Source organism: Caloenas nicobarica, chromosome 2 (assembly GCF_036013445.1).
Source record: "Caloenas nicobarica isolate bCalNic1 chromosome 2, bCalNic1.hap1, whole genome shotgun sequence".
NCBI classification, from domain to species: Eukaryota; Metazoa; Chordata; class Aves; order Columbiformes; family Columbidae; genus Caloenas; species Caloenas nicobarica.
The window spans coordinates 136,686,691-136,928,257 of NC_088246.1; the positions used below are offsets into that span (position 1 = coordinate 136,686,691).

The 241,567-nt window shown below is 41.2% G+C and overlaps 8 protein-coding genes and 1 long non-coding RNA gene across 15 annotated transcripts in view; 6 read left to right on the forward strand and 3 right to left on the reverse strand.

Moving 5' to 3' along the window:
- Window positions 1–18,457: 18,457 nt before the first annotated feature.
- On the reverse strand, window positions 18,458–24,875 carry SLC7A13 (solute carrier family 7 member 13). The gene is made up of 4 exons (XM_065629965.1): window positions 24,152–24,875; window positions 21,518–21,649; window positions 19,476–19,840; window positions 18,458–18,703 (listed from the first exon to the last, which is right to left on the reverse strand). Exons 1-4 carry the CDS (start codon window positions 24,873–24,875, stop codon window positions 18,458–18,460), a joined length of 1,467 nt encoding a protein of 488 aa, XP_065486037.1.
- Window positions 24,876–29,421: 4,546 nt separating this feature from the next.
- Window positions 29,422–48,111, forward strand: LRRCC1 (leucine rich repeat and coiled-coil centrosomal protein 1). The gene is made up of 19 exons (XM_065629098.1): window positions 29,422–29,550; window positions 30,051–30,256; window positions 30,606–30,671; window positions 31,426–31,593; window positions 33,433–33,602; window positions 33,702–33,911; window positions 34,659–34,861; window positions 35,862–36,045; window positions 36,371–36,519; window positions 37,676–37,880; window positions 39,657–39,796; window positions 41,103–41,304; window positions 42,269–42,454; window positions 43,652–43,826; window positions 44,526–44,689; window positions 45,403–45,611; window positions 45,802–45,939; window positions 47,185–47,320; window positions 47,937–48,111. The coding sequence occupies exons 1-19, from the start codon at window positions 29,492–29,494 to the stop codon at window positions 48,057–48,059; spliced, it is 3,093 nt and encodes a 1,030-aa protein (XP_065485170.1). The 5' UTR covers window positions 29,422–29,491; the 3' UTR covers window positions 48,060–48,111.
- Window positions 48,112–51,514: 3,403 nt separating this feature from the next.
- Window positions 51,515–65,667, forward strand: E2F5 (E2F transcription factor 5). The gene is made up of 9 exons (XM_065629676.1): window positions 51,515–51,649; window positions 56,925–57,034; window positions 57,456–57,617; window positions 58,858–58,901; window positions 60,349–60,413; window positions 62,011–62,278; window positions 62,961–63,161; window positions 63,588–63,632; window positions 64,946–65,667. The coding sequence occupies exons 1-9, from the start codon at window positions 51,515–51,517 to the stop codon at window positions 65,053–65,055; spliced, it is 1,140 nt and encodes a 379-aa protein (XP_065485748.1). The 3' UTR covers window positions 65,056–65,667.
- On the reverse strand, window positions 65,628–70,338 carry RBIS (ribosomal biogenesis factor). The gene is made up of 3 exons (XM_065629677.1): window positions 70,164–70,338; window positions 67,075–67,191; window positions 65,628–65,796 (listed from the first exon to the last, which is right to left on the reverse strand). Exons 1-3 carry the CDS (start codon window positions 70,281–70,283, stop codon window positions 65,728–65,730), a joined length of 306 nt encoding a protein of 101 aa, XP_065485749.1. The 5' UTR covers window positions 70,284–70,338; the 3' UTR covers window positions 65,628–65,727.
- A 999-nt stretch (window positions 70,339–71,337) lies between these two features.
- On the forward strand, window positions 71,338–91,256 carry LOC135985868 (carbonic anhydrase 13-like). 2 transcript variants are annotated; one of them, XM_065629536.1, is made up of 7 exons: window positions 71,338–71,464; window positions 77,536–77,733; window positions 81,152–81,270; window positions 84,587–84,682; window positions 85,815–85,877; window positions 86,718–86,873; window positions 89,068–91,256. In XM_065629536.1, the coding sequence occupies exons 1-7, from the start codon at window positions 71,434–71,436 to the stop codon at window positions 89,179–89,181; spliced, it is 777 nt and encodes a 258-aa protein (XP_065485608.1). In that variant the 5' UTR covers window positions 71,338–71,433; the 3' UTR covers window positions 89,182–91,256. The 2 variants fall into 2 exon arrangements, with proteins under 2 accessions (XP_065485608.1, XP_065485609.1); XM_065629537.1 differs by lacking the exons at window positions 71,338–71,464; window positions 77,536–77,733 and adding an exon at window positions 79,413–79,478.
- A 14,195-nt stretch (window positions 91,257–105,451) lies between these two features.
- LOC135985033 (carbonic anhydrase 1-like) lies at window positions 105,452–114,772 on the reverse strand. The gene is given in 7 exon segments (XM_065627949.1): window positions 105,452–105,562; window positions 106,753–106,909; window positions 107,979–108,040; window positions 108,998–109,093; window positions 110,956–111,074; window positions 112,261–112,458; window positions 114,721–114,772. Coding segments are annotated over 7 exon segments (795 nt in total).
- A 12,175-nt stretch (window positions 114,773–126,947) lies between these two features.
- On the forward strand, window positions 126,948–133,577 carry LOC135985483 (uncharacterized). Of its 3 annotated transcripts, none has more exons than XR_010605787.1 (4): window positions 126,948–127,498; window positions 129,523–129,644; window positions 129,805–131,380; window positions 133,163–133,577. It is a non-coding gene; the product is annotated as an uncharacterized LOC135985483 (long non-coding RNA). The 3 variants fall into 3 exon arrangements; XR_010605788.1 differs by having other exon boundaries at window positions 130,751–131,380; XR_010605786.1 differs by having other exon boundaries at window positions 129,523–131,380.
- Window positions 133,578–135,506: 1,929 nt separating this feature from the next.
- LOC135986116 (carbonic anhydrase 3-like) lies at window positions 135,507–183,801 on the forward strand. Of its 3 annotated transcripts, none has more exons than XM_065629927.1 (7): window positions 135,507–135,638; window positions 135,703–135,900; window positions 175,514–175,632; window positions 176,460–176,552; window positions 177,445–177,510; window positions 178,595–178,750; window positions 182,564–183,801. In XM_065629927.1, the coding sequence occupies exons 1-7, from the start codon at window positions 135,602–135,604 to the stop codon at window positions 182,681–182,683; spliced, it is 789 nt and encodes a 262-aa protein (XP_065485999.1). In that variant the 5' UTR covers window positions 135,507–135,601; the 3' UTR covers window positions 182,684–183,801. The 3 variants fall into 3 exon arrangements, with proteins under 3 accessions (XP_065485999.1, XP_065485998.1, XP_065485997.1); XM_065629926.1 differs by lacking the exons at window positions 175,514–175,632; window positions 176,460–176,552; window positions 177,445–177,510; window positions 178,595–178,750; window positions 182,564–183,801 and adding exons at window positions 138,966–139,084; window positions 140,928–141,020; window positions 142,889–142,954; window positions 145,398–145,553; window positions 146,731–150,138 and having other exon boundaries at window positions 135,519–135,638; XM_065629925.1 differs by lacking the exons at window positions 135,507–135,638; window positions 135,703–135,900 and adding exons at window positions 166,133–166,349; window positions 166,912–167,109.
- Window positions 183,802–239,176: 55,375 nt separating this feature from the next.
- Window positions 239,177–241,567, forward strand: part of LOC135984787 (carbonic anhydrase 2) — an 18,040-nt gene continuing 15,649 nt past the window's right edge. The window contains exons 1-2 of one of the 2 annotated variants that reach the window (XM_065627331.1): window positions 239,177–239,355; window positions 239,890–240,087. In XM_065627331.1, the coding sequence (XP_065483403.1) occupies window positions 239,322–239,355; window positions 239,890–240,087 (232 nt within the window). In that variant the 5' untranslated portion in view covers window positions 239,177–239,321. Of the gene's footprint in view, window positions 239,356–239,889; window positions 240,088–241,567 lie in introns of those variants that run through there. The other variant, XM_065627332.1, reaches the window with a different exon arrangement.

Sequence of the window (241,567 nt, forward strand, 5' to 3'; positions counted from 1 at the left end):
AGACACAGAGACCTCCTTCCTCCCTGGAGCTCTGTGAGTCCAGCCCACCTCCATGCTCTGGCACTTTATGGTTGTCACCTACCACCTCTCAAAATCTCCCCTTGCCATCCCATCCTCCCTGCCGCAGCCCCTCCCGGGATGCACCCCTTGCCCCAACAGCCTGAACGGTGCTGCCCACAGAGGTGAAGGACAAGGTCACCAACACCATCATCTTGGGGCAGAACTTACATTTTGCCTGTGCCGCTACATAACCGTGAGCTGGCTCTGGGGAGAAAGCCCACTTTGAAGTTGACTGAGCTTTGAGCACCGTTGTCTTTAATGGTCCACGTTGGCCAGCTTTTCCTCACGCTTAAACTTACCGTAAGTTTAAATGAATCCTGCTCAAATTGCAATTACACAAATGAATGATTAATCAAACTTAATGAATCTCTGTGTGAAGTTGTTTCTGAAGAGGTTTCACAGTGCATCACAGAGTGGCAAATCTTTTTTATTTGGGAAGTGTTTGTGTTAAATAAAGAATACCGAATGGTATCATACGCAAGGTTCAGACCTTGGGAATTTGCTACCAATAGAGGAAGCAAAGAAGGAACAGTAATTTTCAGAACAAAACAAAACAAAAAGCAGATTTATACAGTATCTAACTTGTATTACTGTGTCTGGCTTTGCATTTCAAACATGGACTGCAGTGACACAGAATTATACTAGAAAATAAACCCAAGACTCAAAGTTTCCATTTGCATGAATAAAAGTGGTGTTACCAAGAATACAGTTATTTTTTCCTCCTTTGTCATTGCTGGCACTGTGCAACACACTTTACTAATGTACGTTCCAGAGGGGTGCAGCGGGTGTCGCATACTGAGAGTGTTTCTGCTTACCTTGAACTCAGGGCTCTGCACTGACTATATCCCCACTGTTCCTCAGCTCCTTTAAGGTATGTCCAGGTTTGGAAACTTTCTCATCTTCCACTTCTTCTCTGAAGGGGGCATGTTAGACAGATGTAAGGTATGGATTTGCACCACAAAACCTGACAATGACTTTGCCAACTGTATTTTTTTCTTAGGAAGTCAGTAACTGATAGCAAAGGCACAGGACTCCAAATACACTAATTCCACATCCTACTAATTTATCTCTGAAAACATTCAAAGCAGTTTCCTCTTGTGCCTAGTAATAGAAATTCATTGTCTCTCTGAGAATTCTTCCTTTCTTCAGATACTCCTATCAAGAGTTACCAGGTTCTCTAAAACTGGTTATGTATTCAGAGTTCTATAACGAGAGAAATTGCTTTTGGTTGTTCTGTCTTCTTATTAAGGTCAGAGATTATATAGGAGATTACATATTTGTCCCCAAAGAAAAAGTGATTTATTGCCTTTGCCAGAGAGGTGTAAAAAGCTGGAACATATTTTCTTTCTTCTTTACAATCCAAAGCATTAGAGGAGAGTTTTAAAAAGTGGTATGGAATGTGTGGGTGCAAACAATATTTAAGCATTAACAGCAATATAACAATATTACTGCACTACAGACCCTCTACATGACACGTTCAGCTTCGCACAGCTGAAATGCAAAGCTTAATACTGTCTTTTTTGCTCTTCTTTGTTTGTTTTCTTTTTAATTTTTTTAATAGTACTTACAAGAACCCAGAATTGCATTTTTAAAACAAAATATCTGTTCTTGAAGTAGTTACGGATAAGCTGCAATATATTTATTTCTTTAAATTCTAGCACTGTTCCAAAGCCCGTGTTGCACAGTGACATAACAGAAAGCACATGTGCAGGCATATTCAGTGGGGAGGGCATGGTCTGGAAACAGACCATTATCTGATGAGTGAGTAAAAGCAGTAGAAGTATAACTGACCAATCCTTACTGACAACGTTTGCAGACCTAAGAGATGACAATAACCACAGTCTGTCAGGGAGGGACATGAGGCCAAGTGGTCCCTCCTGCCTCTCTCTGGACAGACACCCATGTGCAGTGGCAGCACCAGCCATGACGTGATGCTCAGCGCTGGTACCAGAGCCGTGGGGTGATGCTGGACTTCACCCTGCGGCCCAGCAGCCCGAGGTCCAGAAAGACTCAGCCATGATGCTCAGCACAGGCTGCTTCAGGCACGTTAACTGTTGTATTTAGATGGCTCTGGCCAGCCCAGGAAGGCAAAAACTCATGGTAGTTCCTGCCTGCCTTGGAAGCCAAATATAGGAAATTAAGATGCTCACGTTAACAAAAAGGTTAAATCGCCTGCAAAAAAAGGTATGCCCATGGGAGGGCAAGAGCCATGAATACCTTCAAACATGAGAGAAGCCTTAAAACAGGCTAAAAGTGCATTTCACAGCTGCTGCAAGGATTAATCTCATCCCACAATTAGTTTGGCTACAAAGCCCTTTGACATCAAATAGAAAGTCCCTCAGAAAATTCAATGGTTTTTGATCCTGGCCAGAGAGAGGAAAGAGCTGTGGGACTCTGTAAATCCTGATTCAGCTTTTGTTTAGTATGCTCTAAGAGTATGGCTTCATATGCTTAAGTTAATTGAAAGCACAGTGTTTGCATAATGTCTTCAAGTTGCCTTTTGAAATTGGCTCTGTTACTTTTATTTAGTAGTTTTCACTGAAAAGCAAGGGAAAAGCTGTCTCACCATTGTATTGATAGCACAAAGGAAATTGCTTTCATAGTATTGAAGGGAACTATAGCTGATGTAAAAATTGAAGCATGACCTTAGGAAGAACACTGTCATTTTCAGCATCAGAAACACGGTGTTCTCAAAAAATCTTTTCCAACCCCAGAAAAGCTGTCACCAGCTATTCTGAAGCCTTGCCTCTAAGTTAATAGAGCTCAGAAGTTAAAAGTCTGTACACGGAAGGGAAAACTTTTCTAACTGAGAACAAGATTCATAATAAATAAAAAGGCTAGAGAGCTTTTTTTTTTTGTTACTTCTCTATGAGAGAGGTTTCAGAGGATTAAGCTATGACAAATATTTGACAGTGTAGTGAATTCCTATTCCAAATTGCCTCTTTCTCACTTAGTATATCCCCACTGCACCTGATAATGAAGTCAGATCACGTCTTTTCCATTCACACCACTGGACTTACGAGGTGGACTGGTGTTAAGAGGACAGAAGTGCTCTTTCTCTGAAGGATTTAGAAACCCACATATCATATTCTTTTTCATTTAATTTAAATTCAGGAGAAAAAAATACAAATATTGTATATGTGATTTTCAGAAGAACACAAAAGATATACATCAAACAGCTGTACTGGATTCCCAAAGGGTATTCTAGCTCCTAGTGTCCTACCTCCAATGCTAGCCAGTGGCAAACGATAAAAACCATAAAAAGGAGAGCAAGCATGTTGTGAATATTTTCCCAGAGTTACTTTCTCAGCCTCTAGCAATCCATAGCACCAGCACTTTACAATCTAGAGATACAACTTCTCATAATCCACAATGGATTTTCCTTTGTTGATTTGTCCAGCTGTTTTTTTGAATCTTGGTAAACTTCCAGCATTCACAACATCCAGTGATAAGAAATTCCACAGATTAACTATTCATTGTGTGAAAAATACCCTCACTTTTGCTGCCAACTGATAATTTTGTATCCACTAGTTATTATACTGAAAAATAAAGATAAAAAAATGTTCCCTGTCCACTTTGTCTATGCCATTCACAAATTTACAAGCCTCTTTTTACATTTTGCATTTCCACTCAATTGCCTCTTTTCCAGGTTCAGTATCTAGGACTAGTAAGGAGTTATTCTTTGTCTTTATTTACCCTTGCAACCCATGTTTCTTTTCTGTTTTTACTATGCCCTTCTGAAATAGGACTGAAACTGCACATACAGTTTTTAACCTACAAATGGGCATGGTGCCGTGCTCTGTTTTGTTCTCTGTTCCTTTTCTGATCATCCTTCTGGCATGGTATTTGCTTCCTTCCTTTACTGTGATGGGGATTGGAGCTGATATTTTCGTCAAAAGGACCTGCTTTAACCCTGAGGTCACTTTCTGTAGCCTTCTCATATCCCAGCGTTTCCCAACATTTTAAAATAAAGAACAATTTTACACTGTGTAACATTTTTATTCTCATCATATATAAGGCAAACTGCATCTTATACTGCTTTATGAAGACCACGGCCAGACAATCAAGGAAAATTGCTGTGCTCCTCAGCAGCGGGTCTAGTTTGGGGCTCCCCAGTCTAAGAGAAAAGGGTAAGGCTGCCAAGGGGCTGAGAGCCCCATGAGAAGGGGCTGCAGGAGCTGGGCAAAGAGGGGGTGCTGCAAGAACCAGCAGTTACTTGAAGGGTAGTCACAAAGGTGACAAAGCCAACAGCTCCTCAGAAGTGGCAAATGACATAACAAGGGGCCACACATTGCAGCAAGGGAGACTGAGGTTGGACACTAAGAAAAATTCCTTCACTGGAAATGTAGTGCAGGTTGCCCAGAAAGGCTGTGAAATCTCCATCCCTGGAAGCTTTCAAGATTTGTGTCTAGACATCAGCACAGCTGACTTAGTCGAGTGTTGGTGATGGTCCCACTTTGAGCAGCAGACTGGACTGGATGACTGCCAGAGGTTCTCCCAACCAACATTGCTGTGAGTCTGTGATTGAATGACTTTACAGTTCTTACACTCGGTATGATAGTTGCTGGTCTGTTTCTTGAGTTAGCAGTGTAGTGAAGCCATCTGAATATCTTCATGAGTATTCAGCTTAATTAGATATCCGCAGTCGTGCATCCTGGCTTTAAAAAGACAAATCCTTGAGTTTTAGAGGATGGTAGGAGCAGCAGTGAAAAATCACACTGAAATACCATATTATTTCATAGAGCTCACACAGCGGCAGTTAAAATTTGTTTAAATTGACAAAGATTCACCCCTAAGATTTTATGTCTTTTAGAAATAATCATGTAAGAGCACTTGTGTCTTTGCATATTCAAAAATAAGAGAGAGCTCTTAAAAGAAAGTATGTCTTTAGCACTCAACCACCAGAATTGATCAGCATAACTCATACAGTGTGATTTAGGCAACCAGCCAGGCAGAGCAAGGGATTCTGATCCCCTTCGTTGGCTGTTTCGGTGTGGTACAAGCATGGGAGATGCTGAAGACTTCAAATCTTCGGAGAGAGATGAAAAAGGAGTAAGCAGGTCTCAAATGTTTTAAATATTAGATTCTTCCGTCATCACTTTCCCAAGAGTTTAGATTGCATTTAATAAGGTTAATGGACTCACGATTTTAAAATAGCTGTTTTCTCTCTGTACTAAAGAGGCAGTAACATATTGGGTTTATTTCCACTAATCAGACTTGATAACCAGTTTTATTCTTTCTTATTCACAATACAAAATTTACTCTTCTGTCTTATTCTTGTTGCTTTCATTCTCATTTCCATTGCAGTGAAAAAGTGCCTAGAAAAGCATTTCTAGCCTAAATTCAAACGTGAATGCAAAAAATCCTTGTTCTGGTTTATATTAGTGAAAAACAACTTCTTTACATATTAGAATGAAGAAAGGAAATTTTACAGAGATACTGCAAGGTGTATGTTTGAAGACAGCTACTTTTAAGTTTGTCAGACACATTTAATGTGTGCAGCTTTGCGAATATGCACCCCAAATATTTTATAAGTATAAAACTGTTTATATTATGTCAAGGAAAAAATAAAGATTATTGTACTGACTTAGACGATAAACATTTTTCAAGACAAATAGCCACGATGTAGGCCATGTGCCTGTTTGGTTTGAACAGCACTTCACTCTTAGGAACATAATTCATTGTCAGAAATGCAGTAAATAAGTTTTGCTTTCGTACCGTCTGATTTTTTCTGCTCCTTTCTTGGATTCTTTTTCCACACTAACTTCTAAAGTTTTTACAAATATTGCTCTTTAACTTGCTCTTCAGGAAGAGCAAAAAAAATTGATCATACTAATGCTTTGATTGAGAACGGTATATTTCATTACCTGACTTGATTATGATAACCTTTAAAATTATGTTAATGGCGTGACTAGAAGAAGTAGAAAATTCAAAATTCACTTATTAAATACACTGCAGTCCTTGCTTAAAATTAGCTGTTTACCAGACAGCCGGTTCACATACAGGAAATGCAAACTGGGTGCAGACAGAAAGAAGACAAAATAATTTTAAAATTAAAATGAAAACATATGATGCTATTCTGTTGTGATCTTGGACATACAGACTTCTTTCAGATAAAAGCAAATACTTCAGCAAGTACATAATAAGTGCGACTGGTAAGAATAAAAACTTTACTGGCATGTTATGCTTTCATACTTTTGCAAAATGGAGGACAGATCTTGCAAAATGATGCATGTAAATGACAAATTTCAGCATTTCTCAGGTAATGGGGTGAAATGTCCATCAATGTAATTTCACCAGTTTAAGCTTGACCATAACTGTGTTACCTCACATAGCAGTGAGGTGCTGTGGAAGCCCACGATGATGCACCCTGGCAGCCAATGACTCTATTAAGGCAGAAGAAACACTTCTCTGTCTCTACACACAGTGAAAGAGAGAAGAGCGACTCCCTGCTTTGTCTCTTGTCAAGTCGATGAGCCAGAAATGTGGAGATTGAAAATGCCAGACATCTCTTCCAGAGTCCTTGGAAGGGACCTAATCCACCCCTAAAAAAAAAGACACATTCTGGTAGGAGTCATCAACTACCAGCAACACAAATCAGGTCTGGTCCCTTTTACAGGACAGCTTCACATCTTCAAGGGTGACACTGATGATGGAGGCAGGGACAAAGGCTAGGAAAGCCTCGCCAAATGTGCTGTAAGTGTTTCTGGGACAGAAAAGGCAGAGCAGAAAAGCAAGTGCAGGCTGGAGGCCAAGACACCGTCAATGGAGAGCTCCAGCCTGAGGTGCTCTCAGGGTAGCAGCCTTTGGACTCACCTAGGAATGTGCACTGGGCCAGCAGAGCCATGCTGAAGCTTTCTGCTCCATTCTCTCCTACAAAATAGCCTGCATGCAGGGGCAGGGAGTGGATCATGGAGAACTAGTGAAGCTGGCTTTTTCACCAGAGGCTCCCTGTATGTCAGAAATCCCAGCTCCCTCAGCAGATTTCCAACTGGCTTCCAGCAATGAAGTGGTGCAATGCACCTGCAACAGGCACTTAAGAGACCACCAGAAGGCTGTGCTGCCATTCAGCGAGACCTCGACAGGCTGGAGGACTGGGCAGAGAAGAACCTAATGAAGTTTAACAAGGGCAAGTGTAGGGCCCTACATCTGGGGAGGAATAACCCCAGGCACCAGTACAGGTTGGAGGTGGACCTGTTGGAAAGCAGCACTGCAGAGAAGGACTTGGGAGTTCTGGTTGACAACAGGTTGACCATGAGTCAACAATGTGCCCTTGTGGCCAAGAAGGCCAATGGTATCCTGGGGTGCATTAAGACGAGTGTGACCAGCACATCAAGGGAGGTTGTCCTCCCCCTCTACTCTGCCCTGGTGAGGCTGCATCTGGAGTGCTGTGTCTAGTTCTGAGCTTTCCAGCTTAAGAAGGACAAGGAATTACTGGAGGGAGTGCAGCAGCGGGCTACAAAGATGATGAGGGGCCTAGAGCACCTTTCTTATGAGGAGAGGCTGAGAGAGCTGAGTCTGTTCAGCCTGGAGAAGAGAAGGCTGAGAGGAGATCTCATCAATGTTTATAAATATCTCAAGGGTGGGTGTCAAGAGGATGGGACCAGACTCCTTTCAGTGGTGTCCAACAGTAGTATGAGGGGCAACGGGCACAGACTGAAGCACAGGCGGTTCCATCTGAATATGAGGAAAAACTTCTTTACTTTGAGGGTGACAGACACTGGAACAGGCTGCCCAGAGAAGTTGTGGAGTCTCCTTCTCTGGAAACATTCAAGACGTGCCTGGACACGTTCCTGTGCAATCTGCTCCAGCTGAACCTGCTTTAGCAGGTGGCTTGTACTAGATGATCTTCAGAGGTTCCTTCCAACCCCAACCATTCTGTGATTCTGTAAAAGGACACCAAATTCAGGGAGAAAGGAAAACTCAGTTAAAGCTGCTGTTTCAACCCCATCTCAGGCAGCTGAAACAGTATGAGAGACCACAGGGAAAAAAAGAAAGGCTCATTCCTGCTTTTAGTTTTAGTTGTGTCAATGGATGTGTTTGTGTCACAGGCTTTCAGTTTACCCCTTGTTTGTCTTTCTGAGAATCCTACACTTTTATGCAATCCCCTTGTTTTGGGAATATATGCAGAGTGTTTGAAAACTCCCACTATTTATCCAGAAAAGCAGATTACAGCAGCGACTGATTGCACGAGGATGTGCAAGAACAGCGGTGGAGTAATAAACACTGCAGGAGTTGGTGTGGGTCTTCAGTGCACAAAGGGACTGAAAAGAAGAGATGTTACATGCAAGTACAGTGAGAGAAAAAATGCTTAAAATTCTCAAAAAATACACTAAGGAAAAATTTCAAGAGACAAATTCTGGTGTCAAAAGAAACTACTGTGATAGATTAATCATAAACAATGTCATTTGAATTACTACAGTAAGAAGGGACAAATGCTCCTTTTTAATATGTGAAAATGTTCTAAGAGATGCATTTCAATAAATTTAATGAGAATGTTTTAGAAACTTAAGAAAAACACCGTCAAAGGATCTTCAAGGAGTTAAAATGTAGGCAGGGTGTTCTAAATGCATTAACATTTATGTGGAATGAAAGTTCAAACAAGACCCTTCAGGCCTAGGTATGATTCAAGCCAATAAAGAACTAAAACCCTGCTGTGTTAACGGGAGCCTATCCATTGGTTTCACTGGGATTTCACTTCAGCAAGCCTCAGATATGGTCCTACTTTAATTTAAAGTTAGATTTGCAAACTCAAATCAGTACTTTTTATTTGAGGAAGATTTCTTAAACTGTACCGAAACTCAGCAGACAATGATAAATGCTGCTTTCCTGCCTATGTCCCAGTTTCTCACTTTTTACACACTTCAGACCAGCTCACAGCCAGCTGTTCACTGATCAGCATCACTCTGTGGTTACCACTACATTTATTTTTGCCTGTTCCTCTGCCAGATCCCCGATCTCTGTTTGGTGCTGTTAGTTTATACTAAATTCATCTTTCCCCAGCTTGGGTCTGGAGCAGAGAAGCCTTCTGGCTCTGATGGAATTAATCTTTCATTTGTCAACCTGTTTGTCCGCCCCAGCTGATGTTAGGTCACAACCAGGGAAATTATGTTTCTTATAATAAATGCACAGAGGATGGGGTCAGACACTGTAGCTGTGGTCACTTATTTAGGGCTGCTGGCTCCTGACACCTCCACTGGTTGCAGGAAACCTCCTCTCAGAGGTCTTCACTGCCATGTCAGTTGAAGGTGGCCAAGTTGCATCATTGACCCTGCAGAAATCACAGTGGCAGGCTCCTGGTAGGAGGCAGGTCATTTAAAACAGTTGTCTTTTTCAGACATCTCCACGTGATGCTGAGATCTCAACATACCTTTCCAAAAACCCACTCCCCAGGTCTGAATTACTTGATCAAGATTTTCAGGGGAAATACTGTGACATGATCAAGGACTGGATGCACTTCACCTGGGTCCCAGCTGAAGTTATTAACCTGATACCAGCTTCATTAATAAAATGGCTCTGCCACTTAAGCATAGGAATCCCTTTGTGCAACATACTGAAATATCTGGCTAGTATTGTTATACCTGCATGTTCTGAAAACCAAGAGCAAAACCAAAATGAGTCCTTAATTCAGGCCTCAAATTACATGTCTGATCTAGAAGAGTTGAGTCAGAACCACATGTTGCCAAGCATTTTAGGAAATGGGGATTCGTGAGACTGAAAGATCAATTACAACACTGATCTTTACATTCTTTGTTTTTTCTTAATGAAAGGCCTTGTCTCTGGGGTTAATATATTATATTGATTATATATATGATCTGATATTGATTTTGATTATATACGATATCATTGTTATTGATTATATATAAAATCCCAAAGATCAATTATGCTCATAGTGATGATGGCCTAAATATTGATTCTTCCAGTTGTGCAGATTTTTAAAATGCTGAAAGGCTAAGGTTAGTAAGGCTGAAGCTAGTACTAAGCAGGGTATGTGTCAGTGGGTTTCAGCTCCAGAGAATCTTTTGTGTTTTCTCCAACTAAAATATAGGCATTATCTTGATTACAGGAAGAAAGCTAAGAGCCCACGTGAAAACATTAATGCCACTAAGAGAATCAAGAAGAAGCAGAGTTGCAAACATGATCAGCTACCACAACCTCAATGTATTCTTCTGTTGCACTGGGAAAGTGATTATGAAGCATGTTCAGAATCCCCCAAGTTAAATGTAATAATGACAATGCAATAAGTTCATATTTTTTTAAGATATTTGACTCATTCCTACTTTATACTTCAGTTCCAAACCCAGGAATTATACAAAACTACTACAGCACATGTTAAATCAGTTAAAAGCTGGTAAATTACAAAGTGTAATTGTGAACAAGGATGCATCCTCCAACAGTTGTAGTGATACCTGAGTCCCTCATGTATCACCTTTCATCCTTAGGCTCTTTAAAATATTTTATCTAGCCTGGAGAAAAAACACAAAGCTACCCCTGACACGCTTCTGGTCTGTCAAAGCTGAGGGAAATCACAAGTAATGAAATGGCAAGCCACTGCTACAAGGCATGCTGAAAAATCTGGACACAGACACTGAAATATGAATTTCTGTATCACCCCTCCAAAACAAGAAATACAAGTCATGTTTCCAGAATGTGGGAGTCTCTCCTGGGAATCACTGCTTTGGAGCAGGTGTTAGAAACCTTGGCAAATAACTAGCTAAGCATAACTCCTTAGAGCGACACTGTGGCCAGGCTCAGAACACAATTCACACAGTGCAAGTAAAAAATCCCGTTTCACCCTATAAGAACTGTACATTACATCATTTGTGCGTCTGCTTCTTGGATACTAAGCCCAGTTTTACTGTCCTCAGAGGATGCTGATCGGGCTCACTTAAGAGAAAATGAAGAAAGAACTGCAAAATCAATCCCATTAAATAAACTGAAAAATCACTGATTTTAGTGAAGATTTTCCCCTCTGAACAGGGAAAGCTCTGTAATGACTTTGTCTGTCTAATAAAATCTCTATTGTGAACAGAAGTTCAATAATAGCAAACAAAGAAAGAGCTAAAGCCAAATCAGAAAGTCAAAGACGACAAATTCAGAAGGGAAATACTTTTAGCAATGTATTTTTTACATATCAGAACAACTATACAAGCTTGAGTATTAGTGGACATAAAAATTAAATCAACCAGCAAGCGTAAGATAACATGCAGAAAACTTGCACGGCAATGAATCCACAGAGGAGATGTTGTTTCTGACCGCAAATTCAGAAATTTCTTGTGCTGGAAGCTGAAGACCACAATTCAGTGTCCTGCATGTTTTCACGTTTGGGTGACTTTTTGAGTATTACTACAGTAGTTTTGCCAAACTAGTCCAATCACTGTTTGCAACGAGGATAAACTGCAGATCAGAAAAGTATCTTTTACAAAGACTGAAATCCATATGATCAAACTCAACTGACATGTTTTGGCAGATGTCATGTTTATCCTCAGGAGCTTTTGAAAGTAAATTAAAAATGATTCCATAACCTTTTTGGCTTAGAATGAACTCACAACCACAAACCGAAATCATTAGACAATTCTGAGGAAAAAAAAATAGAGCTGCCAAAATGTGCTCCATAAGAGAAACTTTTAATCAGTGACAGGAATTGCTTTGACAGAGATTTCTGCTACAACGTGTGTCAAAGTTTGCAAATTCCTTGCTGCAAAAAGGGATTAAGAAGAAATAGGATAAATAAAAGTTACTCTCATGTTTCCTGAATATACTTTAGTTTTTAAACAGGACTGAATGAACATATTGAGCATAGCAAAATAATATGTATATATGGATTTCAAATTCAGTCTGAATTGTTTCAACTTTCAGGTCCAGGGTCTTGCTATATCATCATCTGCTAAATTAAAGTGCCTGTTCGTAATATTTTGCTCTCCATCAAGTCAAACAATTTCTGTGTGGCTAAGCCAAAATATCCAGGTTCCAGATATCTTTCATCGTTGTTTTTGTGTCATTAACTTTCTGTTGTTGGAAAGGATTCAGGGAGAAATCACAGCCACTTCTCCCTTTGTGGACAGCGAACTGGAACCAGTTCTTCAGGGGAGGTCTCAGCGTTGCTGCCAATGGAACACAAAGCAGAATCTCACTGAAGGTGACTTCAGTTGACCTTTCCCGGTGACTGTGGACCACTTCTCACAGCCACCGGCAGCAACCCTGATCTAATAGTGTGCTGCCACCAGAAAGGAGGCAGTGGTTTCGGTTATTACATGTATGACCACAACTCCTGCATAGCACATTGTTTGCCTCTCTCCAGCTGATCACAGAATCCTGACTTCTTTGGCTCTGTGCTCTGTCATCTTAATTTTTTTTCTTTTTGGCATTTTCCATTGTAGTCATGCATAAACTTTTCCAGTGATAGCTTCATTTTTACAGATCGTTGACAGGCATATGAAAGAGGGTAGAATCAAGGTCTGATCTCTGTGGGGCTGCTCTAGGGACTGCTTTTCACGGGTTAAACTGAGATCTTATTTGACAGTTTCTAAAGCATTTAATGTGTGTCATGTTGATTTTGTCATCTTCCAGATATTTCATAAGACTTTTCTCATCTCATTTCAAGTAAATTTTTAATATTATACATCAACATTATTATCCTTTAATCAACCAAAATTACAGAAGATATAATGTAAAGCTGGTTTGATAGGATTATTTTCTATAAACACAAATGAACTGGCATTAATTATGCTACTCTCTTTTAATCCCTTATTCAGTTTCATATGAGCTGTTCCATTATTTTTGTAAGGATTTATGTCACACTGAGAAGCCTATAATTACTTGGGTCATCTCTTTTATTCTTTTTAAATGTCGGCATGCTAACTTTCTTTTGCTCTCCTAAAACTTCCCGTGTGTTACAAGAGTTATTAAAAATCAACATGAATAGTTAGGCTCCTCTAAACCTGTCAGATACGGGTTATCCAAACCTGCTAATTTAAAAATGTTTAATTTCCTGTTCCAAAGCAGAACAGCAGCAGCTTCACAGTTCCTGAAGCACTTGTGGCTCTTACTCCTCCACATCAAGCCAGTGAGAACTGGGAATGCACAAGGTCCCCCATCACTTCGAATAAGTCATAGAGGGCACTGACAAGAATAATTCCTGACTGTGATCCAGAAGAGAAGGTGACAAGCGAATACGCTTTCACCTGTAAGCTGGTAAAACATGATTGTTTCTGGTTTAGCAGATGTGGGGAACCTCAGCAATGCCCACAGTGCCATGTACCAAACCTAAGATTAGAAGTCAGGAGGTCTGTGCCGCTCCACGTCTTACAGCTGCAGGCAGCTCCTCACACACCCTCCCCTGTGCAAACCACAGGTTACAGCCAAAAATCACCACGTCAAAGCACAAACAAAAACGCACAACTGTTTATTACTTATTATCTTTTTACTGGAATCGCAGCTAACAATAACTATGAAAAGGGAAGTAAATAAATTAATTGCTGATTTTTTCCATTTCTTCTGTACGGTTGCCGGTTTTTGCCTCACAGCGAAACTTTTCATAAAGCAGCCAGCACACAGGGAATTAGCAAAAAGTATATCTCCGAGTAATTTTCAAAATAAGACTGATTATCATTTGGTTTTTTATGTTATCTTCTTATGGCAAAAATACGAAAAAATATTGCAGAAATACATACAAATATTGTGTTTGGCACCTAGAAAAACAGCAAGGGATGTTACATGCCAAACTCACCAGTATAGTACTGAAAAAAAGTCCACATTTTAAGTTGATTTGTTTTAAGGTTGAACTTCTGAAACATGCAGGTATGCATGAGCTTACAAGAATTATGAAGTCAAAGGTAAAAAAAAATAAATAAAAAATTTAAATAAATATCAGATATAGTATAATACTAAAACAGTCACACTTCTATACAGCATTTTCTGAGATATGTTCAAGGAGGAAAGCAGCTGAGACCAACTAGTGTCACTGAAAACAAGCTATAATGTTAAAATATTGAATTGCTCTTGGCCAGAGCAGTTAATAGGAGCTATAAATTTGAATTCTGTTCCTTTATGCTTAGTGCTTGGAAATGTGGAATGAACCAGTAACAATGAGAAATCTATATGAATTGAACACTGTATTTGCTTCTTTGTGATTTGGCATTCTAAAACACTCAAGCAAAAGAAAGGCTGCATTAAGAGAACATCAAGTGACTCATATTCAGAAGACAGGAAATACCATATCTGAGATTGCTTTTATAATGTTAATGCAGCTCAGCTCTGTAAGTCCATTTCCAAACAGCAGATCATTTCGTAAGAGAATTATTTTTCAGAAGACATCCGCCTCACTCAGATCTGGGAATACGTCAAGAGTTTGTGTAGAGGAAGATACTAAATTTGAGATAGCAAATCCTGCGTTTGCTGTAGAAATGTAATTTGACGTAGTGAATGAGGTGGCACTTGCAGAAGGCTTGCTGGATTAAGGAATATGAATATTGCCCAGAAGAATTCTAACCTTTCTCTCCATAAAATTCCAAGGTCATACTGGAATCATTTAAAGCAATATTTTTTTACATTTTCATTAATTCTGTTTTTCTCATTTTCTATACCCCATGTTAAATGCTAATGTTTTGATTTGGTGGAATTTTAGACTCTCATAGCTGTAATTTAACACTTCATAGGCCTTATAATGTCCTAAAGGAATCGCAGCTACCCACAGTTAGTCAGAGGTTGAGTTATAGGTTACCTGCTATTCATCCAAACCAAAGGGACTATGATATTTTATTCTTCTTTCACAGAATCACAGAATGTTAGGAATTGGAAGGGCCTCATCTAGTCCAATCCCCCCGCCAGAGCAGGAACACCCAGATGAAGTTACACAAGAGGCGTCCAGGCGGTTTTGAATGTCTCCAGAGGAGACTCCACAACCCCCCTGGGCAGCCTGTTCCAGTGTGCTGTCAACCTTACTGAGAAGAAGTTTCTTCTCATATTTAAGTGGAACCTCTTGTGTTCCAGTTTGTACCCATTGCCCCTTGTCCTATCATTGGTTGTCACCGAGAAGAGCCTGGCTCCATCCTCGTGACACTCACTCTTTACATATTTATAAACATTGATGAGGTCACCCCTCAGTCTCCTCTTCTCCAAGCTAAAGAGACCCAGCTCCCTCAGCCTTTCCTCATACGGGAGATGCTCCACTCCCTTAATCATCTTTGTGGCCCTGCGCTGGACTCTCTCCAGCAGTTCCCTGTCCTTCTTGAACTGAGGGGCCCAGAACTGGACACAATATTCCAGATGTGGTCTCACCAGGGCAGAGTAGAGGGGGAGGAGAACCTCTCTCGACTTCCTTTTTTACTATTCTTAGAACTTAATTCCAGGAGACTATATGCACTCTGAATGTATTAATTATTACGAGAAATAAGGTCCCCGGTACCCCATCTTAGGAATCCAACATCAGTGAACAATTTTGGCCATACTTCCTTCGTTCCCACCTAAAAGGCATGGAAGAACTGAAATCTGCCTATGGTGGCTGAATATCCACACAAGGTAGGTGTGCATCAATTCCTTTTCCTCTCCACTTCTTTGTCCTGCTTCCTAAGGTAAAGAAACATCCGTAGCTGGACCTGAATCTCCATCAATGGTTCTCCATCAAGGTTCTTGATCTGAATTGACGGATCTCACTTGTGCAACCCACCCATTAGCTTAATTCATTTTCCACAAAGCAAAATGATACCACTGCTTCAGCTGATGAGAGTAAAGACAAATTAGTAGTTGTTTGTGAAGTGCTCAGATGCTGTCATGAGGAACACCATAGGAAAGCCTGTATGAAATTAATAACCTGTATCAAGAACAGCATCTGAGCAGAGAGTGATAAATTATGTGCAAGGTCACACGTTGAAAAATGGGAAGAAAATAAAAGTGAATAATCTGAGCACCATCCATTTTATCCAATAAATGAGGTAAGGGTATATTGAAAGAACAGTTTATAATCTGATAATCAAAGGCCATTCTAAGGTGCCTCCACAGAGCGAGCAGATGGGCAGTCTTAATTCTGACCTGGTTTTACTGTTCTTGTCCTTGTTGATTCTTTGGCAATAATAACTGAAAATTTGGGTTGTGTGCGTGCCTGTTTATATGCCATTTCCCAGGTTTTTGTTAACAGAAAAAATATCTACTTTGTATTACAAGAAGATACATAGATGCAATCAATTTAATATTATGTTTCACTGAGACTTTTGAGTTTTCTGATTTGTTGGAACTGCTAAACCTCTAAATTCAAGACTTGTACCATTAGCACACACATGCTCCCGTTATCCAAACATACCCTGATATGTGTATTCACTAGGTACTCAACTCATTATGGAATTCAAGAGTAAAAACAAGCCCAAGTAGATCTACTGACGAGAAATTACATAGAAATTACACAACCAATTGAGCGACATCCCCTGGATGTCTGCTTTTTCTAACCATGCGGTCTTCAGTACAACATCGTTGCTCTATGCTCTTTTCTCTTCTTATGATTCCCATTTTTATTTACAGATTAAAACCCAGGTTTAAATAGATGACTTGATCAAGATCAGTTGAAAACCTGTGGCACTGCCAGGCATCACACCTGCATTTGCAAATCCCTGGTTAGTGCTTTAGTCACAGTAAGATCCTTCCTTCCTTTTAATACTCACTAGAATTCAGTTCTTAAAATATTACTCCTATAAAACTGTGTCTAGTTTTGTGATTTTTTTTTATAATTGAATGACAAGTGCTATCTTTCTGATAGCACTATTGAGCTAAATTAAACCTTGATTCCTGTCTTGCTTTCAGCAGGATCCAGTCTCCAGCTCAGCTGTATTCATTTAACTCCTCACTTGCATGGATTTTTCTTCCTACAGCATTTTAAAAGGTCTAATTTTCACTTCAGATTTTCATTCTGTGTATATCATCAGCTGTGAGAAAAAACACTTTCTTCATGTACCAGTTTCCATTTGGGGGCTTTTTCCTGTGAAAAGTCAAATCCTCCTGAACCTTCAGTTCGTTCCTAGCATTATGGGACCTATGATTTGGGGTAGCTATGGATAAAGTCTTTATCTAACATTCTGACCTCTAAATTTTTGATATATCAGAGAACTGGATCTTCTACCAAACGTTTTTTCATTCTACTGTGTTAAAAGGGAATGCTCTGTAAAACTATTTGTCTCACTGACACAGCATCCAGCAACCCAGAACATCACGGTTGAAGAGCGATGTTAGTCCAGAGCCATCTACTGGTTGTAGTCCTGAGCCTCATATAGACAGATTTGAAAGGGGGAGAAAAAAATAATAATAATAATTACACACATAGTTCTATTGTAAGTACAAAACCAATAGCATATATTAACAGATTAATCACCTAAGTATGTGATCTTTCTTGTGTAGTGGTTCTTTGGTTTTAAGTTTTAATATTCAGTAGACTTAATATGGCCCAATTAACAAAATAAAAAATCAAGAATTTATTTATCTTGCTTTCATAAACAAACCAAAATTGGAGGGAAGGAGGCCTAAAAACTCTTATTTCTCAATAACACCCAGAAGGAACTAAGGAACAAGGTAATATTAATGCTTGCTAAGATTTTAAAAAAATGAGTAATCTAGATATCCTGAGTTTTATCACTGTAACAAAGAAGATAAATAATTCTTATTGCTTTACTTTATGCTTAGCAAGATTACACTCTGCATTTGTGTGTGTTGATCTAAAATAGCTAAAGCACACCAGGCACAGTTTTCTTGGGATTAAAAAAGGTCTCAGTCAATTTTATGATGTCTTTCAAAGGTTTTTATTAAAAATAAATTCAGACCAAAAAAGTAGCTGATGAACAGAAGTATAAAGCCTTTATAACCAGCTACTATGAACTATAATTAATCCAGACAGCTTAGTATGGAGACCAAAAGCATGCTGTACAATGATGCTGATAAGTATGCGTGTATTCATTTATTGTATGATAACATCGATAAGTATTGGTGCTGTAATTTAGTCTTATTTCTATTAACGCGAGTGTATATGCAGCTTTAGCTGTGTCTTCAGGAGCAACAGAGAGCATTTTACAGACTTTACCGTTCAAGAGAGATTCTTTGCACCTATTAAATATGTATACACACAGACACACAAAAATATATACATATTAACTCATGAAGCTAATGTCTATACATACATATGCATGTAAGTATATATGCAGATATGTGCATACATGTATATGCATGCATATATATACACGTATATACGTATGCAATATATGTATACTCATCTATACATGTATATATTACATATACAAATACACATGCACATGCATGCACATCCGTATATCACACCTAAGAGCTAACCTGTGCCTTCTACAATTTTGGTTAAACTAAATCCTTGGCGGTTCTTAGTTGCACTGGGATTAAACATTTGCCACTATTCACATTTGCTCTCAGCAGATCCATCGGCAGGAGAAACTTCCAACAGCAGCTGTAGCTGGCAAGTAATTTTATCAAGAAATGCAAAATGCAGTTTAAAATATACAAAAGGGAAATAAACGAGAAGACTTGCCAGCATAAACAGGGAAGCATAAACATATTGCATGTTTGGAGACCAGACTATAGGAGCTACAACCAGGAAGGAAGACATTGCCACCATCACAAACGGAACAGGTAGAAACACCTGCAAGAGAAAGGAAAAACCTGGTTTAGGAAATAAACTCTGCACGATTTCAGGCACCATTCATAAGAGCAATAATGCAGTCTTAGCCACATTTGAGTACCATTTCTCACGTTGCTGCAATCTCACCCAGGATGAGATTCATCTGACCTCAAATTCCCTATAAGACAGGCAACTTTTCTAAAATACTTGTTAAGGCTCCTTCTCCTGTCAAGGCAGAGAGATGGGCAGGCCCTGAAAACCATTCATCCACATTTGATATTATGGACACCTAGAAGAAACTCGGGGTTGGGGGCCTACCAGAGGTCTTGACAATGAGCACACACTTCTAACCCGTGTTTCTGACAGCTAGATTGAGATTAAACACACCCTTAATGTCTGCGGCTGTGTTAGGAAAGACAAGAGAAGATCAAGGTTTAACTAACCACGAATGGCCGCTTTGGACCCCACACTGTTCTGGTTACTGCTCCACACTGGCATGGTTTCCCATTTCACACTGTTTCCACATCTTCCCCTTTCTGCACATACCCACCCCTTGTTTTCAAGTGCAAGCTCTCTGGGGCAGAGATCATCTGTTTTGGTTTGTTTTGTTTTTTGCTTTCTTTCTACAGTGTGAAGTAAAGGTGTTGAATAGGGCTCTAAACATTGTGATTATTCTTTACATTTTTGCAGTGACTATCCACTTTTGACTTTACTTGTTCCCTAACTTTTGCACGCTACCCATGACTCAAAAAAAGTCCTTAAAAATATTTTTTTTTTACTTATTTCCATTTACTTTGTATGGTCGATGTAGATGAGGTTCCCGGTATCGAAGTACAATCAGGCTTGTACAAGTCAATCCAATCATAAGCCAGCCAGAAAATCCAAAGTAATTCATTAACATAATAAGGTCAGAGGGGATTATAAAAATGGATGCAATCATGGTTGAAAAGATCATGGCTGGTGCTGGAGTACAGGAGTGGACGTTAAGCATGGATATTAAAACAGGTAGATGTCCTGACTGACTTCCAGCATAGCTTAATCGACCTAGTGTGAACATGCTGCTGTTGAGGGCACCAAATATTGAGACGGCAACAGAGAGAGGAATGATCCAGGCAACCGAGGGGATCACTCGATCAGCCCAAGTGACCGCCACAGCAACTGCAAGAAAGCAAAGCATTAGTGTCGCATGGGTACCATGTTCTGAATTACCAACAGACTCAACAGAAACTTAACTCAAAATACGTGAAATACCTATTCTTTACCAGCAATGCCTATTTTTTTTGTTGCAGTTGCCAAACATGACTAATCTAATCCTAAGGGTATTTAATTCAAGAGCTACAGATTTCCTGGGGGCGGTGACAGCAAGAAGGAGCGCTGCCTGCCAGAGCAAGCTGGGCAAACCTGCTGGGGCCAATACCAGGTAATGGACTGCCCAGCGGGAGCAACCTGCGTCCCACCGCCATGAATCACAAACCCACACGCATGGGCAAGGCCACACGGGGAAAGAAAATGAACGCATTAGTCCTCGGCGTGACCGCGGCGGTGACGTGATCTACTGTTATGAGGGAACCGCCAACAGGAGTGCGTGTACGGGCAGAGACGGGTCAGCGAGCGTGTTATTAATGAGGTTTTGTTTGGGGTGGAACGGGGAAATGTGAGAGTATTTCTGAACAAGAGATATTCAATATTTCTTGGAAATTAGCTATGGCCCATATTATAGCGAGGGCTAATATTCAGTGGGCCTATAACCAACTGCCATGAGGAATATAGGTCCTGCAGCGATCTGGGCAGCATGCAATGTTATTAGAGCAGGGGAAAACAACATCTAAAGACCTGTAGTGAACAAACAAGAACCGCGGCAATGCATAGCAATGTTTGAAACAAGAGCTATAATTTTAAGGCTATGTCCTCAGCTGATGCAGATAAGCACAGCCCCCTCGGCATGTTTGGAGCAGCTGGGCAGCTGCTGTTCACGGGTACTCTGGTATTCGCTGCCTCTTTCATCCTAGGACGGATCTGTAATGTGCATGTGTCCCAGCAGATCGCCTGACGATGGCTCAGCGATAATACCAGGTTGCGGAGTGACAGCTACACCACTCCCACTTATGTAATTGAGCTGTTCTCACAGGAAAAAAAAAATAACCGATCCATCCAAATGACAAATGTTTTATGGCACTCCTGGAGGCAAGGTCTGACAGCTCAGTCTCGTTAGAGTGGTATTTAAAAGGTGTTGCTTGGACAATCAAGGAGAAATACAGCTCCTCTTGTACCTTGTCATTGGTGCAGGATCTGAGAGACGTTTTACATACATTGGGCTTTAGTATAGGCTCTTCTAAGGAATCACAATATTTGTCATGAATAACCCACACACACACCCCAAAAATGGCTACAGTTTTGTGTCCATAGTATTTTCTATATTCCTTATCACAGTAGATTTGTCCACTTGCTAAACACTATTGCGTTTAACCAGAGACACCATCAGGTAGTGAAAGAATGAGGAGAGAGGTGTAAAACCACAGGAAAACAAAGGTCTTTTCTATACTCAGTGGAGACCTGATCTCCACCTGATTTTCCAGGTTTTAATACACTTCTGATTTCTTTCTTGACAGTGCAGGTATAAGCCAACATTTTCTACACCTAATAACAGCTGTCTACATTCAATCCAATGTGTTTCATACAGTAAAATTAAACAAGAATTCCCTGTTAAAACTTAGAAAGAAACCCAAACTTCCTGACTGTGAAGTTACATGAGCAAAAGTAACCCAGTAAACTGACATCAGATGGGTATGCTAATGGCCCACAGCTTTTTAATTCAAAAAAACCCCAAATCCATACCTGAAGATACGATTTCCTTAGGTGTGAGGACAGTCAGATAGGAGATGTTCACCAGTAAATAAAAAACAATCACTGCAGGAACAGCAGTCATCACAGTTAAGGGGATATTTCTGCTAGGGTTTTTCATCTCTTCTGAAAAAGACAATTTTAAAAGACTAATAAAGCAAGCAGTGTGGCTTCTGCAAGTCTGTTTCAGGAGTGAATCTGTGCAGAGCTTGACAAGGTGAATACCCAAGTCCTGCCCCAACCGCTAATCATGGCTGCTAAGCTACGTTGCTTGTGAGGTCCTGGTGTGATTCTCAAACAGTTTATTGCTAAATAACCCTAAACATTTTTTTTCTTTTTTCTTATTGAGCTATTTTTTAAGTATTGTGGAAGGAAAGATGGATGGAGGTCTGACTAACTGATTGAAAAAAATTACAAAAGGACTGATTTTATTAAACCCATATTTGACTTATATTAGAAAACTGATGCGGTAAGAACTTTTCAAGTAGCCACGCTTTTAAATCACTAGCTTAAACATGAGACTCTGAAGTCAGATCATTTATTCTTACATCACCTCATGTGTCCTGATCTGACGCTTTCTAAGTGTATTTTCCTGTTCCTGCACAAAACCTTTACCTTTGCCAGTATATCAGGAAGTGCAGAAAAAGTAACGGGACAGAAGAGGCGTAATGCAGTGGCTTTAAAATGGGGTCATTCCCAGCTCGATTCTGCTGTTGATTATCTTTTCCAGGGCAAAGCTGACAGAGGAAAACTGTTCAGTGCTAAGCCTGGCATTTTAACTTAAAACTGCTCTTACAAATAAGAAAAACCTCCAGATTTTGCAGCGGAACAACAGAGGCACTGGCACACATTCCTGACCCTGTAATAGTCCCAGAAGAAGATGGAGTTGGTTTCCAGAACCTTACTAATTCATTCTCATCTCAGTCAAAAAGCATCTTTTTCATCTCTTTCACTCCTTCATCCCTTCCCTCTCGCTCCCTCTCCCCTTCCCGCTTCCCTCAGCATTTACAGAACCCTTCCTCAGCATTACCAGCCAATAACTCACAAGGGGGATGAAGTGAATAGTCAAATGTGGAGCTTATTTTAGCTCATCATAGGAGACAGAAACCCCTTTTCTCCCTCAAATACCATTTCTGTCTCGTTCCCAACGCATCAGCTTCGAGCCGCTCCAGCGCCAGCCACCAGGCACAGAGCCAGAGGTGAGCACAACAGCACAATTCAGATATGGACTATCGGAGAATTTGGGATTTATTTCAAACGTAAGAAATACACATGGTAATTTTCAGCCCAGAAGTGGACAATCCCCAAAATTGCCAATTTAAATTTATCTTTCCATTTGTTTTGTTGCTCGTTACCCTGCCATCCAGCTGGCACCTGATGCTTTAGCTGAAGCTCACAGGAACGAAGTTATTGTTGAAGAATAGGAAACTCAGTTCAGAAGAGGACAAATGCGTAGGTTGCATCTGTCTAAACAGCTGTGCTGCCCAATGTATGGTATTTATTACTACTGCTAACTGATCAGAAAATAAATTTACATTTTATCAATAACTTTGTATATTCTCAAGCTTACAAAGCTAAATGCCTGCCTCTAAGGAAATCCTAAGATTTCAAAATTATACTTTGCTGACTTATATCACTTTTTTATTGCAGCATATTGTTAACACCGGAATAGCTGGTCTGTAATAATAACAGTAATTTTTTTAAACATTAACCCAATTTTCACACTGTTCTCACCATTGAACTTTGTGTTATGCATTTCACACATAGTTTATTTGCTGTTTTACATGTGATAGAGGTCAATGGGTAAATAGAGTTAAAGATATAAAAGTAACACTCACTTGCTCACAACTTAATTCTATAAATCTGATTATATTATGAAACACTATTCAATTTGTGGCAAGCATAACTAACATGAACATTATCTCTGTAGCTTTCACAAAAAACTGCTCTATTTATTACTGCTACGTGTCATCAGATACAGAGTAGGATAAGTAAATGGATATTCAAAAACCTTTTGAACGTTTAAAAACAAGTACAAGTTATATGAAGGGATTTAGACCACTTTCCTTAGACTCTTCTTTGCCTTCTGTGCAAAACTCTATTTTCTCAAGGAAGTGACTACTGACCATCCCATATATACCATAAAATTGTTACATTTTAACACAATTCAAAATGAATTTGTCCATGTAAAAAGCCAACTACATAACCTCAGAGAAGGTACGGATCTTTAAATACCAATGAATAAATTATCTTTTTTTTTCAATTTGGTCCTTACTGTGGACATAGTTTGGCATGGATATCTTAATCCTTTTCTAAAAATGCACTGACACTGGGAAAGACAAAATGCAACTTTTTAAGGTATGAAAAAATCTGTTTATGCATGAGATTGTAAGCGAACTATTTTGATTTCTCTTGTGCTCCTTTGGAAATGTCAGATTCTGGAGACTGCACAAGATGCAGGAAACTTCCCTAGGGAGGAACAAAGCCACTTCTACCAGCTCAGACAAACTCAGGACCTGCGTAGAACTTGAAAGACGCTGTGGTCTTGAAAGAGAGAGAAGTTCTACTAGGACGAGCTGAGGAACACGAGAATGGTGACTGCAGAAGAAACTGAAAGGAGTGAGGTACCTGCCATATAATTGAGGGACCACCAACCACCGTATGCATACAGCCCTTGGAAGAAGGCTTCGGCCACCTGCGACGCGTTGGGGATCTCCGAGCTGAACGCGTCCTCAAACCTGGCCAGGCTTTCCTTCCTCCCGCCAACGAGGAGGACGATGCCACCGACGGCGATCACAGACAAGGCCATCATCTTCAGCAGGGTGAAGACTGTCTGCACCCAGGCAGCCATTTTGACGCTGCGGCCATTCAAAATCCCCAGAGACCAGAGAACGGCCAAGGCCAAGCATTTCTTCAGCACGTCCGGTGCAGGGCAGACGCCGTAGAAGGGCCGGGTGGCGTATTCAGCAAACAGCAAGGCCCGAGCAGCATTTGACGCCGGCTTGGTAAACGTTGACGTCCAGATAAACACGAAGGCGGGTAGGGATCCAAGGCCTCTTTTGATGTGGCTGTATTCTCCTCCGGAGAAGGGCAGAGCAGTCCCCAGCTCCGCATAGCAGAGGGAACCCATCAGAGACACCAGTCCAGACGCGGTCCAGATCATCAGCGCGACCCCGACGTTGAGTAAGGAATGCTTCAGCACCCCCGTGGGAGACACAAAGATCCCTGCCCCGACAATCGTTCCTATAATAAAACTTACCCCATCGAAATAACCTATATTTCTTCTGAGTTGCATCTTGGCCTTTTGTTTCCTTTTCACATCTTTAGGATTGTTGCTCTCTTGTTTTCCCATTTTTTCCTGTGTTCTGTTTTGTTTTGTTTTTTTCACAGCAGATTCTATGACTTCGGAGGATTACATGTATTTCTGTCTCACTTCGTTGTCACAGCCCTCCCTACTTGCTAATGAAATGCTATGGGAAGCCTGGCTTAATCATTCAGAAAAGAGAGCATACTTTGGGTTCTGATGCCTTGTGTGTGAAGATGATTAACCAAACACTTCAAGAAGCACTGGCAAAACATGTACATGTTGGTTTAATATGTACTTCAGAAATCTGTGGGGGTATTTTTAAAGAAACTGCCATAACAAACAGTGCAGAGTAAATGCTCTTTTCTTGGCCGATTTTCATTGGCAGATTTCAAATTTTTTATGTATGTCTTCAGAGACAACTGTGAGAGGTGGGTAAATGTGACCTTGGCATCAGACCTAGGGGAGGGGGAAGGATATAGCAGCATGAAGAAAGATGTCAGCCCTCCTTATGTTATTGACAGTGACCCAGGCATTAGTTGAACAGTCTGGCACTATTTTTCCACCATCGATACATAAAAACGAGAGTGACCACCAGTGAACACCACCATGTTTTGCCAAATCCCCATCAGTCACCAGGTATAGTGGAGCTCGTTTATACTTCACACATTAAACACTGCCCTAGAAAGAAAATTACCAGTTTATTCCCAGCTTTTCTGGAGCGCTCATCGTTACAGCAGTAGCCAAGCATTTCCTAAGAAGGTATTAATCTTTGGACTCTGCTGCAAGGGGAAGGGGCTGTATCATCATTTCTCTTGTCTGTATGGGGAACAGAAAGATGAAGGATGAAAGGTCCCACCACCTCGTCAGGTGTGGCCACTGATTTTTCTACATATTTAACAATCTGTGGTATATTTTCTGCTCAAAATATGAGAAAGGAGTTTCTCTTCAATCAGATGTGGATATGTCACTGCCATAGACATCTGCTCCAAGAATAACATGTTTGTTCTTTTCAAGAGATGTAGAGAAAAATGGGCAGAGAGTGGTAAAATAACCAAAAAAGAAGTTCAGCATATACCTTAAGGGTTGTTAAATGCCCAAACTAGTACCTGCAAAGTTTTTCACTTATCACAAAGCTGCCTGATTTCAGAAAACCCTACTGAGATTATTACTTTCTCGTGTGTGCTTTCTGCCTACCTCAGATGAACATTTCTAGACTTTCAATGAAACCCTTTGGAGATTTATGCAAAGCATGCTTTTCATTTTGGCGTGTTGTTCCCAGGGTAAGAGGAGGCAAGAGCAGAGACAATGACAGCATTCCTACAAATCCAACAAAAACTGACGTTCGGGGAACAGCACACTGACACGAGCATTACCAGGGCAGAACTCAGTAACATAGCTGGTTACACAACAACAGGGAGTTTTCAGCCAAACTTCTTTTTCAGTAGGTGTAAGGGTAAGAGTTTTCTGAAGCACATCATAAATATTCACTCCCCAGGTTTTCTGTAACGCATCCAGCTTCTCCCTCTGGCTGAGAGGATAAATTGCCACACTCTACGTGATTATCTCAAGGTCTCATATGTCAGTGTCTCCTGCCTCACATCCAGCTGTGTACTCAATACCTGGTCACGATCACTTTGATGACATTATCCAGGGACTTAACCGCTGAATATAGGGCAAAGACAAATGATTAAAATAACCCAGACACATTTGTAAGTCAAGCCTGAGATCCTCCAGATACATGCAGTACACTGAAAAGTCGCACCATCATCTAAATAAAATGCCACAGTACCGCAATTTTTACAGTCAACAGGGAATGACAACATTTCCTTTGAGTGACAACTACCGAGTTCTCTTTGACAGTAAAGTGAGGTCAAGAGAGTGCAATAAAACAGCTATGGCTGATCCTGAAACTTCAGCCGATCATTTCCAGTTCTGCTGGCATTTAGGATTTTCCCTTTTCATTTTCTGACTTTCAAAATTATTTTAGCCTTCAGTGTCAAGTTTTTCACTGTCAACTATCAAATGCTTATCATGGCTGACATCTTCAACCACTGTTGTTTCTCTAGATTTAAGAGAAAAAATAATACAGAAAAATAATGGAAGCATACTTTTGTGGCCCAAAACGGATATGTATTATATCCTACTTGTAATGAACTTAATTTCAATGTAGTTGGGTAAGGAGTCTCAATTTCCATCTTGTAAGAATTTCCTGTGTGTACTCACGCAGTCTTTCCTATGATCCACTCACTGATTAGATGGACTAGAAAGAAGCCCATCTGTTTAAACAATGTCAGATTTTAAAATATTTGTTTAGTTCCTTTTCAATTAACTACACAGTGTTTCAAGCATGATATTGACTTATCTCTGCATCATCCCAAATCCTTTAATGGGAGAAGATACAGCAAAAATTAGAATCTAATTTGTCTTGCAAAGTGTCAATAGATATTCTTTGTGCTCTCTATAAAGAACCTTACTGCTGCTGACATTCAGCAAGGAAAAAGAAGCAGAGGAACAAAGCAAAACCTGAAAAGAGATTCTAGAAAAAAAGCAGTCATAGCTAGTCTTCCTTAGCATATGTCAAGAGACAGACTGTATTTAATGACTGATAAACTTTATTTATAATCCTCCTTTTTTTTGCCTCTTCTTCACCTCACCTTTTGCGGGAAATATGACATCTTAAAGTAGCGTCATCTTAAGTAGCGCTTCTGAAAGGAGTTCAACAGCTATTGACGGGTTTCCTTAAGTCCCATTTGTTAGAAGTCAGTTTGCCACCTGCCACAGTGGACCCCATGATGTATTCACAGACTTTCACTTCGAAAATGAGTCTGCACATAGGCACACGTGACAATCTACTACCTTGGCAGTATCCTTTTCCCCTGGTGCTCTGCCAAGCTTACTATACAACTGCCTTTTAGTAAACGACTTAAGGATCTAATAAATGTGTTTTCCTGGCAGGTATTATCACCCTACTTTTACTATTGATCAAGAAAGTGACCCCACATAGTAGTCAGCTAATGGCAAACCAAACTACACAGGGAAACCCACTGTATTGTGACACGCTGCAGTGTTTCCACTTTCATCCTATACAGCTGTTCGCACTAGCCATAGAGTTTACTTAAGTATTCCCCTTTGTTAAAATATCAATATAAGTGTGTTTACATGAGCTGCTGTATACATTATTTGTTGGGCTGTAACATGTGAAGAAAAGTATGATGGACTTTTTGCAGTAATAGATATTAACAACCAGTGGCTGGGACGCATGTCGAACGATAGCACTTGTCTGTGTGAATGTAGGCATTTGATAACTAGGTGTCTAGATTTTGTTAGGCTTCCCCTGTAGTAAAGAGCAAGAGACAAGGTGAAACTCATCCAATCCCAGCAACATCTGTATGAAGCGTTCACTGGAAATTATTCCACTTTACTTTTAGATGGTTAGATAAATATAATCCACCACCCACCCCATCGGGATGCGCCTGCATTTTCTCTATCAAATACTCAGGGTTCTACTGTAAGCTTATATAGCGATGCTATAGTGAGCTGAAGGATAAAACCGCCCATGAATAAGTGTCAGTATGGTCCTGTACAGGGCCACCACCACAGCACTGACATCTGAAAGCATGTACAGCGCCCAGCCCAAGTAAGAAGTCTGTTAGGAGAAGAGGTCTACCTGGAGGAGACGGGAGACCTCATCTACAGCTTCCTCACTAGGGGAGGAGGAGGGGCAGGTGCTGGTCTGTTCACTTTAGTCACCAATGACAGAACCCGAGGGAATGGCAGGAAGATGTGCCAGGGGAGGTTTAGGTTGGACATTAGGAAAAGGTTCTTCCCCCAGAGGGTGCTGGACACTGGAACAGGCTCCCCAGGGAGGTGTCACGGCCCCAAGCCTGGCAGTGTTCAAGAAGAGACTGGACAGGAGCGGGACTCGATGATCCGTGTGGGTCCCTTCCAGCTCGGGACACTATGATTCCAAGCGGCTGAAGCTCGGGCAGGCCTGGGCAGTGCAGCGGGTTCGGCCGTTGCCCAGGGGCCTGCCTGCTCAGGGCCGGTGCGCTGAAACCTGGGGGTTCCACCGCAGTGCTGGCATCAGCCCTGAAAACAAACAAACAAACAAACAAAACCAACAAAGCGGAGCACGCAACCCCTCTCTGGCAACCCGGCACCTCGGCAGCGCAGCCGCAACCTCCCCGCTGCGCGCCCCCGCGCTCAGGGAGGGCCCCGCCCCACAGCGCCTCGGCCCCGCCCCACAGCGCCTCGGCCCCGCCCCACAGCGCCTCGGCCCCGCCCCACAGCGCCTCGGCCCCGCCCCATAGCGCCTCGGCCCCGCCCCACAGCGCCTCGGCCCCGCCCCACAGCGCCTCGGCCCCGCCCCGCGCCGGGCAGGCAGCGGCCTCACCTGCTCAGTGCGCATGCTCCCAGGTGCTCCTCCCGCCCCTCTCCCCCCCCCCCCCCCCCCATCTTCCTGTGCGTGCGCCCTGACCGCGGCGGCGGCGGCCAGCGGGAGCAGGGGGGGAAGAAAAGTGGGGAGGTGCTGCTTTGCGGCGGTGTTGTCGTGAGGGTGCCGTATTTCAGCCGCAAAGCGCTGCGTGTCGCCGTTGGGCGGCGCGGGCAGTTTGAAGTGGGGCGGCGGTTCGCGCGGGTGGCCCAGCCCCAGCCCCAGCGCCATGGCGGGCGGCCGCGCCATCCCCGGCCAGCTCAGCCTCATGGACCGAGGCGTCAAGAGGTGAGGAGCGGGCGCGGAGAGCTGGGCCCTTGGGCTGAGGGGAGCCCGTGGCTGTGGCCGTGGGTAGGGCGGCCCGGCCGTGAAGCTGATCATAGAGTGTCCTGAGTTGGAAGGGACCCACAGGGATCATCGAGTCCAGCTCCTGTCCCTTCATGTGACAACCCCACAGTTCACACCGTGTGTCTGAGGGCGTTGTCCAGTCTCTTCTTGAACACTGCCAGGCTTGGGGCTGTGACACCTCCCTGGGGAGCCTGTTCCAGCGCTCCACCACCCTCTGGGGGAAGAACCTTTTCCTGATGTCCAACCTAAACCTCCCCTGGCACATCTTCCTGCCATTCCCTCAGGTTCTGTCATTGGTCGCCAGAGAGAGGAGTTTGGCGCCTGCCCCTCCTCCCCTTGTGAGGAAGCTGTAGCCACGATGAGATCTCTCCTCAGTCTCCTCTTCTTCAGGCTGAACAAACCAAGTGACTAAAGCTGACAGCGGTACCTTTCCTTTGCAGCCTGCTGGAGCTGCCCCTCTGCCCGGACCTGCACACGCTCAACGCGCACTGTAACCGCATCGCCAGAATCGAAGGGCTCGGCCACCTCCAGAACCTGCGGCATTTAGATCTGTCCTCAAACCAGATCCGCCGGATCGAGGGGCTGAGTTCCCTGGCTCAGCTACGCACCCTCAGCTTATCCTGTAACCTCATAACCAAAGTGGAGGGTCTGCGATATTGATTTCTGTCCGTTTAGCAACTTATGAGGCTTTTCTAACGCTCGCGTTAAGGCTTGCTTTTGGAAAATACATGTGTAATTAAGCTTATGCGAAGTTAATATAAGCTGCTAACTATATTATGTAAGTTTTAAAAAGAGCACATAGTCTGTGTAAGCTTTATCATGGAAGGATGCCTTAATTTAAGAAGAAAACTTGATTTTTAGTTTATGATTATAGTTTATTATTGTAATTTGTAGTTATGACTTTAAAAGGCTTATTTTGCAGGATTTGATTTGATGAAAGCAGAGCATTCTTCTGAAAATGTTAACTGTTTCCACTTTTTTCTTGTTTTGTTTAGGACTGGAAAAACTCTATAATTTAACTATACTGAATCTGTCATATAATCACATACATGATCTCTCTGGTAAGTGACTTTGGCATGTGCGGTAAAAAAGTATTTGCCTCACTTAAATTTTGAAAAACTTGACCAAATGCATTTTTTAGACATTTCTAGTAGTTAAGCCAATTGACTGAGCAATGCTACTAAAGGTGGCAATTGCTGCTGCTCTCAGCCTTCAAGTTTCTAACATAATGGGTTGTTCTGAACCAGAATTTATTCTTCTGTGTTTGGCCAGACCAAGCTTGTTCACAAAGTAGTCCAGTAAATATTTCAAACTCATTTCCGAAGTGAAAAATGCAGCAGTCTCAGAAGATGCAGATGTGGGTATGACATGCAAGTTCTCTTCTAAATCTATTAGCAGAAGCGACAACTGACCATTTCAACAAAGAGTCTAAGCTACAAAATCAAGGGAGTTCATAATAGAAAATTAAAAAGGACACTGACAACAATTTTGTTAATGAACTGAGTAATAGAAAGGAACTTCAAGCAAAATGCTTGTTTTTCCCTGCTTCTTAACAGTTAGAAACTAATCTGTTTCTTTCAAATTAGCTCCCATAAGTAGCTTGACTTTGGTACTATGTGGAAGTGTACTGTAGATAATTATGCATAGACCTATACATAATAAACAGGGATTTGGAGGAAAGGTTGTTGCATCATTACCAGTTTTGATGAATTATTTACTGAATATTTTTCAACAAGATGCTGTTTATTCTAAGCCATGTAGTCTAGGATCATAGCAGAAATCAGTTTGTGTTTTTTTTTCCCCTCAAATTTTCAGGATTTCAGCACCTTCATGGAACCGGTCATAAGATTAGCCGTATTGACCTTCACAGCAACTATGTAAACAATATTGATCACTTACTTCAGTGCATGAAGGGACTGAGCTGTTTGACGAATCTGACGCTGGAAAAAAATGGAAAGGCCAATCCAGTTTGTCACACAGCAGGTAGGGATCTCATCTTTGGTACGTACTTTGCGCTTCTTAGGTCAGTGATTTCCCTTAAGCTGTCAGCAAGGTTCAGAAGCTCGTCAATTCATTCATAAACTGGCCAGCCTGCAGAAATCTAAATTCTGTCCAAATGGATTTGTTTTCCTTAGAGAAAGCTCCCCCTCTGCTGCCCTGGGTATACGCTCAAAATTGTAACTTCTTGTTTGCTTTGATAAGGTTCAACTTTTCCCTTAAGGCAAGAGATGGACAAAGAGCGATGGGAACAGAAAGTTTTGCAGAAATGGGAGGAAGGCAGTATTACCCTGTTTTCTTGAAAATAAGACAGGGTCTTCTATTAATTTTTTGCTCCAAAACTTATTACTTTTTTACATGTATAGCTGCCTGGACACTATTTAAATTTACTTTTTTTACAAACTGAGTAGGGCTTATATTTTGAGCATCCTCAAAAATCCTGAAAAATCAAGTCAGGGCTTATTTTCGGGGTAGGTCTTACTTTTGGGGAAACAGGGTAATATTATAAGGTTGGAGGGTGAAGAATTTGAAGCATATACATAAAGATATTGTGCTATACAGAAAATGGGGAGGCATGGGAGTACGCGGTTGTCTTGTAGTGATAGACACTACAAGAGGAAGATGAGTAATAAGCACTATCAGCCTTTCCTCCTTTCCCCACAGCTTCAGTAAGCAGTGACAGTCTGTAAGTTACTCTGCGGTAATTAGCATTTTCATCAAAATGGTAGGCAGTGTGGAGACAAGTTGGAGGAGTGTGTGTGGGTACATCACTTTCAGTTCTGTTGAGGGCAGGTTTTTTTGTGCTGTTTAAATGTCATACCCTGTGTTCAAACAAACTAAACTGTAGTAGCCTGTTTTGGTGTAGGTTTTGTTTGTTTTCTTCCTTTGTGTATAAGAAAGGAGAAAATCTCTTACAGCAAGTTAGAAGTGGAGGACTGATACTCTTGGGACAGCTCAAAGATCATTTGGAAAGTATTTAAACATCAGTCCATGACCCTTCATGCTTCCTGAAATATTTAAAACTGGAAATTTCATTGCCAACTACGAAGTGTAGAACAGTAGGAATTACAGTGATACAAAATAACAACCATATCGTGAGCGTGTGACTGATACAGATGTAATATGTGTACAGTTCTTGGAAAGAAACCTGAGATAATTGAGGGAAGCCGAATAAGGCCTTAAGTAATGTTTTCAAAAGCACCCATGAACAAGGTTTACAAATGCATTCAGACACCATGGAAGCAGGAACAGGACTATTAAAGCTACCTGGATAACTGAGAAAATTCCCCTGGTTTTCTTCTGAAAGTGTTTACATACATCTTCAAATCTACCTCACTGGTGTCACTTTCAAATGTAACTGCAATGTTTAGGAGCCCAAATTCCACCAATTTCAAGAAATTTGACTTCAACGCCTTACAGTTTCATAATACCTTATTTCACTCACTGAAAAAGGATGAAGTTATCTCACCCATTTCAGAGCTTGTCTTTCCATTACTTCCATTCCATGTCTGTCCTTGCACTTGGTACAACTGTTCTGGTGCAGTGGGCTGATATTAAAAGGTTGCACGTGTGACTGCAGTGTGCTGACGATGGGAGAAATCCCTGTGTAGGCCAGGACCAGGCAGGCAGCTTCCCAGTTTGTTGTGTAGTGTTGTCTGCTGAAAGTCCTATGGTTGGGGAAAGGTGAGACACTTGTAGATAACTCGCTACTTTATTTTCTTCTAATAAAATGCAATGACTAATTTAAGATGACAGGGTACCAAAAACACACTAGACCTCTCTTTTGGAGATTGATTTCGATTTAAATGTGGTCTTTTCTTCAAGGTTATAGAGAAGCTGTTCTTCAGACGTTGCCTCAGCTAACAATTCTAGATGGAAGAAATACTGCTGGTGAACCAGTGGACCTGGCAGAAGAAAAGTGTTCAGATTTGCAGTGTTTAGAAGACATTTTGGACTGTTTAGTTTCATCTGGGTGCCCATCACCCAGAGATCAGGTGCCAGAGATTTTGTGTGCTGATTTTATAATTAATAAATTTTATTTTTATATTGCATGCAACTCATTAATGTTACATGGTTGTCTTTCCTTTTGATAGAACTGTGTTACCTTACCAGTGGTGACACCACATATCGACCAGGCGTTGGCTCATTTTCGTCAACGTACAAGAAAACCGGTACAAAGTGCCATCAGCTCCTCTACAGAGCTTGCCTCATCTTCAGAACCAGAGAAGGCTGAACTTCATAAAATATACAGTGAGATAAGAATTAAAAACATAGAGGATCAAATTTCACAGATACTGCAAAAGGTAACTTTTTTTTTTTTTCCTGTGATTGCACAGGAAGTTTTGTTTATCAAGGCATATACTCCTTTTACAATGCAAGAGTTTGCTGGGACAGACTGGAGCATTTCTACTGGTATGAATGTGCTGACTTTGTGCTAATGTAATTTTGAGAAACTGGGAATAAAAAAAAAGTCTTTAAAACTGAATATCATACTTTGAATCACGAAAACTTTCATCCCAAATAAAAAACGTAGTTCTCCTAGTCCCATAGACTATCCAATCATATTACATTAGATACAAAATTTTCTGGGTTTGACCCTGAAGCTATCAAAATATGTAACTGAACCTGAGTAAAATATGAAATGCAGTAAAATATCTGTATTATAGACTTGGTGTTGGTCTGTTATGTTTGTTAGGTATGTTCTAGTAACAGTTGATTGTGTACTTTGCATGTTTGCAGGGCTTTTTTCAAGTGCTGCATTTGTTTTACATTTTGCACCAAGCTTCTGCGCCTAAGGATTCTAAACAAACTTCCAAGTATTTCAGAAAGATACAAGTACATGTTCTGAAGCATGCTGTTCTGTTGGGTTTATTTGATCTTTAAAACAGCAATGTTTTAGCAAGGAGGGATGGAGTAGTTTGGAAGCAATTCTTCTGTATCAATATTATTTTGTAACTGTTAACTTTTTAAAAACAAGACCTGAAAAAGTGTGAGAGATTAGCCAACTAGAAATCGAGAAATAAATCGATAAAACTTGTATCTGTTCTTAGGTATCTGATACCTCAAGAAGTGAAGCTCCTCCAAATGTTCTCAAAGCTAAGAGAGACACAGATCCAACTTCTGAGAGTGAAACAGAGAGTGGGAAAGAGAACAACAGGAAGGTTGTGAAAAGAAGCAAGATCCCTACTTATCGTAAAACTACCTTATCTACAAGGGGTCATGTGAATCATCCTAAGAGCAAAATAACTGACAGGTATCCTGATGTTTGCCATAGAAATCCAAAATGAATTAAGCTGGATATTGTCAGAGTGAACATAATTTGAACATAATTTTGCTGAAAGTGACAGGTTGGGTAAATTAGTTCTGTTAATAATGCTCTAAATATCAGTAGGTACTGAGGCTTTAGAACAAATCTGTTGATTAGGAAAACAATTGTGTTAAACTTTAGAAGATGTGTTCCACTTGACCCAAATAAAAAGTGTTATTTGTCAGCTGGCCCTGCTCATTAATGTTTAATATACAAGCCGTTTTTTCTTAATCTAACTGTTCATCTATAACCTTCTGCATCCTTGTTTTTCTGTATTAGTCCTTTAGGTGTTATGTATTATTTGAAAATTTTTGACGTTTGCTCTTCGCTCAGGTCATTTCCCTATATGAGCGTTTTCTGTCTTTAGGTGACAAGGAAATTGAACTGCAGATTCCAGAATAAAGACTTTCAAAATTCTAACACTTCAACTTAGTTATAAATTGTGGAGAAAGAAGAATTCTCCACAGACAGGAGAACTGAGTCAAATTAAAAAAATGAAAAGATTCATGGTGTCAGAATGGTGGTCAGGGGCATAACTGCCCATATCTTGTGATGAAACCGAAGGTGCCATAGTAATTTGTTTGATTTACTTAGTAAATATCAGAAGTGATTAATAGGAGAAGATATAAATTGGAATATATCAGTTTAGTCAGCCAGTGCAGGTCTACAGCTACTCTGCTTCTCTAAAATTGTTTCATATCTATGTGATCATAAGATGTTTTTCAGATAGCATCTGGCAGTACTATACACTTTACAGCTGAAGATTTTAATTTAGCTGTTTGTTTTATGATCTGCTTGCAAATTATTTTCTAGGTGTTTTTGAACTCTGCACAATGCAGCCTCTACACAGAACTGTAAAATTTCGTCCTGTAAAAGTGTCTGAATCCTCCGTTACTGTTTAAGCTTTGCATATTCCTAAACATACTTTGATGTCCTGTTATTATAGGGAAGAGAAGAGTTCCTCAAAGTGTCTACACTCCAGTCAGAGAGATGCTCATCTTAATTCATCACCTGATACGGGAGACTTGGAAGTAGTGGGAAGAAAAGCTGAAATATTAGCTGAAAGACAGAGCAACATAGAAAAAGTAGAAGAAATTAATTCAAATGCCACAGAGGAATCAACATACCGAGTATGTTTTGTATAATTTCAAGTTAAATCTGAGTATGTCTTCACCTGAAGCCAAGCGTATGTCTCCTGGTGGAACTTTAGAATTGGAGGTGACAAAAATAATTGTGTAGATTAGCATCAAAAAAAGAGTAGAGTTCTTGTAGTGTCAGCTGGAAGAGAATTTATTTTATTTCACTTTTAGGGGGATTTTTGACCTGGTGGCTTGCACTTTCCTCTGTCATCCATGAATTCCAGAAAGGCAGAAAGTCTTGTTCTACAATCATGAATATTGTTTGTCTTTTTTGGCTACATTTGAGTAAGCTGATTCTTACCATGTTCTTCCTAAGGCGCTGATTCAAGAGCTGGATCAAGAGAAAGAAAGGAGGTGGAAAGCAGAGCAAGCAGAAAAGAAATTAATGGAGCATGTCCAAGAACTACAGAAACATGCAAAAGAAGAGAAGAACATTCAGAGTATGGCTGTATACACTACAGGCAGGTAGGGAAACAGAGTGCTGTAGTTTAAGAGTTTTGGGTTTTAATTCAGGACAATTCCAGTTATAGCCTTAAGAAATGAGAACAGCTTTAAACAATATATTTGCAATAATGCATCAAGAAGTAGTGCTAGAATTTCTCTCTGTATTACCTAATGAAATTCCTTTCTACAGATTTCTTCCTGTTCTTCTCTCGGAACGCTATCAGTACGTCACTTACCTACATTTCCAGCCATTACTTTCCAAGCAATCTATATCATAATTGTACTTTTTCTTTCAGCTCAGGTTCTAGTAGCTGTTTCATGTCATAATTTCAGCTTCCAATTTCCAATCTCCCTTTCCACCTATACAAACAACTCTCTTTTTTTCCCTGCATGGTGCAATTGAATGAAGTTGTTTCTGGGAGGCCAGAGCTGGCCAATAGGCAATACGTTGTGTGGGTCAGGTCTAGGGTATCTTCGGACAGACTGCTGTCATCATCCTTGAAAGTTCTGAGCAGTGTCCTTTTTTTCAGTTCTCCCTTCTCACAAAGCATTGTTTGTTGTCAGCTATGATTGGAGATGTCTGCTCTCTCTGGCTTTTTCTTAACTGCATCGTATTTATCAAAGACACATTTTCTTTCTTGTAAGGAAGAAACAAGTCAAATGCTTCCTGAGTTACCATCCATGACTTGATTATTTCCCCTTTTTTTTCTTGTCTTTTTGTTTTAGGTTCACTTCCCACCTTTATTTGTTATCACCTTGGATAAGAGGCTTATTATGTTCCTTTTCTTTTGAAATAGCTCTTGTATCAAAAATTATTAGAGTATTTAAGAGTATGGCAATTTTTTCTTAAGAAAACTACCAAATTATAAATTGATGCAATATGTTTGACTTCTATAGAAAGTAAAATGATACTGGAATGTCATTTCCTTAAAGAGCATCTATGAGGTTGTCTCCAGCTTAATTTCTTTTAAAATTAAGCTCCATATAGTCATGCTACACATGACTCTAGTAATAGTTTACGTGTTTTTAAACAGGTTTACATGGTGGTGCTGTACATAGTAACACTCAGCAAAGAGCAAGATAAGGTGCCGCAACACTTACTAATGTCTTCTTCTCAATGTATTTGGTATCAAACTAAATACTGTTTGTAATACAACTCTCTTGCATTCATTCTCAGGTTAAAAGAATTTATATTGAAAGAGAGAGATGTTAAAGCACGACTGCAAGCAGATGTCCAACAGTGGAAAGGTGAAACTGAAAGACTTACTAATGAGTTAAATCAGGCAAGAAATAAAGAAGCAGAACATCAGAAGGCTGTGCAAGCTTTAGAAGAAACACTGTCCAAGATGGAGACACAGAGATTGCAGCAGCGAACAATAGAGGTAAATATTTTTCATGAGTAAAGAATAATGATGGCAACAGGATGGCTACTCAAGATATTTTAAAAACACTAGATTTTTCAAGCCTGAAGTCTGAGTTTTCCACAATAAAAGCTGATTGTTTTTTCTATGTCGTAGTAGTTAATAACAAGTATACATTATAATTATCCCTGAATGTGTTTTCTAAATAGAAGTATGTCATGTGATGTGGTCTTAAGACAAAGGAGAACAAGTCGCATGTACTTAAAACTGAGAGTTTATATTTTCTGAAGATACACAGTAAAAAACCCATTTTTTTAAATGTTGCTGAAATCAATAAAGATCATATTAGTGGGATGGAAATCTGGCGGTTCTGTTTGTTTTGCTGATCTAACGAATTAGATGCTTCTAATTGCAACCAGAAGAAAACAGTAATTGCTGAGAACATCTTGTAAAGATTCTGATCATTTTGGAGTTGGTTTGTTTTGGGATTTGTTCATTTAGTTTTTACAGCTGGAGAAGATAATGATGCTTTTGTTGTCAAAGTCACTTTGTTCAGTATACAAATACGTTAAGAACAAGATGCTGGACCCAGATATCGCCCCTATTTCTGACTGAATAATTCACTGGTGTCTTTTCAGTGGCAAAAATCAAGTTGAGTGGACAGTTGTGATGGAATTCTGCAAACAGATTTGCGATTTGTTTTTGTTTTGTTTTCTTTTGTTGGAGGGGGTGGTTTGTTTTCTTGTGAGCATTGGAAAGTAAACTGGGTTGTGTCTGCATTCCAGCTATACCATTAGACAACTGACACTTAGAGTAGTCTGTTAATCATCCACAGATTTGATACTCTGGAAAGCAAAGAGATTAGCACTGTGTAATTACCAAATGTGGAGACTCTCTGCTTTCCTTAGGAGGACATGTTGACAAGATAGTAGTTACTGCTCACTGCTTGAGCACAAAAGGATTGAGGTAAATGCTACAAGTAATGATTAGAAATAAGAATATCTCCATTAATATCACCTCTGCTGTTTCTGTTGCATGCTCTAATTTGCAGCCTTCTGAAGTGTCTTTGTTCTGAATTAACATTTAATAAGTAATTAAAACCTTTTTAATAACTTTTTTCATATATTTTTTCCTACTTGTTGAGACAGAAAAGACAGCTTTGTATGTAAAAGGCTTAAGATTATAAAATGGAATTTTTCCTAAAAGCTTGCATCAAATGGAAGAAGTGGAGTGTGCCACCTGGTGTTTATACTAATGCTCCGTTTTTTGCAGCTCTGTTCAGGAACTTTAATCTGTGAGACTGAGAAAGATAAAGATTTTTGTAAACTGGAGTGTTTAAAAAAAAAAAAAAGTGCTGTTGAATACAGCTAAAAATGTTTTGCTGGAAACTAATGCAAGCATTACAATATGGGAGTTCGTAATTGAGGAAATCATTCTGACAATACACTTGTTCCACTTCTGCAAGACACCTTCGGGTTCTGTTTTAAATTAAGTAAATGTTCTTGCTTCTTCAAGAAAGTTGCTTTTTGTGTGTTGTAGTAAGTTAAGCTAATTGTAAACATCGTCTTAAATTTCTCAAGTGCAACAAAATGTATTAAATGGGCTAGGTAACAGAATTCCGTAAAATGTTATGAAAAATAGTGACAGTTGTGGAGCATGCTGTAAACATAATGGCCCAGGTGGTCATGTATGAAACTTTTATTAAAGCACCTGTTCCTTTGTAGTCTAGTATAAGACATGAAGAATAGATAACAGTTTCAAGAAAATCTTGTTCCTCTCTTTATGAATTCTACACAGATGAAACAGGTGCAAGAAGCAGAGCTTAAAGCATCAGCAAATGAAAGAGAAGTACAGTTACTTCGAATATCCTTGCGACAACAGAAGGAGAAGGTAAAACAACTACATGAGCTTCTCATATTAAGAGAGCAAGAACAAAGGTATGGGGTCTCCTATTTTTTTCACAAAATACAGATACTAGTGTTGCAAATGTGTTTTATTTAAACACATTCAGGAAAACGTGGGGTTTTTGGTTTTTTTAATGGGAGAGTTAGTCTTATGAAAACGTAGATGTCTTCCCACTCATTTTCTTGCTCATTTAAGAATATCTTCATGTCTTGTAGGTTTCTGATTTTCCCTTGTCCATGTAGGCAACTGTGTTCTTCTGGCCTGTCATTTGATAGGCTGTTGTCATCTTATATGGCTGAATTTTTTATTTCAAACGCTAAATAGACAAAAATAAAATTGCATTTGAATTATTCTGAAGATTTGCATATACTACAATAACACAAAGTGTTCCTAACCAAAAAAACCCCCAATCTGCTGCTACAGTATCTTGCTTTAGGGCAGGTGGGTGGGTGGCCTGCCTGGCTGTTATCCTCTTTGCCTCCCAAAATTTCCTGGTTTTGGAAAATACTTGAACGCAAGTTCTATGCTGTTTAAGCTGATATAATCAAATATGTGTACAAACTAAAGCAACAACTGCTATGTGGTATACTAGCATCTGAGGGAGGTTATTAATAAAATAAGGTGGTTACACTTGCAAATTTTACAAGCATAAGTGTATTCAAACACAAGGATAACTGCAGGTTTAGATGGGAAGAATCTGATAGCTGTGTTTTGAGAACTTCCACTCATTATCTCACAAATCCTCAAAAGATGTAATGAGAAGGACAGTGGGTATGTTTTGTGTTTGCGCTTTAATTCAGATGAACAGAATAGTGTTCGAGTGCAGGGTAATTTTGCTTCACCATTCTCCCGTAAGGATGCTTCCAGGCAGAAAGGAGGCTTATCCTGGAATACAACAGGTCTCTGCTGCTGCTGCTTTTCAGGTTTTGGGTCTGAGAGAGAAGCAACAGTTGTTGAGTGAGGGTGAAGAGAGTGACTGTGAAAGAGCGTAACTGGCCGTACAGTGCTTCTCCTGATTCCAGTGTCTCTCCCAGGTCTTTGCTATTAGCAAAGCAAACAAATGCTAACTAACAGCAAAAGAGCAATTTGAATAATTTGTACAGAAGCTTGAATTAAAAAGTAAGATCATTCCTTTGGGTGTTTTAACAGTAGTCAATGCGCTTTTCCTCATCCCAGGGCCATTGTCATAGAAGACCGAAATCTGTCTGTGAAACTAAGGAATTTATCCCATTTATTATGTAATTTGTTATCCTTTTTAAGAAATACTGAGGAAATCAATTGAAACAGCATTGTGAGATACTGCACTTGTTGTCTCAACTGTATGTTTGGTTGCTTCAGGAAAGAACTTGAAACTCGAATCACTTTAAATGGACCTGAATTTCAAGATGCTTTGTCAAAACAAGTGGCTAAAGAGGAACAGAGGCATGAACAGCGTGTTAAAGAATTTGAGGAGAAAATTAATATGTTAAACCAGAAGTATATGGATTTAGAAGATGAATTTCGTTTAGCTTTAACTATTGAAGGGAAAAGGTTTAAAGAGGTAAGACTAAGAGAACATTTCATCTCTTTAACGTGCTTGGGTTTGTAGTTTTGGATTGGTTTTCTTGATCCTTAAAATCTTTGCTCTAAAGATTCATCTGAAAATACTGGTAGTAAGATTTGAAATATCAGTCGCTAGAAAATAAGCACAAAGCGGCAAGTCAGCACTCAATTAAAAAAAAAAAGGCATTTTTGTTTGTGAAGTAAAATTTAATCAAAAGAAGTTAGAAAAACTTCTATCTGGTGGTATTAATTTCTTTTAAAAGATGTTGACCCTCTATTAGAATATATTCAGTTATAAAAACTTCTGTGATGTTTTAGTAAGGTTATGGTTACGTATATACCAGTGTATTAAACAACAGGGAACTTTATTATTAAACTTTTCAAAATTGAATATTGGATATGCATTTTGAAATTCAAATACAAAACTTGCTTACTAAAATTCCTGAGATAACATATAAAATAATGTGAACACTAGCCATAGAATTAAGTTAAGTGAGATAAAATTTTATATGCTTCGCCTTCACTAACTTGGTTTTCTTCACTTTAAATCAGTTGGATACACGGGAGAAGACAGCAAAGAAAAGACTGTTCTTTCACCCTTCAAATCTTTCTCTTGCAAGGGAAAAAAAATCTTTCCAGATTTCATGTTGATCTTAATGAACAATGAGATTTAAACAAGGCATTGTTTTTCCCAAGCCGTGATTTTTCTGCACTGCTTCCCATCCAGTCATGACTTAGTTTTTTCCAGGTTTTTGTTTCTTACGAATTTGTAGCTGAGTAGAAGCAGTTTTTTTGAGCTGAAGTATCACCAACAAACTGGTAGAAAGCCATTTTCAGATATTCACTTATTTCACATACTGTTGATGAAATTCTATTTCTTTGGAATTCAAATGTCATACATGTGATGTATACGTACTTTTTGCAAATGTTAGCATTTTTCAAATTGTCTTATAAAACTTTAGGTAAAAGAGGGGTTCGAAAATGCTGCTGCTGACCTAGTTGAATATAAACAAGCCCTCTTTGAGTTGGAACAAAAGGAAGAAGAGATGGCAAGTCTGATCCAGGACCTGACAAGTATAGTGAAAGAACAGAAAGAAAAAATTGCAGAATTAACAAAATCAAATGAAGACGCTACAGCAAACCTAAAGGTACGTGTTCAAAAACATTTCAGCTCCATAGATGATTTTTTGGTAATATTTTATCTATAAAAGTAAAAATTCCATGCAAGGTAGATTGACCAAAAGATGTGTGTTTCCTGTTGGACTAAAACCTAACATTCAACATCAGCCTTTCTTCTTGCATCTTGCACTTCCTTTCTCACAAACACTTTGCTCCTCATTTAGCAAAATCTAGACTTGTTCACATCTTCAGAAGTGCACTCCTTGCCTTGTGAGCACTGGCAGTTTGTGTATAAGAAGTGGTCACTCCAAACTGAGATTTAAAAGCCTGCAATAATACCCCCGAACCTCTGAAAGTAATGCAATATGATTGTGCAGTGGTCACTGTACATGAAGTAAAAACGAAATTGCACAAATAAGCAAGTGCAGCTTAATATCTCTGAGAGTTGCATGAAATTAGCAGTATTAGCCATTATCTACTGTCTAATTTTAATGTTAAATACCGTGGGCACAGTTGCTTTATCTTGCACTACTGATCACCGTATGGTAACATATTATGGTACCATGTTGTCCATAAATAATTTTTAAAAATCTTCGAAACAGAACTTTTAAATTGTTGTGTGATCCAGTCCATGTATGTATCCAGTACAACCCTGCACAGCTGTTTCTAATCTTCTCCCTACGTGTTGCTGTTGGGGTGTCCAAACACTCTATTGTTATACAGAACAGGATTCTGCCGGTCAGCAATGCTGCTAAAAACAAAATTTAAAAATAACTGTTAAACAGCTGTAATCTGTAAAACAAAAAGTAGCCTGCATAACTGAAGATAAAGATTTATCATGGGAAGTGGAAGTTCATCCCAGCTTCTGTCTGTTTGCTTTTTGATTTGGTTTTTAATATCTTGACTTTTAGTTTCTCTTGGTTTTTGACTTGTGCATTTATGATTCTAAACAAGTTTTTATAATGGGATTGCTAATTTAAGGTGGCTACTTAGAAATCAGCTTTACAGCTTCCTGGCATCAAAGTTATGTCTATTTCAAGGAAATGTTTGTGTTTCAGCACTGGGAAGAGACACAGACAGAACCCACTATGCAAGCAGAATATTCCTCAGTGAACTTAATTTGCTGTGTATCAGTATTACTTTCTTAGCTGCTTAGTGTTGATTTGAAATTTTGAATACTTGTTTTAAAGGCTCTTACTGTCTTATTCCAATGTTCATTCATACAGTGTCGAACTGGGGAACTTGAAACTGTGACTGAGGAGGACAAACAGAAGGCTCTGCAAGTTGAGCTTCTGAAAAAGGAAAATGGAAAACTTATTTCTCAGCTGACAGCCCAGGAATCTGTGATTGATGGGTTAAAAATGGAAAGAAAAATATGGGGGCAGGAGTTGGCACAGCAGGGTAATGCCATACCTTTCAAATAAAAACTCCAATATAGTTGTAATCATGGCAAGGTCTCTGGATGCCTTGTTGATCTTACCCAGCTGTAAAGATGGTGTGCAAAAATAATCTTCTGTAGTATGCAGACTGCTATAGGAACTGTAACAGCAGTTGTGGGTTAGTTGTGAATGCAGTTTATCTATTTCCCTAAAATGTCAAAATACCATAACGATACACAAAGAACGTTTAAACATGAAACTACAATAGGAAAACAAGGATTTGTAAATAGTGTTATGTAATGCTACTAGTTTACTAGATTAAGTCTGATGTGAAAATTTCAGTAGGTATCTTTAAACAAAAAAAAAGTTAAATATGTTTAATACTGGGTGAAGAGAAGCTTGGGCTTTTTCCATGTTTTCCTGCCTTATGTGACTCAGCACCACCTTGTGGGCTATTTGAGATTGGCTGAGTCTGTAAAAATTACTGTCGACTTCTGTTGGAGGAGTTTTCAAAGGATAAAATACAGACCTTCAGTCCTGTGTTTCCTCTTAAGTGTTACCGACCTACAGATTAAAGCACTACAGTGTTTTCAGTGGGCAAAATGGTCCTATTCAGTTTTTAAGGCGGTTCTTCCCCTGCACACCTGCCTTCCCCAGCATTATACAGCTTGAAGTCATCTGTAAAATGAGTGCTGCAGTGTGAATATCCTGTTTCATCTAGGAGCTCATCTTGCTCAAGATCGGGGAAAACTGGAGGCAAAAATTGAAGTTTTAATGAATGAGATTGACACGTTAAAAAAGCAAAAGGAACAAGACAGTGATACTATAAAAATTAAGAACAAAATAGTGGATGATCAGACAGAAACAATTAGGAGATTAAAAGAAGTAAGTGCTGTGTCTGACGGTTTGTGTGCTTAGCTCAAATGAAGACTTGCAGTGAAAATTACTGTAAAGGCTGTAATGAAAGTCAGCTCTGCAATCCTAGTTTTACCAACTGGGGAAGCGCAGTTGGGCTGGCGGGGCAACTGATTTCATTGAGAGCAGAAGAGAACTTTGTGTTAACTTGATGTACAGAGATGCTACTTTGAATCTTTCATTGAACCATATCTATGTAAAGACTTTCTTGTCTTTGCCTTGCTTCAAGTTATTCCTGATAATTCTTCTTGAGAGGAATACAGCAGAGCTTATGTGTTTTGTTCTATTAACTCCATTAATCTCATTTAGAGACTTAAGACTTTAGCTTATTAATCAGAGCAAAGTTTTATAGTATGTTATCTAAGTCAAGGTTAGATAGTTTACTCATTAAACTATATAGCCACGAATCAGAATGTGAGCTCAGTGATTTGTGTATGTAGAATTAAGCTGTTATATTAAGAGTTCTAAACTTTTCTTTCAATTTCAGATCTTTGTTTTGATACTTTTTTGTTTTAATTCTATCACTTTACTAAGTATTTTCCATAAAATAATAGGTCTAGAAGAGTAAACTTCCACGTCAGTCTCTGTTTTATTCCAGCATAGACTAAATGATACTCTTTAAGGGTAACAATAAAGTTAAAATGAAGGGACTTTGTGTGTTCTAAAATATTTCTCTTCTAAAGGCCTTACAAGAAAAAGATAAACAAATCAGAAAACAGCACGAAGAAAATGTGGAAGCTCAGAAATTTTTTCAAGTACAGTTGGATGAAAAAGCTGCCGAAACTGAAGAGCTGATGGAAAAATTAAAAAGGCAAAATGAAAGAAAAGAGGAATTAAAGCAACTGCTGGAAGAAAAAGAAGTAGAACTTGATGACATTAAGAATGCACACAGGTGATATATACAAGTGGCAATAATTCTTTGGGATCATAATAGCATGCAGCACTGCCACGAAGTTCTTTTTTGTTCAGAGAATACTTGCTTGCTATTACAACCTACAGAAACATGGAAAAATGGAAACTTTCTCCACCCTCCGAAGGAGTAGTATCTACATTCATTGTAAATATGTTTGTTTGATTTTCAGTGCACTGAAAAAGAAGTGGCAAGGTAAAGGAGAGCTATTAAGCCAGCTGGAGGTGCAAGTTAAACAAATGAAGGAGAACTTTGATATCAAGGAGAAGAAGCTGATTGAAGAGAGAAATAAAAGTCTTCAAACTCAGAGGTGAAAACCTTCATAGCTTATTTTGTGACTGCTCAGTTGTTATCAAGTTGCACTGTTAAAAAGTAAAAAAAACCATTTGATTATACGGTGAAAGAAGGCACAATACCTTTTAAAGTGCTTGGTGAGCCCAGTTGCTGCAAGCTGTGTGTGTGTAGAAGTAGTTCTTGCTATACAGGTGACTTTATTTTGTGGAACTGGCATTCAGTTACAGCATTTGTCCTTTAAACTTCTTAGCTATTGTGCCATTTTCTTTGAAAATAACTGGAGCCTAAACTACAGTAGACTGCTGGATTGCTGCTTGTCATGAGCTTAGTTTGATAGCATGATTTTTTTAAATTTTATTTTATTGTGGCCCCTTTCTCTTATTTTTCTTCCTTCCAACTATTCTTAAGACTAGCTAGTCAATAAGTCTGCATATTTATCTAGCAGTGATAACCAGACTGTTCCTGAAGGAATGAGCTAGTATGACTAAGGTTTTTTGCTTTCCAGTTTTAAATTAAACAGTTTAAAATTAACAGTGAAAGTGTAATTAGGGAAGGTCACCTGATTAATAAATGAAAGAAAATATATTGATGGTCAAGTTTGATTTAAACACCAAAAAACCCAAACAACAACAACAAAAGGCAAAACATAAACCCACACACATTTCAAATAGTCAATAGTTACCAGGTTTTGTAATGGTTGAAAGATCAGTAGTGAGACTGAAGTTTTGTCCCAAATAACACTGTTCCATGTCAAAATTTTGATGTAACTTCATTGCATAGTGGAATAATTTGCCTTGTTTTCTCCTGCTAGATACTTTAGGATTATCCCCTAAAAGCAGAATTTGCTTGGAGCCAAGGAAATGCTTCACTGCTGTGAAGCAGACACTTTCCTGTTTCTGCAAGATGCAGGCGGCCAGGCTGCTTACAGGATTGCACGGTTCAGTCATTGACTTTTCGGGAAGCAAAAACACGTTGAGCAGATGTTTGAAAACAGGGACTCCTTATCCCTCTTGATAGCAGCAATCCCAAATCTTTGTACTCTTTGCTAGTGACTAAATGCTTTTGCTAAGAGGAGCGTCAGAAGCCCTAAATGTGGTGCATAAAACTGGAACACGTAGTTCTGAAGCTAGGTATTGAAATAATTGTCTTAATGCCTGTGTTATTAAAACCTTGTTGAAGGCAGAATTGGGCAAAGCAAAGTACTTCGGTTGTTTCCAGAAATGTGGTGATGTTTTGGTTTCTTTCTTTAATTATTTTTTAGGATTGCTGTGGAAAAACTCCGTCAAATGGATGATGCTTTTAGAAAACAACTTGAGTCCATGTTGGCAGCTCATCAGGCAGAATTATTGCAGCTGGCAGAGGAAAAGGAAAAACAAATTGAAGCAGCAAATGAAAAAGTAACTTTAATACTAAATGTACATGTTTAATGTATTTGCATTTTTATTCTACAGCTACTACAACAGTGGTGCTTAAAGTTACCTGGTTTTCTGGCTAATCTCTGGATGGAAACAGCCCTGGTTTAGTACTCAATCTTGGCACCGCAAGAAAAATCTCTAGAACTGTACCCTCAGGAGGTTCTGTATTCCAGCAAAGCTCCATGCTATGTAGCTGTTACGTGGCAATAGCTAAACATTCCTTATCTAGACAGGAAAAAATGATTATGATTATGCTGTATAACCCATTTAACTCACCTAGGCCAGTGTTAACAGTTACTGGTCCTGTCATGTACTGCATTCTTGTTAGCGTGACAACTGGTGCTTTTTCTGCCTAGCAAGTATTTTGGTTTTGATAAATTACTCACTATCTCCTAGCAGGTTAATACTTTTTTTTTTTTTTCTTTTTAAAGCAAAACTCTGCTACTGCATCCAGTGGCAAAGGTAGTGCATTGCTTAGTTAAACATAAGCATATAACCCTTGCATTGGTCATCAGTGTTAAAAATTGACAAATTATATGGGTTTTTTAGGTGCATTAAAGAAAAACAAGAATTCTTTATGATCTCTGTGCTCTTTCAGGTTTATTGTGTTGAAGAAGAAATGCGGCAGCTTTTACAGGAAATGGCAAACAATAAAAAAGCCATGGAAAATAAAATAAGACGACTTACGCACGCACTGAATGATATTCAACAGGACCTTTGAAGATTATTAATGTATACACTGAAAACATGTATTGCACAAACTTAAGCAAATATATACACCACAATGCACTTTTTTCTTTTTTGCTAGAGAATAAATTATTTGTGATCTATTTTGATGGTTCAGGAATCAGATGTAAATATTTGTACAATATTTTAATAATAAATAATGATTTCCAATCCTTGGTTATTTTTAACTGTTTTGTCAGTATGGCTCAAAACACAGATATAGATGAAAAGCATCATACAAAATTATGAATTAGCATGTTTAGTAAGGGAAAAGAAGGTAGAAAGGCCCAAAGACAAGTGCTTCATATTTGCCTTCACTGAGGTAAAGATTCTTGCAAGGAGAGATCCAAGAATTTACCTGGAAATGTTTACTCAGCCGCTGTTGATGAAGAACGTGTGACTCCTGCAACCTAAGTCATTTTTGCCAGCATAGTGTGGTTTTCCACAGCAAAAGGCTTCCTACTGGGCTTTTGAGAAACAGGAGATAATAAACTAACAGCTTCTTATGGAAGCTACTCATAAGCCTTCTGCTACTGTGGTGGTTCTACTTCTTTTGCAATTAAGATTTTACGGTCTCCACTGTACGTGGGCATTTATTTCATTTGCTTGTTATCACATCCTGAACTGTCCAGGTACTACACTTCGATTAATGCTGCAGTAGTGAGTGAAATAGTAAGCAGTAAAATGAGTTCTGTGTTGCTACACCAGGTGGAGCTATTTCTTCCCATCCGGCAGTAGCTGAATCAGAGTCCTGATGCTCCAATGACAATGGAAGCCACTAAGAGTTTTCCATCAGCTTGTTCAGAACCCAGGCATAAGTACAATCATATGGTGTAACTCTGTATATCCATATAAGTGCCCGGCAGCCCAGTAAAAGCACTGGTGCCAGCAAAAGGCCTCTGGCCTTTGGCTAATTGTGTGAGCTGGTTGGGCTTGTTATCAAGCTGTGTGACCCAGAGCTTGATACCAGCTACCTCTTGTTATGAAGTGCAGCTTAAGTGTGGGTTGTAAAAGGCCTTGAGAACATGGGAGCAAGTTGAAAGCAGAAAAAACAACTCAGTGATGGTTAGGGACTGGCACAGGCTGGAGAGCTGGGAACAGACTGCTTTGGCTTTAAGAAAGGAAGCAGCAGCAAAGCAAAACAGAAAAACAGCCCAACAACTGAATAAGGCACCTGCGGTGGCCTGAGAAAACAGCACCCGCTCGCCGCTTCACACAGTAATGTTGTCCAAGTGTGGAGAATTGCCTAGAGATTGCAGTCCTATAAAAGGGTCAGATTCCAAATCTGTGGGAGGGGGCTGAAGTAAGAGCCCTGCTTGAGCTTGGGCTGCCTGTATGCAGAAATCCTGCACCAGGCCCTGGAGACCCCCGAGGGCTGGAGCCATCAGCACAGCGAGGAGGCGTCTGCTCTGGTGCTGTGTGCTCCAGCCCAGGTGGGATACAGCCGTCATGGACTGACTGCTTTGCATCCGTGCTAACACCTGATAATATGTGAAAATCAATACATTCTAGTAATGGTTAGCAAGGTGTAAGAATGAACTCTTGGCACAATTGGGTTAATGAATGTTATTTTACTGTAAAGTTTAAAATCAGCCTAATTTATGGGTCTGTTTGCATCCCAGTGATCTCTTGACTCTGTGATACAAATATATCAATGTTATCTAAATGCAGAAGAAAACAAATTCTCATTCTTACCTTGTGCTCTACACCCTCCTACTTCAGAAGCCATATTATGTGAGGAACTACCTGGAAAGCTGTTCTGTAGCATTTACATGGAGGTCACTCACGTAGAAAGGCTGCAGCATTTCAGAGCGCTTTTCTGTCATGTTTATCAAGTGTTTCCTTGTGCACTCCTTTTTTTCTTTGCTTATTATTTAACCAAGCTACACCCTGGGGTGAACAAAATGGATACCTGGAATGCAGCAGGAAGATAAAAAACTTACTTTTACCCCAATTCAATTTATTAATACCAGCTTAGAGTTTTTCCTCCAAAATTTTCATTCTAAAATGATTTTCTGATTTCATCATAGTGAGTTTTTACTATTTGTTACTATTTTTAACATAAATTCTCTTTGTTCCTTGCTCTTGGCTCAGAAAGCTCATACTACAGTATCAGGGTACGTGCACGCATTAGTAGTGTTTGGATTGTTTGTTTTTCATGTAGCTAATTCTACCTCTGGCATTGTTTCCCTCTTCATGCTTGCATAGCTTCCTTAGAACTTTTTAATAGATACTTAGGTTATTTCTACCATGGGAAAAGGCCTCAAAACGATAAAATAACAAAAATATGGTGTAGATCAAAGCTGTGCCAAATATGCCTATACTGAGGGATAAATTTCAGCCGGAGATACCTGAAAGCTATAACTGAATACATAAAAATAAAAATGTGAACTCTGTCCTTGTCAGATGCAGGACTTGTTCTCCTGCATCGATCGTGACAATTTAAAACTGAATCCATTATTAGATTTTGCTTTGTTTTCATTTCCAGACAAGATAACAGATCTGTTTAGATCAATACTGAATGTAAAATCAGTCAGGAAATTCCTGCATTACCTCGGACCAGTAGAAATGTGACTCAGGGTCCAGAGAGTGCATACCTGCTTGCTCCTATACATGCATACGTTGCCCTGAAAGTTATATTGGCTATGAAGGTACAGCTCTTACGTGACATGGCAACGTCCCTTCGTGTGCCCCACTGCCCTGTGTGATGGGGCATCTGAAGGTCTTTCCACAACAGCATTTCTCTCTTCAAGTGCATCTGTTGAATTCTTACGAGATGTGGAGCTTAAAGCTGCTCTATTTTTATCCGACGGTGACTGAAGGAAGGAGGTGAACCTCAGCGGAGGGTGAGGCCGAGTGTATTTGGACACCAGCGCAAAGGACGGGCTGAGCACCCGGGATTCTCGGTGCCTCCTGCTGGAACATCAGTGCATCCCGTGTCCTGCCTCAGGAGGCGGGAGAACACAGTTTACAATTAATCCGAGTGTTCCTGCATCAAATGCTCACGGTGAAACGAGAGGCAAGGAGTGGTTGTGTGGGGGGCAGGCAGGCACTCCGCTGTGCCGCCAGCGCCGCGGTCCGACCCCTGAGGCGGCTCCAGGCCTGCGCCCCCGGCCCTGCAGAGCCCCGGGCGAGAGCCCGGCCCGGCGCGCCTCGGCCAGGTGTGATTCTCCTCCCGCACGCCCCCGGCTGGCGGCCGCGGGCCCCCCCCGGGACACGGGCGCTGGGCCGGGCGCGTCACCTGCCCCGAGGGGCGGGCCCGGCCCGTTCCCCACGGGCAGCCCCTCGCCCCCCGCGGCCGAAACATGCCGGTGTCCAGGCAACGGCGGCGGCGTCACTTCCTGCGGCGCCGCCCCTCCCGCCGCAGCCCTCGGGCCGGGGCTCCGATCCGGGCTCGGGCCGTTGCAGCGGCCGCGACACGTGGCGCGGCGGGGCGGCCCCGCTGCCGGCATGGCCGCGGCGGCCGAGGCGGCGGGCGGTGGCAGCAGCAGCAGCAGCCGCCACGAGAAGAGCCTGGGGCTGCTGACCACCAAGTTCGTGTCGCTGCTGCAGGAGGCCAAGGACGGCGTGCTGGACCTCAAAGCGGTGCGAGGGCGGGGCGGGGCGGCGGCGCCATGCCGGGGCCTGCCCGCGGCGGGGGGACGGCGCCCGCGGACCCGGCCGGCGCGCACAGCCCCGCCGCGCTGCCCGGAGGGCGGGGCCGGGCCCGGCCGCCCGCTCCCCGCTGCCCCCGCTCCCCGCTGCCCTCGCTCCCCGCTGCCCCCGCTCCCTCCCCGGGCGGCGCGGACGCCGCGGCCCCGGCAGCGCTGCGGGGGCTGACAGCCGCGGCCGGCTGAGATAGGCGTTGCGACTCTTTCTGAAAGGAGTGGAATGGTCACCGTGCACAAAGTGCAGCTCGTTGTTTGTTTGTTTCCCGTTTATTCTTTACTCTCCTGCTTTGCTCTCCGCGCTGGGTCAGTGCGCGGGGTGTTACCTAAAACTCTTTCTCACCTGTCCCCCTCGGTGTCCTCGCGCTAAAGGGAAAAACCATGTCGAAAAACAGACCATCACCTCCAAAGTACTTATTTTATAAATATAATAACGCTTGTTTGGCGGGGTGGGTGGCGAATCATCTCCACCCACTTCTGCAGGCCACTGCCTCGCAGGTGCGGAGGCGCTGGGCTGCGGCTGCAGGAGGTGAAGCCCTGGGGTGAACCCACCGTGCGCAGGGTCTCTCCCGCCGGGACCCCTGGTCCGCGTCCTGCTCGCCAGTCCCCTGCAGGCTGCGGCTCTGCTTGGCTGTCGGGGCGCGCAGCGCATCGAGGCGAAAGTGTGTTTTTTCCTGGCTGGTGAAGGTCGTCAGAGCGCTGCTGAGGAGTTGAGCAAAGTGCCATTAGAGGCTGGCTTGGTGCTGCGGTTACTTCAGTCTTTTCTGGAAAGCTGACCTTATTTGTTGATTATTCTTAGTGGGCTCCAGGAGGTGAGCAGTGTTCCCGCAGCTTTTTTGTGCATCCTTTTTCAGGTAGCAGGCACTTCAGTGGTGTTAGAGTGGCCAGTGAAACTTCAGCGTGAACTAGGAACGATACTGAATAGGTTTTATACTCTGTTAGTGACGTGGTCTGTACACGATGAATTCCTTTGTCTTTAATTGCCTCGTTCTGTAGTAAAATGGAACTAAGCTGTGCACATAGTCAGTTTGTAAGACATTGAGCCAAAAAAGAAGAAAAGAAGATGGATTTGAACAATCAAGTTGGGCTCTATAGCGGGATGGGATGATGTTTCTGATTCGCTTTTGTGAAGAAGGTAGCCACCCATAGGGAATGAAAGAGTGGATATCCAGGGAAAAGTAAATGGACATTGCAACAAGTCATAAAAACTTCTGCTCAAGACCTTTACTGGAAACTGGTTTCTGAATTACAGGACGCTATTTGTTGAAAGTAACTACTCACTGAAGTGAATAAATCTTTGGTACTTTCATAAGGAATGAGTCAGTACATACATTTCTGTAACCGGTATTTCTCATAAATATGTCATATATCTAAGGAAAAATGAAAACCAGCACGCATGTTATGCTGGTGTGCTCAGGGAACTGAAGAACAGGACAGTCTTGAAATGGAACAAAGCGTTCCAAGAAATGATTCATGCAGTGATCTTCAGCTGTCTCCCTGCTGACAGATATTGATCATCTGCTGTTGTGCTGGTGATTAGTATTTCTGTAGCAAAACCAGTAGTGCACTATGAAGAAAATATAATTTGGAAACATTAAGTGTACTTCTGGCTTTGTGATGTAGCAGTTGAGAGTGAAAAGCTGTTCTACAGGACATTTCCTGGTGATACATCTATGATGATAGTTAAGCTGTCTGTAAGAGGATACTTTGGGATGTCTGCTGACCCATCGTGAAGCAGTAGTGATGCACTGTCCAGTTTGTGCAGCCTGTTCCTTGCTTTAGGTGCAGGGAGCGCTTTGAGTTCTGTATTTTTAAATGTTTCAGTGCTGGACAGTTTTCTGCTAGCATCTGACAACTTACAGGAGTGGAAGTGAGGATTTTCTTGGAATTCGAGTTCTATAATGCTTATTTTAAAATCAAATAGCTATTCTTGAATAATTGCATAACTGTCCCTGAATAACCTTGTATAAACAAATCCAGTTATGGAAATAAGCTTAAAACATTAAGAGATGAGATGGTAGGGAAAGAAAACAAAGTTCCTGTATGCAGCAACCCACGAATTTCAGGGCAGAGAGAAAAAGAGCACAATGATTGAGTAAGGGACAAGCCACCTGAAATGACTCCCCAAACATGGTGTCTTCTTCCTCTTCAGTAGCATACAATTGTTTCTGCCTTGATTTATGAAATGAGCTTGGTTTCTAGCAGAATGCCATCCCTGCTTGTACTCAAGTAGTTTCTCATCATCAGTGCAAAACTTCAGGTGTTTTAAAATCTACTTGCTTGCTGCTGCCTTTACCAAATGTGTTGATCAGGAGCAAACAACAACTGCCTTACGCTTGCTCTATTCCACAGAAGAAGGAAAAGCTTATCTATTCAATTTCATATTCCCTTAACCCTTTTGTGTGCAGTGATACTCAGTACTTTTACGTGTGGATTGCCAGACACACCATTAAGTTTAAAATTCCCACCAAACTGTTGACAGTCCTCTGAAGGAGAAGATGTTGTCATCTGCTGTGGGCAGAGGCTAGAAGATGCAGGACGTCTTTCCTTTGACACATGGAGAGCAAGCGCGCGTTGCTGGCACTTCTGCTCTCTTAAGCACCTCAGCTATGACTCTGCCATGGTGCTCGAGCGAATTCTTCTGCTCTTCAGCGCTAACGCAGCCAACATGCAGCTGATAATTCCCGCTGCCTTCTGTCAGCTCCCAGGGAGCAAAGAAGAAGTTGTATGAGAACGCACCTGCTTTCTGGTTGTCGTCTTTTAAATTTCTGGGCAGGTTTTGAGGCGTGTGTATGTACACGTCTGTAGCTGAAACTGTGCTGACCAGCATGTTTTCTGTATTCCAGAAGCTGCACAAGCTGAATGCGCACAGAACTGAAGCACTTGCGTCTCGATGTTTTTCTTCCAGTTCGGGACCTGTCTCTGAGACACTCCTGTAGTGCTTGTCTTGGACACATATGTATTCAAAGTGTGAGGAGATACTAGAAGGAATGACTGTCAAACACCAGCTTTACATTAAAAAGATTTTATGAAGAAACTCCAGATACAAATGATTCAGAGGAAGGAATGTGCAAGCTACATCCAACTGTCATATCAGGGCCATTGCAGTAGATGTCCCTTTCTTGTGTTGCCTCGATCTGCTTCAACCATTTGACATAGGCTGAGAAATGATGAGTTTTAAAAGTGGTTTTGACAAAAGGATATTTGTTTAAAAGTCTCCAGAGGCTCTTTAAATTATTGAAGTCATTAGTACATGGTTTGTGTGGAAGAACTGAATGCCTGAACCTGATTTCTGAGCCATGTGCCTATCAGAAGGTGTTATACTGGTAACTGCTAGAGTGCTGGGGAGGCACATTTCTATTGATTTTTAAAAATATCTGTGAAACATCCCATAAAATTTTGAGAAGATAATTAGGTTATAAGACCAGCACCAGAAAGTGATTGTCTGGATTAAACTTTCCAGACTGGCCTCACTTTGATTTAATTGGTGGAATTCTTGTTGTAACTAGTTGGACTATATAGCTGTGATTGAATTATTTCCAGAGCTAGTCAAGCCAAATACATATGTAACAATGTCTTTCTCTTTTTCGTTTTCTCAGTCCCTGACCTGGGGTTGTGGAGCCTGGTTTGCAGCAGCAGTGAATCTCCACTGCCGCTGTTAATGGGAGCTCTGCTTTGGGCAGATGAAATGCAATAGAATTAGAGTACTGAGACCACTCCAACTTTGAAACATCTGAAGCTGGGCACTCAAAATTAGTGATATTTCGTTTTTTAGTAGGTACATCGCTGTCAAGGAGAAAGAATAGTTTTTATACTTCATGGCTATAAGAGTATGTTTTTTAATTTCCTTTTTTTTCCCTTTTATTTTACTTCACTAGCAAAAAAATACTCGTACTACTAAATCCTGGTAATTAACTTACTAATAGGAAAATATCATTTCTTTGGAAGATTAGCGAGTTTGTTTATGGTTCAGAAAATGCTGTAAAAGAGTTACATGGACTTTGCTATAAAATGGATTTGATTTTCCTTCCTATTTGTGCTTGTCTCAGGTTGTACTCATCATATACGCTACTTTACTAAAAGCATTATTTTAATAGACTGTTCGACAAACTGAAATAAATCATTATGTGCCCTTAGTGGAAATCAGCTGGTTTTATGCATTAGTTCAAATTTGGGATGCAGAAGTTTTTTGCCAGCTGTTGCCAGCTGTCCTTCTCTTTCTTTTTCTTTTTTTTTTCTTTTAGTCTGTTTTAATACAATGATTACAAGGGATTATATGTATGCGAGGGTCCTGAGTAGTTACAGAGTCAGACTCCTCTTTGCTTTCTGTCCTTTTGGCTAATATTCTTTGAACTCGAGCAGCTTTGCAGCGCCAAAGAGATGAGGGTGTGGAAGGCACAACTACCTCAAGTTTGCTTATTTTGTCTTTAAGTCTTGCATCAGGTACATAAAGGTCACTGTGGAGAGAATTACAACGTGAAGCAGAGTGTTTCCTCTGCCTGACACTCTGCTTCGAGTGACAAGCTGTTACAGCATGCAGACACACGACCTAGCCAGCTATGATGTAGGAGGGATAGTGTGGCAGCGGCGAGCATCGCTGTGAGCTGAACCAGCGTTCTGGTGACTGGGAAATGGTTCTTGGTACTCGGCGTGACAGACTGAGCGAGCCCCGGTGCGCTGTGAGGTGTGTCCGTGCAGTGACACGTTAGAGGACGATGCTGACTGTGAAGTATCGCAGCTCTCCTGCAGCCACTGGGGGAAATCACAGCCCTGTCGTTCCATATCCCAGCGTGGTTTAATCCAAACAAAGACCGCGATACCTCGAGTGTCAGCGGAAGGGATGATAATAACTTGTTGCTTTCAGAGTCTTGTTCACTGCAGGGTGTTGCTGTTGGCCTTCCCCGCTTTTTCCTACCTTGTAAAAAGAGCATTGCAGTTGAATAGCAAATGCTCCAAATACCAAACGTGGTGTTTGCTGGAGTCTGATGAGGGCAGACTCGCTGGCCTTGAAAGAGGCGACTCCTCTTGGCAGGCTTTGTACAGCACTGCAGGCAGGTGCAGAACTTCTGAATTAACGGTTGAGCATCTGGCTTTTGAAGAGCCGAACTATCTTCCTCCAGAATGACATTATTTGGCAGTTTCCAAGGGAATGGCTTAACAGTGTCTTTTGCCCTCAGCGTGCAAGTTGCTGATACTTGTTCTTCTTTTGACAGGCTGCTGATACCCTTGCTGTGAGGCAGAAGAGAAGGATTTATGACATCACCAATGTTTTGGAGGGGATTGATCTTATCGAGAAGAAGTCAAAAAACAGCATTCAGTGGAAGTAAGGCCTGTCAATTCTGCATATCTTTACATGCCTAAAAGCAACAAAAATTGTCTCATTTATGGTAGATGAATCTGGGATGACTATTGGGACATGCTGTCTCCACCTACCTACTCATGCCTGTTTTCTCTTGAGTCACTTAAGGTGAAAGCTCAAGCTAAGAGGGGGAGGAGAAAGGGCCTGCAAAGCAGCTCCAACACAGAAAAAACTGCATTCCAAAAGAAAAATAAATGTAGGTAGAGGGGAATTCTAAACTTGAAGTTAAGAATTTTGAATTTTCTGTTAAAACGCTGCTGGGAGGGCAAACATTCATTTCCATCATGTTCCATTAGCAGATTCTCAAAACGTTTAGTCTTAAGAAACGTGCATGTTTGTGTTAGATTTTCATTTGTGGTTTCATGCACCCTTATACCATTTTAAGAGGAGTAGGTGCTGGCTGCAACACAAAAGAAGTCATAGACAGGCTGAGGTATCTGGAGGCTGAAATTGAAGATCTAGAGCTAAAAGAAAAAGAATTGGATCAACAGAAACTGTGGCTACAGCAAAGTATCAAGAATGTCATGGATGATTCCACAAACCATCAATATCCTTTTAAATCAATTGTGTGCATTTTGAAACTAGAACTAAAGCAACACTTGAAGTGCAGGTAATGGGTAAAGCGTAAGGTTTATTTTTTTATCCATTTTATCCAGAAGGAAGGAAAGGCAAATATTTTTTTCTGGGTTTGGCTCAAAAAGAAAGAAAATATAACTCCTATTTACATGTCTTTTTAACCTCTCTGACTAACCTAAAAATAATGTAGAACATATAGGTATATGTATATATATGGCAGTAACTTTAAGGCCATAGTATAACCCTGGTGTCTGTTTTAAATAAATTGTATTGCTTTCCAGCACTTGAATTTATACTTTCTTAGCAGTGCTTTACATGAATCTTTTCTTGTGTTGCTTCGTTCTCTTGAAAAGATGAAGCTATCACCCAAAGATAAAGGGAGTTGACAAAGTCCTGAAGCTTGTTGGGTTTGAAACTGGAAAAATGTTTTGTGTTATATATCCCCATAATAAAATACCTTCATAAGCAGAGAGTTCCAGCTGCATAACTTGTAACCATGTATTTAGCTGTCTTGCAAGATGTTGAACAAAATAGACACCTGAGATTAGGAGCAGGAAAGTGTCTTTCTTATCTGTAACAGCAGTGGTAAGTACTTAAAAATTACTTGAGTTGCTCTACAGAAACTGTTCCTGAAAAATTGATTTTGTAGCAAAGGAGACTGAAGTTAAATTTCATTTGGGAGAGCTTGCACTGGAATTAGTCCCCCAGGGAGGTGGTGGAATATCCATCACCGGAGGTTTTCCAGAAGAGGGGAGGCGAACGTCTTTCTGGAATGTCGTAACAGTTGATTGTACCTTGAGGTGGGGGCAGGGGATGGGCATGGCAGGTGAACTCTCAAGTCCCCTCTGGCACTATTTTTGTGTGATTTTTGGGAAGTCCTGATTCACACTTGAATTCTGTAGTGTCAAGTTTGTGAGGTAAATGCTATTCTTCAAAACAAGATTTTACATGTTCTCTTTCTTTAGAAGAATCTTCCCATTTAAGGTACACAAGACTTCCTTTTTGTATTTTCTTCACAGATATAATTTTTTTTCTTTAAAAGACAGAACTCTACTATTATTAAGTAGCAGTTCTGAAAGCCAAAAATCATGCCTTGATTACACCTCTGAGTAACAGCAGTAAGTTTATAGTTTAGACTTAATTTGGATCAACTTCTTTTAAAGGGCAACAAATATCAGTTCCGTGTTGCTTTATTCCTTGACATAAATTACATTTTCATATGTAACCCATGAAGACATCTGTAACTGCTTCGATGGTAAGTTGCTGCTAGGCTGCATTTCTTAAGTGAGGGATTTCCTGATCTTCTTCTTGAAAACTAAGCTGCTAACTAACCTGTTTTTTCCCTGCAAGTATTTTGAATTTAGAGAAGGTGTTTAATAGGCGTCAGTGCTAAGTAGATGTTTCTCACTGCTGTTCAGGACCAGCAAGTTCTGGCATTTTCTAGTTGTAGTCGCAGGTTGTGCAGAATGGGAGTTCAGCTGTTTTCTGAGTGCTGGTTTTGGATGTCTTTTTCTGTATTTATGCTTTGCAGCAGCTCACCTCAGGCCATTAATGGAAGGAGGGACAGGGCATGTCACTTCAACCCACCAGAAAGACCAGGCAGGTCCAAATTTCCTAAAAGTTTCTGGTGGCAGCTGTGGCGAGTGGGAGCTCCTGATGATGCCATATAAATGGAGCCAGCTGAAGTTCAGTGATGGGGCATTGCTACAAAATCAACAGGATTCCTTCTGTACAGGAGGTTGGAAGAAATTGCAGGGGATTGGAGGCAGAAGTCACTTCCCTTGACATCTTCTCCTCATCCTGGGGCACACAAAGAAAGATTGTCATTCAGCTTCCAGCTAAGCTCAGAACCATCTCTTCTTTGCCACAAGGAAGGCTGGGTTTGATTTTGAATAAAAATGCAAGATTAGACAACTACTGTAGTGTTTAACAAATGAGCTATTAGTAAAAAGAGTTAGTAATTACAAAATGTGGAGGCACATAGTACAGCAGTCACGTGGTACTTCATGTAAGTATCTCTTGGGAGGCAGAGAAAGAAAAGCTTTATTCCGAGTTACAGACAAAGGGGGAATGACGTGCAGGTCGGTGAGTGACCTACAGGGTAAGGCAGGTTGTGCCAGTGCTGTTGATGCAATTGTCATCTCCTGACTTTAACCAATATGTTTTAGTGCGCCCGTTAAGCCACCGGTGAGTTTGCTAGCCGGCTGTCCCATCCCACCTGTATGTGCTGCAGAAGCTGTGAGCTTAGATCTCGGGAAGCGCTGGCTCTGCAGACCATCATTAAGACCTTTTCTTCCTTCCTGTACTACCACCATTCTTCAAACCCATCAAGTGAGCTGGACCAGAGAGCTGTTTTAGCTGAAAAAGAAACTGGTTAAATATTTTCACCTCACATTACGTATACAACTAGGAGATCTGGGGATGGTAACAAACAGGTAAAGGAAGTGGTAAATCTGGTGCTGCTGTGAGAAAAGGTTCTTGCAACTGTGGTCTAAATATTGGAATTCTGTGATTTATGTTATAGTATATACTTGGATCTTATAGGGACTATGCAAGTCTCACCACAAGTATATTTATGCTAGAATTAGGCAGTATTTTAAGTGACCTTAGAGAACTACCATATGTCGTGTGAGTGGATACCATGCAAGACTTAAGAAAAATATGTACACTTAACACTTTCTTAAAAATTGCTATTTAACCAGGAGACACGCTTCTAGCAATTCAAGCACCTTGTGGTACACAGTTAGAAGTACCTATACCCGAAATGGTATGTACTGGTTTCTTGTGTACCTGAGTGTTCTAGAGGGACAGTGGAAAGGAAGAGCTACATTAGAGCGGAGGATTTATCTCTATCCGTGTGCAAGAGGAGACAGAAAAATGAAAATTAAGATTATTTCAGTAGAGAAGGGAGAGGCTGGGTGGGGAAAAGTGTTTGTACACCAAGGTAGACCAATGGTAACTCTGTCTTCTATTAAAAACAAGATAAAATAGTGGATTTCTTTGCCATCTGTTCTCTCTTGCTTTTAAGTGTTGCAACTTTCCTGATTAGGCCTGTCATTAATTCTCTTGAGAACTTAACTAGCAGTGACTTTTATGTGTCGAATTTCTCTTTTGTATTGTTAGAACAGGCCTCTTACAAAAAACACTTAATGATTTAGTTTAGATTTAGTTTGTGTTTAGTCTCATGGTACTTGACTGGACAGAGAAACAGGCTGCAGTCTCACTTTAGGCAAAAGGCTTAAATGGGCAAGATTAAAGTAGGAGGCCAAATTACTTACCTCTGTCCATCTTTAATATTTTTTTGTTGCAGTGCTCTGTTTTTAATAGGATTTACATAGTTGGGAGAGAGCATTGTATGAAGCATGATAGCCACTATGCTTGTAGAAGGCTGAAATTCACCTGAGAAGTTTCACAAGCCATTTTTAGTGAGGCTAAGCACAGTCTAATATCATGAAAGCATCCAAAGCTAGAACCATAAAGCTGATCAGTGGTACTATCTTTGTCTGCCTCCGCTTAAGTCAGTTCAGGCAATGGTAAGGTTCACTGTGGGACCAAAGTTAGCAGCTGTGACGTTGGCCTGGGGTTGTTTTTTTTTGCTTTTTGTCTAGGACTAAAACAGCAGATCTTTGTCACCAAGTTGAAATTGGATGTTTTTGCTTTGGTTCCTTGAGGCTTCTTTCCCACTTTTCTCATTTTTTTTCTAGAACATACTTGCTGAATTAGCCACTGCAGAGTGAACTGTCTCCTTGAGAAGCTAGTCCTAGCTGTATTGCCTATGTAATTTGCCAAAAGAAGGCCTGGCAAATCAGCTAAGACATTGTTTCTACTAACTTGGCATCCTGTCTTCACTCAGTCTGTGTGAAATATCCAGCTGGTTTAGGATGCTTGGTCCCAACCAGGATCATTCTGAAGCTTTCTCTAAAAGGAAGACATTTAAATGCACATAAACCATTATTTATCATTATTGTTAGTGACAAGATGTAGCCCTGCTGTAAGTCTCATGTAAGTTGAATTCAAGATTTAGTTAAGCACTTCGAAGAATTGTATATTTGTGTCCTCTCTAACTGTGTTCTGGACAGGTAGTACATTACAGGTTTGTAATCTGTTGGGGTTTATTAGATCACATGTATTAGTTTTAAATATTTTTTTCCTGGCTATGATTTGATAAGTTTGTGCCAACTATCAGCTCTTTCTAGTGATGTAACTAGAAGAGCACTGTATTTATCTTCTGCATTAGTTTGAGAATTCTGTTCAAACACCTTCATTACTTTCTGAGGGAGATAACTCTATGCAGTTACTGTTAGGTTTTGTAAAGTTCCAAGTTCTCAAGGAACCATAACTTTCATAATATACCACCTTTACAGGGCCAGAATGGACAGAAGAAATACCAGATCAACCTTAAAAGTAGTTCAGGACCTATCCATGTGCTGCTTATAAATAAAGAATCAAGCTCATCCAAGCCCATGGTGTTTCCAGTTCCCCCACCCGATGACCTTGCACAGCCCCCATCTCAACCTGCAGCTCCAGCAACTCCCCTTAAACCTGCTACAGCTCCTCAAAATCCACCAGAACAACACGATCTGAATGAAGGACAAGAGTTAACACAAACATCAGCTGCGGACACGCCATCAGGTGAGTCCAGGGTTTTTCCCACCTCTGATGGGTGGGGGAGGAAGGGAGCTAGAAGGAAGGAAGAAATTGTTAGAAAAGGTGGTAGATAAAGGGAAAATTAAGAATTTGCATTGCATAGCAGCTGTCTATTAAGAAACCTCCCCAGGGGGTTAGTAACAGCTCAAGAGGTTACTGAGAAGCCTCTCCTTCTTCTGTCTGGTGAAACAGATTCCTCCCTGGTAGCTTATCTTATACTGAACAGGTTTTGGATGTCATCCTGTTAATTATTCTGAGGTGCTTCTCCTGAGTGCAATCTGGAACGAAATTGCCAACCGCTGATGGAATGTACGATTTGAACATGTACCTTTTAATGAGACAGATAATACAGGCACCGATTCCAGCTTTTGTGCCACAAGGTCATTTACCTTCTTCCATATAGCCACAGTGAGAGACTGCCTGAATATCAGGTATTTTTTTCAGAATAGTAAGTTAAAATGAAAAGATTTAAGAAAATGCTATCAGTATTACAGACTGCATTTCTGAGGGGTCCTGATTAAATTGTGCCTGTGACTTTGGAAGAGGGAGACTCCTCTCGCCTCATCCCAAACATTGGTCGTCTTCTCAAAAGACGAAGCTGGGTGCAGGCTTTTTGTGTTCCCTTTTACTGTAACAGACTTGATAATGTGCCTTTCTGTCTTTGTAGACAACAGTGTGCAGCAGAACAGCACAACACCCGCAGCTCCTTACTCCAGCCCTCCAGAGTCAGTGTTGTACCCCAGCCTTTCAGGAGATGTTGCTCAAGCTACAGCTGGCTCAAATGACTACCAGGGCTTGCTGCCCCTGGATGTTAACTGTATTCTCAAGCCAAACTCATTCGACATAGCAAAGATGGAGGAGCCCACAGGTAGGAAGCAGCAGTTACTGTTTAAATGATTTTATTAGTTTCCTGAGCCCTTCTTTGTGTACAAGCTACTGATGAGTTACACAGAGGAAAAGATGAGCACTTTTCTCATAGAGGAAATGACAGACCTTTATTCATCTCCTAATGAAGCCACTGAGCCAGCTCTGAGTAGCAAACTCATTTTGAGCAAAATACCTTTGCCACCAAATAAGCTTCATATTGTACATGGGTCTAGGGTTAGAAGGGATCAGAGGGAGAAACATATTAGGAGAAACTGAGGGATACAAAGGTGCACATATTTTACATGGACATGGCGTGCTATCTCCAGAGCTCCTACCCTCCACGAGCCATACTGTACTTTGCAATTCAGTGTTTTCATGCAGAGAATATCTGTTGACTTCCATAAACACATGCTCCTGTCTTTCACAGGAAATATAAGTGGGGATATTATTGATGAACTCATGTCTTCTGATGGTAAGTATTTAGCATCTTTACTTTTCTAATAATCACAGGTAGCAGCGTGGCTTTTGTGTGAACAGCACTCTTGGTATGTGTCTGTTAAATCCAATGCCAAGAGTCAGTATGAAACTACTTCTTTCCCCTGTACCGCCTCCTCTATCTTTGTCATTCTTGTCTTTGCTCCCCTTTCGGTTGCCTGCAACAGTTTTATTTAACCATCAAAATATGAAAGCCTTAATCCAGCAAGCACTTACATGCATGAGTAACCTACCAGTCCTTAATTCAGGAACACCAAAAGAACAGGCTGATGACTGGAGTGCTGCCTTGGGGAAAAAAAAAAAACAACCAAAACTGGTTTAATTCTGTTCTGCCTCAGGCCTCCTGCAGGAGCTTAGAGTAAACATTGCAGAACATACTTAGATGCAGACTGATACACGGGCAGCTGTGGTACACTAACGGAACAGTCAAATGTCACCCGGTTCTGCTCTTCCACCTCAGTGGCCATGTGAGTGCAGAACTGAGCCACAGCGAGTAAGTTCATGTGCTCCCTGCCTCTCTGTTGTGTCTGACGAAGGTGCCAGGCAGGGGTGAACGTGGCTGGCATTGTTCCTCTTGCCTTGTAAATACACTGCTGTCAGCAGCCTCTGCTAATAGCTGCCCTTCAAGCAGACAACCCCAGGGCTTATCCAGAAAGAACCATGCAATTATTGAGATGACATGATGTGAATGTGCCAATGCGTGGCTATAATGGAAACAGTCTCCGCTTTTGGAGCAGGTACAGCACGCCCAGCTCATCTGCACTAGGTTACTGTTCCTGAGGTGCAGCGCGAGGGCTGAGGCTTCTCTTCTTGGCATTCCCTCCCCAAAGATGGTGTCAAACTGAAGTGCAGTGCACAGAGAAACTGCTAGCTTCCATTTTTCATCTGTAAAATAGAGAGAATGGTAACTTCCTTACTTAATAAATAATTGATGTATGCAATACTGTAACAAGACAAAGGAATGTAAATTATGGTTTTCTGATGAAAGTTTCAAAAGCTGCTCAGGAAGTCCTTTGCTGCAGAAGGAGAAATTAAGGCCATATTCCAGAATTATCGCTCCATGCCAACAAATTCACTTAAAATACTAAGCAAAAAACGTACATATGTCACCTACTGCTGTAGTTTGGAGGCAATACAGGTATTCACAGTGTGTATCCTAGCAGATTATCACGACTATTTTAATTATTAAAACTAACCCTGATACCGGTGATGACAAACATAATGAATTATAAGATAGGGTTGATATTCCAAAAGTGTTTTAATTTAAACTAAACTATTCCTGCTTTACAGTTTTTCCTCTCTTACGACTCTCTCCTACTCCCGGAGATGACTACAACTTTAACCTGGATGATAATGAAGGAGTCTGTGATCTCTTTGATGTGCAGATACTAAATTATTAGATATTGTGTCAACCAGACTACTTATCTACCTCTAACATTCTAGACTTCTTCATAACCTAAGTATTTGAATAATGAATGTATAACTTCTTAGTTCACTGACTCTGGGAGTATATTTCCTTTTGCTTCCTTTAACTACTTCACAAAACAAATTCAACAACCAGAAAAAAGGGCTTTTATCAAATTCTGGCATGTTTTTTCACCTGTCTTCTGTCTAATCAGATTATTTGGAGTTTTGTTTAGTAAGAAAAGTGAAAATGCTTTATAGCCTTTTGATCATTTTTTTAAAAAATGATTAGGCTTCTTGCTCACAGTTAACAGCATTTTCTTTGAAGCTTTACTGCCAAGAAGCGTTCTATATTTTTTTTAACCTTTCAATCAATTTTGAAGCTTTCACTGCCAAGCTGAAAAGTGAAGGATATCAACTTGAGTTATGCTAAATTGTTTCAGTGAACCAATTTTGTGAAGTGCCTTCTGTTTTAGCACTTTAAGTTTCTCACACTGACTTCTGACATTCCACTTTCCTAGATGATAGGAAAGGTCTGTTTGTAGTTTGTATTAAAGCGTGCCAATACTTGTATATTAACAAGATTTTTTTTTAATAAAATTGTACAAATAAAGCCATCAGTGTTTTTGATCTTCACTTCTTCCAATCCCTTCATTGTCCATTATGCATTACAACTGAGATAACAGGCTTGTGGCAGCATCCACATTTGCTGGTTCCTCTTCCAGGTGTGTGGAAACCTGAAAAAAAATAATTACAGTTTAAAGTAGACAGTAATATCTTTTTACTCTGCTTGGAAAAAAAAATAGGCAAAACTTGTTGTCTAGAAGATTAGTTTGTCTTTATATATTTGATTTAGGCCAATTTTGCAGTCATAATTCAATAATTTGGAGGATTACAGCATTAACTAAACTTGAAAGATAAGCAGGTAATACTTTGTGCTGCAGGAGAAAGACAAGACATCATGCTGGTAATGCAGCATTATGTGGCCAAATGGAAATAGGCTCAGCTTTTAGTCCAGGAAATGCTCTCAACAACATAATTTTGCAGTGATCAAATTCAGCATTACATCATGTACAGCCCTAGCAGCACATGAGCAAGGATACGGTCCCAATTCCTGCCTGCATGCAACAGCAAACCAGCAGGGATAATAGGGCCAGTGGCATCAGCTGCCTTGAAACTCCTCTTCAGCCTCATCCTGTGTGTGTGGAATTGTCACCTATGTTTCCTTTTTCCCTCAGCCTCTCCTTAAGATATTTTGACACTCATTCTGTTGCTCCCAGCCATACAGAAACTTGATCACCCCAGGCACAGTATTATAAATAAAACTTGACTCATGTCCACTTTTCCCAACTCCCTCTATTTTCCCCAACAGCCAGGATAGATTCATCTGTACTTGGTCCTGGCCCACTGTCTTCCCTCTCCCCCAAACCATGCCCAGTACATCACAGAGTCAGCATAAAGAGTTTATACAGAGGTTGTCTGCAATTAAATTATTTGAATTACTTCTTGCCCAAGGCTGCATGTAGCCCTGTTTAGTACAAAGGAGGATGAGTGAAACACTGGCTACAGGTAAGAGCTCTAGTACAGAAATTGTTTCAGGTGTTGGTACTTCTAATGAGGTAATATGAAGGCTTAGGAATCAGCATGCAGAACTGTTTGGTTCAAAGCACTATCAGGTGCTTCAGGCAGGGGAACAGCAAGGTTCATCTTTACTTGCTGTGTCTATTTGTGTTGAGGCACAAGTCTCAAATCAAGGGGCTAGAGCTGGAATTAACTTTTAAAAAATCAATTAAAAACCAGCTAGAACATAATTTGGAATATGTTTTTGAAGTTATGTAGCACTTGAATATACTAAGCAAATTTCAACATTACCACACCACTGAAATTAATAAAGGTGGATTTGCAGCTTTAAAGCAACTGCATGATTTGCCTGCAGTCTTAGAGCCAGAACATAGTGCTTTGAACATGCATTTACTTTTCATTTACCTCCTCAGATTTTTACAAAGGGAAATTACCTTCTGATTCTTCTGAGGTTCTGCTGCAGTGCCTTTTGATATCTGCTGTATTTCTTTCTGAACTTCAGCAAATGCTTTATTTATTGTGCTAGTTTTTTCAGCATTCCTAATGTTTATCTGGAAGGAGATAAAAAAGACACATTGGTATTTTTAAGTGAAATTCCATTGGCATGTGAAATTGCACCATTTTTGTACACCTAATATACAGGCAGTGTTATATGCATATCTTCCAAAATTGCTTTTTAGTAGGTATGTTTTTAAACTTGAGTTTATCTATTACTTATCATCAAGTCATGTACTACTAATGTTCAAATAAATTGAAAATTGTGAAAGCAGCTAACCTTGTTCTATTGAAAAGGGAGCCCATAGAGATCCAGAAACGGAACACAGAGAAAACAAAAGCCAGGCTGCGGCCAGACCCTGCTGTGCCGCCCTCAGCTCATCTTAGCAGAGTGGAGTTCCAGGAAGGGCTCCTTCCTTCATTTGTAAATTACCTTACTATTTTGAATTCCTTCCAGTAATTTGCCTTTCAGCATCACACCTTGCATTCCTACTTGTTCATACTGTACGTCTATCAGATTTTGCTACGATATTTAAAGAAAGTTCTGTGGCTGCAGCAGACGAAGACACATATCTGGTCCCTGGAAACCTCAGCCTCACTTAGTAGCCCAAGTCTGCCTTCATAAGTTATTTCAGCAAAGCTGCTTGCTTTTGAAAGGGAAGAGCTAAGGCATGGACATGTGCTGTGCTCTGGGGAGGAGCAGGTAGATGTATGGGGCCATCAGCTCTTTCACCACTGCAGCAAATTTAAATTCAGGTGATCTCAGCCTTAGCACCTGTTGCTTCTGAAGCACCAAGTTTAGAACAGGATCATAGCCAGGTAATGGCCTGTTCCATTGCAGATGCTCCAGAAGCACGTTCATACATCTTCAGGCAACCCCAGATTTCAGGATAGTAGCTGCTGTTCCCTGTAATTCATCTCTCGGCAATTTACACAGGGAAGCAAACTGTGAACACTTACACATACTCACTTCGCTTGCAAGGTTTCCATAGTTTCAGAGCATGTATACATTCACAATAATTCCATTTATTCTGAGTGACCAAGAGAACCAGTAGTAAAAAAGCAGTAGCAAGAAGCTGGTAAAACAAGCCTACTCAGATTAGCTTTAAATTCATAATAAGCTGTACAGTGACTCAAGCAGTATGGACTCAGCTCCTGGCTCAAATCAGAGTGGACAGGACTGTGGGCAACACAATTTACAAAGAGCCCAGGTTTCCCATGAGGGGTTGCAACCATTTTCCAGCTTCACAAGGGTGCTAAAAGGATCCAGTTAGTTTTAAATCCCAGTATCCTCAGCTCTTCTGGCAAGACTCCACCATAGAAAGAGGCTCTCTAGCTAGCATGTGTTTCTACATCTAAAGTTGTTTGAGTAGTTATAATGGGCCTTTATTAAAGAATAAACCTAATTTAACAATTTTTTCTGAGTGTCTTCCTATACTGTGTAACGATAAGTAGATCCTCAAAGGCTTAATGAATTAAAGAATCCAGCATCAAACACACAGAATAAAATTTTACTCTTAATAAGTTACTTGCTTTTCATGAATATGTTTTTAAACCTGTTTCTCCCTTTATTACACAGAACCCTCTAGACTAAGTGGAGATGTGACGCCAGCAGTGTGAAATTGTTTATTTCCAAAGTTTGTTAAGTTCCCATCTGTCTACCAGATCAACTTGTCAAGTGGCTTTAGCTTTTAGGAGAAAACTGGAAAGGGGCTTTTATAGAGATGCTCTTTAACTCTGTTCGCCCAGATTGCAGTTAAATCTAACGGGAACAATAAGCCACTACTTTCTGCTTTTACTATCAGATGCTCTTCTAGAGGGACCAGCTGAACTCTCAGCAGATGGCACAGCTCACACTGGAGGGAGGGTTTGGGAAGAAGATACCGCAAAGAGACTTCCAGCTACCAAGAGGAAAACTCTTGGTTACATCACCCCCATCTCTCTTCTCCTGCATCATTCCCAGCCACACAACCGACTCTCTCCCTCTCCCAGGCTGTGGTGCTCACCAGACACTAAAATGGCAGAATTCTATTTTTGCTTGTTTAGAATTGCTTTAGTGTGTTAAATTGGCTCACAGAGGGTTTGCAGAGCATCACAGCCCATCTAAGGTGTTAGAAGGGTGAAAAGAGGAAATAAAACAGCAGTGTGCACTCTTAGATTTGTTCACTGCTTTTCACTGACGTGATTTTACTTGACAGCTGAGACAAACAGTGTCTGGATCAGAAAAGCCTCCATCCTTTCTGGTTCTCCCTCCCCAAAATGTTTGTCTTGGCACTCATTCATAATTATGCCTGTTCAACTCACCAACCCAGCAGAGAAAAAATGCAAAATACATTTTTAATTGCTTGTGCTGCTGACTTAGCAAGTTAGCATCAAGGCGAGTTGTGACAACAAAGCCCAGGAAAGGGGTGCGGGGTTGCAAACATGATGGAAAGGTGCAGGACTTCACCTTGCAGTATGTGTGTCTGGTGGCTTGGATCAAGCGGTTTTGTTAAATCGTGCTCTGAATCGCACCAGCAGTGACGCTGCAAGGGTGGTATAATAAACGTAGACTCATTAAACAACTGATGTCTTCAGCATCACGGTCCCCAGGGCATCCCGAGGTGCCATCAGGTTCTTTCTAAACGAGCCCCCTCAAGGAGGACAGCTGGAAGTCTTACGTGGCGAATGCTTGTGGGAGGTTAGTCAAAATAAACTGCTGCGTTTCTCTTTTTGAAGATTATGACACCAACGTATAAACGGCATTTTCAGGTGGAAATCGTGTGCTTTGCCATTTTGTACCCACAAGCGTACTTGCCCGTGGAACTGCTCTGTTCAGCCGGACACGAGCGCTCCCTCCGCGCCGCACAGGCCTCGGAGGAGCAAAGGCCGCACCGGCCCGGCCCGGAGCGAACCCGCGGGAGCCCTGCGTGGGGCCCACGGGCGACGCGGCCGGACTGAGGCCCTCCCGCCGGTGGGACGCTACCCCGGCGCTCCTCGGCCGAGCCTCAGCCTCCTCCTCCTCCTCCTCTTCCCCCGCGCCACTCACCTGCTTCAGCCCGGAGGTGACGGGCCGCGCCTTGCCCTTGGCCTTGGCCTTGACGGCGCCGCTGCGGGCGATGCGGAACACACTGGCCGCCTTGGCCGCCCGGCCCCGGCTCTTCCCCATGGCGGCGGCCCGTGACGTCACATCCGCGCGCCGGGGAAGCCGCCAATCACAGAACCAGAATCACAGGATGTCAGGGGTTGGAAGGGACCTCGAAAGATCATCCAGTCCAATCCCCCTGCCGGAGCAGGAGCACCCGGGTGAGGTTACACAGGAGGCGTCCAGGCGGGTTTTGAATGTCTCCAGAGCCTGGCTCCATCCTCGTGACACTCAGCCTTTACATATTTATACATTTAATGAGGTCTCCCCCAGCCTTTCCGCACACGGGAGGTGCTCCGCCCCGTCACCTCCGTCGCTCAATCCCCCACAGCGCTGTCCTGGGCCGGCCGGGCCGCGCGGGGCCGGCAGGGGGCGCTGCGATCCGCTCCCGCTCGCCCCTGAGCGGCCCCGCGGCGGCGATTCAACCCGGCGACCCCGTCCCGCAGACCCCGTCCCGCAGACCCCGTCCCGCAGACCCCGTCCCGCAGACCCCCTGGCCCCGCTCTCCCCAGCCAGCTGCCGGCACGGGAGAGCTGAGCTTTCTGTCCGTGCCGCTGCTGGCCACCGAGTGAGACACCTCGATGCCAAAGCACATGCGGGACAGTCCCGAAAACGCAGGGGTTTAAAAACTAACCAAATCTAGTGGGTTGTGGGAAATCCTTCTGTCTATGGGGTGAATCTTCTCGCGGCCGATGTCAAGGGGAACGGCGGGAGGGGCCCAGGAGAGCCCGCAGCCGGGCTGGCAGCGGGGCCGGGCGGCGATGCTCACTCCGCTGGACTTTCGTGGGGTGTGGCGGGGAGAAGTAACCCCAGAAACAAACACTTGTTTCCCCATCTTTCTTCGCCGCACAACTCCCGGCACTTGCGGAAAGGTGGCTGACGGAGCGGTAGCACCTACCGTGTCAGAGCGGTCCCTTGCGCGGTGGCACCGCAGCTGCCAGCGAGCCGCTGCCCCCGGGCCGCCCCGACGGCGCCGGGCGGCGGAGAGCTGGGGCCGGGGACCGGCACGGGGGGGCCGGGCTGCGCGGGCGCGGAGCGCCGCAGGCGCCTTATCGGCGCCCGAGCATCGGGGCGTCGCCGCCCGTCGCCTTCAAAGCGGGCGGCGGTCACGGCGCGGGCGCCTCTCCCGTCCTGTCCCGTCCCGTCCGGTCGCGTCCCGGCAGACACCAGAGCCATGCTGCACTGGGGATACGACGAGCACAACGGTAGGGCGGCGCGGGGCGGCGGGCGGGGGGCCGGGGGCGGCCGCCGTGCTCCCCGCGGGGCCGTCGAGGCGGTCGCTGGCGCGGCGGCCGCTGGAGGCCGCCCCGAGGGCAGGTCCCGCAGGTGGCTGCGGCAGCTCCAGAGCCCATGGGCAAGCCGAGTGAGCTGGAGTGCTGTCGAGGCTTTGCAACGTCAGACCGAGCAGATTTTTGTCTCGAAATGACGCAAGGCTGGCCGCTGCGAGAGGTGTTTCATGCGTGCAGCGTTGCCTGCTGGAGCCGAGTGGGAGGCTGGCTCTGATTTGGAAACAGTGGTGTGCCTCAGACCCTGTAGGGATATCGTTTGCTGGTCTGGTCAACCAGTTGCGTGTACGTATCAAGTATTTATTAGACGGTCACACTAACCAGAGCTGCTGTACTGGCAGTGCCTTTCTGGCTCTGGCTGTGCTCTGCTCTGTCATATGGTGGGAAATACCAGGTACTAGACTCAGTCGTTTGAATGCATAACTATGCACCTGAGAGGAGATGCTTTTGGATTTCACTTGTTTCATGGTTTCCTTAATCTTGTTGGTCTTTGAAGTCCCAAGATGTGCTCATCAGCACGCTTAAAGACTTTCTTCTGTTTTGCATTGTAAGTCATGCAAACGCTGCTCCTGTGTGCAGACTGGCTCACAAGTCGTGCAAGTAGAACTGAAAGTGCTTTTGTAGATTGGGAGAGCCAGCTCTGATAAAGTAGATAGAATAACTTATGTTGTCTGTTATAATACACAGAGAAATAAATCACCATGATAGTAAAAGGAGAAAGCTATATATTCGCATATACTAAGGTCTATAGGAGTATGTTTTGTATATATTATTACTTGGACTTTGGAATACTGTTTGCGCAAGTACTACCTTTCCTGTCTGGTCATTTCGTTCAATCTTTTCTGGATGTATATACTTTTCCTGAAAAACTGGGTGGTGTTGGATGGCAGCAATGTTGCAATGATTAGGCTTGTTATCTACGGTTGTGCAGTCTCCTCTACCCCTCCCCTGAAGACGTAAATGGGTCTTGTTTTTCAATTTTGTTTCTCCACATGTTTTCCAAGAGTGCTGTGGACTTTACCTGCACTGTCCAGATAAGAAGCTCACTTTCCCTCCCTTATCCTATCCTTCCTCCTTTGCTATTCTCAACTTCCAGGAAGGGGAGGGCACCAGAATTTCTATCGGGGTGGCCCTGGACCTTGCTTGAGGCCCCATTTCTCCTATGAAACTCTGTTTACTGCCTGATAACGTATTTGGGGTGGAGTCTGGCTTTCTCTGTCCTCTCTTGAAGCTCCCAGCAGCTGGGGCAGGTAGTTCCTCGTCAGTTCATCCCCTCCTCCCCTTCCTCTCCCAAGCAGCTAATGGTGAGAGGAGTGGATATCCAACACCTTACTGCTCTTCCCTGGCATCAGTTTTATTTCTCAGCTTTTTCTCCTCTTAAGCATTTGTTTTATTGGTTTTGCCTGTTTATTGTTTCACTGAACAGCAGATGCAGGAGATTGCTCTAGTTCTTGAAAAATGTTGTTGCTCTGCATGGTCCTGAATAGTTTCCCTGAGACTAAGATTAGCTTTTTTGACTAAGGAGACAGAAATAAAGTAAAATTAAGTAAGTTTGGTGCAGTCATATATTAAAGTTGATTTCATAAAGAGTTGGAAAGACATCTGCATTCACTCTGAGTTCTGCATTTGTTACTCACAGTGATAAAAGCGCTAGTTTTTTTAAACTGGGCAAAAATTCATTTGCCTCTTAGCAGTAATAACCACGACATAAATCATTACCTGCATAAACTGTCAAATATTACACATACGTGTTTGCATACGTGGTATATCTGTGTAAAAGGACATGGTCTGACTGGTACACACAGAATTAAATGTTCTTCTCTGCTTTGATGCATGTGTTTCTGAAATGCAAAGAGACATTATTTTATTTTTATACAAACCTTGGTCTCTGTTTTCTCGCCACTGTTCTTGCCTCACAGTTTTGATGGTGCTTCTATATAGAGGCATAATACTGAGGTCTTGAAAAGTGGCTTCACTGTGGCATCATGCGTGCTTTTCTTCGTAGAATCATAGAGTGGTTTGGGTTGAAAGGGACCTTAACCATCATCTGGTTCCAACTCCCCTGACATGGGCAAGGTGACCTTCTACTAGAAGGTGCTGCTACTTAGCTGTTCAAGGTTCCTGTGAAGAGGGAAATGTCCTCACCCTTCACAGAAACAGTCTCCTTAGTTAACTGGGGAATTGCCTTAGTTAAAAGATAAATTGAGAATCAATTGACTTTGGTTTACTATTTTTTTAATAAAATTTATGGAAAGTGCTTACATGTATTGTGTTTTACTGCAAACATCTCTTGGTCTAGTTACAACTCGCACACTGAGGTATTTTATAAATAAAAAGGAATATGGCTTCCTTATACTATTTATTTGTCTAAGAATAATTACATATTTTTGCTATCTGCTTTTAAAAGAAGCACTTAATTTTACCCATTATGAATTTCCTATTGTTTTTATTAGAGCTAATCTTTCTGTAACCTAATATGCAACTAAATTACTTGCAAACCTAACTTTAAGCATTGTGTATATGATAAACTGGGCAATGGATTCTCTTCAGGAATAAATGAGCATGTTATCCTGCAGAGGTCAGACCATATTAAACTAATAAACTTTCTGCATATAATAGCAAACTTCCAAAAAAAATAATCCACTTTTTCACCTATACAGAACCACAGAATAGTTGGGGTTGGAAGAGACCTCTGGAGATCATCTAGTTGTACTGTATTTATGCAAGCACAGAGGCTCACTGCAACTCAATCAGATGCTGCGATGTCTCTGCTGGGCTTGTTTCAAGTTAATTTTACCTTTTGAAGAAACACATCACCTTTAACTCCAGCTGGGTACAAAAGCACCGCTTTTAGGTGCTATAGCAAGTTGCATTTCCTGGCAAACTCCTACCTGCCTTCCTTATGAGATCTAGTTTGTGAACTGAATTATTTGTGCAATGCTGGTAGGTACCATAAGTAGCAAGAGTCTAATCTAAAAGGGACAGGGGTATGCCTCGCATTTGGCAACTCTGTGTCCAAAATAAAGGCGTGCAATCTTCAGAGCAGATGATTTATTCTTTTTATCCTAAATCTTGGTCGCAACGACTCTTTTTTGTTTGTTTGGTTTTTGTGTTAAGAGCTAGTAGGTAATCTCCTCTAGCAAAAGAACGTTTTCCCATCAACAGGAGGGGATTTCATAAGTTCAAAAACTGGTATATTTAATCATGTTCCTCCAGTAAATTAAAAAATGAAGGGAGCTGAACTGGTGAGTTACACTTTCTTGGGTATGTCTTACAGTACATATCTAGGAAATTAAACTGCACATTATGTTGAGATGGAGGCATATAACTCAGGTCCAAATTCAGGAGAAATTTTCACCCTGGAGATCCCACTGCCTTGAATCTGATTGTATGGCATGTATTTGAGCATCTCTTTCAACTATAATGACTTATTTTCCAACGGTAATACACAAAGCTTGCTTTGGAATGGGATCCATAGTAATGAATTGAGCCACAGTTTTTGTAGAATGATGAGTGTGATAATTGTATTAGATTGCTGGTAGATAATCTAGCAAGCAATACCACTTGATATAGTTAAATGGTGCAAAATAAGCTGAAGTTTATTGATCTTTTCCTGTATATTTTGAAAAGTCAGATTTCTGGCAGTCTTATGTTACTGACATATGTTTAATCACCAAAGCAAAAGATTATTTTTGTCATCTGGGCTAAGGACAAGTACAAAAGCAAGTACAATGTCTTTTTAGAACTGAAGTTTATTGTTGAATAATTAGCTAATGCCAGAATCACAGCCTTGGTTCCTCTTTTTGGCACATTCATATTTATGAATGCAAATCATTCATATTATTTGCTGTACAATAATTGTTGCTGACACAGAGCAATAGGACAAAGTAGTTAAGGACATAAATATATTTTGCCTTTTCTCAGTTTAGGAATATCCTAAGCATTAAAATTAAGTAGCAATAAGCTTTTTTTTAAGCATCCTAAATAACAGCAGTTAGGTATAAATGACGGAGTGGTTCTTCAATTAATAAAATTGTGCATTGCATCTCTTAGCTACAAGGTGCTAGGACCTAAACACAATTAAAATTTTATCATATGCTAAACTATACGTAATTAAAATGTTGAATAGCTTTGATGACGATTTGTGAAATGAGAAGACTTAAGTTTAAACAACTTTGTGTTTCAAGCCAGTAGGATTTTTATCTTCTCTCTTAGAAGCAGTTCGCTTAATGAGTTTACTTAACAAAGTTATTAACAAAGTGACTTTTTAACAAACTCAAGACTGAAGGCCTTTGCCTTTGTTCTGCCTGAGGTTTGAGTCTTAGGCTGGTCTGTACAAGCTACTTCTTCCCTCTTCCATTTTTCGGTGCTGCCCCATGGCGCTCTGGGACGCTCCCCTCTCTGATTTACTGCCGGGGCGCTTGGGCTATTTTACCACCTGTGAGTTTCTGAGCTATGTTCACTCCTTTTGAAGTCAAGGAGAGAAAACTATCTGACAACTTTTGATGTTAGGCTATTAATCACAGCGTAATACATTTTAATCCCTTTTTTTGTCATCATGTTTACTTAAGTGCTAAGCCATCCAGAAAGACCCAAACCAACAGGCTGATTTTTAGACTGAGATCAGTTACCTTCAGTATAGGGAGTTACGAGATGTCCAGTGATGCAGATGTTACAAGATCAGATTCTGATGCTCATATTTAAGTTTTTCTTATATCCAGTCTCTCATAGGTGATTTATTATGTTTCTTACCCATGATAAGCCTGGAGGAAAAACAAGTGCTATGCTCTTTATAATACTGAAAGGTCATTAGCTCTGCAAACTTTTCCATTTTCCCTTACCCTCTTTTCCATCCTTAATCTTGTTTGCTATCTTTACCTTACAGAACATATTCCCCAAGCAACTTATAGTTCCTATTTTTCTTCTATGGCCTCTTTTTGTGTTGTTTATCATCCAACTGTGATTCAATGGTGGCACATATATTCCTACTGAAGACTCTCTGATGTTTGGTAGATAAGAACAGACACTTCACACATCAATGAAGTTCTTCTTACTGTTCTAGAATGACATTTGCCATTTTTCTCATATCTGTATTATTGATTTACAGAGATAATGCTTTTCAACTGACTTTTGGCTTAGCTTGCATGGAGAGAAGAAGGTTAACCCGGGATGACTAGTATTGTTTAACAGCTTCTTTAGTGGTTTAGTTTCTAGCAAACCCTGGTGAATGGTGGTGCAAGTCTGTGTCTGGAAAATCTGGAGGCAGTAGAAATCCAGACTTTGTTTAGGCACCACTGTCCTGAGTGTTCCCATTCTTTGCTGATTTTGTCAGCACTATATTAGAGTGTGGGTGTGTTGTGACAACTGGTTTGCAGGGCTGATGGGCTGGGAGGAGGTGATGGGTTGTGCAGTGATGCACAGGTCACAGACACTGCCATCAGGCCCCAGGAGAGTCCGCCCACCACTCAACCTTTTTATCTTTTTTGACATCTCCGCATTTCATTCGGAAGATGTGTTTTCAGGTCTTTTGCAGCCAATGACTAAGGTATAAAAAAAACCCCCCTTAAAGTAGGGATTTTGGATAGATAAGAGGTAATCCTTAAAGACATGGGGCTTGATATTAGTTAAAAATGTCATGTCCAAAATTTATTGGGGCACAGTGCCAGGATGCTTGATTTGAATGAGCATTTTGTTGGATATGTCTTGTGCGTAGTTGAGTATTAACTGTGAATAATTAAATATCTACCTACTGCATGTGGCCTTGTTCAAAAGCCAAATACCATTAGATACACCATGCAAGGTAAATAAAGGGGTCCTGAGAGCTGCTGTTGCAATGTGGTGCAGCGAAAATGGCTGAGTATTTCCATCTGGGTTTTTTTGATGCACCCTTTTTGAATTTAAAAGACGCAACCAAGAACAATTAAAGCAGCGTTTTCTTTCATATGAAGCAGGGCGCTGCCATGAATTTAGACTTCTCCAATGTGTTGCAGGGCCTGCCCACTGGAAGGAAGTTTTTCCTATTGCTAATGGAGACCGTCAGTCACCCATCGACATCAAAACTGAGGAAACCAAGTATGATCCTTCTCTCCGCCCTCTAAATCCCAATTATGATCCGGCTTCTGCTAAAATCATCCTGAACAACGGGCACTCCACCAGTGTTGAGTTTGATGACACCGTCAACAAATCAGGTTTGTTCCTTTCCTGTCACACTGTCTTCTTCTATTTCCACAACAGAGTGTAGACAGCCTGGACAGCTCTCGCTGCTGGGTACGAACTCCTCATAAAGAGTAAGGCTTTGCTCCTCCACATGAGAGATTCCTTTTTTTTTTTCCTGTCTTTCAGCATGATACAATGTGGGAACATATTTGGACATGAGTTTCAGGTTGCATTTCTCGGAAAGCACTAGGATTCCCTTCACACAAGGATGGTTTGTTCCACCCCAACCACCTAGAAAGTGCCAGCCCCTCTGTTTGAACAGTATTATGTACGATTTTTCAAGTGCTGCTCTCTCACTGCGCATGAATCCATTGTGTCTCATTACAGGTTCATTCCAATTGAAACGCTTAAGTCTCTTATCTGACTTTAGCTGCAGGTTTGGTTCTATATTTTTTCCTTTTTTTACAATCCATACCTGGACATGTTGTGTCAGGAAAGAGCCAATGCAGAACAAATGAAATATATCCCAAGTGATCCCTTTTCTTCTCTGAAAGTTATTATTGTCCCTGTCTTTTCTAGGAGTATGTAGCTTCCTTTTTTGCAAGCAATAATTTTTATGTAGAAGTTCTCTGGTTTAACACAGTCTTTGTAATGTTAGTGCCTTCATCTTTAAAGCCTTCTCTTGGATGGTAGGCAAGCTAGCACACCTTGCTGTGAAACTGTAAGAGTGCAGTTTCTATGAGCAATAAAATCCTCCTGTGGTTGCGTGAGGTTTAGCTGAGGATCCAAGCCCACATGGTGCATTCACAAGGGCCAAAGCCAGAGGAGGACTAATTTGTGATCACCCTGTCCACTAGTCCTGAGGAAGTGTTGGCTTATAGAGGCAACAGGGAGAGACCTAGATGGAGATAACATCATACTTTGCTTTCCTGGACAGTCTTAGTTTAATTCTTACATTTCCTGTTGATACAAGCAACATCAGATGTTGCTTGAAACCCATCCACTGACCATCAGTGATCTGGTCTGTGTCAGATGCCACGGGACTTCCCAGAATTAATCTCTGCTTCAAGCCTAGTAGGTGTGTGTGGACCAAAGCACATCTCTTAGGAAAACATACAATTTTGATTTCAAAATTTCCAGCGATGACAAACCTACCACAGCCCTTGGTAAGTGGTTCTAGTTGTTAATTACACTCACAATTAAAAAGAATCAGAATCACATATTTTTGGTGTGAATTAGAACAAGTCAGCCTTTAAAGTCCTTTTCTTTTTTTAAAAAAAGCAATAAACATGAATATGAATACACCAAGAACCTCTTCCACTTTCTAACTCCATCCATGAAGTGACAGAACTTGAACACAGTACTTATTTCTGTAGGCTTACACCGATACCAAAGCAGTGGTAATGTGATCCTCTTCTTACTGCTTTCCTCAGGCTGTATCTCCAAGGGTATAGTTCATGTTGTGGCAAAGCACTGGCAGGTGTTGATCAGATAATTAACAAATGTAATCCCCAGTCTCCTTCAGGAGACTTCATATCTTCTTTGTGTGGACTAGATTCTTCAGTTCACATGTATGGCTTTACATTTTCACCATTATTATGCCTTACTTATCAAAGAATTCAAGTCCTGTATCCATAAACTGAGTTATTCACTATTTTCCCTAATATTTGTCACTGACAAATTTTATCAGTAATGCTTTTGTTTTCTTTCAGGTCATTGATCAAAAAATACTGAATTTCCTAGGGCCAAAATTTGGCCTCTGGGGCACCCTTGTGAAGTAAGCACTCTTGGCATATGGTGGTTTTATGAAAAAAAAAAATTGGTACTAAATACATTAGCATCTTTTAATACTTTATTAACTGACTTTCATATGAACTATTTCTTCACTTTGGCCAGAACTGACACTTGACTGTCAAGTCTGTAACTGTTTGTGTAATTCTGTTTATCCTCTTTGGTACCACATTATCTCCATTCTCTGAAATTGGTCTGTTGATGTTTCAGAGGCCTCTTCTTCCAGCTCTCTTCAAACTTTGAGATACTGATATTTGCCTTAAATAGCTTCTGACTAACCTCTTCCCTAATTACTGTTGGAATGGAAGGGTTTTACCATCACCGTATGATATGATACAAATACATCATGAGGCTATTTTCCACTTTTTTCAGCAGAGGTACTTCATTGAATGCTGATGCATTTCTACATAATTGTCTCCCCACATCCAGTTAGAACACCAGTCATTACACATTTCTAGGATCATTTGGCTCCACGTTTTCACTCTTTGAAAGAAGGAATTTGTTTGAGGAGTGCCATTTCCCTATCCCCTTTGTTGACTAGGTTTATAGGCTCTGTAAAAGCATGTTTTTGAGCTGGAAGTTTTAAGGAGGTCGGATATTCTTCCCCATAGATAAACAGTTCCAGCTCCTTTTCATTAGCCTGGCTGCTTCTGTTAGCAGACAGGCAACTTAAAAAATTCTTCTTTTATCTTTATTTGGTAGTATTTTGTTCCTAAAAAAGTTTAGGTTTTGGACTAAATCTAGAAGAGAGAAAAATTTACCATTGTCCTCCCAAGTGCTCTTAATTCAAAAGCTGTCTGGTTAAAGCTCCCATACTTTCCCCTTAAAATCTCTATAATGAACCAGTAAACCAGCCCAGTCTAATTCCCAATTCTCAGAGGAGATACGAAGCCAGGAGAGCGGGGTTATTTGTTTTATGGTGAATACGGAATCTTTCTGAATTCAGGCCTCTGTGCAGAGATGTTTTGGTTCCAGCTCTGATTAGCAAAATATGAGCACTTGCAGAAGCAAAACAATAAAAAGCCCACCTATATGTGCGTTAAGTCAAAATAAATGGCTAATTAAGTGCAAGTAATATTGCAATTGTACAATGTATATGTAGTGTTGGCTTCATTTTATTTATGTTAGTATATGCCCCGTTTTCTCAGACTTCAACCTGATGTAACTGGATCTAGTTGCAAATGAAGGAAAGAGCCTTGAAATTTTTTTAAGCTCCACCAACTTTCCTCCAAATTTCAAAGAGAAGAAATTCTGTTCACATTATGTTTTACTGATCCTACCCTTTATTCATAAAACCTGTATTCTAAGCTAAGTTTCTTAGTGAATCTTTTATATAATTCAAGAGAGGAAACCACTTGCAAGACAGAAATGTTTTCCCATCTTCTGAGAAATATCCAGCCCATAGCAAGACAAACCTGCTGATAAGAACAAACCCTTTAGTGGGCTGTAATCCACTAATCTACACATAAATGCAATTTTGAAAGTCAGATTCTGGACAAGTGGGGGTTTCTGCAGTACTTCAAAGAAATGAGAAGCCGTCCGACACCGCGTTTGAGAAGGAGGGGACTGCCCGAAGGCTGAAGTCTGGTGTGGGGTTAGAGGACGTGAGTCGGGGCTCCCGTTCCTGCGGTGAAGCCTTGTCCTCTGCTTGGGTTTCAGTGCTGACCGGGGGGCCGCTCAGCGGGACCTACAGGCTGCGCCAGATCCACTTCCACTGGGGGTCCAACGACGAGGCCGGCTCGGAGCACACGGTGGATGGGATGAAGTACGCGGCGGAGGTGAGGCTTTGCCTCTAAGCTTGTGACTCGTTTTCTGTTGTGAGAATAATGTTGCCCCTCCTCTTCCCACTCGTTGTTCTCCCCCCGTTTTGCTGAAAGACAGGCGGTCTTCCTGAAGTGTTACATGTTTGGTCTTTTCTCAAAAAAAGAAAGTATTTGAAAGCTTTGGAGAGGATTAAAAAAAAGAGTACAGAAGACAAGAGCTTGATAAGAGCAAGATTTAATGTTCAAGAGTTACCTTAAACTTTGTCTTTCACTGTCTCTTCCTTGGAGAATATTTTCAAAGTCAGCTTCAGTTACAAACCACAGAATTATTTGATCTGGGGCCTGTGCAGTGTAAAATTTATGCAAGACTTAGGAGCGTTGCATCTCACGGTGCGTTTAGCGATGTGATGGTTATGACTTCCTTTGAGAACCGCACCTGAACACCGGCGGGGTGCCTGCTGGAGGTGCAGCGTTTCGGTGGAGGCGGCGTGCCCCAGGGAGAGGAGCAGCCTCTGCTCGGGCAGGGAGAGTCCGCTCCTGCTCTGTCTCCTCCGCTGCGTTTGAGTAGTCTGAAGCAAAAAGTATTCAGTATCTGATTCCTCTTTGCAAACAGAAGTAACGTGGAGTGTTTTGATGAGACTGAGGTCTTTAGCAACAAATAATTCAGACAGTGAAGAGTTTTCTGGGGTTAAAAAGAAGTAAAAAGTATAAAACTAAATGGTAATGGACAAATAAAAGACATAATACTAAAGAAGAAAAATAAATGAAATGTATGCGCAGTGGTGTGATCAGATTTTACTGGAAATGCTATAAGACATAATGGTCAGAAAAAAACCAGTTTTCTAAAACTAACGGGGAAAAGTGACATTTGCAGTGTTTAAAGGCTTATGTTTTCCACAGGAACCAGGTGAGATGGAATATAAAGAATTAATAGAGGTGCTTTAAAACCATTAAGTACCAAAACCAAATTTCTAGCTGAGAAAATATATATATGTTTCCCATCTAAGAAACCAAATGGAAGGAGAAAATATCTCAGAATTTCTAGCCAGTCTAAAAACCTTTCCGTTACCCGTTGGTTGGGTAACCCTCCACAAGAAGTTCTCTAGATGGCACTTTGGCTTTGAGATAAGAAACCCAGTATTAAGATCAAGTCTTCTGAGCACTGTTCGCAAAAAAGAAAATACCTCAGAAGGAGACATGAAGATGGTTTCGGTGCTCACCTTTATAAGGAAGATGCGTAAGATTTCAAGAAAAAGCATCAACCAAGTCGAAGAAGGAATTAGCGTATAGGTAAAGAAGACTGCAAGGTTCAGCTCCCTAATCCCGCCGGGAAGCAGAAGGGATCCACGGCTCCATTATTTGTGACAACGTATGGTCTGATCAAGGTCTCTTCACAAGCTGCAGTGACAGAGCGGTGGTAAGACGGGATATATTCCTTAAAGAGAAGTCACAAGCCATTGAGAATGGGGCTGTACCCAAAAGTGTTCCACAGCTCTGTTTGGGGGTTTTGGTCTTTGGGCGGGGCGGTTTGGTTTGGGGGAGGGTGGCAAAGCTATGAGGGGGGGATGTGGGCTTTATTTAGCTGTGGGAATTTTGCCTATGGTTCTTTGTTGTTTTCTTGTTTTTTTAAATTCACAATAAAAGTAAATTCTGACTGAGAGTATCTGTTTCCTTTTTGTGTATGTAAAAATGTAATAATTTAAAAGTTGTTCAATGTAGCTTTTGTGAACTTGTAATCGTGAGTGATGCAGGCGCTATGAGCTCCAGGATACTAATGCATCTGAGAATGGTTTAGTGAACTGTGTTCTTCTCCTGGTTTAATTTATGATATTTTTAGCAACTTTCCTTCAAGGATCTCTGAAGCTGTGAGCCAGCACGTTTCGTCATGAGCATACATGTATTATTATTGATTTCAGTGGGATCCCTTACTTGCTGGAAGTAATGTTTCAGCACTTTTGAGTCCAAGTGGTTAACAAACATTAATTATACCCAATAACAGCAAGTAACAGGTCTGTTTTACAGATATGGAAAACTAAATCTCATAGAGGTTAGGCAGGGATTGAGATTTAGAGTCAAAATCTTCACACTCCTAGATCCCTATTTCAACCACGCAGCTGTGTTGCTTCCCATAGAAATCATTTAAAGCAAGTTCCAGCTTTCCCAAGTTGCTCTTACTTTAGAGGCCTTAAAGTGCAACCTTCCAAAAGCGAGCCTTTTTTTTCCTGCCTGCCCCCAGGGATTCATCTCATTTTAAGTCATTCAGTGGAGCTGCTTTTCAGCACTCCTAAAGCTCAAAGTCTGACAAGATGGTCACCGATTTTAGAAAAGCCAGTCCCGTGCCCTGTTTCTAACCGTCTCTTTCTTTTTTTAAAAAAAAAACTATGTGTGGTAGGATTTACTAATCCACTGAGAACTTACGGGAGTAATTAATGTTTGTGAAGTACTTAATCTTAAGCGCTGTGTGAGCGTTCGTGCTCTCTGCCGCTCGGCGGTCGGAGCACTGCTCAAGGCTGGGATGTCCTGGCGCTTCCCAGGATCCAGGAGCTCCTGCTGCAGAACATGGCCAGGACTTAAAAAACCTGGCTTAGCAGGAGGGGCTGAGGTGGGATGGGAGTAGACACACCGGGGTTTTTCTTTCCCCACCTGGCTAAGTGGTGTTTTTAAGCTGCTTAAGCAACTACCACAGGACAGTTCGAGAATAATGCATGTTGGAAATGCAAATGCTCAAACCTGAGATAACCAAGCTGTTTGTGAGTGCCTGACTGCTGGTAATCACAGAAAGTGACATTTGGAAGGTATCAGAAATGAAACCTTGATGCTCAACCTAAACTAAACAAGGGAAAAGGGGTCAGTGCAAGTTTAATGTGTGTTCCTCTGCCTTTTTTCTAGCTATTTATGTGGCTGATTAATGTTACTGGAAGCTTGATTAAGGAAAAAGAGGAGCAAAACACTAATGACATCCTCGTGATTTACAATCAGTTTTTAAAATCAGCTGTACTAAAAATGGATTTAAAAGCTTTAGTTATATAACCATGGGATATCTCGTCTTGGCTTCTCTGTTCAAAATCTGGGGACCTAACAGCAGTTTGCCAGGCACTGTGGCATGCTGATTGCTGCTAAATTTTGAATAATCCCAGCCACTGGAAATGCTTTTGCCATTTACGTGAACTATATATTTACCAATTTCATTAAGTATTTGCATTTAGAAAACTGGATGGCTCCGAATACAAAAGATTGAAGTAGAGTATCCAAACCAGTAAAGTTGTAGTACTAATTTGTGACTATTTGAGTTCAGCGGGAGTTGATGCTGTCTGTGTCTCTTGCTTTTCAGCTTCATGTGGTCCACTGGAACTCAGAGAAGTATTCCAGTTTTGTCGAGGCAGCTCGTCAGTCAGATGGATTAGCAGTCATGGCTGTATTTCTGAAGGTAAGAACAGAATGCCTCAGCCCGCCTGATAAATCTGCGTTATAAGCCCAGAGGGATAATGGTGATATTTGGTGTAATTATCACTAAAGACATACTTGTACAAATGGGCATTAAATTATACTGTTTCCTTCATACTGTTTACTTGCCAATACAGAAAGCTGTGCTTCCTTGAAGATTAAAAATATAAGATTAATACATTTTCAAGACAGTGAGACTCTTCAGTTTGGCTAGTCTGCACTCCCTTACAACATAAGATGTGGAGCTTAGTTCAGCTGCTCCTATATGGATCCCAATAACTTGTACATGACTAACAGGTTTCTTTAGGAGGGCAATCTGATTTGATTTGAACGTTTCTTTAACAATTTGTTTCTGAGCTGGTAGTTTCTTCTCAAAAATAGAAATAAAAAACACCCCAAAAACAGAAACTGGAGAATTTCCTTATAATTGTTATATACCTCTTTGCCTTCTGTACCCATTCTAAGATGAAATTAAACTTTTGCAATGGCTTCATTGACTTCTGCATGAAGAAGCAGATGGAGAATTCACACAGTCCATGACAAAGGATAGAGCTTTGGTCAAATCTATGGTTTCAGCCTGGCCGCCACAGGTTCCTGAGCACAGCCAGTGCTGGTGCAGTCAGGGAGCCATTGCAAAGAACTGCTTCAGTAATTCTGTCTTTCCAGTTCACATTATAACGATTCAAGGAAAGTTTCACTGAATTTCTTAGCACACGAATTCTCCTTGGGATACATAAGAATGACGTTTTCACTGTTTTGAGCAATTCAAATTTCAGATGTAATCCTGCAACTTTTAATATCCTGTGTATAAAACACGAAAAATGAATTACTTTTATTCCCCTGCAGTGTAAAGTTTGTGGGTCTGTTGTAGCTGAAATAATTACTATGAGCAGGCAGAATAAATACTGCCGGTGAGGGAGTGCATCTTCTTTACGACCAGTACTATTCGTAAGCATCAGCTAGTCACAGGCTTATACTCACAAAATCCATCAGATCTTACAGTCAGTTAAGTAAAGTTGTATAAAACAGTTTCTTTATGCGTTTGCTTTTTGATTATTTATTTTTGCTATTTTTCTCTGGAGCTCAAGTATTTCTTTTTTCTCTGGTCTTAATAGATTGGTGAATGCAACCCTCAGTTGAAGAAGATCACTGACCGCTTGGACACCATCAGAATCAAGGTGAACAAATGCTTTTATAAGAATACTAATATTGGTGGTTGCTTTTGTTGTTTTGGTCTTTTTTGGTAACCTGGCTGCTACTCCCTTCACCTTCATGTTCCCTAGTTCCATAGCTATCCATATCTAACTGATTTGGGAGAGTTTGGGAGTATTCTTGTAAGGTTAAGTTGAAAACTAAGCAGACAAATAATAATTTTTATACAATAAGAGATCAGAGGAAAAGGCGAATTCCTCACAGAACCTAGTCTCTGACAAATCTGTTGCTATGAGAATAGTGACAGGGGAAGAAGATACACTATGGAAAGTTGTGAAAAAGGTGAGGGAAAAGTTTCCTCCGCTGTTTTGTTGAGGTACAGGGTGAGAAATAACCTATTGTCTGTGTGAGAGAAATCAGCCAGACTCACAAAATCGTGTTTCATACAGGCTCCTCTGGCCTGGTAGGCAGAACAGGGAGAAGAAGTGGGCCTGGGAGGAGTGAATGTGGAGGGGAGCAGGTGGCAGGAACCTGTGGGGTCACTCTGCCAGTCCCACAGAGACCACGTGGAAAGTCCAACATCTTCTCACCTCTCCTTCCAACTCCCATCTCATGGTCATTCGTACCCGCGGGAGCCTGTGTGAACACGGCGCCTTTGCTGGCGTCCTGCTGGCGCCAAGGACAGCAGCAGCAAAGCTGTCGCAGAGGTGACGCCTCACCAGGAGGGCACTGGCTCGCTGCCGCCATCACCCAGGATGCTGCCAGCCTACCCAACGGTGGAAAAACTCTAGCTCCTTTGGCATGATTTATCTGGGCCTCCTGCTTTTAAGCAATATTGCCCTCTTTTTCCGTTTTATTTTTTCCAGGGTAAACGAGCACTCTTCACAAACTTCAATCCCAGCTGCCTGCTTCCCAAGTCCCTGGACTACTGGACTTACTTCGGCTCTCTGACTGTTCCACCTCTTCTTGAGAGTGTCATCTGGATTGTTCTGAGAGAGCCCATAAGTGTTTGTTCTGAGCAGGTAATTTTGATTTTTCACTGCTATAGAAATGTTGCTTTTGTAAGACTTCATATTGTAAATGCCACCCAAAAATATATTTTTTGCAGACTTTGGCATTGCATACTTTATCAAATTGTCAAAGGACAAAATATGTCCATCATATTTATCGTGGCTTCTCATTGCCTTTCTTTGTGTAACAGGTATTTATTATCCATTTTTAAAAAAGAATCTGCATACTTAAAAAAATAACAATCAAAAATAACCCACAAGGAACTTACGGAAAAAACATGGTTCTGGTGAGACTTAGTAATCTTGGGATTCCATTCAATTTGATGATTTGCAGATCTTGCTCAAAGCTCTTCTCTGGCATTTTTATTTGGCAGATCAACAGTAAATTTCTTCTTGCATTCCAGATGTGTAAAACTTGGTGAATTTACAAAAATAATGAAAAGCAAACACAACTTTAATAAGTTGGGATTTATGTTAGGCTCTCTTAGGAAAAGTGTGATACCACATATGAGAGTGTGTACATTTCTTGCTAAATTAAGCTTCAATGCCATATATGTTGCAACAGTGACACCCAGTGGGCTGATCATCTCAGGTATGAAGAGTTTTTCCCACTGAAGACACTGAAATTATGTCAGGTTATAGCTTCTAATACTGGCTGTTGATAAGTACATCACCTGCAATATGTTACGAATATTCTGGGCACACCGTAAACCTTGAGATTTTTGTACCGCAGCATTATTCTCATTCTTGGTTAATATTACAAAGACCTCAGAAAATTCATTACCCTAGGCCACGTACTTGGCAGAAACGGTGACTTTTTGCAAAATGTTAAGACTCTTCACTGAATGGAATGCTTTTTAGTCAGGAGACCTCAAATTCTGTTTGTAACTGATATGAAGTAATGCATTTGCTCAGTGTGTGCATTTGTCTCATCTGTGTCTCTTCCTCGCTCCCCTCAGTCTGGCTTTGTAAGACTCGCTGCAACGCATAGGGATCTAGGATTGAACCTTTGTGTTAAGACGTCAACTTTAGGCCTAAAGACAAGCCATTTTTCAGGTTAAAATGTTCTTATTTGGGCTAATCTATAATTAATACATTCTAAAATGTGAAATAGTATGTGGAAATACCTATGTGTAACAGGTTTTGAGGACATGGTGTTGGAAACAACATCAAATAGTGTGTTCCCAGTAATGTCCACCATTCTAATTGATCAGTCATCACCATGACTGATACCATTTTGCCATTTGATTTTATTCCTCAAGTTTTATTTCAGGGCTTTACAGTTTATTACCTACTTTTTGGTGCACTTTTCAGGTTGAAAGAAATTAAAAATAAATTTAACATTTTTCGAAAATCACAGGGAGCCTGAATCACGAATGTTAACTTTAGAATGGAATGAAGTAAGACAGTATTGACTTTTTTTTGCTCTTAATGCAATTGCGATGCAATGTGCTGTAAAACTAAATGCTCTATTATAATGGAATGATTTTCGTGCTGTCCTTTGATAACCTAGAAGGGAAGTAAAGTGGTACATAGAAATATACAATATGGGAAATAATAGAAATTAGACAAAATACTAAACTTCAGGTCAGGAATCAGACTCAGATTTCCTGAGGTTGACACATGAAGCTCTGATCTTGTTTTCTGCTGAGATCAACTTAAGCAGAGAAGCTTATGCTGAGGTATGAATAACTGTTTGTTCTGTGTCTTCACAAGGGAAAAATTTGGAGTATGTGTTTAATATATGAGAAGTGCTAATTACAGAAACTTTCTATAGCACCACACCAACTATTCCGGGTTAATTGTGAGTATACTCTTTGCACAAGAAGATGTACACAAGTGCACATAAGAAATCTAACTTTTGGCACAAAATACTCCAGAAACTCCAAGCTATAAAATCAAATTTAAAAAATATAAAAAATCCTGGGTTAAATCAGGTTATGGAAGACGAAGTGTCAATATAGGAAACAAATAATACCTATGCACAATTTCATTCTGACACGTATTTTGGAAGATTTTCTTGGTAGTCATCGTTCTTCATTTGCAAGGACAGGAACAGTGAAACTGCCATTCCCCATATGCCATAGAAAAGCACAGTTCCATTCTTCCTGGTGGAGAAAAGGTAGACAAGTATCCTTAATATTTACTACATGCTTTTTCATTAGTGAGGTTTTTCTGCTGAACCTTGTGTCTCTCTCGATTGCAGCTGGCCAAATTCCGCAGCCTCCTGAGCACCGCTGAGGATGAGGTCGCCTGCTGCTTGCTGAGAAACTACCGGCCTCCCCAGCCTTTGAAGGGACGACAAGTCAGAAGGAATTAAAGGAGTAAAGCTAGCGTAGTCTCCCTCTGAAACCAAAGGCTGAATTAATTTTAATAGTTAATATACTTTGTGATTTTTAAATTTTCTTTTTTTTTGGTGAGCTGTTTTAACAAATAAGTGGTTTTTTGTTACTGGTTACCATGCAGTCATTTCTCACAGACAAAAACATCCTGAGTTGTTGCAGGTTCGTCGATGTTAACAGGTCTGACTGTGTTTGAGTGCATTGGTTTAGGAGCACTGAGGCGTTGGCGTCGCCTGCACGGGGCGCACTGCTAATTGGAAGGGCTGGAATTTGCCACCAAATTACTGAACAGGATTCGTGATACTAAAGGCTGTTCTGGGATTATTGCTCTGGTCTCTAACATAACATTTATCTTCTATGTAAGACTTCACACTGTAATTCTCGAGAAAAAGAGATTTCAAGGCTGGTATAATTTAATTGCTGGCTTCTGCAATACCACGCTTACCTTCCTACAAAAAGCAGTAATGACTAACAGCATTTAAGTACAACAGATATTTATGTGATCCTGTAATTCTCACTGCATCATAGCAGTAATGATGTACTGACTGATTTTCTTTTAGAAAGCAAACAGTGAGGATTTTGTATATTGCAGGATCATGTCAGGTGGTTTAGGTATTCCTGAATTCCACCACAAATAGTGATGAAATTGTCCTGAAACCTGAAAACCGCAAGGTGGAAGGGCACAGAGGGAACTGTTCCTAAATCCACTCTGTTGCATTTGATGAACAAGAAGGGACTATAACACTATATCCATGTAGCATCAGACTCCTACCACTCAGAATCAGGAGGCAGGGGCAGCAGCTGTTGCTGCAGGCTGTTTTGTAGAAGACAGGTTACATGCTGCAGTGCAAAACACATGCTGAATACCTCACATCATGCAGTGGAGCACAGCACTACTCAGGTATGTCATGTCTTCTAGGTGCTGGCTGATGTTCTGCTGGCATAGCTGAACTTGGGTGGTTGCACGGATGTTCCAAGACCAAAGACAGCAGTTAGAGCAAGCTGAAGAAATCAGAACCAGGTCAATGTCTAATAAAAGATCAGCCCTCAATAGCAATGTGTTGAAATGTCTGTCTTTATGAATTGACTTGAGCCTGTGTCTCTCTCAGGAGCTTTTGTTATCTGAATATAATTGTTTGTTTTATGCCAAATTTATTTTTATTATTTTTAATGAACTTTCCATAGGATATAGCTTAGTATAGGATTAGATTAACTCTTAAACTGTGAGAACTACATAGTGGAAATCAGTGATACCAGAAAGAGGCAGCTAGAGGTTTCATGGGAAGCAGCTACCACCAGTCTCTGTAGTACCTCTGACCAACTCATCTTGCATAGCTGCTCTCCATGAATTTGTTGGATTTTTTTTCTTTAATAGGTTTTGTAGACTGTGCCTTTTACCTCAACAGGTCTTTTGATCTTAGATAGACAAATATGAGAGAAATCACAATCAGGATTGACTTTACATACCTTTTTTATAACTGAATAAATTAGACATAGAGACATAGATATTTTAGCTTAGTTTAAGATAGGTGGACTTTCTTTTCTCCTCCCCAGAATATAGCTACTATTGCTGCAAGGCCTCACAATGCCTTCTGAAGGAAAGGACACAAATAGACCGTGGGAGAAATAAAAGTCATTTGGCAGCAGCAGCAGGTACAAGTATTAACCAAAGGGGAAAAATCTGCAGACACTTTTTGTTTTCTGGCAGAGGGAGAAGAATGCAGCTAAAAAGACCTCAGGCTGGTTCTTTCTGAATGAGGATGACTGGAAAGTGTGCATGGAGACGAACAGGAGTGTGTTGCACGTTTTCACACCCCTTTTTAGAATTAGTTTTGGATCTGATATGTTTCCATGTCATGTGAGTAGCTGGAGAACTTGAACAAAATGTTTACAAATTGCAGGAAGGTTATAAAGTTTGTTTGCCTCAGAAGATAAAGTATTAAGGCTACTGATTCACAGCACAAATAAATGTTTTACATGTTGTTTACATATTCAAAACCGTGGAGTCGATCCAGTGCTTTGATATTTATAAGGATTTTATTAAAATAAAAAATGGATTTTATGAATATGTCTTGTATTTTCTGTTGAAGAGATTAAAGTTTTATAGAGAAGGCTGCAGTTTTATAACTAGCACCTGCAGCTCTATTTTTGGAAAAAAATGTCACCTTCATTTGAAGTCTGTCTTTGGGCAGTGTGGTATTGGGTATCTTTTTTATGCTCCAAGTAAAATGTCTTTGGCAGTGGTAAGACATGCAATCAATTGTACACAAAGTTTCTGATAGCACTTTTTCAAAATATTGACTATTTTTATAGGGTTATGCAAATAAGTTTTAGAAAAAAACATCATTCACAGTACTTCCCCTAATGGGGAGATGCTGTGTTCATGTTAGATTGACCTAGCATGGTACTGAAAGCTAGTGGTGGCGTCTGAAAGCAGCTCCATGGAGAGGGATCTGGGGCTTCTGGTCGAGAGCAAGTTGAACACGAGCCAGCAGCGTGCCCTGGCAGCCAAGAGGCCAACCGTGTCCTGGGTGCACCCAGCACAGCATGGCCAGCCGGGCAGGGAGGGGATTGTCCCGCTCTGCTCTGCACTGGTGCGGCCTCACCTGCAGCACTGTGTGCAGGTCTGGGCGCCACAGGATAAAAAGGATATAAAGCTACTGGAGAGTGTCCAGAAGTTGGTGAAGGGTTTGGAAAGGAAACCATATGAGGAGCAGCTAAAGTCACTTGGTTTGTTCAGCTTGGAAAAGAGGAGACTGAGGGGAGACCTCATCGTGGTCTACAGCTTCCTCACAAGGGGAGGAGGAGGGGCAGGTGCCGAACTCTTCTCTTTGGCGACCAACGACAGAACCCAAGGGAATGGCAGGAAGATGTGCCAGGGGAGGTTTAGGTTGGACATTAGGAAAAGGTTCTTCCCCCAGAGGGTGGCGCAGCACTGGAACAGGCTCCTCAGGGAGGTGTCACGGCCCCAAGCCTGGCAGTGTTCAAGGAGAGACTGGACAAGGCCTCAGACACATGGTGTGACCTGTGGGGTTGTCACATGAAGGGACAGGAGTTGGACTCAATGATCCTTGTGGGTCCCTTCCAACTTGGGATATTCTATGATTCTATGAAAAAGACTAGAAATGCTCAATTGCCTGGAATCCCTTGGGAATAGCTTCCCAGGTTATCCATCTGTTGCAACTGTAAGGTGAGAACATGGACCCGTTCTCAGCCCTGAGCACTTGGCTGCATCCTCAGTCACTAACTTACTCTGTGCCCAGGCTGCACTGAATCTCAACCAGACGACACGATGTGCTCCCAGGGAGTTAAATCTCATGTGGGGGCTCTGGGGTCTGTGCTGCACTAAGACGGCTCCGGAGCAAACAAGGCTAAAATGTGTCGTCACCCCCCCAGCTGCAGGTCAGTTTGATCAACTGTTTACCCTCTGACGCACTTGGAGCGTTTGTACTAAGAAGAATGAAACGCTCAGTGACCAAAAAACATATAGGTTATTTGCTGAAAATAGTAGCTGTCAAGAACTGTATACGGCTGGATGGTTGGTCACCCATAAACTTATCCTCAGAATTAAATAAACTGCAGTAGGGGTCAGCCCTGCTGTTTTTGGCACAGGAGGGGAGCAGCATGCTCTGCCGTGTTTATAACCTTTGCCAGTCATGCTCATTATGTCTTTCATGTTGCAAAGACAGAGTTCAACATCATCTGGGAATTTTCTTTATGTCAAAGAAAAAACTTGGCAAGTAGCTGTCTTTCCTTCTGGAGTACGGTGGACTGAAGATCCAGCAGATGTATCTGTTTGTTGCAGTACAGCCACTTGCTTTGTGCCTCTGCTCTCTCTGTCCCTTCAGAGATTTGTCTCCCAGTTGCTTCAGCAAACAGGACTTTGTTGGCTTTCCAGACATGAACTGGGACCTAAAAGAATTCGAGGAATCAATTCCAGGAAAAAAAACCCAAGTTTTCCAAATAATCCATTTCAAAATAACTTTACTGAAAAAAGGTGGAATATGGCACATGAATCAAGTAACAGAAAGAAATATGTAATATTATAAACTTAATGAAAAGGAAATTTGGGGGTTAGATTCTTATAGCTCTAGGCAGGCAAGCAGCAGATTGCTAGAGATCAATCTCTCCTACCTTTCAGATGTTAAAAGCTGCAAATAACTGAGAGACACAGAGCACCTTTAGGTTGCAGCTTCGACATAAAGGTATAAATGCCAGAGGAATGTTGCTCTAGAGATGGTTTTTCTTTTATCTTTAATTAGTATAAAAAAGCAGTGTGACTCTCTCCTTTATCACTTTGTCAGGCATTGGAACAGGCTGCCCAGGGAAGTGGTGGAGTCAACATCCCTGGAGGGGTTTAAAAGGCTGTTAGACGAGGTTCTTAGGGACATGGTTTAGTGCTAGAGTTAGGTTAGGTTATGGTTGGACTTGATGATCCTGAGGGTCTCTTCCAACTGAAATGATTCTATGATTCTATTAGACAGACCAGATCTAACTTCTGACCTGTTATATTTTTTTGTTCCCCTACAGTCTGATCTTGCTTTGTAGTTTTAGCTGTGGAGTAAAGAGTTTGTTCCATTTTTGTTTTGAATTGCCATTGCTGTGCTCATTTTTCCATGATTTTTCTATGATTCTTCTTCCCTGGCAGGTCTTTAGGACTCAGGATAAAAACCTTAACTTATAAAGCATCCTACAAAAATATAGTAGTGTCATACTTCCACCGGTGTTCTGCACATATAGAAAGCCTGCTTATTTTTCATCTTAAGTCTTGCTATTTCTTGTTTGCACAGATCTAGCCTAATAGAGATTTGGTCTGTGACTTAGTCTATTAGATACTGTTATTTTCATACATTTTATTAGTGAAGTATTTACTCTGTAGACAAGTGGCCTTTGCTGTGTGTCTGCTGCCTTTGTGAGACAGGAGATAATGCTGAAGTGCTTAAACAAAAATGTTTCTAAATTAATGCTTTGTTTCCTATTTTTGTCAACCTCTCCATCATTCATGCCAGAATTTGAGGACAGGGAATGTCTCTGACAGGACAGTACTGGATTGTCTGGTGAAAACAAAGATTTTCTGCCTCTGCTTAATAGAACTGGTGTGCTGCACAGTCAATTCCTGTGTCACTTCTGTTTTATTGAATTTCACCCATATACTTGAGTACACAAATTTGAATAATTTGTAGATGATCCTGACAGTTTCGGTTTTCAGATGTAAATTGTACAGGTTGCATTCAACAGATAAATTAAATGTATTTTTTATGAAGATTGATTTAATTTTTTTTCTGTCTCTGATTTGAAATATTTTGAATAAAGCATTGGCTGTTTACGTGTCGAAAGTTTCCCTTCAGTTCTTCTCTTTCCTACAGTTGTATGAACACCAGACAGAAATGCACTCTCAATAAAATGCTTTTCTTAAAAAAAACCCCAGCACTTTGGCATTTTTGAGGAAAAAAAAGAACTGTCACCCTTGATATGTTTCAGAGAGTTTGTTCTTGATTTTTGTTTTCCCTTTTCCCTGTTTAAGCTCCAGTTTCTTATCTAGTTTGTGATTTCATGAATAAACATTTTATCTGGAAATCACTAAGAATCTCAGCATCCAAACTTATATTCCAAAATTGGTTTTAAATTCTCATGGTTGTGTAGAAAGCATAGGTCCCTGTGTGTGAATAGCTGAAAGAATGCTGTGTCCCCAGGTCTGCAGATGGCAGCGGCAATCCAGAAATTGCAAAGATTATCTAGATAGTATTTGTTACCTTTTTCATTGCAAATACAGTTATAAATAAGAACAATATCTTACTGTTGTATCAAACAAAATAATATAAGAGTCATGGTACCATGCTATTCAACAACATATTAATTTTGAAGTCTGTTACAAATGTCTGCAGAGACTAGTCAAAGAACTTCCAGCCTCTTGAGCCAATGCCCAAAAGAAACTTTTAATCTCTCAAAATAGTTAGTGCATCTTCAAGAGTGCTTCAGGGGACCTTCATAAGAAGGACAAAGCCAGAAGCAAAGCCCAGAACAAAGCCCTTCACAAGTGGCTGCTGCAGCCAGCCTGTTTGACGGAATTAGTTTTGAACTGACTGATAGATAGCAATAACTAAATATATCAAAATAACATCAAAACACTATTTATTAATTAACATTATTTGAGTAGCTGTAACGTGATGTGTAGTATTTTCAGCAGGTATCCTGAGCAAATCCTTGAAATATTGTTTTCTGTACTCACAGTCCGATGGTGTTAATGTAATTACTGTTCCTACATATTGTTCCTAAAATATTCAGCAACTATACTAAACTGTCCATATATATTCTCTTTGTATATATGTTTATCAGTAGAGACACAATATACTATATACATGTTAGGTAAGTGTAAGGGATATTGGGTTTGAAAAGGTGATAACAGACTAAACTACATTCAATAATCTAAAACATTTAACTGACTGAAGAGCTAAGTGGTGAGATGGGAAGAAAACGAAGAAAAATGCCAAAGAGGGGAGAGTGAACATCGAAAAAACTTTCTGATAGAAAGGGGGCCATTTGCAGATTGTTTTTGCCGGTAGATGTCACTGTAAATAAGGCAATGGCCTGGGTGTCACCTTCACACTGCCACAGCATTCCGAACAACACCCACGGTGTCCTGAAGTCTCAGCCTGTGGAAGAGTATGCAATATAACTCACCTATTAAGGATGTGCTGTTGCTTGTGAGTTACTCCCTTTCTTAAAAGTGAAAAGATTATGAAAAAAAATATTACTTTCAGATACATAACAAAAGATGTCCAGATTCGAAAGGCCATATTTAGCTGAATCTGTGCACTTAAGTGCTCCCCTGTTTTCCATAAGCAGTTACCATCACATCGTTCCACACATGCCTGAAAGCCACATGCCAGAAGCAACCACTATAGGAGCAAGGTAAGTTTTTCTGTGTTCTAGCTGGAAGTGAGAAGAAAACCACTTGTGTACGGGGAGCCTGGACTGTGCACGGCCACATCAGCAATACCAAGCCGGCTCTGTAGGTCCAGCCTGTTCGGGCTCAGCTGGACCTCCCCGAGCACAGGGAAAGCCGCTGGGCAGAGCACGGGCAGCAGGTCAGGCTGTGCCCGCACCTGAAACTCTGGGAGAGAGCTCCACGCAAGGACAAATTCACACGAGCAGTAAGTACGACTGAGCTTAGGTGATCACCATCCAGCAGGTTTTTTGCAAAGGTAAAGATTCATAAAGAAAACCTGAGCAGTTATTTGAAATGAGTTTCAGCCTCGGTCTCCTGACTGGTTCAGATGAATGGTGGTGCTCGCTTCAGCCGTGGCACCACTCTCACCTCACTCTGTGTGGGAGGTTTCAGAAAGTGTTTGCCTACCTGTCTCTCTCAGGCAGGAGATATTTAAATATCACTGCTAGGACTCAAGGCAGGCTTCCTGGTTCACACAAGCACACTGTTAATCCGTGTCAACTGGAAAAAGATCTTTGTGATTACAGAAAGATAGGAGCTGCAATTATGGACAGGAAAATGCACTACCAATTTTTTTTTTTTTTTAATTTATTGGATAACTGTCATTTTTATTGATCTGGATTTCACTCTGTGTATCAGTGTAGAGGGGGTATATACAACCTACAGTGCCCCCACCTCTGGGTTCCAGCAATCACGAAGGAATCTCGTAATCTAGCCCTGCAGCGGGGACATCTGATAGCAGAGTGGGAACACCCAGGATATCAGAGCTGAACAGCACTTGGGTATGCACACTGCTCAGGTGTGATATCGCTTAAAACTCTCATGATTGTGCTTCGCTTTTCCTTAGTGACCGGCACAGGTGGGTTGCATCATGTGTTCAGGGGTGTTTGTAGAGTGTCTTGCACTAAGGTCCTACCAAAATGGGTTGAGATTTAAAAAAAAAAAAAAATTAAACTAAAGAATTTTCTCTTGCATCCTCCATCTACTTATTCAGGCAAGAGGAAAATGTGACTGACTGAGCTGCTTTGTATTGACATGGAGGAAGCTCCATTTTGTTTTCTAAAAAGTGTGTATTGTTGTTTAGTTGTGCTTTACACACTGTTACTTACATGTCTGTACTGGACTTTTTTTCTGGTATGACTTAATGCTGTAATCAGCCTCTTCAGAGTCAGTAGTTGTCCCAGTCTGGGCACTGGGTCAACTATTCAGTATGCAGGTCTTTGAGTGCTAAGATGTGCTTCACTTTTAGTACTTAGCACTCCTGCATTGGTAGGCACTGTACAAACATTAGCTAATGCTTCTTAGTGGCGCTAAGAGTTACCTTTCTTGTTTGGCAGGGAAAAAGCTACCCAGCAAAGACACAAAAACACTAACCAAATGAATGGCTGGGAAGCTGAAAAGAAATATTTTAGTTGCGTATTATTGCTGATATCGCTGTCTTTTCTGAGTTTACAGAGAGGTATAATATCGCACTCCAATGTCAGTACTACCCAGTTACAGCAGTGAAGAGTTAATATTAAAACTAGTGTAGCTAGTTCAAATGCTGCCCATCAGGGCACTTGCAGAGGCAACAGGGATCCCTCAGGCTGATCAGGGAAAAGCCACCTACTTCTTCAATCAGTGTGTTACCAACCAACACACTCTGCCTTTCCAGGGGGAAATCAAGTATATCTGCTGTGCTTTGCAGTGAACTTAATAGCAGTGCCTATCATGGTAAATAAAACAAGACAGGGCCCACTTTCTAGTCCTGGAACAAGGACCATAACATGTCCTGAGTCTGTAGAGCTGAACCTTCCTGCTGGACTGCTGAAATTTCCTGCATACCTTCTTCCATGTGGTCTGTTGGGAACCATCACTTCACCTGGTCTGGGCCCTCTCACAGAGAGCTTTAGCTGACATTTGCTGGGGAGCTTCCACTTGACCATGGCCAAGTCCTGACCCTCCCCAGTTCCAAGTATGGGCACAGCTAACACTTTTGGTGTGTGCTAGGAGTGCCATGTGCAGTAGCGTGATCCAAGGCTTCACCAGCACCTCTCTCCTTTCAGAATTCCACTGGAGCACCTTGCCACCACGCAGTCTGGACACTTAAGTCTCCATAAGCTGGCTGCTTTGTGGACACCACTGCACGTGGCATTCCTGCATTATTTAGATGTCTCCTAAATAAGAGAGGCAGGTTGGTGTCCGCTTTCTGGAGTTCTCAACTGAATTTAGCCACTGGCATTCATGCCAAGTTTCATTATAGGTGCCAAAATGCATCCTCTGAATCCTATGGTAAGCCTTTCTTGTGTCTCTCCTTATTTACAAAACAGGTGCATTAATGTTTGTTATGTTCATTAATCTGTTGTCTCTCAGCAGAAATTCAAGATTTTTGTGACTTTTGTGCCACAGATGCCAGCACATAAGTGAATGCCAATGTAACTATGGAAACAGCCACCATCTTTGTTAGGTATATGGTCAAACTAGAACCAACTGGTCCTGTGGTCAAAGCCAGGAGCACGCAGGTGAGATTAAGAAGGATAGGAGCCATTAGAAATTGAGCCCCTCTTCTTCCTCTATGAGGAAAGAGGGGCCTTTTGGTTTGCAGCCTGGAAAACTGGATGTGTAGAAGGAGATGACTGTAGTCTAGGGGCAGGTCATGTATCTGTCTCAGAGAGAGCAATGGAAGGTGTTTTTGGAAAGCTGTGTTTTAACGGTAGGTCTAGTCTAGGGGACTGTGCTACCTCTTAACATGGGAGCCCTGCACAGAAACTCCATTCTGTTCCTAACTCTGCACCACTTTTCTTTGTTGTTTTGCAGTAGTCACAACACATCAGTATTTTCAAACTGGTACTTAATTCCTTGGTTAGCCATTTTACAAGATGCTTTTAATTTCCTTGAAGTACTGACTACCTAATAAATCTCCAAGTTAATGGAAGCTCCAGCCCTGTGACAAGCTGGGTCACTTCTGTTGTGATGTTTAGAGATTTCAAAGCATAACTTTTGGGAACCAGGGCTCAGGAGTAGCTGCTGAATCTTATCAGTCTAACCATCCCATTGGAATAACTATATCACTGTATGTTTGCAGATCTACAGAAGAACATAAATATGAACGCTGTGTGTGTCACAGCCTTGAACACAATTGAGTTTTAATATATACTTCCTTATACTTACGATATTGTTCTGTTGAATAATTTATTTGAATTTAGTCAATGCTCCTGTCACAACTGGCTCAACTTGCTGTAGTATCACAGAAATGAGATTTCAGAAGCAGGTCTAGAGCTTGATAAGAGTCTGGTCTTGCAACTGCTTAAGCCAAATATCTGTTCTCCGCCTCCCTCTCATCAATCAGATACACTCAAATGAGTTAAAATGTCACCTGAAAAAAGAAATATGCATACAACAAATACTTGGAAGGAGGGCTAAGGGATCACAGGGTAGGTCAGCAATGTTCATACCAGGGAAACCTAGGAGGTCAGAGGCAGCGTACAATGAGTGAAATAGGAAAAAATTCTGTAGGTCTTGGCAGAACTTTCCTTTGCAATAATTATCTAAAGCTGTCTGGAGGCTTTCCCTGAAGCCTTTCTCTCCCTTAACCCAATAACAAAAGAATCCATGTTGTGAACTTTGCTGTGGGATATGTAATGGAAAAGTAAAATGCAACATCATTGTAAAATCCTGCCAGATGTTAATTCTACAGACTTGTAAAAGGGCTGAAAGCACTCTGGAGAGTAGGAGTGTGACTGTTTCAGGCATTCCTCTTGCATATGTGCATTTTCACAGACAGAAGACACAATGGCTCCGTTGGACCATGCCTCCAAAGTACGTTGCCATTGCAGAAATGGCCTGCATGGTTACATGAAGATAATTAAGAAATAAGGTTCTGTGAAAGGATATTAGACCACATTTCACAACAGTGCAAATCAATGGCAGAGCACGCAGTTTGGTGGGGGAAAAAGGGGGGCATGCAGATGTGGCCTCCCCCAGGGGATGTCAGGGAAACCCAATTCTTGCACAGAAGCAGCTGTGGATGTCCCCTTCCTCGTTCTTCCTCATGCGGAACCTCCCGATAAGACAGGGGTGGTCCTATCATATCAGTTGCTGACAGCTTTTTTTTGCCACTACTACCAAATCTGTCCTAACACATTTTTCAAGGTTAAATCTAAACATTTCCTGACGGCACGTTGTTGGTGTGCCAAGGGTTAGTGTCTCCTTATCGTGAGGAAGCAGTTTGGTTTCAAGGGGTGGCCCAGATGACCAGATTGCTCTGGCCCTAAGCCCTCTCCTGATCAACACCCCTCCAGCTGACGGATGGGTTTGCAGCAGGGCAGGAGAGGGCATGTTCAGAGGTACCTGTTATAAAACCATGGGCAGAACACGACTTGGTCTTTTGTGTTGATTCATGTTATTACATTGCTCTGCTAACCAAATGTCCCAGATAGAAATGAGGTTTTATTGCATTAGATATTTCCATGCCAGGCACTCTTTTTTTCCAGTCCTTCAGCCTCATTCAGTGCTTTATCCCGTTCAACTTCAGCCAACAGGCAGTTTGCTAAAGATTTCAGTGAGAATAAGAGCAGGCGACACGCGCGGTCGCCCTCCGGCCATCCTCGGGTCTCTCTTGCTTGGGTGGGATGGATTTAAGCTCACAGGTGTGAGTGAGGGTGAGTGAGGAATGAAGCCGATTTGCCCCACTGGGGTGGGAAGAGGGAAGCCTGGAGCTTTCTCCAGCTCACTGTTAAATTTCTGCACTGGATTGTGTGTGTGTGTGTATTTATGAGAAATTAAGCAGAGGTTACGCATTGCTCAGCACAGTGAATATCAGGGATAGCATATTCCAGCTTCTTGATTTCACGGATTTATCCAAATGTGAGCGGTGGCTCTCCACAGACAAAATAGGAAGTGAACGTAATGGATATCTAAAAGGGGATCATCAGGTGGCGATAGTTTGCTGGTGAGGGAAGTGCCCGTTTCAGGCTGCAGGAACAGAAAGCGCTGCTGCTGTCACTGCTCCCAAAATGTCACAGCTCGGTCCTGCATCCACCCAAGCCTCACGGACCCCAGCAGGCCAGCACCCCCCGGCAGCACCCCTCTTTGCTTAGCCACTGGAGGCCGCCGGGAAGCCCCAGGGACAAAAGACACTGGGTCCCCAGGGAGCAGGTGCCTTCTTGTCACCCAGGGTCCTTTAGCACCCTTCCGAGAGGAACCTTACACCCCTGGCTGACTTAGTGCTGCAACTGATAGCCCTTAAAGAAATTAGTCACGGTACACTGCACTGGTGTGAACACAATCCCATAGGTGTGGTTTTTCTACACATATGTTATAGTATTTAAGCTGACTTGGCTCTAGCTACACTATGGTGAACTTGGTGTCACAATTTAGTTTGTTGATTTTTAAGTTTTTATGGTGTGACCTCTTCAATATCTCAGAGCATTGCAAAAGACTTAATGGCTTCAGCAGTCGCAAAAATACATGTGTTTTGTTTGAGTTCTGTGCTAATGCAGAAAAACATGCATAAGGCATGCAAGGAAGTTACAATGCATTACCATAATGTAGGCAGCAGTATACCGTTAATCCTGGTGGGATATTTTTCAGCTTTTCCCTTTCCTTTCCTTTCCTTTCCTTTTCTTTTCTTTCCTTTTCTTTTCTTTTCTTTTCTTTTCTTTTCTTTTCTTTTCTTTTCTTTTCTTTTCTTTTCTTTTCTTTTCTTTTCTTTTCTTTTCTTTATTGAGACATTCAAAATAACTAGCAAATGCATTGATTTTGGCAAGCAGTTTCGCTTAAAAAATAATTTTAAAAATTTCAAGATGTATTATTACATCTGGACATTTTTGAAATGGTCTGCTGTGACTGACTTCAATTTCAAGTGGCTTCTTCCACTGCCTGGTGTTATTGCTGCTTCCAAGCCCCCCGTTTCACATGCTGTGCTGCTGGGCTTCCCCAGCACTGCAGACCTGCATTACTGCCCCTGTTATAGATGGGATTAGAGATGCAGAGGATTCCCAGAAAGTCCTGTGAAAGAAGTGAGACTTCTTGTACAAGGTCTTTGCAAGAGAAGGAGAAGCTTAGCAGACATTCTCTAGATGAGTTGCATCCGTGGTAGCTTGCATTTGTCTGTTTGAGACTAAAGGTGATTTACTGTGGGCTCTGGCTATTGATGCACAGTACACAGCAATATTTTCATGTGTGGATAAAATACTGAGCAGAAAATGAGAAAACAATTCATTCTGGTAAAAGGCAGAAACTGGATTCTTAAATAAAACTTAAAATATTTATATTTTTCTGTGACATTTCCTCAAGTCTTTGGCATTGAGAAATCACCCATTCAAACTACTGCACTGGGTAATTTTCCTTTCCATCTCTTTTATATTGCCAGCAAGTACCATTAGATGCCAATAGAATTACACTTTTATGTCCTAAAATAAAATCCTGTTCATATTCTGTTCCCTTTCTTTGCTATGAAGATAAGAGATCTCTCCTTCCTTAGTAGTCAAAGTCTAGAGATACCACAAAATTATCTTGACTTTCCTTGACCAAGTCAAGGACATTTCCTTTGCCTTACTCTCTTAGACCATGAATTGCTTCTTCATTTTCTTGGTTGTTATAACCAGATCCATTTGATTTTCATAGTTGTTTGTACTTGACATTTTCATTTGTATTTTATTAAAGTAATTTTCCGGAGGAGTTACACAAAGAGAAGCAGGGTGAAGTAATTAATGTTAGAGATGAACTCGGGACAAAGCAGCAGATCCAGCTGCCCACTTCTTGTCTCCCTTCGTGCACACCTGTAAAGGTCTCCAGCAGATTGAACCCACAGCTCTGCAGCTCAGGCCTACTCTAAATCTGAGAAACTACAAGATATAGGTCAGAACACTAGTTAGAGAGTTTTTTAAAGAAATTCTGAATGAAACAGCTCCTTACAGGAACTTATTGTTCTACCTAACAGATTTGTTCCCATTTCTCAAATTTGTGCCCATTATAATCTCTTTGAGAATTTTTTTTGGGGGGGGTTGGTTGTTTTTGTTTGTTTGTTTGTGGTTTTTTGTATGTGTGTTTTGTTGGTTTTTTGTTGGTTTTGTTTTTGATTTTTTGTGGGTTATTTTCCATCACAAGGAAGATGCCTCCTCTGAAGCCAGTTGAACTGATATAGCTGTGTCTCTGTTCTCATTTTTCTCACAAGCACCATCAGATTTTTTTTCTGGAGAACTGAGAGGAGTGAAAATTATTATCTTCCTGTTCATGGCAAAGTTATGATGCAGTTATTGCACCAAGGCAGAGGCAAGCGGTGTGGTTTCAGGATCACTCATTAAGAAGGTATTAATTACCTGAGGGAATTATTGGCATGTTTGTAATTCTTTTTATAAGCTTAAGAACAGAAATAAGCATTTTACTAGCTTTGCTTAATAAGGTAATAGGAATAGACATTGCTGATGAGAATGGCAGGAATATCTGGCTGAATGTTGATTTGCCTGCTTTTAAATTAGCATGGAAGTGGAGACTACTTTTGAATACTGAGCGCCTCATTCCCATGCTCATGGGCGAGATCCCATTTTGTTCATGATTCTGCATCAGGGATTGATATTATTAGGAAAGAACCTTTTCTGACAAAAGAGAGATTCTTGTTCATAAAAGTAAAGGTCTAAGACTAAGCTGAAGTATTATGTTTTAGCAACCATGTTCTTACCTGCAGTTTGTGCTCACTCTTCTGCACTTTCAATTAACATTTTTCCCTTCAGTTCTAAGCTAGGAGAAGGAGGCTAAATGAAGTCTCCTTTTTTTTTCAGGTGTAAATTGCTCATGATATCTCAAAACCTAGTTCACACGGAAAGTTAGCCATAATTGTGGTGTCTGTTTTGGAACAGAGTAAAGAAAGGTCTTTTATTCTGTTTCTTACAAATGTACTGCATCAAGTTAAGATAAAGTCTTGACTTTTGTCATCGTGCTTAACAGGCTAATAGCACAAGCCAGCAAGGATACACAGGCCAACCAGGTATAGAATAATTTCATTGGGGCAAGAAATTAGTAATTCATTTCATGTGTTCTGGTATGATAATTGTTGCCATGACATTATGGTGGGAAGTCACAGACCAAGGCCTTATTGATCCAGTTGCTGGGTACACACACTGGTTTAGCTGAAAAGGTGGACCAGGAGCACGTCCCACTAAATGCAGCTGACTGCAGCAGAGGTGGTATTTTGCATTTAAAGCAATGCAGGTTTTGAACATGTTGGGAACTTAGATTTGAAAATTTTCTCTACTTTATGGAGGAAGTGTGAGGAACTATAAATATTTATAGCACCACTTTTACTGTATAGTCAAAGACAGGCAAATGTTAAAGAAGAAACTATATCTGTAGCAACATGTGCTGCGAAACTCCAATAGATAATAGTCACTTACGTAATTCAGTGAAGGCACTTCATTGGTTCAGTCAGATAACATTTAGATTACATAATGGGGTCAAATGCAAACCTAGTTTTTGTCCTAGTGCTTTACATTGCTCCTTGTAGACTCTGATCTTATCTTCTTCAGACCTTTGGCATTGCTGGCTATTAAATCATGCAGTTATCATTGCTGGACCTATTTGCAAAGCTGAGTACTGTTCTCCTTGAGAAATAGTGAAACTGGTGTCCCAAGTGTGTGGCTTAAATGTACAGCCTGGTACTTTATTTTTCCATGGATTTATGTCTATAATTCTTTAATAGATGCTGCAGGTGATATATAACAGCAATTATCACACAATTTATTTAAAAACATTGATAGCATAGCACTGTTATAATATGGCTTCATTTCAAGGTGCTTTCTTTATTAATTTAATTTTAATCAGGCATATATTAGCTAAACTAGAAAAAGAAACCATTTATATTAGCCGAATCAACAGTAACCCATTAGTAATTGTCATCAACAGTAGCAATTTCATTGCAAAATATAACAGGCATCTCATACAGTTGGATAAACTCTCCTTGTGGGAAGCTGAGTACTGATTAATTTCACACTGAACAGTTACTTTTCTTATCACCATGATTTACTTTGTACATCAGAAGGAAAGTAAAGATTCATTAAAATGCTTAAAGTACATTTCACTATTACAAGTCATGCACTAAAACACATTAGTTGCCTACCACAAAAAGGATATAGACTAATTCCAGTAAAAGCACTCGCCAAACGCCACAGTGAATTACAGCAGCTTCCAGCAGGACAAGAATTTTGCAAGCTAAGAACACATGGACATTCTCATTACTTTGGAAGATTTTTCCACAGTCTTTGTCTAGATGTATTGCTCCTGCTGAGTAGACTGGGCTCCAGATTTGCTTTGCTTGTCTGGAATTAGCCTCTCGCCACTCTGCCTTTCAGTGGTTGGGGTTCCTGGTGATTGCTCAGTATGGGACAAGGTGCTTCCCCTTCAGCAGAAGACAAGATTGTGCAGAATTGAGCCAGCTAAATGGGGTGAGGAAAGGATATATTTAGCTTTGCACTTTTATGCTGCATATCAGTGAGAAATCGTTATACTTCTCAACTCTGTTTTTTTAAAAAAAATTAAGTGTCATAATATTGAATTGATCCAGTGGTGAGCCAGGTTTTGTGCTGCCACAGAATTACTGGAACTAACAACCATCTTTGAGTATCCTATTCTCACCTATATTGAACTATCACAGAAACTTTCAGACACTGGTAACATTGTGTTATCACCTATGTAAAAAACCTGGGGGTCTGTTAAATTAAAAGTATCAGCAACTGTGAAAGTTAAAAACAGTGCCTTAGTACTAATTCAACTGTACTTTAAACATTGCTTTTTGTGTTAAATTGTTTGTACTTAATTTCTGTCCCCTATCCATTGAATAGCTCAGTTAATAACATCTTGAACAAATATTAAGGATCTTGATAATATTCAGGTTATTTCTACTACATGCATGCTTTTTATTTTTGAAGATTCAAAGTACTTAACTAGCCTTATCTGGAAATATATTAATTCAAACACTTTTGGTAGGACGGGTGGCAATAATTTAATGGCATAAGACAGTTTCATAAGGGTTTAGAACAGAGAGAATACTTACCTCAGTAAGGCCAGTGAGGGGTATTTAGCTTGTCCTACAGACATTATTAGGAAATTATGCAATAATAAAGCAATTGGTACAACTCCTAACCACTCTGTCATAACACTGAAAGGAGGACTATACTCTGGCTATTTGATCCTGTGGCACATCACAAAACACCCTGCTCAGGCAAGCTTTTGGCTAAGATTTGATGAGAACATGAATTTATTTTGGGGATTCCTGTAGGAATGAAGCCGGGAAGAATTCACTTTCTTCCTGGCTTCTACTTTTGGAAACATAGCAATGCAAGGAAGTTTAAATATGCAAATCACCTTTCTTGGAGCAATGGAAGCAACTCCACCAATCTGAAATCATCTTATCTCACTTTCCACAAGACTTTTTAAGATGTGAGTAGCCTAAGCCAGCTGAGGCAGAATCATGTTTATTAAGAGCAATAATGTGATCTAAAGGTACTACTGATTTTACAGGAAAAATGAGACAAATGAACCCAATAAAATGCAGCAATGCAATATAAAGTGATACCGTCCCTGAAGCTAAAAGACAAGAAGGGTCTTGTTCCTTGTAATACTGTACCTGCTCTGAGCTGATAGTAATTGGCTCTTTAAAGATAATCCAGCTGACGCTCTCATAGAGGGGAGGATGAGTCAGAGAGCCATTGTAGGTCCAGTGATCCAAGGATTTAGGCAATAGGCTTGAAGGATCAAAATCAGAAAAGGGAGCTTACTTACCCGGTGGAAGATACACTGGGTTAATGAAACCAATGAGTAAGACTTGATTTACATCTCAGGCTACAAGATGCTCCTAAACCATAAGAGGTCATTTCAAAACACTAGTGTTTTCTCATAGCATCAGAGATGAGTTGCTCGCCCTGGTGATAAGTTTGACACTGAGAAACATCTAGGCTGGCACCACTGACAATGAGTGGTGTTACGCAAAAAACCAAAACCAAAACCAAACAAACCCATCAAAACAAGACAAAACAAACAAACAACAACCCATGAAACAAAACATAACACAGCTTCCTCCCCAAATGGTATCAGATACCAAAGAGTTGTCACCACTGACTGAAGAGTTTTGTTGTTGTTGTTGTTGTTGTTTTGGTTTTTTTTAAATACTGAACTCTGTGCTCCTGAGCAAACAACCACTTCAGTGTATAATTATTTTCAGCTGTCTGTTGACGCTAAAGGGAGGATTCACACAGGTTAACAACGTTTCCATGTTCAGGGTCAAGGCTACATTCCTTTTTAAAATACTGTGGGAGATGCTGCATTGTACTTTTAACATGCTTCACTAAAATTCAGATATTCAGAATCTACCTTTGCTTATCTTGTGCCTTTATAAGAGGCTTGGTGGAAACAGTCATTTCTTTGCAAGACAGCTTAAGAAAAGTGCAGTTGTGGTATTCATTCTTCTCCCTTTTTTTCCCTCCTTCAACTGAGTGAAATTCCAGTTTGGTTATTGTGAGGCTGTGTTGGTGGTTGACATCAGGGGTAATTTTAAATAGACGGACAAATGGATGGAAGCGTAGCATTAGGTAGGAATCAGGAACTCTGTACTCTTACTGTTGCACAAAGAGCATGTAGCTCTCTTCAGGGTGGAGCACCAACAATACAAAATATCTTATGGGATCCCATAAATTCACGTCCATGATCATGCTTTCAGGTCCCACGTCTCAACAGACTCCTTCAGCTGAAACCCTGCATTACTCTGAAGTCTTCAAAAAGGCAGATGAGAGACTACATAGATTTTAATTCAGCTCCTCTGTATATTATCATGATGAGGCTGTGACGATGTTCACCTTAGCCTTTACTGAACCCAAGGCCTTCAAGGCATCCTTCAGGTTTTCATTGCACAAGCCAAGCTGTAAATAAAAAAATACTTTAAAATCCTAAATATGTAATAATAGTTTTATTCTAACAGAATCAAGAGTAAGAATATGCTTTATAAATGTTGTTCAGTTTAGCTTTGCAAACCTACTATGAACAAAACAAAATTTAGAACCTCTGAGGAAATAACATGTGATTCTGTGATTCTGTGTGAACATGAAGTTTTTCTTCTGCTTTTCAGAGTAATGCTAACAGTAGTGCAAAAATAATCTGTGGTTCAGAAGTATATGATTGCTTTGATCATATGTGCACACATGACTCAAACTGCATTTCTGTGAAACTTCACATCATTGCAAATGGAGTGGAAAGCAAACACAAACAGTGTGAGCATTGCCTGTTGCGAAGGTGGATGAAATACGACAGGCTCAGCAGCACTCATGCCTTTAAAGCGCAGCTTTTGAAGGCTCTGTGGATGAAATGGGGATTTGGGTAAAACATTCATGTAGAATAGAATCATAGACTAGTTTGGGTTGGAAAGGACCTTCAAAGCTCATCTGGTCCAACCCCCCTGCAATGAGCAGGGACATCTTCAACCAGATCAGGTTGCTCAGAGCCCCGTCCAGCTTGACCCGTCCTTGAATGTCTCCAGGGATGGGGCATCTACCACCTCTCTGGGCAACCTGGGCCAGCGTTTCACCACCCTCAGTGTAAAAAATTTCTTCCTTGTGTCTAGCCTGAATCTTCCCTCTTTTAGTTTAACACCATTACCCCCTTGTCCTATTGCAACAGGCCCTGCTAAAAAGTCTGTCCCCATCTTTCTTATAGGCCCCTTTTAAGGCGCAAAGTTGATAATATGGGCTAACACAGGATAATAGGCAGTCGCCACCACCGATTTAACACAAAGACATGTTTCTCTGAGCCCTCATCACTGACTGCAGTTTGGATAAGGAAAGGGAAGCAAGACGCATGTTTTCAGCACATCAGTAACTGACCTTCAGGAAAACAGTGACGATGGCCAAGCCATCCGGCTTGTCGGAAGCCTCAGCTACATTTGAATACTTGTCCACATTCCAGTGAACGAGATGAAGCTAAAAAGCAATTGACAGCCTCACTTTTGCTGGTTCTGTTACAAAGAACTGAGTGTGAAACGGAGAAGGTGCTTGCGAATACCTGTGGATTCATGGTGTCAGGGCTCACACCCAGGCTCTGTCCTGGGGCAGGCAGAACTGCTCGTATTCCCAAAAGCAATTTTGGGGTAAGCACACAGAGATGTGGAAAATCACAACTTACAAGGGACGTACATCTTTCTAACTCTACTGCTAACAGTCTCCTGTGCGTGCTTTTATTTCCTTTAAAAATATAATACATGAAATAGCATAATGAGGAGTGTAACCACTTTGTTACACATGGTGCAATATTTATTCACAATAGGCCCATTTGCTGCAAGAGATTGGTGGTATGGCCGTGAATATCATGGCTGTGGATGGTCTATATTCAACACCAATGTTTCAATAACTTTTCAGTTTTGACAGTATTTGCTTAATTAGAGTTTTGAGGGACTTTTGTTCATCCCAGTAAATTACTAATTATATCTTGAGCTATTTTTGTGGGAAATACAGATTTCCAAAATATTACTGAACTTGGAAATCATAATAATTTCTTTAAATGCCTTCTCATCTATGAATATGTTTCACAGTTCCCTAGCAACTATGTACCTCTATGGCAATAGTCTAGTCCAGGATTATTTGTATAATGTTTCAGCAATAAGGTCATAGAAAATATCAAAACTTCTTAAAATACAAGGAGATTCTAAAACATAGAGACAACATAGAAATTACCGTATAATGCATATAATTTTAAAATTCTGATTTAAATAATATTTTTTAAAAAATTCTGGTATTTTTAAAGCCAAATTCCTGTCTTTTCAACTTAACATCTTTACTGTTTCAACATATTTAAACTATTGATTCAAAGCAAACTAATAAACACTTAATAGCGCGCTGCTTAAACACAACTGAAGTGCACTATCTCTTTACAGCAGAAAGCAATTCTAAAGTGACACTCCTTTCTAATCTTGGCTGTATCAAATGAGATAGCTTTAGCATTCTCAACAGCGGAAAATTTCCTATTAGGAACACACCTCTGGCTGTGTGCCCCTAATGCCTAAATTAAAAATGTATAATCCATCTCATTAGATTGTCATGTTGTAATGTTCCTAAAATCTAAAAGGCTGCCAAAGATAACATTGCATGCATTAAACATTAATTGTTTGTTGGCATGTTGATGACTATTAGCTGCACACTATGACACTGGAAGACAAATAAAATCTGTTACTTTAGAAGTGGTTTTTAATTTTTGTAAGACAGACCTTGCTTCATTTTTTCTGAAGACATTTAATCTACTTGACAGCTGCTGAGGCCCTTACTAGATAACTTTTTTACCTCTTTCTCTTCACTAATTTCTTTTGGGTTTCCTTCTTATTTATTGTTCTTGAAGAGCCGAGGAAAAACAAAACAAAACAAAACAAAGAAACAATGGCAACAACAAAACACCTTACAGTGATCAGCATAGTTGTAATTTTGAAGAGCTCCAGCTACAATTATAGTGTGGCATTGGGTGATCTGACTCTCTAAAAAGCAGCTGATTTAGTATTAAGCTGAATGTACTTGTACAGCTAATCTTTTGAACATTTATCAGATATTACTTACTTTTAAACCTGCACCTTTCAGCCCTATTTCATTATTTAAATATGGATTTAGATGATCTACATTTAGATCACAAAGCCCAATTTGCTTTTGCAAAGTCAACTTTGCACATACAGAGATGGTATTACTTTTGCAAAATAAAATAATTGTCAAGGCTATCTACATATGCTTTTATTTTTCCTAGGGATGATATACAGGACCAGACTTTGAAAACTTGACTTTGACTTTTCTTTCATTGACTCTACCTCTGCGGTGAATTTCCTTCTGTCCACTGTGTGCTCTGAACCTTGCTCATCTGTTTGGCATCAGTGGAAATGAAACTGCCGCAATCTGTATGTTCCAGTGAGAGGTCCACCTCTCAGCACTGCAAATGCATGAAATAAGGTAGAAACATTAACCAGTAAAGTCTTCCTGACAGTCAAGTTATAAATTTCAAAGACTTTATAACGTGCAAGTAGTTTTCTCCATGTTAATGTGTTTTGAAATTAGAATATTTTTAAACATTTGGAGGAAAAAAAAAACAACCCTGAACAGTTTGTGCAGTTAAGCCAAAGTTATTGAAGGGTTTAAGTCTAGATATGAATATGAGTGCACTGGGTGTAGTAAATCTGCATGTCTCCTAAATATGGTTCCAAAATTCAGGTTAAATATATGTGAATACACCTTCTACTCCGGAGAGAAAACAAAAGGAAAAGTAATGCAGAAAAAGAGCAGTTTGCCAGAAACAGTAATTGGACTTCAATAACTGCAGAAGGAACAGTCCTACTTCATGGAATTAACTTCCCTCTAAAATGTATATTATTTATGACAGTATCTTAAATGTCTCTTTCTTCACAGAAGTAACAATTGTACTTGACCATTTTCTGAATTTAGATTATGAGGTACCACTGGTGTACTCAGATGTTATTGACACTATTTATTGGCCATTACCATTAATTCCTTGCTTACAAGCACATAAATGTGTATTGATTCTCACTGTAGTGATAGGCACCTGTAATTGTGCATGATACTTAGAAACATGTGCCTGGAGTTCTTGCAACACTTGCAATATTATACATCAGCACAAAGAAATCTCCTTTGCCATCAAGGTAATAAGACTCTCTGAGGAAATGAAACTAGCCCAGAGTGATTTCACATGGAGTTATGCTGTGAGTAACTTTTACATATGTATAAATCTCCCACCACATGTTGATTTTTTTTTTTTTTTGAAAAAAGGGCACAATTGTGTAACTGTGTTTAGAAACTCTGCTCCTATCTTCCCTTTCTCAAAACAGTGATTATCCTGGAGATTTCCTACTGGGAAATTACCAGTCCTTTTGCCTTTAACATAAGAACACTTGCCAACACGTCCTAATTTTAGAGAACATAATTTGGATCTTCTGTGACACTTAAAGGGTGTTGCCAACCAGTATAATGAAATTAACGAGCATACCCTCATCTACAGAAATACTCCTGAAAGGCAACTAGTCTTGTTTTCTATATAAATTAGAGCTAGAGAATGAAAAAATGAAAACGTCACATCCCCCTCTCCAGGTCTCCTTTTTCATAACCTGATTGATTGTCCTTATCCTCGAAATTCATGTGGAATGAATGTCCAACATTGACAATCTCTTTGCATGTGGAAGGTTTCCAAGTGATCTGGGGAAGCCCCAGAAATGCACCTTTTTTTACTTCCTTGGTTTTAATATCAGTAGGAGACTGACGGTCTCCATTGGCAATAAGGTATAACTTGTGCCAGTGATCAGGTCCTAGGCAAAATAAATACATTAATAAATAAAGTATTCTACTTTAAATTCTGTAGCAATACAGAATTCATGACACTTTCCGTTGGAACCAATTGCATACGTAATACAGACACTTGATATGTTCATAATCCATGTAAGTCTGAAGAATCTTTATAAGTAAAGGAAAGAAATATTCAATAAATCATAAATAAATCTGATTTTCTATTAAAGATAGCTTTTACCATTGTTGCCTTGATAACTCCAGTTCAAACTTGCCATTTTTTAATCCTTGCAAGGTACTGTCTTCTTTAAAAAGAAAATACTGGTGCTAATGAAAGCTGTTAAAACAAGACCTCTGCTTTGATTTTCTGCTGAATTTCTAACTTGCACCTGGGTTTTTATATGCCTGCTTAAACTGTAAAGATAGTAATATTTTCTAACCAACTTTTATTGATTTAATAAGACTTCGGAATGGCATGAGAAGCTGTGGTAAGAGAAAGGATTGTAATAAGGAAACAGTGTGGTTCGCAATGTTTACTTTTTGATTCAGAACATATATTAAGACCGATATGAGTTACATGCCAAATGAAAACATACATCATTCTAACTGTTCAAATGTTGTCCAATGACCTTTACACTAAATCTTCCCAATCCAGAGGATAATTATGGTATAAAAGTGCAGACTACATAGAAAGCAATGGATGCTCAGCCTCTTTGAAAATCCATGGCAATGATTTAAGACATCTATGTGTGGATTTTAGAACATTAATTCTGACAGTCACTAAAAACTAATCAATCTCAGTATCTTTCAGTGGTGGAAGACAACAACAAATAACAAATAAGACTAGCAATGCTCTCATTAATAAAAGAGGAGATGCAAGGCCTACTGAGTCCTACTGGCTTCAGATGTTTTGGGAATGATCTCAAGCCATTTTTGTACTGCTGGGAATCTCCAAGGCAATCTTCCTTGAGACTGATACCTGATTAAGTGCATGATTGGAATCCAGCTCCCAAAGTTTTCTCCTGAAGTAGGTCCTATCTTGTAGTTCAAGAATATTTACACACAATCACCTCTTTCTTCAGCAATAAGATACTATGCTCCGACTCTATTTTAAAACTAACTTCTTCTAATACATATGGGATTTTGCCTGGCTTAAACTCTGTCTCATACGTGCTTAAAAGCAGGATTGTATTTTTAGGACCATATGCTTGATAAGTACTGCAGCATAGTTAAATAGTTGTGGTATCTAAATTTGTAACCATTTGAACTGAGTGTATGGAGTAATTATTTCTGTATAAAATAAGGTTTATCACGGGTTATGTAAGCATTGCCTTGTCATCCTGCATTGCAAAAAATGGAACCTGTTGACATTTTTCTGTTTTTCTTATAGACTATTCTCAGTAATAGGAAACTACTGATATCTGCCTTTGCAGATGTCTGCAGCTGACGTCAGGAATTTCAGATACCATTGTGCAAGTAATGTTATAACCTGTAAAACTTGTGGCATTGATGTCAAGAAATATGATAGCTTTTAAGTGCTTCTCAGTTATAGGTGGACTGCAACTTTCTGTTAATGTTTTGTTGTCGTTCAAAAGTTATGTTTTATCAGCATGGAAAGTGTTCAAAGGAAAATTATCACCACAAACTTTTGCTGAAAGACAGACAGCTTCACTTGCTTAGTCCTTGGCAAATCTCCTAGCCAGATTACTAAGATGATATCAGCGTTTCACTACTTCATGAAATTTCTGCTTGCAGGGTGCACAATTTATGGTCCTTGGGCAACCTTGCTACAAGAAGTATGTGAGAAACGAAGACAGCAAAACTAACAGGTCAGCTGGAAATATTAAGTATGCTGGACCTGGCCAGTAAATATCCTGTAGTTGTGCAACAAGGAGTTTGAAGATCTCAGTAACCAGGCTTGCATCGGGCCTTCAGCGCCCTGTTGAGGTGAGGGGAACTGGGAGGCCTGCCCCTGTCTTGGCTGCTACCATCTGGAATGGCTGCGACAAATTACTGCTATGTTTAGTGCCGAAACAGGCTCAGGCTGGTGTTGGTGACTATGTTTCGAGGCTTCAAAAACCAAAGTGGGCACCAGACACTAAAAAGTTGCAGCCCACGGCTCTGGAGAACCAAGCCGTACAGCAGGCAGCCCAAGAGCCCTGAAAAAGCCACCTTCGGCCTGGGCACTCAGGACTTGCAGCCTCTCTCCTCCTGCAGGAGAAGATTTGGAGTTTGAGCCCAAGTTAGAAGGTTACAAGTGACATGGAAGCGGCCCAGCTTCCCACCTGTCCCCTGGGACAGTTCGGTGTTCTGGAGGGACAGATAAGCCCGGTTCATTGGGGCACAGGTGTTGATGGCTCGACAGTTTTTCACTTTGAGAATCAGAACTCATTTTGATGTATTTGTGGGGGGACTTCGCAGCCTTCAGTAAAATTTAGAAATTATTTAAAGAACAGTTTTGAAACTGAATGTGTTTCTTGCAGAAGAGAAATCCTGACTTTTGACCAGATCTGATGTCAATTATCATCGTTCCTTTGGAATAACATAGGATAAGTTCCTTCACTCCTGTGAGAACCACAGCACCAAACCAACTGCAGTTGATCACACAGCAGGATGAAAGAGCCAGAGACCCCTCAGTTCCCTGTGTGCTATCAGTCATCTTTAAACAGTGTTAGTCACTGTAAGTTAGTTATATAGATAATAGCAAAGACCTCCTATCAGTGGCCAAGAACTATCAGCTGGACCACTGAAAAAAACAAGTGACCAGTTAGATAAGACTAATTCAGAGAGATCTGAAATTGTGTTTGTGGTTTGAGTGAAACAGGTGGTGCGTTCCAGCCTGATATGCAGATAATACAAAGTAATTCAGTGACAGAGCATACAGAAAAGTGGGGCAAGATAATTTTGAATTTTCTAACAATGAAATGAACGAAGTTTTAGGAATAATAGCCAAAGGAAATATAAATCTTGTCTTGTTAGGCAGATGCAATGAGAATCTAATGTGGAAAAACTGCTGTAGTATCTTTTGCTTGATCAGATAATCAATGTCAATTTTCTGACTATGAAAAATATTCTTTCTGTGCGAGGTGAGCATGGCAGAGATTCAGTAAAATGATCTGTTGGAAGAGGAGCCAAGATTTCAGAATTGTGACCTTTTTACTGTCTCATCAGCCAGGCTCTAAAGTAATTCTAGACCTCAGATTTAAATGCAGCAGACTACATGTGACTGACACAACAACTGGTTTGCTTCTTGAAACCCAACACAACTGGCTTATGATTCCTCTTGTTACACCCTTTTATTCATCCCTAAGTGCACTTCAGCTTTTAACTATGAACCTATCACTGTTGCTAAAATATTTAATTACTAGTATTTCTCAAAGCCTAAGTTGTTGATTCTTTCATCTTCAAAGTAAAACCTGTCAAAACCAATTTTTTTTTCTGCATGAATGTAGAGAATAAGGACAATGTTATGAAGGAGTTCTTGAGTTCATGAAGAGCTCATGAACCAGGATTCAAAGAAAAATAATCCAGTGTTTCTTTGAATAGACTTACCGCTTTTTTTAATTCCTGAAGTTACAATGTGGCCATATGATCACTCTTTCTCCAGACGACAAAGAAATTAGGTTTGGCTTTAAACAAAGTCCCAGGAACTAAGGTGATGCAACTTAGGAAGAATGGTTGATGCTTTACTGCTAGTTGCACAGCACTTGCCATTTGGGAAACTTCTTTCAGGTCCCTTTTCCACCTGCCAAAACCATTTCACGGTTTTTGTAACAACTTCATGCTAGACAGAAAGGCTGAACTAAAAAGCACTTTTTTTTTTTTTCTAAAATAAAAGCTTTTTACAAATTGCTATAGGGATTGAAGTAAATTATCTATAAATGTAAGTTAAAATGTTTTAAAGCATTTTACAATTATTTTTGTGGCTCTCATGCATTCCTCCAGAGTACTTGTAGTCCAGACATTGCCACATTATACTCATACATTAAAACTACAGGAATAAGTTGCTGAGACAGCAACCACAAAAAAATGTCCCAGCAGCAGAGGGCATGAGAAGGCTGAGGATCATGGATGGTAATGAGCTTCTTAAAACACAAGCCTGTATTCCATCAACCCCTGATTATTGCCTCCACATTTTAGGCTATCCACACTGCAGGGAAGTGTTAGCACCTTTCCAGGAAACTGGGATTAAAGAAATGTGATATTCTTGGCAAAACCTTCACAATATAAATAGAAGTGGATCCCTGGCTTTCCAGACAAGTGTTGACAAAGTTTTAATGTCTAAAGCTCTGAACCTGCACACCACTAGAGATTTGTTTAATTTTATGCATAGCAGGATTTCTATTCACCTTATTTGCGAGTATGAAATTAAAAATGAACATACTATAGGAATGAATAAAAAATAGTCTTATTTTAAGGACACTGACCAGGAAAAATACATAAACTTTTCTGAAAAATATTAGATTAAATGAATTTTGACAGGAAATTTTTCATTTTTTAACTGTCAAACACTACAGATCTTGATAGTGAATTTGTGAAAAAAATCCTACAGAAAGCTTCAAAAATATTTCATTAGCTCTCATAGTGATCCTTTTGAGTTAATCACAGAATCACAGAATGTTAGGGATTGGAAGGGACCTCGAAAGATCATCTAGTCCAATCCCCCTGCCGGAGCAGGAACACCCGGGTGAGGTTACACAGGAAGGCGTCCAGGCGGGTTTTGAATGTCTCCAGAGAAGGAGAAAGAATCAAGATATCGTTATTTGTAATGCTCTAGTCAAAATTAAATAAGATGTATTAGATAATCTTCACTTCTAGCTATTGTAAATAAAACAGTGGTAGGACAGTTGCAAAGTTATGAAAGTTTTGGGTGAACTAGGAGGAGGGCTCACCCAAGCCACCAGGCATCGCTTGATCTGAGGAAGCTCAGGCCATATGTGTGCAAAGCATTGCACAGGGTGCAAGAGATAAGGATTGCCTTCCAAATGAAATAAGGCGTAGTAAACATTGGCCTGTGGCATAAAGGTGGGAGATGGCAGGACCCCAGTGGTTGTGAAAGAGCTGTTGTCTCACGTCACCTCGCATCTGCTCCCAGCACCGGGCTCTGCTGAGGGCAGAGACGCAGCTCAGTGTGTCACTGTGGTGGGATCAACCCGGCCCCTCCTCGGGAGGGGAAAAGTGCCAGCCTAACCGAGGACTTTCGTCTGCTGCGGGCTACAGCTTCAGGCTTTTAACTGAGCACTTGATTTCAAGTGATGAAAGATAATACATCTCTATTTTTATTTCCAGAGAGACCTATAAAATATAAAACTATCTGTCCCATAACTCCCTGTCCCAATTAGGAGAACGGCCAAAGTCCAAAGCAAAGAAAAAAGGTTGTGTCCAAATAATGAAGTATCCATAAACTTTTCTTGTTACAAGGTATTTTGTGAGCCTTTGTAGTCCATATTTTCGAGCAAACACTAACAAAACATTATAAGTGTCATTATGCACCTCATACTCAGGGAATGTATTGAATTTTACCTAATACATTTAAATACCAGAACAGGTTTTTATGGGAGGGAATGATGGCCAAAAATCAAACTCACATGGTGGACATGGCATGGTAATAAATACAAATTTCGTTATTTGCAATTATACTGATACAACTTTAAGCAATCTATATCAGGAACGGTGGGGTAATTCTATGGAAGTTTTTTTTTTCCTTTTAATTCTGTACCTTAGTATGACAGAAGCACATATAGCTGCAACAGACTTAATATGGTTTATAGATATAACATATAAAAGGGAAAGATAGACTGCTGTGATGGTATGTTTTACTTGCCCTACATTAGGGATTTTCAGCCCTTTGATTTCCAGATGCTTAAACATCTACTGGCAAAGACAGAGAAATCAAAGCCTTCTGAAAGCAGGCTTGCCCTTCTCGGTTGTCTTTCACCTTGAGAAGAATTTACAGACCCCAGGACTTGGGGCCAGAAGAGCCATGAGACTGCTGAAAATTGTTACCTGCGTGATACATTTTCAGGATTTGGACCCTTCAGTTGGAGCTGCTGATCAGTTTGAACATATTAATAGCTTTGTCAAGTGTTACTGCTATCACTTGTGAACAAATTTGAGCTGTATGTATGGCACAGATACTTGTCTAAAGTGACCAGTATTCTCTGTTTCAAGTGTATTTAATTTTCAAAGTTCTGTACAAAACAGTATATAAATAACCGCTTCAGTGATCTGTGATAATACCTATGTTCTGGAAGTTTCCTTAGGCATAAATAAATCTCATGATCTTGCACAGAACTGACTGGTGGATAAACAAAGAAAGATAAACGCCCTCTTTCAGAGGTATTACTGCCTGTGGGAATTGCATTGTTTTAATCAAAACCTGGCTCTGATAGACAGAAATCATTCGAAGCAGCAAGAGGCGCAGTCGCACGTCAACTGCTCGGGAGTTTCCGCAGGGAGCTGTGCCCTCTGCTGCCTGATGGAGCACAGTGAAAAAAGAGCAGCAAGAAACTTACCCAGCATACCTTCGACCCAAAACATGGGTGAAATGGAACAATTCAAATACAGGAATATTTATTTTGTGTTTGATAGCAAGCTGCATTGAGTGGCTGAGAACATTTTTTGTTTGTTTCCAGTCTCCTGAAAGACTAAGCCATGAAAAACAGGAACAGCAAAAATTTGAGAAAGTTTTTTTTTTCTTTTGTCAGTGACAAAGTATTAAAATGCACGCTTTCTTTGGAAAGGGTGGATAAAAAAGCACCAACTCTTACATCAAAACAGCAGTAGATAAACAAATGGTATATGGCTACTGAAAAGGTTGTTTTCCTTTTCATTATTGTTGAACCTTTTTTCGTCAAATACTGTTTAAAACTCAGTCCAAGGCTTATTTGACTATATTTCTGGCTGGCTATTATGACTTTAATTTTACTGTCCACATCAGCGACACTCATGAAGAGTAATTTCTGTGAGCCAGTTAGGGATGCAGGGATTCTGTCACAGTTTTTCAAAAAGAGTTCGTAATAACAAAGAGAAGGAAAAAATTAATAATTTCCGTGTCAGCTGTTCTGAAAAAGTATTTCTTTTTCTGAGATACTGAACTGCTGAAAAAACACCTGCACAAATCACACATGCAAGTTCTGTGACAAATGTAAAATGCAGATATGTAGCTACACAAATAAGCATGCTTATGTACCATAGATGTAGTTTCACTGATTTCCATTCTAAAGATATTACTGTGCTAGCAGTAATCCCTCTTTTTATGGTCCACATTAAACTCCACAAGCACAGAGAAAGTTGCAGAAGTACCAGCTGCTTGCTGGCATGTAGGTAGCCCGGCTGGTGCAGTGTGTGCTTTTTCACCAGGGCATGTTTGAAACCTACTGCAACTTAACAATTGTGATCTATAAATCATATCTGTTAAGAAACAGAAATAGTTTCAGCAATGCCACAGAATTCATTAGTACCCCAGAGCCTTTAGAGCAGCTCTGCCACCTACAGACATGTCATTTCTGTATTTGCACAAAAAAATTTCCACCTTATACTTATGTACTTATACTTGTGTAGAGTTCTTGCAGAAATTAAATGAGCAGTTATCTTAACTGGGCCATCCCAGCATGTAAACCAGAAGTACAGGACTGTGACGAATGATCAAGATTTGATGTAAATTGTACAGAAATCGAGCAAGGTTTTCGCAAGAAACTATACATATTTACTCCATAACCATCTTCACTACTGAACATTCTACTAGGATGTAACTGATGCCAAACAGGACTAAGAGGAATTAGTTGTTTTAATAGATAAATCGTGGTATCTTTTCTATTCTGAACAGCAGATTTCTCAAATTTCTGATAAAAGCCTGACGTGCCTGAAGATCTGCTTGCCCCATTTTCCCTAGATTCTGCTGGAGTTTAGATGAACTGCATGTTCCATTCTCCCTGTCACCACGAAATCACACTCCGTACTACCTAGTTATCTTACTCCTCTCACAGAGGCAACAAAAAAAATAAACTCTGGTGTACTGGCAAAGGATCAGAGAGAATTGCGTGAGTCCCAGGTCAATGGAGCAGACTGCAGGTCTCCTCTCAGTTTAAAAAAAGAAAAGTTTCCCAGCCCTTTTCTATGCAGAGATGGCCTTGAAAACCTGAAACAATGTAAACAGATGGAGATGCAGGAAAGGAGCCAAGGAGTTGATGTCCGTGCGACAACAGACAAAAAGCAAGAGTGTTGCTGAAGGGACACAAGTGCATGATGGCACGGCCACGCATTCTTGCTCTTTCCTCTTCAGAGAAGTCAAGAAGAAGTCCTAAAAAAGTCTCCCTGTCCTATGCCATCTCCTTGGCCATTGCCCATCCCATTGCTGACAGAGCAGGGATGTGGGAGATCATGAAAGAGTCTCCCAGCTATTTCACTTCAACCCTGAAGAATATCTCTAAAAAAAAAATGGAATTATTACTTTTTTGAAGAATTCACATTCTGTGGGTTTCTTTACAGTTTTCCCTATTTTCACACTTCACCATAGCAGTGTCTTAAAAAATGCCTGTTCTTGTTCAAAATAACCATACCCTCGTGTTTCTGCAGTGGAAGAGTAAAACCACTCAGATTATCTCAATAACAGCACTCTTTGACAGCTTTCTGAAGTGACAAGAAAACAGTTCTAAATAAAGATGTTTTGGATTCTGTGTTTGGAAACGGAACAAGAAATTGTGAAGAACCTGGGGAGAGGCTGTAAGATGCCAACAGGAAATGGACCTACAGAAGCATCAGGGATGCAGAAAAAATCTGAGAGGTGCAGAATAAAATAAGGCCAGACTGGAACTGAAGACATGGGAAGACGCGAAGGAAACATATGTGTAGGAGAACCTGGTGGGGTAAGAGTTTGAGCCTGTGGCTCCCTCACACACCTTGAGCACCTCCGATTTAGACACACAGAACAAGGCTATCTTAGCGCTGCTTGATGTTGGCAATAAAATATTTCTGTCCTTAATAATTCTGTACTTTGATGGCGATGCTAATGTTAAGTGGAAGTTGGACCTTCTTTTTCTCATCTTTGTGTTGCTCTCTGCCCAATGCAGCAACCATGAGATTTCTGTTCACTATTTCTCTTACAGAAGTAGTGCTCTGGGTGTTTTCTTAGTTGTCCATGTGATGCTGTTGTTGCATTTGCACTAAAGCCTGCTGTCCTTGTAAGAAGGTTAACCTCGTCTAACGCAAGATTTTGGACCTCAGATACATTATTTTCCCTTATTGTTTCACTATTCTCTTACGGAACATCAGCATATGGTGTACCTGGATGGTTCCTGTACATTAATGATATGTATATTTTTTTTTACATGGCCAACGAATCTGGAAGTATATTTATTTCATCCAGAGACTACCAAAACCACTAGTTCTTCTACTTCTTTCAAAAATTTGCATCAGTAAGTGAAATTAATTTTTAGCAACCATTTTAAGAATAAATTTTGCAAGTAGGTCATGTGCTAACTGAAACTAATATATGTCATTTTAATGTATATTCTGAAACGTGAGATATTTTGGGGTTGTTATTTGTGCAGGAGGTTGGACTAGATGACTACCTAAGGTCCCTGGTCCAATCTGAGTGTTTTTTATGGTTCTGTGAGTGAAGTTTTGTCTGGCATGTTATAAAACATTTCCCTGTCACTATGAAAAATATTGGAACACTAGATAAGAATTATACTGAGTTTCAGCAAAGCTGGTTTATTTTCTGTTTATTTTCTATGATCAGATATAGGAATCAAAGAATGTGTTGTAGAGAGAATATGTCCAGAGTTAAAGATAAGAAGAATGAGTCAGAGATGTGGGCATCGCCTAGGGAATTTTGAACATTGTTGTGCGATGATTTTTATAACTCATTACATTTGAATTAAGACATACATAGTAATGGCCATTCTCTGATTTTTTTGTCTGTGGTGAAATCAATCATGTGAATGAAGTAAAACAGCAATCAGCCCAGAATCTATCACTTTGTTAAGATAAACTAATAGAATTGAGAGTTCAGAGATGCATATTTGCAGGAAAAACAGGGTATCCAGCAAGTGACCCTGTGGGATGTTGCAAGATGGGGATGATCTCAGCTATTACAAACAGGAGACTAGTTCTAAATGAAGTGAATTATAAAAGCTATAATTAGCTAATACTTCCTAAACGCCTAACAAAACTGTTGCGTTTTTTCCATTCCGAAGTGCAATACCATAGTGAGATCAAGTATCATGTAGTAAGTGTAGACAGAGGAACAAATCTTATAAACACAATATTGTCTGCCATTATTTCAGGACAATCTTGTAAACTCCCTGAAACAGATACTTTTCCTTTAATGACGCTGTGATTGCTGAAGGACTGTTTAATTTTTATATTGGAATATAATAAGCACATCACAATTAATTGTCACCAATTTATGTGAATTTTATTTACATGTCCATGGGTGATGCTTCTTTAATCTCTAATCTATGCTGTAATTCTGAAGAAAGCAGATGGATTCCTGAAGACAACAGAATCTCTTGCCTCTTAAAAGGAAGCTTGCTTTTCTCAGAGGTGGTTTCATTGCTGCTTTATTTACTGTTTACAAGGATTTGTGGTATTAACATAATAACCCGATGAGGATGACTGTGTCTGCTCTGCATGAACCTTATTCTCTGTCCCCAGAGTTTTCGAAGTACACACATAAACACTGATGGAGAAGAAGCCAAGGGGCATGGGTGACCCCTGCTCTCATAAACAACCACCAAATGTGGCTTGGCCTTTGCCGTTGACATGTGGATGACAGAGGGGAGCACCAGAGAAGAAGCAGGACCACTAGCAATGCAAAGTATTTTCAGGAGTGTCATAAATGCTGTCTTACAAAGGACAGACAGTTTGTTCCATCTGTTAGAGATGCGGGAGAACACAAGTAACGTGCTTTGCTGAGACACGCATGGACTAAATAGGGAAGTGCAGGTTTGATTCTCTCAAGCCCACCCCAGCACACCCAAAGAACACCTGGTAATTCCATAACAAGATCAAGTTTATGAGTTTTTGAAACAAATTCATAGTTTCTTTAAAACTGAAATTTTATGTGACTTTTAAAACAGACCGCTGTTACTAAAAATAAAACTCCAATATCTGTGACAAAAATATTACTCACCTGAACTGTGTCCATAAAGTGTACAAGCATCTTTAAAGTGTGAGCACTTCAACTGAAATCAAAAGAACTGGTTATAGACTTAAAATTCTGCACGTGCTTAAATTCTCTGCTAGGTTCGTTTTGTGTGCTAGGTGGCTTAGCTGGCCAGCACCAGTTCTTTTCTCTAGTTTTGGAGGCAGAGGAAGGTCTGAGACTATCTTCAAGTATTTTGTCTTCCATAGCACAAACCTGTCACTGTGCCAGTGTATCAGTGGTCCATTGAACTACTTTTTTTTTCCTCATATTAAATAAATGAAAGCTTTAGTTATTAAGCCATAGAAGCCAATAACTCACTGAATATCTGACCATCTAGTAACAGCAAATCTTAGTCTTTCTGAGCCAATGCTAAGAATCATAGAATCATAGAATTACAACTACCTGAAAGGAGGTTGTAGCATGGAGGGTGTTGGTCTCTTCTCCCAAGTAGCAAGTGATAGGACAAGAGGAAATGGCATCAAGTTGCACCAGGGGAGGCTCAGATTGGATATTAGGAAAAAATTCTTCACAGAAGGGGTTGTCAGGCATTGGAACAGGCTGCCCAGGGAAGTGGTGGAGTCACCATCTCTGGAGGGGTTTAAAAGGTGTTTAGACGAGGTTCTTAGGGACATGGTTTAGTGCTAGAGTTAGGTTAGATTATGGTTGGACTTGATGATCCTGAGGGTCTCTTCCAACTGAAAAGATTCTATGATTCTAAGAAGATGGAGACTCCCTTTTTCCAAGGAGACACATGGAAAAGACAAGGGATAAGGGGTACAAGTTACTCTTGAGAAGATTGTGATTGGACACACGAGGGAAATTTTTCATGATGAGAACAATCAGCCATTGGAATAATCTCCCCAGGGAAGTAGCGGATTCCCCAACCTTGGACACTTTTAAGATTCAGCTGGACAGGTGCTGGGCCATCTTTTCTAGACTGTGCTTTTGCTAAGAAAGGTTGGACCAGATGACTCTTGTGGTCCCTTCCGACCTGGTATTCTATGATTCTATGATGTCAAACCTACCACATGTGTACTGCACTACCAATCTGCACATGCACAGTCAACCCGCTGTACACCCAATACAGGAGAGAGCTCAAACATGTGCAGAATGACAGTACATTGTGTGGGTAGCAAATTATTATACTCTGCACATCCAGAATGTCCACTTCCTGGTATTTCAGGATGATTAGTAGCCAGTGTTATTAGATGTTAGTCAGTAGGCTACCACCCAAAAAAGGAAAGACATATATTATTACCAAAAGCAAAAGACCACTGTCAAAGCTGATAAATTCAAGAGGGCTTAATGAAGGTGTTGTCCCGTGCATAAGGAAACAAGGAGACTTAAGATACCTTTTTTTTTTTTTTTTTAAACTTTTGGGATTCGAGCACTGCTAGTCCGCATGAGATGGCTTAAGCCCTCAGCTTTAGTGACTGTATTGGGTAAGGGTTACTTGACTTCACGGACTAGGCATCCAGTTATTTAAATGGAATTCTTTGTATTTGCTTCTGTGGTTTGGGTAGGTTGTATGTTATTTTATCACACTAAATACAATTTTTTTACAACATTACAATTTATTATTTTTTTATACTCAAAGACATATTACAGTTAAACATAGACCTTCATTAAACTCAGAGAAGTAGAAATAAACACTTAAGAACAATGCATTGGATACTCAGATGATGAAATTATTTAAACTTTTTTCTTTTTTGAGCACAGGGCAATCTGGAGTACTACAACAAAACAGATGAGTAAAACAGAACTTATTTATAAAGCTAAAATACTGCCCTTCCCACTCCTCCCAACAGCAGTTATATTCACAGTATCCCCCAACACTGCAGTTACCCGCGCAGGGTACAGGGTAACCACCTGTTGAACAAAACAGGCAAGTTTGAGGCTTTGTTTAATGCAAGACAATGGTGATCTTATGGTTTTTTGTGAGAAAGTAACATCAGGTTTGGTTTATTGCCCTTTCACACTGGGGAGCTGAGTTTACCTCAGAATAAAATATTAGCATTAGAACATATCATAACTAGCTCTTTTATTGAAAAAACTGTTGTTAATATTCTGCAGACTTATCTGGAAATCAAATTTTCTACCAACAGTATAAAACTCCCTGCTGTTACTCTTTTCTGCCTTAGGTTCTCTGATTATCTGCAAACTGAGAAACTTGTTTAGAACAGAAACCTTCTAAAAAGAAGGGTGGCACTGCACGATGAGGATTTTCTTCAGCTCTTGTGAGATACGTTTTTAAGATGATAGAGATTGTTGAAAGAAATGGGGGAAGGACTAGAAAATAAAACATTTTGTTTTGACACACTCATTTTGTCAAGCAACATTGTCTTTTCAAAATAAATTTATTCGAATAATTCAAAATAAACCAAATGATGAAAATTATGTCAGTGATAGAAGTGGATTTTAAAATTGGTTTAACTCAAAATATCTTTTCTTACCTTGCTTTTAATTTTCTGTTTAGCAACTATCTGACATTATTAATTCAGAGAATTTGACTTACGATATAACTTTTCATGCCAATAATGTTTATTCAAAATTTTACATTTTTCATTACTCAGGATTCAGAAGTAAGAAGGTACTTGTATACACTTGCAAACATTATTTTGGTTACACAAGTATGTGTGTTCTCTGCAGGTGAAAATTTGTTACCAGAAAATGAAGATATATCCACATGTTAAGATGGACTGGCTTTACCTTCACAGTTTGGTATATCCAAACGATAAAAAGACAAAAGCCAGAGGCAAAAATATCATCCAGTCCTAATCTCCCGAGGAATTCAAGATTTTTTGTACTTTACTCCTGCTTTGTTCAAACTGATACTAAACTTCCCAGGTGAGAGGGAAAACACAGACGTTGCATGAGTGCAATGATCCTCTCACATAATCTCTACCTTTCCTTGTGTGTAGCAGTGAGATGCAAGACATTGCTGCTGGACTGGATGACAATGAATGCAATAGCACATGCATATGCTCCCTTCTTTATCTCTCACCAGAAAATACCTAATTCCATTAGCTTTTAATCTCTGGAGTTTAATTGGAAAGTGATTAATTAAACTGTTTTGAGAAAGGGCTGAATCATAGCACATATTCTTCCAGTTGCAACAGAAGATCATAACCTACAGCATCTCTGAATTTATAGCTAAACAAATGCTACTGGTCCTGGAATACACAGATGAGAATTGCTGGCCTGTTGCCCAGCTGTGTGTGTAAGACCTATAATTGAAACACTGGGTTCATTCCCTCTGTCAAGAAAGGTATAGTGATGCAAGGTTAGAAAAATATTTTCCATGTCTAATGCCTTAAAATACTTCGCTATAATTTCTGTGGAGAACCTTTGCAAAAAGCACGTAGTGGAAGCTGGGAAAATGCCCAGCCAGAAGCACACAGAAGATGACTGAATAGTGAGACTTGCTTTACAAATACTACTGTTTAGGGACGAAAACTGAGAAAAACAAACATGAATTTCAGGTTGCCGTGGGCCTTCAACCTGCTGTTCTCCACACCCAGCATGCTTCCTGCTTCCTGCAGACCGCAACTCTACAAGGAAACAATGAAATAGCTTGGTGATGTTGTGCGGTGCACGCACAGGAGATCAGATTTCCCCCCTTCAGTAAAGGAGTTTGCAGGAATCATATTATTCATCTTTAAAACGGTCTTGTGAGATATGGAGCAGAGTGGTGTACTCTCTGCACAACTACAGCAATGCGAACACTGGCCAGGGAGTGACATCCACAGATCCTCAGAGGACATCACTGTTACAGACTGGACTAGATTTAATGGTTTTTCATTTCTTATCATGTGCCTTTCACTACAGCTGTGCTATCCTGGAGGAATTTGCTCTCCAAATAGCTGGGAAATCTTTGCTGTGTCCACATGGGATGTTTGAGAAGCTGGCAGGTACTGTTTGGTTATACAAACTGGCTTGAGACTTCTTATAGGTATTTCCTGATCTATGATTCTTCAGTATCATATATTTAATACTCATTTCTCCATTTCAGACCAGCATATTTCTTAAAACTAGCAAATAGGAAAGATCGACTATTGGTTACATTTTGTATCCAGGTTGTGCAGTAGTGAACCGGTGCATCATTCGTATCCTCAGGGGATGCACCTCAGTGTGTATCTGAACGGGGAAGTTTCATTGATCTTAACTCAGCAAATGAAAAGCATTTCCAAAGTCTAGAATGATTGCTTGACTATGCAAAAAAGAGTTTCTTGAAATCACTACAAAAGTGAAAGGCAGAAACCCAGCACCCAGCAAATGTGAAGAACCAAAGAGAATTGTGTTCCCAGCTACTTTCTGCAGTCAAAATTGTGTTTTTCTGTGATGACAGTGACTAGGATCTGTGCCTGTGACAATATGGGGAGGATCTACAATCGCTGTTGGGAAGGCCAAAGTTTGTAGTTCCAGGTTGCCCATGTGTGGCTACCAGTGGACAGTGCTTGCATGTCAGGTGTCCCAAGCCAGGGAAACAGAAAGAGTTTCAGTGTTCACCGAGTTCTTGATGTGTTGATTAGGAGCCGCAACCATTATTGTAGTGGTAGAAGCAGCAAATATCAGAGGGCATCTCTCAGTGTCACTCCTTGGTATGATGCTGTTACTGCTTTCAAACAACGTGTGAAGGGCAGCACAATACAATAATAGTCACTGTCTTCATTGCAAGCGTGAAGTATAGTTTCCTTATTTGCCTCTATCTTATCAAATCAAGGCCCTTACTAGTCTTCTTTGCAGACGAGTCAGGAAGATGTGGAGTGTTTGTGCCAGAAAATATTCTATCCTTGTCTAGGAAGAACAGCTCCACAATGACATGAAGGGTTTACTAATTAAAAAAACCCCTTCTATTAAAATATGCAGAAGGTATTACTTTGATACTTTTTACTGTTGTTATAGGTAGCACTGAAGCATCCTTAAGGTCAAACATCATGAGTACTTTGGCTCCATATTTCAAATGTATTTCCATACCTCAGCACCACTGTGGGTGTGTAAGTAGGATCACTAAAATGACTATGGGATTTGAATGGCAGAGTTTGATTGGATCACATGACATAAGTCTAGTATTGATCCTTGAAATCAATCATGGAGTCTTGGTATCAATTCAGGAGAAAAAAGAGTATTTTTTTTCCAAAACACATCATATAAAGATGCATTAGGCAACCAACACGTTTGTAGAGAATGGAGAGTAACACTACAGAGAAAGTTAAAGAAATTTGAAGAAAGAGATCGAGGAACAGAAAGACACAGAAAAGTGGGAATGGAGAGAGAGAAACGAGTAAAATCTTTTGTGGTGGGCAGACCACTGTACGGAGTCACGCTGAACTGTCAGACCAACAGCATCTCACAGTTGTACTGCCAGCTTTAAAGAGCAGATGTGTTGCAGAATCCACAGCCCAAGCTTGTAAGCAGTTGTGCTAAAGAAAGTCAAATATTGCAGAGGAGCCCATAGACATGCACCGATATAAATTAATAGAAATGGGATTTGCAAAGCAAAGGATGGAGTCTGAGGATTTTGTCCATAAGACTGTAATGTACTGCTCTATTACTGTATCCTCAGGCAGATTTTTAAAGATTACATTTTAGAATTACTGTGTATCATTGGTTTAGTCTCCTTCTGTGGGGTTTGTTAAAAAACCTCACACTTTTGATGTATTGTTAATTTCTTAAACCGTTCTTCTAAGAAAAACATTAACATTTCCAACCAATATTGCTCTTCAGTTACTGAAGGCTTTTTATTATACATTTTCCCCCTTTGTCTTCTGGTGATACCTGCTCTTCAATTTGTGTGGCTGAAATGTGTGTATTATATTTGAAAAGCATGGGATTCCTTATACTTACTCCTTTTTAATTACATACTCCTTACAATTGCTATACGCATATGAGTGTTTATACTTCCACACATCAAGTTATTTTTTATGCCCTACAGATGATGCTTTCAGAGATGTTTTGTGGTCTCAGAGTGAAATCTCAACTCCATTAAAGTGAAGAGAAGCACAGGTGTTGACAGAAATGGGATGCTACGCTCTGACCTTTCAAAGTGCGCAAATGGTAAGGATTCATGAGGAGTGACTGTCTCAGGGATTTGGGAGACAAGCATCTCAAGGGATTCCTGGGAGAAGATAAGATCTGAAAACTCCACTGCTTGAAGAGGGCATGTTTCAAGGGCTGGAAATGCACCCAATGATTCTCTTATAAAATTCTCTTTTAGGAGGACGTGTCTCACTGGAAAATATGTGTGAAGTATTTCTGATTTGCTGCATCATTAACTATGTGACATACATCATCAAGATGTAAAGCTCTTATGAACTCGTCCAGCCTCATTTTGGCATTCCTGTGGCCTGGTTAGGACTGTTCCCAGGTAGATGTTACTGCCAGAGTAGCACGCAAAATGAAGGTCAGACATAAAACTCTACCTTGATACAAAAGTGTTGCCAAACTGCTGGAATTTCCAAACAGACACGTCCAGAGCTTATAAAAGCAAACAGTATAGGTCAGATTCTCATACTTGGATTATTTCAAGTCAGACTGTGCCAGTGTGTATAAAAGTAGACAGCCCGGCTCAGATTTGGATTTCAGTGTGAATGCCATACAAGCAGATCCCTATGGGAAAAAGAGAACAGTCATCTTCCAGCAGAGTTTATCAGTTTATTTTTCAGAGACTTACCTTGAACATGCAGTATATTTTTGTTGTATGAGATCTGTATGTGATATTTAATAACTTTAGGGGTTTTTTTTGTTTGTTTGGGCTTTGTTTGTTTTTCCCTACCAATATTCTTTTAAGTCTATGCTCATTTTAATAATAGACTGACACAAGTTTACCTTTTAGTGCCTTTTGCTAAATCTGAAGTCTGGCTTATTGTTTCCATGTTTATTGTATCTCATGAACTAAATATTAAGTTCTGCAAATGGTATTGTAGGTTCTCAGCCACAACAGGAGAAAGATGAGATTTTGCAAGCAAGATCCTAAAGTCTGATCTGCAGACTGCTGAATAGTTATATGTCTTCTGAAACAGAAAGATGCACTAAAAGTCTGCCTAATGTTTGTTGAGATATGCTACTTTCTGCTTTTCATCAAATAAAGTAAATGTAGCTAAAGAACTTATGTATAAAAACAACACAATTGACCCAATATGCTTCTGTTTTTCCTTTGGCAGATCTTCCAACACAGACCTGGCCGTCAATGGGGGTTTCCATTCATGCCTACAATGTTTTCCATAGCATGGCATCTCAGCAAAGTGGAAGGCATATGACAATTTGGCTTTTTGGCTATGTCATGCCACCATGGCATCCCTCAATCAAAAGCACTGAGTGACATGCCTTTCTTGCACTGCCTGGCATGCAATGTGAAATATGTCAAAAAACATTGTTGCTCCTTCCATATTGTGTATTGTTTTCTTCCACAAGCTATTAAATATAGTGGAATATATTTTATATTTAGATTGGCCACAGGCACTGAGTAAATGCTTTTGCTTATTTAACAGTGCGCTCATTGTGGGCACATCCTGTGCTCTGGTAAAGCCCTCTGCATGAAATCACCCCTGGGAAATAGCCCTGAGCACGGTGGAACCTGGAAAGCTCAGCTTCAAGCAGGGGAATTCTTGAATTACGTCCTGCTGGCATATTTACTTCTGTGTGTCCCCTTACAGCCAGCCATTCCTAGCTGTCCTGCTGGCCCCTGGAGGCTGCTGGAAATCAGCATGCTGAGGTAGAGCGGCACTTTGGTTGTTCTGCTTATGTCAAGGTATTGGCCAAGCCAGACATGGCTGGCAGAGTCCCAAGCTGCTGTAAGTCAGTTTCCTATGCATTATTCTTCTGTACATGCTTGGTGTGCCCTGGGTAAAGCCACAGCTCTCAGCCATTTTCCAGGCTCTGCTTATTCCCGCTTTCCTTACTCAAATAATGTGTCTTTGATTTCAGGTGAGGTATTTTGGTGAGATCAGCATGATTATGCCTTTTGTTTGTTTGGCAGAAGGAAACACTGCATGCGAATCGCAAGTCCAACAGACAGTGTCCCATAGTTATAGCCCATTAATTAGCACTAGTCTCTCTGATTTGATCTCTCATTTAGGTGACAAATGTACAAAATCCTTATTGGTTAGGTACCCAACAGGACCAACATGTTTTATTTATTCTGTCAAGCTTTTGAAGTAAGCTTGTTGCCAGGTGTCCAGCTGTGGTCCTGCAATTGGGTACCAGCTTCAGACAAGAGCGTGTCTGCAATTGCTATGTCCGCTAAAATCTCTCACTTTCAGTCTCAATTCACCCCACTGCATTTGTCTTCAGTTACAGGAGTATATGATGTATGTGCTTCCCTGCTTTGCATGCGTGGTTTCATTACCATTAACAGAGAAGCAGTTTAGCATGAAGACTTCTGGTTTATATCCACTGGGACCAGATTCTGCTACTTTTTTATGTCGTGTATTTACAGATACAGCAGTGATAGGGAGATTCTGGCAGGCATCTTTCAAAGTTAAACATCAGCTGCATTCTTAATGAAATCACTTTCCAGGCTACGTCACTTGCTTTTCACTTAAGTCCTTGCACTATATGTGCTGTATTCTTGGACCATTCTAAAATGACAGTCTGAGAGAAGCCAAATTTAGTATTGATTCAGCCTGTACTTCAGCTAGTAATCTCCAGTTGGTGCTCAGATCACTTCTGCCTTCAAGGACAAAATCAGAACACTATGAACAAACGCACAACTTTTCCTTCTACAACTAAAACCACAGCTAATGATTTTACTAATACTGTTTAGATCTAGCCATTAATGATGCTACTGAAATCTGCCATTCACTTGGGTTAGTTTAATTCTGCTCCCCGATTCTCCTCTTACCTTTCCTTCCCTGGCTTCTCCAACCTCCTCTTTCTGATGAAAGAGATGTCAACTTGCTATGTCAGTGCTACCAACCGAGTATTACTGCAGGTATGTTCCTGAGTATGACCTGATTAAAGCACAAAGTAAGGAGGGCTGTGCTGGATGCCCTGCTGTTTCGCACTCTTCTTGCCAACTCAGAGGTAAACAATTTCAGTTAGGATTTTTAAAAGTGTGTAAGAGATATAGGATGACTTCTATGAATGTCATCCTTAAAAATGTTGTACTTCAATTCTCCCCTTGAACAATGGATACAATATGATTTCTTTCCAGAAGATATTGCAAAGATGCTTTAATTAGCGGCACAGTGTGGCACCGTGTGTGAAGGTACTGCAGAAATCCTGAAGTTTTTCATGAATGATATAGGTTGATCTTGTTATGCTCTCACCTTTGATATTTCAGATAGGTGTTGATTTTCTAAACATGTCAGAGACTTAGAAAATAGAAACATATCGCTGCAATGCAGCTGTGAATGCACTAGGTAACACCACTCTTCTTAAATGTTTAAAACTGCGACCTTTTCTTAGTTATAATGGGTTTTTCATAACAGAAGTATTCACTTCCTAGAGAAAGCAATGTTATGCAAGTTAGATGATAATGAATTTCTGAGCCAATATCAGAAGGAAAGGATAAATGCAAAGGTAGGTCCTAAGGGATGCAAAAATAATTTTCTTGTGATTATCTCTTCATGCAGATAAAGTTACTACATTTTCTTTTTGTGCTGCCTTTGATGATGAAAGCAACAGGAAAACAATACCAGTACCACAAAGTCAGGGAGATGCTGCGATATGACTCAGCGTCTGGGGCTGACTCCAAGTACCTACACGACTGATGCCAGTATTTGTCGCTTTCGCATAAGTCAGTGCCCCGCAGCCGCGACGTTCAGATGCTGACAAAGAGCTGCTCCTCTGGGTGAAGCAGGACCTGCTCACTGGAAAGCTCAAACACGGAGACTTTTGCTGTAGTCACGGGGCTCCTTAACAGAGAATGTTGTGTAAGTTCTCACATAGAAAAATGAATTGAAACACCAGGGAAAAAACACCTTTTTCTGTGCAATACAAATAATGTTCTTTACTTCCATCAATGGCTCCAATAAACATTACTTTTATAGGTGAAGTTGACTAAAAGTCTCTTTGAGCCTTCGATAAACAAGCCCTCTAAAACTGTCTGTTTATACAGACAGAAAATGAGCCGCTCCAATTAGAATTTCATGAGCTCACAAATGTTTCTCTCTAGGAAGATGAGGTAGAAACCGTTTCAAAAGGATTAATGTCGAAGCTTTCTGAATTAAAATGGCAGCAGGTGTCAATTTTACATGCCTGTCCTTGCAACAAATGTGACATTATCCATTTGATTGATGACAGAGTAAAAGACTGTATTTTCTGTTGGTTTGAGGTTCTCTTTTGAAAGTGAAAAGATGTCGTTTTCCATACCATTGGACCTAAATCACCTCCTAGTATTTTGTTAACTGAATTCTGCCTAAGGAAGATATGAGGAACTACATTTTTTGAAGGACATTTTGATAATGAGCACAATTTTTTGTCTTTAAAGATGGTCAGAGGAATGGCTCTTATGATATTGTCTACATTTCTAAGGTTTAGTGAGTTTCAATCTGACACTGATACTATATACATCTCAACATAAGTCTTCCCAGATGCAGATTCCTAAGTGAGAGATCTTGCCCCACCTTTCTCTCAGAGGGGGAATGTCTACTTATGGTTAACTTTAGAGCAAGAAGAATCACTAAACAAGTTTAAATAAACCATTGCAGTTACCCTAAATGAAATCCATATTTAGTTATTTATTAGCCTAGCTATATAAATAAGCTAGAAGGGGAACTTCTATCTTCCAGGTGGTTTTGGAACATGAAATATGACCAAATTAATCTTAGGCTCTGTATATTGCAGCTTCTCAACCTTTTCCCTGTACCTCACCGATACAAAGGGTTTACCACCTCTCAAAGCTGCAGATTTATTTCTGTGTTACTTTCCAGTGGGTACAAGGAGCAAGTTCGCTGCTATGTTGGAAATCACGATGGTTCACTATGCTTCTTGGATGACTCACAAATACTTAGCTTGGGATATTATTTAGCTTGAGGTATGTATTTTGAGGCAGTATTTAGCTTGATGTAGATGCACTGGCAGCAGTGGTAACATGGAGCGACAAAGCCAAGGGAGACAGCAGTGAAGCAGGCACTTGAAGGAAAAGCTTTGAGTATTCAACACGAACGTATGGGCAAAGCCAACTAACGCAACCGTACCGATCACTACCTCATCATCTGAAAAACAGATGTTTTCCTGACCTAAATATTGACTGCTAAGTTGACTAATACGAGAAATGCACTTAGGCTAAAGCTCCCTGCACAAAGGAGAATCGACTGGACAACGTCAGACCTCAATTTGACCAAACAGGCAGGAACGGCCTCATTCGGAGCTGGCAGGGGCCCCATTTGTGTAACTGGATGGTTTTGCAGGCTGGGAGGTAATCTGTCAGGCAGACACAGTGTATTTTGGAGCTATTCAACAGGAGCATTTGTGAGAGCAGGGAAACCAGAGCTCTGCAGCCTGCCCACCTTGGGAGCTCACCCCGAATCGTCCGGGCAGACTTTACGGCCTCAGCACCGCAAACGGGGGAGAACCCGCAGGCTGGGCCGCGCTGGGTGTTGCATTCCGCCCTGGCCTGTGCAGCAGGTCCCCCCTCCTTCAGCCCTCCCCGCAGCGGCTCCTGCGCCCCAGCCCGGCGGCACGGCCCCTGCGGGCCGCTCCCGCCACTGCTGCCGCCGGCTCAGCGCCAGCGCTCGCTCGCTCTCCTCAGGGCGCTGCAGCCCCGCTGCCCCGCTCCCGCGGCAGGGCGGGCTGAGGCGAGCCCCGCCGGAGCGGGGTGACAGCTGCCGGTGCGTGCCCCTGGCAGCCCTCCGCCTCCTACGGGTGGGCGACAAAACTGCCGTGCCCGCGCCCCGCGCCGCCCCGCAGCCTCCCGCCGCCGCCCTCCCCCTGCCCACCCCTCAGGGGAGGACGCGGAGCCGCAGCGGTCTATAAAAAGCCCCCTGGGGCGGGCGGGAAGGAGGGAGGGGGCATCGCGCCCGCAGGGCAGCGGCGGCCGGCGGGGACGGGGAGCGGGCGGCACCTCCACCATGGCCCAGTCTGTGTGGGGCTACGACAGCGACAACGGTGAGTGGGGGCGCGGGGCGGCCGGGGCCGAGCCGGGGCGACATGTCCTTGCCTTTCCCCCCAGGACCTGAGCGGTGGCATGAAAACTACCCCCAGGCCAAGGGAGACAAGCAGTCGCCCATCGAGATCAACAGCAAAGACGTGCGTCACGACTCGTCTCTCGCCCCTTGGCACGCCAGTTACGATCCTGGGGCAGCGAAAACCATCCTGAACAACGGGCGCACCTGCCGGGTCGTGTTCGACGACACTTTCGATCGATCAGGTCGGGTTCTGATTCGGCTTTTGGGGGTTGTTGGGAACTGGGGTGTGCAAAGCACTGGGAAGCAAAACCTGTGGTGGTGCCTGGCCTAGAGAGGCTGGCAGGGAAAAGTCATTTGGGTATGTGAAAAAGGTGATCCCGGAGATTATTTGGGTGGATTCAGCCATGTGTAGATCCACTATAGGTGGAACAGGAACGGAGCATCCCTAAAATACAGACTTCTCCTCCCCAAGTCCCCTCTTTCAATGCGGGCACCACATGCTCAGGTTTTGTGTAAGGGGAAAAAAGGTCACCAGGAAGGGTTTAGCGTGTGCTCTGAGCCACTTCATAAACACAAAACTCATGTGTTTCCCCTGGCAGTGATCCTGATTTGTATGGGAAGTCTTAAGAACTTCCATAGCCTGGAAAAGCTGTGAAAATAACGTTTATGAAAATAGCATTCCATAGCTTCTGCAAAGCTGTGAAATAGCTTTGTTATTTGGGAGAGAGCAGTCTTGCATGTCTAGGTTAAATTGTTCAAAACTTGATTCCAGAGCTCTACCAATGTGTAGCTCTGGATGCAGGCAGGCAGGAACAGTCAAAATGAATAATAAATTCACAATACAGTATAATGTGAAGATATCTCAAGAGTATGCAATATTGATCAGTCCTTTACCAAGAAGGAAAGCAATCTAATTAATGGAAAACAGAGTTACTTTCCATTGTATTTTTCTGCATCTGCTTTGATGGCATTTTTACTGGGATTTTGTTCTTAGTAAGCTATATAATTAATGAAATGTATCTGCAGTACATTGAAGGATCACTCTCATTTATCGTGATGAGCTCATGGGACTCCTTTATTTACTGTTACAGTTACCTGTTACTGTTCCACATCTCACAGATGGAATCTAAGCTATTCAGGACAGAGACCATCTCTTTGTTATATATTTGTATGGTGCTTTAGTATTTGTTACCAGAGTTTTTACACAGTGACCTCAGACGAATCATAAATTGCACTTCTGTTATAATGCAGGATGCCCTTCCACAAACACTTCATAAAATCAGTGCCATGACTGAAAGCATGGGAAGTAGATTGCTTGTTAGCCTTTTTACATGGCAGTTCTGCTCTGTCTTCTTTGCAGCTTCCTTGAGGCTGAAATGTTGAGACAGGCTGCTCAAGAACATCTCTGCCCAGGGAGCTGTGTTGGAGAGAGGCACTGATTTGGCCAAGCAGAGCTCAGCCCTTGGTGCAGCCCTTCCTCTAAACCATCTTCCTTTGGTTCCCCCCCTGCCTCTTCCCTCCCCATCATCTCTGCTGTTCCTCTGCACACCCAGTGTGCATGTTCCCACCCTGATGCTGTTACTGACTTTCTGCAGGCTGCTGGACTCCAGCCTTTCACAGGGATGTGTCTGATTGGAATCAAATACAATATTTGACAGCTTTAAAAAACACCTGAGAGAGCATTTCATAAACTTTACCTCATTTGTTGGCTTCTGCAGTGGCAGCAGCTGAGGATAAGTAATAGTCACAGACCGGATTTTAATTTGAAAAAAGGAATCTAGCTTTAAGATAGCTTTTTTTTATATAATCACATGGAAAAATTTGAATGTTAAAAAGGTTTATTTTTATGCTGGAGAGATCTGTACATAGTTATGAAGTGCTGTTTCCAAGTGCTTCACAGTATTTGAGCTCTGGAAAGGGCCACCTGTAAGAAATGACTGCTAAATGAGTTTCCAACCCTGATATTGATTTAGCTTGTAAATGTAGAGCACATAAATACAGCTTCTGAAAGTTCCTGCCACCCATTGATACTTGTGAGGGTTTGGGCCTTAGAGTCTACGCCTTATTTTTCCTACATTCAACAGTGAAACAACAACAACAACAACAATTAATAATGTGACATATTTTCCACTGAAGGCTTCTACAGAAGACTTAGTCAATCCTGTATTGAGATAGTTATAATTTATTTTCTGTATGAACAAACTCAAAAACCAAGAGGAACTATATGCCTAAAACTCAACAGAGTGCTTTGTTTCTGCCCCCAATGTCTGAGATACCTACAAACTAGTAGCAAAGTTAAACCTCTTGCTCTGTGTAGGTATTCCAACACATCTGATATCAAGAATTAATTTGAGACCACTGGGCACAAGAGGATTTAAATATTATTCCAGTGTTGACTTTGAACTTCAAAGTTATTGGTAGAAGTTCAAACTTGAATGCTATTTAAACAAGGCCTTCTGGCACTGCAGTTGTGAATTGCATTATCAGCTTTCTGTGTAAGGAAACACGTCTCATTCCTGCCTTAGGTAATGAATGAAAAATATATTTGAGAGCTTATCCTCTAAGCAGTCCCTGCTCAGAAGAATCCCCGAACTGAAAGAGCAGGTGTGATGTTTGGAAAGTCAGAGTTGATGTAGACTGTCAGACTGACGCATGGTCAGCATTATGTGCCTAAGATCAAAAGAAATAATAGCGTCTTAATTTGTTTCATTGGTGACAATGTGAAATGTGGACTATAGCTTTTGCTTGCTAAAGAACATTTTTGTATTTTATTTGAGCTGAACTTTCTTCTCTTCCCTCACTTTCAAGAAATAGATTTTTTTTTTTTCCAAGAAGCAGCAAACTATGCTGTAACCATTGTTTAGTTGTCTGAACTGTAAAAGGTTTGCCAGGCATGGGCTAGAGGTCACTTCAAAGCGCCTTTGGGTTAATGTCACAGTCCTATCCCCAACCATTTCATGACAGACCATTTCTTGCCAAGGTTCAGCTGTGAATACCTTCCTTCTCTCTCCACATCAGGAACTATAGTGTGTCCACTTGCTGGGAGAAAAGGGGCTTGTTGGGCAGCAGGGGTTGGATTCTACGCTTGACTCCCAGCAGGTTCCACAGTTTTCACATCAAACAGGGCTCTTCCTGAGTGATAACAGAATTCGGCCCCAGTCTTGTAAACCGGTGAGTGTTGTGACCCCTGCTGCAATCAGCTGTGTTTACAAGAGGTGCTCCATGCTTTTGAAGTGTGGGTCCTCATTCGGTAAGGGTGTGTGTCAGCGTTTTTTGGGCTGGTGCTGACGCAGGTTGTCACCTGCAGTGCTGAGAGGGGGGCCGCTCACGGGCGCCTACAGGCTGCGACAGCTGCACTTGCATTGGGGTTCCTCCGATGACCACGGCTCTGAGCACGTCATAGACGGGGTGAAGTATGCAGCAGAGGTAGGACCTATTGTTAATAGTCGTATTCAGTACTAACTGGAATCTGACTGCGCATCTGAACAAATTAACCGTTCTCCCTTTTACAAGTATTTAGCTACAGATTTTTCTCTAAAATCTGCCTATGAAACTTGTGAATATTCATGAGTGTGCAGTGGGATAAATTGCATCTGCCAACAAATGTATCTTTGCAAGTATATACTAACGTGTAATTCACTACTTCAAGCTAGAGCTTTGCTGGTATTTTGGAATGTTTTAAAAATATTTGAGACAAAGCAATCTGTTATTTCCAAATAGGAAGATCTGTTTTCTTCTGATGCTTTTTGACTTTTAGCCATTTGTGGTGCAGCTTAAATTACTAAGTTAGTTTCAGAAAGAATTACTAATGAATAGAAAAACTTGCTGAAAGCAGATTTGATAAAATGACATTCAAAATTAGATCCACCTTAAAACTGATTCAGAGGGGTAAGGAGTATCTTCTCATTTCTGAACATCTGTGCTTTAAAATTTGTGTTTATCTTTGGGATCTGGAAAACAGATGTTTGTTTGTTAAAATTAATGGCTGCTTTAGGCCCTGAAGACTTCTTCAGGTAATAAAAACATGTGAATTCACTATTGATGCTAGTAAATTACCAGCGAATGTTACCTAACTCCTCCCTCCATCTTATTTGAGCCTGCAGTAGGCTTTTCTTGCTTACAGGGCTTTGCCCGTCATGGAGAGAATTCAGGCCGGTATTTTACAGGGTCAGTGTGCACAAACATTGCAGAGATGACTGTGGGTGATGGTTTTTGTTTTGGTTTGGTTTGTTTTTTCCTATTCCTTAGCTACAGCCAAACTGTGTTAGAGCTCTACTGTCTGTGGCCGACTAAACAGACAAATTGTGCTTCCTCAAGTTATTTGTTGGTTAGTTCAAGCACAGACTTTTTACTTTGCTTTTGTTTGAAGTACTCAGTTATTGTCAGGACAAGAAAATCTGGAATGTATGAAATTTTGCTAGAATGTAACCAAAGATATATGGCTGCCATCTGTATCCTTAGCAATGATATCCTTAAGCTCAAGAGAAAAGAAACAGAGAACAATACATTAATTTATATTCAGAGCAAATTATTTGGTTGTTATTTTAAATTAACATTAATGTGCTTAAAAGAATGTCAAAAATTTGCATTCAAAATATGTACCAGCCTCTTTTTTTTTATGGTGCTATGTTACAGATGCTACTTATTTTGAGATCCCACACTGCTGGTTACAGCATTTGTAGCTAGGTGTAGGAGCCACAGATTTTCTGGAAGCAGTTGTGAAAACTTGAAATATATCCTGAAAATACAGCATTGGTGAAAGTAGAATTGAGAAAGATGCCAGGTTGCTGTTTCCACTCCTTTCCAGTACAATGTGCCAAGAGTAGTAAGAGATACATAAAAATAATGTATGCACTGCGTACAATCCAGTCTAAATCCTTGAGCTGATATCTGCATAACCTTAAGATCTAAAAATCTACTTGAGCTGAAGTCTGTGTCAGTAGGTGTTCTATGCACTGTATGTGTGCACGTCCTGTGCTTGGGTTAAACTGTTTATAGTTGCATTATCTGATTAATTTTTTAATGTATTGTGTAGAAAACTCAATTATTTTTCTTTTAGGCTTCATTTAAATGCAAAATAGTGCTTTATAGAAAGTGTGAGTGCATGGAAGCATGGGAGCTGCAATAGGAAGTACTTATATAAAGTTTTCTTTTTCATGTCCATTCCTTTACTTACTGTGTAGTGGAAACTATTTGTAACTTAAAAGCTTGTAAGACTGTGCTGTTGGCAATTTATTGCATTTATAACTGAGGTTTCATTGATTTTTAGTTACATATGGTGCACTGGAATCCAAAACATGGTAATTTTGCTGGAGCTTTGAAACAACCTGATGGTGTGGCTGTTGTGGGCGTTTTTCTGAAAGTAAGTGGCAGATATTCAGTATTTATTATTGTCTATGTTTTCCATCTTTCTCGTTTTCTAGTGCAAAAGCTCCCATTGTTTTTCCCTGCACTGTATCATTTTACAGGAAAGCATTCGAAGCGATGCACAGATTGAAGTCACATATGTCCTTGTGCCCTCCAGATTCCATGCACTAACCCGTTCAGAGCCGACTTCTGGCACCATTCGTGACACCAGTGGCACGTGTGGTATTGAACAGGCGACACAACTTCACGCCTGGGACACTTGCTGGCTTTGTCCCTGGTGGCTGCCCAGCTCTGTGCTGTGTCGTGTGTTGAGTGGAGAGGACAGTCTGCATAGGGAGAGTGTTTCCTGCTGCCCTTTGTCAGTTTGCAGGTGTTGTGTCTGCCCGCCAGAGAGGTTGTGTTGGCTGATTCCCTTCCTTGGTCTCTTGCTGATCCCCACATAAGCTGGGAATCAAAAGGAGGTCAACGAACTTGCCTCGAAACGAAAGAGTTGATGGTGAAAGAAGTTCACTGAACATTTGAACCTTGAAATACAGCAGCTTCATAACAAAATAATACTCTGCTGATATTTTCCAATTGATTTTTTTTTTTATAAACTCAACAGAAAAAAAAAAAAGCAATCCTAGCATCAAATCTGCCTGTGGTCTAGGGCACTGAGAGACACTAACAGGCAGACAACATAATAGTCATAAATTATGCAAGCTTCAGCTGCGTGGCTGTCATTTCACTTGCAGGTGGGCATTTCAGGTCGAACACAGCATCAGAGAATAGCTCTCCTTTTATTGCATTATCACTAGTAAGCTGCATTTGTACAAGCAATAGCAAGTGGATGTAATTAATTTTGCGACAGTGTCCCTGGACAGGGTAGATCCGATGTCATTTTAATTCTGTTACACTGTGAGCCAGCCTGACCTTTTTCTTGTGGTTAGTTTAAACTGAAGGTCAGCGCCTGTCCAGACTCTCCTCTATGACTATGTCCTTCAATTATTCTTCCTTTGTAATTTCTTTTGGTCTATTTTAGGCTAAGGCTTTATCTTGTAAAACGCAATTTACAAAGCGTAAAATTATCTTCCTATTAACCATGCTAAAGTCAGGTAAAAGGTCTAGAAATGTAGGTAGTATCACTATATTTTCTCTGGCCTTTTGCTGTTTCCTTCTTGCTCAGCATAGGAACTGTTGTTTTGCTCTGGGTTTGTCATGTTCTCATGATTGAGTTTTTGAATATTGCTAAACCGGAGATGGAATTATCACCAGAAGAAAAGAATTTAATCTATTTTGGAGCAAGACATGGCAATAACAGCATGTCTTATGCATGCTGCCTTTACTGTTCTGGGATGCAGAGACATGTCAAAACTTCTGGAGGTGCAGAACGTCAGGAACTCAAGTGTAAAGTGACCCTATAGCTTGAGGAGGTCATGACATGAATCTCGTAATGTCTTTCATCAAGTCTGATCTGACTGCGTACGTGCTGCAGAAGGTTTGAAGTGTCTGCAGGGGCTGCAGCTCTTCAGGGTATCCACACTTTGCTAAGTGCTCATACGTCTCACAGTGGCTGTGGGTTTGCTTTCAAACCGGGAGCCAAGGGCTGGGCCCTGGAGGGTGTAGATGACACTGTCTGAGTGCGTAGTTTGTTCCTCAGGCAGTGTGAATGCCTTGTCGAGCCTTTCTATGCATTTTTTAATTGCAAAGTCAGTTACTTGACTGCTATTCCAGATGTTCTTTTAACACGTGTAATTTTGTGTCAGTCTGTACCAGATGCTCTGAGAGAACCGCTGCCCAACTTGACAGGTGGGATGTACTGAATTTCTTTCAAATAATGTGGAACATGATGAAAAAATACAGGACTTGTACTTTGCATTACAGGTTGGAAAAACTCCCAAACCAGAGATGAAGAGAATTCTTGAAGAAATTGATAACATTAAGACTAAGGTATCAAAACAGCTTTTGTGATATAATGTAGGTGAAAAGCAGCAAAAGCAGAAATCAGAAGTTCAGATTAACTCTTTTTGGTGTCATTCTGATACTTAACAGTAGGACCAGAGGTGATATATTGGACTGTGGAGGAGGACACTTTGTTTTACTTAAGTAAACATATAACCCCTCATTTCTGCAAGTATTCTTTTTGTAGGGGATTTTGTGTCAATCCTTGCATGCACAGTTGCTAGTCCTATTGATACCGGTCTGCAAATATGTGCTTGTGTGCAAATACCAAGAAGAAATGAAAAACTTTTTGGATTTGAGGACAACGGTGGCCAAAACAAATCCATGTAACTGAGTCAGAAATTTAGCTAGCCTGAAGTGAGAAGAAACTGATAGGAATGATGGAGCAAGCTCTCAGTCAGCATAAGGGAGACTAAAAACCTCATGAGTTTCAAGATGGAACTGAATTAATTTATAAAAGGGATTACACGGGACAGTTTCTGCACCAGTCTGTCTGTCTTCCTATGATACTAGAACTAGAATAAATAGCATTGGAAGACTATTCTAAATTGGTTTTCAGTTTGATCAATTGTCTAAGGACCAAAGTCCATACCCATTGCATAGATAAAACTACAGAAGAGAGTTCTTTGCAGAAAATTGTGATGCTGCATCTATTGCTATTTAACATTATTTAACATAAACCTAACCCCTGGGTATTGATTAGCAATTCTACTACATTATAAGCTTTATGATTCTAATGATGCTAAAAGAAAAGTCACTTTTTTATTTGACATTTAACATATCACTAGATCACCAGGACTGAATTTTACAAATTTTCTGAGAATTTTTTTCCAAATTTAGTGTTTAATTTATGTGTGTATGTCCTGCCATTGATGTGTGGGTCTGAGCCTGAAATCTGTTCTCCCTCAGAGTCACATTACTTTTATTTTTTCAACCTTTTCTTAATCTTCAGATACAACTCAGTTCCGCTGAGGGAACTGAAAGCAATTTTTTGGCCATTTACACACAGAAGAGCTTTGCCACAGTTAATAGATGTTGATCAATCACCCTGTGAAACACTGACATATAATGATGTCAGGATGGCGGTGATACCCACTCGGTTACATTCTGTATCTGAGACTGCCTAGCTGGAGATTTTATGACTTTTAACAGCAAAAAAAAATAGAAGTCTGATTTCCTACTTAAAGATATTCTCTGTAGTGGCTCTGAGAAAAACAGCAGTTGAAGAAAAGCAGAGAAAGATAGGTGCATATGCAAACAACCATATCCTGTATTTTATCTCTTATTTTCTTTCCTATCATCACATACAGTTTACCAAGATTACTTATTTTTCAGGAAGGATTAATGGGAGCTATCACCAGTATACTTGTCACACATGCAGTTTCAATTGCTGTGATACATTACAGACAGAGGACTTTCCCGGACACTATTGTATTTGCTGAAAAAGCACGGTTTTGTTTGTGAAGTTATTTGCAAACTCAGACTTACAGAATAATTTTGTCAGGAAAATATGTTTGGAGTCTTGATGTTATTCTTTCTACCCATATTTTGTGCAAGGATGTGTGGAAAAGATTTCAGCTCCTCCCACTGCACTTTGTAGAGTGATACTCTATTCCGATCTAGAGAAGATTCTCCAATACAGAAGGAATTGGGAATAATAGATTTTACTTTCCAGAACTGCACCCTAAATACCACTGGAGAACTGAACTTGCTTGTTTAGTTCTTGTTGCCCTGAGGGGACAAGGAAATCTCATCATATGCATGGAGATATTCTCCTGAGTATCCTATCGAATGGAAAATAAAAACTTTTCAGGAAATGCTGTCTGATGCCTGCTGTTCTCCCTTGTCTGGTGATGATCACCTTTAGTTGAAGACACTAAAGATCCACTACTCTTCCAGGAAATACTTTATTTTTTCACATTAAGTGTAATAGTGCCAACAAAAAGATTGAAACTGTCACCATGACAAAGGAATAGGAGCACAGTTTTGGGAGAGATGCAGATTTAAATTCCTTCAGATAGAGGAGAAGGCTGGAATGAATCTGAGATAAATGCCTGGCCACTCTTCTATTGGATCAAAGTGGTACCAGTACCTGCAGTGCCGCAGCCTATGACTTTTATCCCAAATTACTCGAAATAATCCAAATATTTTATAATTCCAGAATAGAAAAATGTAACAATGAATTTGCTTCGGTGCCATAAAATTCAGTTTGTAATTTCTTTTAATTTATTAATGGAATAAAAATATCAGTTTATTAGTGGAATAAAAATGGCATTATTAATTGCAGGGTGAATGCTTGACAGGAAGGAGATTGATCTCTTGGATTAATCTTGATACTTAATTAATTCCTTTATAATAACATAGATTCTGATGTCTTATAAGTTGCATATCCTTAGAGTTACTGCAGAGAATTATTTTGTGTTTCTTTAAGGGGAAAGAAGCTCCTTTTCAGCACTTTGACCCTTCAATTCTTTTCCCCAAATCTCGGGACTACTGGACCTACCATGGTTCCTTCACGACACCCCCCTGTGAGGAATGCATCACCTGGATTCTCCTGAGAGAGCCAATTGAAGTCAGCTCAGACCAGGTAACTCCAGCCAGTTCGTGCTACTGCTTCAGCAGTTCTCAGCAACGTCTCAGTGTGATGATTTGCAAGCTCTATGTTTCCTTGCATTTTTTGATAAGGAAAGCTTTAGCTGAGGGCTGTGAGAAATTGCCTCCAGAATGGACTGTTGAAGTGGGCTGTAAAACTCACCCTGAGAACCAGGCTGTCTTCCTAGACACCTCCTGGAACAGCTTCAGCAGGAGAGTTCTTGGGATCCTGAAAACCTGCATAGGCAGAAGAGCCCCGAGCCACAAAATTCAGCGATCACAGCAGCCTCAGCTCATACTCTGTGCTTCAACATGGAGGGGCAAGTGAGGCTAACACTTAGCTGGTTTCCCAGTTTAAGAAATGGCTGGTCCAGATCTTGACTTCCTAAAAGCTGCCACTGAGAAGGATCAAACTAGCTAGAACCTGCAAACCTGAATGTTGATACAAATTAATGTACTAATTGTATTCATATAGCTCAAATGTGCCTTTACACAGGGAAAAGAATGGAGACCAAGTCTGGGTGCGGTGATGTTCTTTTTAGTTCTTGTGTTAAAACTTTTGGTTATTTATACGATTTCCTGCCTCAGCAGTACGAGTCAGGGTATAGCCCTTGTACTGATTTGGCTGTTTTCAGAACAGATGTATTTTGCATTCTGATGGAAGACCAACGATTAACAAAGCAACACTGGATTTAAATTAATTTGGAGAACAACAGCTAAGTGCTGAATTAATGACTGAACTGAATCATCCAGTTGGCAAACATTTCTCTGCCTTACAGAACAAAGTACAAAATTCTGCAGAGCAGCTTTTTCTATCAGAATACCTTTACGGATAGCCATATTTTCACAAGGGATTTGACTGCAGCCCCGCTCCAGCAGGGGCACAGGAGGCCACTACTCTTTTTCTGCATAGTGCGTGTGGATCAGGGAAAAATCCAAAAGAAGCCCAGGTGAGAGTCAGGCGATGCACTCTTCTTTGCATGAAGAGTGTAAAGATCCACAGAAGCAGTGCCAGCTGTTGGGCTGCAGTGATCTGTACCAATAATCTCTACCAATATGATTGTCATTATATCAGAAAATTCCTTTACTGTCTGAGAGTTTGTTCGAGGCATCAAGGTCCACACTGCTTCCGGGTGAATTCACGTGGACACTTGAATTTTTCTTCTTTGCAGATGGCAAAGCTCCGTAGCCTTTCCAAGAACGGTGAGAACGAACCTGTGAATCCACTGGTTGATAACTGGCGCCCACCTCAGCCTGTGAAGGGCAGGATAGTGAGAGCCTCGTTCAAGTGAAGTCTCAAGTCTCGCTCTGCTGAACCCGAGTGAGAAAATCCCTGCATCCCAAAGTGTAGTTAGTTTTTGCTGTCTACTGCTTTTCCTCTGGAACCAGATCTGTGTTTCTCAGCTTGAAATTCTGAGTGGTAAAACTGAATCTGATTTTGAAAGCAGAAAAAATACTGTATGCAAATACTAACCTTAATAAGGGAATGTGAGATATACGTGATTTTTTACCACAAATGCCTCAGCATTTGTGATAGTGTCACTTCTCTGCCATGTGGTCTTGGAAGAAAAATGGGGTCAGTTTCAATATTTAAAATTAATTTCAAAAGAAATGTCGTAAAAGCAGAAAAATGAACCAGTAGTTCAGGAAAGCAGAAATAACAGTGGGTCAAGAGTACATGAACAGGAGGTAAAACACCCACCCCTGCAGCATCTCTAATAGCGATCTTCCTCAGATATCCCACCTCCAGTGCAAACACCCAAAGAATAAGTTCCTCTTTAACATGCCAGATTTTTACTTCACTTTCTTGTTCAGAGTTTGTTATCCAAGGTTAGATTAGTATTCTGGGGATACCATCAGGTGTACTCAGCTTCTGTATGTGAAGATCCCTTACTGTTATTTCAGCATTTGCTGTCTTTGCTATGTCCTGCTGCTGCCCATCGATCTTTTCTTCTCTCACTGCTGCTGTTACTTCACCCATTCACCTGTAGAGTGCTGCTGCTTTCATATTGCCTTGTACTTTGTATATCAGCTTTAGGACTGCTAAGAGGGAAGTGCCTTTCTTCTGCGCTCTATGTTACCTCCTAGGATGATGAATTTTTAGTTTTGATGCTCTGCCTCTTTTTTTTTTTTTTTTCACTTTTGACATCTTAGTCTGCGTTTTAATGATTTCACCCATTAGGGACTTTGTTGCATATGGAGACGGTCTTTGTGCATGACTCATGTATTATTTGTCTTCCCCAATACTGAAAAATCCAGGTTAAGTCACCTGAGTGTTTGTTTATCATGACTCCGTGTAGCTAGAGACTCTTATGTGGAGTCTGTTCAGCTTTGTTACTTTCTGGTGAGACATGTCAGCTCATACATATGACTCGAGTAAGGAATCCCTGGCAGATACTAACACCTCAATCATCATCATTGGTGGATGACAGATTTGACATGAGTTGGCAATGTGTATTTGCAGCCCAGAAAGCCAATCGTATCTTGGGCTGCATCAAAAGGAGTGTGGCCAAGAGGTCGAGGGAGGTGATTCTGCCCCTCTGTTCCAGTCTCATGAGACCCCACCTGGAGTCCTGCATCCAGCTCTGGAACCCTCAGTACAGGAAAGACATGGACCTGTTGGAGAGGGGCCAGAGGAGGCCACCAAGGTGATCAGAGGGCTGGAACAGCTCTGCTGTGAGGACAGGCTGAGAGAGTTGGGGTTGTTCAGCCTGGAGAAGAGAAGGCTCTGAGGAGACTTTATTGTGGCCTGTCACTACTTAAGAGGGGTCTCTAAGAAAGACAGGGACAGACTTTTCAACAGGGCCTGTGGCAATAGGATAAGGGTTAATGGTTTTAAACTAAAGGAGGGGAAATTCAGGCTAGATGTGAGGAAGAAATTTTTTGCACTGAGGGTGGTGAAACACTGGCACAAGTTGCCCAGAGAGGTGGTAGATGCCCTATCCCTGGAGATGTTCAAGGCCAGGCTGGACGGGGCTCTGAGCAACCTGATCTAGTTGAAGATGTCCCTGCTCATTGCAGGACTGTTAGACTAGATGAGGTTTGAAGGTCCCTTCCAACCCAAACTATTCTATGATTCTATGATCTTCCCTTGTCCTTCATCAAGTACCATCTAGTCTGAACCCACATGCAGAGTATGTGAGTGAAGACCTGCTATGTTATATTCCCCATCAGGGTGATTGTTCAGTATTGTACATACAGGAGACTGGATGGTCACAGTTGGTGCACAAAGCCTTCTGCAAATGAAGCTTCTGGATTCTCTGTATTCCTCTAACTGATCAGTAGGTGGCGGAGAGCATTCTTCTGGAGATGTTGCTACAAACATATTTACAGCAACATTTATAAGGGATATTTCGAAGTCTGAAAAAAGCAGGATTACAAATAGCTAGAACAGGCATTTCCCAGTTCTCCTTCACTATTTCACTCTTCACCTTTACTAGAAAAATGGTGATCCAACAGGGAAGTAATGAATTAGCAACATTGGACAAATTCTGCTGTTATTACCAGCACAATTCAGGAATGAAACTGAAGGCAGAGTTGATCCTTTGTATTCATTTGGAAATGTTCAAAGAATTGCCAAATTCCCATTGAGAATTAATATTTCAGTTTATTAGAAGAGCATTTTGCTTAGTATAAAGCAGTTTCATTTTAAAAAACAAGTTACTGTCAGCAGAAACGAAAGTTTTGATTGAATCCTGTTTACAAATGTTTTGGCATTGGCTTAATCTTATCAGAAGATCAGCTTTTGATATTACAAGTGCAGCACTTGCAACAGTATTGATTTTGAGAGTCTCTTAGATCGTCTTTAAACTCCTGAATCTGCACATCTTCTCAACACAGAAAAATGTTTCTACAGAAAGCTCATAAGCAACATTTTTTTCTACTGTACTATGTCTTACATGTAAAAGTTCCTCTCCTATCCATATGCAGTTTATCTTGGTGTTGAGAAAATTTCAACACAAATAACTGAGACAAGTTTGAGTCTTTCTACCTAAAAGCCATTGACTGTGATGTTTTAATCTGTTGTTATTGGGGCAATGAAACAGGATTAGTTGCCTGCACTTGAAATAACAGTGTTTGTGTCCTCAGAGAACAAATAAATTGAGTTACATAAAAAATTGATTTCTGGTTTTATTTCTAATGCTGAGTGATGACGGAAGTAACAAGAACTTATTAGAAAACCTTGCTACTCTTCTCTTCGATACATATGATTGTAATACAATACACTTTTTAAGCAAGCAAATTAAACGTGTTAAAGTGAAATAATATCTTAATTGCTCACAAAATCCGACAGAGTGTGCTTTGCTTTATTTGCATGTTTCGTCTACTGCTTTTGAAAGACAGAATAGATAGAAGTTCATCAACTACTGACATAGTTTGGGTTCCAACACCAAACACGTGCTTTGTATGTCAGCCCAAGGGAAAATAGATTCTGAAAGATATATTATTCTGTCATGGCATTTGCTCTGATTCCATTCTGTCTCCAAACTACTACTACACAAAAGCAGCAACCTCATTGCAAATGTGCTTTAAACTTTTGTTTTTCTCTTGAAGAATAAAGCATACGTAGTTTTGTTCCATTGCATTTCTCCCTTTGATGAATAGTGTAGCTCAGTATTGATTACCTTGGTAACAGACTAAGAATATGTTATGTGGACTCTAATTCTGCTGTCTCATCCATCTTAAATAGAGAAAAAAGCCTCTGGGCACTTGTGAATTTAAAAAAAAAAAAAAAAAAAAAATTACCCTAATCAGTGTGGTACACTAAATCCTTGATTAATTTAATGTATATAATGCATATATTAATTTCAGCAGGGCAGGCAAATGATTGAAATGAATTACCACCTGTTAGGTTTTCACAGACAGAAACCCTCCCAGCTTCCCACACTTCACAAGAGCAATTACAAGAAAATCGAAAGCTTATTCCTATAGTTTCAAAGCCTTTTTATTAACTGAAACAAGTTTCCCACCAGCTGTGGCCATCTTTCAGTCGGATGTAAATTCATAACTGAACTGTGAATTCCTGGTAGGACCTCAAGTGTACAACCATCTGTGGTGTCGTGGTTTAACCCCAGCTGGCAGCTAAGCACCACGCAGCCGCTCACTCATCGCCCCCCAGCAGGATAAGGAAGAGAATTGGAAGGGTAAAAGTGAGAAAACTCGTGAGCTGAGATAAGAACAGTTTAATAATTGACATATTATTGGATTGAAAAGGAAAATAACAGCAATGAAACCCAAGAAAGGCAAGTGATGCAAATGAAAACGGTTGCTCACCACGAACCAACCGATGCCCAGCCTACATCCCTGTATTGCCAACACTGTTTCCAGCACAAATCCAAAACACAGTGCCATAAAAGCTACTGTGAAGAACATTAACTCTATCCCAGCGAAGACCAGCACACATGGTTATGCATTTCTACTACAAAATGAAAAGAGTATATATTATTTTTACTGTACCTCAAAGAAAGACTCTCCTGGATATGCTTGCTGGTGTTTCTTTGCTGAGTAATCAGAGTTAACGAATGTTCATACTGTCTGTTTAGCAAAATAAAACAATACTTACTTCTTCCTGTGGCATTTTTTCCCCATGCCTCAGCAAAGGAAGCAGCTATAATATGTGTTCTGCTTCATCTATCTGCCTTTCATCTCAATTTGTCAATATTGCAGCACGAAGCATGTATTCAGAAATCATTTTATTTCCAAACCCAAGAATTTAATAGAACATATTTTAACATTTCCCACCCCCCAAAAAAAAGAGTACAGCTAATGTACAGGTAACGATGAATTACACATCAAATTGGACTTACCTTTTCTTTAAGAACATACTTTTTATAGTATCTTCAATTTAGGGCTGCTGTACATGTTGATCTGCAAAAATGTGCAACAAAATGAAATGGACCTGTCCAGGGTTATCTATGAGGGAGAGACGGAAAGGCTGTAAAGGTTTATGTTATTGAGACACAGAAACAGATTTGAATACAGGATGGAGATGTTGTGATATTACTAGGAAAATAAACACCAACAGAGTACTGCTGTTATAGAAAATTTTAACTTCCTATGTTTGAACCAGACAGCAAAATACTTGCAAGAATGTGTAGAATCTACTTAATCCTGTATGTAATAAATCCCGGATTTCTTTATCAGTTAATCATTAAATCAACAGGAGATGATGTGCTATGCAACTGTAGTTTGGATTTCAGCGAACAAGTGCGCTTGTTCTTGAAATGACTTTTGCATTGATTATTGCAAGTTGCTGCCATTCAAATTAAAAGAAGAACAAGCAAAATTGTATTTTGAAAGCTTTTGATTTCAAAAAGGCAAATATTCAGTATTTGTGTAAATAACAAGTCCATGCACTTAAATGAGGAAACCACATGCTGTTCTTTAAAGGAAAAGCTTCTGAAACCTCTGGAACTTACATTGCAAAGCACACAAAAGGAACTCTGCACTTACTGGTGAATAATGACCAAAAAGGCTGTTGGGAGTAAGTGGCAGTAGGAAACAAAAAGGCAAATCATTAGCCAAGGAAGGTCTATCTTTGATGTCAGAGATCAGATAAGTAAAGTGAACTTTGTCAGAAGTCATGTCGAATTTTACTTTTGAAAAAAATACATAGTAGATGGAAAATCAGCCATGAGAAAGGAAGATGGAGAAGAAAGAAATGCAGGTTCTACGCAATCAAGATGAGGCAAAGATAACCTAAGTCCATGGTCTAAATGAAGACCTCACTGAAGGATGACTGTGAATAACATGGGTGCAAATGAAGAAGGATTGATAGGAACATATATGAGAATATGAGAATGAAAACGATCATTGAGTGAGTTGATAAATTAAGCAGGACAGTAGAGCAAACCTGATCCAGTTGAAGGAATTGTCTCTGCTTCAGAAAACTGAAAAGATTGGCATAATAAATGGCAACATTTCTGTTAAGAACTCTGTTTAACAAAGATCTCCCTGGAGACAGTATCCTGCCTTTGTAGGAAAAATCCCACAGGAAGGTCAGGAGTGGTGATGCCCTCAGGTCTGCAGGAGAAGCGGTTGCTCTACTGAACGACAGCTGGACTTAGCACAAGCAGGAGCACTTACACAGAACCGTGTCTCCACGGGAATACTTGAAGTAAGTCTCACTGCTTGTGCCATTAATTTTCCAGGCCAGACATCTACATTAACTCCCACTTTTCCAGTTCTGCCATGCCACTGGTATGCAGAGAATGTGGTAGGTGTTAGGGAAAAATATGCTTTTGCTGAATTTGAGTAGCACACTGGCACTATTTGCTGTTATTAGGATCTCGTACATCTGTCAGAGAATTGTTGAAGAACTCAAAACTCCTTCCTGGAGTTAGACCAGCTTCCTCGCTGAGCGGGACCAGTGGGACCATGGTCCCTCAGACCTGTATGGTGGTGATATCAAACCTTTACTGGATTAAGATTTTTAATTCTTCCAATTCCTCCCAGTATTTTTTTTTTTTTTTTTTACTGACATTCTCACTATCCATCCTACCTTTACCCCATAGACAATGCAAGCATCCTTACTGAAAAATGAAGTGAAGGATGTTCTTGCTGGATTTCTGATGTTCATTTTCCATAGTCCACAGGGTGGAGCCCGTTCCTCAACATCCGCGGTTCTGCCACCACTTGCAGCTCACAGGAGGCCTGAGCTGACAGACAGTGCAGATCCCTCTAGTCCAGTAGGAGTAACTAAAGAAGCATTGAAACAAATGCAGTTTGTTCTTGAGCTATAAGATCCTGTGTTTAAATAAATGTTGACAGTAATGGACTTGTGTCCATTGTATCCATTTCTACGTAAAAAGCATGTTTATGCACGCAAAGCCTCTGTATAGTAGTGCTTTTGCTTCTATAGGCTGAGAAAAGTACAGCTAGGATCTGTAATGCCATTCCTAAAGTCCCAAAGAATCCTATCACAAGGTAAGAGGAGTTACAGATGGAAATCTCTCACTGATATGCACCAAATTGGTTGCTGGTTTCAATAATCATGAGGTCAGAACTGCAGGACAAGTTGTTCTGCCTACTAGTGATAAGCTGTCTGATTATCTGTTTCAGTCTACATATCCCTTTTCTTTCTGTATGCGATGTCTCAATCATCCTTCATGGTTATGATAATTTCCCCGCTGAATTAAAAAACAAAGACGTTTCCATTAAAGTTGGTTTCTTTCAGAGAACAGTGATTTTCTTTTTTTTTTTCTTAACACTGCAGGCTGCCAGCCATGAAGTGCTAATTTAAGAGCTCCCACAGCATTGGGCATTGTCTGTGTAATAAATCTCTATTGGAGAAAGAGTATAATCAAGGAATAATTTTTCTTGTCAGATACCACTGAGCAACAGATGGCATCAGTGTCTGCAGCATACCCAAATTTATAGCTAAACAAATGCTACTGACCCCTGAATAAACAGATGAAATTTGATTTGTTGCCCAGTAGTGTGTAAGACCTATAAATGAAATACTGATTTCATTGTGTCTGTTCGGAAAGGTGATGCGAGTGTAGAAACAATACTTTCCATGCCTAATGTCTTAGAGCACTTTGCTATAACTTCCACCACTGAAAAAATCTGAAAAAGGTGTAGAGTCAGTGTAATCTGAGTAAAGCTGAGGATATGGAACATGTCTTCTTTTAAAGAAGTAATCCTGCTAGGACTGATTAAAGAGAATATGGGATGTTATTAATTAACAGCGCAAATAATTACATTCTTATACTGTTGTCCATCACAGACTATTTCAAGGCCCTGAAGTCCCATAAAATATTTTGAACACTCACAATCAGAGTTCCTATAGGTGCTTTCAATAGCCTTAAAAAAACAAAAATAAAAATATTTGCATCTCCTCCTCCTCTTAGAGGTGATGTGGAGTGAAGGTCTAATGCAGAGAATCTTGCCTGGCATTTCTTTGTAAGAGCAACTTCTTGTTGGACCCTGATTGTGACCTTTTACGCATGGACATGATCTGAGTTACACGTAGTTTTGCTTTCTGTTGGTTTATATTCCAATTAATTTGAACTTTTGATGGTTAACATATAATAGTATAAAATAATTAAAATTATATTAATTAAATTTAATAAAAGCATTGCCAGCCAATAGTCATTTTTGGAAACCTGACAAAATCTGCTGCTCATGCTACTTTGCTGAGCTTGGCTGTCCTCGTTATTCTCTGTCATTGGTGCTGGAAGGAGGGTGTTCACTTGTCACAGGATCTGACTGAAGGGCTAGCCATTTTTAAATGTTTCTGGTATCCTCTTGCTCTGTAATTCTCTAAATGCTGAACAAAATTCAACACTACACTAGAGTTCTCCTTTTTTTTTAATTTTTAATTGTTGTATTGAAATGTCTTTAATCAGGAAATGAAGTCCCGTGATTCAGATTTGCCTGGAACAGCCTCACAGCAACATTTAGGCAACACTCCACATAGAACCATAGAGCTTTACGTTAAACAGTGAATTCATTTCTTAATACTTGCATTTGTATCTTCATATTATGGAATTGTAAGGTCCAGTTCATGACGTGCCTGTTCAAGTGAGTAACCTCTTCACTTGGCAATATTTACTGTGACTGAGCTGTTGAATAGAAGACATCCTCTGAAACTTGTTACCTGGATAGACATTATCACTTTAAGTGCACACACTTCCCTGTCAGCAAGGCAATTCAATAATACCTTATGTGACAGGAAAAGGAGTTGATTAAGTCCATTTATGCATGCACAGAGAAAAGTTTGTAACTGGTAAATAAGCATCATAGCAATGCATGGTTATAACTAGTCAGAAGAAGACAAGCTGTTGAACATCTCCTTGTCTCAGCTTCTGACTTTTACTGACTGGTCTGTCAGATGCATAAAAAATGTCAAGCTTCCCCAGCTGAAATGGTGGAGCTAATATATGGAACATTCACATAATCTTAAACTAGGATGTGGAGTTTTGCCAAACAGCCCAGATGGACAGGGCACAGGGCAGTATTACCTGCAGAAACCTTTCCCATCTACTCCTTGCACTGGGAATCTCTGTACAAACCATCTATCCTGTTAGTATTTATTGGAATTTATTATTTGATTCTATTTTTTTCCATCACTATATGGACACTTAGTTAGAGCATACAAATAACTTTGTTATTTACAATTATTCCATTTGGAATATGCTCCGGGTTGCACCTGGGGAAAGAAATGTCTCAGCCTTTGCCATAACAGAAGCTAAGTCCATCTCCATAAACATAATTATACTGGCCACAGCCCAAAACCCCTCTCACGTTTCCAAAATTATCTATGGCTCAGCATTATGTATCCAGCATCAGGTCTTGCTGTGGACAAGGTTCCCCTTGTGCTTTTCTATGTGTGTGTACTTGATAAGACCAACAGTATATTTCACCAGTCTGTCTCAATGGTTATGTGTCTCACTGCTTGACTTGTGCCATTACAGTCTCTAGCAGCAGGCTCTGTTCTAGAGTTTCATCTTTTTTTTTTCTTTAAATTTTGGAGGGATTTTTGGAGGCCCTTCCACCATCAGTCTTTCTCTTGGTGATGTTTTCTTGCTTACTTATGTCTGGTCTGAAAATGCGTGTTTCCCTTTGCACGGGTCACTGCAGGTTGCAAACTGTGCTGGAGCAGCAAATACAGACTTGTTGGATTTTTTCGAAGAAGCAGGCAGATGAAGAGTTACCAGACTTGTTGGAGCACTTTATGAGCTCCTTGCACTATGCACCAGTCTGGCTGACCCATCTCATGGGTAGACTTTTGAAGATGAGATCTTTCTATGGAAACACATGTTTCTGGCTTATCTTGCATTAGCATCTCCACTACTGTAGTGATATAAGCTGTTATCCCAAACCTAATGGGGTCCTCTGCCCATCTAGTAATATATTTCTTGAGCATGTTTTGGTTGTCCAACCCAGCCTGCTGTATATTCAATGAAACCAACCTGTTGACTCTGGCAACTAAACATGGGCAATGTGTGTGTGTGTGTGAATGTGAGCGCATGCAGAAGCAAATATTTTCCAGGGCTTTGAAAGGAATTGAAAGGTAGAAGGCAAAACAATGCAGTCGACAAAAGTGGCTGGATGGCATTCAGAAAGTATCCAAATGAGCTCACAATTATGTGTTGTAGCTGCACTGCATTGCAAAGTGGGTAGACAGGAACATATGCTGAAATATGGCAAGTGTTTTAGCCAGCGTTCCAGCCAAGAGTGCCAATACATTTTTAACATTCACCTAGATGTGTTTACTTGGGGTTTTTTTCCTAGTTCATCCACATATAAAAACCTTTACCTAAGAATGTGACAAAATTACTGACAAAATTTGCATTTTTTTTCTTGTTTCAGTGGAGATTTTTGTACCTGTGGGCTTTTAAACAATATAAGTGGTGGAGCAGAGTATGCCATAGCAGCTCTGGGATTTTGTAGATAAGTACCAATAAAAATAGAATAAATCTGGGCAGAAAGAGATTTTATAGAGCTAGCTACTCTTAGTCTGTAAGTATCAGATTCTGCTCTTTGACAACAGAAACTGTGGAAAAAAATAGGAATTGTGACATAACAACAACATAATTTAATTCAGTATGTCGTTCTTTTTATTTTGGCACACAAAGATGTGGCTGTTGTTAGGTTTCCATTCATGCCTCCCATGTTTTCCATAGCCTGGCATGAATTTCAGTGAAGTGGAAGGCATATGACAAGCTGGCTTCTTGGCTGTGACATGTCACACCAACAATGGCATGCTCAATGAGAAGCACCGTGTGAATGTCTTTTGCACACTGCCAGGCATGCTATGCCAAATCAGCTGCAAAACAATATGATGCTTTCTGCAGCTTCTTTTTTGTTGTATTATTTTCCACAAATTCCTAATTAAAATCGAATGGATGTTATATTATTATTTGTACTAGGCACAAAACAATCATTCTAAAACTGTTCTGTGAAATGGTGCAATTGGATGAGGAATGGTGCAATCTGACAAGGAATTACTGGAGGGAGTCCAGTGGTGGGCTACAAAGATGATGAGGGGTCTGGAGCACCTTTCTTATGAGGAGAGACTGAGAGAGCTGGGTCTATTCAGCCTGGAGAAGAGAAGGCTGAGAGGGGATCTCATCAATGTTTATAAATATCTCCAGGGTGGATGTCAAGAGGATGGGACCAGACTCCTTTCAGTGGTGCCCAACGACAGGATGAGGGGCAATGGGCACAGACTGAAGCACAGGCGGTTCCATCTGAATATGAAGAAAAACTTCTTTACTTTGAGGGCGACAGAGCACTGGAACAGGCTGCCCAGAGAGGTTGTGGAGTCTCCTTCTCTGGAGACATTCGAAACCCGCCTGGACACATTCCTGTGCATCTGCGCTGGGTGAACCTGCTTTAGCAGGTGGGTTGGACTAGATGATCTCCAGAGGTCCCTTCCAACCCCAGCCCTTTTGTGATTCTGTGATTCTGCAGGCAGGCACTGATGTGAAGCAGAATTAAACCAGGCACGTCTTAGCCTGTGCTCCTGGCTGAACAAATCCAGCACTCCCAGCTTCTCCTTGCTTGTTGTGCGCTCCAGCCGTCTGACTGTCATGCTGGCACTCGCAACACTCGTTCAATGTCTTTCTTGTACTAGCAGGCTCAAAATTGGACTCCAGAAGCAGTTGCACAAGTACTGAAGACATGGAAATTATCATTCCCATCAACCTGCTGGCTACACTCTTGTTGCTGCAGCTCAGTGTGTATCACAGCAAGGGCACACCACTGCCTCATGTCCCATTCACCGTCCACCAGGATCTCCGAGTCCTCCTGTGCACAGCTGCCAGTTGGCCCCGCGCACGTCCTGGTGCTGGGAGGTTGTTCCCCCCCAAGTGCAAGGCTTTGCACTGCCCCTGTGGAACTTCATGAGGTTCCTGTCAGCCCATTTCTCCAGCCTGTCTGGGTTCCCCTGGATACCAGCCTGGGATTTCATCCTTGAACTTGCCGGGGTTGTATTTTGTGCCACTGTTCAAGCCATTGAAGTTTGCCAGTAAATAAATGAAATTTCACTCCAGGACAATAATGTATACTCTACCAAATCTTGTTCATAGTACCAGCTACCTTCATTTCATTTAAATTAGCATAAACTCTTTGACTTTCCTCTTTCTTTTTGATCACAGATGTACTAAATTTCAAGAATGGGGACTCTGTATCCTGGAGGATTGTACCCATGCATTAGTGCTTTTACAGGACGTACTTATTGTCTTTCCATTGGTTTTTCTTGCTTCTCCACTCACAGACGTTGCAAGCTGCCTTTCTTTTCTCCTTTCTTTTCTATGGACTCCTGGAAACCAGCCTGTCTTCTGTCATGCAAATAATTATTGTGCCACAAATCCTTTTCTGTCTTTTTCTTCACTGCTCCTTCCTGTTCAGCCCCCTTTCTCTTTTCTGCTTGCCCCAGGAATTTATATCAGTCTCCGTTATCCTTTTCCCATACTCAGCTCCTGTTCTCCTTATAGCAAGGGCTCCATATGTCGCTTGCTTGGGCTATTCTCTGCCACACAATAGAGGTTTCATCTCTCTCTTCTTCCCTTTATTTCCCTCTTCTTTTTCCCTGCTCAGTCAATAAATCACCCAGTGATTTATCAGTAAATATGCCTAATTGGGAAGACGACTGGGGAAAACATTCAGTTTATAGCTGGGCAGCGTAGTATTAACTGGCGCGACCAGCTGGCTGTTTATTCGACCTGCCGAGAAGCGCAGGGGAGTTTGAGCTGCCGGGGTGCTGCGGTGCCAGCCGCTCCACAGTTATCACATTACTTACGAGCAGACAGACAGAGAAATGTCATCAAGATGATGTCATAACACCCAGCCAACTGGGCTTTGTGATGCTGATCCCAACGCATTTTTAAAATATGCTGCGGTTCTGAGGTCAGATCTTTCTAGGCTAGTTTACATGTATAAAGTGGCATGAAATGCCTCCCTTTTGTCAGCAAGACATCTCCCTCATATTTTTATTCTATTGCATATATGCGTTTTCCACACATACTGAATAACATGCCTACTCTACAAATACCTGTAGCACTGTAGCTCACCAGCAGTTCAGTAAGAGGACTTTCCTAGTAGCCAAAAATACTGGAATTTTATCCTCCTCAGACACCTTTCATGTATAGATATGAGACTAATACAACACTTTCTGACTATATCCTTTTGAAAAGCAGTGTTTCATTCACTCCCTTAAAAGATAACATCATTTCTAGTAGCAATATTTCTGTTTATTTTTGAAGATAAAATTTGAAATCCTCATTTCTATCTACATTTTATCACCAATACATCCCTATGCTGAGTCTCAATAACGAAATGAAAAATGGGAAAAATATTTTCTACTTAATATTTCTTAAGCCAATTACTTTTCTGGGTGTCACCAGCCCATTTTTGAGGTTTTTTGGGGGATTATATTAAATAACAGTCAAACAACTAAGTATTTGTGCATCTTCCTTTCTTCATGTAAAATTATAGCTAACTTTGCCAGCAGCTGATAGCCATTCTTGTGAAGTATGACTTCTTTGCTCTCTTCTGGTGATCCACAAAATATCCAGAGGACTTTCAGCTCTCACATTGTCTCTGCTTAAGCTGTTACATATACTCACCACCAAACTTCACATTTGAAGGCTCTGGATGCAATCTCTGAAGATGGTGGGAAGCACCTGCTGTAGTCTCAGTTCTTACAATTTGGGAACCACAGATGGGTTGGATAACTTTCGCACAGATCTCTTAATCTGTTCCTTCTGCTCTGTATTCCATTTTGTAAATACTATATGAAAAGTTTATTTTGGGGTGAAACAGATGCAAATGTGTGAGTTAGCATTCTCAGTCTCTTGCAGAAGCAATTCAGTATTATAAAGATAGATATAACCCTAGAGAATTAAGCATGGCCTTAGCAAGCATAGCCTTTTGGCAAAGGCTCAGCTCTGAAGAGCAATGCTCTTCCATTGTCTTGTTCTCCCTTGTACAAACAATGTAGGGATGAGGAGGAAGAGGCAAAGAGAGAAGAAAATAATTACTGTCTGGGGAAAAAAAATGCTTGAATTAAAGATGCAATATGTTTCAGTGTTTATACGAATAAGCCAAAACTGGGGTTGGGGCGTGCTATATAAGTGGCAGCATGTGATAAAAGATTAAGTCTGATCTTAATTGTTATTGCTATTGGTCTGCCTCGAAATGGAAGAAGGATTTTTTCTGTCTTAATAGTGCACTTTCTCAATCACACTTTATATTTCTTTCTTCACTTAGTTCTGCAAAGAAAACATGCAAGGAACAAGACTCTCTGGATGAGTATCCTCTAATAACTTAACACAGCAGACGCTGATTCTTCCTAGACCTCAAAAGAGTAATTACAGAAGTACCACTTTTGTTATGAAAGAAGGAGGCTGGCAATTACATTTATTTATATGGTTATACATTAAAAGTATTTTCACTGGCTCTACAATTTACCTCTCTGTGTGGCTGGCTAGTGCCATGGGTTCATAGATTCTTTCTCATGTTCTCAGCAAAATGTCAGTATGGGAAATTTCTATAGTTAGAGATGAAAGCATCTTAGTTGCTGAGATTTCTGTGAAATATGTGATCAATCTGGAAGAATAAATGTACCTTTATATTTATAATGAAAGCAAAATGAATACATTTTGATTTGATGAGTTTTGGAAATATATATATCTAGATCCAGGTATAAAGACATAATTATGCTATGGAGAAATATAGTAATTCTTAGGTCGATACTTTGAATGTACATAGCATTTTATTAAAACATTTTTGTGCATGCCCTGGCCCTGGACCTAAATTCAGAATAAGCTTCAAGTAAATTCTTCATGCCTCCTGAAAAAGCCCTAGTTTAATGTGATTGGTATTATTAGTTGAATTGTAAAGTCCAAGCATATGTATGAGAAGTAAATATAACTGTCCAACTTAAATCTCTTGGCCAACTATGCGCCTTTGCCTCTTTGAACTGGAATCATGCTTGTACTAGTTCAAAATGAGACTACATACTCTTGGGTTAACGATCTTTTGTCTTATGCAATTTGTAAAGAGAAGTAAACAATCATGAGGGATGGAATCAATATAAAGAGGTGATAGTTTGCTAACCAGTCAAGGACCTTGCACTAATTCCTGGTCCCTTGAGCAAAGCTTAAATAAAGTCATTGGGGAGGAATCACTATGTCAGGATTGCTAGAAATAGTGACCTCCTCCACTCTCTGGAAGTGGGTTATGAAACATGAGCAAACACAATCTCTTATCTATTTCTGGAAGTCATTTTTCTATCATTGTCCCCACCACCATCAGCAGCATCAAGGCTTTGGCTGATGGATCCTCACAATTGCAGATCTACCCTCCCACCGTGTGCCTCAGGGATTTTAGTTTACTGACACAGAAGATGCTTCTCCATGACCTGGAAGGAATGTGGATTCATGCTACACCTTCTGTCCTAGGACCTTGCCTCTCACTAGCTATACTGCAGAAATATTTCAGTTCAGAACTTAGGCCATGTTCAGTAAGGAAAAGCCCAGCAAAGACTTTTAAAGGCTTTCTTTTGCTGGAAAAGGAGATCTCCAGCTGGTAAGGCCAGTGTTTTTAAAGGATTCTACACAGGGCTTTTCCGAGAAGGAAGTGAGTGACTATTTCAACAGGAGATGTGTTCATGGACACAGCAGAAAGGACGGAAATCCAGAGGGAAGGAGTAAGAACATTGTCTGGAAAAATAAAGAGGATCAGAGAGGAAGAAGACAGAAGAAAGTCCCCTGTCTAATCTGGTATTTTTGGTGACCCTCAGGTCCCACAGAAAAGAAACTCAGTGAAAGCAGATGCATAAAGGACATCTGTGTTTTTTCTGGGGTTTTGTTTGTTTGTTTGTTTGTTTTCCTTCCTCAGGAGTAACTTACTTATTTGATTTGAAGGTTAAGTTAAACCGTCAGAGGTCAAAAATTTTTCTTAGATTGCTTCTTCTTTCCACAGTCCCTTTTAGGTCGTTGAAATGCAAGGAGTTCAGAACAGTGACTCTGGAAAAATGCCGTATGTGGACAGAAAAAGCTGTATTTACGGAGTCTTCCTAGCCAGCCAGTAAAGTGCAACCTCAAATTTGTCTGTTTAAGTAGGTGTAAAAGATACAGTGCTTTATATTACATTTGGCTATTTATTCAGAAAACTGGGTGAGGCTATATCTTGTTCCTTAGAAATTACTAATGGCTCTAAAACAATGAAAGTAAACATCTGTTGTGCGTGGGTCTGGGTTTTTTCCCCCTCTTTCTTTCTTTACTGTTATCCTTAACATAAAAAAAAAAAATTCCTTTTCAAATGTGGGTAAGTAACTATCAGTGAACATTATTAATTGTTCTTCTGAGTACAATTATGGATAGTGGGAGGAGTGTTAAAGGAGACTAGGTTTAAATAAATGAGCAGTGATACTGAAAACAATCTTGGTAGCTAATTTGTAATGGTAAATTTGTCCATGCTGAGCTACAGTTTAGTTCATATCATTCACTATTTTTCTTTCAAAATACCCTAATCCCTGTCTTTGCTTACCTATGATGTTTGCTAGTTTCCATACTCCATTGCGGATCCTGTTGGTACTGATGCCTCTCCTCCACGTGGGAGTCTTCCAGGATTTGGCATAATAAGTGATGCCTTTATGCACAAAACTGGTTTATGTCCTACCAGGTTTATTAAATTACTTGCCTTGTGCCTGATAATTCACTAGCATGATTCCTGTCCTGGTGTGGGTGTGAAATGGTGATAAGTCTTCAAATTTCATTTGGGAGAGTTTTAATGATTCTATGATATATTAATAAAATCTTTAAAAGAATCACTGTGGAAGAAGGTCATCTAGAACAGCTCCTGTTTAAAGCAGAGTGAATTTAATAGATTAGATTAGATTAGATTAGATTAGATTACATTACATTACATTACATTGCTGAGGGCTTTGTCTTCTTGCCATCTTTCTCCTTCTGGCTGGGCAAGGAAGTTCTTTTGGTGGGTGCAGGGCACATATGGGAAAAATGGGGAGAGTGAAGATGCTTTATATGTTGCAGATGACACCAACAGGTCAACTTCAATGCATGAGTAGAGGAAGCATCAGAACTCCATTTCTTATTTATTTTCCTCTCCTCTTCCCAGTGTAATTTTCTCATGGTTTCCCTGACTTAACACTAAGTTGATTTTCAGGAGCAAAATAAAGCTGTTTTTATATAAATAAACTGAGGAACTTGAAAAAGTAAAGAGAGTTGGGTTCCATCTGAGCAAATGTTGGACTGGAAATAAAGGTGCACAGCCCTGGGCTACTACAGGTAGGCTATGGTCATGTTTGCAGTATAAGTCTATCCAGAAGATGAGCAAGTGTACTGAGTCACTGGGAGATGCTCAGGATCTGGAGATTTCCCTGTGGATCATGGCAGTGAGAAGATGGTGGGAAGTGGAAATTGAGGAAGAGCTGGGAAATAGTATGTGTTCTGTGTGGCAAAAATACATAGTTCCTGTGTACCTTGTTCACCTCTCCACTTTTAATATTGCAAAGTTACTGGAATCTTGGGTGGTTCCAAACCTTCATCTGTTATCTTGCCTCAGTTGTTCATGGCGAATGTGTATGTAATTGTTCCTTGGCTGATATTGCTCTTCAGCTTCAACAACTCTTCTCATTTCTTGGTGTTTCCCTCTCTGCTGATGTGTGTATGCAGACAACTGTCACTTCCCCACTTACCATTTGTTCACTCTGCAAAGCCCACTAAGCTTTTATAGTCTCCCCTTGTAAAAGAGGCTCTTTGGTTCCCTGGTCTCACCTGCACCTGTTCCAATTCATCCTAATTCAGCTTTAGGAGGATGAAAGACCTGTTTCAGATGAGGTCATTCCAGGATCTCTCCTGGTCCAGTGACATGGCCCCAGTTTGTGCCTGTTTTTCAGTGAGCACTTCCTGCCTGGTAATGCTTATTTGCATTTTATGACCAACAAACCCCTCTTTCACTTCCATTTCAGACCAGAAAAAACATATTAGCCAAGACCATCATTAACGACCAGCAGATTGCACTTCCTCCCACTAAATTTTACCCATCGTAGTTTACACAATTTTCAGGATTATTGGACTTTCCTGTATGACAACACCAACTTACAACCTATGTCATCTGCATTCTTCTTTAACCAACTCTTACTTGTGTCCCCATTTCATTACTATCAAATAAAGTAATCTCACTTCTCCTTATTCAGAAAGTCTACCAAAATTTAAATCACAACAATTCATCTTTCAGTCCAACGTCTTGTCTTCTGCCTAGTCAGCCCCTCATGCATTTTACACCACTGGTGCTAATGTCTGTCTTCTCTAACTCGCTCCATAATTCCCTATGTGTCAGAATAACAAATATTTTTAGGAGTCGTTTCATTTCTATGTGTCACATGTGAGTCCCATAAGGAATGCGTGCACACTCACAAGTACGCTTACAATTTTAAGTTCAATTCGATGCATAACACCCTGCTAAATGAAAGGAGAATTAGAGTTGAAGCAAAACAAACAGATCCTATGCTTAATCTGATAATAAAGACTTCATCTGGCGCTGGCAGGAACTGAATCTTCAGCTAGTTTAATGATTTCCAGCTTCCAAGAATCCTTGCAGTAGGAAGCAGCACGTTGTTAAAGGCTGGGGCAATTAATGCTACTGGATTTTTGCAGGGGAGCTGTTAACGAAGGCGGTGGGAGACAGCGCAGTAGAGAGCAGTGCTGGAACCCAAGCGAGTATGCGGGAATTCGATGGGGAAGGGTGTGAACCTGTGACAGCCATTTGCACACAGGTGCTGCTGGACTCAGCCCTCGGCCCCAGCTGACCTCCAGAGCAGGGCTGTGCTGCACATCCAGTGGGAAACACATCGCAAACACAGTCTTCTCCCAACCTGACGGGGTCTTACAGCAAAGGAGGTTTCAAGAAACAGCCATAAAAAGCTGCCTGTAACCTGTAAATCCCGTTTCTGAAAGCAGCCAGGTTAAGCTTCCCGTTTTACGCCTGTCTGTGTGTGTAATACATATTCGAATTTGGAAAACATTCCCACATTGCCTGCACTTAGTTCTGGACATCCCCGCTTTTCTGTATTCCCATTTCATAGAATCACAGAATCATTTCAGTTGGAAGAGACCGTCAGGATCACCGAGTCCACCCAGAGCCTAACCCCGGCACTAAACCATGTCCCTGAGAACCTCATCTACGCATATTTTAAACACCTCCAGGGGCAGTGAATCCACCACCGCCCCGGGCAGCCTGCTCTAACGCCGGGGCGGCCGGCAGCCGTCCCTGTCCCCTCCCCAGCGCAGCCCCCGTGGGCTCCTTTCCCCGCAGTCCCAGGTGGCCAGCTCAGCCGGGGAGCCAGGCGGGGTCCCAGCTGCTGTCCCACGCCGGGATCGCCCTCTGCACCCCACACACCACAGCGGGACCCCCGCGACTCCCGCACCCTGCGGGCAGCTCCGGGGAGAATCCCCCGGGCGCCCCAGGGCGGCGCGGCGGGCGGGCGCTGCCGGGCGGGCGCGGCGGGCGGGCGCTGCGAGGCGGGCACTGCCGGGCGGGCGCTGCCGGGCGGGCGCGGCGGGCGGGCGCTGCCGGGCGGCGCGGCGCTCCCCGCGGCGCTCCCCGCCCCCGCCGGCCGGGCCCCACCGTCCCAGCCGTCCCGCCGGCGGCGGGGAAGGGCACGGAGTTGGCGGGAGTCTATAAAAAGCCGCCGTGAGACGAGGCCACCGTCCTGCCGGAGCCGCCGGGGGAGGCTGAGGCTGAGCGCCGGGGAGCGGCAGCGGCACCATGATCAACCCCAACTACTACCCGTGGGGCTACGACAGCGACAACGGTGAGTGGGAGCAGAGGTTTCAAACCCAGCGCTAGGTTAGCCCTGGTGCGGGAGGAGCAGTGCCCGTGTGTGCCCCTTTGTCACGTGAAGGTCTTGTTAAAACCATTGCGATAGTTAAATCCGCGTTTCAAATTTTTGCCCTCTTCAGACATCACTGGCCTTTTCTCTGGCCATGTGGGTACATGGTGGCACAGTTGAATCTTTAGGTGTATCCCGTCGTATTTCCAGCCACTGCTGGATTTGGAGCATACACCTCCCGTTTCCCTCTTTGCTGTGTTGTCAGTCTTCTCACGTGTAGAGTCCTGAGGCTGTTATGAGAGGTTTGGTTTAGTCAAATTACTTTCAGTACCTAATATTCCAATACAATGATCTAATTACTTTTTATACAATGAAACTATTGACAGGTCATGACTAACAGCCAGGTGACTAATAGCCTACTTATTAATAAATTTTATTGATGTTCTATAGCTAAGCAAAGCCAAGCTTGCATTTATTGTAATACAAGTACGATTCATACCTAACTGGAAAATGTTTTCAAGGTATTTGTCTGTATTCTTTCTAGGACCAGATCAGTGGCACAAGAATTACCCAATTGCCAAAGGACGCCATCAGTCACCTATTGAAATAAATAACAAAGAAGTGCATTATGATCGCTCCCTACTACCGTGGTTTGCTAGTTATGATCCTGGTGCAGCTAAAACCATCCTCAATAATGGGAAAACCTGCAGAGTTGTATTTGACGATTCTTTCGACAGATCAGGTTAGTTTTGTTTCCATCTCAAGCTGTCATTAGATATGAGTGACTATTTCGCAAGTTGCTTGGAAGACAGAGTGCGCTGTGAATGCTCATGGCTGTCAGGAGGTCTCTATGTACTGCCCGCGTGTGATGTACAGGTTTCTGTGACTCCAGTGCCCTGCACAGCTGCTGGGAAAGGCCTGTGACTACTTCCGAAAGTCCATAGGTTAAATCCTAGGGGGTGGAGAGAGCTGCAAAGAAGTTTGCTGCAGGATGTATTAAGGTATAAGGCAAATTTCTGCACTTACAAAAGCCGTTGCAGTTGTGTTGCTTTCCAGGAGTGTGGAGTCCAGGCTTTGCCTCTGAGGACTGAATTTCTCCATTCAAGGCTATTTGAGATGCCCAGCAGAATATCTTTTACTGTGTATATGGCTGAAGGTACAATATTTGAAAACTGTACCCATATAATTTCTGATAAATGAAGCAATGAACCAGAGGTTGCCACAAAGTCACAGTATTTAATCAGTTAAAACTCCCCTGGGCATTCATGAGATTTTCTCTTAATGAGGACTACAGGGCTGAGAAATTCCAGTGTTTCAGCTTTAATGTCCAAAACCTTTTATCTGTTCGTAGTTATGACAACATACAATGTGCTACATATATATTGCATAGCTTTTAAGAGCTAGAGAGTTATATATTTTGAAGAGATATGTCTCTTCTGTTTAACAGGTGCTAGAAGTATTTAGTTTCTGTTGGCAGAACCACTGACATTTCATGTTAATACTGTTGGCTATAATTCAAAGGAAAAAATGTTACTAATAGAAGTATGAAGTTGCATTAGTACTGAGATAAAAAGGAAAAAAACAAATGTATACCTCACTCTTTATTCTTGTATCAAGGTCAACAGAATTGTTTATAGTACATGGGATGGTAAGAAAAGGAAAATGAAATGTCAATTTCAGTAAAATATTGAAAAATCTGTCTTCTATGGTGTAGAGACGTATTTCTTAACTGCATTACAAATTCTAATTTCTATTACAATATAATTAGGATTGTCAGCTGTATACCTATGGGCATGGTTTTAATGAATGACTTGATTTTCATGAGAGCTGAGGATCAAAATATATGTAGGCTGGACTAGCTAGTGCACTATCAAAACTCACAAATGACTATGCAGACAAGAGTCTGATTACTTGTCTTGCAAAGTGGGAATCTTTAGTGTTATTTGAATAAAAATATGATTAATGTCACATAACACGATACATCAGTAAAGAGATGTAGCTGTGGCATATGAGAAGACCTCCATGACCATTACTTCCCATTTTTTACCATTTGTGTTATTTGTTGAACAGCATCAAATTTATCAATGATTGCATCATCGTCGTAAATGTCAAAATAATTATTGTTATATTTACTCAGGTTTTGCACAGGAATGAGTATTTAGGCACAGCATTCTGCAGCACGGATGCAACAGTGTGGCCACAAAGAGCAGAAAGTTTTGGAGTGTTCTGAATTTTTTTTCAGATGAACTACTCAGTAACTGTTGTGTTCTGATCTCAGAAATATAAAGTGATTCACTGGAAAAAAAGTAGGTGTATTTCTCAACTCTTTGAAGGCAAGAAACCTTCAGTGTTTATTGTTATGTCTCCTTTATTATACCATTGCCTGCAGAGTCTGTGGGTGTTGTTCCTTCCCTAACATAATATTAATTGCAGGACGAATTCCACTGTGTATACTCCTACTGACTTGAGCATGTTTTATGGTTTTAGGATATGCACAGTGACTTTTTTTTTGTGCCAAGGAACCACCTGCTGCATAGTACGTGCATATATAATAGCAATCATATTGGAATGAAGCTTTTGTTCCTTTGGAACAAAGACGTTATCTATCTATCTATCTATCTATCTATCTATCTATCTATCATCTGTCTATCTATCTATCTATCTACCTATCAATCACTTGGTCTTTCTGTCTGAACTATTTCTGAGTTAACCAGAAAACTAAGGGCTTCCTTTATAATCCTAACGTTTTCAGTTACAGTGGTCGTACGCATATCTGTAGCTATATGTAGATTTTCGTTATTGATAGATTAAATACATTGCTGAATAGATTGCAAAGGTGAGTGATAAAATGAATTACTTTCGATGTCCCTGAGTTTCACTTCTATTGTGTCTTCTCTGCCAGGAATACTTCAAATATTCACCATTGGGACAGTTAAATTCAAATGATTAGAGAGAAGCTTCCAGGAAAAGTGCCACCCAACGTAATTGACGTATTATCTTTAAGAAGGCCTTATTCGTGTTATCTTTGGAGTTAGTCTAGTGGAAGGAACCAGAGAACTCATCTCCAGCTGTTTATAACGTCTGGTGGGCTTTAAGAATCTGCAATACAACTGAAGGCTTTGATGACAGATACTTGCTTTAGGAGCTGTGTCGTGCCTCTGCTCCCTGTCTGTACACGTTAATGGGTTGTTGTGGACTCTGTTGCCTGTCTCACCATAGCTGTGTGGAAGAAGGACTTTAGGCACAGCAAAATCATTGCAGGAGGAGGCTGGAGTCTCAAAATCCAGGAAAGAGCTGGGAGCTGAAATCAAAACCTCCTCAGTAGGTGTGTCACCTTGTGATGGCCGCAATAAAGCCCATACCAGGATTTGAGTGCTTTGGCAGCCTACCTCTGCAATGTTTTTTGGCCTGAATGGCTACTCAGATACTCTTTTAGATCCAACAGCGACTCTGAGTTTGTTTTGAATCAGGGCTGCAATCTTATTTCTACTTGGAGAGTCCGTTTGCTTTTAAAATTCCAAAAATATTTGTCCCAGGGAAGTGTCCTGGGACAGCCTAACTGGTGCAATCACTGCATAATGTTCTATGAGATCTGTAGCTCGTAACTTCCTTACAATTTATAACTCTTTGGCTTTCTTTACAATACCTGTAGGTAGATGGTTAGGTCAAAACATTCAATCATTTGGTAAACAGTAAAGATAAATAAGCCTTGTACTGGAACCCAGACACAGCAGCTGGGGAGAGACACACTAAGACTATGTCAAAGGGATGTCTTCCTTCATCTTCTCACTTTGTCTGGTTTTGTTATCTCCTTGACACTTCCTATAGAAATTTGTCAGTCAAACAGGTTGCTACTTCTCTTTTTACTGACTTTTTGATGGGTGACATTTAAGGGCTTGGAGTACCTCAGTGCAGGCACACTTTCTTACAAGGTTACCTTGATGCTATTTGCAGAATCTTTGAATTTCTTGTCAAAGGAATGTGTGCCTTTGGAAGTGGATGATGAAAAAAAACCTAAAGAGGCTGTTACTGTAAGTAGTGAAAGCTTGTTGCTTATCGGTCTCTTTCAGCATGACTGGTGCTTGTGGGCAGCATTTCCTAGAGTATCACTTTGTGGGAAATCTCATTTATCTTTGCAAATGAGATTTTGATTCTCAGCTTCCCGTGAATAAACATTTATTTGTTGACTAGTTCTAGAACAATGACAAATCCCAGGAACTTTAATTAAAACTGGGGGAAGTTTGTCCATAGATACTCACATTTTGGTTGATTCCTGCAAAAATTTATTTAACATTTTGTGTACTGAATTCACACTGGAAGAAGTCAGTTGGCGTTACAAGAGTAGCACCACTAAATCTCAGTGCTGATGTAGCTGTGGCACGTTCCACTTGTTGGCTGTACTGCACAGTGCAAAATGCAGCAAAGTTAAATTCTTCTGCAGTGTTTTACACATCTACTATTTGTAGTGTCTGCATGAGGGTATGGAGTGGAGTGGAGTCTTGCATCTGGGCAGGAACAACCCCAGGTTCCAGTATAGGTTGGGGAATGACCTGTTGGAGAGCAGTGTAGGGGAAAGGGACCTGGGGGTCCTGGTGGACAGCAGGATGACCATGAGCCAGCACTGTGCCCTTGTGGCCAGGAAGGCCAATGGCATCCTGGGGTGTATTAGAAGGGGGGTGGTTAGTAGGTCGAGAGAGGTTCTCCTGCCCCTCTACTCTGCCCTGGTGAGACCGCATCTGGACTATTGTGTCCAGTTCTGGGCCCCTCAGTTCAAGAAGGATAGGGAACTGCTGGAGAGAGTCCAGCGCAGAGCAACGAAGATGATGAAGGGAGTGGAGCATCTCCCTTATGAGGAAAGGCTGAGGGAGCTGGGTCTCTTTAGCTTGGAGAAGAGGAGACTGAGGGGTGGCCTCATTAATGTTTATAAATATTAAAGGGTGAGTGTCACAAGGATGGAGCCAGACTCTTCTCGGTGACAACCAATGATAGGACAAGAGCCAGTGGATACCAACTGGAACACAGGAGGTTCCACTTAAATTTGAGAAAAAACTTCTTCATGGTGAGGGTGACAGACACTGGAACAGGCTGCCCAGGGAGGTTGTGGAGTCTCCTTCTCTGGAGACATTCAAAACCCGCCTGGACGCCTCCTGTGCAACCTCATCTGGGTGTTCCTGCTCTGGCAGGGGGATCGGACTGGATGATTTTTTGAGGTCCCTTCCAACCCCTGACATTCTGTGACTCTGTGTGATTCTGTGATTCTGTGAGTGTTAATAGGAGCACTGCAGAGCTGGGGCACAGGGCATTCAGGAGTTGAGTTTCTGTTAACTGAACCTCCATGCGACTGTTAGAGAGGAATATTCATGACCAGTCAAGGGCCTGCTGAGGCTGCAGTTCTGCCGCGGGCTGTCAGTTTTCTGCCACTGGAGATGGGGATTTCAGCCCTGCTATAGGTCACAGAGATGATGCTGGAGCTCGCTGGTGAACAGGCTCTGGTCAATGGGCATGACACTGGAAAAGGTGTCTTGCAGGGCAGGTGAGGGTGGGTGGCACGCTGACAGAATTCTGTCAGACACTTCTGTTTTCCCAGTGTGTCCCTGTAAGAGTACAAACTTCAAATACAAACAAAAGTCATTCTTCTGCATATATATTCAGTGTTTGCTTAAAGAACATTTCAGTGAGAACTGTGTAAATTGTTCCAAAAGCTTTCAGGAAATACATGTTATCCCTGCAGTTAGCCCGAGTGTTTTGGTGTGGAAATCCTCTTTTGAACGAGGTCTTTTTATAACATCTGAAATGGGGCACTGACATTAAAAAGCTGTGGGTTTTATAGTTCACTATTAGATTCTGTTATAAAGCAGAATAACGAAAGTAATGTATCTTTTTCAATTGCCATGTAGTAATACCATAGTAATTGAATTTAATTGTGGTTTACTAGTTCATTTTATGGATTTGGCAGGATATGAGGATCATAAATCTTACAAGAACAGTTAGTTCTTCTCATGTTTATAACTGCAACTCACTTCATGAGTCTGTTTAGTGCTCCTTGAGTTTTTCCACCTGAATTTCACAGCAAACAGGGAAGGCATTTGTGTGGGCATAACTTTGCCAGTTTTAGTTCAGTGAGGATATATGACAATTGCCATTAGCTCAGATTAACAACCAGGCCCCTACCTAAACTGCTCAGGAAGTGGATGGATTTATTTCATAACCTTCTTGGCACGTTTCTGTTGCTAAGGTCAGCCTGCTAACTAAGCTGAAGTGCAGTGGCCATCACCACTCAGACTACATCACACCTTCATTTTGCTGTGTAAACATGCAGAGTGAGATAGAGAGTTTTTTCTCATGTTAGTTACACCCTCCAGTGCAACACTTGCCCTCTCTGGGGCAAACTTCTACCTCGGTGATTATATTGAGGGTGGGGAAAAAAAACCCCGCATTCTTTTATTAGCTGGTTCTGTCTCGTGCTGCTCAATTTATGATAAATCAAATAAAGGGTGAGCTTTTTTGCTGGGACTGATGTCCACATGTGTGTCCATGTGGGATTGCTTTGTGATAGACGGTTCTTTAACGTGGCTGGAGGGACACGGAACTTGAGCGAGCACTTCAGACTGACAGGACATTTTTAGGTCTGGTGTTAGGCACTGGTGGAGGGAGATGGGCAAACCCATAGTCAGAGCAACGGGGTAATAGAGTTTGCAATGATAAGGTGCCGAAAAGGAGAGAATACTTTTCTCCCTTGTCTTCTTGGGCTGGTTTGTGGACTCCTGCATTACCTTAATGACAGCAAGTTAAAGGGGGCTACGTTTTGGTAAGTCTGCTGTGGCCATCATGTTTCTTCCCGCAAAGCGGTAACAGCAACAGAAATGCCACGTTTCCAGTATTCAGAAGCGAGTCCAGCCATTCAGCTGGCCGCCTGAAAAGGATTACACAGTATTGCAGAGCACTAAGAGGAAAGCTGTCTGCCCGTGCATGATGGAGTGAGCCTGCAGGTTCCTTCTGTAAAGCTCTTGCTTGTCATTTCATGCAGTCTCATAGGTAGAAGCTCAGAGTGAGTCATGGGGCCTTCTAGAAAAGCATCCTTTTGTAAGTGTTTTGTGGTAGGAGAACAGCGATCACAGCCTTCAAACTGAGACCCTCAGATATTTAAGGTGAACATTTCCAGTGTAATAATTATTAGATAATTCCCTGGTACATGCAATTATGTAAATACATGAAAATAAAGCTATATTTTAGTACCACTTAAAACACTGACAAACAAAGATACCTCATATTCTTTTTCAAACTGGTATATGGATGCATATTTATTTGTGTTAGTATTTTCTGAAAACAAAACGCCAAGACGATAAAGACACTTTTAGAATTCAGATTTCAAGCCACATGTTTTTGAAAAAATAAAGATTTCTTTTACTAACTTTGAGCTATGCAGACATAGTTTGGGATTTTTTATGTTTTAGATATTGGAGAACTTTGTTCTTGTAACTTTCATTTACCTTTTTTAAAGCATAGGGAAATTTCATTTACTTATGTTGACATTTCGGGTATTTCTATGAAAGAAAACACCGTTTTGTCCTTCAGGAGATGTTGCTTTATAGGCATCTTAGTCTCTGCATCAATCTGTCTGCTTAAAGTGTGCTCAGTAAAAGCTACTCTCTATTTATAGACTAATGAAGCAGGATTGTGTTGGCATGAGGTGATGCAGAGCTTCACCTAATGCCCAGTCGAAAATGTCTGCTGATGGCCCATCAGTGGAAACAATGACATGTTTTTACCTTAAACTGGATTATTTGGTCTTGCAGATCTATTTTAACGGAGGATTGATGGCCTTGTCAGCTACTACTGTTACTGCGTCTGTTGGCCACAGTACTGAATGTCTGTGGGAACAAGTAAAAGGAATTTGTTGAGAATAAGAGCTTGCTCTTAAAGTTCGGTAAAGCATACTCTTAGTACTTTATTTCTTGGGATGATCATGGATTTCATTCCTTTTTGTTTTCAGATTTAAGGATATTTTTCTTTAGCATATAAAGACCTGTTCTTGGAAGCTGCCGAATGGTTTATAAGAATGCTGTAGCTTCTGTCTCCAAATAAAGTGAATGAGAATTGATTACTAATTAATATTTGGTGAACGTGAAGCAGTTCTTCCCTTTTTATTGTGGGATCCTTTCAAATACACCACCTTCATTTGGTGTATAATGTAAAAATGTTAAGATTATTTAGAATACAGGGTATTGGTCATCACAGGCTGAACTTCTCTTTAGGAAATAAGTTTGTATTCTCAGTGGTTGCTTTTCTTGCTGGTTTGCTGTTTTCTTTCTCCTCTTCCACAGCCGGAGAGAGCAGCCATTATAGCAGAAGCAGCACCAGTAATTTCAGAGATTTTTTAAACAAATAAGTTGTAGCTTGCCGTAAGAGACACAATTTGTAGCGTTTTGTGGGAATTGTGGGAATGTTTATCATCTGGCACTTCAGTAGTTGATCTTAATCATGGCTATTTTTGTGTGCTTTGATATAGGCAGATGCTAGAATGAATTCTGACACCTAAATTTAGGTGTCTTATGTGGGCTTTTAAACGTAGGTGGGTTATGTCTCTAAACTCCCATTCTGGTCAAGAGATGGAGTCACACTTAATCAGTGGAGTCCAAAGAGCAATTCAGGTCAGCATCTGCTGAGCATCTGCAAGCAGAATTACTCTAGAGGCTTGATTGGTCTTATTTCAGTTACCCAAACATTGGCATCTCATGCCATTTTTGATAACCTAATGTTTTGCCTTGCCTCCAGACACTGCTTTAGAAAAATACAGTTCTACAGATCTTATGTCACATCTTCCAGTCCTGTTCAGGTGTGTTTGGAATATCCCAGAAGCTACTACGTGCACATTTATACAGCCAAATTAAAACAATGATCTCTATTGACTATAATGGAAGCCTAGAGAGAAATAATTTTCATCTGCCTGTAAGTGCATATAGCTGAAGATGGCTGCCTGAAGTGCTGCTAAAATCAGTGCAGGTTTCCAAGAGGTACTCAGTACTTAGAATGTAGAACATCTGTGTAGTAAATATTTATGTAAATACTTTCAAAAATATGTATATTTCTTTTAAAAAAATTGGGAGATGCCCGAGTCTAATGCTGATGCAGATTATCACTTGCAGTGCTGAGAGGTGGGCCGCTTTCAGGAGTCTACAGGCTGCGTCAGCTGCACTTTCATTGGGGTTCATCTGATGACCATGGCTCTGAGCATGTTGTGAATGGAGTGAGATACGCAGGAGAGGTAAGACTCACCACTTTTTACTTTAGAATAGGGAGTAAAATAGCATTTGTCATTATCGTTCAGGTGGGACAAAATTTGTCATTTGACTGATTTTCAAGGCGTTCTTTCTATTAACTTCATTTATTTGTGACATTTTCTTCTTACTCCCATCAATTTTTGTAAATGTGAATCAGGTTGAACCAATTGTCAGAGCAGAAGAAAAATGATATGTGAAACAAAAGCTTCCATGTTCTCACACCAACGTGGTTTAAAACATAAAACAGCAAGACTGAATTACTGAGAAGCAATGCAAACTTATTAAAACAGTATTCTGAAAGTATAGTATTATAGCAGAAGTATAAAATTGTGGCAACAGAAAGGAGGAAGAATGTGTTACCTTGATACTCTACCACTTCAGGATTGTAAGAGAAAATGAGAACTGTAGATTAATAATATACATAGCTTATCTTTGTATGGATTCTTTGCTAAAATTGCTGTAATTTGAAAGCCAAATGGAAATGAATCACATATCAGCAGATGACTTTGAACTTCATGCTCTACCTGCTTACTCAAGCATCTTTTTTATGTGTTCTTCAGCTTTAAAATGAGATTTCTGTTCCTCTTTGCAATTTCTGTATTAAGATGTTTATAGTTTGTTATAAAGCAAATAGTAGTCTAAATGGTAATATATAGCTGATATAACTCATATATGAATTGCTGTCTTTTTTTTTGGAAGGCCTAATCCTAATTCTCTGTTGCCCCAAACTCTCTTGCGTATGTGAAGAACTCTAAATTCAGCCTCTGATGGCTTGCTATACAATAATGGATTTTTTTTTCTTTGTTTCCAGCTACATTTGTTACACTGGAATCCCAAATATAGTAATTACCTTGATGCTGTGAGAAGAACTGATGGAATAGCTGTTTTGGCCATATTTTTGCAAGTAAGTAGAAGCAGGCAGCCCTTCTTTGTACTGCTGCTATAGAGTTTTCTATTTTTAGAGTTTAAGAAGCAAAACCCTCTGGATGTATTTTCTAGGGATGGTACCACATTAAAGGTCTTGATTTCCGGTAATGCATGCTTTTCAAGTTATAGAGCATGAGTCATGTTATTTCAAGTGGTATCCAATACTACACGCACTTGTCCCAGTAGCCATTGTGTCACCATGTGGTTAGTGGAAGCTGTAAATCCAGATGTATTTGTCCCCGCTTTGGGGACACGATGTCAGGAGTGGCCCTCTGACCAACAGCAGCCAGCTGTCTTCTGTGCTCATCATGGACTCATTTCAAGGACAGGTGCCACTCATAGACTTTTTGTGAACTTTCTCCCAGGCAAAACTAACTCATCCTTTCTAAAAATCCTTTTGGGGGCATGGAGTCTTAGCTTGGAGTATTCGCCTTTGCTCTGTCTTATTTTATTAATATTGACTAGGGATAGAAAGATAGATGTCCGTATAGAGATCAACAGTTGCAAACAGTAATCAGACCATGAAATCTGGATTTTAAACTAAAATGAAACTTCCTAAATTCTGTACTTGCATTTGAATAGTTGTTTGTTAGGCTAAAATTCAATGTCAACAGGAATAGCTGTACTGTGAAATTATCTGTGATGCTGAGTTTCCGTAATTTCCTTATTTGGATCACAATGTCTGTTGGGATACAGACAGAGGGTACAGACAGAAGACATGGCTTACTCAGCTGGTATGGGTGATTGGTTAGGCTAATGCATTTTAATTGTGTAGTTGATATATGCTTAGATGCACGTATAAAAATAGGAGAAAGAAGAAAACTAGTCAAGCAGAACTCTTTGTGCAGCTCATGCTTTCTTCTTTACAGGTAGGGAAAACTCCCAAACCGGAGATGAAGAGAATTCTTGAAGAAATAAATGCTATCAAAACAAAGGTAATGAAGTTGGTCTTTTCATTACAGGAAGATAGCTGAAAATTCTCGAGGGGAAAAAAAAAAACCAAAAAACCCAAAAACCAACAACAAAACAAACAAGCAAAAAAACCCCAAACACAACAACAACAAACCAAAAAAACCCAACCCAAACCAAACCAAAAAACAAACAAAAACCCCCCAAAAACTGCAAAACCCCACCCCCCCACAAAAAAACCTCAAAAACCCACCACCACCAACAACAAAAAAACCTCACACACACATAAAAAAACACTACCCCGAGAGGCATGAGTTTTCAAATTCTGCTCAGCAACATTGTCAGAAGATACTTGTGGATAAAACCACAGGTAGCTTTTCCTTAACAAAAACCATCCTTTCTTCCGTTTACGTATGAGTTTTCTTTGGCTTTATTGGGCCTTGTAATTTTGTAAAACTGAGAGTCACCTCACCAAACTTTACTCACCTAAAAACTAGGCATGGAGTCTTATTCCCTGAGTGGTCAGTGGCAAAAGAAAGGCACCTTTGGAAATTGGTCCATTTGGTCTTGAAATAGGCTGCCTAATGGACCTCTGGAAATGCCACTGACTAGGCATCAGTGTCTCAGGTAACAGTATGTGATAAGAATCTCACATTTCATAGGCTGTGTTGTTATTAGCGCAGATATTATAAACATAGACTACCTCTCTCACTTCATTACATGGTGACCTAATCCAATACTCAGTAGACAGGCAGAATTTCCATAAGAAAGGAGACCAGAAGGAAGAGTGTTTCTGCACAGGAGTGAGTGAAGCACATTGGTACTGGATCCTGCTTCACACGGGTTGGCTCAGGTACAATAAGTAGCATCGTGGAGTTGTATGTTGTGTCGTGCTTCTCTGGGCCCACCTGTGAGGGTCTTTTAGTCCACTTATCTTTACATCATCATGTATTGTGTAGAAGTGTGCAGTTTCCTTAGTTTGTACCTCTGAAGTATCGCAGTCACTCTCTGTTTCTTAAAATACCAGAGCTCCATCTTTACCTAATCGTGACTAGAGCTGTTGAAGAGTTTTCTGTTTGGTTTTATGTTTGTTTTGTTTTGTTTTTTAAGGGGAAAGAAGCACCTTTTCCAAACTTTGATCCTTCAATTCTTTTCCCTAAATCTCATGACTACTGGACATACCATGGATCTTTCACTACTCCACCTTGTGAAGAGTGCATCACCTGGATTATTCTTAGAGAGCCTATCATAGTCAGCTCAGACCAGGTAAATTTCAAATAGATAATATTTTACCCAGTTCTTTTTAGTTACATGCCATCATCTGATCATGCTCTTTTGACAAGGAAAATACTCATTGGATTCTGTGAGAAACTATATGATTAAAAGGACAGCGAAGAACTGAATGCTCTAAATCCTGCTTTGGACTCCACAGGGAATCTGTAAAAATCTTCAAAGAACTGCAGTCAACAGCCTAGTATGTGCAATCAACCTGTTAGACACATCTCTTTGTCTGTTTCTCTGTGACTCCTCCATTAACTAATTGAGCAGAGATGACGACTTTCTCTACTTGGAACAGCTCATTATCTCCTAGCCCACATCAGACATTGTGGAGGTTCAAATCCACAGAAATCACAACACAGTGTAGATGGTAAAGGTTTATAGCAGTTTGGCGTGTGACTGACAGCAAGCAGTAGTTACTACATATGGGAGTTAGTGCTCACCGGGGCAAGAGGCCTCTTGCAATATCAGCTAAAGAAAAGAGTAGTTTTGTTTGCCGGTCCCTGTGTTCCCACGATGCTAAATCTTGCTAGTAGGAAAGGATGGAGCTGGATGTGGCTCACACCTTTTATTTTACACAGACCTCGAAACACTGCATTACACCAAGAACAAATGTAGGAAAGCTCAAGTCATTAACTGATGTTTTCATGCAACCATTTAAATCAGAATTCTGACACATTTAGCTAAAGCTTCTGTTAGCTTTGCACTAACAGCTTTGATTATGCAGGATTTGTTCAACCATTTATATTGTCTCAAGCTTCCTCATGTAAAGTATTCATTACTTGGTGTGATGTATGTTTGAGGGTAATCACTGGGCAAATTATGAGATAAAGCTGCTGTGAAAAAGTGACCATCTGCAATAAAACACAGTCAGGTACCTTAGTGACATTGCACACTGAATGAAGCAGGAGGCCACTGTTCTCGCCTAATGCAGCTGAGCATTTCCAATTTTTTGAACATTCTGCTTTGCAAATGTGTCTCTTATAGCATGCTTCTTTCAAAAGCATCTTTTACCAGAATACAAATTTAATGAGATTGGTGATTCTATCTGCCCCATGTTCTAGGTGGCATCACGTAACCAAGAAAATTACAGAAGGGTTGTATCAGGTGCTTGATCCCCATGTTTCTGGAAGGTTTACCAGCTGAATTTTCACAAACATGAGCAGCATCAGATAACTATTATTTCTTGTTAATTTGAAAGCCTTCTCTGGTCACTTACCACAAAGAAGTATTTCTTGTTAATCCTCATTCCCTGTCAGTCCCATTTACAGTAATGTGATGCCCTCTTTCATCGCATTTCAGCCTATGATTCTACTCATACCACACAAGTCAGTTTTCTCATTAATCAAGTGACTGACATATTATGTAGATATTATATGTAGACACTTCTCAATTTAGGCTCTCGAGGTGGTAAGGTGTTTTGTTGTTTTGATTGATGTGTGTGTATCACCAAAAAAATTCTATTTTCTAGTACTTTGTATTTATGTGGCTGTTCATCTTTTAAATAATAGAACTCAAGTATGATGGGAACCTTAGCTGGCAAGAGGTGAAATATGGTAATGTATTCATATAACTTACAGCTTAAGTTTTCTCAGCTTATTGAATTGATTTGCCTCCTGTTTCTGTGCTCATCTGAAAATTAAAATACATGAGCTATTTTGAAGCTGGTACTTGTGTGGAAGATACAAATATGCTCTGAGTGGTTTCCACAAAAAAAATCTGCTTAGATGTCCATATTACAGAAGATCAACTACAGATTTTAGTGGGAAAAGTGAAGTCATTACTGAGGATCTCTGATTTCAAATGTGTTTTTAAAGGAATGATTAATCACATAATTGATCCAGCTTCATGAAAAGACTTTTTGATCACTTCTGTATTTGGGTCATGGCCTTTTTTTCAGCTTTTATGAAGTTAGTGAGTTTTGGGAAACATACTGACCATTCTCTGACTGGCCCTACTGCAGAAAAAGTGGAGCATTCAAGGTAAAAAGGAAATTACTACATATGGATGGGACATCAGCTCTTACCCTGAGACAACTGCTTTTCAGGCAGAATTGGCAGTGTATGTGAGCTGCTGTGTACAAATACAATAGAAAGACTTTCCTCACTCCAGAGTGCCTGCAGTCTAAATAATGTAGTCATAAAAGAGGATTGTGTTACCAATTATTTCTAATCCTAGAAAGCGTACTACCATGGCAGCCTCAGTAGTAGTAATGATTTTAAGTGTGTGTGCATTCACAGTGGATCACTTGGATGCTTTTGCAGCCAGATGGTAATAGTATATTAGCCACAAGGATAAGTGCAGTCACTGCGAGTCAGTACTCTGCGGGAAAAATCAATTCACCAGAAATCCCGTGAGATGTAGAGTGGGCAGCCTAGCTGCTCAGATTACTATCAATGAAAGGATTGGAATTTAACTATGGAATAATTCTATCCAAGTGCAGACTAATTTTTTCACCTTTACATAGCTGTAGCCTGAAAATATGCTTTTTGTTTTTTACTAAGTAGGGCAGATCTTCCACAAAAAACAGCAGTCTTCTCCAATAGTACTTTATCAGTATTAATGAACTGATGAACTATTTTAATCTCCTACTGTTCCCGTACAAATTATTCTTCATCTGAAATCTGAAATTTAATTTCAGATGAATAATCGCACTGGCGCATGTTGTACTGGTTATAAATGTGACCTCATCATTGTTCAGGCAAGCTGAGACAGCTGGCTTTCCTGAGCTGTGTAGTGAAGAGCAATGTTGAGATGCTGAGCTGGCTCAGTCTGTAAACTGGAATTAGTACAGTCACAGTGAACCCAGCTTTGACAGCCCAGACAGAAGTTCTGCTTCTATTGGCCTTGAACTCTGTACTGTAAAAGGCAGATACATCCGCTTATTGAAGCTCATTGTCAACAAAGTTGGTGCTTGCAATGAACAGGTCTACATTTGCATGTGTGCACATGGGGAAACATCTGCATCCTTTTCACAGTGAGCCATTCAAATGGGGAAGTCTAAGTGTCTGAATCACAGCTGATGTGCTTTCTGTCTAGTGCTGTGCGTGGCAGTGACAACAAATAAACATAACGTATCTGTAACTGGCTATATGTGTTGCATCCTTTGAAAATCAAAAAGTGGTAGAGAAAGAGCATTACACAGTTTTGAAGAGTATGGGTAGAAATCTTACGGCATCCCTCAAAAAAACCCATACCTGGGTTAAAAAAGATGGCCAAGGAGAGTCAAGCTGAAGACCCTGTTTACAAATCATTTGAAACCTTGATCAAGTCATTATTGAAATTTACATTCCTGTTATTACTAATGGATGTTTTTGTGTCACTGCAGCAGACAGAATATATCCTCTGCTACAGACCCACCATGGAAATGAATGACTAGTTTATAATTTAGCTTTAACGCCTTGCCTTTCCAGAACCTTCTTAATTAGACAGTAAGGCAGGGTTAGAGTAGCAGAGGTTTATTAGGGCATAGGCTGTTCTATTCACATTTTCTGATGACTTCCCACAGTTTCTGTGGCTGTAAACAGTTCTGTAGACAGTACATAAATGACAACACATTTTTCAATCCTGTTCAGATAGGACCCATTTTTTCTGCCTTGACTATTTCTAGGAATATTACTGCTAGGAAAAGAGCAAGAGTACAGTTCTTGTGGTGATGGGCTGGAGGACATCTTCACAACTTTGAAGGAGGCTTTCTCCTTGGTTGCTGGGGCTGGGCCAGCCTCCTGTGTTTAGTTGTTGGTCTGTGGGTTTGATCCCAAAGGATTTCCATCATGACATTTCAATTTTGCTCTCCCGCAGATGGCAAAGCTCCGCAGCCTATCCAAGAATGCAGAGAATGAACCTGATCTCCCCCTGGTTGATAACTGGCGCCCGACTCAGCCTCGGTATTTCAGGATGGTGAGCGCATCATTCCTCTAGGGTCTGGCTCAGGTTGGGTGTCCCTGAGCGTGGTGACCTCTAGAACCAAGAGATGGTTTTGGTTTGTGTCCTCTGTTGCATTTAGACAGAACTCCAGCTGTAGGTCCAGAGGCTGAAACTTTTGAGTCGTGAAATGTGAATTTCACTTTCAGAGGATGACATTTACTTAGGCAAATCCTGTCATTAAAAATGAAGTAGAGAATCTGTTTGGCTCTTCATAACTGCGTTAACATTAGCTTTTGTTAATAGTGCAAAGGAAGAAAGAAGATGGTACTAATAACTACAAAACCATGTGCTATTGCCTACACATCCTTCGAAGCTTGCCTTATTCTGTGCTAAAGAGGTTGAAGTTAAGAGAGGTAATTGTTTTCAGCATAAGACCGTATTTTTCAGTAGTTGTTTTCAGCATTATCCATATCCTGCTCTGAGCTGCACCAGTTAATGCACAAGACATTCTTGGAATTGAATGAGAGCTCTTTTTAGTATTTGATACTCTCATAAAATAATAAAGGACAGACAATTTTTTCATTACCATTGATAAAAAAGCTGAATTTAACTTCTTAAAACAATGGACAAGTGAATCAGAGGTCTATTCTGAAGACTGTGGTGAAACAGGTCTATTCTGAAAACTGCATTCACTGATTTATATGTAGTTAAAACTTTGGAATGAGAGAAGAGCTGTTTCTGATTGTGTCACAACTGGTTGTCCATATTAAAAGGCTAATGTGCATTTTAATGTTGTAGCAATCAAAGTGACATGGATTTTGAGAACTTGGTCTTTGTATCCTGAATATATGTTTTCTCCATGTGTGCAAGTGGCTTTTCGTTGTAAAAAGGGTGTTAAGACAGCAAGGATCCTTAATCCTTTTAGTGGTTTTTTTGGAGACAGATTCTCACTTCATGGGCAAATGTAGTTGATCCTGCTGTCAGTAAGATTTGTGCATAAATATCTGAAAACATGGTTTGACTCTTCTGATCAAAATGCAGTTGACCAGGGTGTTCTTGTCCCTTGTTTTGGCACAAAGAACAATGAAACAGATTTATAAGCCTATGCTTGAAATAACAGTATTTCTGCATTAAAAAATCCAATAATAATAATAAATACATTTACTTAAGAATTTTTGTTCTGGGTTTTTTTTCTGATTTTAGAAACATGCAAAAGTAACAGAATTTTAAAGAAAGACTTGTCAGTGTCCTCTGTAATACACCTTCCTGGAAATTGATGATGGATGGTATCTTTTTCAGATGTTTATTTGAACTACAAGAGTATTGATAATACTTCATGTGACTGCGAGCAAGGAAATAGCATCTTAAATAGGCGACATCATTGAGACATCCACATCTATTCTTTTAGTAAGATTGCTCTGTTCTGAAAATGGCTTTTCTCATAATGTCATATGAATCAACTGCTTCGCAAGTTGATTGCACAGTGGAAAAGTTCAATCTGTATCTAAACCCATTAATCTGAATGGTAATTCACACTGAGCTCTGGAAATACAAGGCAGCTGCTGCTCTGGAGGTGGCTGGACTCCCAGTGCTATGTTCCAGGGCAGGAGGGTGTCGCTGAGCTTGGGGATGAGATGGGTTATGCTCCCTGTCTCCAGCTTCCCCACTGTGAAAGCTTCCAGACTGTGTCCTCACTTTGCTTTCTTCCTTCAAACAGGTGGTGTTTTGCCTGGGAAACTTAATGCAGTCATAGTTAGTATTTCCCAAATAATTTCCCAGATGGATTGCATTGTGCTGTTCGTGTTTGTGCTTTTCATTTGTAGCCACATTGTGAAATTATTCAGATGAGTTAACACCAGTTTACCTTGCACCCACAGATTGCTGACTTTGATACAGATTGTCTTACATCTACATACTTCCACTTACTCAGATGGGTGACTCACACCAGCAAAGCCTATGCAGGTCCCTACCTATGTTTGAAAACTTTTTTTTTTTAAAATACTTGATTAAATGTAATTTCTTCCCAGCTGGGTCATTCCAGGACAATTCAAAGCATGGCTTTGTGTTTGACCATCTGTGCCCAACAGAGTGTTAGCTGTAGGGATCAGAATATGCTGCTGGATTGTGCTTTATACTTAAAAGGAAGGTTTAATCCATAAAGATTTATCTCATAAACTTCTAAGTAAATATCCAAAACAAATCAGGAGGTGTTCTGTATCTGGTAACTGATGTTACTCTGAACAGGAATGCAAGTCACAGAACATCACTGACCATGCAGGACAGGGTTCCGATAGAATACCAGGTGCTTCCTGCCTTCAGGTGAAAATGGCAATTTTCTGATGTGTGAAAATAGGAGAAAACAATACTATAAACATATTTCTGCTTTCTACTTGTTCTGCAGCACATATCTGTTTATATGTTGCTTCATTAGAAAAAGGGATTTTGAAGCAAAAATTATTTTTCTAAAATATGTAATTTGCTGTGAATTACAATAGAAGTTATTTTATAATGTGCTTTATTAAACTATGTTGCATATCTTAGAGCAGGCCATATCTTTCTTGCCATTTATGATGTTACAAAGTTGCAACATGCAATCTCAGGAGTGTTCTAGCGATATGGTGGTTTCCCAGTTGCACTTTGCAAAGGAGCTGTGTGGGTTTTGGAAACGAAGCTGAGGTCAGCCTTATCCTCTAGACCCATGTTTATTAACTTTTAAAGTCAAAGTAACCACGCCAAATAAAGTGTCATTGGACTTTTTAATGTAGTTGGTTTCAGAATATCTGTATTTATAATTAGTAAAAGGTAGACTAAATTAGGTTCAGGACTGTGTTGACTTAGTTGCAGATAGGAGAAAGTCTGTGAATATGGATTTTTAGTGGTTGTTTTACAGACCCCCTTCCAATGTTTAAGGAACTGTCTGAAGTAATGATGATAGAGTGATAAAACTGGTTCAGCAGGTATTGGAAAAAAAGGGGAAAGGTACAAGCAGAAGGAAAACAAAAAGCCAAAGTATGGGGGTGGCACTTCAGGGACACTGTTAATTGAGTTGTAAACTGAAAGTATGAGGAGATTAGGGAGAGTTTTCAAGGCAGCGAGGGAGGAAATACGGGGGCTGTCAGCATTTAGAAGATATTAATGTCTGATGCAATTTTATTTTCTCTCTGGCTGTGTTCATGGTTATTTCACAGAGGTATTGTACTTCTAATGAACCAGAAACCTGACACAGACTTCACCATCTCTTTGAATCACACATGTTTTCTCTGTCACATTAAACACACACAACTTGCTTTGACTTTCAAGGTCCTTTGTAGACTTCTTTCTCCTGACGTATTAGCCAAGACTCAGACTCAAAGTGTCAGTTCTTGTCTCTGATCAGCAAGTGTCCATTTACATTTTCAAGCAAGCATGAATTTAAGCATCACTTCATGCTTGGGAGAAGCTCTACAAAAAACATGCAGAAAAGTCCTTAAAACTGTCCAACAGAAAAAAAAAATCTAATTCTTAAAAATTCTTAGATCAGTCATGTTGCCCAAAACTGATAGTAACAGAACTTTAATTTACCTTTTTTTTGATGTCCAAAATTGTCTCATGATTGTATACAATTCTCCAGAGATAATAAAAATTTGATGATCTTATGTATTAACTGTCTTTTCTAATACTAATTCATGGTACATTATGTGTGTTTGGTGGCTGTATTTTTGGAAGGGTATACATCTACCATGATATTGTTGATTTATGCTTATTAATTCCTAATCATACTTTTTATCACCAGAGAATGGTATTTCTGAATTATGGTCTTTTTTGTATTTCTGAGGAAACTGGTAAATTTTTAGTGAAAGCTTCCATCAGGATCAAGGGAGAAAGATTTTATTTTCTCACATCTAGCCTGAATCCCCTTTCATTTACTCTGGACAAGTCCGTCTGACCAAACTTTTAATCCGAATGAGGGTGTGGGAGATAGATGGGAATAAGAACCGCATACTCTTTTGAAAACTCTTCTTCCTGTTATAATAGTTTCAAAATTACAGTGTTTTCTTTTATAATATTTGATTTTTATTTGGAGAATAAATACTTACTTACAGCATACAAAACAAAGGTGTATTACCTGTATCCATATGCAGTAAATGGTAGAGCATGGTAGTTTCTGGTGGGAGCCCTTGAAATGGTCTGATGGTGTGAAATGCACGACAGGAATCTTTATTGAGAGGCCTAGAGTCTCTGTGTGTGTGTTCCTGACACCACATGAGTATTTCAAACAGGTATGTTCTCCGTAGTACCTCTTTGGGAGTCTTCGAGCTTTCTGGAATTTCCAACAAAGGTGACACATGAACCTGGATAAGGACAAAATTTCATTAAGATACACGGATAGTATTGTTCAGGGATGGATATCACAGGCAGTATGTGTTCCTCACCATCTTGGAGATGATTCCTCTTTCCAGGCAAATAAAAAGGAGAATATCCTGTGGAATATCTCTTGCCAATGTAACGCTTAACTGTTTTTGAAGAGGAAGCAGAACACTTAACTTCTAAAAATCTTAGCTAAGCTATTATTCACTGCTGTGCATTATCCTGTATTTATCTTGATTGACTTTAATTCAGAAGAGGCAAGTATTTCCTCATCTGTATCTGCGCTGCCAGGTTAAGATTTTTCTCCTATTGTCACATTGATACTGTCTTCTGACAGCAGCTCTGGTTCTCTAGATCTTATTGGACTTTCTTACCACAACATTTCTTTGTTTTTATTAGAACTAACTTCAGGTATTTGAATATTCCTGTTTTCTGGGTGCAAGGTTGAACATCGATTCTAGATTTCCAGGGCCAAGATCAAACATAACTCAGGAGAGAAAAAATGTCAGTCTGAAGAAAGCTCATAATAGATGCATCCTATGTTTTTATAATCAGACAGCAACATTTTCATTCTTGACATTCTTGATTTTTTTTTTTCCGATTAGACTGTTCCTGAATATTTGAAAAGAGATACAGATCAGGTTCCTGTTCTGGATGAAGATTTGAATTTCAGTGCAAGTGAATTATTTTTACAAAATCATAATAGTCTTGGAGATCCAGACATTGAATGTTGTCATGCCTTGTGTGTATATAGTGGATGTACTATGGAAGTTCTGTACTGTATTGAACTGATTCATTTTGCAGGTGAATATGGATCAGCACTGGTGCTGTGTTTATTTTATTCTTATGTTAACAGATTTTCTCTGCCAGTAACGGTATTTTACTCACCAGGGTATGTCTGGCTTATGACAATATAGTGCTGAGCATGTGAATTTTCACTCGCCTAATTGAGCTGAGAAGAGTCTCGTCAATGACCATATATATTAATGTAACAGCATCCATACTAACAGCAGCTGTAGATCTTGTTAGGTCTAGAATATTAAGAGGTCTATTCCAGAGCAGCTCTCACCATGTCACAGAAAGGAGCGAAAAGAGAGGAAATACCTGTCAGACATCTCTTGGGTAGGTCTGCTGGAAAGCTAACACCACTTCTGCAGACTGGCCGTGCAGAACCAGACTCGAGCTCTTTTTGCTCTGGCAGATATTCCAGAAAGTATTTGGCTGTTGCTGAGGTTTCCATACGTCAGTGATATTTTCCATAGTTGGCACACATCAGAGTTTTTTGCTATAACCTGATACCTTGGCAATGGCAATTCACAGTCTGACACAATGTGACATGCTTCTTTCATACTCATATACACACTGGGTATCTTAAACAAAAAGTTGTAGCTTTTTTCATATATTTATATATTTATACATTAGCAATTTTCCATTCCTTCATATTTTTTTCTGGGCCAAGATGTTTAAATAGAATTCACAAGTCCATATCCTCACCATCTCATTGAAGTGAGAAGCCCCATTATCCTCAGTGGGGCTAATGACATTTAGAGACTGTGATGTGGGAAGGTGCTATGCCCCATTAATACTTAAAGTAATGCCTGTGGTTTTTCCTCTGTTATACCCCATTAGAATATTATCTGACCTTTAGAGATAAACAGATCAGATGAAGCAGCACAACATTATCTTGTTACATCTGAACAGATACACAGAGAAATGCCATGAAGATCAGCGTAAGGCTTGGAGCGATCAGCCAGCTGAGGAGTATTCCCTGAAAATACAACACAACACAACCCTTGAAATATTTCATAGTTCTGAATTTGCTTCTTTGTAAGTGGATGTCAGGCAAGATTATTCACAGAAGTAGAGCACATGAGCAACTCTCTACTCTGGCTAAACAATTTCCTTTCCAAAGTCACAGAAACGGTGTATATGGCTGTCCAATGTATGGATGACTACTTTGTGTTGCAGATAAGTGCAAAAGCTATTTCAAGCCCTTAACATGCCTGACAATTGCAGGCTCTTTGTTATCCTGCATGTGCAGAGAGGAGGTGAGGATCTCCAAATGTTCTTCAGAGACAAGATACCACATCAGCAACAAGTCAGCTTATTTTTTGTGTCACATGTATTTGCAATACTTTGACATAAATCTGTAAGCCACAACAAAAAGACTTCTCAAGTCATATTCTACGTTATATCATCAAAATCTTTATAGTTATAATGCAGACACAGTTTATGGAAAGTAAAACTCCATATGTAACCTTTATTGAATCTAGCCTATGTTGGGTTTTAATTTTAAAAATAACATCAGAAAAGGAATATTGACATTTCTAATATTTTCAGATCTAAACACCAATGCTACTGCTGAAATGTGTTTTCCTCTTTGCTCCATTTCATTTCAGAAATGCCCTTCTTAGTTTTTGTTGTTGGTCTTGTTTTTCAATTTTAGCTTCTCTTCTAGCAGTCCCAGCCTGTCATTCAAATAGATTTTATTACTCATTCAAACTAAATCTTACCACACATTCAAACCACATTTCTTAGGCTGTTACTGCTTGGGGTTAGAGTACAGGATCATGTCCTTAGTCATCATCTTCTGTTCCAGGCAGGAATCCTCACTCTTCCTTTCTTTCCTGTTCCACTCCCTCACATATAGGAAGGATATTCAAAATCACAAGTTTACTTAGCCAGTTTTGCAAATCTCACCTCTAAATTATTTCTGCCTTCCTTGCCATTCAGATGCTGAGAAGGACATAGAAATACTGTTAGTTGAGAAGGGGCTACTTTCTTTAATGACTGTGATGTATCTGGACCTGAAACACTGAGAGATAAGTCAGTTACTTAGTTGAAGGTTCATAAACCTTTCAGCAGTGGGTCCTGTCCCTGCTTGAAATGCTCTGACCTTTGCTATCATGTTTCTTCTGGAAGTTGCCCGGTTAGATAACTCACTGCTTTAAATCCTTGATGGATTTAATGAAACAAGACAAGGGCTGCAAAGTGACTGTGAACTCTTGACCTGTCTATTTTCTACTTAAATTGATTAGTTGGTCACTCAGCTAATGATAGCTGCTGCGGTAAGTTGGCGTGCATGTTGGTATTCCTGGTATAGTCTTCATTAACAGTGGCTAAAGTAGGTCTCAATTCAAAAGTAATGTATAATAAGCTACAGGAAGAGTATCTGAAGAGATGCTTGCAGAGATAACCTAGGCAAAATTATTCTAGGTACCTGTATACACAGTTTAAAGTGTCATGTCTTTATTTTGCCTATTTAATGATAAAGGCAAAACCAGAGAGACAGACAGACAAACACTCTGTCAATGCTACCCCATGGGGACCAACTAACTCTTAGATCCTTCCTTACTGCTTTGGTATTGATTACATTTTGTACATCTCAGGTGAAAGATAACACCATTGGGCCGCTCGTGAATAATTCATTTTGCAGTGAACCAGAGTAAAATCCAGCTACACACAAATTTCAGAAGCCTCTGTGACCTGTGAGATTTATGAGGGGAAATGATTGCTCTGGCCTGTCTTTGAAATAAATGACTGAGAGCAGGAAAACCACTGAGGCTTTGTACCCTGCAGAGCTGCTCCAGGAGCTGCAATCCCCAGATGGGTTCTCTGAACTCCAGGAAAGCTGGTGGCCCTTCCCCAGAGGGAGCACATGTGGGTCTCCTCCCTCTTCTTGACTGCTCCATGTAACCTGCAGGAAACAAAAACCCAGACAACTTCTTCCTTTATCAAATTTGGCCAATAAATTCAGACATGTCTAGGAGTGGCTGGCTGCCAGATACATGCACATGAGTATGCGCACGAGAACATTTTGTTTTGGTAAACAAAACAAGGTCTTAGGTCTTAAAGATCAAAATGTCAGTTAAAAAGAACTGAGAAATATGAGCCAGTCCACGTGAAATTTCATGGTTGCAAAAATGTTTCTATCTCTTTTAAGGTGATAAGGACACTATTTCTGTGGGCTACTGTTTTGCTAAAATTTATGGATTCAAACTGTAATAATATAACTTCTGTAGAGCTGAATACAAAGCATGAAATAATGCATTTAATCAATGGCATAAAATAGAGAATGAGCTTGTTTTAGTTAATGATCCTCGTTTGGAACTGGTAAGTTCCTGTTCTTTGCTACTGAGATTTTTAAATCACTCTCATTTCCCCCCTGCCTGGTTCTCTTATAAGGAAATAAAAATACTGGGATTCTTTAGAAAAGGCTCTGATAATAGGCATATCTTTCTAGATTAGTGTTTCAGGAGCTGACACTTTCCAATGTATATTTTTTTTCATAATAAAAAATAATAAAATCAAGGCAAATTTTTGGCTGAGGCACGTACTCCAGCAATACGAATAAGAAAGTGTGATGGAAACAATTCATTTCTTGTGAAGGTCACCTATTTTTTGCTTTCGCCTAAAATTTTTTCTCCTAAATATTTGCTTCTGCATAAGACCGTCAAGAAAGAGGAATGAATATTGGTAGTCACAGTCTCCCCTGTTACAAGCACTTACAGGCCGCTATTTGACCCTCCAACCTGGCAGTCCAGCTCTTTTATAGCTTTTTACTCATGACATTAGTGTGGGAGGTTTCTGAGGCCGGAGCCGAATGTGTCTGAGCAGCTGTTCTGCTGGGGATCACTGATGATCTTTGTGTGAAAAAGGTGATTCACGAGAAGATTAAGTGTATATTTGTTCTACAGAGAAGCCACATAACTGACATATATTCCTTTGTTTATTCTGGTAGACCTATGAAGAGGTACCGATGGGTTTCACCTCAGATACTTCAGTGTCTCCCAGTGTCTTGCTCTGTCTGGCCAGGCCAGGATGAGTTTACAGAGTGTAACACAGCCCTCAGACTAACACCGATATTAGTCCTGCATTGCAAAATTATCCAGCCTAAGAGTGGAGCCCGAGATCAAGCCACTAACTCTTCATGACCTTTGGCAAGTTCTTCTTTTCATCTGGACGCTGGAACACAGGAACATCTCCTAGGAGGAGGCATGGAGAGCCATGCCCACACTTGCTCCAAGGAATGACGTGGTAAGCAGTCACTGAGCGTAATCAACGCAGCATCTCTGGGAACTGGGACATGGGTTTCCTCATGTCCCTGTGAAATTCCCAGCTGGTAGGCTACCTGTCCTAGGAAGGGAGTTGAGCTTGCTTTTTTTAACACTCTCTCGAGCCCTCTGAATACTTCACACTTTTCTTCAGGAACTCAGCAGCTTCAGTTCTTGGAGGACAAAGAATCACCCAGGATCTAGTTATAAGCATATTAACCTCAGCTAGCAAATGTTTTAAGACCGAATGCCTTCTGGCTGGACAACTGCACGGTCTCATACATGCACAGTGGCCCAGCAATCCTTATAAAGAACAGTGGCAAAATCTGCATCTGGAGAAGGTTTTGTTCTGCACTTTGTATTAGGTTTGCTGAAAAAAATGCTTACTATGTGGCTTCTTCTGGACTCTAGCAAGAAATATGGCAAAATTCTGAGCCTAGGGTGTGTGTATTCATTGCACTCTGTTGAAATATTAGATGTGGGGATAACTGTTAGTCCAGATATGAAAGCCTTTCTATTTGCTCTGGAGTATTCTTTTTATTTAAATTTTGTACTTGGGCATATATATTTGACTAAGCTTTGTTTGGTATTTAGGTAAAAACAACAGATACACGAGAAGAAAATTTATCTTTGATCTGATAGCAAATTATCTCTCCTTATGCACTAGGATTGCAATTGTATTTGTCTCTAGCTACTGCAAGCTCTTCGTTAATGGATCTTATGTTCTATGTGTCTAGGCAAGATGTGCATTTATAATTGTTTGCACCGTGAAGATGAATAAAATCTAGCTATTAGCATCTGATTGCTTTGTGGACTATAACCCCGTCTCCTGAGCACAGTCCAAGGGAAGGCCTTTCGGCAGAACAGCAATTTCATGGTTTCTAGGAGTGTTCTCCTCCTCTACCCTCCAGTGGTGAGCTCTGAATGTACGATGAGTTTCAAGCACATCCACCCTGTGATCTCTTGTCTAAAACAGTTTGTGTGTAACAATAACACAAGTGGTGGATAGTTCCACCTATAGAAATTCTAGTTTTTTGCTCTTTTCTTAGGTTCCTCAGGGGTGCACTACATTGAGTGGTTTTCCATAGCAAATAGGGAAAGTGGATTCACTTTCTCATTACAAGCTATGCTAGAACTGTCTCGGTTCTGTTCTATTTCAGTCCTCCTGCATTCAAAAAGGTAGGGAGGACACAGCAATAGCTGTACTATTCTGAAAAATGTTACTTTTATTTTTGCATATAAATTCTACATGCCTGCTAACAGATGTTGCACTGAAGTTTATGAAATACGCTCCCTCTGACAGAAAATATTTATACTGGCAAACTATATAAATAGATTAGAATTTGTGGTTATTTCTTAAGTTTAGAAAAGGTTGTTTTTCTACTAGTCTCAGTAAGCATCATGGTCTTAAGCCTTTTTTGACAGGTTGGTGCTAAGCATTATGGAGTGATAGCCTTGCTTCCACTCCTAGCCTTGAAGTGTAATGCTACTTCTTTGCATCCCTCATTTTGTATTTTCTTCCTTTGAGCTATTCCAGTGTGACTCTATATTCCCTTCAGACTACAACTGAAGGTCAGTATCTGTCAAATTTAAGCTTTGCCCTGGGAGAGGCGAGTCACCAATCTGAGGGAATTTCACAGTGTCTGGAGTTGATAAAAACAAGTTCAGGTCAAACTTCCATTCCTGGATTACTCCAATCAGACTGTGCCAGAGCACATTTGTGCAGACAGCTCAGCTCAGATTTTCATTCCTGACTGAAGCTTTGAGCTTCAGCAAACACACCATTCAAGTGAGTACACATGAGGGCACAGCAATTACCACCTAAGGAAAGAGAGAGTCTGCGCTGGGCAGGAGCTCTGCGTGCTTTTGTTTTAAAGGAAGTAATTACAAATGAAGCACAACACTTTTCACAGAAAAGTTGAGGATCACTGACACATTACCTAATCTTTTTCTTTTGCTTGACATTTGTAAACATTTCTTGGGTTTTAGTGAGTGTATATTAAGGATTTTATAAAGTGTGTCTTTGAGGAAAAGTTTTGCTCAGTTTGCATTCTCTGCTTTCCTGGTAGAGCACCCTGGAGAGACTCATCCAGGAGCAGAGGCTGTAGATCAAGTAAAACAGCGGAGAAACATCCATAAGTGCCTCAGGGCTCCTCAGGACTTGGGCTTCCACTGTTGTGAGTTGCACACAATCACCTCCTGACTAGACTGTGTTTAGCTCTAAATCAGTCCACCTTGTACTCCGTATGGCCCATGGCAGCTCTCATGAGTGTTCTTTTCTTTTAGAAAATGCTGATAGGTGCAATCTGAAAAACATGAGAAAGCCAATCTGCACTGCTGGGAGAAGGTGAATTTTCGGACAGGAGGTTGCTAGGCAAAAATTGAGGACATGGGATTAAACAGTTTCTGTAATATTCAGTGTCTAAAAAATGGTTAATTCTCTTTATGGTATATTTATATATTTCCTCTGCTATTAAGTAATTTATAAGCTTTCTGAAAATGATGTAGAGAAGCTAGATACATGTTCTTAAAGATGTATAGGGACTTGCATATGGCCAGTGTTACTACAGAAACAGAGGATGCAAAGGTTCATCAATACAAAGATGAGTGCTGTGGAGGACAAGGCTAGGGGTAACAGTAGAAATAACAAATGCATGGTGCTGATTATATATTGCTTTCATTAATTTAAAAAAATCTATGCAGAAAAGCATTTATGTGTTCACCAGATAGAAAAGAACAAGATCAAATAAATGTTTAACTATAATTCAGCCTTTTTTTTTTGTGGTACTGACATGTACAGTGATTTATATAGTGCACGGCATAACAAACCCCAGACATAAATTTTCTTCTCAGACACTTATCAACATAGCAATGAAAGATCATGTTATTGCCAGCAGAATTACCACATTGGAATGGCCACATTTATCCTCTCACTTTATGTGGGTCACATGGATCACGATTAAAAATGTTAATACACATATATATACACACAAACATACATATTAAAGCACATGCACATTCTCATTGAAATTCTTGACTTTTTTTTTAAGATAGGGCTCTATTATCTTTTAGAATCATTGTATTTACTTGAATGTTCAACAGGGATCATGGAGGTCCATGGTGGAGCAGAGATCCACCTGCAGCCCATAGAGGACCCCATACCAGAGCAGGTGGATGCCTGAAGGAGGCTGTGATGCTGTGGGAAGCCTGCACTGGAGCAGGATCCTGGCAGGACCTGTGACCTTGTGAGGGACCCACATTGGAGCAGTTCGTGAAGAACTGCAGCCTGTGGGAAGGACTCACGTTGGAGAAGTTCATGGAGGACAGTCTCCTGTGGGAGGGACCCCAGACTGGAGCAGGGCAAGAGTGTGGGGAAGAAGGAGCTGCAGAGACAACGTGTGATGAACAGACCGCAACCCCCATTCTCCGTCCCCCTGTGTGGCTTGGGGAGAGGAGGTAATCAGGAGTTAAATTGAGCCTGGGAAGAAGGGAGGTGTGGGAGTAAGGTATTCTCGTATTTGGTTTTATTTCTCATTATCCTACTCTCATTTAATTGGCAATAATGAAATTAATTTCCCTGAGTCAGGTCTGTTTTGTCTGTGACAGTAACTGGTGATTGATCTCTCCCTGTCCTTATCTCCACCCAGGAGCCTTTCGTTATCTCTTCTCTCCCCTCTCCAGCTGAGGAGGTGGAGGGACAGAGTGGCTTGGTGGGTACCTGACGTCCAGCCAAGGTCAACCCACCACATGCTACCTCTGCTAGTCTGAAAAGCGTTCCTTCTTGGCATCTCCCGACGGCATGTCAGTAAGCGGTGTGTTGCACAGACAACTGGGCAGTTTGCGAAAACCAAAGAAAAGGTGCCCTGATTTGTTGGGATTTTCGCATAGGATAGTTGTAGCATGGGGAATGAAAACCCAAACAGGATTGTTGGGCACTGGTGGTGGCAACTGTCTGTTGCAAGAGCCTTTGCAGCAAGCAGTGCCTTCAGCTGGATTGGGAGAGACCCTTTGAACCCCTGTTCTCCTCAGTTCTTACAACTGACTGTTGGAACCTTGCTCTTAACGCTGGTGGTCACACTTACACAGCACTTACCTCCACCTGGCCACAGCGGGATGGACAAGCAGAACTGGTGCTGCTGGAGATGTGCTCCCTCTGCAGGTCTGCAGCCCTTGGGAACAGCCCGATTCCCAATCGCAGTGATGTCGCTCATGCCTCTGACCATCTGCTTTGCAGGGAAGCCTCCGGTCCCACTGAGCAGTGTGCATTCATGTCCAGTAGGAATCCTGAGCTCCTCCTCATGAACATGGAAGGTGACCTGGGATCAGGACATGAAGGACAGAAAATTTTTGCTGTTTATGGATTCAATTTCTATTGCCAAGTTTCAACAAAGAATATAAGATCGCAGCTGTGTGCCCAACCGCTGCCTCTGATACCAGGCCCCAGAAGACATCTCCTAACACATCTAGCAGCTTGCATTTTATCAAATGTCAAAGGCAGTCACAGTGAAGATTCGTGTGTAACAGTTACTTGGGAAGACAAACGCCATAACTCCAAACATCCCCCACTTTCTCCTTTCTCTCCCAGTTTTATTGTTAAGCATGATGTTATATGGTGTGGGATGTCCCTTTGGGAATTTGGGGTCAGCTGTCCCAGCTATGTCCCTTCCCAACTTCCTCTGCATCCCCAGCCTGCTCACTGGTGGGGTGGTGTGAGAAGCAGAAAAGGCCTTGACACTGTGCAAGAACTGCTCAGCAGTAACTAAAACATCCCTGTGTTACCAACACTGCTTTGGTCACAAATCCAAAGCATAGCCTCATACCAGCTGCTATGAAAAAATTAAATCAGCCAAAACCAGTACAAAATACTATCTGCATCCTATACTTTAAAATACTCAAGTTCAGAGTTTAGATGAACAGGGTCAGAGTGTCTGAAGTGAAATTCCGTATCTACAGAGTGTAGTACAAATAAACGGCTTAAACTTGCAGCCACCTGCGGAGAGGGTTATCGTCCCTTGGCCCTGAAGAGAGAGCAATTCCCAGAAGCTCTCATCAATGACGAAATGCAGAGTGGTGCTACTTCGCCATTACAGGCTTCAGATAATATTAAATACACAGCACTACAGTAACGAGATCCCCAAAGTGTGGCCTATGCTGTCCTGGCAGCCCCCTAACTCCTCCTGTGCAACTTGCAAAAGGATGCTCCCGTACAACGGCAGGGAGCACGCACAGCCCCAGCTCCAGTGCTCTCCCAAAGCACGTGTCCCCCATCCCAGTTTTCCACAGTGCTCAGTGCAGCCCCAGTGCTCCCACATATCTGCTGGTGGGTTCACAGTGTGCAGCAGGATCCTGCTAAGCCCCGAGTGGTCTCTCCTGCAAGAAGGCATGGGACTCCCAAACAGGGGCTGGGGGAGACGAGCAGACCACTGCAGGACAACATGAGGCTTGCTAAGTGATGTAGTTGCAAAAGCTTAAAGATTTGCACTCCAAATAGCCAATTCCCCAGCAGAACACAAATCCCTCTCTGTGACAGCGTGCATTCTTTGGTGACTCACTTGTAGCAACTGCTCATTAATTTGTCTAAATATTTTCCACTTCATGCACTCCCAGCCTCTCCAGCTCCTCTCACAGGCACGCACCTACGCAGACCCATTCCCGCAGAGGCAGGGAGGATGGTGGTGAGGAGAAGGTGGTCAAGACCGTGTCTCAAAGCAGGACAGCCTCTCCCCTGTCCCAGGCAGGCAGCGGTGTCTGGCACAGGGGGACAAGGAGCTGGGAGGAGGAGACACGCTGGGATTACCTGGGATGTCAACAGCATGCTGGGGCACAAGGAAAAAAAACCCAAATGGTGAAGGAGGTAGTATCCTCTCAGCAAATCTGTCAAAAAAATTAAAAACCCCAAACAGTTTGTTATCATTCTACAGAACTACAGAAAGACCCCACAGGAGTAAGTCCAGCTGAAACTAAAGAAACCAGCAACTCTAGTGGAGATCAACTGGGAAAAAGATCTTATGCAAGTATATGATGAAAAGGGAATCTGACAGCTTATTATTATTTCGCTCCAGCATTTTGGGAAACCAGCCTAATGTCCCTGACATTTGCAACATGCAAAACTCAAGAGATTTCACATAAAGCAGCAAAATTCAACTAGTGAACTTTATTCATTTGTCAAAATGTCAAAGTTGCTTTTTAACAAATTCCTCAACACTGCAGCATTTTTATGGCCCTTCCAGTGGCCCAATATCTATACCTGGTGTTTTTCTTCTGGTATATATCATGGAAGGGATGAGGAAAACTCTACTTTTGTCACTGGGCTCACAAGTTTTTGAAAGTTTTGATCCTGAGTCAAAAAGCATTAATCATCACTCTGTGAGTTATCTCCCCAAATTCAGAAAGGCATTTCTCATATCTAACATATGCCTTAATGCTCTGATTGAATGTCAGAGCATGCACCCTCTTGCAGCCCTTAATGTGATCCAGCCTGTGACAGGGGTCACAATATAATACTCTCAGAGCCATCCTGGCAACCCCACGGGTCACTGTCCCCTCCCTGCTTCCAAAATCTACCTGAATAACCAGCTACGAGACAGCGAGATACACTTATCAAGCACCTTTTAGTTTTCCAGGGCAGTAGCTTGTTCAAATGCCACTCAAGCTGCACTGCTTTTTCTTGATTGCTCTGTCAGGAGATAGAATTTGAGGCTTGAGAGTTTTCAAAGATGTATTAAACAACTCAGAAAAAAAATCCAGAGCTAGCTAATAAAAACATTTAGATGTATTTTCCAGAAAAAAAAAATACTGCTCTGCTACAATAACAGCGTTTCCAAACTGGTTTTAGAGGATCCGTGATGGTCAATCAGACCGCGTTTAATAATTTGGAGAACAAAATTGTTTTGTGATCCTTTAAGATGAATATCTTATAAACAGACAAATGAGCTACACTATCATGTCTGCTCTCATGTCAAGCTGTCAGACAAAGTGCTACAGTAGCAATAAAACAAATACCAGATTTCATTATTTTTTTTTGCCTGGCTTTAAGAAAAGTATACCAAGAGCCTCAAATTAATCCTCATCATCTTACTTTTCTTAAGATTAGTGAGAAAACAGTTTAGCACATGAAAAATTCTTCACAGACTAGTTGGCAGGCCCTGATAAAGAGACTGGAGATATTTCTCTTATCTGATGGAAAATCTTCATCAGTATTCTTATTATAGATATTATTTGTATTTTATCTCTTTTTTATGTTGAAAAATGCTGGTGAGTGAAGGAATCATACTATCTTTAGCAGGACATTATTAACCTAGACTTCGTGGAGCTGCAGTGTGGTCACGGAGCCGTCTCTCGTCTGCTTGTGGAGCTGATGAAGCAGCTGGCAAAGCCTCCTACCAGGGACAGGGTGGCTCTTGCACCCTCTGCCCCCCAGCACGGGGCAGAGGACAGGCAGCACGGGCCTCAGCGCTGCCCTTGCACACAAGGTGTCATCCAAAGGGACTCTCTTGCTTTCGCACACGGGTGCGGGGAGTGCTCCTTCCCTGCGGTGCCCTTTTCCATTCCGGTTCAGTCTTGTACGAATGAGCAGCAGGGCATGGATATCCGTCCTTGCCTCTGCCAAAAAGCTGCCAGGGTCGCATCGCGCTCCTGGTAGCCCAGGAGCCACAGCTCAGCTGGGAAATCCAGCCAGTAAAGATAGGTTGGCATCTAGAGCTATGAAAGTCAGACAGCACTGATGGAACCAGAAAGGCAGGAATAAGCCTGATGTTGTTGACCTTTCGATTTTTATTGCTGATCCCTGAAAGCTCCTTTTCTCTCTTTATTCTGTTCTTCCCTGTTTTTCTTTCACTCCTCTCTTCACAGGCCTGTTTTCTCTTTCTGTTTCTGTGGTTTTGGCTTCCTGGGAAGAGCCTGCCGACCTTTCCATTCAACAGTATTGTTAGATAGGTAAAGCCATGGTAAACTTGAATCAACTCTTATTTTAATCAAAGCCAGCTCATTTTGACCTCTTTCTGCTGACAAGGTCTTCAGTTGCTCAAGGCACATGATGGACTTTGCCACACTTTCTGGAGTGACCAGAGGCAAAGCTACAGGCAGCTAAAATGAAAATACAGATATTAACAAGTGTCGAGGACCTCCTTGGAGTAGTAAGCTACTGCTTGCCAAATTTCTACCTTTGCTCTTAAGAGCAGATCACTTGGGTTGGTTTTATCCCCATTTTGCACAGTCCCCTGCCCCAAAGTAGACTTCATGAAGCTCTGATGAAGCAGGATCTCAGCTCAATGTTTCTGAAGCGGACAGTTACTAACAGAAGAGCTCCAACATGCAAAGGCCAGACCTCCATTTGGCTTGTTGGCAACTTTTGCAGAGCTGCAGACCTTGCTTGCCCTTTCATCACAGGATTTTAATCCACACCAAGAAAGAAATCCTTTCTTAAATGACACAAATGCACAGGAAATTCTCTGAAGAGGATTAACTGTTTATTACTTGTGTCACTAACATGACACTCTGATTTCCCAGTCCACACTTGTCTGCCTTGCTTCTGACCCTGAAGAGCAAGTTCAGGGCATTCAGCATCTCCTTCCCTCACTTTCCTGCCAATGCTCACTTTTTGCCTGACTTCCTGTGGCATTATCCACAACGGACATCTCCTCCTTCTGGAAAGGGCCTCTCTTCAAAAACATGGTCAGATCTGAAAAAGGATCAAGATGTCTGTATGTAGCATAGGAAGAAAGCCCATCTGGGTGTCACTAATGTTTTGAAGATATGGAACAGCGGTGACTGCCAACTCCTGTCCTCGCGCTTAGCCCCTGAATTCCCATGGGCTGTCCTGCCCTCTAGTGACGGCCATCTTGTGTAACTGTGTCTCCCTCTCTGCCACTGAAGTGACACTGTGGCCCTGAGCAAAGACAAGATGCTGGAAGCCTCAGGAGACCTCACAGCGGAGCACAGGGCACAGAGCCAGCTGCTGTGAATTGTCACCTCTGTGTCTGGGATGAAGAGTGCCTGCAGGCACGAAAACCGGACTCGGAGGAGGAGTCTGTCAGGAGGAGCACGGCTCAGGGCGAGGTTTGGGGCTGCAAGAAGGACGAAGGGCAGAGCTGCCATGAGAAGGGGGTTGTAAAGCGGCTGCCAAGGGAAGGGAGAGGCTGCAACTCCAGATGCAGCATGTTTCCTAACCCTAGACCTTTGCCATAGCTGAGCTTTAACTCAGACTGCTAAAGATGGCCCTCCTGAAAAAGTAATCTAGGAGGAAATATTTTTGTAGCCTGTCATCCCCATTCCATTGTCCGCCCCTTTACGGCCTCACTCCAAAGTCAGCTCTATGCTTTCTCTTTCTCTCCCAGCCCTAAACCTAATCCCTAACTCTAACCCTTACCCTTAACCCTAGACTTCAGCCTCGTCTGAGCCTTATACAAGGACACTGAGACACAGCCCAGGGGAAAAAGTTCTCCAGGGAAAAACACTTTGCAGCTTGCCCGTTCCACTGGCAGCCCCTTTGCAGCCCCACTCCAATGGCAGCTCTGGGCTTTGTCTCTCTTCCAGCCTTTACCTTCACCCTTACCAAGAACATCTATCCTGGCAATGCTGAAAAAATTCATAGGGAGAAGTCTTTTTGCATATTTTCTGCTAAGACACTGTTCCTAGCTGCAAAACAGGCTCCCCCTCATAAACTTTTGCACCTGGGCTTTGGCTGGAGAACTTCCAGCAACTATAGCTATGGTTGGGAGAGAGACAAAGCACAGAGATATCATTGGAGAGGTGCTGCAAAGAAGCTGCCAATGGAAGAAACAGGCTGCAGTCAGGGCTGTCAACTTGTTCTTTTTTTCACCTGGACTAATGTCCACCTGGACTTTATGAGGTCCACCTCAGGCAACTCAGGGTCTAGTTTTGATGTTGGGGTTAGGGTTTGCAGTAGAGTTAATCAGAAAGAAACAAAGCCTACAGCTCTTGTTGAAGTGGGAGCTCTCTGTGCATTGCTGGAGCATCCTCCATATGTGGAGAAGCTGAGCGAGCTGAGACTCTTCAGCCTGGAGAAGAGAAGGCTCAGGGGAATCTCATCCATATGTACAAAAACAGGACAAAGGGCATCGGACATATTAAAACACAAGAAATTCCTTCTGAACACAATAAAATCATTTTTACTGTGAGGGTAGTATAAACCTTGAACAGCTTGCCCAGAAAGCTTGTGGAGTCTCCTTGAAGACATTCAAAACCTGACTGGACATGCTCCTGGACAACCTGCTCTAGCTGGTCCTTCTTGAGCAGGGGGTTTGGACTAGATAATCTGAAGAACGATTCTGTGATTGTTATTTTTAAGCATGAATAAATTTATCAACATTTATTAAAAATAATTCATATAATTCAAATTGCTTGAAAAATTCTATCAGCAGCATTTGTATGTGTGTGGGTGACTTTTTCTTGGTGTACATGCACATATAATTTTGAGACACTCCTTCTAGCCTTGGATTTTGTGTGTCTGAGGAAGCTTTTCATGTTTTTTGGATTTCATGGTTTTCTCTTGAGCTTTTTACTCAGAACATGGCTAAGATCAAGAATTTTAGTCCAGGAACTCAAAAATTTTGCCTTTGGGAGCCAGAATTTTTTTTTTTTTTTTTTTTTTTAATTCTGGGGACAACTAACAAGGTGGTTCATCACTGACAGCTCTTGGGACCAAACTGTGGTTCCAGTGTCTTCCTCATGGGCTACAGCTGAAAGCTTTGTAGAAGGAGGTAACTCTTCAGCCTCATCTCTCTGTCCCTAAGCTGAGGCAGGAGCAGCACCTCTCAGCTAGGTGTGAATCATTCTTTTTTCTCCAGAAAACAAACCAAAACAAACGACAAAAGAAACCCCACCCCAAAACAAAACAAAACCAAAACCAACAAAAAACCAAGTCAGAATAAATGAAAACATCCTGTAGACCAGAAGATTTTGATCTCACTGAATAGATATATTTTTACTTTTTACTCCCTCATATGTCAGAAATTGGGCACATCTGGGGATATGATGACAAATCTGTTGAAGCACGAGTGTTCTGGTGAGACATATGCAATTTCCAGTTTTGCATCTTGAGCACATCAGTCTGAACTTTTTGGAATCTGTATGCAGTGTTAATGACCTGTGAAACACTCATCATAAAGCTATAAAACTACACAGGTTAGTGTAAAAAAAAAGTCAAGTCCGTAATAAGGGATTTTGGTGTTCTACAGCCAAGCAAAGCATTACTCTTAAAAACAGGTCACAAAGTCAAAAGTAAACCTTTATTTCTTCTGTCTGAAGACAAATTAATTGAGCACTCATGAGGAGTCAGTAACCACAAATGTGAAATAAATAACCACACAAATTATTTGTATTATTGTTTGCACTTGTTATCAACAGTAAAATGAATTTCTCACTAGTTCTTTTTATCATTTTCTTGCATGTGATCAGTGGCAAAAATTTACCCATTACCACAGGACACAAGGTCATGTGTTCATTGCAATGACAAAGTATATTATGATCCTTTTTTCCTGCTTTGCTTAATTATGATCCCAGTGCAGCTAGGGCCAGCTTGAACAAGGGGAAACATGTAGAATTGCATTTGGTAGCTCCTTCGACATTTCTAGTTACTTTATCTTTACTATCTAATTTTTATAATAACTTTGGGAGACAAAGTGCCCCCTAGGTGTTCTTCATTACAACAGGATTGTGATGAGACAAATGTTTGTTCATTTCTAGATTTTAATTGTACTTAATTAATATTTTTTAAACTCTGTAGCTCCTTTTTCATATGTAAAGGAGCAGTGCAATGACAACTTTTATACACTGTAGAATCTTGCTGTTTAGTTTAAATTGTGGGCTGTCACTTCAGTCTGCAGAATTGGTGACTGGTAGAAATTTTAACAGTATCTAGTAAGGACAGGTACAGATTTCCATGTCTATACCTAACATCCTTCTACCATTGCCAAACACTCAGTATGGAAAGCCCACAAAGAAATCTTGTCTTTGTTGTTTCACCTTAATTACTCCTTTTTTTGGAAATATTTTCTTCTGCCTCAAGTCCTTCCTCCAGATACTCAGAAAACAAGTTCATTATGGTGGGCCCAACCCTAAACCTATAAGCTGCATTAACTTTATTTTTGTTGGGTTTCTTTACAGATCATACGACTGATCACATTCTGGATGGAATGAACTATTCAACAGAAACAGGTCTTGATTTTGCAAAGTAACAGATGGTCCAAAGTGAAATTCGTTATTATTTTGCTGTCAGAAACACTGCTAATCTTGCTATGCAATGTTTGTTTGTATTTGTTCTTGGTCTATGTAAAATTCTATGAATATTCATGACTTCTAGAATGTACTGCCACAGGAGTTAGACAAATTCATGGACAGAAAGTCTATAAAAGGGCAGTGGAAGGACTAAGCAGGAATGTGCCTTATAAAATCACTTATGCGATAATTGTGGATGTTGGGGAATATGAGGGCAATGGACAACAAAAGGTGGCCTGGCTTACATGAAATTTCCAAATAACATTTCTTTGGTCATTACCTGAGAAAAAAAGGGTAGAAAAAGCAGGACAAAGGATGCTTTTAACTTGATACGATCGCATATCATGTTTCAGGGACAGGATCCTAGCCTGTATTGGGCTCTTTGGTTATTTTATCCTAGGTGCAAGACTTTGCACTTGTCTTTGTTAAACTTCATACCGTTCTTGTCAGCCCACTCCAGCCTGTCCACCTCACCACCTAGTTTGCTGTCATCAGCAAACCTGAGGGTACTTTCAATCCCATTGTCGAGATCATTTATGCAGATGTTGTACAGCATGGGGTCCAGTATTGATCCCTGGGGCACCCTTCCTGTGACAGGCTTCCAGCCTGAGTGAAGAAACATTGATCATCACGCTCTGAGTGCAGCCTGTGAGCCAGTTTCCTACCCATCTCACTAACCATCCATCCAACCTGTATCTTGCCAGTTTGTCCAGGAGAAGGATGTGGGAAACAGTGTTGAATGCTTTGCTGAAGTCCAAGTAAACAACATCCACTGCTCTCCCCATGTTGACAGAAGATGTTATTTTGTTGTAGAAGGTGATCAGGTTTGTCATGCCTTTGGTTAAACTGTGTTGGCTTTTCCCAATCACCTGCGTCATTTGATTTTGACAGTTTCTAGGAGGACTCCTTCCATTACTTTCCCAGGGATTGACTCATGGGTCCTCTTTTGGGTCCTTTTTATAGATGGGTATGACATTTGCCCTATGATTCTATGATTAATGGGTACTGTACAAATAAGCTACGGTCAGCATTTTTGCCACTGCATAAAAATCCTGGCTCACATCATTATGCCATAGAAACATGGCTGTTTATTTTTTACGAAAAATGGATGACAATGATATCAATCAAGTGCAAATGTGATGTGAACCATAGTCTTTAGGGTAAAGTTAATACAAGCTTTTGCACAGCTGTGTTTAAATATTAATATCAGTATTCACCCAGCTCGTTTGAATGCAGAGCTGCCTGGAAGGCATTTCTCCATTTCTTCTTCATGGTATTGAAGTTATTAGGTATTTGGAAACTTGTCTTTGCATGCTGGTGTGATCTCATCAGCTTCTAACTGCTTCTGGTGCAACTAGTTCTGGAAGCCACTTCTAGGCACATCAGGAAAATCATCAGGAGCAGTCAGCATGGCTTCATCGAGGGGAAGTCATGCTTGACCAACCTGATAAAGTTGTATGATGACAAGAGTGGCTTGGTAGATGAAGGAAGCACAGTGGATATTGTCTACCTGGACTTCAGTGAGGCTTTTGACACCGACTCCCATAAGATCTTCACAGGAAAGCTGTTAATGGGCTGGATGAGCAGACACTGAGGTGGACTGAAAACTGGCTGAATGGCCAGGCCCAGAGGATGGTGATTAGTGGTATGAAGCCTAGTTGGAGGCCAGTGGTGTATCTTGGGGGTCAATGCTGGGTTCTGTCCTGTTTAACATCTTCATTAATGATCTGGATGATGTGGCACAGTGTACTTTAAGCAAGTTTACTGATGACACAAAACTGGTAGGAGTGGCTGAAACACCCAAGGGTCATGATGCCATCCGGAGGGATCTTGACAGGCTGGAGAAATGGGCCAACAGGAACGTCATGAAGTTCAACAAGAAGTGCAAAGTCCTGCACCTGGGGAGGAACAACCTCATGCACCAGCATATGTTGGGGACCACCCATCTGGAAAGCATTTTCAGTGCAATCCATGCCTGCTTTACTCACTTGCAGCCATGTATCTCTGTATTCATGGGTGTGTGCATCTGCCATTGCCACTGGGACCACACACACAGAGGTGGAATGGCAACAGCCTGTCTGCAGACTGGGTTTGCATGTGGCACTGATGGACCAGCTGGTGTTAGGACATTGTTCCAGGAGAACCTGGTGCATAGCCCTGAAAACCTGCCCCAGTGTCCTCAGCCCTAAAACACGGATGACAGTGGGTTAATCTCTAAAGCAAAGTCTTGGCTGCTTACAATCTTACCAGAAACTCTGGTATTAAAAATCATCTGGGACCTGCTGTTAGACAGTGAGTCCTTGCAGGCAAGGACCATATATTTATTTCATGTCTATAGAGTACCTAAGTACCTACTATATCTGAATTATGCCTCATGACTGAGGTGTTGCCACCATGCATGTAGATGAGTATATGAACGATGGATAACTGTCTCTGAAATAATGAAACCCCAAATAGATGTGAAAGCGCCAGATACATTTATTAAATATCCAGCCAAGTGGTCATTTTCCTCTCTGTATCAGGCCAAGTGTTCTTCTGAACACTATGCACAGTTCTGACCAGAGAAATGATCCGTTCCTCTTTCAAACCTACTGAGGATAATACTGAAAAAAAAAAAAAAAAAGAGGACTACCTGAATTCCAGCTGAGATCAAAAAACTGTTGAAAAAAATAGGACAAATGAGTCAGCACTTATCTATCATATTCTAAATTAATTTCATACTAAAATGAATCTGCTAAGGTGGGCAAGATGACAGAATATTGACATTTTTGTCCCCGAGGCAGCAGTGACTCAGTAATGACTCTGCTTTCATCTGAGTCATGGATGAATCTGTAGCCGATGCTGTGCAACATAGATAGCTGAGTCAGAAACAGGGCTCTAAACAGATCTGGGTTTTGCAGCCAGAAGCTGATGAGATCACATCTGCATGGAAAGAAAAGTTTCCAAATATCAATTATCTCCTGTACCACAAATAAGAAATGGAGAAATGCTGTCCAATCAGCTCTGCATTCAAATAAGCTGGATTGTTGTGGTTTAACTCCAGCCGGCAAGTAAGCACTGTGCAGCTGCTCACTCACTGCCTCCCAGTGGGATGGGGGAGAGAATGGGAGGGGTAAAGTGAGAAAACTTGTGGGTTGAGTTAAAGACAGTTTAATAGGTAAAGCAAAAGCCATACACACAAGCAAAGCAAAATGAGGAATTCATTCATCACTTCCCATGGGCAGGCAGGTGTTCAGCCATCTCCAGGAAAGCCGGGCTCCATCATGTGTAATGGTTACTTGGGAAGATAAATGACATCACTCCAAACATCCCCCCTTCCTTCTTTTCCCCCCAGCTTTTATACTGAGCATGACATCATATGGTGTGGAATATCCCTGTGGTCAGTTGGGGTCAGCTGTCCCAGCTGTGTCCCCTCCCAACCTTTTGTGCACTCCCAGCCTTCTCATTGGCAGACCAGTATGAGAAGCTGAAAAGCCCTTGACTAATTAGCAACAATTAAAACATCAGTGTGTTATCAACATTATTCTCATTCCAAATCCAAAATACAACACTATGCCAGCTGCTAGGAAGAAAACTCTATCCCAGCCGAAACCTGGACATAGGTGACTACTGATATTTAAACACGTCTGTGCATTAGCTTATGTTAACTTTACCCTAAAGACTACGGTTCACATTACATTTGCACTCAAGTGATACCATTGTTATTGATTTTTTGCTAAAAAATAAGCAGACATACTTCTATAGCATACTAATGTGAGCCAAGATTTTTACACAATGGCAAAAATGCTGACCCTAGCTTCTTTGTACAGTACCCATTAATTATCATGAGACACAAGGAGGTTTATACATGATTGTACAAAAGCATCTAAAACATCTTTTAACTGAAAGTGGAAGTTCATATTCCCAGTGTATCAGACAGAGTATTTAATTTTTGAGCACTTATGTCATTCAAATTTCAGTGGACAAGAATTATCTGAATAAGAGAAATAATTGCCAGAAGTTGAATTTAATAAAATGTCAACAATTGCAGTATCCCCTACAATGGCTGTGGAGACAGATAGTGTCCCTTAGGATTAATCTATAATGAAACTTTGTTTAAAGTGCTTTGCATTGTCCTAATGGACATCGTCCCTAGCATGAAGCTTTGTTTTGTGAATTCTTCCATGCATGTGTATCAACAGTAGACACACAATATATCTAGCGTAGTACGCAAGCACTCCTCAGATGCCATGCTTCAGACACTGGGAATTTGGTAGCGAGGAGAGTTAACCTCATTCAACAGCAACTGGATTTCTGGATTCCTATTCCCCTTCTTTACTTTGATGGGAGCTCAGTGTCTAGTCAAAATTATACATCCAGTTTTGCTCAATAGGCAGCAATGCAATACAAACATTTGAGAGGGAGTGGGTTTATCCCACAGATATCAAGCCAAGCATATCTTCTGGCACAGGCTCAGCCCTTCTCTGGAGATGAAACCCTTTCTGTTGCAGCACACCTCCAGTACACCGTCTGTGAGTGCAGTGAAGTTTCCAGTGCAGGGATAACCATGTGCCTGTACTTCTGCTCTGTGCTTTGTGGCAGTCCGTATCAAACCAAATGAAATGATCAGAAGCCACCTGAAAAAATGCACTCCATATGCCTAGAAAAACACACATTATTTTACCTCCATTACCAAAACCACTTGGAGAGCAATCTTCTTGTCTTCATGCTATATTAAACCATTGGACCTACAAGAAAGATGAAGAGGGACTTTTTACAAGGACATGTAGTGATAGGACAAGGGTAATGGCTTTAAACTGAAAGAGGGTAGACTTGGATTGGATGTAAGGAAGAAATTCTTCACTGTGAGGGTGGTGAGGCACTGGAATAGGCTGCCCAGAGAAGCTGTGGACACCCCATCCCTGGAAGTGTTCAAGGCCAGGTTGGATGGGGCTTCGAACAGCCTTGTCTAGTGGAAGGTGACTTTGCCCATGGCAGGGGGTTTGGGACTAGATGATCTTTAAGATCCCTTCCAGTCTAAACCATTCTATGATTCTGTGGTATAGTCCATAATCTCAGACCTGCAGCCTGATGATTTGAGTCTACATGGGCACACTTGTTCAGCCTCTCAGGAGCAGAGCTCTAGACGCTGACCTAGACTTCACTTTTAACTGACGACCACAATCCCTGTTAATTAGCCATCTCTACCTGGTACTAACCGTTTTTCCTCATGAAGACCTGGAGGGAGCCAGTAAGCACTGACTGTACATTATGGTATGTACTTGTTTGAAATCCAGGAGGACACAGCAAAGTTTTGAAAAAGGAAACACTCTGTCTAGTCCTGAGCAGAGACAAACTCAGGATGCCAGTGTCAGCCCCTTTCCTGGTCTTATCCAGCGAGAGCAGCTCATGCTGCAAAATGTGGCAGACACAAGTGACCAGGACAAAGCTGGAGACCAGCTGCAGGTGCCTTGTCTCAGACTGACCCAGTCGCTGGGTCTTGTGGCTGCATTAGGCAGTAGGAGGCTCCAACTTTGGCACCACAGGTCTCATTGTCAAGAAAGACTTGAGAGAATTGCATTCAGCTAGAGCTCTTTCATGCTCCCAGAACCTCAATGGAAAGGAGAAATAGCATCATACCCCATTACTACTAACCTATGGGACAGACAGACACAGGCTTCTAAATCCTGCCATGCCATGTGGGAAATGTCACAGGCATAGGACAAAGCATTATGGAGGACAGCATCTCTGCAAAGATTGTGGATAGTTTCTTCTGTCCTTTTAGAGGAGCTCACATGCTGCCTTCTCGATGCTGCCTCCCACAGTTCACTGAGATGCACCCTGTGCTTCAGCCAGAAGGTTGTGCCGCATCTGCAGTCAGAGCAGGGATTGACATCTAAGTTGCTTTCCTGGGGCAATCATGGCAATCTTCCTTGGGAGAGGCATTTCACCAGGGCAGAGCCCTGCAAACAGTGGCCCAGAGTGTCAGGTTGTAGAAATCAGCAACAGTCACTGCTGTGACATGCTGACTGGTACAATCCTAATTTCTGGCCAGTGACACATCTCTGCTTTTCCCCTGCCTTCTGCTGTTTACACAGACATTGGTATCAAACACTGAAATCACAGAAGCATGTGAATCTACACATTCATATTTAATCAGATGGCATAGCAGGTAGTGTGTCCTCCTGGCAAATGTTATAGTAATTTATTTCCAGGATAGTTTCAGGGCAAAGTATATGGTGCAACATTAACTTCTTACTGTGCTTCATAAATTCTGAGCTGAAGAAGACAACAGGGTTGGCTTGAGCAGGCGTAGGACTGCTTGGTTCTCTCTGCCACCACGTACAGCATCCCAGAAAGGGTGGGAAGTGGGCAGGACATGTCTGCAGTCCCCTGGGCAGCAGTATTTGGGCCTGCTCTGCTTCTTAGTTTCCCCACACACTCTGTTTTAGATACTGGGGTTCTGCAACCAGGTGGCATCTCTGGAGGCAGATGCTCTTTCTGTTGCAGCCAGCAAAGGCAAACTCCTCTCTACTCATGAGACTGCCTACCACTGTCTTCTACATGGACATTATATGAAGTACAAAGTTGGTGTTAAAACAGCAGAGTTAAGAAATAAAAGATACATGTGGTGTTCTGGAGAAACTCCATCTCTGAACTGTATCACCAAGGTTCATCCTCTCTCTCCCCGTCTCATAACAAGAGACAGCCTTTCATTTTGGGCCACTGCTTTGGCTAGAGACAATGCACAATTCTGATGCTTGTGGCAGCAGCACAGGGAGACACGCAGCAAGAGTGTGGGACTGACTGTGGATGGCACAGATACGGGCACGAAGAATTCAGGGAAACCACACATACTCATGAACAAAACAGAGTGGCTTAGGGATGGATCTCCTTGCTAAGCATATGGCAACACCACTTCCCTGCTGATTTGAAACCCAGGCCACAGTTCCATCACTAAATTGATGACAGAAAAGTGAAAACCATTCCTGTGGAACACTGGACCCTCAGTGTAACCGTTGAGGTCAGAAAGGATTCTCTGTTGACCTGGCACTGGGCCCAGCCATGACCCCAGTGCCTGCAGAGACGGCAACAAGCTGGCATGGGGCAGCACTAGCGAAAGGCAGGTTCTGACCAAGCAGCACTGCTTGGCACCGGGACCCCACCTCCCAGCCTTGCTTGGGCCAGCTGGGCACTGTCCTGAGCCCCGCAAGTGTGTTCTATGGGATGATCCTCCTGGCCTCAGCAGGATGGGCCAGGTGAACCACTGCTGTAGCTCCAGGTGGGCTCCCCTGTGTCTCAGGGATTCACCGGCTCAGCCAGGGCCCACAGCAGCCATGTTTCGCATGCCTGCCACTGTCTGCTCTGCGGGGAGGCTCTGGTCCCATGGAGCAGCGTGTGCCCATCTCAGCATTACCCAACGTCAGCTCCAAGCTGGTGCTCAGTGAGGGCAGGCAGGTGACCTGGGATTCCATGATTAGGGACAGGCACCTTCTCCTCACCAGGGAGTTACTGCTCATCACCAAGTTAAAGACTCTCAGGCCGCAGCTGCTTCTTCCCAAGCCATGGCCCTGAGACTAGGACAGGGACACCCTGGGAGCAGTCTGACCTTGGTGCTGGATGCACAAATGTCTGCTCCAATGGCAAACATCTAGTAGAGGTGAGTGACCAGGCTCTTAGCAGCCAGCATGTGCCCAAGGGACAGTGCCCATGGGCAGTTGCTGTCACCAGAGCCTGGGGGCCTTTGCCCGTATTGTGGTTTAACCTGAGCTAGCAATACAACTACGATAGCCACTCGCTCACCTCCACCCTCCCCCTCACAACAGGGGAGAGAACCAAAAGGGAAGGGAGAAACTTGGATTGCGATAAATACAGTTTAATAAAATAACAAAATACTAATACATTATTAGTGAATATATATATAAAATAGAAATAAAAGATACTCAAGGCAATTCCTCACGAGCTCTGTCCACAACTGAGCAGGCAGTCCCAGCAAGCCACACCTGGTCCCAAAGCCGATCCCAGAGAGAGAAAAGAGAGGAAAAAGGCAGAAAAGCCCAGAGGCAAAAAGCCCAAAATGGCAAGAGGCTGGGCTAAACGTCCCAACCAAAACTCCCCTGGCTCTGACAAAAAAGAGCCAAGATAAAAAAAAAACACACGCAAGAGAAAGCGCCCCAGAGAGAGCAAGCAGAGCACCCAGCTCTCCTTATATCTCAAGCATGATGCTAATGGAATGGAATACTCTCATTGATCAGTCTGCATATCAGTCAAGCTCTGCCCCATCCATGATGCCTCACACCTGTGAGCAGAGTGCTCAGAGTGTCCTTGGCTCTCAGACCAGAGCAATTAAAAAAATTAGTTCTGTGCTGGGGTGTTATCTTCTTCTTCTCAAACTAAGTCCAACTAATGAGCGTGCTGGCTATGAAAAAGAAAGGTTTCTAACTGCATGAAGAAAATTAACCCATTTTCAGTCAAACCAGCACAGCTGGGCAGGACTCCCCAGGGGCTCCCAAGGAGGCCATCACAAGGTACCTCCCTGCTGCTTCTCTCTGCAGACCAGGCACCACCTTGAACCTGCAGCTCCACCTAACCCTGGGCAACCTGTGGGTGGTGAGCAGCAGGAAGGAGGCAGCCAGGGATATAGAGGAGGAGGAGTAAGGCAGCCCTGAGGACAGTAACTCCCTCATCCGGTCCTGCGTTGCCCCTTTCTGGTGAGTCTTGATGCCATGTCCCACAGCAAGGCTGAGTGGTGTGGCATGATGATCTCCTCCTGTCCTCTCTGGACAAAAGATAGTGCTAGCTACTAAGAAGAAAAGATTCTAACTGCATGGAAAATTACCTCAATTTCAGCTAACGCAGCACACAGACAAGTGCAAGTGGGGATCATAGCCAAAGCCACCTCTTCCCCATATTGGCTACATGCAGCCAATGAAAGCAGAGCTGTTCTCACTTGCTCTTGTCTCTGAGGATCTTCACCTGCCCCAGACCTGTCTTCAGTGAAACAAATGTCATCTTGTGTCCCCTGAAGGAGCAACTGTCTATCCTGCAGGAGCAAGGACCATCCAGCCCCCAAGCTAAAGCCACAGTGTATCCCAGCTCTGGTTGTTTGACTTTGAATTCTGCACAGGGTGTTTCTCTGTCTTGTCTTCTTTTCTGTTCCTCTCCTTTTACCCCCAGTTTCTGGCATGTCCTTGGAAATTTCATGTCCTTTTCCTCCTCTGCAGCATCCTCAGGGAGGCACACAGAGATTTAGGGGTGGCCAGAAGGTAGAGGAGAGCAAGGTTTGGTTATTGGTGAACAGGAGCATGCTTGCCCTGGAGCCTAGCAGCTCCTCGCTCTGTCAGTGCTGGTGGGTACCTGCAAGAGCAAGTAGTGAAAACCCACCCACCTCCTCATGAGCCAGAATCCCAGGGTTGCTCCTTGTGGTGCTGGTGGGAGTGTTCAAAGCCTCACCTGGAGCCCTTGGCATTGCAGGACTTTCTCCGACACATCCCCTTTGAGCTCCTTTCAGCTGACCCATATGAGAGGTGGATGCATGCTCTGTAGAAGCCAAGCAAGCAGGAGAAGGTGGCAGAACAGAAAAAGGAAGCATGGCAAGTGGCCTGCCTGCTCCAGAGGAACCGGTGGAGGCCAGGGACTTGCCTGCAAAGTGGCTGTCTCCTTGCAAAAGCTATGTTTTCTGCCAGCTCTCCATTGTTGCTTTGTGGTTGGATTTTGGGGGAATATGGCGCAGAGAAACAGTTATCTAGTTAGAGCTCTTTCTGAAGGCATTGGAGATTGTTCCATGAAGCAACTTGTGTCACAAGGTGAGAGAAGTGGCAGTATCCTAGTAAAGGTCATCCCGCTGATGTAGCACACATGTGGCTGAGGAGCCTTCCTGTGGCTTGGCTGAGATCAGGAGCTGGGAAGGAACACTGTGCCTCCTTCCTGATATGCAGAAGCATTGAACGTTGGCTGAGAGCACCTGGAAAACTGCACAACACAGCCGCTGGCTTCCAGGTGCCTTAGGCAATCCTGGGTGACATGTAGACAACGTCTACTTTATTAATATTATGTTGTTCCTTCAGAGTGGCAACAAGTTGCCTGCAGCCAATCTCCTCAAGTGGTTGCTCTGCCTGCAAACCTTTTCCACCAGCGCAATGAGCTCCAGCAATCTGGCCACCTGCCTTAGGCCAAATATGTTGTACCTGGCTGAGGACAACCTGCTCCTGCTGGAAGTGTGAGTGGAGGTGACTGAAAAGAAAAAAAGTGCCTTCGGGTGACACCGCAGGTGTGAGGGCAGTGCTGAGGCCTGTGCTGCCTGTCCTCCACCTTGTTCTGGAGGTGCAGAGGGCGCAGAAGGCATCCCACCCCTGGCAGGAGGCTTTGCTGGCTGGTTCATCAGCTCCACGAACACATGCCCACAGCTGGCAGAGCTGAGAGATGGCTCCATGACCTAGAAAGAGCACTGGGAAGCTCATAAAAGAGGTTGCTCTGAGGTAACTTCTAGTTCTGCTTTGCGGTCTCAGTCAGTTGGGATAAAGTTCCCAGTCTTACAGATGCTTATTTAAAATGAACTTGCAAACCTTTGCTGCTTTACCCTTGGCCCTATTTTCCTGTTGAATCTAAGAAAAAAACAAATTAAACAAAATATTTCAGAATGAAAAAAGTAGGAAAAAACCAAAAATGTCAAGCTGAAACACTTTGACTTGTTTTGAAGTTCTGTTTCAGTTCTTGGGAGCCCAAGTCAATCTGATAAATTAGAAGTAAAAGTGCTCCAAAGCAGTCTTTCCATGCACTTTTCAGTGTGAAAAAGTGCTCTGTGGAAAATTTGAATCAGCTGGAGTTCATGGATGTGTTTTCTCATATTCACAGGTCAGCTCCTGTTTCTGTTGCTATCTATGAAGCAGGGCCCTCTACATATGGTTAGACAGTGTTTAAAAAGACGGAGTATTGTCCTCTACTGTGGCTTGTGTGCCAAACTCAGAATATGCTTAGTCCTGCATGAAAAGCACCGGGAGCACACTATTAATGCTGCATCTGTATCTTCCAGTTCTTTCAATAGAGAAAACATTTCTAGTGAGAGAGAAACTGGTGGAAAGCTGAATTGTTGCACCTGAGGTGCCCCCAGAATTGTTTCTGTTCCCTGTAAAGAACTGCTCTGGTTTGCATATGTAATTATACACTCACCAGAGCAGAGACTTTCCCACTTTCACCCAGCAGAAGTCACCCGCTCCCCATTTTTTTCTCCGGGAACAATTAATGTTTAACTAAATGTATCCAAAGGGAAGAGTTCCAAAACCAGAAATTAGGAGAAACCTGTTTCCTGACTGTCTAAACTGCTGATGAGGCCTCTTTCCTGAGAGGTGGGTAAGCCAAGTCCAGGTTCCAGTTCTGAGCCATGCAAGAGAGGATTTGAATGGATGAGGATGACTGGGCTGGAAAAAGAGCAAAGTAACTTTAGGAGATCAACAGGTGCCAAGGTAGGTTTTGATTAAATAAAGCCTTTCTCATTAGTCAGTGATTAATGACAACTCAGGAACTGAAATTTTTGAAAACAATCAATATATTTGAAACAGGTGGTATAGGAATAATTTTCTTCTCCAGAATTGCCTGGGGAATATTTGAGCTCTAATTGCTCTACCCAAACCCAAAATATCTGCTATTTGGTTAAATGTGAAACCCACATTACAAATAATATTCCAAGTCTGATCTGGAAAGGCCAGTTATCCTAATCAAAATAGAGCATGCAGGCATACAGGATCTCAAGAATGGTATTAGCCAAAGGCAATTCAAAACTGTTAATTTTATTGTTGTCAGGAAAATAATTAATGAGCAATTGCTCATTGCATTTTGGCAGTATTTGGTTTAATTATTTCAGAGACAGTTATCCATCATTCACATACTTATCTACATGTATGGTGGCAACACCTTCAATCATGAGGCATAAACCAGATACAGTAGGTACTAAGGGACTGGATACACGTGAAATAAATATGTGGTCCTTGCCCTCAAAGGAGTTCCTATCTAACACCAGGCCCCAGATGATTTTTTAATATCAGACTTCTTGGTAGTTTTTAAGCGCTCAGGACTTTGCTTAGGGGATTAAAATAATGTCATGCCTTTTTAGAGTCCTGGGACACTGGGGCAGATTTTCAGGGCTGTGCACCAGGTTCTCCTGAAACAATGTCCTCACACCAGCTGGTCTGTCAGTGCCACATGCAAACCCAGTCTGCAGATGGGTCGTTGCCATTTCACCTCTGTGTGTGTGGTCCCAGTGGCAATGGCAGATGCACATACCCACGAATACACAGAAGTGTGACAGCAAGTGGGTAAAGCAAGCATGGATTGCACTGAAAATGAGACCTGAGAAAAATGTAACACAAGTCCTACGAAAGAGATGCAAAATGCTACCTGTGACTTCCACCCCACCAGCTCAGGAATTTTAACCTTTCTCATATACATGAGATAAACTGTTAGCTTTGTTTATAGCTGCTCAAAGGCTTCATCAAATCACCATTTAGCTTTAATGTTGTAGTCAATAATAATGTCTATATGTGCTGCACTGTTTTAGAATAAATCTTCTGTCCCTGCTCAGCACTGAAGTAAGGGACACGCTGGTAGCTCTGCCTTAACCCTTGTTATGCAGGAGTAATGCTTTTTTCTTCTTTTTCCTCATATCTTGGTTTTGGGTGGAGAGAGCATATAGTTCAGGCAGTTCTGCCAACTCTACCTTTGTTTTCTGAAAGGTGAGCTCTAATTGGGTCGTTCCGGCATCTATTTTCCAAGGATGTTCTCTAACAGATTCATGTTCTCTAGGACCTCAGCAAGACTGACCTCACATTGTGGGGTTTTTTTCCTTATCCCTGGGACCAATAGTTATTCTACCACAAACCACGAATTTTTAGATAGATCTGTCTGGAACTGGTCCATTGGGTCAGCCACTTAGCTTGTGCTAAATGGTGAAAGATAGATGAGAAGCAGCTCAGGAGACAGGTGTAATGGGTCTTGAATGTGTAAGTAGTTGCTGATAGTTGATGAAACCGAAGAGGGCAGATAAAAGTAGGGGTGTTGTAGAGGTGGTTAAACAAAAAAAAATGAGCTTTGCAGCAGCATTCAGTATACGAACAAGTGTGGAGAAACATTTTTGGTCACAGCAGATTTCCAGACCACTGATATCACACTCCTAGTGCAAAATGTCACATTTCAAATAAACTTTTTTCACTTTTTCAGAAGAAAGTCTTTGCTGAAGCATGTCAAAGATTATGCATTTTTCCAAGGTTAATGTCCAGATAAAGAGCACAGCCTTTGCCTTATAGAGGTAAGTAAAAGAAGAAATCCTCCCGATGAACTGTCATGGGGATGAATGTCATATGTCTCATAGCAGCTCCTGCATCCTACACAAAATGACTGTCCTGAGAGTTTCTGGGCCACTTTTATTCACAAGATTTCATCTGTTTTGTAAATGCCATTGTCTTGGTCGGTGATTAATAAATGGCCTGAAAGAACTGGAAAGTGATGTCTCCTCTTCTTCGGTTATGTGTTGTTGGTTTTTTTTTAATTTTGATAAATGAGGCATGGTAATTTAGTCTTATAAATTGGCATCCATTTATAAACATGCATAATGGAAGCAAACACACTGTCCTGTGTGTATTTTCATACATGGCTTTGGAAGGGATTTTTCACCAGAACCTCTACCATTTGTTACTGAACCCTCTGGCTCTGTTCCTCGTGGTGAAATTGTGTCTTGCCCTGAGCCTTGTACACCACGTTGGAGGTTAAAAGTGCATTTCCCGGGACTGTTCATGACCTTCCAGCACTGCCAGGAGCACCTACCACAGCAGTGTGGAAGGGCAGGATTTATACATGGAATGCCTCTCTTCACCTCCACCTGTCATCTCTTTCCAAATGAGAGGAGCGGAGAGTCTCCAGGATCTACCCGCTGGAGTGATTATGAAGAGGTGTTATTCTGCTCAGCGCAGGTACATCCATCAGGTAAAAGAGCCCCGTATTTTTTCAGTGAAGCATCATCTCTCTCTGGCTGGAAATGGCGACCTGGCCCACACAGGTGGGCAGAACGCCTTTGAGAAAATCCTTTTACTCATAAAGTCCTTCACGACAATTTGTTTCTAGTACTTTACGTGGTGACATTTTGAATTTCAGACATACAGGCCCAGCTATTTCTCATGCAGGCACCTGTTGAGAGGGAGAACTTGCCACAGATTCAGCCCAAAGCAGAGTCACCCAAGACTGGGAGCCGGGCAGCCGGCATGTCCCACAGCAGGAGATGAGGCTGAAGGTCGTTTCGTGTCACGTCCCGTTCCCACGTCGATGCTGGGACGCCGGGACTGAGCGGGGCCAGGAACGAGGTCGCGGCCGCCACAGCGCCGCGCAGCGCTCGGCAGGTGGCAGCAGCGCCCAACGGCCGCGCACCGGCACAACGGCTGCGGGCGGCTCCGCCGCTGCGGCTGGGCTCGGGTGTGCTCGGCTGGGCTCGGGTGTGCTCGGCTGGGCTCGGGTGTGCTCGGCTCGGCTCGGGTGTGCTCGGCCGGGCTCGGCTCGGCTCGGTTGTGCTCGGCCGGGCTCGGCTCGTTGCCTGTCTCGTCGCCTGTCTCGTCGTCCTCCGGCTGAGTCGGGCGGTTGGGGCAGCCCAGACTTAGGAGCTCCCGTGGTTAGTCAGCTTGGCGCTGCTGACAGTCTGTGCACAGCACCAGCTGCCTGTCGTAACGGGATATTTTCATTTACACGGAGAAGTGAATGCAAGGATTGGCAGATTTAGGAGCAAACACGCTCTGTATCCCACACTTTCACCAGTTCCCATTATATGTTACCTGATGCCAAACTGTGCTGGTTTATCACACTTGTGGCAGGGAGTGGGCGCAAACCCCGGCCCCGGCTGAGCCGTGGGCTGTGCTTTCTCCCACCGGCCCGGCTGGGAGAAGCGGGGAGCAGAGCGGGCCGTGGCTGAGCATCCGCCCGCGCACGGCCGGGTGTACGGCATGAGAAACGGGGGGCACGGGGAGAAGTGGGCCTGTTGGAGAGGGTCCAGAGGAGGCCACCGAAATGATCAGAGGGCTGGAACAGCTCTGCTGTGAGGACAGGCTGAGAGAGTTGGGGTTGTTCAGCCTGGAGGAAAGAAGGCCTTTCAGTACTTAAAAGGGGCCTGTAAGAAAGAAGGTGACAGACTTCTTAGTAGGGCCTGTTGTGGCAGGACAAAGGGTAATGCTTTTAAACTAAAAAAGGAGAGATTCAGGCTAGACATGAGGAAGAAATGTTTTACAATGAGGGTGGTGAAACACTGGCCCAGGTTGCCCAGAGGGGTGGTAGATGCCCCATGCCTGGAGACGTTCTAGGCCAGGCTGGACAGAGCTCTGAGCAACCTGATCTAGTTGAAGATGTCCCTGCTCATGGCAGGGGGGTTGGACTAGATGACCTTTGAAGGTGCCCTCCAACCCAGACTGTTCTATGATTCTATGTAATTGGGTTGTGAGCTGAGGGCAGGGAGCAGATGAATGAGGATTTGAAGTCACTACAGAGGGAATTGCAGGACATGTCTGCAGGATTTTGCAATGTGTTTATATTTGATATAATTTTTCCTTCCTCCTCCACATGCAAGTTGGATTTCATTGCACAAATGTAGTCCTTTGCCTTCACCTTTCAGAGAAACTTTTCATCACTATGGTGGTGTCATCACTGATACAGCTCCATACAGACCCACTGCATGGAGATAGAACATAAACATGTGTTTATATGCACATCCGAATGACAGTAATAACGCAGGCAGCACACAGGCAAATGCTGCTGAGCTTGTGCCTTCTGAATACACTGTGGTTTTGAGCTCCATTGTTTTTGGGTCTTCTTGGGTCAGCTGTATTGTGCATTCCCCTATAGCCCTTCAGATGCTCTCTCCTAATCTGTATGCCCTGTGCTATGCACACTGTATCCAAGTAATTACACTTCCATGATGAAATCAGAATGAAACCTTATAAACTCTGTCAGAGGCAGGAGAAACACTCACTGTTGTTAGACGGCAGGGGTTAACACACAAAGCCTTAATCAGCAGAAGAGCTAAGTCTTTTCTGGTACAGGTCAAAGGGCCGGAAAGACACAGACTTGCAAGGGTTCTGAAACTCACACTGTAGGTCCAGCAGGGCCAGGCTTCCTGAGGGGGTGGTCTGGTATGGCATGTTCTGCTGTGTCTCAGGGTGTAAAGAGGAGATGGTTGTATCTATCACATTTATGTAACTCCTTTCATCTAAGGAAGGAAAAAAGGAATGGAATCAAGATGAATCCCCAAATAGTGGAGGAAAGATTACTATTAGACAGGTCATATTTTCTGTAACTTCAGGAATAATTCTGAGTCAACATCTCCTTTGCATAAACCAGATTGAATTAAACTTGATCTCAGTTGAGGAGTGCTCCTAATAAAGCTGCAGGAAGAGTTTCCCTTCAGTTGCTCCCTGGCAGAGTCCAACGCCAGTGGCAGGTGATTACAGAACTGTCCTCATGGGACCTTTGCCCAGCCAAGGAGAAATGTTCAGCCATTCTCTCATTTGTGAGGTCTCTCAGGGCACGCAGGAGGAAATCCAGAGCCAGACAGGCTGCACCTGGGCTGGCCAAGTTTCTGCTTTTTTCCGTCATCAGGAACAATGAATGCCATAAAACTTAAGAGTTGGAACTCTGTATGTACACTTTTTCTAATGTTGCATTTAATTCCTATTTTTATATAGCACGATTTCTTGTGGATGATTTTTTAATCTACACAATTTCTGCTCTGTCTCCCTTAAATCTGTGCCTTTGTGCCTCCGTGAGCTTACTATCACTGTTTCTCCTTTCCTTGTCTATAAGAAGAGAATCTACATTCTGTTACTTTTGGGGTCTGTACACCAACGTGTTTTGAGAGTGCACCCAGGATAGCTTATACTATTCAACACTTTTTAATGGTCAAGAAACAGAGACATGGAATGTAAGACGTGTCAGCACAAGGTGAAGTCTCTGAGTGATTGAATGCAAATACATCTGTGTTTATACTGACAATGGACATCTGATATGTTATTTTATCTGTATGTTGCTCAGTTTTCAAGTTATTTAGGAAGCCTAAAAAACAGAGCTGCTGTAACTGTGACTATGTATGTCTCTGCATTCTTATGGAAAAAAGACTTTATCGCTTTTTGTATCTTCATTTTTTTTCCCATTAGCATCAATTTGTGTTGGATTCTCTCACAGACTTTGTGTAAAGGAGGTGCCTTTAGATTTATACTCCAAGGCACTGATATTTCCTTAAATTTTCATGAAGCTCTTAAGTATCAATATTTATTTTTTGTAAGCTTAAAACAACACAAGAAAACAAAAGATATTAAGCAAATAAAGATAGCAAGAATAGCCAGTGAAATAATACAAGCAAATCAGGACATACTAATAATTTCAAAAATGAAACAATTAACCCTAAGTTCATGAAACTGAAGTTCAACAAAGGCTTGCGGGCAGCCTGCCTAATAGCAGTTACATAATAGCAACAATTTGTTTTCTGTCTGCAGAGCCCTTACGTGTGGTGGGGTTTTTTTGGTTTGGTTTGGGTTTTTTTTTGTTTTTTATTTTATTTTTTTTTCCTCCTTCATGAAATGTCTGGTACACCTTGTATAGCGCAGCAGGGGCTGGAGCACAAGTTCATTGTTTCACAGTTCATACCTCCCTTCCCCAGATGCCTGGAATTTCTGGTTACCCAGCAACCCCAGGGGTGGCTAAATCCCACACTTTGCAATGTGCAATGGTGTCTGCATGGTCTGGAGTGGTCTTAGGGCTGAAAAGCCACGGTGCTCGGGCCTGCAAAAAAGAATAAGGACTGAAACCTGCAGACTGTAGTACTCAGATTTCATGAGAGTGGGTCACATGGAGCATTTCAACCATAGGGACTGATGAGTTTGGAACCACTTTATCAACACTATCTTGCTTCTACTCATCCTGTCTTCCTGGGCATTTTCCATGCAACCCAAGACGGCGATGCCTGATAACTGTAGCTCTGAAAACTGTGACATATGAAACTGACCTGCATGTCATGGTCTGAGTTTTTCTGTACCCACTGGCTCTCACTACTTTTAGAAAATGATTGCCTTCACATACAAAGTGCTTATTACTTTTTGTACAGAAGTAACAGACAACTTTTGTGAAAGTAGGAAGCTTGACTCCATTAACGCTACAGCTTACGGAGCTTTCACACTCTTGTGGTTCTTCCTTTCCCAGATCATCGCTAATTTCAGTCCTCCCTCCCCTAAAATTGTTAGATGTCCATTTGGAGCAGAATGTTGTAAAGAACTTATTAAGCATATTGTTCTGATTAGACACATGATCTCACATGATTGTAGTCTGATGTTCAGAAAAACCCTCTTGTAAATCAGACTTTCCAGAGAATGACAGTGAGATAATGAGGGAGTTTTGTGCTCCATGCACTGGATAGGTCCTTATTGAAAAGTTGTACTAGGGCTGATGAAATCTGGTATACTTCCATTGTCAATGAGTTTCAGGCTGGGAGTCCTCCTTGATTTGAGAGGGCAAGAATTAATATCAATGATGAAAATCTCTGAAGTAAAATGAAGATTAACTACCACTATCGTTTGGCTATACAATTTTCAGAAAACAGAGAAGTGTTTGGGGAAATTAATAGCCAGTTTGTACAAGGTCCAGAAGACACAGAAATGTGAACAGTCTGCCTGATTCTGGTTATTCCTCTCTCTGTTACATTTAACCTGAGAAATTTTTGGGGAAAAAAAAAAAAAGCAGGTTTTAGTTTTCTAATTCAGATATATTGTCCTAAGAATATTTTGCTCATTCAGATCTTATGATCCTAGAAGGTAAGTCTGCTAACTCAGGCTGCTATCAAAATACATATAAAAGTTTTGAAATCTTAGTTGTGGGAATGGAGTATAGATGTCACGTAACAGGACAAGTACTTGCAATGTAGACAAGTCTTTGAAAAGTTTAGATGTCCTCCCAGAAGATTCAAAAGCTGCATATGCACTGTGAAAAATGTAAGGGAGAAATAAGGTACAAATGCACATTTAGTTCTGACTGACCTCTCTGGGAAACAGCCAGAAAGATCAAAAGCCAAGCTAAAATGCTTGAAAAATAAGGCATGAAGTGACAATAAACAGAAATTCCTCAAAACATAGTGAAGAACAGAGCAAGATGAACTGCTGAATGTTTGCAGAAAAACAAAGACAAAAAGGCTGGATGTTTTGGCTGAATTAGCCACAGAAGGAGAGTTGAAGTGGAAAATGAAAAAGAGGCATTCTTAAGGGAAAGAGAGAACAATGTAGTGGAGGATTTAAAGAAAGAAAAATGTCTGCTCTAAAATTGGCCCTTCTAGATTGTAGAATGAGGACAAAATGCATCAGGAGTTCAGAAAGACTGAATCAAAATGAGGACCAAGAAAGAGACTGAGATGCTTCAGGAGTGTAGGTGTTTTTTTGGGAAAAAAATAATGTTTACTTAAGTAACTGTAATTTGTAAGTAGAAGCAACTTGGACTGAAGGACAATACTCATAGCAAATGTGAAATACTAATACCAGCATGTATTATGAGAAAGCTGGTAGTTCATAAATCCTGGAAATTAAAGTAGGAGCCAGTTAGGAAAAAAGGTGATAAATGTTATATTGTGTGTCTACGCTATTAATAATTCTGACATATTAAGGACACTTAGTTTAAACCCTTGCTCATCCCCTGTATAAATATTAACATAAAATAGAAGTTGTCTCAGATCGATACCATATCCACAAGCTATTATATGCCTTGTATTCAAATAAAATATTTAGTTTGTTTCAGAGCCAAATCCTATTTAGTCAAGTTTATTTAGGTGTTTTATTAACACTACAGGATCCCTTGTCATCTCTTATCTGTCTTCTTAAGGAAAAATAATTCCTTTTTAATTAGGTCATTGCAGTCATGTGCTGCTGCCATTATATAAACTCTTCCTGGTACGTAATGATAGATAAATACAACATAGCATTTATATAGGTTTGTTGCTGGCATGGAAATATTAATATGTAGGCTGTAGAACAGGTACAACAAATTGACTTTGATGATATAAGTTCCTTTCCTGAGTCTTGTCTCAGTTCTGACCAAACCTAAGGCTGGCAAGGTCTAACTCTGGTGTTTAAGAGGACACAAGTTTATCTGAAATGCCTACACTCAAGTCATTGAATAAAATCTACTTTCCAGCGACTAAAATGTTAACGAAGACCAAGATGCTATTATCCCATGTACCTAATTCTGAACTATCCACACCTACTACATCATTCTTGCATGAGGTAGAGTCAAACACAGGGGTGGGAGGGATTTAAGGGTGCTGTTGGTTGTTGATCTCTTGGAAAGGAGATGACTGATTCTTTCCGAGAAAATTCAGTCTGGTTATCAGCTAAAGGAGTTTATTAGCAAAAAAAAAAAAAAGATAATGCATAAAAATATATTCAAGCAGAAAGTTTGGAGAATGTTGATTTAAGCCTCATTTAAATTTAGGTTTATTCTGATAAAATTATTTTAAGAGGTAGTTTTAAAACACTTTGTATGTAGGACAGTTTAGGCTTTGAAATGTCACTGTATGTTTTTGCCCTTAATACAGTATAGATCATATTTTCATTATATAATAGACATATTAAAAAATCCATTGATTCTGAACTTAGCATTATTGCAATTCTTTGGTAAGCACAACTGCCGATTCTTCTACAAGTAATGATTAAGACAGTTCACTATTCATGTAGGTCTGATGCTGTCACTGGAATATTATTGTAAATGGGAAAATCATACAATTTGACAAGATAGTAATTTGCTAGTGAAACACCATATAGTTACTGTCCAGAGTGTCTTTCCATTTAGTGGTAGCTTCTTGGGTGTGGAGCAGTTTAACTGCCCAGTGGATCCTGGGTAACCTTTTCCCCAGAACTCTTGTTGTGGCAAAATGTCAGACTGTTGTTCTACATCACTTGTAAAGAATAATAATGAAACAGAAAGGGTGAGTTAACAAGGTCAGTGGGCGTACAAATGACTGTGCAGGTCTACATGCAATAAACACCCTGTATTGCACAATTTGCAATGGTGTTCAGAGCTCATCTGTTTGCAGCTGTCGTTTCCGCTGACACTATGGATTAGTCTTGTGTGTCCTCCAGTCCAAATGCAAGCTGCTCCTGCTCAGAGGGGCTTTTGCCTCATTCTACTCTCCATTTCTCTGTGTGCAGCAAATAATTCATATGAATCGATGTTAACTACACCTATTCAAATATGTATTTCAGGGTAGAGATGGCCATACTTTGGCATGTAAGTTCCTTGTAACCTGCAAACAATTCAAGCACAGCTTCCAGGCTAGAGGGGTGGCCCATCTGACTGGTAATGGGTCTCTGCTAGCATAAGATCTGGCTGTGGGAAGAGGTGAGCTAGCACAAGCTGAGGAACCTGGCCGGTCACACTGGTACTCAGTGTGCATGCAGCAAGCACAGCCCGGCCCTGCCCACAGTCAGAAGCTGCTGCCTTATGTGAACTGTCCCCAGAATTCTCCCTTCCCTCAGCATTTCAAAGGACCTGGTGCATGTCTCATGACCACTCAAATGAAGCTTTGGGTTGTAGCTCACAGATTCTCAGAGCTCTTTCTTACCAACTACAGATCTTTTGACATTCTTACTTTCCCTAACAAAAGCTGCTTAGTCCTTCAAGCATCAAAATGTCTTATGCATTTTGCCTGTCATGGTGGAACTATTATCAATGATGTCTTGATGACAATGCAGTCAGTGTGCTGCAAAACTTCATCGTAGATCAGCTTGTTATATCACCTTATAAACTAGCTCATGCTGGTTGTGAAAAAAGTTATCTTCCATTCAATAGCCAGGTTTCATACTCAGCTGGCAGAGATGTAGCTACAATAGCTTGGTGCAGCTTTAATTTAGTAGAGAGCTTGATCCTGTGTTGACCACATATTCATTGTGAGAGTTTGCCAGAAATAATGGTTCTTTCTTTTTGCAGATTGCCCATGTGTCTCTAATGGCGTTCTCATTCAAAGCGCTTGTAATGTAAGTGAACTCATTAATGACTTAAAATTCAGTTCTACTGCTGGATACAGAAAGTACGCCCTTTTCCAGAACCTTCTGGCAAGTAATCTTAGTGATTTGTTCAGAGCAAGTATAGGCATAACATGTTGCTCTGAGTAGGCCATCAGTAAGTGAATCACTAGCATGAACAGCTCCTATTAATACCTCTACATAGCTGTATGAAAAAAAAAACCAAAACAACAAAAAAAAACAACAAACTTTTGGAGTTTGAATTGAGTTTGAGGGTCTATTCTGGACATTACAGATCGTCATGCTTTGTGTCCTAAGCAGGACAATCGGGATTTGGTCTAATATATCTCCTCTTCTGATGTTCCTTATAACAACAAAGTGCTTGAAAGGCTTGACTGACCTTTACCTTGCATCTCATCATGGAGATGTTTCAAAATTATAATAATAGCTGCTCTTGGACAAGAGAGACTTTCCAGGAATCTTCAGAATCTGCATTTCTGATTGCATCAGAAGTTTTAATAAGCTCACGGAAGCTATGTAAAAGTCTAGGTTTTACTTCTTCCATTTCCTGCCTTTGTGTAGTGATAAATGCTATGGAAATTGTTCCATTGTTTGCCTGAAAATTGCTTTTTGATTTCTTAAAATAAGTGTTGGCAGCATATGAATACAGTAACACTGGTACTGTACCACAGAGATCTTTCATTTTATACAACTTGATCTGGATTCATTGACAAATGGACTTTAATGTGGTCTGTCAGCAGGTATGTGTGACCAAGATAACACAGTCTGAGGAGTGCTTCTTCCCTTTTCAAACAGAAATTGACTGGCCTTATTACTGCCAGCAAATCAGCTTCAGTTTTTCCACTTCATATTGTAAAACCATCCCTGTGCTAAACGACAAATCTCATCTGTGCAGTTTCTTCAAAGAAAGCATAGCCTGTGTGACTTTGCAGAATCAACCTCACCAGCTATTTTTATTCAGTGCAGCAGCTATGTCAGTTGCCCTTCAGTGTTCCTTTGCATTCTGGAAGGAAGTTTCATAATTTTCACCTCTGTGTACAGAAATTTCAGTAGCTGGGATTGCTATAATGCTTGTTTCTGACCACAGGAAGGAAGGATTCAGAGAGACAGCATGTGATGTCCTCTAGGAAAACAAGCCATTTAAAATTCTTTGTCATTGTAGAAGGTTACTCAGCAGTCCTAATTCACAATACAAAGTTATCTGTGAAGTCACAAAACAGTGCTGTTGTCTTTTTATTAATTTTATTACAGTACCCTGTATGCTAGCCTGGCTGTACACAGTTTTATCCTCACACTACCATCCTTCTGTCTTCGTTCCTTTCTACAGGATTTGTCCCCAGCACTGGCAATTGCAACACATCACTGCCACTGAAAGAGCTATAATGGTTTATACAGCACTCTCATGGACATTTTCCTGGGTCAACACATCACTGTGCTGTCTCCACTGCTGTGAACTTATTATACATATTTTTTCACCATTTTTGTAGCCAAAAATTTGCATATTAAAATTAAACTTGTTCAAAAAAAAAGTCAGCTGCACATTCTGACAAAGCCACATACATAGTTTGACTGGTCAGCCAAGCCTGTTTCCCAGGGAATTGCTGTCAGACAAAATCATGACTACCAAAAGTCATGTTCTTGATAACGGAATGAAATGTGGAAATTAGCTTTTGTAAGCAATGAGACCAAGAAGATGAAGGTACAGCTGTTCTCAGTGCTAGTAATCTAGTTCCGGGAAATCTGGATGTTTCTTTCAGGGGATCAACACTATTTCTCCTCTGAACTCTAGCAATGAGATGTAATTAATTCCTATGGTCTCAATTCAGTTTGAGTTTGATTGTCTGAAGAACAACGAGGTCAAAACAAGTGGTGGGAAAGAGGTTGTTTCCTGCTGCCAGTCCAATGTAGAAAGATACTTAAAATTTAAAGGCAAACATAGTTTGTGTAATGTTTTGATATCAAATAGGTGGTAGCTGCTCATCATTTATTTGAAGTTGATATCTGTAATAGCAGGCAATTTGGTACACCATGTACAGTTATTTGTACATTTTGAAAGGCTCTTCACCATGAGCTGCATTTTCAAACCAGTTTTGTGTAGTATATCAGTCCTGGGAGAACACTAATCCAATCAGAATCCTTAAGAAGATTGAGCAATGGTAATGTTTACTGAATAGAAATTTTCAGACCTGCATGTGAGAAATATCATTAAAAATGATGAAATACGAAAACAGTAGCTACATTACTGAACTTCGATTTCTGAATTGAAAAGTCCATTTTGTGAGATATATCATAAACCAAAACATGATAAATTAGAAGTATTCAGATAACATTGTAATTTGGGATTTTGATTAAATCAATCCAAATGTAAAACTTCTGCTTTGTATTCATTCTTGTAGAAGACCACATCTGTGCATTCACCGTTCAAGTAGGGTCTTCCTCTGGCTATAAACCAGAGATGAATTTTGTAGTAATTCTTAATTTTCCTCCATTTTCTACTTCTTTTGAAAAATAAAAATGTATGGCTTGTACAGCTATTAAAAAAAAGGAATTTTGTAGAAGCAGTTTACACTCCCTGACTTTGTAGAGTGTCTGGAACTATGATGAGCTTCTAACATGAATCTTTTCATTACTTTTAATGGGTACGTACCCGAAGTAAACATCTTAAAATGCTAAAAACATGAAAAGCCACGAACAATCAGGTTTGGGTTTTTTTCCTACATTTTCCTATGCTGTTTGAAAATGTAACTCCACTGCTTGTTTCTGAAGATAATTACTATTTTCCTCCAATAGCAGCAAGTAGCCAACTTCACTTTTCCTAAACCCATCTTTTCCACAGAAAAGCTGTGGCAAAGCTACCTGCTATCACTAGTGTGTTTTAATCATTTGCAAGGAGTGTTGCGGGGTGACACTAATATCTTTACTTAGCCTGGCTGTTTGCAATGCAACTGCACAGTGATTTTCATCCTAAGCAAGCAGAGGAGGCACCACTGGTCTTTAGGATGGAAGAGCAGGTACCAGATTTTCACAGAAAGGAATAAAGTGGAGTGCAGACAATATATATTCCAACAAAAAGCCTTAAACATGGTTGGTTTAACCAGTAATGTTATCCACTCATAGGGGCTGGATTTTTCAATAACTTCCTGACAGCTGTTAGAAAAATGACTGAAAGCTGGTTCAGCCAGCTCCAAACTGCTTTTCTTTTTCACATGACCTCAGCCCCCAGCCTGCAGAGAACATTCTAGGGTCATGCTCTGACCTGAGTAGGAGATGAAGTATTATTCCCAATTTAAATTGTTTAAGAGATATCATACCTGAAATAGCCATCCTGGTACTTTGTGTCAAGGGGTGAGGAAGCCACCAGCAGCCCCATGGGTCAAAATTCAGAAAATTGATGTGAAAGCACCTTTGCTTTACTTTTTCCCAGTCTATGCTGAAAACAGTTTAGCTAGACCTATAAGCCTGGTCTTACAGTTTACTCTGATTCCATATGCCAGTCAAAAGGTTGAACTGATGTGAACTTTGTGAGATGAATAGCAGCTGTTGTACTAAACTATTCACAGAATCACAGAATCACAGAATGTCAGGGATTGGAAGGGACCTCAAAAGATCATCTAGTCCAATCCCCCTGCCAGAGCAGGAACACCCAGATGAGGTTGCACAGGAGGCGTCCAGGCGGGTTTTGAATGTCTCCAGAGAAGGAGAATCCACAACCTCCCTGGGCAGCCTGTTCCAGTGTTCCGTCACCCTCACTGAGAAGAAGTTTCTTCTCACATTTAAGTGGAACCTCTTGTGTTCCAGCTTGAACCCATTACCCCTTGTCTTACTGTTGGTTGTCACCGAGAAGAGCCTGGCTCCATCCTCGTGACACCCACCCTTTATATATTTGTAAACATTAATGAGGTCACCCCTCAGTCTCCTCTTCTCCAAGCTAAAGAGACCCAGCTCCCTCAGCCTTTCCTCATAAGGGAGATGCTCCACTCCCTTCATCATCTTTGTGGCCCTGCGCTGGACTCTCTCCAGCAGTTCCCTGTCCTTCTTGAACTGCGGGGCCCAGAACTGGACACAATATTCCAGATGAGGTCTCACCAGGGCAGAGTAGAGGGGCAGGAGAACCTCTCTCGACCTACTAACCACCCCCCTTCTAATCCACCCCAGGATGCCAGTGGCCTTCTTGGCCACAAGGGCACAGTGCTGGCTCATGGTCATCCTGCTGTCCAGCAGGACCCCCAGGTCCCTTTCCCCTACACTGCTCTCTAACAGGTCATTCCCCAACCTATACTGGAACCTGGGGTTGTTCCTGCCCAGATGCAAGACTCTACACTTTCCCTTGTTATATTTCATTAAATTTTTCCCTGCCCAACTCTCCAGCCTGTCCAGGTCTCGCTGGATGGCAGCACAGCCTTCTGGCGTGTCAGCCACTCCTCCCAGCTTGGTGTCATCAGCAAACTTGCTGATAGTACACTCAATTCCCAAAACCACCAATTTAGGCCTAAACCTTGGCTGAGTAAATACAAAGCCTTAACCATGCATAGTACCCATAATGAGTTTTCCTTTTTCAGTTTCAGTGGATAGAATTTATTTTGAAATCAACAATATTTCACTGCCAGATTTCCGAATACCAAATTTTCCATTGCCAGATATTGATCTTACCAAAAAAAGGAGAACTAAAAATGAAGCAGGTAAGTTTATTTTCATTTTTCATGAGCGAAGTCACTGTTCATTGCTGCTGAATGCAGTGTAGCTCCCCCCTCCCTAAAAGAGAGTTTAAAAAAGCCCAACACCGGAATCATGCAACAATCTGAAAAGTTATGTCTGTGTGTGTGCACGTCTCAAACATTTCTGGAATGAAAGGAAGATGAAGTGGACGAGAGGAAACACAACCAAAACCAGCCTATGATAAGGTGGGTACTTCCTGATGGTTTGTGTAGCCTTTAAAGTCCTCAAATCTGTACATAAATACTAGAACAGGAAAAGTTCCAAAGCATTCTTTCTGAAATCACTGGGTTGTTTCCTTATCCCTGAGTAAGGCATCTAATAGAATGCTGACACAAGAAGGATACTAATGTTAACTTTTTACCTAGGCAGAAGAGAATGAGTGAGCAGGCAATAGTATAGGGACAGAAAGATTAATTCTGAGACATAAGCTTGAGGTTTAGTTCCTGTTACAATCCAGACCTATACTTAACACTAAAAAAAACCCTGGAGGTCCTTACTCAAAAATTTAGCCTATTAGAGAATTTATTTGGAATGCAAAAGCTGTCATTTAGTGGCAGTTTGACATAGAAATATATAGCAAAATAAATTTCTCAGTATCTTACTCTAAGTTACTCCTAGACAGAAATTTAAACAAACCAACAAACATTTTTTTTTTCAAAACAAAGCTTAATTATTTTCCCAGGAAATAAAAAAGAGGCATGTATTATGTGGCTATTTCATTGATTTATTAAGTATTTGCCAACCTTGGCAGGTTTCATTACTGCTTTGAAACCACATCCAATTCAGTGGCATTCACAGAGCTGCTAGGATTGCCCAGTTCAATTTGCAATTTTTCATTGGAACTAGAGGCCTCAGCTGTAGGCTTTGGTTTGAAGTCTGGGGTGCGTATCCATCATTCTTGTTTACACCCATCAATGGCAGAAATTACAGATTCATGTGAATGGCTTTTGGACAAAGCTAGGTGAAGGTCTGTTGTTATTAATAGGTTTTGGTCTGAAATTTTCTGGTCATTTGGGTGTGCAACTTTAGCAACAGAAACTAACAAAATCAATAGAGTATTTATTACCTTGTGAAAGAGTTGTCAGGCATTGGAACAGGCTGCCCAGGGACGTGGTTGAGTCACCATCCCTGGAGGTGTTTAAAAGACGCATAGATGAGCTTCTTAGGAACATGGTTTAGAGGTGGACTTGGCAGTGTTGAGTTAATGGTTGGACTCAATGATCTTAAAGGTCTTTTCCAACCAAAACAATTCTATGATTCTATAACATGACACCGGGCAGTTCGGCACAGTGCAGTCATTGGTGTTCAGCCACCATCCATCTCTGTGCAAGCACAAGCCATTTCTCCAAGCTCTCCATCCCAGCTCCTCATGGAGCTCCTGGGCAGCCTCTCCTTAGTCACTGCTCTGCACACACCAGTCCAGTCCCTGTGCCTACCCAGATCTGTTCTTCCCAATCCATGAACATTTTCATGACACTGTTTATAACTGGGGTAGAAAGTTCTTTCAAAGAGTAATAGAGGAGCATGCCACCATTTTCTCTTACCCTGAGAAGCAATATTCCTGTGTTCACATTAAGAGCTTAGAATAGAATCTTATATAAATTAAATCTTAGACTGCCCATTACTGGGGTATCTGATTGAATACTGTGTTCAGTGTCTTCAGTTTACACATTCAGCGAACAAAAGCAGAGTATGCCATGGTCTCTAATAACAAAAATAGAATACTTCACATTGTGTTGTTTTAAATTTGAAATAAAAATAAGTTGTCACAGAAGTTAAAATCTCATCTCTTCCTATATCTTACATTTTTACCAGCAATGAAGGTGAAAGGGATTTTTTTGTTTGCCTGTTTGTTTTTAATGCAGGTGATTTAGCTGACTTACATTTAGCAGGCAGATGGCACAAATAAATTCAACAAAGAGCACAATGGAATTACATACATAAAATTACTCAAGTATATGAACATTTGTGTGATAATAGTTGATACCAAAGTAAACACTAAACATTCTCACAAAACATATTTTCTAATATTTCTTTCAGCTGTATTTAGAGGGGAGGTTACATTCTTTTCTCACAGCTCTCTCAGCGTTTATTCTTAGGTACTCCTTCCGTTTTTGTTTCTGTTTCTCTCCTCTTAGTTCAGTTTCATAAACTGATTTACCACCTTTTCCTTTGTTGTTGGAAAGATACAAAAGCTTCCTTGAGAACTTTCTGTTGTCTTTTGAGAATTCTAGCTCACACTGTGCTCACTGTAGAGTTCCTATAGCTGGAATATTTAGTGAGTTCAACTATGAGCATCCATGTGCTAGCTGAACTATATTTGACCAGAAGAGAAGACAGTCTGTTCATTTTCACTGGGACCAATACTTAGTCGGTGTACCAGTACAATAAAAATGTTGTATAGTCTAACAAGATGTAACTTTTTGGTCCAGATGTCAATTGAAAAGTTCACAGCTTTGGGGTTCTGTACAGAGGTAATAATCTAATGACATTTTGACTTAGGTATTTATATTGTCTCTACCTAAATCTTCCCTTACAATTAGTTTCTGTTCTCAACTTTCATTCAGTGTAATCATACTCTCCCAATCCTGGGTGATGTATGTAATTTAGGATTTTGGTGACATGAACACGTTTATTTTGAAGAAGAAAACATTGAATTAGGAGTTTGGAGAGAACAGTTTGACATAAATGCATGCAAAAAGCCACTTGCTACCTCAATATGGTTCATTATTTCCACATAAGAGTTCTTCCCCTAAACCAGACGCACAATAGACATCTCACAGTCCCATGCGTGACCTGCGCAACCTATACAGTCTGAGCAGTTGCCACGTTGTGTTATTTGGACTGGGAAGCATCTAATATTGCTCGCATGTCAGCTATCCGTTATCCATTATTTTAGGAACACATGGAGCATCTAAAAAGCTGAGAGAAAGAAGACTAAGATGATCGTGTGCAGAATACTAGCCAGGAGATAGTACTGCTGAGGCACTTACATCTTGTGGATGATTATTCTGGGGCCAGAGAAAAGCTCTGCAAGTCTGGGATTCCCAGACTGCATCAATAGCTGACAGAAGCCTCCTCTCTACTTGAGCCAAGGCATGGCATTTATATAAAGTTCTCCTCTGTGCAAAAATCCCAGCTGACCACTGTGTCAAGTGAGCTATCATCTCTGCAGACTAGGTATAGAGAATAACATAAAGCTGGAGTTTCCAGAATCTGTTCTGTCTAAAAAGCTCGCTGATTGTGGTGTTCTGCAGAGCCTCCTCCATGCGAGGGCTCTGCGCTGTGCCAGGTGAACTTGCTGAGGATCTCAGAAGCGAGAACCTTTTGGCTGCTGGGAACCTTTTAAACGAGAAATCTCTTAACTTGCTCACCTTGGTGGACAGGAACTCTAGAGTGGCCATGTGGGTTACCTCCTGTATCTTCCAAATGGTGCTGGCATCTCTTGACAAGATTTTGTCCTCAGAGGAATAGGAAGCGACTTGCCTTGTGACCAGCAGGAAGTTGATGGCTTTGATTAGTTTATAAACCACTTTTACATCCTTTGCTTGTACAGTGTAGTCCTAAGTCATGCTGGTGAGCTTGTGCTGCCATTGCCTTGCAATACTCTTATGTGTGTCCTGGTAATGGACTTCCAGTGTGAGTTGCTAGAAGTTTACCATATGCTGCAACACAAATTGCAGAAATAACAAAAATGTAGTTTGTAAGAGCACATTTGCGAAAAGGTACATAGGTGAGAGGAAGGCACACTAGCACATAAGCAGGGAAATGGCACCTGGAGCTGTAAACGCCAGACAAGTAAAGGTGGAGTTGTGAGACAGTTCAGACTGTCATGGGATACAGTTAGTGAACCAATACTTTAGCCTGGAATGAGAAGGCATGTACACAAATATTTCCCTAAAGTTACGTGACTTAACTAAAAGACTAGAGTGCTCTTGTTGACATTTGATTTACATTGCATAGGGCTTTACCATTTGGATGTAATTTCATTGAATCATGACAAATAGCCCTAGTCTGGAAACTGAGCTTATTCATGTAGTCAGGCTTGTTCATTTTTGCATACCAGATTACTTAAACATTGCATAATTCGAGGTGTATCAAAATGTGTATTTCAAAGCAGCTCGTATCAGCAATGGCCAGAAGTCAGCAGAAAGGCAGGCGGGCTTTTTCTACCGCACTGATATGCTTGCATTGTTGATATTTGTATTATTCTCTCATTAGAAATTAGTAGTAAAGCACCATTTTTGTAATAGAAGAAAGGGCTCTAACCTGACCTCACTGAAGGACCAAAAATTATTTTTATTTTCATAATTGCGTTTAATTTTCACAGAAGAGCTAGAATGAATCAGAATGATGCAGGGTTGTTCTGGATCTTGCTCAGCACTGAACAGAAACACAGACAAAGATGCAAAAAAAAAGACTGCAAATAGAGTTGAAAATTGCTATGAAAATTAAAAGGTGGATTTACAGCATGATCATTGTATGCACTTCTGCTGAAATTGTCTTGCAGGTTGATGCATGTTTGACTTGTCATAAATCCTGCAGCCAGAACACTCCTACTGGTTGGCAACTGACTACTAAGGAGGAAAAACCTTTGATACGGTTCCATCTGTACTGACATTTGCGGTGCTTCACAAAAATAATAATGATGATCATAAAAATATATTTCAGGAAGCTTCATAAAACATACACAAACAGGATGTTTTCTTTCCCCTGCACAGGGTCAACAAATGTGTTGTGAGACATAAGCTTTCAAAGCAGGATTCAAGTGGGGCCCGAAGAACGTACAGGCCTCGCACTGTCCTTTTCCCAGGGGCGAGCACCATAAACCGTGTGAGGGAGCTGAGTGAACAGTTTGCACTTATTGAAACTATTGACGCTGCTTCTATTTGTATTTACTAATACGATTTAAAAGTACCATCAAATCTAGAAGCACCTGTTTGTTTACCATATTCAGGTGTGATCTAACACAAAGAAATAGAAGAGAGATAAAGAAAGTTATCCGTTTTTATTAGTTTCTAAAAACCCACACAGTATGTGGCACCAGTAATGACAGAAATGAGAGACAAGATTACACTGGCATCTTTTCTACTCAAAATGTTAATGTCAGAGTCATGAGTAATCAAGCGGCTACAGTAATTATCTAAGCTGTTCCCTCTATTTGTATTGCCTAAAATGTATTTATAATGCTTCTGTCGCCACAGGCTTTGTGAACATTTGCTTTAGGAACTGCTCCTACACATTCTGTACGTGCAAGCAGGCCTCACTGGTATGCGTCATTCCATGGATTTCAGCAGAACTGGGGCAGATTTATGGAGCATAGTGTGGATTTACATGAGATGCTTGAGCTAGTGCAGGTGCCGTGCTGACGTGTATTATGTCGTTTTGCTGTCGCTTACATGCCTTGCTTGTTTTCACTGCTAAGCAGCTCCCCAGTGTGTAGTATCATCTGGACTCTACTGTTTCCAGTATCTAACTTCTTCTTGAGGCTAGCTTATGGCTTTCCTTGAGGCTTTGCGTTCTGCCATAAAACCACAGTCACAGATTAGAGGAGTCTGATGCAGGTGGGAGACAGAAAAGAAGGAGGCTGGAATCAACGAGCCCGAATCAATGTCAGGCTCTCAACAGCAGCTTCTTGGCACTCACTCAAGCCTGCAAATACTAACTGCTGAACGATCAATGGAAATGGGTATTTGATTTTGAGAACATGGACCTTCTATTTGTGGATGTATGTCTGTATGTGCTTAGCATGTACCACGTACCTACTGATAGAAAAAATGCGACAAAAATGAAGGTTAATGTAATTAGAAACCCAGTCCCTCGATGGTGCTGCTGACCGACTCCATTTCTCTGGTAAGAACCCTAAATAGACCTCTTACAAACCCTATCCTGCTAAACGTTGTGTCATGGTTAATCCTGTACTTGTCCTTTATGTGGTACCCCCTTTGAAATCAGTGGAAACTTGACATATGAGAGTGCAGAAGAATCAGGCTGAATTGATTTTTCTATAGTGCGATTAAATGGAAGGAAGCCTTCTAAAATGTACAGAAATCCTATTCCTTCATACAACATAAAGGTATGTTTTCTGATTTATTCTTAAAGGATTCTTACCTATATGGATACACATAAATCTGCACAACCGGCAGATTTAAAAGTGATTGAAGGAAAGTATCCATAATGAGCAAACAAGTAATTGCTAATACATTTCTAGCGTGTTGTAGCAGATGCACATCCCCCATATCTCCCCCAGACAGCAAGAAAAACTTCTTGGGTGATGGACCACTATGGTCATGCACACACCCCTTGGTCGACAGACAGGTCCTTTGACCAGTGAGATGCCTTGGTTGAGAGAAGTTTCTGGACCACTACCATAAATGACTACAGCTCAGATTTAACTGGGTTATAAATAGAGCTGGCTAGAGACTGCCCTTACTGAGTTGGTCTTCCTTGGGGCAGGGAGTCTGTTTTGTGTCATGTCTTTAGACTGACCATCTAAGAAACATTTCCTGGGAAACTGAGACACCTTGTCAAACTGGTAAGTGATCTGGGGACCCTTGAAAGTCCCCACTTTGACATAGAGTGGGAAGATGCACATTTTGAACCAGCACTTTTCTGGCGTCTGATCCCCTTGAATTTGAGTTGGTTGTGTAGTAATTCCTAACTGGTATCCGAATCTGTGTTTTACAATGTTGTTAGAGTACTGAATAATTCTGGATTACTAAACAGTTTCGGTTAGGAACTCTTGGTGCTTGTGGGCTGCCTAAATTAACTTTGGGGTAGCTTCTGTGATGCGTGAGCATTTCCTGTTGCTGTCTACATCATGTGTGCTACAGCCACTTATCAGTAACTTGTGTGTGTAAAGTTTGCCTTCACGTTTCCATTTACTGATTGGTAAACCATCTTTAGTAGGGGCGTGCAAATGTGAGAGAACACACACTGTGTTAATCAGTAATAAACTTTATTTTCTGCCTATACTCAAAAGGGTCTGAAAAACGCTTTTAATTTTCATAAGTAATTTCCCAGCTCATTCTTTTTGCCATGGGCAACAGTAACTGCATTGTATGAATAGACTTTTCACCCTTCCTCTTAAATAAAAAACGCCACACATTTTACAATGCTGAATGTAAATGATGGAGTCATTCTGGTGGTACTCTAGATTTATGATGACCTTGCAGGCAACAGAATTGAGACCCCTGTGGTCAAATCACAACAGAATAAAAACATGTTTGAATAAACCAACTTAAAAAACCGGGATAAATGAATATTGCAATGCCCTTGCCATACCAAAAATTGTTCAGAGGAAGAGGACACAAAAGCATCTAAAAAGGATCATTGCAAACCCATTTGTGCAGGAGTTGCTGGGGCTGCCCCAGTGCTGCGCGGGGACCCCGGGCTGGGTTCAGCCTCTGCCAAGGGTTGCCACGGTCCGAGCCCTCCTGTCCTGCGATCAAACACCGGAGTGTTGAGCAACAGTAAAACATCTAAAGTATGTATTGCTCAATTTTACTCTTGCAAGTCCGTCCTCGGGAGTGGTGGTTTAACTGCTCTCACAGTATTTCCTAGATGTTAACAAGTGAATACAAGCACAGCTGTACCTGCTGCCTTTGCCAGAGGTGATTTGGGAAAAAAAAAAATCACAATAAGTGATAAAGTCCTTATTCTTCCGACGCGTCACCAGAGCTCCCCCCGGCTGCGTTGATCCCCGCCCCCAGATCCCCGTTAATCCCGTCCCAACGCCGGCACACAGGCACCCTGGCGGCGCGGCCCCCGAACGACCCCGCGGAACCGCCGCCCCGGCAGCCGCGCCGTTCCCCGCAGCCCCGGCAGGGAGCAGCAGGGCAGCGCGGGCCGGGCGCCGCACACGCACGGACGCGAACACCCACACCCGCGCACGGACGCGCGTACCCGCCGCCCGCGCCGCTCCGGCTGCCGCCGCGCTGCCCCGGCCCGCCGGCACCTCCCAAGGTCACGGCGCCCCGCGGAGCGGCCGGGCGCCCGCAGGCGCGCAATGGGGGCGCGGGCACGGAGGGCGGCACGGAGGGCGGCACGCACGGCCACCCCGGCCCCGCCGGCTGCCGGCGCCGCTGCCGGCCGGGCCAGCCCCAGCCCCCGCTCCGCGGCCGCGGCGGACCGCGGGTTATGAGCGACCGCTCTCTCCGCCCCCAGCGGAGTCTCCCTCCGCCCCCAGCCGCGTTCCCCACCCCTTTCCCCGGCCGCAGAGAAGGGCATGGAGTTGGCGGGAGCCTATAAAAGCCCCTGAGAGCGCGCTGAGGCCACGGCGCTGCGGCACCCTGCGCGGACAGCGGCGAGCCACGCACCATGTCCCAGCACTGGGGGTACGGCAGCCAGGACGGTAAGTGCCCGGCGGGAGCGGGGCGCCGGGCGGGACACCTGCCGGCGGGTCCCGGGCCGCGCCCGCCGCGCGTCGCGCCGAGCCCTTGCCCGCAGCGGGAATGAGCTCGGTGGCGCTTTTTCTTTTTTTTTATTTCTTTTAACCTTGAGATGCCACCTGCGCCCGAGCTGCCAGCCAGGCGCGCCGCAAGACTTGCCTGGAGCATCTTCTGCTTTCCTACTGTCATTCCTTTACTTCTGCACAAGGAAGAGGGGAGGACGGGGCGCTGCTCCTGCAGGACGGGGTGGCCTCTAGAAGGACTCCCCGGTAAAACCCCAGCCTCCGAGGCTCAGGGACTGCCGGGCCCCTGCCTGGGTCTCCAGGTGGGATTTTCCCCCCGCCTGTGTTGCCAGTCCCGGCAGCCCACATAGGTGGTACATTTATTAAAGGCTGATGCTGGTGTTAAAACATCCCGGTTTCTAGAGTGAGGGTTAATATTTCTGTCCCCCGAGCTTCGTGTCTTTTCCCACCGAGCTGCTTTACACTCTCTTGCAGGACCCGCTCACTGGCATGAACACTTCCCCATCGCCAATGGAGAGCGCCAGTCCCCCATTGACATTTGCAGCAAGTCTGCCAAGTACGACTCCTCTCTGAAGCCTCTCAGCTTCAGCTACGATGCCAGCACGGCCAGAAACATCGTCAACAACGGGCACTCCTTCAACGTGGAGTTCGATGATTCTTCTGACAAGTCAGGTGAGACCTTCTCTTCGGGTGCAAGGATGGAAATGGGAGAAACTGCTACTAACCCCGTTACTGAAATCTCTACTGGGGCCATAGGTGTTTTTAAAGACAAAAGAGTAACGCGGTGTTTTGGCTTCAATAAGGTTGGGATTTAGCCCTTAGGATTCAGCATCCCCTATGGCTCCTTTAGATGAGAAGAAAACTGAGCTCCCACGAAAAGAAAACTAAGCCCATCTGGGCAGTTTTGAGCTGCCCTGCTCTGAACTCGAGAAGAGTAAATTGCTTTATTTTGTTTTAGTCAGAAGCATTTGGATAAGGGCTCAGCTGGGGGGGAAAAAAAGGTTATTTGACAAGAACAGTTTAGGCATATATCATCTTAAGCTATGGACCAGATGATTAAAAGAAAAGGCAAAATACATCATAGGAAGAAATTGGTCTCAGAATAACAAAGGATTGCAGTTAACAACTTGGAGTAGAAATAGTTTGGAAATAGTTTCTTTGGTTATCAAAATATTATTTCTTATTTCTTAAGCCAGTATGCTCCCAGATTAGTTCAGAAAGAGAGGAATGATCAGAAAATACCTCTTTGTTCTGTAATTTACTAAAGTGTTATTCCTGACATTTCTGGACGTTGGACTTTCTAGATAAAGATGATATATCTGGCACATTCCTACGAAGTTTGCTAGCAGGCAGTTGTTCCACAGCGTTCATCATACTGTATGGTGAAATGAGGCACTGAATCCTGCAAACCTTTTAGTAATCCTTTCTGAAAGGAATGAAGAGATGGAATCCAAGCCGCAATTGCAACAATGGTTTTGTAGATTTGTAGCTGTAGTTTTTCATCTGGCTGGATTTGCAGAAATCATCACCTTACAACAATGACTGTGCCTCTATTTTTAATTTAGATAGGAAAACTCATCCCATTGTAAGTCACTGTCTTCTCCAGACACTGCCTGGTTTAACTTGCTTGAGCAAGTGCCCTGTTTTTCCTAAGCGTTTTGTTGGCAATGTCATTTAGAGAATGGTGCTGAAAACAAATGATCCCTTCCTACTAAAAATGTGAGGGTTTTGCAGATAATGTAATTTAACAGTATAACAGACATTCAGCGTTGTACTAAGAAATCGACTTTGCATTTTAATTGCAGTCCTCATACTGAACAATACTAAGTGGTCAGCTGTAAGTATTCACAGTCATGTAAATGCACATAGGTATAATTGGTACAGAACATCCACATTAATATTTGTATGGTTATAAAAGAAAAAAGGAAAAAAGTATTCTGACTTCGTAGTATTTATTTTCCTAAAGCACTGAGGAGCTGAATGCATGTTTATTTTAAGTGCCATGGGCAATAAGGTAAATTATTCAGAGTACAAAAGAAGGGATTATGTTTTCACCAGATACATAGGAGTCTCTCACTGAGCCCAAAGAAAACAGGTTCAAGACCTCACAGTATAACAAAACTATTATATTTTCCTTCTGTGTTTGCGTAAG

What these genes read in the sequence shown, in the direction of transcription:
- SLC7A13 (XM_065629965.1), bottom strand. Translation starts at nt 24,875, where the DNA reads ATGGGAAAACAAGAGAGCAACAATCCTAAAGATGTGAAAAGGAAACAA. An exon ending in GTCCCTCAATTATATGGCAG is followed by an intron (nt 21,650 to 24,151) that starts GTACCTCACTCC and finishes TGTCTTTTTCAG; the next exon opens with AAGAGATGAAAAACCCTAGC. An exon ending in TAAGGAAATCGTATCTTCAG is followed by an intron (nt 19,841 to 21,517) that starts GTATGGATTTGG and finishes GCTTTCTTGCAG; the next exon opens with TTGCTGTGGCGGTCACTTGG.
- LRRCC1 (XM_065629098.1), top strand. Translation starts at nt 29,492, where the DNA reads ATGGCGGGCGGCCGCGCCATCCCCGGCCAGCTCAGCCTCATGGACCGA. An exon ending in CAGAGGAATCAACATACCGA is followed by an intron (nt 36,046 to 36,370) that starts GTATGTTTTGTA and finishes GTTCTTCCTAAG; the next exon opens with GCGCTGATTCAAGAGCTGGA. An exon ending in CAATTAGGAGATTAAAAGAA is followed by an intron (nt 44,690 to 45,402) that starts GTAAGTGCTGTG and finishes TCTCTTCTAAAG; the next exon opens with GCCTTACAAGAAAAAGATAA.
- E2F5 (XM_065629676.1), top strand. Translation starts at nt 51,515, where the DNA reads ATGGCCGCGGCGGCCGAGGCGGCGGGCGGTGGCAGCAGCAGCAGCAGC. An exon ending in GCGTGCTGGACCTCAAAGCG is followed by an intron (nt 51,650 to 56,924) that starts GTGCGAGGGCGG and finishes TTCTTTTGACAG; the next exon opens with GCTGCTGATACCCTTGCTGT. An exon ending in AAAGATGGAGGAGCCCACAG is followed by an intron (nt 63,162 to 63,587) that starts GTAGGAAGCAGC and finishes TGTCTTTCACAG; the next exon opens with GAAATATAAGTGGGGATATT.
- RBIS (XM_065629677.1), bottom strand. Translation starts at nt 70,283, where the DNA reads ATGGGGAAGAGCCGGGGCCGGGCGGCCAAGGCGGCCAGTGTGTTCCGC. An exon ending in TCACCTCCGGGCTGAAGCAG is followed by an intron (nt 67,192 to 70,163) that starts GTGAGTGGCGCG and finishes ATCTCCTTCCAG; the next exon opens with ATAAACATTAGGAATGCTGA. An exon ending in AACCTCAGAAGAATCAGAAG is followed by an intron (nt 65,797 to 67,074) that starts GTAATTTCCCTT and finishes ATTTTTTTTCAG; the next exon opens with GTTTCCACACACCTGGAAGA.
- LOC135985868 (XM_065629536.1), top strand. Translation starts at nt 71,434, where the DNA reads ATGCTGCACTGGGGATACGACGAGCACAACG. An exon ending in GGGATACGACGAGCACAACG is followed by an intron (nt 71,465 to 77,535) that starts GTAGGGCGGCGC and finishes AATGTGTTGCAG; the next exon opens with GGCCTGCCCACTGGAAGGAA. An exon ending in GGATGAAGTACGCGGCGGAG is followed by an intron (nt 81,271 to 84,586) that starts GTGAGGCTTTGC and finishes CTTGCTTTTCAG; the next exon opens with CTTCATGTGGTCCACTGGAA.
- LOC135986116 (XM_065629925.1), top strand. Translation starts at nt 166,304, where the DNA reads ATGATCAACCCCAACTACTACCCGTGGGGCTACGACAGCGACAACG. An exon ending in GGGCTACGACAGCGACAACG is followed by an intron (nt 166,350 to 166,911) that starts GTGAGTGGGAGC and finishes TATTCTTTCTAG; the next exon opens with GACCAGATCAGTGGCACAAG. An exon ending in GAGTGAGATACGCAGGAGAG is followed by an intron (nt 175,633 to 176,459) that starts GTAAGACTCACC and finishes CTTTGTTTCCAG; the next exon opens with CTACATTTGTTACACTGGAA.